This window comes from Barbatula barbatula (assembly GCF_947034865.1).
Source record: "Barbatula barbatula genome assembly, chromosome: 9".
Taxonomy (NCBI): Eukaryota; Metazoa; Chordata; class Actinopteri; order Cypriniformes; family Nemacheilidae; genus Barbatula; species Barbatula barbatula.
Genome location: NC_136772.1, coordinates 18,005,242 through 18,293,599, shown reverse-complemented (window position 1 = coordinate 18,293,599; position 288,358 = coordinate 18,005,242). Strand labels below are relative to the sequence as shown.

At 39.2% G+C, this 288,358-nt stretch overlaps 3 protein-coding genes across 6 annotated transcripts; 2 read left to right on the top strand and 1 right to left on the bottom strand.

Annotated features, from left to right (window-relative positions):
• The first annotated feature begins 4,952 nt into the window (after nucleotides 1-4,952).
• Nucleotides 4,953-13,003, top strand: LOC306898944 (uncharacterized protein). Its single transcript, XM_079464852.1, has 5 exons — nucleotides 4,953-5,010; nucleotides 6,022-6,475; nucleotides 6,590-6,614; nucleotides 6,946-7,099; nucleotides 12,621-13,003. The coding sequence occupies exons 2-5, from the start codon at nucleotides 6,068-6,070 to the stop codon at nucleotides 12,655-12,657; spliced, it is 624 nt and encodes a 207-aa protein (XP_079320978.1). The 5' UTR covers nucleotides 4,953-5,010; nucleotides 6,022-6,067; the 3' UTR covers nucleotides 12,658-13,003.
• Nucleotides 13,004-43,531: 30,528 nt separating this feature from the next.
• Nucleotides 43,532-73,655, bottom strand: cUnh3orf38 (chromosome Un C3orf38 homolog). The gene is made up of 3 exons (XM_079463630.1): nucleotides 73,402-73,655; nucleotides 51,674-51,849; nucleotides 43,532-47,179 (listed from the first exon to the last, which is right to left on the bottom strand). The coding sequence occupies exons 1-3, from the start codon at nucleotides 73,541-73,543 to the stop codon at nucleotides 46,634-46,636; spliced, it is 864 nt and encodes a 287-aa protein (XP_079319756.1). The 5' UTR covers nucleotides 73,544-73,655; the 3' UTR covers nucleotides 43,532-46,633.
• Nucleotides 73,656-75,563: 1,908 nt separating this feature from the next.
• myo1b (myosin IB) lies at nucleotides 75,564-251,079 on the top strand. Of its 4 annotated transcripts, none has more exons than XM_079463939.1 (30): nucleotides 75,564-75,840; nucleotides 114,721-114,862; nucleotides 119,835-119,950; nucleotides 127,884-127,978; nucleotides 131,515-131,619; nucleotides 134,285-134,331; nucleotides 135,828-135,891; nucleotides 150,897-150,995; nucleotides 153,228-153,331; nucleotides 157,003-157,150; nucleotides 160,752-160,870; nucleotides 168,414-168,500; nucleotides 171,320-171,385; nucleotides 175,083-175,187; nucleotides 188,358-188,420; nucleotides 188,532-188,732; nucleotides 206,295-206,521; nucleotides 221,156-221,356; nucleotides 222,288-222,381; nucleotides 229,187-229,336; nucleotides 229,488-229,556; nucleotides 229,673-229,759; nucleotides 238,826-238,912; nucleotides 239,644-239,718; nucleotides 240,301-240,435; nucleotides 240,559-240,665; nucleotides 248,767-248,899; nucleotides 248,997-249,149; nucleotides 249,371-249,501; nucleotides 249,581-251,079. In XM_079463939.1, the coding sequence occupies exons 2-30, from the start codon at nucleotides 114,728-114,730 to the stop codon at nucleotides 249,708-249,710; spliced, it is 3,333 nt and encodes a 1,110-aa protein (XP_079320065.1). In that variant the 5' UTR covers nucleotides 75,564-75,840; nucleotides 114,721-114,727; the 3' UTR covers nucleotides 249,711-251,079. The 4 variants fall into 4 exon arrangements, with proteins under 4 accessions (XP_079320065.1, XP_079320067.1, XP_079320064.1 ...); XM_079463938.1 differs by having other exon boundaries at nucleotides 75,573-75,848; XM_079463941.1 differs by lacking the exon at nucleotides 238,826-238,912.
• Nucleotides 251,080-288,358: the final 37,279 nt, after the last annotated feature.

Here is a 288,358-nt window from a genome sequence, read left to right as displayed (position 1 = left end):
GATGACGTGCCATGCATAAACGAGTTCTTGTGAGCTGTTTAAATAAACCGGTTGAATTGATTAACAAATCAGCTTTCTGTTTATTTATTCGGTAAGGAACTCGTTGATCAATTCGCATTAGGAACCGTATGCATTTACTTTTTATGTGATCTGGACCAGGCGTGATCGGGTTATCTGGCAACAAATGGGTAAATGCTTGATTGATCGGTGCAAAAAACTGCGCAAGTCATCCTAGCATTCCTCCCCTCCCCCACCAAAATCCTGAATGATGTGACAAGGCTTAATCTTTTAGGTTTTTTATTAGTCTCTTTAATAACAGTTGAATATGCACTGAGAAACTCTCAAAGGAAATTGTTCAATGTGGTCTAATTATTTATCTCTCAATTATGCACATTAGGCCTACTAACAATGGTAATTCCTGAGATGGTTTATATGCTGATCCACATTTACACTGTGAAAAGTTTACTTCCCGTTTACTCTAGTTGCTAGTTCAGGTTTGGATGAAGGCTACAGTTTGTCCGGTTAGAACAATGATATCTCACTCAGGTTGAGTTCCAAATCGTTATTTATTACAGGTGCATAGATATGTGTGGTTCTGTGAATACAAATACAGATATAAATATAGATATAAACTTGTATAAACACAAACAATGTCAATAAAGCATATTCGGGAATTACTGACGAATAAAGGCAGAGTATAGAACAATACAATCTCTATGAAAAACTGCGTGGATAAATGGTACTAAATGGGTGTGCGCTAACGCTATAAACGAGCTGTGCATGAGCTGTGCATTCTCGGTCATAAGGAACAAATACCACTAACAACAAATTATATAAATATCCATAGCATAGCAGTAATGTCATAGCACCAACATACACTTAAGTGAACATCGTTAAATGTAAACACGGATAGCGTTTGTTAAGAATGTTTAATAATTGCGTAACTACTTACGGTATAATGTACGCACACGCACCATGAATAAACCTCCTCTGCTTTGGGTCAATACACTATAATTAGCTCTACAAACTATATACAATATTGAGCCAATCTCCTTTTCCTTTTATCATCCGTCAACTCTCTTTTCTGTCACCTCGCGAACTCCGCTGGAAAGTTTTGGAATAGTCCATTAACCGCTGAATGACAGGGGTGACTGGGAGAGTCCAAGTGTTGAGGGGTAATACTTTCTACACACTGATTGCAACACTATATTTTTTGTTTATTTTATTTTTGTTTCTACGCATTTGGTCAGTCTATTAAAAACCGTTCTGTAAAAAGAATATTATATATATACTGTATGCATATCTGCTTTAATGTGTAGTTATTTGTTAACAGTGTGTGATTTATCTTCATTTTAGTGTAATGAAATTACTCATTCTGCCATAAAGACTTTACATTTTTACATTGTTGCTGTTAATTTTCAGAGAAAATGGAGAATGACTGCTCACAGAGGACAAAAAGGCGGAGAATACAAGCTAAAGTGGCAGAGCACATACAGCTAGTTGAGACATACATTTCCTCATGTGCTAATGTTGTTGAGTCTCCTACACCAGTAGGAAATCTAGACATTACAGGATACTATGATTGTTTTGAGACCCAGGATTGGCTGTTGGATCCTTCTAATAGAAGTCAAACTGATCTGGCTTCGCTTGAGGAAACTGACAATTCATTGATTTGCAGTGGTGATGATGGGGATTGCCCAATGACGCAGACATGTACTGTAGAACACTGTGTGGATTATTTTGATGATCCATGCCTGTTTGAGAGTGATGACAGTGATGACAACCAGATCAGTGACTCGGATGATTTAAAAGACCTTGCTGAATGGGCAACACAATTTAACATTTCTCATTCTGCATTGTCAGCTTTACAGAAAATACTGAGGAATAAGGGTCTAAATATCCCAATGGATCCAAGGACTTTGCTGTCCACTGATTATGAATGTCAAGTAAAACACATTGCTGGTGGTTGCTACTACCATTTTGGTGTTGCTAAGGCAATAATGAATGAGCTGAATATGGAATGTGACTTAAGTGAACAGATTGATACACTTTCATTACATATAAATATAGATGGGTTGCCACTTTACAGAAGCTCTGCTGTAAATCTGTGGCCAATTCTTGGTCGCATTAAGGAACTTGAAAATTCGAAAGTATTTTTGATTGGATTGTATTCAGGTTTAGCCAAACCATCCTCAGTTCATGATTATCTAAAGGAATTTGTTGATGATTTGAAAGTTGTCATGAAAGATGGATTACGTTTTAATGGGAAGCATTACAAAATTATTCCCCCAGAGGCTTTTATTTGCGATGCACCTGCGAGGGCCTTCTTAAAATGTAGTAAGGGTCACACAGGCTATAATGCCTGTGAGCGATGTGTACAGACCGGTGTATATGTCAGTGGCAGAATGACATATCCTGACCTGAATTCAGAGCTAAGAACTGACACACAATTTGAAGAAATGGTTGATGAAAATCACCACACAGGAATTTCTCCACTTAACCATTTAGGTATTGGCTTAGTGACAAGCTTTGTTTTAGACTACATGCATCTTGTGTGTTTAGGTGTCGTAAGAAAGCTTATTTACCTGTGGATTAAGGGTCCCCTTAGGTGTAGAGTTTCAGCTAGTGTACTTTCTGTAATTTCACAACAGATGGCTTCATTAAGGATTCATGTACCAAAGACTTTCTCCAGGAAACCCAGATCTCTGCTTGAAGTGGCTATGTGGAAAGCCACAGAATTCAGATTGTTTCTATTGTATACTGGACCTATTGTTTTGCGTAATAATTTACCACATAATTTATACCAACACTTCATGATGCTCTCTATAGCAATGAGAATTTTACTTAGCCCAGACTTGTGTTCAGAATTTTCTCAATATGCAGATCAGTTGCTAAATGTTTTTGTTAAAAATTTTGCTAATATATATGGTCCTGAATTTATTGTGTATAATGTACATAGCTTAATACATTTAGCACAGGATGCAATGAAATATGGAGCTCTTGATCAAATTTCATGTTTTCCATTTGAAAACTTTTTAGGTAAAATTAAAAAGATGATACGAAAGCCACAACATCCAGTGCAGCAAGTTGTAAAACGTTTACATGAAAAACAGAAAGTCAAGCCAAAAAGACAGGAGAATATACTTATTCAGCATAAAAGACTTCATCTCACTGGACCTTTACTTCATGGATTTGAAACATGCCAACAGTACAAACATTACCACGGGAAAAATATGTTTATTTCATGTGAAACAGGTGACAATTGCTTTGACTTGAATGGGCAAGTAGTCCTTGTCAAAAATATATTGTACAGTCCATCTGGGGACACACATTTGGTGTGTGATGTTTTTACAAATGTAGAAACATTTTCTGATTATCCTACCGACTCATCTGCTGTGGGAATCAGACTTGTACATGGATTACATGGACAACTGCAAGTTATATCTGTGACTGAATTCATGAAGAAAGTTATCCTTCTTCCTTATAATGGAGCTTTTGTAGCTTTGCCTCTGCTACATGAGTGTTGACATCATGCAATTAATGTGTCTAGTAAAATGCTGCCCTTTGCTGTTGTGGAATTTCTGGAATCGCGGACTGTCGCCATTATACCAACAAACTGGTTTACTGGGCCTGAGGAAGAGGAGTGTTGCTGGCCACCTTCCTCCACTGTCAACATTGAACGTATTGTTAAAGAGAGAAGAGTCCCTCTAAAAGACTGGTCAAAATTTCAAGTGCGGGTTTTGGGAAAAGCTGGTGAGTATTAATCATGATTTTTTTAAATTATGTTGATTCCTTGTTCTAAGTTAAATTGATTTATGCGGTGCAACATGACAAATGACAACAGTGCCCAACAGTTTTTGTTGCATCACATCCTTCACATCTGGTGGTGCAGACCTGATGTAATGTTAGTTATCTTTAATGATTAAAGCAAATATTTTTTTTCATGTGTATAGCCCCTTAGAATCTGTAAATGTGGAAAAAGTTTTTGAATGAATAGAATTTCTGAATGTATGGTACTGATCCCAATCATATTTCTTCAGCTGATTATTCTACTGCCAGAACAAAGTTAAGGAAAGCTGAAGTGACTTCAGATCTACAGACGGATCCAGAACCAGAGGGAGCCAAGCGTAAAAGAAAGTAAGATTAATAATGCTATTCTATCATAATGAAAGTGTCCATTAGAAGTGCTTACAGTCTTATGAATACTCATTTTGCGTGATATGTAGTTGGAAAGACATGTTTTAATGTGTAGCTTTTCCTAGCTTGGTTTGGTGTTGGATAGTAACTAAGGCTGGGCGATTATATCGAGTTTTAAGATATATCGATATCTTTTTTCAATGCGGTGCGGGATTAGACAATATCTCTAATATCGATATGGGGTGTGTTCGACTTGAAGCGACTCTGTGGTGTCTGACATGCACAGTGCCCATGCGCAGAGTGAGTAGAGCACACTCCCTCTCCGTGCGAAGTAAACAAACCCCACCCGCCCGCTCTACAAGTTTACATTTTACATGTTCAAGTGATAAGCAGCTGTATGTTTTCAAATAGCAGGGCTTCAGACTAAATGGTCACATTTTGCGACTAGTAATCGCGCATGCGCAACCTGGCAATTTTTTTGTAGATCGCAAGCCCACCAGTGTAGGCCTATGTGTGTGAGAAGAAGAGAGAGCTGGAGCTGTGCACCATGCACGGCTGGTTGACCCATCATTTAAAAGGAGCTGATTGCGGCCACTTTAGTCAATGCTTTTGTTTATAGCAGCAGCAAAGCGTCCCTCTGCGCAGCCTCGCTAAAGATACTCACCAAGTCTGCAGATACCTTATATTCTGTCCCTCTATGTTCAATAGTATGGTATTAATTCGCTGGTGCATTTCTTTATTTTCCCACTAGGGGTCAGTATCTCCGTTAGTGTTTGTTTTTTGGAGTGCTTCTTCTTCTATTATATATTGCGTGCCTGAGACGGCGCTCTGTGGTGATGTGTGGAGGCAGCAGGAAAAAGTTTGTTACACGCGGTGAGAAAATGTCCAAAGGAGTTGACATGCTACATTCCTCTCAGACCCCTTATGTCTTTGGGAAGCTTTGATATGCCATAATCTTTTTACTCTTCTGCCCTCGGTTGAGTGTGTGGCTACTCAGCCTATGCAGCGAGCTAAAAAATCAATAAAATGAGGTCTTCAGTAAAGGCATTAAGAAGAAAAACTGTGTCTTGTCATCCTGAGTCCCACCTCCTTTTACTGTATGTTTAGCTCGCTGCATAGGCTGAGTAGCCACACACTCAACCGAGGGCAGAAGACCTTATGACTCTGGTATTGAGTAATGTCATATCACTCTGAAATGAATATAAAACTGCACATCATTATTACTGTGAGTTAAGTCTATTTATTATCAAAGTATTTGTTAGTAATACAGCTATTACGGGACAAAAAACAAGCAGGCTGATTTAAGGTGTGCCCCTGAATTTTCTGCTTGCCCTCCTACAAATTTCAGTCAGGGGCTACAGTGCTCTTAGTAAAAAAAAGTTAGTCTGGAGCCCTGAATAGGGAAAAAAACTTATTACATTTATTTTCACAAACCACTTTAATAAAGGTGATTGTGAGATCTCAGGATTTGACTTGCAAGTAAACATTTATGCCACTTTGTAGAAAATATCATTATACATATTGGATATTGCCTTTCAAAAAATACTGAGATATGAATTATGTTCAATATCGCCCAGCCCTAATAGTAACCCTTTTAGTAACCCTTTTACCCTTCATAAAACAAATCGTTATAATTCCATTAGGCTAACATATGTTTTCTGAAGTTAAATTATGTGTTTTTGAGTAAAAACATACTGGTGCAGTTTAATATTACACAAAAATCATTTTAATAACATCTGGGACATTATATTTACAAATGATTAGACCAAATGTTAACTTAAAACCGAAAGTTAACGTGTTTTCCTTGCGGAAGGGCTGCATAAGTTGTGCTAATAAAGTACGTCAAATATTTTTTTATCATACTTGCTTTTCCTCCTGTTTCAGACGTAAAGTTATTGAGACGGACTCTGACTGTGAAGAATATCCTGAAATGGCCGTGCCACCACCCCCAAGAAAACTTCTATCAATGGGACTTGGGAACAAGCGAGTAGCTACACCATCTCTCACAAATGGACCACGACCTCATTCTTTACAGGAAACAGAAATCCCAGCCTGCAGCATCCCAGCACCAACAGGAGCTATAACTCCCCAAAGACCAGTTCAGCCCAGTGGGTTAGCAGCAAGGGATGGAATGTTTCTTCGTATTCTTACAATACTGGAAGAAATGAAAGATTGTCAAAAGGTGCAGGGTAGCATGATACGGTCCATTCTGCAGCAGAGAGAACCATACAGTGTTGTTCCTGTCTTGCCTGAGGGGATCACCTTTCCTTTAAAGAGCTTTTCGGAAGTAGAGGATGTGGAGTTGAAACTCTGCGAGTCTGACGTTCAGAAAAATGTGGTCAGTGTTCGTAAAAAATAGTACATAGTTGTAGAATTATTTACTGACTACACACACTCTAACCTATGCACATTAATATGCATGTTGTTTTCTTGTGTGTAAATATACATTAAGGTCTCAGTCCTTGGGGATATTGGAGGTAGGAGCCTCGATGAGTCTGTCCGAAGAACTATGGCGTTTGTAATGACAAATGACCTTGCCCGTCATTTCAACATCACTGGGCGGCATGGCAAACACTCATTTCGGAGCCTAAAAATTTTTAATATCTTGTATGGTATGAATACAAATCAGCTTCACTTACCTAGATCCTTAAATGGTAGTTTAGAATGTGGTTACAACCTTGACCTTGACCTTGAAGTTACATTATGCTCATGTAACTTGCTTGCTTCCAACATACTTAATAACAGTTATGTCCTGTTTGATTCAGTAGCATGCCATACTTTATAGTAATTTGTTTTTTGGCTTCACAGGTAGCCTGAAGCAAAACCCTTTACTTAAAGCTGTAAGCAAGAAAGAGGTGGAGACAGCCCTTGGTAAATGGTTCACAAATGCGAGAGATAGAGATGGCAACCGTGCCCTAAGAGCCCAGCGGAACCCTGAGAGGAGGGCAATACGGTCAGAGCAGTAAGTCATATAATCTATTGTATAACTGAGAACTGCACAATTAATTATATTTTATTTGCTATTTCTGTTATTTCCTCTCATGTAGAGGCATGTCGTCGCCTTGGAATTATAAGGTTCTTTATAAAGAATTAAGTAACTAGAAGGAATTATAAGGTTCTTTATAAAGAATTAAGTAGTTTTGAGTATTAAGCTTCAATGTTTTTGCATCCATATAGAAAAAATTATATGGGGGAAAAATCCCTTTTTATATTTTACATAAAAAAGACAGAGATATGTACAATATCAACATTTTCTGAAATTTGTAAATGTAGGTTTCTGGAACATGTCAAACGCAGATAGAACCTTGTGATTCTGAAAAAACACCTTTGGTTTAGAATTATAAGGTTCTATTTGGCAAAACATAAATTAAAGCAATACATTTTCAAGCAACACAAATAGTTTACTACTAATAATTGTTAAAACAAAATTAGATTTTTAATAATGTGTTGACATGTATAAAAAGTTAAATTTACTGCTTTTTATGACATTTCATATTTTAGGACACATACAGTATATGGATGGGCGATATGACTCTAAACAACAATTTTCTGGTATTTGTTGCGATACCGATTAGGGATGCTCCGATCCGATATTCGTATCGGGTATCGGCGTCGATACGTAATAAAATTCTAGATCGGGTATCGGTGCAATTTGTCACCGATACCCGATCTGACATAAAATTTGTGCTAGGCGATGTAAAAGTTCATGGAGACACCGGCGCTTAAACTCTCTCGTGGGCGGCTGCGCATTGCGCAACGTGCGACATCATACGCTAGCAACGTGTGACATCATACGCTAGCAACGTGCGACATCATACGCTAGCAATGTGCTCTGTACGTAGTGCACGTGAACAAGTGAACATATAGCAGCGAACAGCATGGAGCGAGCCAAAATATCTGTCATTTGGAGTTATTTTACAACAGCTACGCCAATAAGTTCCACCGCTTTCATTGTTATGGATGGGCAACCGCTGTCCGTCGTTGCGAATAATGGCTTCAGACTCCTTATAAACCACCTGGAGCCGCAGTACGACACGCCGAAGCGTAAATATTTAACTCTACCTTGAACTGTACCGAAAAGTCAAAAAGCAAACACATATCCGAAAAAATTAAAGATGTCAATGCGGTGAGTTTTACAACAGATATCTGGAGCTGCGACGTGTCCACCGTGTCGCTTTTAAGTTTAACCGCACACTGGTTGGATGAGAATTTTGATGCCACAAAATGCCACGTTAAATGCAACAAACATGTGCAGTTTTACTAAGCTAGGGAAGCAAGCGGTTTATTCATCTGTTTCTGTGTTGGATGTTACATTTTATTTTCACTAAACTTTAGTTTAGTTAAGTGGACTTTGCTTTAGTGACTAAAGCATTAAAAAGATCTGATTCATGTTACTTTGAATATCTAAAGCAGTAAAGCTATTACTTTTTTTGCTCAATTTCAGCAGCTTTTTTTTGCGAATTGATTTTTTAATTATTTTTGCACTTTCTTAAAAATTATTAAGAGATTTTGTTTCCATTTATTTATACCCGTTTATCAAGCTAGTGAAGCTGTTGTTATATTCAGCTGTTTAATTTGCACTTTAATTTTGAATGTCTTTTGTCCAAAGATAGTGAACACTTTTGTTTTATTTTTCATTTGTTTTGCACCGGTGCTGGTTTAATAAACTATTTACTAAATTTGTGAATCATTAGTTTGTTATTTTGTTTTACGGGGTCAGGAAATTTAGGTTAAGTCGAGCCTGATGTCTTGCACAGCAATGCACATAGTTTATTAAGTAATTGTGCACTTTAAAATTTTTACCTTAGTATCGGATCGGTACTCGGTATCGGCCGATACTGAATCTCAGGTATCGGAATCGGTATCGGAAGCAAAAAAGGTGGATCGGAGCATCCCTAATACCGATACAAATGACGATATAAATAACAACATCCAACGCTGTTTTTTGCTACAAGTGATAGTAGCTGCATGTAGTTTAAAGCCTCAGAAACAAAAACATTTATCAAAAAGTAAAACGTACCCCAAATCAAACAGGCTCCTCAAATATATCTACAGTATTTTTGTAAATATAAAATATAATTGTGACATTCAGCTTCAATATGTTGTAGTAAAGAAATAATTAAATTAACTAAAACTCCATATACACATCATGTCATACCTTAACTGTATACGCAGTCAACACGATGATGTCACAGGGATGTCACCATGAGCTTACAGAAAGCTCACGATGAAGTCAAAATGTTACCTCACAGCAAACTCACAGTGTGCTCAAACTGTGATCTTACTCTTGTACTGTGATCTTAGAGGTCAAGATGTGACTGGTTTGTCATTTAAAGTCACCATTATGTTGAATAGTGTTTAGCTGAGCTCTTGACTCTACAGAGTTTGACTTCTCTTCCTCTGGCTGCTTTAACTATTTGTTCACTTTAGAATGCACGTTTGTTATGTTGAGTAATGCCAAAGGAGTCTTTGATGATCGCATAATCATGAGAACAGTTTTGTGCTGCCAAATGTGTGATAGTAGAGAGTGAGATTCAACTGTTTTGCAACAAACATATTATAAAGATCTTCTAAATGAACACACATAAACATTGCAACAGTTTATAATTAAGACTCAAATACATCAAGACTCGGTGTGTGAACCTCAACAATGGTAAGAATAAACTTAAGAGCTTCATGCTGCAATGCATGCTGGGAGTCATTGATGAGTTTTGAACTATGGTGTTACCATGCATGCATTGCAGAGTGAAGTTTTCATTCTGCTGAATGTCACCATTGTTCAGTTTAATATGCTGATTCTTGATGTATTTGTGTGTAAACCATTTGTTGCAAAATATGTGTGCATAATGCATTTTAAAGACCTTTGAAATATCTGATCATCTCTAACCAGCAGAATCTCACTCTCTACTATCACATAAACTGACAGTTTTCTCATCAACATTTACCAATTATTATATTATCATCCAAGACTCCTTTTGGTATAACTCGATATAACAAATATGCTCTACCATAGTGAACACACAGTTAAAGCAGCCAGAGGAAGAGAAGTCAAACACTGATGCGTCAAGAGCTCAACTAAAGCAAACAGTCACTCATCAACATAATGGTGACTTCAAATGACAAACCAGTCACATCAAAACCTCTAATATCACATAGGGATGCTCCGATCCGATATTCGTATCGGGTATCGGCGTCGATACGTAATAAAATTCTAGATCGGGTATCGGTGCAATTTGTCACCGATACCCGATCTGACATAAAATTTGTGCTAGACGATGTAAAAGTTCATGGAGACACCGGCGCTTAAACTCTCTCGTGGGCGGCTGCGCATTGCGCAACGTGCGACATCATACGCTAGCAACGTGTGACATCATACGCTAGCAACGTGCGACATCATACGCTAGCAACGTGCTCTGTACGTAGTGCACGTGAACAAGTGAACATATAGCAGCGAACAGCATGGAGCGAGCCAAAATATCTGTCATTTGGAGTTATTTTACAACAGCTACGCCAATAAGTTCCACCGCTTTCATTGTTATGGATGGGCAACCGCTGTCCGTCGTTGCGAATAATGGCTTCAGACTCCTTATAAACCACCTGGAGCCGCAGTACGACACGCCGAAGCGTAAATATTTAACTCTACCTTGAACTGTACCGAAAAGTCAAAAAGCAAACACATATCCGAAAAAATTAAAGATGTCAATGCGGTGAGTTTTACAACAGATATCTGGAGCTGCGACGTGTCGCTTTTAAGTTTAACCGCACACTGGTTGGATGAGAATTTTGTGCCACAAAATGCCACGTTAAATGCAACAAACATGTGCAGTTTTACTAAGCTAGGGAAGCTAGCGTTTTATTCATCTGTTTCTGTGTTGGATGTTACATTTTATTTTCACTAAACTTTAGTTTAGTTAAGTGGACTTTGCTTTAGTGACTAAAGCATTAAAAAGATCTGATTCATGTTATTTTGAATATCTAAAGCAGTAAAGCTATTACTTTTTTGCTCAATTTCAGCAGCTTTTTTTTGCGAATTGATTTTTTTTATTATTTTTGCACTTTCTTAAAAATTATTAAGAGATTTTGTTTCCATTTATTTATACCCGTTTATCAAGCTAGTGAAGCTGTTGTTATATTCAGCTGCTTAATTTGCACTTTAATTTTGAATGTCTTTTGTCCAAAGATAGTGAACACTTTTGTTTTATTTTTCATTTGTTTTGCACCGGTGCTGGTTTAATAAACTATTTACTAAATTTGTGAATCATTAGTTTGTTATTTTTGTTTTACGGGGTCAGGAAATTTATGTTAAGTCGAGCCTGATGTCTTGCACAGCAATGCACATAGTTTATTAAGTAATTGTGCACTTTAAAATTTTTACCTTAGTATCGGATCGGTACTCGGTATCGGCCGATACTGAATCTCAGGTATCGGAATCGGTATCGGAAGCAAAAAAGGTGGATCGGAGCATCCCTAATATCACAGTACAAGAGTAAGATCACAGTTTGAGCACACTGTGAGTTTGCTGTGAGGTTACATTTTGACCTTATCTTGAGTATTCTGAAAGCTCATGGTGACATCACTGTGAGATCGCTGTGACATCATCGTGTTGACTGGGTATAGCCTATTATTGGGTGGAAGCGGTCGCATCACGCTGTAAATCATTCTCTCCTGAACTGTGTGAACCTCTTCTCACATAAAAATATACTGTATCCGTCTATTACTCGCACTACAGACCTAATACAAACACACAATTTTGTACTGGCTGTAAGCAGTCAGCAGTGCGCTGTGAAAGCACATGGGACGCTCCATTCATGCATGTATATAACAGGCAAGAAATCATATGAAACAATTTGTGCAATGCACACCCGCATAACATCTAAAGGAGGTTTAAATAAAGACTTAACCAAACTAAATGTTTTGGTGTTTTAATGTATTATGACTCAACAAATACTTAACAAACTAATTAAATAAAACTAAAGTGAAACTAAACATTAACTCTGATGCATCTACAGTGCCATCCTTCACGAGAGTTAAAGCTTCTCTTTAAGTGCAAACTCTTTCTCAGCTTCACGTCCGCCCTCCGCTATACACGTTTTTGAGAATTTCAACTGGTATATGGCAAACGATATAATATTGGCCATCCCTAGCATACAGTTGAGCTTAAAATTATATATACCCTAGGTAAATATGATCAAAGAAGTCTATAAAAATAAATCCACATCATAAAGCCTTTGGATATTTAAAAAAAAAAAATACAAAAATCTAACCTTTCATTACCCAGCCAGCAATGACATGAGGGGCCCACATTTGCCGCCCATGAAGCCCTCATCTGGGCCCCACATGTCATTGCTGGCTGGGTAGAGAATAAAACAATGAGTTTAAGTTGTAGTGTTGTCACTTGGGTAGACTGCATGCTTTTTAAGAAATGTTCTTGTGAATATTTTGTTAGTTTTTTAAATATACAAATTTGTTTACTGTTTTTTTAGGTTTGAAGCTGAGGAGTCTGCAGAGGCCCAGCAATAAGATATTTTCATATTTTTACTGTTCTTAATGTTTAAACGTGGTTGAGTCTGCAGTGGTCCAGAAATAAGACTATGTTCATGTTCAGAAGATACGTTCATCTTATTTTAAAAAAATCTTACATAATTTGCTAATTTTAATAGTTTTTATCCTGTTTTAAATCCGTTTTCCTAATTTAAAACATGATTTAGAAATGTAATTTTATTCAGTTTTTGTACTTATCCTAATCTTATTTTAATTACAAACATGAATTACAGATTTAATCAATATTATATAATTAATTTATATCCTGTTTTATGTCCTTTATTGTCCTTTTCTCATGTTTTCTCTTATTAAAAACTTGATTTAGACATTCTGAGTTGAAGTCATTGATATTTCATTGTGCTATTACATGATAAATATAACTACGTTAAACATTCTGTTTTTAAGGATAGGATCAATAGGAAAATTAATAAATGGGCCCGCCCAGTTCACACCCATGTGGGACCCATAAGGGTACTGTTTATACCCTAACTTGGCCCCACTTTTTGCAACCCTTACGGGACCCAAATGGGCCCATATAATGAGCACTCAAAAGGGGCCCACTTGGCACCCACTATGGGCCCATGATGGGCCCTATGGGCTAACACACATGGGGCCTATGTGGAGCCGATGGACAAATTTTTCTGGGCCCCATTTGGGTTGCCCATGCAGGACCCAAGTGGCAGCCCATCAAAAAGCCAAATGGGGCCCGCATAAAAATGTTGGCTGGGTTGAAATGTAAAGTTGTGTTCTACTGTGTCAAAGCATTTATAGAAGTCCAAAAACAAGATAAAGCTATCATCAGGACATAAAAATGAATAATCTAAGACAAGCCGAATATTGTTCGAGATGTGTCTATTTCTCATGAATCCTGACTGCACTTCATCAATAATAGGGTCTAAAACATTCTTTAATCGTTTTGCAATAATTGAGGCAAAAATTTGGTAGTCAGTGTTAAGTAATGAAAAATGTCGCCTATTATCTATAAACAGAAGATCCTTTTTAGGTTTGGGGATTAACGTAATTAAGCCTTGTGTCAGCGAAGGAGGTAGAGAACCATTACCAACACTTTCTAATATTACTTCAAGTAGAAAGGAAGCTAAATCTTGTGTAAAAGCCTGATAAAACTCTGCAGAGAGGCCATCAACTCCAGGAGATTTGTTAGTTTTACAATGACCAATTGCAAATGTAATTTCCTGCAAGGTTATAGGGTCATCGCAGAGTTTCCTATCATCTTGAGAAATTGGAGTGACGAAAAGAGAGTCTAAGAAAGCAGAAGTTGATTGATGGCAATATTTGGATTTGTATAGATTTCTATAGAAGTCCGCAAAGAAAACAGCTATACTCTTCGGATTATCAGTTATAGTATTATTAATATTAAATTGCTGGATTAAATTAGATTTCCCTTGATATCTTTCTAATCCGAAAAAATAGGCAGAGTTCTGCTCCCCTTCTTCAATCCATCTTTTTCTTGACCTTATAAAGGCACCTTTTGCTTTGTTGGAGTAAATCTCATTAATTTAAGTTGTTCCGAAATTAAAGTTAGTCGTTCCTCTTCTGCTAAATCTGCAGGGTCCTTCTGGTACAAGGAAATAATTTTAGAAACCACTCTTTCTTCCTCCAATTTACGATTTTTGGATAAGATACTACCATAATTCCTCAAATATTGTCCAGCTTTAAATTTCAGAAGTTCCCAATTGCTACCAAAAGCACCCTCTGACTTTGCCTTATTCCAAAATTTAAATATTAGATTTTTAATGACTGAATTTACCTCAACGTGTTTTAGAAGTGAACTGTTTAGCTTCCAGTAAGCATTCCTGCATCTTGTGGAGGGGGCAGAGTGCAAAGGGATAAAGATGGAGACTGCATTATGATCTGTTAATGGGGTTGTGATGATATTGACTGATATTTAACAGTATTCAAATGATCAGAAACTAACCAATAGTCCAATCGTGAACGTCTGGTGGCATTTTTATTACTCCAAGTAAAAGCACTTATGTTAGGATTGTTTAATCTCCATACATCAATCAAGTTAAATTTTTGCATAAATAATGTGAAGTTAATATTTACTGCAGTGGTAGCACGTGGAGGCCAACAGTCAATATTGTGATCCAGAATCATGTTAAAATCCCCCCATTACTATACCTGAATTTGGAAAATTATTAAGGGCATTTAGTATATGCTTCTCTAAAGTTTCAAGCATTATGTCGTTCTCATGGTTAGAACTATAGCCATATATGTTAATAACTATCAAAGTAAAATTTTCAATGGTTAAGACTTGAAAAATAAAATGACCTGATGTATCACTGACAGAAAGAAGAATACATTCATTCATTCATTCATTCATTTTCTACCACTTATCCGGGGCCGGGTCGCGGGGGCAGCAGTCTAAGCAGAGATGCCCAGACATCCCTCACCCTAGACACTTAAAAACGTAAAACTAAGAAGATACCTAGGTTCTCAGTCGACAACTTAACACATACCAGTTATTAGCAATAAATATACATAAAATGCTAGCCTATAGACATTGCACAAAATTGAACAGGATGTAACATTAGTTGTCTTGTAAACATATTCAGTTGTGTCATTAAAGTGCTCAACCACCCTTGAAAAAAAAGAGTTTTATTTTTTTGTGTGAACAAATCTAGTGTTTCTCATAACAGATAGAGAAACATATAGTGAAATGGAGAACATTAAGGCTATTATAACTTAACTCGGCTTAAGGCACATGTTGACATGTGTGACGTTTACCATTTTCAGTCTGGAAACAGTTCAGTCCCGTTGGCAAAGGCTCGACCTCCCACGAAGTAAGCAACCTTCCTTTGCTCTCGTGCTTTAGCCACCAGTGGCCACAGCTGCACCCTTCGCTCTCTGACAGCTGGGGTCAGGTCTTCGGCAAACCGTAACTTGTTGTTTTGCAGGAAGGTGGACTTCTTTGCAGCCTTCCAGACAGCGTCGCGGTAAATATGAGCACCAAACTGTAGAATTATCCCTCGTGGTTTGATGGCACCCTTCTTTAGTTGGCCAAGCCGGTGCACTGAGTCAATAACATCAGGGAGTTTGGCCTTGAGCTCCGGCAGGATAGACTGACAGATGTGAATAACCTTTTGGCGGACGTTCTGGTCTTTGTTTTCAGCCATGCCGTAGAGTCGCAGGTTCCACCGTCGCGAGTAGATTTCCAGCTCAGTAATTCGTTGTTCCAGTAGGCTCGTCTTTCTCTCCGCCACGTTGACTCGGTCATCAATGTGTGTCACTTTACCTTTCACTTCACGGATCTCGGCGCAGGCAAAATCAACAGTCGTCTTTAGCCCCTCAATCTTCAGTGTATTGTTGGAAATCATTTTCTCCACACTCTTTTCCAGAGAGTCGATTCTCGTGTTGAAGATGACTGAAATTTTCTTTACAATACCATCGCTGTCTAAATCACCGGAGCGCGGCGGCTTCATTCTTTTTGGTGCAGGAGGATTAGAGGGCGTTATGGGGAGAGGGGGAAAATCTGGGTCCCCGAGGGAAATCACAGGAGCATCCGCCACGCTGTAGTCGTGTAGGTTGTTCACAAGCGGATTATCCGTCGGTACCTCTACCTGCATGATGCCGTAGTTGTGGTATGATAGCGATGTTTTTAGCCGAGGTTTTCCCCACGTGTATCGTTAATATGCGAGAATTCTCCACAATACAATCTTAACAATAAGTTAACACCGTGCACTCAACACTGCATTAAAGTATCTTCAAGAATATACTTAAAGTAACTAATCACTAATATGCAAGTTTGAAGGTGAACAGCACCGAAGCGAGCGTGCACTCACACCGCTATTAATGGGGTCCCCCCTCCTCTCTCCAGCTCCTCCTCTAGCCAATCAGTCGACGGGGGTGTTGACGTCACTCCAAACGCGACTCGCGGCATACCTCTGAAGGTGGATTATATCCGTCAGCTGCAAATCGCGGACAACCACACGTAATTATATCGTTACTGAGTGTCAGATACACTTTTTATATCTGTTATGAGTTCGCTCTGCAAGATTTGTTGTGTCCAGTTAGCTGGGTTTAGTCAGCGGTACCATGATTTACAGTTACTCTATTAAATTATTTAAGATTGTTGGCTGTGTATTTAGAAATAATGACTGTATTGGTGTAAATGTGTGATGTTGCTAGCTCATGAGAATGATAATACCATGTATATCTTAATTTAGACGAGCACATCATGCAGCTTCTTTGTATTAGCACCTATTTTATAATTGCTCCTGTATGACATATCGCTAATTGCTCCCTGAAACTCTTTGTAAGTCGTTTTGGATAAAAGCATGTTCTAAATGTAAATGTCTTTTCTCACAGTAGTGCATTAATTCAGTAATAAGTGCTAATTTAACGTATTGTTACCGGGGAACAGATTTGTTTCGTGAATTTTTCTCGGATGCAAGGAATTACATCAAACAGCATGATATTACACTCGTGTGTACATAGGAAACAGTTACAGCATTTAAAACGATCTGTCTTAATAGACAAAAGGTGTATAAAAGGTGAACGATGCTAATTTAAACTTGCATATCTTTTATCCTATGACCTTTAGGAGCAAGACAGCGCTTGAGGACTCATTGGGGAGCAAAACACTGGAGTAACAGTCCATCATGTGGATGAGTGTATGCCGTCATCTCAGTTCAGAACTAATAAGCAAATCTCAGATATTTATTTAGTGTTCAATTTTGTGATACAGCCTGTTGATACTTGAATCTTAAAGAAACTTACAGTAGTGGTTAACAAAGAGTGACCAAAAATAATGGAAAATAAAATTTTTGGAAATTTCCACACGACAGCAATGATATCTATATTAAATCAAAAGTAACTCAAATGCTAAATAAAATGGAAAAAATTATATAATGCAAATATAACCGTCTGTAAGAGAGTGAGGTGAGACAACCAAGTCTACTACTTCTGCTGTATCTTTTCAGAGTAAAAAAAAGCAAACATTGTATAATTTAGCAAACATTTAGTATATAATACAATATAGAAACATAAATAAAAGAAAGATAAGTATTCAATCGGCAAGATAATTGTCTTTTGGTGGTTCAAAATTTCACATTTGTCCAATAAATGCTTGTAAAAAAGTTTCAACTTTATCTGTTAGCTTTCTGAAACTCTTGGTCATGACACAACAACATTGATCGGAGTTCAAGTTTAGTTAGCAGCTTGTTTTTACTGAAATTTATAGATTCGCTTTAGATGAAATTCACAGATCCACTGCACTCAATAAATGCTACAATAGCCTTAAATATAGTATACAATGCAAAGCCCAGCTCTACGTTTCTTTATGGAAATATAATTAAAAGTAGCTCATGATCTTCCTCTTTACCAAAGCTGTGGAACTCTCTCTTGCACTGATTTCAGGAGAAATGTGGCTGAGGATGTTGTCAACATCTTTCTGGAAAAAATACAAGTCGACAGAATTATAAACTGCTTTTTTTTTAAACTGTTAAAAAAACATTGCTGGTAAAGAAATGTAATTTCTTGGAATTTTCTTATTCCTTAATCATGGTGAGTTTGATACAATTTAGACAAATGCAACACACAGAGAGGATGAGTTACCTTGTGTGAGAATCCATTATTTTCTGTGTCTGAACTGTTGCAACATTGCAAGTACAGATATATGTTTTGTCTAACCGATCTCCATCTATTACGGCGTGCTCAGTACACGTTGACCTAACCAATGTGTTATCTTGTTATTGTGTGAGATGTTCAGACATAAGTGATATGTTCGTCACTTCCTTACTTATGCATATATATACTGAACCCATCTTTAGTAAACTTTGACTTTGGGTGAACTACACTTCTGTGTCTGTGTCATTCTTGGTCCCCGGATCCGGTTCCTCTGATTGCTCCGTCGACTAGACCCTTCAACTCATGAAAGCTGTATACCTAGGCAAAGTAATAATCTTACACCTTGCAAGGTATTTTATATTTTATTGACGTTCAGTCTGCATCAAAAGAATTATGCAGAGAGAAGGTCCCCTCTTTCTCACTTACAGGGCTTTTATTTTATTTCCACGTGACACCCCCTCCCCTCCCTTGAGCAAGAACGCATCTTTGGATACAAAAAATATGTCGCCATCTCTTATCTTCAACAGAACCTCTTGGTCTTTGCTCAAGGGCAAAGGAGCTGAGTGGTCTGCCACGTAGCAAAACATTTCTAAGGAATTTAACAACAACAGGATAGATAGTCTTGAATCAATTTTTACAGAGATTAGAGTGAAGAAATCCACTTCATGAAAATTTCAACCACATTCCCATCTTTTATCATATATGATAACCTAAATCTTTATGCTTCAACCTGTAAGATGAGCACTGCCCTTTCTCCTAAAGATTTCATAGGCCGTTGTCATCGTACTCAATAAATTCCCCTTCCGTGAGATCGATGGCCTGCACCATGAACCTTTGTTCAATTGCAGCCATAATCCCTAATAGTATTTTATTTAAACAGTTTTGAAAACAGTAAATTAAACATGGTAACATAATTATAATCAACAACAATCCCACTAGAATGGGTAATGCCACCTGCATCAGCCACGCCCCCAACCTTGGCTATTCCACCAGTCATATCATCCGGTTCCCTTATTGCATGCTTCATGTGTTTTATAATGTCGATTACATTATCAGCATAATCTGGAATGTAGAAACAACAACTGTTCCCGAGCATTTTGCACACACCGCCTTTCTCTGCCGTAAGCATGTCTAAAACGAATCTACTCTGTAATACTACTTCCCTCATCTGTGCCATTTCCTCGCTCAATAGACCCAAAGCTTTTTCAGTCGAGTTTGCCAATGCCAAAACCTGCCAAGCCAATCCGTAAATTTTTGTCATGCTTATACTGTACTTACCGCCTGGTTGTCTGCACTCTGTCTTTTCTTCGGCCTTGTTGGTGCTGTTTGCAACCGTCAACAGGGTTGTGACTTTGCAGGGTGACCCTTCAGCCTATTCCGGTCCTCTAATCTCAGAGGACTGACTTTCCATGCCTGCTCGAGTCGCATACACCACCAACAACTGTCATTCACTCCAACCTCTTTCTTTTCTATCAGTGCCAATGCACATGCCTTATTGCCTTTGCAATGGTATATTGTCTTTCACATGTCTACGTTTGTCTCTCCTCTTTTTCTGCCCGCTCTGCCTGAAAATTCCTTGGCTGCTCTGATATCCAAACCTTCTGACCTGTGTCTTTCCCCTTTGTTGACCACATACACCAGTACTGCCTTGCATCTTCCATCGTCAGATTCCATATTCTTACTCTCATTTGGGAATTTGCTCCCGTTCCCTCATAATTAAAAAATTTCTGAGTTAGTGCTAGTCTAAAACTTTCTCTTTTTTCCTTTTTTTTATTTGGCCGTCCCACGGGACATAATGGCCCACATTTCCAACTTCTGTTGCCTTATCCACAAAATCACCTGAGGTACACGTACCTCTACACCAGGCCCATGGTGGGTAATCGGGAAACTCGGGAGAATTCCCGGTGGGCCGCTTCACTTTTGGGCCAGTCGAGATTTTTTCTCGACTTCTTTCCTCTCTTCACAATAATGAAATATCATTTGTGACAAATAGTTAGTTACATTAGGCTACACACTTTCAATAGCTGGGCCGGCCCTATCGTAACGGTTACGCGTCAGGGAGGATGGATGGGAGGAAGAGGCCAGGAGGGGCTGAAAAAAACAGGTTAAAAAAAACGAAAAGCATTGGAGGAGGATGCTGCAAATGTGCTAAACTCACGGATTTGTTTTCAAGAGGACAACAAACACAAGTGGCAACAGCAGGTAAAGAGAGACAGGCCTATTCATGATTAGCATTAACGTTAGCAACACTGCAACGTAATTATTCGGCTAATACAGTTGTATCGTTGTCAACCTATTCACAAAATATAAAAATTAATAAAAACTTTTTTTTGTATCACCCAATACATGGCGACAATGTCTGCTTAGGTTTGATGACAGAGCTACTGTTAGCACATCACAGACTGAGCTTTCTAGCCTGGCATACCAGTGGGACAGACTGAAACAGTCCTCTCTTGAAGGTTATACTGTCAGGACATGCAGTGAGGTGACACATGAAGGTCAGGAGGATAGTGGCGGACTGCCATATATGGAAGAACCAGAGATGGAACTTGAAAGCAGGACCTGTTCCTCCTGCAAAAACTGTGCGGCTACTGATGCTGTAGATGCTGTTGGTGCTATTCGCAATGTAACCATAAACAGTACTGTGACTTGAACTGTAAACATTAGTTCAATATGCCTCTTTGTGGAAGAGTGGGATACATTTCAAATGCTTTATTTATTTATTTCTGCTTTTGTTAATTTATCAACCTATTCTTGTGGAATATTTTTTGTTAACTAGAACTGTAAACATTAGTTCAATATGCCTCTTTGTGGAAGAGTGGGATTGGGATACATTTCAAATGCTTTATTTATTTATTTATTTCTGCTTTTGTTAATTTATCAACCTATCCTTGTGGAATATTTTTTGTTAACTTCTTGTGTGAATTATTATTTAACCTTTATATTATTTGTTAACCCATCGCATTAATAAAAAACTACAAATAATAGGAAGAGCTGAACTGTTGCTTCATTTATCCAAATTGGAAAAAATGCTATTTTTGGAATTCCACCATGGAAAAAGTGGGCCAGTTTTGGGCCTGAAACTCCCGGGCTGAAAAGTGGCCCCACTCCGGCCCTGCTCTACACAAATACATATTTGTTCCCTACTACCTAGCAGAATTAGGGTAACACTGTCCCTCCCCATACCATTTTATTAAACTTGGAATATAGTGTTGCACAGAAACAAAATTCTATAATCTCTAATTTCTCGGGGTTCGATGCGTCCCCGACTTGAACAGTTGATTCCCCTTTGCGAGCTCCAACAGGCCCCCTCCTGTCGCTTGTGTCAGCACGACCATTGCGAAGAGCCATGTGGATTCCATGGTGATGGGCCTACGGTTGGGGTTGCCACTCCTTAGACACCTTTTTGCAGTGGGAGGCGTGTCTTTCCCACGACTTCCTCCTGAAATCTTTGACTACCACGAAGTCTCGTGGCTGGAAGCTGTGTAATGATTTGTCAGCTCCGTTTGCTACTGCTCCTTTGACCTGCACAAATATTTTGAGAGCAAAAACACAAAAACACATTGTCTGTAACATCCCTCTTTTGACGTGTGGTCTTGGACATGTGTCAAAATCGCAAAAGCAGGAAAAAAATGTTTTGGCAAACAGGTGAGGTCTGTGTATTTACATGAGCACTCCTCCCAGAGTGCACGCTCAGCAGGTTCTGCAAAATGTTTGCATCTCTGCAAGAAAAAGAGTTTTGTTAGTGATTTCTGGAGAAAATCTGTCTGTCTCTGATGTTGCTTGCTGCAAGGTCAGCTCGTCGGCTTCCTGTAGAAATTGTTTCTGATAAAAAAAGTGTGTGTGTCACAGTCACACACAACAATGGCTGTTGGGAGAAGAATGGCAGATAGCATATCAGCAACCTGTGTGTGATTAAGAATGTTTCTACCATCAGCTTTTACAAAGTTTCTGTGTTTCCACAGTGTGCCAAAATCATGAGTTACACCAAATGCATATCTACTATCTGTGTGAATGTCAAGTCAAGTCAAGTCAGCTTTATTTATATGGCGCTTTTTACAATTTTCATTGTTACAAAGCAGCTGTACAAGAAAAAATGACTAAGTAAAACATAAAAGGTTATGGAATTCAAAACACAGGTCAAATATCAGACACACAATAAATTCCTATATGCAGTGTTAATTAAATAAGACTACCAAATTCTAGCAGCCCCCCCGGCTAGGCAAAACAGTGCAAAACAGTATGCAAACGGTGGCGAGGAACCCAAAACTCCATTGGCATTCCTTCGTCCAGCATTTGTCAGGTCTAGGAATGGATTGCGCCCTGCCCGCTCCGCTCTTGTAACCTTGGAACAATGAGACAAGACTGGCTGAGAGTAGAGTACTGTTCTGCACTCTTTGATGCAACAAATGCATCAGTTGTTATTGGAAGTGTCCCTGGTTCCGGTTGATCTAACTAGTGCAGCCTAGATCTTTGAAATACATATATTATGATAATGTAGTGTATGCAAGATTAAAAAGATGCGTCTTTAGTCTAGATTTAAACTGACAGAGTGTGTCCGCCTCCCGGACATTGCAGGGAAGACTGTTCCAAAGTTTAGGCGCTAGATAAGAAAAGGATCTGCCGCCTGCACTTGATTTTGAAATTCTAGGTATTACCAACTGACCTGACGCCTGAGAGCGTAGTGCACGTGATGGACTATAATACGTAAGAAGTTCTCTCAAGTAGTGAGGAGCTAAACCATGCAAGGCTTTATAGGTAATAAGCAAGATTTTAAAATTTATGCGATGCTTTATAGGTAACCAGTGCAAGGTTGACAGAACCGGGCTAATATGCTCATACTTTTTTGTACGTGTAAGAACTCGAGCTGCCGCATTTTGGACCAGTTGGAGTTTTTGCAATAGGCCTGCAGGGCAACCACCTAATAGTGCAGTACAGTAATCTAGTCTTGATGTCATAAAGGCATGTACAAGCTTCTCCGCATCTGATGATGACAGCATATGACGTAATTTAGATATATTTTTAAGATGGAAAAACGCAATCTTACAGGTGTTGGCGACCTGGTTCTCAAATGACAGAGTACTATCGAATATAAAGCCAAGATTCTTAGCTGAAGATGAGGGTTTTATGGAACATCCATCAATAGTTAAGCAGTATTCTTGGTTGTTACGTAGGGCGGTTTTCGGTCCGATAAGTAGCACTTCAGTTTTGTCCGAGTTCAGTAATAAAAAATTGCTACTCATCCACTTTTTTATATCGACTATGCATTCCACTATTCGATGGAATTGCTGTGTTTCGTGAGGCTTCGAGGAAATATAAAGTTGCGTATCATCAGCATAGCAGTGAAAGCTTATTCCGTGTCGCTTTATTATATCTCCTAGAGGTAACATGTATAATGCGAAGAGCATAGGCCCTAGTACTGAGCCCTGTGGTACACCGTACTGGACTTGCGATTTGCGTGATACCTCATTGTTTATTTTTACATATTGGAAACGGTCGCATAAATAAGATCTAAGCCATTTCAAAGCTATTTCCTTAATACCGACATCATTTTCAAGTCTATGTAGGAGCATGCTGTGGTCAATGGTGTCGAATGCAGCACTAAGATCTAGCAGCACCAATAAGGAGATACAACCTCGGTCAGACGCCATAAGCAGATCATTTGTAACTCTAATCAGAGCAGTCTCTGTACAGTGATGTGCTCTAAATCCAGACTGGAAATCTTCATTAATCTCATTCCTTTGGAGGAAGGAACATATTTGAGTTGAGACTACTTTTTCCAGAACTTTAGATAAGAAAGGTAGATTTGAAATAGGTCTATAGTTAACTAGTTCTCCAGGGTCCAGATGGGGTTTTTTGACAAGGGGCCTTATAACAGCCACCTTATATGCTTTAGGCATATGTCCTAATGTCAGAGATGAGTTAATAATGCTAAGTAGAGGATCTATAATTTCTGGGAGCATCTCTTTCAGAAGATTTGTAGGTATAGGGTCTAGCATGCATGTAGTCGATTTAGATGATCTAATGATTTTCGATAGTTCATCGTGATCTATAGTAGAAAATAAACATAATTTCTCCTTAGGGGTGCTGTAGTTAGTCATATGTTCAGCGGGTTTCGCATCTGGTTGCATAGTTATAATTTTCTCTCGAATATCTTGGATTTTATTTGTGAAATAGTTCATAAAATCATCACTGCTATGCTGGTATACAGCATCAGAAGTCGCTGACGATTTATTTTTGGTTAATTTAGCCACTGTATCAAATAAAAACCTAGGGTTATTTTGGTTTTCTTCTATTAATGATGAAATGTAGGCGGATCGAGACGTTTTTAGGGCTTTCCTGTATTTTTTAATACTATCCTTCCAGGCAGTACGAAATACCTCTAATTTAGTCTTCTTAAAGTTGCGCTCCATTTTCCGTGCCGCTTTCTTTAGAGCCTGAGTGTGTTCATTTTTCCACGGTGTCGGTCTGTCATTTTTAATCTTCTTTAAGCGCAAGGGAGCAACTATGTCTAGCGTTTCCGAGAAGGTGGCATTAATATTTTCAATGGTAAAGTCAAGATCTTCAACGTTATTACTCATGCTAGAGATTTGAGACAATTCAGGCAAATTATCAAGAAACTCACCTTTTGTAGTCGAAGTTATTGTTCTACAATATTTGTAACTTGGAGTTTGATTTGCCACCATTGGGTATTGAAGCAAGCATGATACCAGATAATGATCTGAGATGTCTTCGCTCTGCTGAAGGATTTTAACATCGACCACGTTTATACCGTAAGACAAAATTAAATCTAAAGTATGATTACGAAGGTGAGTAGGTCCTGACACATGTTGACTAACGCCCATGGAGTTAAGAGTGTCTTTAAAAGCCATTCCTAAAGCATCTGTATCATTATCTACATGAATGTTAAAGTCCCCAGCAACAAGGACTCTGTCTGCAGACAGTACTAGTTCTGATAAGAACCCACCAAATTCTTTAATAAAATCTGTGTGGTGCCCTGGAGGCCTATATACAATAGCCAGAGTAAATTTTAAAGATGTTTTGTCCTTAGTATTAGGTATTGATGCATCAAGTACCATGACTTCAAAAGAATTGTATTTAGGATTAGACTTCTGGGAAATGCTAAAAGAGTTACGGTAAAGTGCAGCAACACCTCCCCCTCTGCCTTTTAGGCGAGGCTCGTGTGTATAATAGTAATCTTGGGGGACAGACTCATTTAACGCAATATAATCATCTGGCTTTAGCCATGTTTCTGTCAGACAGAGCATGTCTATTTTATGATCTGTTATCATATCATTAACAAAAAGTGCTTTATTAGAGAGAGATCTAATATTTAGCAATCCGAGTCGTAACAGTTGATTATCTGTATTATGTTCATGTTTAGTTAGTTTGACGTTAACTAAATTACCTTTGAGAGGTTTAAGCTTTATTTTATGTTTACTAATCCGGGGGACAGACACAGTCTCTATTTTATGATGTTTGGGAGAAAGTATTATCGCATGTTGTGTATTATGTGTGTTCTGCAACGTGAGACGGCAAGCAGACCGTTGGTTAAGCCATTCAGTCTGCTCCCTGACCTGGGCCCCAGTGAGTCAAGTTTTAGCATTAAGACTATGTGCCATATTTCTAGAGAGTAGAGAAGCTCCAGCCCAGGAGGGGTGGAGACCATCTCTTTTCAACAGGTCAGGTCTGCCCTCAAAACTCTTCCAGTTATTTATAAAAACAATATCATTCTGCAGGCACCACTCAGACAACCAGCCATTTAGTGATGATACTCTGCTATGTATCTCATCACCACGATAAGTGGGGAGGGGGCCAGAGAATATTACAGTTTCTGACATCGTGCTTGCGAGCTCACACACCTCTTTAATATTATCTTTTGTGATCTCCGATTGACGGAGTCGAACATCATTTGTGCCGACGTGAATAACAATCTTACTGAATTTACGATTAGCCTTAGCCAGCACATTTAAATTTGACTTGATGTCAGGCGCTCTGGCTCCCGGTAAACATTTGACTATGGTGGCTGGTGCCTCTATGTTAACGTTCCGAACAATAGAATCACCGATAACTAGGGCACTTTCAGCAGGTTTCTCAGTCGGTGCGTCACTGAGTGGGGCAAACCTGTTCGAGACTGTAGTCGGAACGTTTGAGTGATGTTTTGACCTGCGACTACACCGTCTCACAGTCACAAAGCTTCCCAGCTGCGGGGGTTGTTCAACCGGAACCGAACTGTGCGCGCTAATATTGCTCGCATCCAAAGTGTTTTCTAAGCTCCTTACATTCTTACTATCCTCAGATAAAGATTGGATGCGAGACTCTAATTCTGAGATCTTCTCTGTCAGCCTAGCTATTTCCCTGCATTTATCGCATGTAAAGCCCTCGCCGCTGACAGAGAAGGCTAAGCTAAACAAATGACATGGGGTGCAAGTGACAATAATAAGAGAAGAATCCATAACTCACCGGGTTTGAAGAGTAATTCCAACTTACCAAGGTTGCTCGATGAATCTTAGTATATACGCTTTAGAGAGAAACCGTTAGCACACAAGACAGCTAGAAGGCGAGATGATATTTAGCAGTGTAAACAGAAAGCCCGCTAGCACGCTTGTGCTATGCTAACGGCGCTGACTGTTTTGGTTTAAGATTTTCAAGTAAATAACCAGGAGAGGTTATTTGAGATATCAGGATAAGTTAGCAACGACAGTGATAATTAACAATGTATGCTATGAATAAAATACACTAATATGAAAGAAGTGCAAGTTAAGTGATACAACAACCTGATTCCGTGTTGTATTAGAGGGGAGAGGTGAAGCACGTTTACCCGCACGTTTACTCGAATGTCTACATTTTTATTCTTTGCTAATTCGCATGCGCGTGTGAGTGCAATAAGCTCTGCTGTCTGAGCAGAGAAATGGTCAGGCAGGCGGCCTAACTGTACTGTTTCAAAATCAGACACAACAGCAAACCCCACGTGATTCTTTCCTGTCTCATCTTTTCGTGCACTGCCATCTACATAGAAGGTCAAGTCTGCATTTAGCAGAGGTTCGTCTCTGAGATCAACACGTGGCGAGCAGACTTGCTCTAAAGTGGCAACACAGTTGTGTGGGTCACCATTGTCAGGAAGTGGCAGCAAGTGGCTGGGTTGAGGGTGTTACATCTCTTTACCGTGATGTTTGGCAATTCTAACAACGTCAGATTATATCTCAGCCACCTTGCTGTAGATAAATGTGACACACGTTGTTCTAACAGAATCATGGCCACTGCATGTGGTACAAACACAGTAAGGGTAGAATAACCAACAAACTCCCTAGAGGCCAGTACTGCTTTCTCTGCCGCTGCTACTGCGCGCAGGCACGGTGGGAGACCTTGTGCCACGCTATCTAATCTGGATGAAAGGTAAGCAACGGGGCGCAGCTGGTCTCCGTGTTTTTGGAGCAGAACAGAGAGCATTGTGCCATCTTTTTCGTCTACCATTTGTGTGAATGGTTTGTCTGGGTTTGACGGACTTTTCGCTTCAGTCCTGCATGTTCAAAAATTTTAAGAAAAGTCAAAGAGACAGTAAAAATTTATTAACAGATGTAAAAGCTTCTTTCCAGCTGGGGTTGCCTCTCAACATATATATGAGCGAACAACTGAAAAACACACTTCCGGGTTACAGATATTTATAATATATGTGACGTTGATTCTCTCTTCAGGCTCCTCCCCTTCCTTGGGCGGGCGTTCAATCCTCTGGAACTAATCACCTCGTGACACAATAATCTGACTCCATTCTCCCCAAACTGTTGGTTCTCTGTAACACATAATATGAAAACAGCCTGGCCCCTTCAGCGGAAAAATGAGATTTACAACAGGAACATCCTTTCGCACACACACACACTCGTCATCCGAAACTCAGCTCCTGCATTCCTCACAGCTCTTGTTTCACACTCCTGCCAACTAGTTTTCAAGATTAGAAAACCAGCACAGCATAAACATACTCATATTAATATATTTTACAGTAAAACAACAGTAAATATAAACTTATAATGCATAGAACATCGTAAACCCATCAATCCCTCTCTTGACCTCGAAAGAGGTCAAAATTCTTGGTCCTCCGTGTCGTTATTATAGCTAGATAACAATGGCATATTAAATGGTTTGGGGCTTTCCGATCTCTCAATAGCTGAAATTATTAAGCGATTACACAGTGATCTAAGGCAAGGAATGCAACTACAACCACACGTAATCAAAATTGCTACAAATACCCCTATGGACATCACAATAGACATTACTATTGCTTTCCATTTTCCCAATGTTTTGTCTAGCCAATCTCCAATAGGATTATTTACTCCTGAATGTTCCTTCATTTCGATAGACAAAGTTTTCAATCCTTCCAATGCCCTCGTCACTGATCCATCTGGGGCAGTATTATTGGGAATGTACGTGCAACAAAGATCACCAAACATTACACATACTCCTCCCTTCTCTGCCAACAGCATGTCCAGAGCCATACGGTTCTGGAAAGCCATCAGTGAAGTTGGTGCTAGCTGCCCCGCTAAACCATCTACTGCATCCCTTGTCATATTTGCTAATCTCATCACATTATAATGCACATAATTAATCCTATCTACATTCTTGTTTAGGGTGACTGGAAAAAGAGCAGCTATTATTGGTATATTCTCAAAACCTGCTGCCACTTGGCTTATATCGCTAGCTTATATTCGTCTGGTACACCTCTGGGAATCCCTATAGCATCGATATACGTAGGACTATTTAATGATAAATCTACACTTGAACCTATTGCTCTCTGTTTAATGATGTGTCTCCTACGTCTTCTAGTCAATGTTGCTGAATTTATGTTTTCCGTTCTGACTGCTCTGTCACCTATCAGAGTTATTGGGGCTCCCAGTCTTACCAAAGCACATACTCCCTTTGCCTTCTCAGGTAAACCAGTAAACAATCTAATACAAACCTGCCCTAGCGCACGTACCTATTCTAGTCCCATTATCTACTATTATCTGATAACACCACTCCTTGTTTATCTCCCCAGGTTGCTGGTTGGTGATTGACGTTTCAATTCAATTCAATTTTATTTATATAGCGCTTTTCACAATTTGCATTGTTCCAAAGCAGCTGTACAGGGGAAAAACGAAAAACCCAAGAAAGGGTAAAACACACCACATGGTGTGTTATATAATAAATCCAATTATTCTAGTAAATAATATCTAATGTCAGCATCTCCTGGTGGTTTATTAAGCATATTTGCTTTAAGTGAAAGGTTGGCTGAAAAGATGTGTCTTTAATCTAGATTTAAATTGGACGAGTGTGTCTGATCCTCGAATAGTGTCAGGAAGGCTATTCCAGAGTTTAGGTGCTACGTATGAGAAAGCTCGGCCCCCTTTGGTGGATTTAGATATTCTAGGTATTATCAAAAGTCCTGCATTTTGAGATCTTAGAGAGCGTGATGGGTTGTAGTGTGATAGAAGCTCTGTTAGGTAGGTAGGGGCTAAACCCTTTAAGGCTTTATAAGTGATTAAAATAACTTTAAAGTCAATACGATACTTAATGGGTAGCCAGTGAAGGGTTGATAAAATTGGGGTTATGTGATCGTATTTTCTGGACCTGGTTAGAACTCTGGCAGCTGCGTTCTGAACTAACTGTAGTTTGTTTATTGATGATGCAGGACAACCACTAAGTAGAGCATTACAGTAGTCAAGTCTTGAGGTCATAAATGCATGAATAAGCTTCTCCGCGTCAGCAACACACGGAATATTTCGTAACTTGGCAACATTTCTTAGGTGGAAAAAGGCTGTTTTTGTGACATTTGAGATGTGATTTCGAAATGACAGGTTGCTGTCTAATATAACGCCTAGATCTTTTACTGTATTTGTTGGAGTAACGGTACATCCTTCAACTTGCAGTTTATAATCAGAAATATTCGGTTTGCGTGTCTTTGGTCCGATAAGTAATATTTCTGTTTTATTAGAATTTAAAAGAAGGAAATTACAGGTCATCCAATGTTGTATATCTTTAATGCACTCTGCCAATTTGGATAGCTGGGATGAATCATCTGGTTTTGATGAGATATATAGCTGAGTATCATCTGCATAGCAGTGGAAGCTGATTCCATGTTTTTTAATAATGTTTCCGAGGGGAAGCATGTATATGGAGAACAGCACGGGTCCCAGAACCGATCCCTGAGGTAATCCATCCATTGGATGATTCCCCATTTAAATGGACAAATTGATGTCTTTCTGACAAGTAAGATCTAAACCACTGTAGTGCCTGTCCCTCAATACCGGTATAATTGTGTAAGCGATCTAGAAGTATGTTATGGTCTACGATATCGAACGCAGCACTAAGGTCAAGCAGGACCATGAGTGAGATGTTACCTTTATCTGATGCTATAAGCAGGTCGTTTGTAATTTTAACGAGCGCAGTTTCTGTGCTATGATGCGATCTAAAGCCTGACTGAAATTTTTCGTGCATGTTGTTATTTTGTAAGAAAGAGCACAACTGAGTGCACACTACTTTTTCTAGTATTTTAGACAGGTATGGGAGATTTGAAATCGGTCTATAGTTTCCAAGTTCATTTGGATCTAAGTTTGGTTTCTTGATTAGAGGCTTAATGACGGCCATTTTAAAGGGTCCTGGGACATGGCCTAGATTAATTGACGAGTTGATAATGTTATAAATGGGCTAAATTGCAACAGGTAGTAGCTCTTTTAATAGTTTAGTTGGTATGGGGTCTAATAAGCAAGTTGTAGGTTTAGAAGTTGCGATAAGTTTAATTAAATCTTCCTGTTTTATAGGTGTAAAACGCTGGAGCCTTTGTTTTGGAGCGATGGTTGGACGTTTAATATCATAACAGGTATAATTTGCTTTCTTTGGTGTAAATGGACCTGCCCGTGAAAGGTTGGTTATTGGTGGGAATATTGCTGCCAATTTGGTACAATTTTTGGGACTGGCCATCCGTGTCAGCGCCAACATACACTGATAACCCCACGTATCGTTTTGGTACAACGGGGCTGGTTCAATATATAAATGGGTTCTTGCATTAGCACATCCTACACAATCATCTAACCTCTGTTCTCTGGCTGTGGTAATTATCCATTCCAGCCACAAATTATTTTTCCCATATCCTGTGGCTCTCTCTATCATATCTTCTGGTTTTAACATGGTGTAATCTATTTCTACCACTCCATTCTTTTGTTCTACCGATAATGGCTCAGCTATTGTCTCATTTCTTTCCTCCTCAGGTGAACTGTCCACAACAAATTTTATTACTGCTTTTCTATCTGTTCCTTGCATGTGCACCCCCATTATAAGGAAAATTTCCCCTGCATAATTGTCTGATCCCGTTCTGGTGGATATTGAAAGGGTGAGTGGATTTTGACTTGCACTGTAATCTCTTTGCATTTTGAAATCAAATTTTGCCGAGGTACGGGTCCAAAGGCTAGGTTCTTCCGGGGTCCAACCACCGGTATATGCTATTACCTTATTCCATGACGGACACCATTCACCCCTATGGGTTTGCCTAGACTGGTACGCCTTACAAACACTGTCCATATTCCCGTCCATACATACATATACCTCGTACCCCCTCCATGAGCTATTTTTTCCCCCACAATTTATGATAGCGCATAGGTCGAAAGTAAATGATGTGGTCTTACCCCAAACATAGTTAATTACGAGTTGTTAACACGGTAAAATCGTATCGGCTATGGCTCTTTTGTATTTCGGTTTTGATATGGTGTTGTTGCTTTCCTGACCCTCAGTTAGGCTAAAAATGATTCCTACTATAACTCCTGAAATTATTGATAGGATCCCCGACAGTTTACAGTTTTCCCACAGCTTCATCTTGTTGCCCTCTCTTGGACTTTAAAGGAACAATAAACACACTTAAAATGGTTAAACACCCAGTATACTTAATGGAAATATGCAATTAAGGAAAAATATATGGTTAAAATCCTGTTGTGGAATTTTCTTATTCCTTAATCAAGGTGAGTCAATTTTGACAAACGCAACACACAGAGACATCAGGTACTTTGCAAAGTATTTTATTGTCGTTTCATCTGCATCATAAGCAATGAGCTGGTGCAGAGAAAAGGCGCTCTTTCCTCCTGCACCCAGAGTATATATATGATTAAAAACGTGACACCCCCTCCCTTTGCCCCCTAACAAGAATCCCGAGCTGGTTTACGAGAAGTTCCGTTATTCCAAACAGAACAGCTTGGCCTCTGCTCGAGGGCAAGGCAGAGTGGTATGACGTGTATAGAGAAAAACATGATAACAATGAAAAGAAAACATAGATAAACACTTCGTAAACATATAGACAGACACATCAAGAAGCTAGACTAGAAAATTTCCATTACATTCCCCCCTTTTATTATATATGATAACCAAAATCTTTATACTTTGACCCATAAGATGAGCAACGCCCTTTCTCTTACAGGTTTCATTCTTCTATCTAAACAGTTCTTAAAATCCCACTAGAATTGGTAACACCACCCGCTTCAGCCCCACTCCCCAACTTTAGCAATTCCACCACTTCAACAGGCTGTTCAGTCATATCATCCAGTTTCCTGAATGTAGAAACAACAACTGACCCTGAGCTTTTTACACACACACTGCTTTTCTCTGCGGTGAACACATCTAAAACTAACCTACCCTGCAATCCTAATTCCCTACTTCCAAACTGTTCAATTCTGTACTTTACTTACCACCTGGTTCTCTGCACTCTGTCTTTTCTTCGGCCTTGTTGGTGCTGTTTGCAACTGTCAACAGGGTTGTGACTTTGCAGGGTGACCCTTCAGCCTTTTCCGGTCCTCTAATCTCAGAGGACTGACTTTCCATGCCTGCTCGAGTCGCATACACCACCAACAACTGTCATTCACTCCAAACTCTTTCTTTTCTATCAGTGCCAATGCACATGCCTTATTGCCTTTGCATTGGTATATTGCCATTCTCATGTCTACCTTCTAGCTCTGCTTCTCCTGCCTCTTTTTCTGCCTGCTCTGCGGCCTGAAAATTCCTTGGCTGAAATTATATCCGAAGCTTCTGACCTGTGTCTTTCCCCTTCGTCCACCACATCCACCAATACTGACCTGCTTAAACCTTCATCACCTTCATAAACCTTCGTCACTTTCCATATTCTTAATCTCATTTGGGAAGTTGCTCCCGTTCCCTCATAATTCAAATTTTCTGAGTTAGAGCTAGTCTCTTTCCTTTTTATTTGGCCGTCCCAGGGGACCTAATGGCCCACATTTTCAAATTTTGTTGCCTTATCCACAACATCACCTGAGGTACACGTACCTCTACACAAATACATATTTGTTCCTCAGTAACACTGTCCCTCCCCATACCATTTTATTAAACTTGGAATATAGTGTTGCACAGAAACAAAATTCTATAATCTCTAATTTCTCAGGGTTCGATGTGTCCCCGACTCGAACAGTTGATTCCCCTTTGCGAGCACCAATAGTGCCCCTCCTGTCGCTTCAGTCAGCACGACCATTGCGAAGAGCCATTGTGGATGCCATTTTGATGGCCTACGGTTGGAGTTGCCACTCCTTGGACACCTTTTTGCAGTGGGAGGCATGTCTTTCCTACGACTTCCTGGAAAGTGTGTAATGATTTGTCAGCTCCATTTGCTACTGCTCTTTTGACCTGCACAAACATTTTTAAAGCAAAAACACAAAAATCCCCCCTTTTTGACGCGTGGTCTAGGCCACGTGTCAAAATCGCAAAAGCAGAGAAATTTTTTTTTGGCAAACAGGTGAGGCCATTTGGGCCCCCCCAAACATTCTCTGTGTATTTACATGAGCACTCCTTGCAGAGTGCACGCTTATCCGGTTCTGCAAAATGTTTGCATCTCTGCAAGAGAAAGAGTTTTGTTAGTGATTTCTGGAGACAATCTGTCTGTCTCTGATGTTGCTTGCTTTGCTGCAAGGTCAGCTTGTCGGCTTCCTGTAGAAATTGTTTCTGATAAAAAGTGTGTGTGTCACAGTCACACACAACAATGGCAATTGGGAGAAGAATGGCAGATAGCATATCAGCAACCTGTGTGTGATTAAGAATGTTTTTACCATCAGCTTTTAAAAAGTTTCTGTGTTTCCACAGTGTGCCAAAATCATGAGTTACACCAAATGCATATCTACTATCTGTGTGAATGTCTACATTTTTATTCTTTGCTAATTCGCATGCACGTGTGAGTGCAATGGGCTCTGCTGTCTGAGCAGAGAAATGGTCCCTAAAAATTATATCAATTGCTTCTTTGCTTTTGGACTTGCGATGTCTGTAATTGCAGACACGCTTTGCGGACAGCTGTCTGCCGTGGTCATTAATTTCGTGACCCAAAAAATTGAACAAATTGTTTTGCCAGCTGGACTTTGGAGACATTTACTTTGTGTTCTTTTCTCTTATCTTTTTAACTGGAAACAAAGGCCTGCGCACCGGTAAATTTGGGCATGGCACAACTATGCCTTTATTTTTTAATCGTTTTAAACTCATTAAATATTGGCCTTATGCCATTGAGGGCTTCTGGTTTGAGGCTTCTGTTTTGAGGGGGAATTGCTGTTTGCGTGGATGAAAATTACCCTTGGGCGTTATCACAACAGGCTCACAGTTCCTAATCAACCCAACATAATATTTTCCTGTTACCCAAAGTTGAAAGGGCACCTTTCCCAAAATTTCTTCATTAATCTTTTTGTGTGTAAAAACACTTCAAGTCCCCTTGTTGCTGACAGACAGGCATGATTCTCACGATGGGCGTGCAACAAATTTGAATATTGCACGTCACCCATTCTATGGCGTGCGCACATTTGTCAGCAAAACACCCACATCTCCCCACACCATTGTAATCAACGTCATGAGGCTCTGTGAGGCAAAACTTTCTACATCGTACTTACGTAATTCAAAATTACATCATACAGCTGTACGAGCGCTGCACACGGGTCGTGTTGGTATCATGCTCAATCTGTCATCATACACATTATGACTCTGCCCGGCAAATGAATCGGGCAGCAGTCAGACATGAGAAACCTGTGTTGAAATTTGTCACTCCCCAACTCACATTGCACCCTTTTGACATAAATTATTTTACATTAGAGCCACTAGCATTTAGGGAAAACACAGCTAGTTTAGACTCTGGCAAATTTAAACACTTCACAGTAGGCTATTTGTTGCCCCTGAATCTATCAAAAATTCAAGCGGTTTGTTGCACACAAGCATTGTGCATTTTAGCAAAGTTCAGAAAGCGGTTTCATTCATCATGGAATGTGAGCTAAGCAGATCTTCATTGCATACAGTAGGAAAAAGCATTTCTTCATTGCATATGCTAGGGGAAATCATACTCACCACCCTCGGAATGATGCCTCACCTCCTCACTTCAATCTACCTTTTCTTTGACCTCCGTGCTCCTGTAGGCTCAGGACAGGCACTGCGCCAATGTCCCGTTTTTCCACAATTGAAACACTTCTCTGGATCATAATTACTAGAGGGTTTAAAACCTCCTCTCCCTCACCATCTTCCTTTTCCCCCGTGCTCTCCTCCGATATTCATTAGAGCCATGTGGAGTTCTTTATCTTATGTGTGTTTCTTCTGAAGCTCTTTCTTTTCTGTTTGTCTTTCTGCGTGCACCGCATGACGGACGATCTTACTCATTCTTGCGCGATCTGGCTCGATGCACGATTTTTACACTTCTCATCCCAGCTCTGCTCTGAGGTTCTGCAGAAAAGTGGATCTAAGATGTCCTTCGAACGGACCAATGTCTGGTCCGTCTGCATCGGGTTGAAGTCCAGAATTTTCTTTAAATACTTCCTCCAGCCTAGCCAAGAAATCCTCCACTCTTTCATCCGTTTTTTGCACACAAGCAGCGATCTTGTCCAGGTTCAGAGTTTGGGAAACGAAGTTTTCAGTCCTTCTAAGAACTCTTCCAGAATCCTCCTGTACTCAGCATTGTCTGCATGCGACCAGTTGACATGTTCCCTTCTATAATCCTCCACAGGCCATTTACCCTGTAACTTTCTTAGGTCAGATGGTTTCAGTTTGACTTTCAACAGTCTCTCTAATTCTTTCATTGAGGGTGAGAATTCTTTGCAAAATGTCAAAAGTTCTTTGTACATCAGTGCTGGATGCACTCTTTCTTGCTTTTGACGCACCACGGGCTGTGGCATGTGCGGCACTGGTGCAGACACTGGTGGGGGCACTGGAGCTGCCTCGATCGGGTTCAGATGTCGGTGAGGAGGGACACAATCATCCTCCGGTTGGTGTTTGTAACAAGTCATAGATGGGGTAAAGGAGACAGAGGGGTTAAATCATTAAACTCAGGCAAAACAGGGTACAATGGAGCATGCGGCGGTGGGGGTGTATGACAGCCTTCTCTTTAAAAGCATGATCACGTCTATTTGCTTCCCTCTCCCATAATTCTAAACATTTACATGCTTCATCATATTTTTCTCTTTCTTTTTTAGACATTTTAAATATGTCTTTTTTCCCATGTGTTCTCTTATTTTCTCAAATTTTTTGGTGTACCGTTTTCTGGTAAGTTAGCTTTTTCTTTTAAATAGGGTACACCTTGTAAACTTCCCGTTCCCCACCTTTTCCTCATTTCTCTGTATGTTGGTTTATCCGTATTCATATGGGATCTTCCTTGTCCCATTTTTAATTTCTGGTTTTTGAGTAGTCACTTCTCTTTTCAGACTCTTTAAAATCTATCTCGATTTTGAGTAGTCACTTCTCTTTTCAGACTCTTTAAAATCTATCTATTTGACTCACCGATTTTCACTTTTGTGCCTTGCACTGAGTTCTTTTGGGATCACGTCAGCTTGAGGTCCGGAGTAGAGTTCTCTCGTGCCTGTATGGGGTTAGAGCTGGATTTGCTATGTCCAGGATGATCAGTCAACTCTAGTCCGTTCTCCGTCAGCCTTGTGATCCCATCCTCGTCGCCAAATTGTCATGGAATTTTCTTATTCCTTAATCATGGTGAGTTTGATACACTTTAGACAAATGCAACACACAGAGAGGATGAGTTACCTTGCATGACGTTCAGTCTGCATCAAAAGAATTATGCAGAGAGAAGGTCCCCTCCTTCTCGCTTACAGGGCTTTTATATTATTTCCACGTGACATCCCTTTCCCTCCCCTCCCTTGAGCAAGAACGCATCTTTGGATACAAAAAATATGTCGCCATCTCTTATCTTCAACAGAACCTCTTGGTCTTCCATTTCTAAGGAATTTAACAACAACAGGATAGATAGTCTTGAATCAATTTTTACAGAGATTAGAGTGAAGAAACCCACTTCATGAAAATTTCCACCACAGCGCGTTCATGCGCTGGCTTAAAAGGGGATATGTATCGCTAGTAGAAATACTGAAACACAGGGAACACCTCAAAGTGTGCAAAAGCCAGGAAAGAGGGCTGGCAAAAAGTAGCAGACAAAATAAATGCGTAAATACTCCATGTTATGATTATATCACTTATAACAGTATATATTGTTGTAGTTTTTACAAATTAATGTCAGAGCCACATCAGGACCCACAAGAACATGGGAACAAGTTAAAGTCAAGTACAAGAACATTCTCCGAAATGGTAATCTTTTCTACCAGTAACTGTTTAAGTGTGTTTTACCCAAAAATTTTTCAATGATGTGTTTGTATGTTTATAACAGCAACCAAGAAAAAGGGCGGAGCAGAAAAAAAACCAGGTGGTGGTCCTGCACCCCAACATTATACCCCGGCAAAAGAGTTGGCCATTGGGTTTAATGTGAACCGACCCATTGTGGAGGGCATCCCTGGGGGCTCCTCTTCCTTAGACCAAAATCCAGGGACCAGTAACAGCAACACCTTCATTACTGGTAAAAGAGTTTTAAATGTATCTTGCTACACTGTAAATACTTTGTTGCTGCATTAAATTAAGTGTGCCTATAATCCAAATGGCTGGTACTGTCATTTCAACTGATTACATATTGAGTAGTGATGAAATGCTTTGACTTGTGAAGTTGAAAACTGCATAACCTAATTCCAAAATGTTTTACTATGTTCCTGATAAAAAATTTCCTAGTGTAGTACATGCCATTATGTTCTCCTCTTTTGTGCAGTTTTACATAATACACCAACACTTTTACCTGTTCCCAACAAAGTGGTGGCTGAAATATGTGCAGTAAGTGGACTTTTTCTAACTTTCCATCAAAAGTAAACAAAGTGCAACACTTTGGAATACCCATTTGTTTCTTTTGCACAGACAGTGAAGAAACCCTCTCAGATGACTGTTCTTTGGAGGAAGTACTTGTAAGTGCATAAAGAACTTAATTTATAGTCGTGTACATATTATTTCTGACTTACAGGAGTAAAGGCCAGACAGGCCTACTGCACAAAGTGATAAAAAGGTGGGCAGTGTAGTACTTTTCCTTTTTATTTCTGTTGCATGAGGCTTGTGTTGACTTTTTTATGTTTGTTTGTTTTTTGATAATTATTTTTATCCAAAAATGGCACAGGGTGATATCCGTAATCTATTTAAACGGTATCTAAAACAGAAAATACTGTATTTCGACCTGAAATGCCAAAAATTAAGGGGAGAAATAGAACTTGACACTTTAAAGAAGAGAAAACTGGAACTAGAAATTGAGTTGCTTTGAAAGGAACTTCAGAGCAAATGCTAATACACTATTTCACACAGAGGACCATTGCTGACCATGGATAACAATGTATCTTATTGCAGGCAAAAGATGACCATCAATAGCTTCTATTGACATAATCATTGAAATAAAACTCAAGGAATTAAGCATGTTGTCTTGTCTTTTATTAATTTAATGAAGGCATTTGTGTGTAAATAAAAATAAAACAAAAAATGGTGTTCCACAATTCTGTCCCGTGCAGCTCTGCCACTGGGGTGGTCCAAGTGCACTGGCTGGAGATCATCATCAGGCTGCACCTCCACCACTGGGGTCCTCTCCTTTCTGATGGTGGCAATATTGTGGAGTACTGCAGATGCAACAATAATGTCACAGGCCCTGTCAGACCCTATTTTGTGAGGGTCTGAACCCTTTAGACACAAATCTTTCCTTTAGTTGCCCAAAGGTAATTTCAATGCGTGCCCTTGTCCTGGCTAGAGCTGCATTGAAAACAGGTTTGTGCTCCGGGGTTTGGGTCAGGGAATGGCGTAGTAAAATACTGCCTGCAGGCATAGCACCTGTCACCAAGCAGGATCCCTTCGTAAGCACCTGGAAAAATGCACTTTTGTTAGACTCTGAATGAATTTATGTAATACAGTGAGCTTGATATCAAATTGTCCACAAATCACGTTAGGGAATCCTGATGAAGAAACACTACAAGTCTTAATTTTTGGCATGATCATGGTTGCATGATCTTCATTAACAATTATAATGTACCTGCAAAAAAGTCTGCTTCACAACCTGGTGTCTTAAGTGGCTTGGAAATACCACAAAACCCCCTAAAACTGCTTGAGTGCCAGATAAACTTTGCGAAGGGCACGACAGACAGCACTTTTCACCAAGTTTTCCACATCACCAATAGTGTAAAGCAAAGTGCCACTCGCAAAGAAGCTCAAGGAAATACAAACAGTTTGTGCCGTTGTTAAAGCCCGACGAGTCGAACATTTCACGTGTGGTTCCAACAAATTAATGATGTATATGACACCCTCACGAGAAAAACAAAATCTCTCAATAAGTTGGCTACATTGTCGTGATGCGCTAAAGGATCCTGTCTATCTTGCAAAACGTGATTAGGTCTAATTCGAAAAGCTCTTTGAATTACTCTGGCACAATCAGAAACAGGTTCCTCTCATGCCAAATCGACAACAATCAAATCCAGCTAACTGAGTTAGCGACGTACAGAGAATATGCCCCTGATTATTTTGTTATCTGAAACACACTTAATTTACATTTATTTTTTCCTACACTTGATTTGCAATACAAATAATTAATTGAAAAATATTGCCTGTTCAGGCCGGCCTGAATTAAGCACATGTAAAATCCTCATCGCTGACGGAAGAAGCTATGAAACTATGTGGCATGAGGTGCAGAACAGGAAAGGAATAACAGGAAAGGAAGCCATGACTTAGTGCAGTTATTATGTACACTGTGTGCACAATTATTAGGCAAGTTGTATTTTTGAGGATTACTTTTGTTATTGGATAACTATTGTCAATCCAAAATTTTTACAAACCCTCAAACCTGAACATTTAAGTAGTAAAAGTGAAGTTTTGGCTTTCTTAAGATAATATCTATATGTACACCGTTATTAGGCAACTATTAGTGTGCAGAATTATTATGCAACTAAATAAAGTCTCACTTGTCTATTTTCACCTGTTGAAGTGAGAATAATAAACAAACTCAATTTACAAATACACATTTCTGAAATTTCAAAAAAAGAAAACTCAATTATCAATATAGCCACCCTTCTTTTTCGATAACAGTCACAAGCCTCACATTCACAGAGTCAGTCAGTTTCTCGATCTGGTCAGAATCAACTTTTTGTGCAGCCGCAACCAAAGCCTCCCAGACACCGTTCAGAGAAGTGTAATGTTTACCTTCACTATAAATTTCCTGCTTAAGAAGGGCCCAAAAGTTCTCAATAGGGTTTAAGTCAGGTGAAGAAGGGGGCCATGTCATTAGCCTTTACTGGCCAGCCACGCAGTGGAGTACTTTAATGCATGTGATGGAGCGTTGTCTTGCATAAAAATCAGAGTCTTCTTGAAAGATGCAGACTTTTTCCTGTACCACTGCTTGAAGAAAGTATCTTCTAAAAATTGGCAGTAGGTCTGAGAGTTTATTTTGAGTGCATTTTCAACCCGAAAAGGTCCAACTAGCTCATCTTTAATAATACCTGCCCATACCAGTACCCCAACTCCACCTTGCTGCTGTCTGAGTCGAAGTGGAGCTCTTTGTCCGTTATTGATCCAACCACGGGCCCATCCATCTGGTCCGTCAAGAGTCCCTCTCATCTCATCAGTCCACAAACCTTTGAAAAATCTGTCTTCAGATATTTGTTGGCCCATTTTTGACGTTTCAACTTTTGTGTCTTGTTCAGAGGTGCTCGGGTTTCACCCTTTCTTGCCTTGGCCATGTCTCTGAGAACTGAACAACTCGATGATATTGTCAAAATAATCGCTTGCCTAATAATGGTCCACACAGTTTAGTGTTTTGATGGGCGAGGCGGTACGCAGAGGCACAGTCTTAGATTGTAAGAAAAAGTATTAAACGTTAACAATTGCAGGAAAAAACTGAAGTGCAGTGAGTAAAAGAGTCTATTAATATCTATAATATATATATATATATATTTTGCAGAGAATTGAATGCAAGGTGAGTTACAAACAAACGGCATAATGCCGCTGGACCAGGAACAGGAAACCATAGAAAGTCACTCCGTGTAAGCTATGTATTAGCTTACATAGAAGAGCAGCTTCATCTGCTACACAATTAAAACAATTTATCCACTTTCGACCACTTCGATCCTGATTTCTTCGAGGGAAGAGTTTATGGTCAGGTAAATGTATGGGCTTTTTCAGATCTTTTGATCGAATGGATAATTTACATATGAACGCAAACAGGGCAGATTAACATACAGAGAGCAGCGCTGAACACTGTAAAACCCCATTCACACAGACCGCTGATCCCTGAAAATTGCCAAAAAAATTGCCTTCTGTGTGAATGCATCCAAAAAGTGATTACGGAAAGGGGACCTAGTAACAGAAAGTGTCCTGTGTGAACAAAAGGTAGAAACAATGCCGTAAAAGCCGTGTAGTGATGACACATATCTATAATAATAGACCCTACTCACTAAGCATGCGGCACAACTCCTTGTCCATCACAACTCCCTGGTAATCTCAAAGTTGGACTACTATAATGCTCTGCTTGCTGGTCTTTCTGCAAAGGCTATCTAGCTGGTTCAAAACGCAGCAGCACCCAAAAGGGGCTCATGTGACACCCCTTTTTATCTTTCTCCACTGGCTACCGGCTGAAGGTTCAAGTCACTGATGCTTGCCTTCAGGACTATTACTGGATCTGCACCGGCATACTTTCACACCCTACACTCCATCAAGAACCCTGCTTCCTGGTGGAACATTCTTCCTAACTCTGTCCACTCAACCACACAGGGGCGTTGCCCCTTTTCCCGGTAAGAGGGTTCAACACACGCACTTTCCGCAGTTTTGCAAAAACGCCTTACAGCAGTCGCTCCTCCGTTTAACTGGCCGCTCTGTGTCTGCACTCGCTGCAGCTGCCTCCTCTCCCCTCCCTCTCAAACATGACACCGGCTTTGAGTGTGCTGATGATTGGCTGTTCTGCCTTTTTTGGTGTTTTCGACTTATCGGTAAGGTCGTGCTGAGGAGGCGGGAACTTGTGGTTATTTAAATCTCCCTTTTCCAGGTAGTTTGAATGAGTGTTTATGCTTTTGAGGTTTTTAAATAAGGTTGATGTGTTTGGGAAGATGTTCTGTTTATGTTTTGTTGACATGTCGAGTGTTTTTGTTATTGTTCATTCATTCATCCATTCATTCATTTTCTACCGCTTTATCCGGGGCCGGGTCGCGGGGGCAGCAGTCTAAGCAGAGATGCCCAGACATCCCTCACCCTAGACACTTCCTCCAGCTCTTCCGGGGGGACACCGAGGCGTTCCCAGGCCAGCCGGGAGACATAGTCCCACCAGCGTGTCCTAGGTCTTCCCCGGGGTCTCCTCCCGGTCGGACAAAATACAATAATTTTGTTATTGTATTTTGTTTTTTAGACTAATGCTAATTGGGATATTGTTCAGCATCTAGCAAAATTTGGTTATGTATGTGGCATGCAATGTATAAAGTAACTGTGATTGAAGAAGGTAGGGAATTGATGAGGAGGAGGGACAAATTGTGATTGTTAAGCAGTGTAATTATGGGTTTATTGCCAGTCCAATTGATTTTGATATTTTGAGTATTGTTTGTTGATTACCTGAATTCATTTTTGTTGATACTTACCTGTACTTACCATTATCAAGCTTACTACAGTCTTTTTGTCACGCAGTATCATTAAGATGCAGAGAAGAAAGAGGCAGGAGAAGATTCCCACCTTTTTCAAGAGAAATCCTGTAAGTGAAGTTGAAAGCTGAAATTTTTTTTTACATTAAACAACAGTAGCCTATTACCATTAGATATTGTTTGCATTTATTTCATGATATTACTTTTCAATATTCACTGAGGCATGGACCGCGGAACGCATCTGAACAAGGGGGGGCCATAATTTCAAGTCACGCGGAGGGGGTGGGGGCGCAAATGCATTGAAACAGACAATATTACTGATATATTAAATAACGTTCCGGAGCACTTTATTTTATTCCGACACCACACAGTCACATCTACAGTACACACATGCTTCCTCAGATTAACCCCTATGATCCCACTCTAACATTCACACACAACAGGCTAAGCTTATTTACACATAAACGCACAGATGAAACTATAGCAAACACATAAAGTACATCTGTACTGTAAGTACATTACAGTCATTATCATCACAAGTCAGCACTCATATCAGATTGATGTGCAGAGCCGCACAAACACACACACACACAACAAGTAAAGTTTTCCGCTCGTTTCACACAATGTCAGTCGGTTAAAATCTTTGAACCACTGATATTGAACTGATCTTGCTCGTTGTGAAGACCCAGTCCCCTGTACCTTTTTGGTGTTCATAACAGCAGGGTTTTGTGAGATCCCCCCGCAGCACTCACTTGTACAGTGGCTGTGGGTAGCTTGGCTTGAAGCCGGAGGAGAGCAGCTAGCCAGGGCTCGTCGGAGTCCGTGGTGGAGATGGACGCTCCGGGTCTGTTGTTGAGGCCACAGTGGAAGCTGGAGTAGTTTGCTCATTTTGTTTCCACAGTTTATTTGTAAAAAATCTGATATTGACTTCGGTCCCTTATTGTCGCAGCCTGGTAATGTCGCCAGCGGTTAAACAGGTGCCCGCCGTTAGCTTGCGACGACGCTCTCACATGACAGACCTAGTAACTACGTTGACGTAACGTCGTAGTTGATAAACAATGCACACTAGTTTCAAATCAAAATGCAGCAGTCAGTGTGAGTTTTTTTATGGGCAGCAGTTGGTGAGAGTGAGTGAAGCTGTGTAGTGACTAGTATTGTTTGGCTCGTAAAAACACAGATACAACTTTTATTCATATAAGATAGTTTGTCAGAGTACAAAAGTTGCCCGGGCTGTGGACCCCCTGGCGCCCCCAGTTCCGCGGTCTATGCACTGAGGTTTGCTAGTGCCACAGCTGTAACTGTTTGACCCTATTCCTTTACCACTGCACCCTTGTTGAGGAGAGTTAACAAACAAACCACATCCATCCCCTGCACTTTTGAAAAGCTTGCTATGCCCCTGCAACCACATCTCTCGCAACCTTCAAAAAACTACTTAAAACCCATCTCTGTGGCCTAATGGTTAGAGCGTTGGGCTTGTGATCAGAAGGTTGCCGGTTCTAATCTCAGTGCCAGCAGGTCATGACTGAAGGGCCCTTGAGCAAGGCACCTTACCCCTGATTGCTCTGCAGTAATGTGCCACTGTACAAAATTACTTGTAAGTCGCTTTAGAAAGAAGCGTCTGCCAAATGAATAAATGTAAATAAGTCGCTTTGGATAAAAGCGTCTGCTAAATGACTAAATGTAAATGTACACTCATAAATCTCATTAAATGTTAAAATAAATCTTTGGCGGTCCAAAAAGATTCGCCCTGAAATGCTCTTTTTTTCTGTCAGCACCTCAGTTTTAAATCCCCCTATAAACTCTCCAATAACTGTCTTGGGCACTCTGTGATGATTTTGCTAGAAACTTTGGCAACAAAGCTTCAAATTTGAGAGCCCAATTTCAGGTCTCATATCAGGAAATTCCCAAAGAGATAAGTTCGCCTACCCTCTGGACCTCTTTCAATTCTGTCTCTCTAGATTCCATAAACAAAGTTATATTTCAAACTTAAACCTTTCTTTTGTTCGTATTACACTTTACATCATCCTTATCCTTGCTTGAAGGAGCTATACCCTCGAGTTTGAAAATTGCCTCAATTAAACTGGTGCTAAAGAAACCTCCCCTTAATGGCTCCATCTTATCAAACTTTCTTCCGATATCCATTTTGCTGTTTATTTCTGAGATCTTGGAAAAAATAGTTTTTACAGCTCCAGAACTTCCTACATTGACATTTATGCATTTGGCAGACGCTCTTATCCAAAGCAACTTGCAAAGCATTATCCTATACATTTGTTGCAAAGTATGTGCAATCCCATGAGATCGAACCCACAAGCTTGGCGATGCTAGCGCCACGCTCTTACCATTGAGCCACTGAATTAAAATGAACCTTAATTAATTCCTCTTATTTTGCCAAATTTCCGCATTTTCCAGATTCTGCAAAGGGGGGTGTAAACTAATGTCTTCATCTGTAACTGTCAATTTTATGAGATGAAGGGGGACAAAAGAAAACAATCCCCAAAAACTTCAATCATATATCGGCCATTGGCTTGCCCGATTACAAAAAAACACACAAAACCCCATATCGGTCGACCTCTAGTCACAATGCTGAACTCTTGTAATGAGAAAAATTTTATGTTACAACCCTATAGTACATTACATTTCTGAAAACAATGATTTTCGAAGGAGTCCCTGTAAATAAGTTTCAAGATCCATAAATATGTGATGTCAGTGTGCTTGAGACAGATGTTTTAAAAAGATTTTACATTGTTAAAGAAAATATTCATCAGTAGTAACATGAAAATATACAGTTTTCTGGTCTTTTTAGTAAAATACTGGATAAACATGTATGAAGTTGAAGAGGAAGTCAGAATTATTTTATATTAAAAAAAGAGGTGAATGTTGGACTTTGGACTACAAATCCAATATTTAGACCTTAAAGACAATGACTCAGAAATCACAAAACTCAACAAATATGTAAAAATAACTGATACAGAGTTAAAGAACATTTTAACATAATTGAACAATACCAGGGCACAGAATGCAAGTAAAATAAATAATACTAAATTAAAGGTTACCAATTTGTGGTAATTTTGGAGATTTCAAATATAAACTTAATGAGATCAATGATGAGAGCTTAAAAACAAATTGGAACATTTAAATTGTTAGGCTAAAATGAGATAAAGATTAAAAAGAAATTACGTAATTTAACTTTCAATTTCAATCCCAAAAACATCAATTGAGATGTAAGCCTTGAAAAAAGAAAGGCTTTAAAACATGATCCCTTCTAAAGGTTTCATTCACTTAGGTTAATATGAAAAAGCAGTCCATAATATTGTTATTTGCATAATACAGAACATCAGCTATGACTGTTTTAATGAATGGTGCATCTTCTTGCTAGAGATGAAAAAAAACTGACCACACAGATCACTTGCTTGTCACTTTCAATCACAAAGTCTCAGCAACTCACTCGAGTCGTATGTAATTATTGGTAACTGTCTTTCAGAGAAGTCACTTTGGGATTTTACATTCACATTTACCATCTTTATCTTCCAGTGATTATTGTCCTGTGGTGATCGAATAAGCCCAAACACTTGGTCAAAAATTCCAAGACAGGCATTGTCACGGTGGATGGTTCCTGCTACTGCCACTACCACCAATCCGTGAGGTGAAGAAATACATTTTAATCCAAATCCCTCCAGGTTTGGACAGAAGGAAAGACACTCTTGTCCAACAAGAGCGTAAAGCCGCTGACTAACCAGCTCTGCACCCTTAAATTCATCTACACGTTGCTCTTCGGTGCATAACAGAAGCTTTAATCTTACGTCAGGCCAGAAATGCTGAGGACCCCACTCCTGTACCACCTCCCGATATGTGGCGTTCTGAGAGTTGAGAAGGCTGAAGAACCACTGACAAAACTGCTTACCCAAAGCTGCAAGGTCTGACAATCCATCTCCAATCTCACGTGAAGAAACAGCGTTCTCAACCATCTGTTAACAACAGACCAGATAAAAGCCTAGTATTAATCCATTTCACTTTTTTGAATTGTAACATTCATTTCATAACATTCCCCCTACCACACACACAAATTGTGTTCTGTTTATGCAGACATCAGCTGGTGTCACTACAGTGACATGGGTACCCAGTAGCAAACAATGGAACGCACTCTGCTAGACAAACTAAGAAGTTACCCCATTTACAAGCATTTTATCTGCTCTTTTTAATTCATATTGGTGGCATATGTCGATGCCGATCTGCCACATGGTCATATTGGCTGATAAAATCGTCAAACCTATAAATCGGTCGAGCTCTATCTGAAATAGATTATATCTCCCAGGTAACCAGATCACGTGATTGTTACGTAACTGAAACGTAATCTGACGACGAAACTTTCAACCACCAAAACTTTTAAATAATATATTCATATATAAATGACAAATGCATACTCAAAATTCTGTTTATTTGTTGTAAAACAGTACACAATTTTTTTATTATTTTGCTTCAACAACTGTCAAAATAATTAAAAAATAAAAGCTTCAAGAAACATGGAACAGGTTTATATAAATTAACAGTACATAATAAAGACAGGGTACATAACATATGATTTAAGCATGCTACAAAATAATTTACGGATAAATATTAACAAAAACACTTTGTAATGAGTGTCACTTAATGTGATGTTGTTGGTCTTTTGTCATTATTTTGCTGTTTTCAGTCTCTGCTCTTAACAGCCACCAGTGCAAAATAATCTAAAAGTAAAACCAAATAATTAAATAAAAGACCACTTAGGCTATATGTGTTACCTGAATTAAATTTTTGTTAGAGTAAATATTCCTATCTTGGAGCTAATCCCGCCGCCGTATAAATACAGGGTTCTCAAGTGTTATCAAAAGCTTGGAGTGAGATCACATGCAGTTCGGGGATGAGCCCTAATGGAGAAATACGTGTGAGCTTGTTGAATTGTGTGTGTCTCACGGCCAATGCGTGAGACTTGAGAACCCTGTAAATAAAAAAACTTAAACTTAACATTACTCTCATTTTTTCATAAACGCCATTTGTTGAAAAGCAACTGGAGTCTCACCTGATAAAACAAAATTTCCTGTCAGAGGAACTTTGTTCCAGTCAGTAAAGAGGCACCTCAAAAAAGCGTTGTTACACCCGTCAGCCTATATTTAATTAAAAATGTGAACAACTCTTGGATGAACAAGGAAGTGCGCCTCCTGTTAAAAGCATGCAACACTGCCTTCCGATCGGATGATGCAGAGCCCTATAGTATTTCTAGGGCAAATCTGAAGAGGGGCATCAAAAAGGCCAAGCACTGCTACAAGCTGAAGCTAGAGGAGCATTATTCCAATTCTGACCCTCGACGCATGTGGCAGGGCATCCAGGCCATCAGTGATTACAAACCCAACCACTCCACCCCCATAGCCACAGATGCCGTCTTCCTGAACGAGCTTAATGACTTTTATGCTCACTTTGAGAGAGACAATAAGGAAACAGCTAATAAGCTCACACCCTCTGCTGACCACCCAATCATCACACTTAACTCCACTGATGTTCACACTGCACTAAGCCGGATCAACGCGCGCAAGGCTGCTGGCCCAGATGGCATCCCTGGTCGTGTACTCAGGGCATGTGCAGAGCAGCTCGCTTGGGGTCTTCACGGACATCTTCAACCTGTCCCTCGCCCAAGCAGTGGTTCCAGCATGTTTTAAATCCACCTCTATTGTGCCCGTTCCTAAACATTCTAACCCGACGTGCCTGAACGACTACCGCCCTGTAGCACTCACACCCATTGTTATGAAGTGCTTTGAGCGGCTGGTCCTGGCACACCTAAAGGTCTCTCTACCACCCACACTGGACCCATTCCAATTTGCCCATCGCAACAATAGTAGCACAGATGATGCAGTGTCCATGGCGCTGCACTCCGTGCTCACACATCTGGACAATAAGGACACTTATGCACGCATGCTGTTTGTAGACTTCAGCTCTGCTTTCAATACCGTCATCCCTTCCAAGCTAATCGTCAAACTTGGAAACCTAGGCATTAACAACCCTACCTGCAACTGGATTATGGACTTCCTGACGAACAGGCCTCAGCTTGTTAGGTTAGGCCCCATCTGCTCCTCCACCACCACCCTCAACACTGGTGTACCACAGGGCTGCGTACTTAGCCCCTTTCTCTACTCCCTTTTCACACTCGACTGCAGGCCTGTGAACGGATCTAACTCCAAGTTTGCAGACGATACGACGGTGATTGGGCTCATCAGCAACAACGATGAGACTGCATACAGGGAGGAGGTCTGGCAGCTGGCCACATGGTGCTCAGACAACAACCTGCTCCTTAACACCTCCAAGACAAAGGAGATCATCGTGGACTTCAGGAAGGCGAAAGGAGGCACACATGACCCCATCCACATTAATGGGATGGCTGTTGAACGGGTTTCAAGTTTTAAGTTATTGGGGACTCATATTTCGGAGGACTTGTCCTGGACCACCAACACCTCATGTCTGGTCAAAAAGGCTCACCCAGCGTCTCTTCTTTCTGAGGACACTGAAGAAGAACCAACTGTCTTCAACTATCCTGGTGAACTTCTATCGCTGCGCGATAGAGAGCATCCTGACCAACTGTTTCACAGTCTGGTACGGGATCTGTTCTGTTGCTGAGCGCAAGGCACTGCAGCGGGTGGTGAAAACAGCCCAGCACATCACAGGGACTACACTTTCTCCCATTGAGGACATCCAAAAGAAACGCTGTCTGCGTCGAGCTCGCAGCATTCTCAAGGACTCCTCTCACCTTGCTCATAGACTGTTTACTCTCCTGCCTTCCGGTAGGCGCTTCCGGTGCCTCCGGACTTGAACCAGCAGTCTAAGAAACAACTTTTTTCCCAGAGCTGTTTCATTATTGAACTCTGCCCCCCACTGATTCCACTACCTCTCTTACCTTTAACTTCAATGCTGCTATAGCACCGTTTACATTGCACTACAGGGCTGCCATGCATGACTGAACTGTACACACCAGTACTTCATGTTATCTGCTCTACTGGACTGTTTCACGGACAGCATCATTTGCACTCTATACTGCTCACTTGCACACCAGAAATATTTAACTGAATGCTCATTTGCACTAATGGACCACTTTCATAACTGCACCAACTTATCTACTGCACTGTAACTCTATTAACTGCATCTACTCATCTATTGCACTGTAACTTCAATAACTGCATTAACTAATCTACTACACTGTTACCTTATTAACTGCATTAACTCATCTTCTGGACTGCAACCTAATAACTGCATTAACTCGTATACTGCACCGTAACTTTAATAACCGCATTAACTCATCCACTGCACTGTCACTTCAACAACTGCATTAACTCACCTATTGCATTGCAACTTTAATAGCTAATGTCAATATTTATGCACACTTAAGTCACTTGCACTATTGTTTAGTCTAAATTATTATCTGTTCATATCCACCTGTACATTAATGTTCATAGTATATAGTCATCTGTATATATTGTTCATAGTACATACCTACTGTCATATTTTCATAGAACATACCTACTGTAAAATATTTTCAAAATCTAATCTAATCTAATCTAATCTAATCTTTAATCCACTGTTGTGAAATTAGAACTTCGAAGAAAGGAGCGGTCCTGTCAGGTGCAGTTCAGCTGTTTCCTTTGACGTGCTGTTAATATTCCTATATAACACAGAGCAGCCTGCATAGCGTGGTAAATCAGAATGTTCAGACTAAAAACGTTTTAAACATGCACAATAATTGTCATGCTGGTCGTCAAATTTAGCATGGGTTTAATATAAATGGCAATGAAATGACGTGCTTGCGACCTGGCAGCTACTTACCAGCAGGTCATATTGATATAAAAGCGCGTGGTTTGAGCGGGAGCTCATTCAAATCTAATACATCGTCTATTTTTGTTATATCTTGAAGAATTGTGTCTTAAATTGTTATTAAGCGAGGGTGAAACCTATCCTTAAGTATATCATAAACAAAAATTAAAAATGTTAATGCAACATATGCTAAATAAACCACCAGGAGATGCTGACATTAGATATTATTTACTAGAATAATTTAATTTACTATATAAAACACCATGTAGCGTGTTTTACCCTTTTTTGGGGTTTTTATTTTTTCTCCTGTAAAGCTGCTTTGGAACAATGCAAATTGTGAAAAGCGCTATATAAATAAAGTTGAATTGAATTAAGTTTAACATTCAAAATGAGATAAAAAAATTCTAAAATGATGTTTTTTATTGTGTTAACATGTTTTTGTTATTGTGTTAGTTAGCAGTATTAATTTGTTATCATTTCAATCAAAACAAACAAACTGCAGTTTGATTTATATTAATTGGAATGCTGAATAAAAAAAAAGTTCTTCAATTTTGGAACCAAACTCTTCATATATAAAATTGGCAAACTGAAAAATAGATTCATGCAATAAGTAGATTGGTGACACCCACCTCACCAGATGACCAAAACTCAAGGGTCCTTTTAATTAACTGATGTTTTTCAGGGTTAGCAAGAATGACGACCCCCTCACTGGCAAGATACTTAAAAATGACATCACGGTGGACCTTCTTTCTCTTCAGGAGTTCTTCTGCATCTTGAGAGTAAATTATTATGGCGTCAATGGCCTCTGGAAGAGAAAACACAATGTGACGGTAGCCTACCTTATGTACCAGAGGGCTATTTCAGTCTCTATAAAAAGTGGAGATTAAAGTAAAAAGTCTTGAATTACTTGAATTAACTAATCAGTTACGCTTAAATTAGTTTCATAAAGGTTAGCTTTAGTTCAATACATCCTACTAATAAGAACAACACTCAATTAGTCAAGATAATAACATGTGCAGCCATACAAGTCGAACCACTAAGGAAAATAGTGACGACTGGTGCTCTTCTTTGTTTTACGGGGTTGGCATCCAGAGTAATTAGGCATTACGGCCAACTTCTGCAAATGCCAAAGGTACTAAACACTCCTGCAAATAACTGAGTCAGAGGGAATGACTGGTAAGAAATCCATAAATTAATAAGTATAATGTGTAATGAGTTAAATTAAGTTCAAATGTATTCATAGTCAAGTCAAGATTATTTATAAATAAGCAAAATTTTATAGTTAATCCGATGCTTTATAATTAACCAGTGCACGGTTGACAGAAACAGGCTAATGTACAACGATGTGCTCTAAATCCAGACTGGAAATCTTCATTGATGTAATTCCTTTGGAGGAAGGAACATAATTGAGATGAGACTACGTGTTCCAGAACTTTAGATATGAAAGGTAGATTCGATATGGTACATTTACATTTATGCGTTTGGCAGACGGTTTTATCCAAAGCGACTTACATTGCATTGTCCTATACATTTGATTCTAAGTATGTGCAATTCCCTGGGATCGAACCCACAACCTTGGCATTGCTAGTGCCATGCTCTAACCGCTGAGCCACCTTATATGCTTCAGGCACATGTCTCAGTGTCAGAGATGAGTTGTTAATGCTAAGAAGAGGATCTAGAATTTCTGGGAGCATCTCGTTCAGGAGATTTGTAGGTATAGCATGCATGTTGTTGATTTAGATGATCTAATGATTTTAGATTATAATAGCAGTTTCTTCAGCAGTAGTTAGTTGTTTGTTCAGAGGGTTTCACTTCTGGTTGCATAGTTATAATTTTTCCTCTAATATCTTGGATTTTATTTGTGAAGTAGCTCATAAATTCATCACTGCTATGCTGGTATACAGAATCAGAAGTCGCTGACAATTCTTTTTTTGTTAATTTAGCCACTTTGTTAAATAAATTGTATTAAGAGTAAAACTTCTGGGAAATGCTAAAAGAGTTATTGTAAAGTGCAGCAACACCTCTCCCTCTTCCTTTTAGAAGAGGCTTATGTTTATAATAATAATCTTGGGGGACAGACTCATTTAAAGTAATATAATCATCTGGCTTTAGCCATGTTTCTGTCAGACAGAGCATGTCTACTTTATGATCTATTATCATATCATTAACAAAAAGTGCTTTTTTAGAGAGAGATCTAATATTTAGCAAACCTTGTCGTAACAGTTGTTTATCTGTATTTTGTTCATGTTTAAGTTGTTTATCTGTATTTTGTTCATGTTTAATTTGTTTAACGTTAATTAAATTACCTTTAAGAGATTTACGCATACTTTTATGTCTGCTAATCCAGGGGACAGACACAGTCTCTATTTTATGATGTTTGGGAGAAGGCACCACTCAAACAACCAGCCATTTAGTGATGATAATCTGCTATATATCTCATCACCACAATAAGCATATAGCCTATTTAAAAGAGCTCGTATGCTATTTTGCTTTTTCAACTCTTTGTTGTGACGTGCAGTAGTGCTCCTCTGGAATCAAATGCAAGCGGAGTAACATACAATCTGACAATCATACAGTGCACCCGGAAAGTATTTACAGCCTTTCACTTTTTTCACATTTTGTCATGTTACAGCCTTATTCCAAAATTGATTCAATTCATTATTTTCCTCAATTCTACAAACAATACCCCATAATGACAACCAGAAAGAAGTTTGTTTGAAATCTTTGCAATTGTATTAAAAATAAAAAAAGGAAAAAAAGCACATGTACATAACTATTAACAGCCTTTGCCATTACACTCAAAATTGAGCTCAGGTGCATCCTGTTTCCACTGATCTTCCTTGAGATGTTGCTACAACTTGATTGGAGTCGAGGGGTGCTTTGGAGTACCGCATGCAGTAGACGAGTAGACTGCTTAAATATTGGTGGATGCTCCATAAAACCCTCATCTTCAGCAAAGAATCTTGGCGTTTTATTCGATTATACTCTGTCATTTGAGAAAAAAGTCGCCAAAACCTGTAAAATTGCATTTTTTCATCTTAAAAATATATCTAAACTACATCATATGGTGTCACCATCAGATGCAGAGAAGCTAATTCATGCCTTTGTGACATCAAGACTAGATTACTGTAATGCACTATTAGGTGGTTGCCCTGCAGGCCTATTACAAAAACTCCAACTGGTCCAAAATGCAGCAGCTCAAGTTCTTACACATACAAAAATATATTAGCCCGGTTCTGTCAACCTTGCACTGGTTACCTATAAAGCATTGCATTAACTTTAAAATCTTGCCTATTGCCTTTAAAGCCCTGCATGGTTTAGCTCCTCACTGCATGAGTGAACTTCTCTCGTATTACAGTCCTTCACATGCACTGCCCTCTCAGGCGTCCGGTCAGCTGGAAATACCTAGAATTTCAAAATCGAGTGCAGGCGGCATATCCTTTTCCTATCTAGCACCTAAACTTTGGAACAGTCTTCCCTGCACTGTCCGGGAGGCAGACACACTCTGTCAGTTTAAATCTATACTAAAGACACATCTTTTTAATCTTGCATACACTACACTATCATAATATATATATATTCCGAAGGTTTAGGCTGCACTAGTTAGGCTGCACTTGTATTAGCACCTGGTGTACTATTGCTCTTTGTATGACACTTCCAATAAACAACTGATGCATTTGTTGCATCAAAGAGTGCAGAACAGTACTCTACTCTCAGCCAGTCTTGTCTCATTGTTCCAAGGTTACTAGAGCAGGCAGGATACAGTCCAAGGTTACCAGAGCGGGCAGGACGCAGTCCATGCCCAGACCTGACAAATGCTGTGACGATAGAGCTGGACGTTGGGCCTTTTACAAATTATTAATGATAATCTTAAATCGAATTATTTTTTTATTTTGCCTTGTTGTCCAAGCACTATCAAGCTTCTGAAGAGGTTGCAGCTTTTGCCAGAGGGGAACTGGAATCCCCTGGTTAGGCCTGGTTTACCTCTTAGCTTTTTTTTTCTCCTCCAATGGAGTTTTGGGTTCCTCCCCACCGTTTGCATACTGTTTTTTGCCTGGCCGGGGGGGCTAAAATTTCTAGTTTTATTTAATTACCACTGCATATAGGAATTTTTAGTCTGTCTGATATTTGACCTGTGTTTTGACTTGCATAACCTTATATGTTTTGCTTATTGTCAATGTTTTCTTGTACAGCTGCTTTGTAACAATTAAAATTGTAAAAAGCGCTATATAAATAAAGTTGACTTGACGTGTCTGGCTGAGCTCCACTCCATAATTTAAGTTATTCGGTCATTGTTATAATTTGTCAGGGTTTTTTTTCACTGATATTTCTATATAATTATCTTTGTTGAAGATAATTATATAAATCTTCTGCATTACCTGCATCTGTTAAGGTGGGTCATTTTATTGTTTCAAACTGCTTGAAAATATGGCATCAAATTAAGAAGGGATGCAAATTACCTGACACTGCTATTTTTGCCCCAGTATATCGCAATCACGCATTTCCCCCCTCTTTCTCAGATGCAACATTCAACATCTGGAGGCTGAATGGTATTGTTACTTTGGAGGACTTGTATATTAACAAACATTTAGCTCCTTTTCACATTTAAAAGATACATTTTATCTTCCCACAACACACTTTTTTGACATTTACAGATTCGAAATGATGTGCGTCATGCAGTACCTAATATTGAGTCACTGCCGCAGGGAAGAAGGATTTATTGGCTATTGTTGGGCTAAAGGCTTAGCAGGATTCGGTCTTGTTCTGTTAATTCTAGGCATCCGTTAATTCAATTTAAAGTGATGCATAGAGTGCACTATTCAAATCTAAATTACACAGAATTTTTCCCACCATTTCGTCTACATGTGACCGATGTAAATCTGCAGAGGGCTCTCTTACCCATCTCTTTTGGACATGACTTAAACTTTATGATTTTTGGTGTGACATATTTAAGTGGTTTTCTAACATGTACGGTTTTGTGCTTAAGCCCGATCCAGAGATTGCATTATTTGGATATTCTCTCTCTCTGTCAGATAATAATGTCTCTGTACAAAGTACCATTATTTATGGAATGATTATTGCTAAGAGCATCATTCTAAGACTCTGGAAATCCGTCGATGTCCCTCAGTTCAAGACCTGGTTGACCAATATTACTGGAATATTGCACATGGAAAGAGTCTGTTATGGAATTATGAGTAATCTTGTCAAATTTTACAATATATGACACCCTTGCCTGGATCATCTTAACCAGTTTAACACCGATTCTGATCAGTAATGGAGGGCAAAGTATGCCGTCTGTTCTACCCCTAGAGAGTGCTTGTTAGTTTGTGATTTATCATTGAAACTGCATATACGCCCTTGTTGTTCTTGGTTCCTTTTTTTTCTCCTGTGTATCCTTTTTTACGACAATTATCCTTGATTTGTGTCTTATATACTGTCCTCATAAAAATACTATAAAAAAACTTGATTAGAGTCCACCTGTGGTAAATTCAGTTGATTGGGCATGATTTGGAAATGCACACACCGGTCTATATAAGGTCCCACAGTTAACGGTGCATATCAGAGCACAAACGAAGCCATGAAGTCCAAGGAACTTGTCTGTAGACCTCCGAGACAGGATTGTATCGAGGCACAGATCTGGGGAAAGGTGCAGAAACATTTCTGCAGCATTGAAGGTCCCAATAAGCACAGTGGCCTCCATCATCCGTAAAATGGAAGTTTGGAACCATCAGGACTCTTCCTAGAGCTGGCCGCCCAGCCAAACTGAGCAATCGGGGGAGACGGGCCTTAGTCAGGGAGGTGACCAAGAACCTGATGGTCACTCTGACAGAGCTCGAGCATGTTTCTGTGAAGAACCTTCCAGAAGAACAACTATCTCTGGAGCACTCCACCAATCAGGCCTGTGTGGCAGAGTGGCCAGATGGAAGCCACTCCTCAGTGAAACGCACATTTACAACTGCAGTGGTGAGAGAGCTCCAGCAACTAACTGCAGTCTGACAGAGCTCCAGCATGTCTCTGTGGAGAACCTTCTAGAAGAACAACTATCTCTGCAGCACTCCACCAATCAGGCCTGTGTGGCCAGATGGAAGCCACTCCTCAGTGAAACGCACATTTACAACTATCATATTTTTTGTACACATGTACATAAGTATTCACAGCCTTTGCTCAATACTTTGTTGAAGCACCTTAAAACGCTTTTTTGTTTTTATTTATAATAAATTTGCGTGTGAATACTTTTCCGGATGCACTGTACATCAAACAGCGTAAAAAAATGTAACACGATTTCTTAGCACTACAGTGTCTATGTAATTTGTTTTGCAGTGACAGCTACCTGAAGTGTTAGACTTGCGCAATACTTTTACCTGAATAAGTCAAGAGTCTCTTTTTTTAAAACTCGCACTGTTACAGGAATTTAATACAACTTACATGAGCATTTACTGTGTTTCTGCTCTATTCATTTTGCCAAAAATCCTCCCCACCATGACTACAGTGATGCACTGTTTCCCATTATTCGTAATTTGTCCAGCCATTGTTACCAAGTTTGCAACTCTTTCATGATTTTTTCTGACCCCTTTAGCAACTGCTGCGGGACTAATTAGCAGAGATATTCATTGCTGAGGCATTCCGTGCCTTTAGTCCAAATTTTTTTACATGACGAGCATCCACTTGGATGAAAACTGATGACTAAATGGAAAAGGAGGACTAAAATGGAAAACATTTTAGACCATAAAACAAAAAAGAATACGGTCAACAAAGTGAGCGCTCCACACTTGCTTACCCCCTCTTCACATGCACATGAAACCGGAATAATTATGTCAGCTAAATACTAGGGCTGGGAATCAATTCCTCGATTCCAAGGCGTTAAGAATTGTGAGTCGATCCCAAAGGTTGGAATAGATTCCATTTAAGGAATCGACTCCTCTTTAAGAGCCTTTAAAGGATAAGCCCCGCCCCTTAGCTGATGTCATTGATCAACTAAAACACATTAGGTTATTGTCTTAAACGGTACAGACTTCAGAAAAAAAACTGATGGATGAAGTTAGGGCTGTTCAAAATTATCGATACAGCTAACTATTGCGATAATTTTTTTCACGATAAGTGTATCGATAGGCCAACCTATAGTATCGATACCATAAATAAGTCATGTTTTGAACGGATTTAAAATGACGTTTCATCACATAACCATTTTTTCCGTTCCTGTTGATGTCGCGGTGATTCGCTGTCATACGGCCAATGTTTCAAAAGTAAGCGGGTGCGAGAAAGAAAATGGCGTAAAGTAGATTCATTCATATAATATCATCAACAAGCTTCCGTATATCTTAGCTCGTGCAAAGAAAATAACAGAGTCGGTGGTATATTTTATTTGTAAGGATTTGCGACAGTGAAAACCCCGGCTTCGGGCATATGGTGAACACAATGGAGCCGTGTTATGTGATTCCGACTCGCAGGCACATAACGGACGTAGTACCCAGAATTTACGAAGAGGTAAAAACAAGGGTAAAAAAATCCCTTAGCTCGGCAGAGCGAGTTGCCCTGACTTGCAACCCGTGGACCTCTCGAGTTACTGAGTCGTATGTTAGGATTACATCACAGACACGCGCAATGCATGAGACGAGCCATACTGGCATAAACATTGTGGAGTTACTGAAAACTGCACTGGTGGAGTGGGACATAAAAGAGAGGCATACTGACAATTTCAGTTTTATGAATTAAATTTAATGTACTTTGTTTTTTATTAACAACATACTGAGAAAAATACGTTTTTTGTGGCATTTGCATTTAAATGTTTACTGACTAAATATGCACTTTAAACATTTTCGTATATGTTCGCTGTTCAGTAACACTGTGTAAGCAAGTTGACAAATACCTCTTATAAATAACTTTGTTAATAAAATTGAATGGAATCTTTTGTGTCTGCAGAGTTATCACTATAATGTAATGAACATACCAGAATACCATAGATTGTACACACCAACATGTATTTTTAGCTCACTCTTAATTTCTTTTTATTTAAAAAAAATTATTGCAATATATCGAACGTTTGTATCGTATCGAATGTATTGTGATATATTGTATCGGGACCCATCTATCGTGATATGTATCGTATCGTGATGCCCTTGCCAATACACAGCCCTAGATGAAGTCTAGAGCTGTGAAATTACATAAAATATTCTGCATCCATAAAAAGAAAGCTTTGTTTGCACACACAATGCAGATATAAATACATGTACTCACACATTTAAAAAAATAATAATTACGAGAATTATATAATATAAAGCACAGTCTCACAACATATTTACTTCAATGTCTGTTTAAAGCTGGACAGAACTTTTTCAACACCTGTCTTCACTAGTTGCATTTAACAGTAATATTTATATGCACACAGTATTCTTACATATTGTTAATACAATTTAGTCATTTGACCTGTGCTTTATTTTTGAAAAAGGTAGCAAATTAGATTATTAATGATACATTGGAATTGCAGGACAAGATCAACATATTTCGTTAAGGTTTTTGTTATAGAAACTATAAACAATTGATAAATGTAAAAAGTGACAGCTTAGAAAATTGTATTGCATTAACAAACAGCAGCTAGGAATCGATTCTTGGAATCAATTCTTTCGATTCCCAAACCAGAAATTGGAAACGGAATCGACTCAAAATTCAGAATCCAACAGACCTAATTAATACACACCTGAACCCCAGTGAATGACCACAACCCGGAAATGCATTTCCAAAATACAAATTAAAAGTCAAATATACATGCACTTACATTAGTCATTACCTGTTTTATACAGTCTATGGTCATTGCAGGAATCATACTGTCAACCACATCAGGTTTACAGAAACTACTAAATGTAATACGAGTAGCCTATTTATTTTTAAATAAATTCAAGTATAACTGAACAGTTACAGCATTTGAAGAGATTAAAAAGTCCTCAGGTCACGGTACCGCATGCCTGACACGGAATGCCTTCATGAGCGAGTGCAAAAGTAAATTTATTTCTGAAAGCTTTCCCGAGTAAAACACAGTTTGCTACTGTTCCGGCCTTACTCGGCATTCGCATTCATGACGAGCAGACTTCAAACCGATGAACGTTCCAGCATGGGAGACGGCCGCTCTAATGAGGCAAAATGAGGCTCCTTCTGTTTGAGTTCAGACCATGACACATTGAGCTGTACTGGTCCACGTGAGCTCCAGCCCACAGAGAGCTCCAAATGGCTATCTGGCCTGTTTCTGTGCGCCACAATTTCAACAACAGTCGTGCCATTTATCATGCATTTATCACTTTCAGTGGAGAAGCCCTTCCCCCACATATATACTGCATACAGTTGCATATCAATTAATTAAGATTATTGTGAAAAAGGTCAATATTTTTTGTCACTCATTTCAGAAAGTAAAACCAATATATTATATAGAATCATTATCATTACACATAGAGTGAAATATTTCAAGGCTTTATCAGGTCTGTAGCCAGCTAGTTGAAAGGGGAGGTTCTTTTTTTCAAAAAGTGGACCATTTTGCAGTTTTTCTCCTCCTTTTGTATTTAATTATGAGTTTCAAATACTTCATTTTGGTGACCTTTTATGCACTAATTTCTGCTGGATTAGCTTGTCTGCTGGTATCTTAACCAGCATGCTTTTTGATGCACCTAAAACATTTATTGCATTGTTGTCAAATTGCTTCCTCATGTAACACTTTTGTCAGTCCATACATAGTTCATAAGTTTAAAGACCACACTAACAACAGAATAGATTTAATGAACTTTACTGAAATATTAATAATAATTCTTCTCATCATCATTTCTTGACTCTCTGTCAATGCCTCTTTGCTATGTTTTATTATTATAATTACGCTACGTTTATATGGCTATTATATTGTAGACCAGGGGTCCCCAAACTTTTTTCTGCAAGGGCCACATAATTCTCCCTGTCTTTAATGGGGGGCCGGGTCGGTTTGTAACAGACAATTACATGGGCCGGAGGTACTACTTGAATTATTGTGGAGATTTAATTATGATTTGAAATGTATTTATGATGCCTCCAAATGGTATAATAGTTTATAAATAGTTAATAGTTTAGTGCTACTCAAATTCAAAACATTTTCTTATGCATATTAATTAACCTCTCTCTCTCCCAACCGCTTGGCCATTTTGTAGTCTCTTTGAAATTTTCCGATGGTTCGCACGTCAGTTCTATCGCAATGGTAAAGTTATGAATTTAACAAATTATTAGGCTATGTGAGTAATTTAGAGAAATTTGGGTCTGAAAGCCAATATTCTGACGCTTGCTCACGGCCCTACAAGAGCAAGCTCCTGATTAGTAAACGCTGCGCGAATTTTCTCCAAAGTTCAGATTTTTAAACTCGTCATTAGCACGAATCGCGCCGCAAGTAGGTCTGCGCATTTTTGCATTGACTTAACATGTAAATCATCGCTTGACGCTTCATTAGCGTTTGGTGTGAACACACTATAAGGCATTGTTCAGAGGGCCGGTCCAAATCTGTGGGCGGGCCACATTCATATATATATATCCCCTCCCCCCGCATTATTCGGAGGCGATGCTTCTTTACGTTGCTTTGAAAAGTGTATTGCGAGAACTCTCTCTGTATACGCACGCACACACATGCACCTTGCAATAATAATCATATTAATTTGAAACAGCAACCCAGAAATTTGTCACAAGCATTGATTAAAACAATGATGACAATAATCACATGAAAAAAAACGACTTAAATTCTGGACCTTGTGTGGGGGCAGTGAGGGGGGTTCGTTCGAACCACCCGAAACCCCCCTGCCTACGGGCTTGTTTATCTCTTGACATTTTTATGATTATGGTTACAGATAATCAAAACCAAAATCCTGAGCAAGGGCCACAGACTGATGCCTCCATGTCTTACCGCATTGATGCAGTAATTCATGCAAAAGGAGGCCCAACCGAGTATTGAGTGCATAGAAATTAACAGAAGCCTGACATTTCTGTTTAAAATATGAATTTTTTATTGATCTTATGTAATAAAAAATTTTCTGAGAGACTGAATTTGGGATTTTCATTATCTGCAAGTCAAAATCATAAAAATGTCAAGAAATAAAGGCTTGAAATATTTCACCCTATGTGTAATGAATCTATATAATTTATTGGTTTTGACAACAAATATTGACCTTTTCCACGATATTCTAATTAATTGAGATGAACCTAGTGTATTTCACATAAAAATATACTTTAACATACAACTTTCAGAATATGTATTTTTGCATAATAATTGGAAGAAATGTCTTCTCATTGGTCAAGAAAACACAGTCTCATGAATAATTATTAGACACTGACGCATCATGAATGTACTATAGTTCAATGCCACATAATATAATTTGACATTGTCCAGATGAGGATTTTAAACCTAGAAGGCAAAAATAGCGCAAAAAGCTCAAAATTAACTAGAGTTCTCTACTGTAATAACTTACAGTTGCTAAAATTGTTTTCTATGACCAAATAGCACTTTAGTTTTGTGTGAACTTTTTAGTCTTGCCTTGATTACAGCCAGCAATCAACTGCAACAAAAGAGGGAGAACAGACGCAGCACTTTAATAAATTGTTTCTGTAATAACTCTTTGGGAATATTTATTGGGGCTGAACAATACATCGAATTTTCATCGTCATCACGATATGAACTTGCACGATGAACACATCGCAACAGACAACACTGGATCATTTAAAATCTGTTCAAAGCGAGAACAAACGATATGCAAATGCTCTTGTTAAATTTAATTTGAAGTTATATTTACATTGTGTTGTGAACATGCGGAAAAATGTATATAAGCAATAAAATGTTTACTCTTTTATATAGTATATGTAATATATTCATATGGTCTTGACATGCACAATTTTTCTTTTGGTTCAAATTAATTTAGTACTAGGGATGCACCGAAATGAAAATTCTTGGCCGTAACCCGATAAAGAGGAAACCAAGTCCGAAAACCGAAACACCGAAATAAATTATGCCAATTTTAAGTACCATGGCATTTATGGCTATGATCTTGTAGTAACTTTACTAAAATCAAGGCAGTGCAACTGCATAAATTAATATTAAAGTTTCAAAGAATAAATCAATTACAAATTATGCAAATATTTATTTAGCACATTGCAACAATGCACAGTATAAAATAAAATTCAAACTTAAATGTTTAACTTGACCCTACTCATTATGAACAGCACTTCTGGGGATGGGGCCTTCAGACAGATAACAATCTAGCTGTTGAGCGATTGAGAATGCCCTTTTGGGCCATTTTCGGCCGAAAATGTTCAGTGGCCGAATATTCGGTGCATCCCTATTTAGTACAAATTTGGTCTGGTGTTTTCAGAGTTTAAACAGTCGTTTTAGCAACAATCAATCAACAGCTTCTCTGTCTCTTTTTAAAAAAGCAGAACCAAATATGCTATCAACTGCATTAGAGTATTCAGTATACACAGGCAGCATTTTAAGACTATTTGAACACATTTACACACAATTATATTTGTGGACAAATGTAAACACATTTGATACTATTCCACAGGATTTTCCCAAATTTTAGTGCAGAATTAACATGAAAAGTCTGCAGATTCCGTATGTACTCGCTTATGAGGAAAAACAACAAACTTTATGTGAGCAGAACCTATGAGGGGGAAGATGTACATACAACAGGATAACTAAAAGTAGTTTCAAGTTCATGTTATGTGGCTCTTAAAAAACTATTTGCCGCCTGTTTTTTTCTCCATAGTAGCCTATGGCTCTTTAATAGATTTTTTTTGTCTGTCTGGAGCCCTGGTGCATCCCTAAGTAATATTTTTGTCTACATAAAAATACTGTAGTATACTATATACTTTATTCAGTGGGAATAGGCTATTCAATGTTTAGGTTCGCAAAGAACCTATTAAAGCACCAAGATATGGGAACAGTATAGCTAACATTCACATTTGAATATTTATCACATCGTCATGGCAATATTAAACTATGTTATCGCAGCTTTTCCTCATATCGTGCAGCCCTAATATTTATCATATATAGTGGGCAGTCTGTCCATTTTCTACTCCGCTTTTCCACTCCAGCTATCACAGTATGCGTTTCCCAAACTGTAATTTGGGGAAGGTCACTTGGCTGTTGCGGTGCATTACACTTAATAACAGTTTATTCCTATGACTAAAATTGTCACGTGTTCATGGATTTACAAATGTTTGTGCTTGGACACTGGATAAACAAGGAACCGCCATCACAATGCTGTTGTGAATGAGACAACTATTGGTGTGATTATTTGGAAATAGAAGAAACACAAAATAACTATCAATTGCCCTTGGTCTGGAGATCCCTGCAAGATTTCCCCAAAGGGGTAAAGATGATCATGAGACAGGTTAAAGATCAGCCCAGAACTACACAGGAGAAACTTGTTAGAAGGCCTGTCTGAAGATTGAGAATAAACATCAAAATGATTCAGAAAAGGCTTTGAAGAAAGTGCTATGGTCAGATGGGTCCAAAACTGACTCTGTTTTAGGAGGGAGAGAAATGCTGACTATAACTCCAAGAACACAATCTCCTCAGTCAAGCACAGTGTTGGAAACATTATGCTTTGGGGCCATGTACTTAAAATCTTGGATGAGAACCTCCTCCCCTCAACCAGATCACTGAAAATGGGTCGTGTATGAGTCTTCAACATACCAAGATAACATAAGACTGGCTCAAGGAGATGCAAATTAAGTGTCCTGTGTGCAGGATGGCCGAATGAGATGAATGCTTGGAACTTTTTTCCTTGTCGAAAAATACTAAGTAAAAAAAACCCTGGCAGCGTTTGGTTACAAACAGAAGCCAAACACCATGACTTCGGAGGCAGCGCCTACGCACAAACACAGCCCAGAGAAGCAGATAGGCAGCATAATGGAAGTCTATTTGAATTAGAAACAGAGAGTGTCTTTGCAATGACCAATAAAAAAAAATTACAATACAAATTTCTCGCTAGAAATGCAATCAAAAGTTGTTGAAAGTAAAAATTAAAACTGCTGAAATGGGCATTTGGCCGATATTTTTTTTTTCAAGTTTGGGCCTTCTCGACCAATCACATCCCTTGCATATTGTTAAGGAAACAAAAGGTCTTTGTAATTGGTTAGCTGTGAAAAAGGAGCTTGAGGTCGTGGTTTCTTTTTTCAGAAAAGACACTCAGAACGGTAAAAAATTGGTTTACTCCATAGGATTATAACGTAAAACAGACGCTAGCAGCTTCAAACAAGAAGTCAAGTCAGAACACAGCCTTTAAATTAACATTTGCAACTATCTAAGAGAGTTAGCACTATTGAAATACACACTATTTGCGGTCTACCGAGGGAAATAACATGGCTAATTAACTAGCCCAACATGAACTACTTTGAACTAGGTGAACATGCTTACATTCCTTGCATCATAACTTGGACCGAAAAATAAAAGTGTAGAAAGTGAGCATGTCTCCAATAACATTGCTCAGCTGCAGGTTTAATGACTGCTTTTTTTATAGAAATTGTTTTAAAATGTGGTTCTACAGGTTGGCACTCACTTAAGTGACAGCTTTCTTTTCTTGCAGAAAAATATTTACAGTGGGGAAAATAAGTATTTGACACATTTTTATCAGTAAGGGGATTTCTAAGTGGGCTATTGACACAACATTTCCACCAGATGTAGCCATCAAGCCAAATATTGAATTCATACAAAGAAATCAGAACATTTAAGTATACAAGTTGAGTCATAATAAATAAAGTGAAATGTCACAGGGAATAAGTATTGAACACATGAAGATAACAAGGTGCAAAATGGCATAGAAAGCCAGGAGATCACCTGAAATCTGTCAGTATTGAGAGAGAAACCCTGCCCCCTATCTGTACTAATTGATATCAGCTGCTTTAGTCCTAATTGATGACCTATAAAGGCTTCTTATTACCTAGGAGGCACACAGGAAAGACTTCGTGATGGGTAAAAGCAAAGAACTCTCTGTAGATCTTCGTAATCTTATCGTTGAAAAGCATTTTGATGGGAATGGTTATAGGCGCATTTCCAGAATGCTGAATGTTCCTGTGAGCACTGTGGGGGCCATTATCTGGAAATGGAAAAACATCAGTTCACCATAAACCGGCTACGATCAGGTGCTCCACGTAAGATCCCTCCGAGGAGTGCAAGTAATAATCAGGAGAGTTCTCCAAGAGCCAAGAACCACTCGGGCAGAACTTCAGGAAGACCTTGCATCAGCAGGTACTGTTGTTTAAAAAATAAATATAAGCAATGCACTGAACCGCCATGGCATCCATGCACGCTCACCACGCAAGACTCCATTGCTGAACAAAAAGCATGTTGAGGCTCGGTCAAAGTTTGCGAAAGAGCATTTGGAGAAGCTTGTGGATTATTGGGAGACTATAGTATGGTCAGATGAAAGCAAAATTGAACTTTTTTCATTCTACACACCATGTTCGGAGAAGAAATGGCACTGCTCACCACCCCAAGAACACCTTACCAACAGTTAAGTTTGGGGGTGGAAGCATCATGGTTTGGGGCTGCTTTTCAGCAATGGGTACTGGCAGACTTCATATTATTGAAGGCAGGATGAATGGAGAAATGTACCGGGACATTCTGGATAATAATCTGCTGCCATTTACCAGAAAGCTGAAAATGAAAAGAGGGTGGACATTTCAGCAAGACAATGATCCCAAACACAAGGCCAAGGACACAATGAAGTGGTTTCAAAGAAAGAAGAATCAAGCTGCTTGAATGGAACTGAAGATCGAAGTTCATAAAAGAGGGGAACATTCAAGATTTAAAGACCATTTGTGTGGAAGAATGGGCCAGAATCACTCCTGAGCAATGCAGACTGCTCTCTCTTACATTTATTTATTTCGCAGACGCTTTTATCCAAAGCGACTTACAAGTAGTTTTTTTACAGTGGCACGTTACTGCAGAGCAATCAGGGGTAAGGCGCCTTGCTCAAGGGCATTTCAGTCATGACCTGCTGGCACTGAGATTCGAACCGGCAACCTTCTGATCACAAGCCCAACGCTCTAACCACTAGGCCACAGCTTAGAAACTCCCCTTCACAATGATGTTTGATTAAGTTCTCCAGGACCAACAAGAATCTGAACGAGGAATAGCTACCACTAATGCGCTTATTCAAATACAAACATATCTGACAGAGCCAATTACACCCCGATCAGATAGCACATTCTGTTACTGGGCAGAGAATGTTCGTTTCCCTGCCCTTGCTGCTACTGCATCAGTATTTCTCTCTCCCCCCTATACCAGTGTTGAGAGCGAAAGACTGTTTAGCACTGCATCCAACATTGTAGATGAAAGACGGAACCGACTTCGAGTCGAAAGAGCAGAAATGCTAATATTCCTACAAAAAAACCTGCCATTGCTGTTTAAGTAAATCTTACTAACTTACTAAGTTAAGTGTTTGGAGTGCTATAGCACCTGGCACGACTCTGCCATGCACCTTGGACCCGCACCTCAAGTCAAAGCCCCTTCAACTCCACCACACAACGGCGGGGAGGAGGAATAAAGCAACATCATTAAAGCGTTTGTTAACTCAAGCTGCACTGAGGTCTGCGGCACAGGAAACATCGGCTGGTCATGTTCCAAGATTTGCCTTGCGAAACTATATCCTAAAGGTCAACCAGACAAAGCTATCAAGGCCTACGTCATCCTGGACGACCAACGCAACCGGTCGCTGGCAAGGTCCAGCCTTTTCGAGCTGTTTAACATCGAACGCAAACCGTACTCTTACTATCTAAAGACATGCTCTGGAATAGTGGAAACATATGGGTCTAACAACCGAGAACAAGCAGTCAGGCGCTTCGTATCACTACAACATAGCTTGAATAAGAAGCCAGAGACGCATCAACAATATGTGGCTTTCATGGGGAAAATGTTGGAGAACGTCCATGCAGAGGCAGCTCCACTACTAGGAGAGAATGAAGAATGCTGGTGTACCATCCTCGAAAACCTGACCAAATAAGGGTGGTATTTGACTCAAGTGCCAAACTTAGGTGTGTCTCTCACGATGTACTCATTACAGGTCCTGACCTCAACAATTCGCTCCTCTGAGTTTTGATGCTGTTCCGGAAGGAGAAAGTGGCTATCGTGGCAGACATACAGCAGATATTTCACTGCTTTTTGATGCGAGAGGACCACAGAAACTCTGAGATTCCTGTGGTACAAGGACAATGATCCAACAAAAGAAATCATAGACTACAGGATGAAAGTTCATGTTTTTGGCAACAGCCCATCCCCTGCTGTGGCCATCTACGGGCTCAGAGCAATCAGAGAAGGCGCAAAAGAACACGGGATTGACACATTTGACTTTGTGGAGCGCCACTTCTATGTGGACGATGGCCTTCGATCTGTGTCGACCGATGCTGAAGCTATTAACCTGTTAAGTAGAACACAGACACTGGCCGAATCAAACCCCAGGCTCCACAAGTTCCCCTCAAACAGACAAGCAGTCCTGGAAGCTTTTCCATCCGAAGACTGTGCTACAACTGCGAAAGATGTGGACTGAGGTGGAGAGGCTGCACCTGCTCAACGCAGTCTAGGTCTCCTGTGGGAGATAGGAAGCACACATTCACCTTCTCTGTGGCAAACGGCATCAAGGCATTTACTCGCCATGGTGGCCTCTCCATGGTGAATAGTGTTGTCGACCCCTTGGGTTTGCTGGCCCCTGTCACTATCCAAGGCAGACTCCTCCTCCGGGAACTCACCGCTGAGCTGTCTGAGTGGGACGTACCACTACCGGAAGATACATTTAGCAAATGGAAAGCTTGGAAGGACTCGCTTCAGGAGCTGAGACACCTTCACAAACCACGAACATACACAGCAGCTTCACTAGCAAAGGCAGTGCATACAGAGCTCTGTGTTTTCAGATGCTTCGATCAAAGCCATCGGCGCCGTGGCGTACTTGAAGGCCGTACAAGAAGATTTGTCATGGCCAAATCAAAACTTGCACCTCAGTCTGAACCAACAATCCCAAGACTCAAACTTTGCGTGACATTCTTAGCAGTGGAAATGGCAGACCTGATTCACGACAAACTAATTTTGAAGCTGGATTGCACAAAGTTTTACACCGACAGCTATATATATATATATATAATGAATCCAGACGATTCTACGTTTACGTCCATAATAAGAGTTCAGAGCATTCGCCAAACACCAAAACCTGAACAATGGCACTAAGATAATCCTGTTGACCATGCATCAAGGTCTATCCCTGCCTCATTCCTGGCACAGACAATGTGGTTAAAAGGACCTAACTTCCTGCTCAAAACCAGATCCCATTTGGTCATTCGACTTGGTCAAACCAGAACTGGACACAGATATCCGTGCACAATTGAGTCGCTATGCCACAAAGCGGCAAGAGAAAAGCCTTAGCACAGAAGGCTTTCTAAGATTCTCCAGCTTCGACAGTCTTGTTCGAGCTATAGCACTCCTCAAGTCCATTAAGCTCTCTAAATGCATGGACAATTGTAAGGGGTGGCATAAGTGTGATCCGTCTCGTACCCCAGATGAACTATCGCTAGTGAAGGAAGTCATCATTGCAGCTGTTCAGAGGAGAGCATTCTCAAAGGAATTTGAAACTTTGAACGCAAAGAAGCCAGTCGCTCCAAACAGCAACCTTCATCGCCTCAGTCCAACCTTGCAGAACAATCTCATCTGCGTTGGAGGCCGACTGAAGAAGAGCAATTAGCCGACCGAAGAACATTTCACTGTTGCTATCAGATACCTTCACGCCGTGGTCAAGCATCAAGGCCGTCACCTGACAGAAGGAGCTGTCAGAGCGGCAGGACTATGGCTCCTGGGAGGAAAAAGGCTCACCAATTCAATCTTAGACAAAAGTATAACCTGCCGCAAACAAAGAGGCAAAATGCAAGAGCAACGCATGGCAAATTTGCCTCCAGGACGCCTCCAAATCTGCCCTCCCTTCACATATGTGGGATTGGATGTCTTTGGACCCTGGTGCATTACCACCAGACAAACAAGAGGAGGACAAGCCGAGAGCACCTGCACTTGATTTTGAAATTCTAGGTATTGCCAACTGACTGGAGTCCTGAGAACGTAGTAAACGTGAAGAAAGAAGAGAAGCTCACTCAGGTCCTGAGGAGCTAAATCGTGTATGGCCTAATAGGTAATCAGTAAGATTTTAAAGTTAATGCGTTGCTTAAAGCCATAATATGTCAATTTTGAACGCCAGATCAAAACAACAACAAAAGGCGAAGCTAAATTTCGTTTTGTAGGAGAGTGGAATTATGGGACATGACGTTATCACCATCCAGAGGCGGATGGAGATCGCCCATCATGTTCATGAGGTAATGAATGAATGTTATTTTGTCATCGTATTTAATTAACTTGCAGGAAACGTGGCATGTAATGCTACGTTAGCCAGCGAATGATATCGGACTTTGTCAATTGATTTGGTAACGTAATGCTACCCAGTTTCACGTGTTTAGAACAGTCATACAGTTGTCGTTTAAAAAAGTAAACTACGTTTATGCTTCTTTGGGTTTCCTTTACTCGCCAAAGAGTAATCATGATCCATAATAACAGAACAACAGATGCTGAATCCCAGATGCTGTATAACCACTTCCACATTGATTTGCACATTCTTGGGAACATTTGGGATAATGAAAGTACACAAGTGCATTAAATATATCACACTGTGCAAGTGTTTTTTGGAGATTTCATAACAAAATTCATCCATACTGTGGCTTTAATAGGTAACCAGTGCAATGTTGATAGAACAAGGCTAATATGATCATACGTTTTAGTTCGTGTAAGAACTCGAGCTGCTGCCTTTTGAACTAGCTGGAGTTTTTGCAATAGGCCTCACAGGGCAGCCACCTCAGTGCATTACAGGGGTCTTCAACCTCAGCCCCTAGGAGGTCCTCGGTGGAACTGCAAGGGGTTTTCTCACAGGCAACTTTTTTGTTAAAAATGTAAAGTTATGTATGTATTTATGTATTTTGTTGCCTATGTTGATATAATTGCTTCCAATGTTTCCTCATCTGTAAGTCGTTTTGGATAAAAGGGTCTGCTAAATGACTAAATGTAAATGTAAAGCATGGGTACAGAAGTATTAAAACCAACATTCTCTTTATGCTACGCATGTGCTCCTGTGCATTGCATTTTTAACCTGTGTGCAGGCAAAAACATCCATTCTGGTAGCAGAAACGATAGAAGAAATGTTTCATCGTCACCCTTCTGATAATTTCATTGTAAACATGAAAGGAGTTGCGTGCAAATAAGTGCATTTTCATATATTTCATTTTCAAAGCTTTTTTTGTTAAAATTTGTTAAAAGCTATTTTACTGGTAAAATATCAAGAATGGAATTCCAACAAGAAACAATTGCTCTTTTTGATATCAACTAGTGCTGGCCGGAATCACAGAGTATTCAGTTACCGCGGAATAAAATGCTAAATCATAATAAAAAAGCGTTTAAAATATAAATTAAGTGCTTAAACGGACACATAAATGAGCCGCAGTAACACCGGAAAAAGTTATAATTATCATGTGTTGGAAAGACAGCAAGGAGACTGCTTATTTATTAACAAAAATACAAACTATAACATCAGTTACATGCCAAATGAACTTGCCAACTAACTAATCATAAACATAACATCCTCTCGATTAAAATTTACGGAAAATTTTGTTCTTTCTTAAAGGGAAAAGATAAATAAAACAAATAAATAAACACACTGCAAATGGCAACTCTTTAAAATGTTAGTAAAAAATAAAATATTAAGTAGAAAAAGAGTAAAAAGTTTAAATAAATTAAATAATAAAATAAAAAATAGACCTTTGGACAATTCCTAACAACTTTGTGCAAACAAAATAAATAAATAGCAAAAACACTTGAAGAGGGAAATAAACGAACAAACGACGAATCACAGCAAATACACATTTGTAAACGACTTTACTTGGACCCATTGTGCAAGCTTGTCTTTGTAATACTGCCTAGGTTATATACATGTTGCTGCTGATTGGGCTGCCATTCTTGACACACCCACCAAAAAAAGAGAAAACGTATCTCAAACCCTGTTGCGCACAGTTTCCAGGAAACTTGTTGCCAGAAACCGTAGCAAAATGTTGCGCAACGGTTTGAGCTTGAACATGCCCCAGGTATTAAGTAGCTCTTTTTCTCTTTACAGACTAATACTAACACAGGTTTTTTATATTGCCCTTTATAATCTTCTCACTTAACGTTAAATGCAAGTAGTGCAGAAAGGTGTTGAAAAAGCTCTGTCCAGCATTAAACAGACATAGATATGTTGTGAGACTGTGCTTTATATACATGTTATTCTCTTCACGCACATACTGAGCTCATCGGTAGAGAGTACAGTTCGTCTGAAAAGAAAACCTACTTATATGATTTGTCAAATGCGGGAATAAATGCAATTATATCTGCATTGTCTGTGCAAACAAATCTTTTGCTTTTATTCATGCAGAATATTTTGTGTCATTCCACAGCTCTAGACTTCACCATTAGTTTTTCGGAAGTCTGTTTTAGACAAGAAACTAATGTGATTTATTTAACCGATGACATCGGCTAAGAGGCTTGTGCTTATGAAGGCTATTAAAGAGGAATCGATTCCTTCAATGGAATCGCTTCCAACCATTGGAATCGACCCTCGCTTCTCAAGGCCTGGGAATCGATTATTTTTGGAATTGTTTCAGAACCCTAGCTTTCACCAATAGACCGTTTGTTTTTCAGTAGCTGCAATGCTGTGGGTCGATCAAATCTGCACTCTTAAAGTGATGACAACAAACTATTGTACCAGTTCGTGTTTAAATCCTTACGTGTAATAAAGTAAATACATGATTAAATCTCTGTGAAGCTTCATAAAACGGGAAACAGCCATGCCTGAAGGTATGTATTTAAACGCTGCAGGTCTTGATTAAACTAAAGTTTTGTATTATAGGACCCGTAACTTGTTTAGTATACAGAATTATAAGAACATGATGTTTTTCTGCCCTCTTAGATTTTTCGGAAATACGAAAGCAGCACTCCCTGCATCTAGTCTATTCTGCATTACAACGGCTCGGTCCGAATCCACTGAGAACATGTTCGACTAACCAAAAATGCCTGACTTATTTCGTAATCTTGTTTTGTGAAACGGCCCATCAGGTTAATTTCCCAGCAGAAATTGTTATATTAACTGAGTTTGGACTATTTGGAGTAAGTTTGCTTTATGAAACCGAATACATCGACAATTAGTCTTACAAACCAAAATTACACTTGCTTATTTATAATCTTGTTTTGTGAAACAGACCCCTGGACAGTCTTTTTGAGCTTCAGGAATTGCCAGTGTTGCCAATGCCTTACCTTCTGCACTCTCGACAGCAATCGCTCGATTCGTTACTGTATCTTTAAGAGCCAATAAGTCCTCTTCAGATAACAATTTCAACAGTTTTTTACAGCCACTCTGTTCTTTCACGGACAACTTTGACATACTTATGCTGGGCATGTCAACTAAACATGCTCTATATACCCACTTCTTCGCCGTGTTTCACTCACTATGCAGCACAACCAGAGATACTTGGCACAACAGCTCCCCGCAGTTGTTCTTCTTCTTTTAGAGTTTATGGCAGTTGGCAAACGAGCTTTTGCATCATTCTCGCCACCTACTGGGCTGGAGTGTGGAAAGTTGATGGATAGTTAAACGGAGAGTTTAAGAGAAACAAAAATAATAATACGGAAATAAGGAAAAATAATAAAGAAAAAAAATAATATATATATATATAGTATTTTCTTAGTCCATGCTTACTGTATAGTGTTTTTCTAAAATTGTATTCTGTATTTATGCACACTATATATCCTGCACTTGCTAATTGCACTTCTGGTTAGACCTAAACTACATTTTGTTACACTATACTTGTATATGTGTACTGACAATAAAATTTAATCTAATCTAATCTAATCTAATCTAATCTAATCTAATCTAATCTAATAGATAGATCCCGGCACCTTCTAAATTTTGTTAAACAAATTTACCTTTCTTAAAAGTCTCTTTAGAGAGCAGTATATTTTATAAGTAAAATCTCTTTAGAGAGCAGTATATTTAATAAGCACTTGATCAGTTATTTAAACGTTTTTTAAGTGTAATGCTTTCTATTCCCTCTTAACTCTTTTAACTGAGATGACATCATATCATTTTCAGAAGCAGAACAACGTAATAGTACATGTTCTACTGTTTCAAATAGGGAATGATTGAGAGCTGTGTGTCCAAAACGAAGTATAGTGATAATTGTATCTTCTCTTCTACAACAAAATTTCCCTCTTTCACCTTCTACTTGATACCGATGTGTCTTCCTGTACTTTCTGCATTCTAAAGATCTTGTCATTTCCCTTTAATTGCTAATCAGATTTTGGCCCTATTGCGTCATCTTTACTTAGCGGGATCTTCATCTCCATATGAGATGATTTCAGAGCATGCTTTGCAAACTGATATGCTTCCTCATTTTCTTCCACCCCAGCATGTACTGGTACCCACAAGAAACATATCTTACATCCATCTTATTTACTCTTAACATATATAATATGATTTCATATGAGATGTCTTGTCTCGATGATCTCCCACTAAAAAGACTTGATAATGCAGAGAAAGAGTCTGAGCACATAACCACATTCTTTGGTCGAGCATCCTCCATCCACCTGATGGCTAGTAAAATGGTTACCATTTCTGTAGAATACACTCCTACATGATCAGATACTATTTTTTAACAATTTAAATTTTAAAGTTTGGAATATATATATAGCAGTTGAACCTCGACTAGTTTCAGGATCTTTGGATCCATCAGTGAAAACTTTGATCATATTTTTGTAATTTTGTTCAAGTTACTGTTTAACCACTTCACACTCTACTATTAATCTATTTCTATTTCTATCGTTAAACATTTTTGCAAGCCAATATCTACTTCTGGCAACGTGAGCAGCCAAGGTGGGATGGGTGACAGAGGGGCAGATTTCTATGTTTTCTATGAATTTCACATGATTGAGCAGCTGTGTATGTAAACTTTTGAAAAAAAACAGTACAGTGAGAGAGAGAGTGAAAGAGAGACCTGAGACAAAATCAACATATTTAGATACACTTTCTGTACCCATCCATTCTTCAAACCAGCTTGTCTTTTTCAGAGTTGCTGGAATGGGGGCGCCTAATATTTTTTATTTCAGACAAAAAAATTGTATTACACTAATTATACTTGAGGTGGCAGGTCTGCATACCCTTCTTATCCTCACAATGTGGGTTAAACAGCTAGCGGATGATGCATGCGGAAATATGTAAACTTTATTTGTTATTCTACTTCTTTAGGGTGCATTCATAACCGCGTGCGTGTGTGTGCGCTTGTTAAACTAGCCACATGGGTGCAATTTCATCAAGACGGCGCATGATGGCAGTGGTACATAATTTTATGTGTGCGTGAGCGTGTGTTAACCTAGCACAAGTAGCAAGCTAACATAGATGTAATTTTATCAAGACGGCGCAAGATGGCAGTGGTATATATTTTTTGATTTATGTTCACAAAGAGTTGTGGTTTTGTTTAGAGGTTGGAGAAGATGGGCGTTCTTTTGGGATAAGGTGATTATAGTGAAACGGCGGTCACCACTCCCTGTGCTCATAGAGGAATTATAGTCCAGTTTCACTGAATGAGAGACGTCCAGAGACTCAGAGGATAAGACAAAAAGACAGAAGAAGGGGACACAGGACTCGCGTAATCGTATTTTGGTCTCCAAGAGTGGATTGAAACACGTTTTACTTCAAAGGTGCTGAGGCAAGTTCCGTCTGCATGTACTTAAAGTAGAATTTTCTTTTAAGATGAAATAAATGTTGTTTTGTCGATGCTAATTACCATGTGTGCCCCGTATAACGTTACCGTTCAGTTTACCGTCCATCCATTTATTTACATTAGTGGAATAAGAAATGGAAAGTGACCTTTCAATTTGAATGGAAAACACAATTTTTTTATAGTTTGGACCACATTTTAAATAAACAAACTTTAAACCGCATGGCGCTGCATTTTCAGATTTGTATTCTGATATACAACGTGAGTTTGAAGTTGATGGGGAAAGTATACCGGGCAAGAATAAAAAGGTTAAATAGTTTTCTGTTTTGGTTTATTGCCAAGTAACGTGGGCATTAAGACCAACGACTAGAAGGATAAAGAGCACAACAATATATGTAATAAATAGGATCCTAATGGACTGAGCTGCCATTATAGTTGAAACAAGGGAACTAAATCCTGCTAAGTTTAAACTGGTTGCCTTTACGCGACTTTTTAACTTTTTTTATGACAAGTATCACTATTGACTAATCTATGTCTCAATCATCACCCGAAGTCGTGAATCAGTCGTCGTTTCTCAATATGCGTGATTGTCTGTTTTTTTCTTTTTGCGTTCTTGTCTATACTTAGGCTTGTTCGACTTGAAGCGGCACATCAAGAACCGACAGGCGGATGACATCAAAGTACCGCGAGAGTATTTCGAGACCAAACTTTTTATACTTACGAATCGCTCTCGCGGTACTTTGATGTCACCCGCCTGTCGAATCTTGCGGCGCGGCATCAAGTCGAACAAGCCTCTTGTGTTCTTGTGGACCTGTGAAACGTCATCAGTCGCAGCCCAAGTGTTGTTCCAATCCAGTACCTCAGAGATGAGGTATTATTGTAGGCTAACCCAAAAGTAAGCGCGACGGTGGTTACCTCGACCGAAAGCCTATGCATTTTTTACCATAGACCCTTGAAAGATCGCAAAAAATATACTCCGTGATTAACAAAGGTTATGTTTACGCGTTTTGTCTATCAAGATAATCTTTACAAATGAACTGAACATTTGTTACTTTTGAAACATGATGCTATAAACAGACATGACACAGTATTTACTTTTTAAGAGATCTGTGCCCATGTTGTATTTGCGTTATATGCGCGATGACGTCTAAAGTCCCTGCTAAAGGAAGTAGTTTCCCAGTTTTTTTTATTGAATAAAGAATTATACATACAACCAAGGCAATTGTATTCATTCAAAAACGAAATAAAGGCTCAACACAGTTAAATCAAAAAGTTACTTAAAAGGACAAAGAAAATAAATAAATACACATTTGAAATCATAACTAACATGAACTTAGAGTAATAAAAAAAGAGGTGAAATTAAACTAAAGGACAATATCACATCAAGTCATATGAAATCAAAAGATCAAGCAGCTTTATCGCACTTCCACTTCTCATTCTCTTAAGGGCTCTAGAAAAACATTTTAAATCAATCTTGAACACAACAAGTAGTGGGAGGGATTTAAAAAATCTACATTTGTGAATGAAATATTTTGCGATTATTATAAAGTTATTGATCAAATAACAATTAACACAACAGTCTTTGGGAATTCCAAATAAAATATGTTGTAAAGTGAAAACAAAACCATCAACAATCACCTCCTTTTCTATCAACCAGTCCTGAACTGATAACCAGAAGATTTTGGAAAAATTGCACATAAAGAAGATATGGTCAGTATATTCAAAATGGCTATCACAGAAAGAACAAGGGACAATATCTATATTAAATTTTTGATTTAAGAGTTTGTTAGAAGGATAAATTTCATTTAAGATTTTGAAGTGCGTGTCTTTTGCTTTAGGAGGAATAGGAAAACTTAAATAAGCTGTCCTAAGATATTTTACAGTAATCTTATCTAACACATGGTCTAATTTATTTCTTTTAATTTGACAGGGATAACAAGTTGATAAGACAAGATGTCTTATATACTTGTTAGTACAATTAGCACTTTTAAAATTCATATCTCCAATGAATAAGGCGGGAAGAACTGGTTTAATTTTAGCATAAGAAAGGGAGCATCTCATCAGCATTTTTATGCCAGAAGGAATTGCATTAATGACAGTGAAGATGTCTTTCGGGTGACAGCTAAATCCATGCTTTAATGTAAAAGCATTGTTCTAGAATGTTACCCTTATCATCCATTAGATCCCTCACCGACCATATACTTCTGCTCAACCAATTCTTAAAGCATAAGGATTTGTTCCTGTGCAATATATATTTGTTGTTCCAAATGGAAACCTTATGAGGTGTAAAATTGTGTGTATGTGCCAATTTCCAAAATAAGAGAACTTGTTGATGGAATGTTGACAGTTTCACCGGGAGTTTGGATAAATCAAAATCACATTTGAGAAAAAATTTAATTCCACCAAATTCTTGAAACAAAGCTGAAGGAACTGTAAACCAAAAACTATCTTCATTACATACAAACAATTTTAACCATTTGAGTTTTAACAAAATGTTCATGTTTTCAAATTCAATCACATTCAAACCACCTTGTTCGTAGGATTTAAGGATGTCAGCTTTTTTAATATAATGAGCTTTGTGCCTCCAAATAAAATTATACATTTTCCGGGAGCATGTTTTAATAAAATTTGCAGGAGGAGCTAAAGACAGAGCGGGATAAATCAATCTGGAGTATTCGATTTTGGTTAATAAAATTCGACCAAAAATAGAAAGGTCTCTTTGTAACCAGCAATTTAAGATTCTGTTTGCTTTATGTAGATTATTTTCAAAATTCTCTTTCGCACAAATTTTCTGGTGTTTTGTAATTGTAATGCCTAAATATTTCACCTTATTTTTAACCGGAAAATTATGCAGACAAGTGATATCACTCTGGTGTAGGGCAAAATGTTCACATTTGTTTAAATTTAGCTGGAGTCCTGATGCCTTAGAAAAGGTATTAACTAAAGAAATAGCCAGAGGAATTTGATCCTTGTTTTTCAAGAATAACGTAGTATCGTCTGCCAATTGACTGATTGCTATACTTTTATCAAATACATTTAATTTCTGTACCATTCGATCATGAATAACTAAAGTAGACAACATGTCTGCAGCCAAAATGAATAAAAGAGGGGATAAAGGGCAGCCCTGTCTTATTCCACGACTAATAGGAAATCTTTGTGAGGTACCGTAAGGAAGAGAAATGGAGCTGTTCATATCTTTATAAATCATTTTTATAATACTGACAAAGTGCTCACCAGAACCAAAGTGCTCTAAAGCTTTAAATATAAACCTATGTTCTAACGTGTCGAATGCTTTCTTTAAGTCTAAGAAAAGAATATATCCATCATCTTTTATCAAATGATTGTATTCAACCAAATCCATTACTAGTCTTACATTGTTGTGAATAGATCTTCCTTTAAGGAATCCCGATTGATCCTCATTAATTACCCCATTAAGGCCCTCTTTCAATCGACTGACAAGAACGTGTGTAAAGATTTTATAATCATTTTTAAGCAAAGTGATTGGGCGGAGATTATCTAAATGTCTATGATCTTTATCTGGTTTGGGGATTAATATAATCAATCCTTGACTCATTGTGGGGCCTTACGATCCATCTTCAATAGATTCAATAAGAGCATTAAACAATAACATTTTCAAATCATTCCAAAAAAATTTATAAAAATTTCCTGTAAGGCCGTCGGGACCAGGGGATTTATTTGATTTAAGTTTCTGAACTGCTAAATCGAGTTCTTCCATACCTAAACGTGCATCACAAAGATCTCTTAATTCATTGTCAATCCTAGGAATAAAATTAATAATTTTCCTAAAGAAGTTATCACAATCTTTTGGAGAAAAATGAGATAGATATAAGTCACTATAGAAATTATGAATTTCTTTGCCTATTATTGTAGGATCTGTATTTTCAATATTATTCACCATTAGGGAAATAATACTGTTTTTAGCCTGCCGTCTTTTTTCTAATCTACAAAAATAGGACGTGCTTTTCTCTCCCTCCTCTCCATTAAGAGATCAGTTTCACTTACTGTCAAGTCAGTTGATGCGTGTGCTTTTCCAATAATTGTCCAATAAGGGACTAAAAAAAATGATTTTTCATGATCGAAAAAAACTTTCCGAAACCTGTACAAACACTGGGGGAGTATATCGAGCACAGAAATACTACATAATACGTCTAACACATTTTTTGACAAGCTGACCATGTTAAGCATGAGAAGACGACACGTTTAACATTGTAAAGAAGTCAGAATGCAAAAAACACCGTTGTACAACCCCTATAAACAGAGACAAGTACATGTGCTATAAGAACCCACACAATTTCTATCCAAAATTATCTAACAGTAAATTACTATAACTTTATGTAGGAAGGGTATCTAATTTAAAAGAAACATGAATAAATCACCTTTTTAAAACACCAAGACACAGTTGTCAGACTTCTCACTCCAAACACAAGCTCACAGCTCTAAAATATCAATAAATAAACCTAAATTCATGCTGTACTACACTCACACTTAAGACAATGTGCATGAAAATATTTTAGAAAAATGGTTTATAGGAGTTTCTGAACCAAGTCAAGTCAGCTTTATTTATATAGCACTTTTGACAATTTTAATTGTTACAAAGAATAAGTTCCTATATGCAGTGTTAATTAAATAAAACTATAAAATTCTAGCAGCCCCCCCAGCCAGGCAAACAGTGCAAAACAGTATGCAAACGGTGGCGAGGAACCCAAAACTCCATTGTAGGATAAAAAAACCTCAGAGGGAAACCAGGCCTAAACAGGGGATTCCAGTTCCCCTCTGGCAAAAGCTGCAGCCTCTGCACAAGCTCGACAGTGCTTGTACAGGGCAAAATAAGGCAAAATAAAAAATTATTAGATTTAAGATTATCTTCAATAATTTTGTAAAGTTGCCACGTCCTTTGTCCAGCTCTATCATCACAGCATTTGTCAGGTCTGGGCATGGACTGCGTCCTGCCCGCTCTGGTATCCTTGGACTGCGTCCTGCCTGCTCTAGTAATCTTGGAACAATGAGACAAGACTGGCTGTGAGTAGAGTATTGTTCTGCACTCTTTGATGCAACAAATCTGTCAGTTCTTATTGGAAGTGGAAATCCAGACTGGAAATCTTCCACTGTGTTAAATAAAAACCTAGGGTTGTGCTGGTTTTCTTCTATTAGTGATGAAAGGTAGGCGGATCTAGACGTTTTTAGGGCTTTGCTGTTTTTTCGAATACTGTCCTTCCATGCTGTACGAAATACCTCTAATTTAGTTTTCTTAAAGTTGCGCTCCATTTTCCGTGCTGCTTTCTTTAGAGCCTGAGTTTGTTCACTATACCATGGTATCAGGCTGTCATTTTAAATCTTTAAGATCAGAGGAGCAACTGTGTCTAGCGTTTCCGAGAAGGTGGCGTTAAAATTTTCAATGGTAAAGTCAAGATCTTCGACGTTATTACTTATGCTAGAGATTTGAGACAATTCAGGCAAATTATCAAGAAACGCACCTTTTGTAGTCGAAGTTATTGTTCTACCATATTTGTAACTAGGAGCTTAGTTGATGAAGGATTTTTACGTCGTCCACATTTTTCCCGTAAGACAGTATTAAATCTAAAGTATGATTACGAAGGTGAGTGGGTCCTGACACATGTTGTCTAACGCCCACCAACAACAAGGACTCTGTCTGCAGCCAGTACTAATTCTGATAAGAACCCACCAAATTCTTTAATAAAATCTGTATGAAGCCCTGGAGGCCTATATACAGTAGCCAGAATACATTTTAAGGATGTTTTATCCTTAGTATTAGGTGTTTATACATGAAGTACCATGACTTCAAAAGAATTGTATTTAGGATTAGACTGGGAAATGCTAAAAGAGTTACAGTAAAGTGCAGCAACACCTCCCCCTCGAGGGTCATGTTTATAATAATAATCTTGGGGGACAGACTCCTTTAAAGTAATATATTGATCTGGCTTTAGCCATGTTTCTGTCAGACAGAGCATGTCTATTTTATGATCTGTTATCATATCGTTAACAAAAAGTGCTTTTTTAGAGAGAGATCTAATATTTAGCAATCCGAGTCGTAACAGTTGATTATCTGTATTTTGTTCATGTTTAATTAGTTTAACGTTAATTCAATTACCTTTGAGAGGTTTACGCATTATTTTATGTTTGCTAGTCCGGGGGACAGACACAGTCTCTATTTTATGATGTTTGGGATAAAGGATTATCGCATGTTGTGCATTTTGTGTGTTCTGCGACGTGAGACCGCAAGCAGACCATTGGTTATGCCATTCTGTCTGCTTCCTGACCTGGGCCCCAGTGAGTCAAGTTTTAGCATTAAGACTATCACTTTTCAGCAGGTCAGGTCTGCCCTCAAAACTCTTCCAGTTATTTATAAAAACAATATCATTCTGCAGGCACCACTCAGTAGAGATGCGCGGATGAGCTAAAATGTCACCCGCATCCGCTGCTTCAAATCAATTATCCACCCGCCATCCGCCCGCACGTATAATTTTCTATGATATAGATATCCGCACCCGACCCGCAACCGATCGTCACTTTAATACATCTAATTATATTCTTTAAGCATGATGTTATCAGATTCAGTGACGTTAGAACTAGTCTGTCAATATCCGATATTAAAATGAATCGTAAAATGCTTTTAAATGAACATTTATTTGTATAACAAAAAGTTTGGCTTCGGCCACACAAACACAGCTCAAATAATTTGAAATATTATACTGGAACATTCCTAAAACAGATATTCAAAGTAACAATAAAGAACATTTTTCTTTCCAGAAAACAGAACAAAGTCCAATAGCAAAACGGTGCCAATTCAGCATTAGCTACTTGGCCTTTTCTTTTGCACTGTGCAAACACGGAATAGCATCTACTGTGCCTGGATTCAGACGGTTCCGCCTCGCCTCTAAAACCTGCACTAAATGAGCGTTCGCTTGCACAGCTTGTTGCAGGAATGCACAATATTCTCCTAGCAAGGCGCCGCAGTCGTGGAAATAAGCGATCTTGTTTGTCCCAGAATAACACTTTTTCCTCTGAGGACTCATCTAACAGAAAGTTTCTCCCGGATCTGTTTCGCCTCCATTTCTGCATTAAGAAAAGGACCCCCCTCCACTGTCGACACCCGCGTATTTCTTTTACATGAGTGCAAAATTGCCGGTTGCCTGGTTGAAACTGCTATTAAAACACATTCGTATTTTAAAGAAATGTTGTTATAAATAATTGTATTATTAACGAATGATCTCATCAACCCGCGACCCACCCGCAATTAATCAGAATATATTTTTTATTACCCGACCCACCCGACCCGCGGATCATCCGCAGCGCCCGCGGATTTAACCGCCATCCGCGCATCACTACCACTCAGACAACCAGCCATTTAGTTATGAAAATCTGCTATGTATCTCATCACCACGGTAAGCAGGGAGGGGGCCAGAGAATATTACAGTGTCTGACATCATGCTTGCAAGCTCACACACCTCTTTAATATTATCTTTTGTGATCTCCGATTGACGGAGTCGAACATAATTTGTTTCGACGTGAATCTTACCGAATTTACAATTAGCCTTAGCCAGCACATTTAAATTTGACTTAATGTCAGGCGCTCTGGCTCCCGGTAAACATTTGACTATGGTGGCTAGTGCCTCTATGTTAACGTTCCGAAAAATAGAATCACCGATAACTAGGGCACTTTCAGCAGGAGTGGGACAAACCTGTTATAGACTGTAATCGGAACGGTTGAGTGGTGTTTTGATCTGCAACTTTGCCGTCTCAGTCACAAAGTTTCTCAGCTGCGGGGGATCTTCAACCGGAAACTAAGTTGTGCGCACTAAAGTTGCTCGCATCCAAAGTGTTTTCTAAGGTCCTTACACTCTTACTATCCTCAGATAAAGATTGGATGCGAGACTCTAATTCTTAGATCTTCTCTGTCAGCCTAGCTATTTCCCTGCATTTATCGCATGTAAAAGCCGAGCTGCGTGCAGAAAAAGCTTTTGATAGTGTCCATTGGAAATTCCTGTTTTACACATTAGAGAGGGTTGGCTTTGGAGATTCATTCATGAACTGGATACCTTCAACACTTTCAGCCACTGTCATCACCACCGGACTAGATGTTAGTCCGGTGGTGATTGCACCGCTTCACATTGCACCGGGGGACTAAACAAGGATGCTCCCTCTCCCCCTCAACATTTTCATTGAACCATTAGTAGCAACCATATCAAAGGTATTCAAACATCAAATATACATCACATTAACTTGCTCTGAATAGTTTATTTATAAGATTCTATATTCCTTTGAGTTAAAGGAAAATTTGGATAAAGAGATGTTGTTAATTATGGCCAGAGCCCCGACGGTGTGAGGAATTGCAAGAGAATCAGAGGATCAAGTGTTCCAAAATGACTCTATAGCGACACCTACAAAAATTCAATAAAGCAGCCCTCATTTCATGTAGATGTATGAAATTTGGTAGGCTCATGTATATTTCCAACAGCTACAAAAAAGTATCTTATGATGGTATCCTAAACCCAACATGAAGTCTGCTATTTTCTTTGGGTAGTTTTTACCTTTTCCAGGCATTGTACAACTCCTAGAGATTTGATGATATGAACATCATATTTGTTCGGTCTAATCCACAGGTCTTCGCCATGTCTAATTGCCTTTGGGTTTTTGTTCAATGCCATGTCCAAAGTGGCCCTGAAAAAGTTTACATTTACATTGTCATTTAGCAGACGCGACTTACAGAGAGTTCAGGGAGCAATAAGTGATATGTCATACAGGAGCAATAATACAATAGGTGTTAATACAAAGTAACTAGATTCATCAAAAGCCAGATCAATACCCATGGAGAGAAAGAGTTAGTGTGTTTTTTTCTTTTCATTTGTCTAGTATTCACACAAGAGATGGGTTTTTGTTGTGAGAGATGTGGTTGACTGGACTGAGTTATGAAGAATGTTCGACCAGAAAGGAGAAGGAGAATGAGCGGGAAAGTGATTTACTGCCTTTTTGAGAAGGAACTACAAGATGCCGCTGGTTCTATGAATGCAGGGTTCTTGATGGGGTGTAGGAGAGTGTGAAAGTATACTAGCGCAGACACAGTGATAGTCCTGTAGGCAAGCATTAGTAACTTGAATCTGATACAGGCTTCAACCAGTAGCCAGAGGAGAGAGATGAAAAGCGGTGTCACGTGAGCCCTTTTGGGCTGTTGAAGACAAGGCGTGCTGCTGCATTCTGAACCATCTGGAGTGGTTTGATAGCCTTTGCAGGAAGACCAGCAAGGAGAGCATTGCAGTAGTCCAACCTTGAGATCACCAGGGCCTGTTGTTGTGCCGCATGTTCAGTGAGGTAGGGTCTTACCTTTCTAATGTTGAATAATGCATATCGGCATGACCACGTTGTCTTTGCAATGTGATCATTGAAGGACAGTTGTTCATCAAATATGAATCTGAGGTTCCTGGCTGTTTGGGAAGGAGTGATTACCACAATCGCCAGCACATTTAAATTAGGCGCTCTGGCTCCCGGTAAACATTTGACTATGGTGGCTGGTGCCTTTGTTAACGTTCCGAACAATAGAATCACCGATAACTAGGGTACTTTCAGCAAGAGTGGGGCAAACCTGTTCGAGACTGTAATCGAAATGGTTTTCCCTACCATTACCTTAGGGGTGCCCCGCCCCCCCCAACGGCACTTCCCGCCCCCCTTGAAGGTCAAGTTAATTACATTTTTTATGTAACGTCAGATCACAAGAGAAGTCATTTTAGGTTATATTTCCTATATAGCACGTCTATACCTTGTTTTCGTATTAAACCAACTAAATAGCATTATGTTATTTATCTTATTTACATGTCATTTCTATGTGGTTGCACCCTTATAATTCTCCTCTGCTCTCTGTATCGAGTGCCGACCCGACACACAGACACACACAGACACATGCCTGCACATACACAGGTAAGCACGCTTTCACCAGCGGACGGAGAGTGCGTGTGGGAAAATATGTTGCGTAAACCACCTGAAAAGCAGATAAAAAAATTATTACCCAGCTATCCTTTGTTTTATCCGGACTGCAATATATAATGAACCATTAAAAAAATCTGATTATTTCTGGGGTTTAAATTGAGCAGCTTTATTTAGCGCCAAACACGTTTCATTTGAACACATTCCACTCCGTTAGTGATGCTTCTCCCAGCCAAAGACACGTTGCATATAAATACCTGCAGACACCAAGAGCAGGTAATTAAATGGACACTTTTTCTGTAACGATTAAGTAGACAAAAATGCAGCAGTAATAAAGTATTATTACTGTAAGTCAGTTTACTGTTTTTATATAGGATGTTTTCATGTTTTAATTGGAAAGAATATTTAGAATCGGTTCTTATGGAAAGGCTGTTAGTAACTTTGTAAGTACTCCTTCTCATGATATATTCAGTTGTTAGATTTTGTTGTTTTTAAATACAAAAATAGACCACTAGGACTTAGCTTCAGCACCAGTTGGGTGGGGTGGCTGGACTGAAGTCTTGCGCCATTTAGTTTTTCAGCCCTGAGTGTACTCAGTTATTCACGGAGGATGTCAGATGGAGGGGATGGCGCGAGCTGGTCTGGAGGACAGAGGCCAGAGGTTATCTAGACAGGATATACGTGTTGAGCATGAGGTGTTGGTGGCAGTATCAACATCTAGAGGTGCAAAGCTGGAGGGAAGAGAGGATGTCACTTTGGCAGAGAGGGTGCTAGGGGAGAGAGAGCGAAGGTTATGTCTGAAATAAACTGGTGGTGGCGTAGGTGTAGCGCATGTAGGAAGGAGCATGTTGAAAGTGATGATGAAGTGGTCAGAAATGTGAAGAGGTGTGACTTTAATGTTATCTGTGGTGCAGTTATGGGTGTAGATGAGATCAAGCTGGTTTCCTGATCTGTGAGTACTGACTGTGGCGAGGCGCGTGAGGTCCAACATGGCAATGAGAGTGTGGAAGTCAGACACGTAGGGTTTCTCCAGGTGGAGTGTGCTGCTTGAAGCATTAATTTAAATTGCTTCTGAAGCTACAATTAGGCAAAAAAATGCTGTATCATAGCTAGTTTAATGCCTGTTAGGGCAGTGTGGTAGGTAAAGTGTTTTTGATTATCCAAAATTGGCTTGTTTAATGATTAGAACTTTCCCTGTTTTAAATAGCTAGACATACTCTAGATCAAACAGTTTCCACTGCTGTGGGTTATATTCATTAAGATCACCTCAATCTTGAAATAATTTGGAAAGAAAGTGTTGAAAGTATTATTTAAGTGGCCAGGATACGCTAATGAGTGCTGCATACCAGTCAATCTCATTATTTTTCATATTCGTGTGCTGTCAACCACACAGCACGAGGACTGTGTTGTTTTGATAGAAGGAAAATAGTTACACTTCTTGTTTCTACATTATTAGTTCTTCAGACATTCCTCTTTAAAAGAAAAGAAAAGTTCCAGATTTTGATGTTTTGATGACTGAAAATGTGTACATTTGAATAGTTTTCTCATGAAGCCAAATTGATATCCCTTTATCTCGAGGACTATACATTATAGGGCTGAAATTTGTCATTTTTACATTACTACAAATTAATTGATGAATTAAAGGCAGAATTTGCAGATTTGGTAAAATGCTAACTTTAGCCTGCTGGCGTTGAAATCATGATCCCACCCTTCATGCAAATCGCCGTCCAAAGGCACGCCTCCTCCAAAACACATGAAGGTGCACAAACCAGAAGCTCTTATATCAATTCCATTAAGTCATGTGTCATTGACCAGTGAGACCACCTTTTTATTACAAAGTAAATAACGTGACTGCAATAGAGAAAACCGCTAATGTAAACAACAGCTTTAAAATGGGATTAGATGCCGCATAGTTCCTGTTAGACGCTGGGTTATGATGTAATACATAAAACTCCACAAACTACATAAGCAACATAATCAAAACCCATCAAAATCGAATCATTACATGTATCTACCTGTCCAGTTATTACCATGGCATCATCTTTGAAACCCTTGACTCCCGTAGTTGCTGCCAGTGTGGAAAACATCATAACGTTAACATGCCAAAACGTCCGACATCATCTAATCCGGAATGGACAAAAGACCACTAAGTCATATAAAAAAGCAGTAGAGATGCTTTCCATGGATTTTGCACACTATGTCGCTGTGAAGTGGACGTTAGTATTAAAGGGAAAGCCGATTTTGACCGACATGCCAGCACTGAAAAACATAAAGGTAACCGACAAGCTGCTGGTACGTCTTCCCTTGGGTCTTATTTTCGAGAGGCAACATCACCTCAGGATGACAAAATCTCCGCTGCATAGCTTTGTGAAGTCTATCATGCAGTCAAGCATCACCAGTCATACAGGAGTGTCTTGAATAAATTGAAATACTATGAACAAACACTTTTTTGCCTCTGTTACACATAGGTCTACATCAAGATATGTTGTTGATCAAATTATCTGGCAAGTAATAGAGTAGGCTATTTCAGAATCACTGTATCATGATCCCATATGATAGACAAAATTTTATTATATTTGCGAGTACACCAGATGCAGTTATTCTTGCCTCACTAAATGCTGCAAAGTGTCCTCCTTTTTGGTGTTATGGAAATGGCCACCCTAGCCGGAAACTCCTGCGAACCGACCGGTAGCGACCGAAATGCATTCGCAAATGGAATTCTGCTATCAACTCTGCCACAATTAAAATTGTGAACTAAAACTTTAGTTTTGTTTGTCCTTTGCAAGTGCCAGACTTGCACACATTTAACATGGAGTAAGGAAGGTTCCAGCGGTTTAACTGCCATTCTCCCGCTGTGTCTGCACAGCCTATGTGACCGCACTGATGACATATTGTGTCTGCGTGAACAGGGTGCTCAGTGGAATGTAAAATACGTTGACTGAAAATGAACACACAGCCTATTATTGGCCTCGCACCGAAGGCAATGATTGGGCAAATGATTGGGCAAATGATTGGGCAAATGATTGGGCAAAGTTTTTTGGTTCTATACGTTTGCTGAAAAAATAGCAACGTATCACTTTTCTTATTGATTGCTATCAGGATGTAAAGAGACTTCTCACCATGAATAAAAAAAAGTTTCTGGACAGGATTGCCTACTCCTGACATATACAAATGTGGACGGACATATACACTCACCTAAAGGATTATTAGGAACACCCTTTCACCTTCAGAACTGCCTTAATTCTAGGTGCCATTGATTCAATAAGGTGCTGAAAGCATTCTTTAGAAATGTTGGCCCATATTGATAGGATAGCATCTTGCAGTTGATGGAGATTTGTGGGATGCACATCCAGGGCATGAAGCTCCTGTTCCACCACATCCCAAAGATGCTCTATTAGGTTGAGATCTGGTGACTGTGGGGGCCATTTTAGTACAGTGAACTCATTGTCATGTTCAAGAAACCAATTTGAAATGATTCGAGCTTTGTGACATGGTGCATTATCCTGCTGGAAGTAGCCATCAGAGGATGGGTACATGGTGGTCATAAAGGCATGGAAACAATGCTCAGGTAGGCCGTGGCATTTAAACGATGCCCAATTGGCACTAAGGGGCCTAAAGTGTGCCAAGAAAACATCCCCCATACCATAACACCACCACCACCAGCCTGCACAGTGGTAACAAGGCAGTGGGTCCATGTTCTCATTCTGTTTACGCCAAATTCTGACTCTACCATCTGAATGTCTCAACAGAAAGCGAGATGAGAATGGTGAGCTTGTGCAAATTGTAGCCTCCTTTTCCTATTTGTAGTGGAGATGAGTGGTACCCGGTGGGGTCTTCTGCTGTTGTAGCCCATCCGCCTCAGGGTTGTGCCTGTTGTGGCTTCACAAATGCTTTGCTGCATACCTCGGTTGTAACAAGTGGATATTCCGGTCTAAGTTATCTTCTATCAGCTTGAATCAGTAGGCCCATTCTCCTCTGACCTCTTGCATCAACAAGGCATTTTCGCTCACAGGACTGCCACATACTGGATGTTTTTCCCTTTTCACACCATTCTTTGTAAACCCTAGAAATTGTTGTGCGTGAAAATCCCAGTAACTGAGCAGATTGTAAAATACTCAGACCGGCCCGTCTGGCACCAACAACCATGCCACGCCAAAAATAGCTTAAATCACCTTTCTTTCCCATTCTGACATTCAGTTTGGAGTTCAGGAGATTGTCTTGACCAGGACCACACCCCTAAATTCATTGAAGCAACTGCCATGTGATCAGTTGATTAGATAATTGCATTAATGAGAAATTGAACAGGTGTTCCTAATAATCCTTTAGGTCAGTATACAAATGGATTCATTCTAACCCATCAGAAGACATAAGGCTAGATATGGAATAAACAATCTGTAGGGATATAATTTCAAATGTACCATTTTGCAGTCAGACAGTTCAAAACACCCGTTTCACAACACCCGTTTCAAAACACCAACAAAAGCAGGGCTCCAGGCAAAAAATTATAATTAAGGAGTCATTGGCTCCTATATGGGAAAAAACTGTTGCCAAATTTGTTTAAAGAGCCACACAATATAAATTTTTTTTTTTAAATCGCATACTTTTAGTTAACCAGGGTTTTTTCCTGGTTTCAAATTAGGTGGAGGGGGTGCCATTCTGATTTGTACACACGCACATGTAGGCCTACTGTACCTTTAAGTGGCTTTTACACTTTACAAACAACATAAAAAATCTGAAAGTTAAATAAAAGCGACAATTATTAAGTTATATAAACTATAATATTCATTCAAACAAACAGAAAAGTTGTTGAAAATAATTAAAAACTTAGGCTCTATTTGATTTTAAAGTAGCATAAAATAGCTAAGGAACTCTTAGCAAATGAGCCAAACTCATTTACATCTTGCGTTCTCATGTGGTTCACTGAGTTTTAAATGATTCACTGATCTCTTACAGTATATTCTGTTTAAATGAATCAATCGGTTCAAAATAATAATTTGCTTGCGAGTCATTCTGATCATGATGTTCGTTCATGCTGGCGAACTCACTGTGGACCGTAAAGCTGATTCAACGAGCCAGCTGCACAGCTTAAAACATTATAGTGATGTACGCCATGTTAATTTAGGAATTTGACTTGCTTGTGACGCATACAAAGGATATTTTATATTTATTATAAAGTCATTACAGATGAAGTGAAGAAGTGTTAAAGACGAGACAATTCTAATAAGGTGTTCTGTAGCAATAACTCAACCCTGTGATGACAGTTTTTTATTCTTATGAAAAATAAGAATATTCAAATTGCACTTAAGATTTTAATATGATAATTATTGCAGGTCGAATATTTCAACATTTGTGCACATGCCTGGTGTAACAATGTACTTATTTACAAATGAACTGTGTTCATGCTTATATATCTAAACACTCAAGACTTGAAGGCCGAAAGGCTTGAACACAGCACTTCTCTATCTAAATATTTTGCGTACCTACACCTTTTCTTGTGTGCCAGAACTTCTCGCATGTTGCCGGTACTTTGTCACTCCGATTCAAAGCATCAATGTATGGGTGACTCGCTAGAGGTGTTAGCATTAGCTGTTATACACTGTAGTTTCAAGTTTTACATCGGTTCTTGTGCACTCTACACTTAAAATACATAAATTTGCACATTAAACTGTAGAGCATACCAATTGCATGAACTCTAGGGGGAAGCCAGGACTGAACAATTCACTGTGTACACTGCACAGACTAGGCTTTCTCAAACAAGCATAACGTTTGTTCACAAACCTTTGGTTTACATTTTACACTTTGTCATGCAATGCACAATGCTGGCAAATGAGTGCCAGATTCTTGTATATGTTATTAACAAACCACATTGTGTCGGTTTTGTTGCAACACATTTATTTTTTACGTCTAGAACTGGTGATGATAGAAGCTGGGAGAGAACATGTGGGATGTTGTTGAGTAGGTGAATGCTGAGCGCTACAGTTTGCCATTGTCCATTTGTTTGCACAGTGGTAGGCTTAGAAAATCTTAGTGTGTATTGTGAGGCTTAGTGTTTATTGTGTTTAACTGTGAAATCATGAAATCAATGTTTTACTCACCCTCAATGCATCCTTTACTGAATTTGACTTTCTTCTTGAAGTATAATGCAGTTGGAGTTAAAATACAAAGCATGGCGTTAACAACGCCAAGGTCGTGGGTTCGATCCCAAGGGATTGCACATACTTAGAAACAAATGTACAGGATAATGCAATGTAAGTCGTTTTGGATAAGTGTCTGCCAAATGCCTAAATTTAAATGTGAATGAGCTTTGCTCATTTTTATTAAAACTGGTGAATTCCGTTGGCTATTGTGGGCTGAAAAGTTAGTTGAAATGATTAAAAGCTTATATTTGATTTTAAGCAACTTTTATGATGGTTTGATAAATTAATTATTGTCATTACAAACAAAATGTAAAAGTTCAAATAATTTGATGAAAAAGTGTTTGGTAAATCTACTTAAAGAGACTGCAGGCCTACACATGCGTATATGTACAAGATCAGGATGAGACCACCTCAGCCTCATTTTGAGCCAGAAAAACCCTGTGTTAACCATTAGAATTTTTGTAAAAAAAATTCCTTCATTGAATGTAGTGTAGCTGTAGGGTGTTGTGGCATGCTAGAACATCAATCACATGCACATCAAAGTTTCTTTATTACACTATCAATAACATTCGGTTTTTCTAGCAGGAATGAGCTGGATGTCCAAATAATCCCTTGAGGGTTTAGAGTAGGGATGTTCATATTAATTGTTTAACCGTTAACCGATAGTAAAACCCTATGACCGATTAATATTATCAGTTAGGGCTGGGCAGAATATTCTGTTTTGAGATTTTTCTATTCCATGTCTTCCGCAGAATGTAAATAAGTAGGCGTGGTTAACTCGGCGCTCTGCAAATTGGGCGCTATTCTGAAAAAACTAATTCATGAATCCACCCGTAACAAATGAACCTATCAAACATTATTTTGACCTTCTTTCAGTCTGTAGTTTAGTGATCCGCTCCAGTCCGCCGATTCTTCTCTCACCCGCAGTGCTCGTGCAGGGATCTGCTCCAGCATAGAAAAAAGCTCATTCTCAACACAGAAAAAAGCTCATTCTCAACACGTATTGCAGGAGTCAGATTGTTTTGTAAAGCTGTTAATAGCTTTAATAAAATGTAACCTCAGGCAAGCTAAGGTGAAACTTGCATTGAAATGCGCGATGATGCTCGCCGCCGTGAGCATTTTGATGTGACGCGCTAACATCCAGTTTTGGGAGACGCGTGAGGATAAACATAGAGAATAAACAAACCTAAAGACAGAGAGCAACACACAAATATTACTCATCTAATAGAGAGTGAAAACGATAAACTGCAGGGTAAGTGCAAACTCAGTGTAAGTTAACCCCAGAAAATGGGATACTCTGGGTTTTCAGTTTCAGAATGCAAGGTATATCAAACCCGCGACTGCGGGGTAAGTCAAGCCCGTTTCAGAAATCGAGGTATCTTATACTCCGAGTGTGTAACCATAGTAACTACTCTGTGAACCTAACCTGGTCGGGAGCAGGTTTTATTCCACTAACCCGTGGTTTGTTACAATCTCCGCCCCTTTTAGAAGCGCGAGCAGTGTTGAACTTGCCTTCGCCGTTTGTTTTTTCATTCGTTTTCCTTAATCGCGCACAAGTTTGTAACACAGACATTAAAATGGCATGTCCGTTTATTCAGGAACCCGTAGATGAGGAAGCTGCATTCATTCAGAGAGAGTTAAATTTATGTCGGGAGAGAATATATGGTGAAGCCCTGTTAGGATGTTTTATCATATCCAGAGGATGTTTTATTTGAGCGATACCGTTTTTCTTTACAGTCCATTAAATATATCCACAATCTGCTTCATCCTTACATCACAAACCTCACTTGTGAACGCACTCTTATATCTTAGCAGATTCTTTGTATGGCCTTACGTTTCTTTGCTAACGGAAGCTTTCTTTATATCACCGGGGATGCAGAACACGTTAGCAAGGCAACTGTATGTAGAGCAGTAATAAAAGTGTGAACTTTACATACATTTTTGTTAAGTTTCCTGTGAGAGCCATCAAAGAGGAGTTTCATAGGATTACAGGTGAATGGTGAACGTAATTCTGAATTAGGCTGATCAAATAAATGTGGTCTTGCTAACACCTCTGGAAGTAGATAATAATTGCCAGTTTTCTGTCTTCTAAAGCCACAGTGCTCGGTTTTCATATCCTCATAACTTTCAAGGCCAGTTTATTAAATATATCAAACATTTCCCAATCAGGGATCCAACTAGCAAGAGCATTTAAACTCTCCGGACAGAATGATGTTCTTATATTTCATTTTCAGCTGTTGCTATGTTCTTTTTATTGCAGAAGGATTGCACCTACATGACACAAATCGTATATATATATATATATATATATATATATATATATATTAAGCAATTAAACTTACGCATTGACACGTAAATAAATTTTCTCCCACGCCGATTCTCTCTCTTTTGCTGATCTTCTTTCTCTAAATGTGCTCATATTCGCTGTGTTTGTAACAGTGCCTTCAATTCAACTGGTGAGAAAACAAACGGAGCGATTTTTTCACGTGCCGTTGCCATGGTGAATCGTGTTATCTTCGCTCAGTTGATGATGGCTTTTTAAAGCCGCGGTGAACGCGCGTAACCTAGAGTAAACTTACTCTGAGTTTTCTGTTTCAGAACAGCTGGTTTCTATCAGTTCAATCCACTTGGAGTAGCGATTATCTGAGTAAATCAACTCAGAGTTCATATTTTAACTCTGTGTTGCTTGAACCTCCTTATTGAAACGGGTCCCAGCTCTTTTATTTTAACAAACAAAGTTTAGTTTATAAAGAATTCACGTTGTTTCCGTTGTCATCTTAATTTGTTAACTATTTAATTTATGTGATTTTTTTTCAGTTTAGGTTTATTTAGAGTTTATTTATTTTCGAAATCTATAGAAATTTTGAAATTATATTCTTCATTTATATTGTGAATAATATCATGTTTGTTGTTATCAAGGTTCTTTGGTAATCGTTGTTGATCCATTTTGTACGCTACTGTTTGCACTTTCATAATAAACCCATAAAAATTTTTTTACTGGGTCACAGACAATCGACAACTGTAATTTTTTTTTTACATCAGATTTATATAAAAATCTCAGTTAACAGTTAATGTTCGGTTAACGAGCGTCGGTTGTCGGTTAAGAAAATTATCCAAAATGAACATCCCTAGTTAAGAGGCTTTTAATTTACCTACATTAATGAAATATTAAAATGTTATGCGTCATACCTATATAATGTACACTGCCACTCCATAAAGCCCCTATTTTACAAACATGAATGCAGCCAGCAGTGTGATGCAATGATTGGTTTCCACATTTGTAAAACATTTAAAATGCATGAAAATAAAAAAAGAATCAATTTGTTTATAACTCTGGAATAACCTGTACACTAACATTTAAAACAATCTTTTGACAGAAGAAAAAATTACTGACCCTTGAAACACAGCCATGAGGGTCTGCTCAGAAAAACGGACATAATAATACATTTTTACCCGTCACTATGGTGCAAGGTAAATTCACGTGCTAATTGGCATGTGTGTGATATCGATATGTACATGCGTTTACTCTCTGAATTTACTGGGCCACATTTATGAAACGAGTGTACGACTGAAAACTGTGTGTATGGTCATTTCCATGCAAAACTTGTAAATTATCAATATACGACGTGAGAGATTGCTACAATCAAATCTCAAGACAGGTCTCGGTTCCTGTATTCATTTCTATTTTATTTATATAGCACATTTAAAAAAAAAACAATGGTTGACCAAAGTGCTTAACAATGTCCATGAAAAACTTGAATACAAGCAAGACAAATACAGTAAAAACATCACAATGTCTCAGCTCAGCTTATACGATACAGAGCACTGCATTTCTCATTCATAGTGAAAAGAAGGGTGCGCACATATACAAATAAACAAACATGATAGCGAAAAGTTTTTCTTCCATTGAAGCTCGTCAACAACGCCATCGAGAAAGTTGTCCCACCATCTACTCTTCCTCCCGGGTCTGATCCAAAAGCGCTGTTTGAAAACCCTTCGTCGCCTTGAATGAGTGTTAAAATTTTGGTCATAGTGGTCATAGCACTGGTGTAGTAAATCTACACTTTGCTGGAGAAGTGTTAACAAACTGTTGCGCAGCACAAAACAATGCATGTTATCCGCCATTGTTGTATTTTTTTCTTCTTCTTAGTTGTGTTTGGGTGTACATTCGCATGCCACACCCCGACAGCTAATATGCATGTGCACAGTGTCGTTTTCTCCTTGCATACTTCAGGGTTTACACGGAAATGAGAACGCCATGGTTTTCAAAAACTTGCACTTTGAAACCCGTTTCAAAAGTTTGCATTATCAGTCCCCTAAAACGCTGTTTCCGTGTAAACGGACAGCCAAATAGCATAAATTGTTTTGCGCTTTCACTTGAAAACGGTCTTGTGTAAACGGCCCCTAAGACTCGGGTAATGTGGTCATACTTTTTTAGTCCCAGTTATGAGCCGAGCTTCTGCATTTTGGACTAACTGAAAGCGTTGAAGCGATGACTGATCCAAACCAACATGTAAAATTACTGTAGTCTAGTCTAGATGTTATAAAAGCATGAATTACACTTTCAAACTCCTTACTGGGCAGGTAGGCACTTAAGCCAACAATCTCGGTTGAAAGAAACTGGCTTTTACAATATAACTTATCGGTTTTTCAAATTTAAAACTGTCAAATATCACACAGAAATTCTAGGTAAAGGGATGAACATACAAACCCAAATTTCCAAGTGCATCTACACAAGCACTTAAATCCCCAGGACTACCAAACACAACAATCTCAGTTTTATTTTCATTAAGACAAAGATAGTCTTCATCTTTCTAAATCTCTCAGGCAATCAAGTAATGATAGTAAAGAAGCTTTATCATTTGTTTTGCATCATCATGCATCATCTGCATAATAGAGGAAGGAGACATTGTGCCTTTTTAAAAATATACCCCAAGGGCAGCATATACAAAGAAAACATAGGGCAAACTATTGACCCATGGAGGCAGCAGACGACAGAAATTCACCAAGGTGAACAGAAAAACTTTTGTCTGTCAAATATGATTGAACCATTTAAGGGCTATGCCCTTAATGACGACACACTGTTTAAGTCTAGATAAAATAATTGAGTGGTTAACAGTATCAAGGCCGTAGTCAAATCTAAAAGGTCTAAAATAGCAGAGTAACCAGAGTCCACAGTTAAAAGAAGATCATTAGAAACACTTAAACGAGCAGTTTCTGTAATGTGAAGGGGCTTAAAACCAGACTGACATTTTTCATCAATCATTTCTAGATTAATTTAGTATTAAAGTTGATTAAAAGGGGAGTTTAGATATAGGTCTAAAATTTTACACAATAGAAAGAGGGTTTGTAACTGTATACCGGTTTGACTGTCTACTGCGGTTTGAACGTGCATGATTTATAAATCCATGAACAATCACATATCTGTGCTTTTACATAAACGATGAAAACAGAAACCACCTGCAAAACTTTTTTCCTCTTTGCGGGTCACACTCTGAACTTGCGTAAACTCAGTGCACACATGTGCAGTGAAGAAAATGACAGACAGAGCCTGTTACATCTGATCTCCATCCCATTCTCAAACGAATAAACACAGATTATTTAGTGGACACCACTCTCCTGACAAAGCTGAAGTTTACGGCCGTAGTGGAGGAGCTTGCCAAGACACAAGTTTGGCGATTTGCCCCCCCGTCGGAGTTTATTGATGAGGTACAGAAGCGTTTCAAAAGTGGTAGTACGACTGAAATTGCTTATAAGTGACATGTGCAATAAAACAAGAGAGAAACTGTGTGCACCGTCAACGCCTACACAAGAACCGAAGAAGCGACTTACTGTTTCCAAATGCAGCAGTCCTGCATGAACCTCGCATACTTAAAAAAAAGCAGTATTTAGTCGGTCTTGATGAACGGTCATTGTCATTGATGTAAACACAGAAGCTTTCTAATTCAATCAGAACGCTTTGTTTTGTTCCCCGGCAGACCGTTAAAGAATTTGACGCACACATCTCCCGGAAATCCTGTGGAATTTAACCAATCAGACAACAACTTCGTATTCGCTGAAGTTTTTCCAGAAAAGTGCTTAATTTGCATATGTACAGCCAACGGATCGTGATGTCTGAGGCTGAGACTAGTACACACTCTGAGCTGAGAGATGTATTAACCAACGATACAATGCTTGGCCCAACAGTGTCAAAGACATCTTTTGCCAAGCGTGCAGGAATACTGTCAAGGGAGCAGTTTGCAGGACGTAGCATGTCAGAGAGATAAGACAGGCTCAAACTGCTGAAAGACAGCTGAGAAAAATGAGAAATCAGGGACATCACTGATAACCCTGATGGGTGGAGAGCTAAATATTTCAGAACGTTTTCACATATTATTAAAGATGGCACATTACAATCTGAATCATGTGGGTTAACAAGATAGTTAAAAACATTGAAAAGAACCTGAGGCTGTTACTGGCTACAAGGTCAGTTTTGGCAGATTTAAAAAGACTGTGAATTCTTTTACACTTAGTTGACAGTCATCAAGATTGTACAGTCTTTAAAAGCACTAGAAAACTGTGAAGCAGTTAAAGAGTTAACACGGGTTCAAATCTTGAATTGGGAACAGCCACAGTAAATAAAACAGGCAGGTGATCTGAAATACCGGTCACATATTTTACTGATAGTAATTCATAAACCATACGATAACCCAAGGTCCAAAGTATGTCCATTTTTATGGGTCAGACAAGTGACTGACTGTGTGAGATTAAACAAATCTATTAGACTGAGAAAATCTTTAACCAGAGGTTTAGATTCACAGCACACATGTATGTAATAGTCACCAATAATTAAAGTAATCTTTAATTAATTAATAATTAAGTGTATGCAAGTTTTAAGATGGGGTGAAGGTTTGTGTACAAGGTTAATGGGAGCTTTTAGGCTCTTTCTAAGATAATTTTCCACAATTAAAATGTACAATTAAAAGTTCAACATTTAAAAGCCTAAAGCAGTCCGCAGCAGTCATCTCTTTCCAAACTGTTTGTTTTACTTCCTATGATTCCGCTTTTCAACTTTATCTTTAATTTCTTAATAATTTAAAATGTCTCAATTAAAGTGGACTAACTGGCTGAATCTGAAATGCCATACTCAATGAGTAGGTACTTAATTTCAGTTAGTACGTACTTAACGAGGGCTAAATGCGTACATACTGTTTTGCCTGAATGGGTGTTGTCCACCATATTGACGTGATCATTTGACGTCATTTTTCTTCTTTTGCTTTTTTAACAGAGGGTGGCAAAATACGTTTGAGGTGCATATCCGCCACCTACTGTACTGGAGTGTAGGCCAGAGACTATTCATGTGATGCAACAACTGAAGTTATGAGTGATGGGTTGCATTAATAGTAGGGGTGTGACGGGATCTCGTGTCAATTATCCTCACGCAATTGACATGATGGGGTGTTTGGCTCGAAATTGTGAGCATTTTTAAAAAAAGTCTAAATGTCTCGTCTCATTCTCTTAACCCCGGCCACATGTCTCGTCTCGCGGGGTAAATGTCTTGTCACGACCCTAATTAATAGCCTTACATACTTTGGGTTTTGTACAACTAAACAACACATGAAACAATGCTTTACATTTTCTTAAAGTACAGCACGTTCAGAGCTTTTTATTTTCATGCATTTTCATTTTTATCTTGTTGGGCTATACACTATTGATTAAAATGTTCAATTAAAAGGAATACAGCTTTGATTTTTTGATGTGTTTTTTCAGTTAAATTTCAGCAATAACAGGCCCATTCACACTTCCCATTGTCAAGAATGATTTTGCCAATGAAACGTTCTTTTTGTACCATAAAAATCCTTATTTACTGTAATTAATTGGTTTAGGACTTATTTGTGTTTTGTAATTATTCAAATTTTAAATAAGAAATTCGAATTGAGCCACAGTGTGTTAAAATAATCTTGTGAATAATTATCATGTATTTTGTTATATCTGCGAGTTTAAAAAACATTTAAGCAATATATAATATTGTAAAAAGGGGCAAATATACATATAAAAAAGAAACGTAAATAAACTGCTGAAAATAAGATCAATATTAATGCTTCATTTTTAAATTCTAGGAATTCAATGAACACTAACCCTAAAGCACGGTCAATTTAAGAACAAAGCAAGGTCAATGTTAATGTTAAATTAGCTTTACAATATCTAACAACATGTTTAAGTGGTACATGACGTCTTGGACTGTTTTGCAGGCTATGCGTGGTATTCTGTCTTGTGGGCTCATGGGATATAGAAGCGGAGTGCTTCAGAATCTGGGTGTAACCAGTACGCCACCCGGGAATTTCTCACCTACTCTTTTATTAATACTGAGGATTCAGAAATACTCTAGTGTTTTCTCTTACTACATAGTAGTTAAGTAGGTGTATTCGGACGCAACATTAGTATATGTATATCCAAATCTCGCAAGAAATTGTGCACCAGCTGGGTATTTCTCGCCTACTGTTTTATGAAGACCGACGTTTCGGACATACTATTCATTCGCCTACTGCTTTTTGCCTCCTATATAGAATGAAAGTACGCTATTTCGGATTCAGCCACTGTTATATTACTAAACCAATGTAGGGAATAATGAATGAGGGTATGGGGATCTGCGCTCGTTTCTACATTAGATTGTAGGCCCACTGTGTTTTAACACAACTGAATACCCAATATAGTAGAGGTCGTTTACAATTTTTATGTTTCTGTTGTAAGACATGAAATAATAATATTTGCAGACAAATGTTTATAATCATATATCCAGTCAGGAACAATGACAAGTGCTTGTAAACGCTGTTTTGAAATCTTTCATTCATTCACTTACAAATAACTTTAAGCTGCTGTTTGGGTTATGAATGTTCTGCTTCTTCCGCTCATTGAATGGAAAAGACGCAGATACATGTTTCCACTTACTTGAAGTTAAGGCTAATCCAAAATGACTCTAGTTGCACCACTGTGCACGCCTGTGTGTATAAAAGATTTTCAGTTCTGTCACAGATAGCCTGTGACTTATGGCTAAAAGGACTTTTCTCAAGGCTTAATGTTTGTTGTGTTATATGATTTAACATTTACAGAAACCACACCAAACTCTTTTACAAATGTTACGTTTATTTTCCCTGTAACAAACCAACATACATATACACATATAAGACTATTGTACTCATATTGTGGGTTACCTCTCTACTGGCAAACCCATGTGCAGCGACAGCTGCCATTTTGAAAGCTTCTAATTGCCCAGTAGGAAGGGCACTTTCATTGTCAGTGACATCACTGGGGTAAATCAGTGAAACTATCATTTTTCAGACATTTCTATTTGCAATGTTTAGACATCCTGTGGTAATTAATACCACCTCAACTCCACTTTGTCTACCTCCCTCAACACCCTGGCCCCCCTCAAAACAAAAACTGTCACATTTAACTCCTCTTCACCCTGGTACACATCTGCGCTACGGAAAATGAAGCAAACTGGCCGCCAACTGGAACGTCTGACAAAGAACTCATCCCTCACAGTCCATCATGAAGCCTACAAACTCCATCTCACTGCCTACAAAGATGCCCTCACTGCTGCCAAATCCGCCTACCTTTCCACCATTCTCACCGACCCTTGCCAAAACCCCAGAACCCTTTTCTCCACATTGAACAATCTCATTAAGCCTCGGACCGACACCCTCTCTACCTCTACTCCTGATCTCTGTAACTCATTCCTTCACTTTTTTGCTGATAAAATTCACAACATTTACCAATCCCTATCCCCTGAATCTTACCTCCCAGGATCGACCCCACCACCCACCACAACCCCTCTTCTTCCCATCCCTGCCGACTTCCCAACCCCCCCTCCTCACTGCCGTCTCTCCCAGTTTGACCCGGTAACTCCCCCAGAAATCTCAAAACTTATCTGCTCTTCCAAACCCACAACCTGCTCCCTTGACCCCCTACCTACTCTACTCCTGAAGGACTGCCTCCCCGTGCTGTTCCCCTACCTCACTAAACTCTTCAACTCCTCACTGTCCCATGGAATTGTACCCTCTGCCTTCAAAACTGCTGCTGTCACCCCAATCCTTAAAAAACCTGGTCTCGATCCCTCCTCCCTTAACAATTACCGCCCAATATCCAATCTCCCCTTTCTGTCTAAAACCCTGGAACGTATAGTCGCTGCACAACTACAAACCCATCTTCATGCCAACAACCAACTGGAACCCCTCCAATCGGGCTTTCGCACCTACCACAGCACAGAAACCGCCCTCCTCAAAGTCCTCAACGACCTCCTCACCTCGGCTGACACCGGTTCCCTCAACATCCTCATCCTACTCGACCTGAGTGCAGCCTTCGAAACCGTGAGCCATAAAATCCTGCTCACCAGACTCAAAGACCTCGGCATCGAAGGTTCTGCGCTCAGCTGGTTCCATTCCTACCTATCCAACAGATCCCACTTCATCTCTCTCCATAACCACACCTCTACCACAGTCACAGTCACCCAAGGCGTTCCCCAAGGCTCTGTACTAGGCCCCCTCCTCTTCCTCATCTACATCCTCCCTCTTGGTCAGATACTCCGCCACTTCAGCCTGGACTTCCACTGCTATGCTGATGACATCCAAATCCACACTCAGCAAAACCAATAACCCCACTCTCACCATCGACGGCACCATTGTCTTCCCATCTCCACAGGCCTGCAACCTTGGCGTGATTTTTGACTCCACCCTCTCCCTTCAGCCTCACATCCGCCAAGTCTTTAAAACCTCCTTCTTTCACCTCCGCAACATCGCCAAAATCAGACCCTCTCTCACACTCCCAGCTGCCGAAAGACTCATTCATGCCTTTATCTCCTCCCGACTGGACTACTGCAACTCACTTCTCCTCGGCATCAGCTCCACCCACATCAACCGACTCCAACTGGTCCAGAATTCAGCCGCCCGACTCATCACCCGCTCCAAATCTTGGCATCACATCACTCCAGTCCTTAAACAACTGCACTGGCTTCCCATCTCCCACCGGATCACCTACAAAATCCTGGTCCTCACCTACAAAGCCCTCCACCATCTGGCCCCCACATATCTCACTGACCTCCTCTCCTTGTACCAACCCTCACGGTCCCTCAGATCCACCTCAGCTGGTCTCCTCTCCATTCAAAAGTCTAAACTCTGCAGTTTTGGGGACAGAGCATTCTCTAGGGCAGCTCCCAGGCTCTGGAACTCCCTCCCCCCTGACATACGCACTTCTGAGACACTTGCCATCTTCCAGTCCCGCCTTAAGACCCATCTCTTTACCTCTGCCTACCCATAGCCCCATGTCCCTATTATTATTATTATTATTTTTTTTGTAAAGCGACTGAGTTCTTGAAAAGCGCTATATAAATTCAATTTATTATTATTATTATTAAAAGTGTGATGCATAGGTTGCATATTAATAACATTTGATTAAAGTATTTGGGTAATGTGATCCTACTTTAAAATGATCAATTACTGCTACATGGTATGTTCCAGAAATGGGAGGAGCCTACTCCTGTAAAAAAGCTCCTTGATTTTCCTTGTATTTTTGGGCCTGAATATTGGCATAGCCAGAATACACAAGTGAACCTCTTATAGACTGGTAATATATTTATTTTGCTTTAATTTTTGTCTTTTTGCTAGGGAATCACTTTTGTACCAAAATAAACACCCTGGATTGTGAATTATTCTCCATCGTCATTGATTTTACACCTTCACGGACGGTACACCCTAACAAGTTCATTTTGAAACTATGGTGAAACAAATTAGACAGGGATTTGCCGCCGTAGTCTAATGCCGTGTTTATACACGCGCCTGGCTCTGCACCGCGAGTGTCCACTGATCCCGCGTGTGTTTTCCTGAAACGCCGTTTATGAGTAGGCCTAATGAACGGGAGCATGCGTCACATATGATCACGTTCTGAAGAAAGGAAATTATTGGATCCTACCAATTTGATGTAAAGGAGAATTACAAATTGCCCTCACGCCGGGCCACACTCCGTGTGCAGTGTGTATGGGGTGCGTAGAGCAACACGTATGCAGTACAGATCCGTTATGCGCCAGTGTGCTTCCACACATACTACATTTGTAGTGCGCAAATGGTCCGCGTCTTCTATGTGATTCAGTCAAAAATGGGTATGGGTATTTCCGATATATGATTGATAGAAACATAAGATTATGAAACACGCTATTTTCATTGTGATTCTCTGTTTTATGTTTGGTGCGAGTGTTTGGATGTGTGTGTGTGTGTGTGTGTATATATGTTTATAACAGCATCCACCGTAAACTTCCATGGTGTATCGAGATTAAAAAAACATGATTTTGAATGAACTGTAGGTCAACACAAAAATACAACTATAAACCTTTTCAGGACTAACCACAATAGCTGAAAAGAACGTACTAAATTATATTTTATCTGTAGTTTTGATATTAGGATGGTACTTCAAATACTTAATGCTAACGAGAAGTTATAGTAGCCTAGCCTATTAAAAGAGTTTCAAAATAACTTACCGTCCACCAGTGGCCGATGAAACTGCCTCCCATGCCTTTTCTTTAGCATTCATTTCTTTAGAAAAAGATAAGCACTCTATTATTTACTATTATATTGATGTAAATGGATTAAAATAAACATTTAAAAAAACAAACACAAAGTCAAAGCTGTTTAGATATTATTAAACATATTTATTAAAATAATAAGCAAATTACTGCATTACTGGTAACAAAAATTTTACTTTTTCAAGTACAGAAAATCTTTTCAATATCAGTCACAAAATGACTACAAATAACTTGTTAGACTTAAAAGCAAGATTCTGGGTTCAATAAAAGTTAAAGGGACAGTTCATCCAAAAATGAAAATTCCGTCATCATTCTGTTTACTAACCCTCAATTTGTTCCAAACCTCTATGAGTTTCTTTCTTCTGTTGAACACAAAAGATTATATTTTAAAGAATTTTGGTAACCAGACAATTGAAAGTACATGGCTACCATCAACTATTTGATTACCAACATTTTTCAAAATATCTTCTTTTGTGTTCAACAGAAGAAAGAAACTCATTCAGGTTTGGAACAAATTGAGGGTTAGTAAACAGAATGATGACAGAATTTCCATTTTGGGGTGAACTAACCAGGGTTCTAAATTAACTTTTTTGATCACCAGCCAATGTGGCTGGTAACTTTCTAAAGTTACCAGCCAATCAGAATTTCCACTAGCCAATTTTTTTCGGGTGAAAATATGAGTAACACTGAATGCATTTGATCATTTTATTAACAATTTTAGTTAATACGGCCTGTCTTGGCAGTTTTAATCCTTAGGCTCTCCTGATGACTTCGGGCACTCTCATGGTCCTTTACTGCCTCGACTTTAAAATTAGTAGTTCCTACCACGAAATTGTTCGTTTTGTTTTTTTCTTTCGCGTACATGCGGCAATCCTGACAAAACATGACGACATTTTCGTGATCAAACACAAGCCATTCACGACCCGTCAGCCATTTGGCATTAAATTTTCTTTTCTTCGTTTCTCTGTTGATATCCTCATCCCCTGCCTCGTTCCTCTTCTCGCCCCCAGAAGTCTGTCCCAACCACCGCCTCATTTAGTTTAGCTAATCTTAACTTTATACTTTACTTTGCTAGCTAGCTAGCTAGCTATCTAGCTAAACTCCGTCTTATTTCAGTCTGCTCCCTGCTCTGGCTCCGTTCGTTTCCATGGTTTCTCGCGCTGGTTTCACTACAAACTGCGCGCAGCCAATGGGCGTATGAAACGTCACCACGTAGCATTACGAAAATGTTTTCTTGGGAAATGTAGGAAGTACTGTCAGGTGGATAAATGCATAGGATAAATGACCGAGAACAGAGCCTTATGTATCATGCATGTAATGCCTCATGCATCACCGGCCAAACTGGCTAGTAAGTTTTTATTAACACCCGCCAAAATGAATTTTTACCCGCATTTGGCGGGTTGGCGGGTGTTAATTTAGAACCCTGGAACTAACCCTTTAAGATCAATCAACAGAGTGGCATTATGGTTAGTCACATCTCCTGTTAAAACAAACATTTCTGCTTTTTTATTCTTTTTTTATACAAATGTTTGTGATAAACAACACAAATGATTACAGTCGGATTGACAACATTCCCTATAAAAACATTTAATGTAATGTACTTTTTACATTTGGTGCAAGTTCAACACTTTTTGGCAGGAGAACAAGATCTTACTGAACAAGATTATATAAAGAATTAAGTGTCATTTCATAGACATCTCCTCATGTAGTTTTATTTTTCATATATATACACATTTGACAACTCGCATGTTTAACCACTCAAAGTCCATTAGCCATCTGAGAAGAGGAAACACATGATGATTGACTGTGTTTGTCCTTTTCTCTGAGCTCTTTCAACTTTTTTTGACTGTCTTGGTACCAGTGGATGGGTTGATTCCAACAAAACATCTGCACAAAAATCAGTCAGAAAAACACCAGGAGAAGCTTTAGGATCATGTGCAGACTAATGAAAACATACCACTTTACAATAAGCATGTATTATAAACGGTAAGTTCACCCCAAAATTCCATTTCCATAATGAATTACTCATTAATCTGTCATTAATTAACTACTAGTGAGAATTCCACCAAAAAATAACAAATATAAGAAACACTTTATATTTATACAACAGGCAAAATGACAATTTGTCCTTAAGATTTAAGTAGACGGTTGCCTGGGCCAGATCATGAATTCCTTGGACTTACTCAATGATGGTCTGAATTACAGAGGAAGGTAAAAGAAGCTTTGCTTGCAGTTTCAAATAAAACAAAGTAAAATTCTTCAGAAAATAATCTTCATCTACACTTTCAATGACCTCACATGGCTCAGGCCCCTCACACTCATCTTGAGATGTACAGGGCTGACACACATGTTGTGGCGGGTTTGCAAAAACTGCTCCATTTAGAAGCTCATGTGGACTGTTTTTGTGTTTCTTGAGATATGAGATGCAAAAATATCCAATCTTGCAAATCAGTGTTGTGTCTATTTGGTCAAATCTGGCACCTTTATGAGACTTCTGATAATATGTATGGTCTCTATACTATAGATGTGACTTAAAAGCTGCAAATTTGGTAAATGCACGAGAACAGTCAGGTACACCACAGGTAAAACAGCAGTTTGGAACATTACTGTGACCTTTCATATGCATAGTAAAACCTACAATGGTATTGCTCTCACGTTGACACAATTTACAGTGATACATTTCTCATTTAGATTTAGGTTCAAGTTATATTAAGAAAACGATAACTATGGGAACTTTGAACAGAAAATAAAATGATTTTGAATTTAGTTGATGCAGGGATTTGTTAAACACTGGTTTTACATGCTCTCAATAAGAAATCCAAACTAGTGTGTAAATGAGAAAATAGCAGCATCCAACGATGTTAAAATCATATATTCTAATGTTTTACATCAACAAAGCTAACTGCACGTGCGTATTTAATGTCGTTTTGTCTCAACAGCACTTCAGTAATTATGTCTTGTCTTCCAAACTGAAAATGCTAATAAGAAAAAAACTTGTGAAATAAATGAGAAAATATAGCAGTATCTAACGATGCTAATATCATATATAGCCTTTTCTAATGTTTTTCGTCAAGAAAGCTAAGTGTGTCTAGTTTAGTCTCACCAACACTTCAGCAAATGCTCTAAAAAATAACCTCTTGAGAGCAAATGCGAATAAAACTGTAATAATCTGCAGAATTTGTCCATATTTACTAGGGCTGTGTAAAAAATATCGATTCTTCGATTTTAATCGATTTTCAATTTAACGAAACAATATCAATTCGGGAAATCCCGAATATTGCGTGTGCTTTAGTTCAAGGATCTATCTGTAATTCGCATATCTTCCTGAAGATGTTGCAATCACTCGTGCTGATACAAATAAAAAACAATATAATTCAAATAAGAAGTGGGAGAGGGAGAAAGGCTCATGGCGGAAGCTGACGGTTGCCAATGGACCCCAGCGCCGGCTAAATTAAAGTCTGATGTGTGGAAGCACTTTGTTTAAAGGCAATGACGGCAAAGGTGAGGTTGACAAAACAACTGTTGTTTGCAAGTTGTGCCCGCAAGAGCTACGATTTTGCAACAATACAACAAACCTACGAAACCACCTGTCGAGACGTCACCATGACGCGATATCTGGTTCATGCGATTCTGGACAGCAACGGCTAGACGTTGCTTTTGCCTGCAAATTACAGTCAGATTCACCTCGCGCTAAGAAAATTACTGATGCTATAGTAATGATGATTTGCGAGGATTTACGCCCATACGCGATAGTTGAGAACGAGTGATTTCATAATTTAATCAATGTTTTGGAGCCGAGATACGCAATGGTTACACGCAAGTACCTCAGTGAAAAGGCAATACCAAGTGTGCTGAGGTTAAGATCAATGTCGCAGCAAAGAGTATCCTGCTGGTGATATTATCACAGCACAAAGAAGCTGCCTTAGGTCAGACCATGTTGATCAGCTACTTTTTTTGCAGAAAAATCTGGCAATCAAAAAATGAGTTAGTGCTTGTAAATAACTGTTTGTTTTTTGGACAGTTACTATGTTTAATATGCACAATGTCCAGAAAAGGTTTTATGGGCCTGTTTTGAATGTTACAATGAATCAGTTTTATTTTGTTATGAATTTAACTTTTTAAAATAAAAAGTTAAAATCTGATTGTTGGTTACTTGTTTGGTTACCCAAAGTAAAAATAAAATGTTGGTTACTTGTTTGGTTACCCAAAGTAAAAATAAAAAGTAATTCCTAACATAATTGTATGGGCTCTACTGTCAATGTGTATGTGTATTTAACTAATGTAAGTGAGTAAGAGTTTCAGTTACCAGCATATATACTTAAATGTGGATTCCATGCTTGCAGAACTAGCATTTTCATCTACGTAATGATAACTAATTGAAATTGAATCGAATCGAATTGAAACCATAAAAACAAGAATCGAATCGAATCGAATCGCCAATTTGGTCGCAAAACCCAGCCCTAATATTAACGATGGTTTTACCTTATAACAGTTCAGCTTCGTCGTCTCACCGCTGTTACACCGCACCCCCTCGTGATTCTATGCCTCGCCTGAAACAAGAAATTTAAAGTTAAACACACATTTCTTTACTAAATAAACGTTTTGGGGGAAAAATTTTGGAATCAACACTTTTACATCTCACTAAATGTCCTGATAACACGCGTCCTTGTTAACAAGTCGATAAAATTAATTGCATAACTGACATGCCGTTATGAATTCTGTTCAAAATATGAATCGCTTTAACAGTATTAAATAATACATTCGATTGTAATATTTATGGTTGTTCATTTAAGTAAACTAACCAAAAATTGAGTAAATATAGTGCCTTTTATCTTCAAGTCTTTGAAAAAAATTAGAAAATATAGCAGCATCCAACGAAGCTAATATCATATATATAGCCTATTCTAATCTTTTTCGTCAAGAAAGCTAACTGCACGCGAGTCTATTTTTGTCTCACCAACACTTCAGCGGATTTATCTGGTCTGCCAAACTACAAATGCTCTAAAAATACCCTCTTGAGAGCAAATGCGAATAAAACTGTAACAATCTGCAGCATTCGTCCATATTTTCGATGATTTTACCTTATAACAGTTCAGTTTCGTTGTCTCACCGCTGTTACGGTGCGCCGCGCACCCCCTCAATTCTATGCCTCGCCTGAAGCAAGAAATTTAAAGTTAAAGACACATCCCTTTACTAAATAAACGTAACGTTTTGGGGGGAAAATATTGGATATCAATCACTTTTCTCACAAAATTCTCACAAAATTTCCTAATAACACGCAGTTGCTGACAAGTCCTGCCGTTATGAATTCTGTTCAAAATATGAATCGCTAAAACAGCATTAAGTATTACATTAGATTGTAATATTTATGGACGTAAATTTAAGTTAACTTACCAAAAATTTAGAAAATAGTGCATTTTATCTTCAACTGTTCTTGCCCTGCTCCAGTCACCAGTTTTCAAACTCTTAGCCCGCGCAATCCCATAATGCCACATCACAGTAAATTGTTGTAAAACCATAAGAACTACACTGAAAACACCTCTTAGCTGTAAATCAGTTTACAGTTGACAGGGAAATATACCCGGGCTCATAGGCGGAGTTTGACATTCGAGCCAGGGGGGGGCAAAAAAAAAATCATTGTAGCAGCTGGGACCTGGGCTATCAATTGGGGAACACAGCACTAACACATATGGACACAACAAACATGCTAAATAAACACATATATTTATTTTTAACCCAAAGAAGAAGAAAAAACAGTACAAGAACACAATCATTCTATTAGTAAACAGGTAAGCCACTTGACTTTGCATCGCATCTTCGGACACAATTAGGATCAACGCAATAAAATGCGGACCACTTTTGTTAAAATATTATCTTCAACCAAAACGAAAAGATTTTTTAAAGTTTTTCTTTCCTTTTTTCAAAACACATTGTGGCAATGAGAGCGATTAAAAACAAGTTATATTTCGCATTTTGTTGTACTTCATGAAACATTTAAAACATTTTGAGACAAGGGGAAAAAATAAAAAAGACGCCATGTGAGAGGCTACAGTATGCATAGATACAAAATTGCCTTTCTCTTATAAGTGTGACAAGACGGAACATTTTCAACTGACAGTCACACAATACTCCCCACTTTTAATTTTTATATCAGTGGGACCCCCGTCCCCATCCCTCAAAAGACAGCATTTTGAAAGCAGTGTGTTGAGTTTAAAGCAGTTATTTGGCAGAGAAATCAAATTTACAGACATAGACATTGTCCAGACTAGTGCAACAGTAATTTTCGTTTTTTGCGTCCAGCATATGCGTCGATAATGGTCTCAGGTGAGAGCTTGGCCGTAATGTCGCTTTCGATGTGAAGGATCGCAAGAGAGGAAAACCTGGCTGCTCCCATCGTCAACCGCAGCCAGTTCCTTATCCTTATTTAAGATATTTACAATATATAATTTTTTTAAAGAATGCAATTATTTTTTTTGTTGAAACAATGCAATTACCCGTTTCAGCCGCCAGGGGGGGCACTGCTCCCCCTGCCCCCCCGCAAACTCCGCGCATGCCCGGGCTCAGCCCGAAGGAGCGACGTGGGGCCGCCTTCCCGTGAGCTCACCATGTGCAGGAGGGACCATAGGGGGTCGGTGCATAGTGGATCGGGCGGCAGTCGGAGGAGAGTGCCTCGATCACCTCTACGCATGGCTTGGGCTCTGGAACCACACTCCTCGAGAGAGGATGGACACTTCACCACTCTGGAGTTGCCCATGGTGAGAGGCGGCGGGCTGGTGTGGGTTTGCTTATAGCCCCCCAGCTCTCCCGCCATGTGTTGGAGTTTACCCCGGTGAACGAGAGGGTCGTTTCCCTGCGCCTACGGGTCGGGGTTAGGTCTCTCACTGTTGTTTGTGCCTACGGGACGAACGGCAGTGCAGAGTACCCGACCTTCTTGGAGTCCCTGGGAAGGGTGCTGGAAAGTGCTCCGACTGGGGACTCCGTCGTCCTACTTGGGGACTTCAACGCCCATGTGGGCAACGACAGTGACACCTGGAGGGGCGTGATTGGGAGGAACGCCCCCCCTGATCTGAACCCGAGCGGTGTTCAGTTATTGGACTTCTGTGCTAGTCACAGTTTGTCTATAACGAACACCATGTTCAAGCATAAGGGTGTCCATCAGTGCACGTGGCACCAGGACACCCTAGGCCGCAGGTCGATGATCGACTTTGTGGTCGTTTCATCTGACCTGCGACCATATGTTTTGGACACTCGGGTTAAGAGAGGGGCGGAGCTATCAACTGATCACCACCTGGTGGTAAGTTGGATCCGATGGCGAGAGAGGAAGCTGGACAGACTCGGCAGACCCAAACGTACTGTAAGGGTCTGCTGGGAACGCCTGGCCGAGTCTCCTGTCAGAGAGATCTTTAACTCCCACCTCCGGCAGAGCTTCAACCGGATCCCGAGGGAGGCTGGAGACATTGAGTCAGAGTGGACCATGTTCTCCACCTCCATTGTCGAAGCGGCCGCTCGGAGCTGTGGCCGTAAGGTCTCCGGTGCCTGTCGAGGCGGGAATCCCCAAACCCGGTGGTGGACACCGGAAGTAAGGGAAACCGTCAAGCTGAAGAAGGAGTCCTTTCGGGCCTGGTTGGCTTGTGGGACTCCTGAGGCAGCTGACGGGGACCTGCAGGCCAAGCGGACTGCTGCCCGGGTGGTTGTGGAGGCAAAAACTCGGGCCTGGGAGAAGTTTGGTGAGGCCATGGAGAAGGACTATTGACTGGCCTCGAAGAGATTCTGGCAAACCGTCCGGCGCCTCAGGAGAGGGAAACAGTGCCCTACCAACGCTGTTTACAGTGGAGGTGGGAAGCTGTTGACCTCAACTGGGGATGTCATCGCACGGTGGAAGGAGTACTTCGAGGATCTCCTCAATCCCACCGTCACGTCTTCCATTGAGGAAGCAGAGGCTGAGGGCTCAGAGGTGGACTCGTCCATCACCCAAGCCGAAGTCACTGAGGTAGTCAAGAAACTCCTCGGTGGCAAGGCTCAGGGGGTGGATGAGATTCGCCCTGAGTACCTCAAGTCTCTGGATGTTGTGGGGCTGTCTTGGCTGACACGCCTCTGCAGCATCGCGTGGCGGTCGGGGACAGTGCCTCCGGGATGGCAGACCGGGTGGTGGTCCCTCTTTTTAAGAAGGGGGACCGGAGGGTGTGTTCCAACTATAGGGTGATCACACTTCTCAGCCTTCCCGGGAAAGTCTATGCCAGGGTACTGGAAAGGAGAATACGGCCGATAGTAGAACCTCGGATTCAGGAGGAACAGTGTGGTTTTCGTCCGGGCCGTGGAACTCTGGACCAGCTCTATACCCTCTACAGAGTGCAGGAGGGTTCATGGGAGTTTGTCCAACCAATCCACATGTGTTTTGTGGATTTGGAGAAGGCATTCGACTGTGTCCCTCGCAGCATCCTGTGGAGGGTGCTTCGGGAGTATGGGGTCTGTGGTCCTTTGCTAAGGGCTGTCAGGTCCCTGTACGACCGAAGCAGGAGCTTGGTTCGCATTGCCGGCAGTAAGTCGGGCTTGTTCCCAGTGCATGTCGGACTCCGGCAGGGCTGCCCTTTGTCACCGGTTCTGTTCGTAATTTTCTAGGCGCGGCCAGGGGCCGGAGGGTGTCAGGTTTGGGGACCACACGATCTCGTCTCTGCTATTTGCGGATGATGTTGTCGTGTTGGCCCCTTCAAACCAGGACCTTCAGCATGCACTGGGACGGTTTACAGCCGAGTGTGAAGCGGCTGGAATTAAAATCAGTACCTCCAAATCCGAGGCCATGGTCCTCAGTCGGAAAAGGGTGGCTTGCCCACTTCAGGTTGGTGGAGAGTTCCTGCCTCAAGTGGAGGAGTTTAAGTATCTTGGGGTCTTGTTCACGAGTGAGGGAAGGATGGAACGGGAGATTGACAGACGGTTCGGTGCAGCTTCTGCAGTAATGCGGTCGATGTACCGGTCTGTCATGGTGAAGAAAGAGATAAGCCGCAAGGCGAAGCTCTCAATTTACCGGTTAATCTACTTTCCTACTCTCACCTATGGCCATGAGCTTTGGGTCATGACCGAAAGGACAAGATCCCGGATACATGCGGCCGAAATGAGCTTCCTCCGCAGGGTGGCTGGGCGATCACTTAGAGATAGGGTGAGAAGCTCGGTCACCCGGGAGGAGCTCGGAGTAGAGCCGCTGCTCCTCCACATCGAAAGGGGTCAGTTGAGGTGGCTTGTGCATCTGTTCCGGATGCCTACCGGACGCCTTCCCCGGAAGGTATTCCAGGCCCGTCCGACCGGGAGGAGACCCCGGGGAAGACCTAGGACACGCTGGTGGGACTATGTCTCCTGGCTGGCCTGGGAACGCCTCGGTGTCCCCCCGGAAGAGCTAGAGGAAGTGTCTAGGGTGAGGGATGTCTGGGCATCTCCGCTTAGACTGCTGCCCCCGCGACCCGGTCCCGGATAAGCGGAAGAAAATGGATGGATGGATGGATGGATGGAGGGAAATATACTGTTAACAACTGTAATACTCTTTTTGCATAGAAGCACCTTCCAAGCACACAATATAAACACCGTAGAACAGCTTTTATTGCTTTAATTAAACAAATAACGTAAATAAAAAATTGTAGTAAACTTAATTTATATCCATTTATGGTGAAATTACTGCCTTTCTGTGTCAATTCCTGTTCAATTTGAGCATGATGCCGGAGCTATCACTTTAAAATAGTCCGTGCTGTACAGCAAAAATACACTCGATGCGTAAATGATCGCTCCACTGACGAACTGCACCGCATACGCTTGTTGTGTGAATGATCTCATCCGTTAACATGGGCACGTGAAAAAATACGGACCGCACACAGGCGTTCGCAGACGGCCTTCCGATTTTTCCGTTTCTGTTAATAAAAATCTGTCAATGACAATTTCCGGTGTGACCTCTGCTTTTAGTAGCCTATAATTTTCTGTTTTTTGGTTTTCTCGTATATCTCATATTTAAAAAATAAAATTGCCTACATGGATTGTTAAACAAGGGGAGAAGATAACACATTGACACTTATTTTTAGTGTCTTTTTTTATTCAAACCATAATTTACAAAGTCATTTGTGAATTACTTTTCAAAGTTTTCATTTAGTGTTTTGTCACTGACCAAAATGTTAATCCAACTGGAGATATACATAAATGGTGAACTGCTGTGATTTGTCTGTTTTCTCTGTAGGGGAATTATGTCCAAAATGGAGGTGAAGACATCACTTCTAGACAACATGATAGGGGTGGGGGACATGGTCCTCCTTGAGCCCCTGTCAGAAGACTCATTTATTGACAATCTAAAAAAACGATTTGATCGCAACGAGATCTACGTAAGTACATATTTAATTATTTATTAGAGCTTCCAGCTACAGCTGGAGTAAAACTTTTCCTGTATCTATATTCCTTCTCATTTCCAAGCTTTTGCATTCAGTCACATTTATTTTATTTATTTATTTATTTGGATCCCCATTAGTGGCTTCTTTTCCTGGGGTCGCAACAATTATAAAATACAAATCTACATCAAACAAAAACAATAAACATCAAGTCAATAAAAAAATGTAACTAACCATTTGTAATACATTGCGTCATTCATAATACTTTAAATATTTAGAAAAAAATCTGTAATATCAGATGGTAAATCATTCCGGGGTTTCATTTCTCTATATTAAAGTTCGATGCCTTGCATTGTTTTTTGAAACAGGAAGTAAAAACATCCTTTTGACGCATGCCTGGTCTTAAAATGATGACTTGCACTACTATATATAAGTTAACAATACAGGACATTAGGAATTCTAGACACAGAAATATTTCTTACAAAACAAAGCAGGAACATAATCATCCTACCCTTCACCAATAACCAACCTAAAGTCCTAAGCATTCCATTTAAATTGGCTCTTTGATTAGAGTCGTGCAGCTCTGTTCTGGACTAATTGTAGCTTATTCATCTTTACTTGCTGCACTTGACCACACTACTGGACAATAATTTAAATAAGTAAGAATCATTGTTTGTAAATGTTGTGCATCTCCTTATAACTGACAGGCCTCTTCCCATAACTCTTACCATATTTTCTATCTGTTTTGACCACTTCAACCTGCTGTCTAATGTCGCTCCGAGAAGTCCAATTTCCTCTACCTGTTCAATATTCACATTATTCACAGACCATTTGAACTGTGGTTTGAGTTTACATTTTGAGTTTGAACCAAACACAATACTTTTAGTTTTTGTCACATTTAAAACTAATTTATTATTCCACAACCAATTTGCAACCAATTGTAATTCCTTATTCAAAATATAGATAATTGCTCAATTTATGTTGCTGATAAATATAATGTTGTATCATTGACATACATAACTTTCTTTGCACACTTTAAAACAAAAGGGAGATCATTGGTAAGAATTTAAAATAATAATGGTCCCAAATAACTTCCTTGAGGCACACCACATTGCAATTCTTTCACATCTGAATAACTTCCTACCTATTAGACAGGTAACTTTTAAACCACTGTACGGTATGAGAAGTAAATTTAAAACATTTCAGTTTGTCCAGTAATAATTTACAGTATGATCTAGTACATCAAATGCTCAGTTAAAATCGAACAATACTGCTCCTACTAAATTATTATTATCATTCTGTGCCAAACAATCATCTGTCATATGTGTTAATGCTGTTCCTGTTAAGTTCCCCTCTCAATATGCATGCTGAAAACCAGAGTGTAAACTATTGTCATTAAAAAAAGGATAACATTTTCTCACTAACTATTGCTTCCATTATTTTGCTCATAACTGGTAATAGACTTATTGGTTGACTATTTGGACCATTAAAGTCCTGTTTTGCATTTTTCTGTAAAGGAATAACCTTTGTTATGCGCGCTGTTTGCAGTCCAGTTTTGTCGCAGAAGCGTGGGGATCACTTTACACAGTTGGTGTAAAGTGCCAGTTCTGGGAGTGGACTTTCACCAGAGTCAGTTGTGGTTCCGCCGGGCAGAATTACAGCTTCGCCATGTTTTCTCGTCCCGAGACGCATGATAGTCATTCATGTGCCCTTATCACGTGTGTCATAGTGCTGGTTGTGCACCATTCGCTTGATTTAGAGCTCTCTTACTTGTGCTGTCAATTGCCCCATTAGTGAGATGTGCCGAACAGGCGCAAGTGCAGCTTCTTGCTGCGGGGAGCATAAAGCGTTTTGTTCACAACTGTGTTAACATATGGTCACACTCACTCTTGACTCAGTCTCTGTACATGCTCATCTGTGAGGGTTCATGTGGGTTAACATTAATTCTCAGAATTCCCTATTCATTTCTGTTCTTATCTAATCGATGCTCTGACACAATAGGTAATTGGTAATCCATCCAGTATCAGCGATTGTGTGCAATAAGACTTAGAATTATGCTTCAAAGGTCCTTCTATTTATCTTTAAACTTTGGTCAGTTTTATTGGCTGCACCAATTAATACCATTTATGGGAACAGACAATTGTACTTAACTTTCATGGGGAAAATCATGTATGACACCGTATTTATGGGATAGTTCACCCAAAAATAACAAAATGTAATTTACTGATGATCAAATATGTCATTTACATTTATTTGTTCTGATGAACATCAGTTGAACTGATGAATGCTTATAACCAAACAGTTCTTGGACCTTCAAACAGCACTTTTGAGTACTATTGTAATTTTTCCTACTATGATAGTCAATGGGGTCCACTAACTGTTTGGTCACCAGCATTCTTCTTGGTGTGAAACCAAACAAAGACATTGATACAGGTTTGGAACAACTAGAGTGAGTAATTCACGACAGAATCTTCATTTTTGGGCGAACTATCCCTTTAAATGCATCTACTAAAATGTTATTATTTACATTTTACATTTAGTCATTTAGCAGACGCTTTTATCCAAAGTGACTTACAAAGAGTTCAGGGAGCAATAAGCGATATGTCATAAAAGAGTAATAGTGCGACAGGTGCCAATACAAAGTTAATAGTTTCAACAAAAGCTAGACCACTACCTGTGACCACTTGAGAGGGTTTTTTTTTCATTTGTCTGTCAAGTATTCACAGAAGAGATGGGTTTTAAGTAGTTTTTTGAAGGTTGTGAGAGATGTGGTTGACCGGACCGCGTTAGGAAGAATGTTCCACCAGGAAGGAATTGTGAAGGAGAATGAGCGGGAAAGCGATTGAATGCCCTTATTACAAGGCGCCGCTCGTTTGCTGAACACAGGGTTCTTGATGGGGTGTAGGAGTGTAGTAGGGTGTGAAAGTATGCCGTTGCAGATCCAGTGATAGTCCTGTAGGCAAAAATCAGTTAATTGAATCTTATACAGGCTTCAACCAGTAGCCAGTGGAGAGAGATGAAAAAGGGTGTCACATGATTGAGTTGAGACTACTTTTTCCAGATCTTTAGATATGAAAGGTAGATTCGATATAGGTCTGTAGTTAACTAGTTACCTAGGTTTTTTTTTTTTTTACAATGGGCCTTATAACAGCCACCTTATATGCTTTAAGCACATGTCCTAGTGTCAGATAAGTGTTTATAATGCTAAGAAGAGGATCTATAATTTCTTGGATCATCTCTTTTAGTAGATTTGTAGGTATAGGGTCTAGAATGCATGTTGTTGATTTACATGATCTTATGATTTTATACAGTTCATCATGATCTACGGTAGAAAATAAGTGCAATTTCTCCTTAGGGGCACTGTAGTTATTTGTTAAACTAAATAAAAATCTAAGGAATATACTTTCATAGGATATCTTTATCTTTTCAGCAGGGCAACCAACAAAATGTAATGGAAATCTGCCCAAAACACAAAAGATGCAAATGGGAATTAATAGAACACAATATTTTTATTTTGTCCATAATGGTATTTTAATCAAAAACCACTAGAATTTATTGAATACATATTTTTAGCAGGGTGGGTTCATGTAGACTTTATAGCTGGGGATTTACATGGATCACAAATGTACATTAAGTATTGCCAGCTGATCAAAACTGTGTTTTAGGGATTGTATACATTACCTTCCAAGGCTAAATGAAACTCTTAACAGGCTAAGTGAAACTGGCAAGTTTTCAATCTCCTAGTGTACTCATTCCTGTCCTCCCTGGTTTTTTAGGTTGTAGGGTCAGGTTTGAAAAAAGCAAATAAGAACAATCTTTATTCTAATGTGTTTTATTCCAACGATTCACACATACAGCAAATGGTTCATATCAGTCTACAAAATGTGTTTACATGTGTACACACATCGAGTTGTCAATGACAGATGGTTCATCTGTCATGATTCTGCCTAATCTTGTCTTGGTTTTCTGGTCTAGGGGCAGAATCATGACAGACCCACGTGTTTTATGTGGAGAGAAACATATTATGGTCAATCAGGACATAATATGTGTTCTCTCCAGTCTCGTCATTGGCCCCGCCCCTCTCGTTCCTAGTATTGCTTTCCTCCTGTGTCTCATTACCCACACCTGCCCATTGTTATCTCCTTTGTTAGTTTTCCTATAAGATGCCCTCATGTCTATTGTCTTGTGCTGGTTCGTTGTACTTGTTACCCTGTCCTAAGCCTTGTCGTGTCAAATACTGTAAAGTCTAGTCTTTCAGTGTCAAGTTAGTCTTAGTGTGTTATAGTTGAGCTCTTGAGTCTTTAGTTTTCAATTTATCGTGTTTTGCTATTATGTACTCCTTTGTTACCCCCTCGTGGGTTTTTGTTTTTCTGTTTACATATATATATATTAAAGCCCCTTCTGTTAACCCCTTCATCCTCGCTGCCTGCACTTGGGTTCTTCCACCACGTTCACGACATCATCTGAATTAGTTGTTTCACCTCATATAATGTATGTTGTTATGCACTTGTAATAAATTCATGCAGCCGTTTATACTTCATTTGTTGTTTGGTCATCTGGATTTAATTTTATATATGTATGTACGCATGTACATTTAGTTAAATCAGGGTTGGGTACGTGATGGTTATACAAATGCGTGGTAAATGTAGAAAATAATACAAATTTATTTGAATTCACAGCTTAATGGCTCAATAACAAAAAGAATCAAAGTGCATCAGTCTGCACTTCTTTGCAGTAGCCACAATTTCTGTCATTTTTTTAAGCTGGCTTAACTCTTACAAAGGTCTAACCAGCAAAGTACCCAGGGGCTGAATTAATCAGTTGCCACTACAACCTGGAAAGACTTGCTTATTTTTTGCTTTTTTCATCTCGGATCAGTAGCTATATTTCATGCAGTGTTGACACTTCTTGTTTGATGATTGGTGCAGTTTGATGAGCTGTTTTTGTTGCTTTTTGTCCATCTTTGCAGACATACATTGGAAGTGTGGTGATCTCCATGAACCCCTACAAGTCCCTGCCCATCTATACAGCAGAGAAGGTGGAGGATTATCGCAATAGGAATTTCTATGAGCTCAGTCCACACATGTGAGTAAAAAAGCTTTCTCATTTCTCATCTCAACCACTAAATGTCAGGAATCGCATTTAAAACACGAAGGCACTGTTGCATGATAATAGTATCATCGTGGGATGACGTACCTCCATCAAGTGGCAGGTCTTAGCTCTTGTCTTGTATTTTTTTTATACTTATAATTACACTTATGACCAGGGCCAGACGGAATCTGCAGACTTTTTTTGTTATTTCTGTTATTTTTTTTTTCCTTAATCTGCGGAATTCTGCGGAATAGTTTTTATATTGTTTGAAATGTGTTATAAATTGAGAAAAGGTTTTTAAATAAATGTTTTAAAAGATATGAGAGAATGGGACTTTAAACTTTACAAAATAAAAGCATTTACAAATCAGCTGTCAAAATTGCAATTAAACCTAAATAAAAACATTATGAACATGTTTTATAAACACCATTATTGAATATAGACCTACTTGTTTATTTATAATATACATTTAACATGCAGAATGACATATTTTTATAATGATGATCATACATGTAAACGCTGTTCACAGCTTTAAACAATATCTCAGTCGTGTTTTTGACTACTTTAATGGATCTTTCAGTGATACTGTTTCAGCACATGAGATGAAGAAGAAAGGAATTAATGTTGGAAAAAAACATAAGCACTTTAACAAACTTATGTCTTCTTCCACAAATGTCCCACTTGGTCACTGTCTCTGTTGCCACCATGTGAAAATACTCACGGCCTATTGCTGACTGGCAACAAGAGTGTTATTATTTTAATATGGATTGGTGCCATATTTTGGTAGCGAATAGTGCTGGCAATTTTTCACTTATAAAAAGTTCAGGGGTTGATTCTGACAGTGTTGATGAGATGAAGTTCTTCAGCAAGGATCGTGTGACAGCTTATGCGGTAAAACTCTTTTTGTGTTCAAGTCTGTTTTAAGAAGTCTTTTTTTTACGTTATGACAACTAAGATTCCACAGCTACTGGGATCATGTGCATAGAGTGTGACAGCCAGCAACATTTGCAAAGGACTTTTTACTCCGCTTCATGTCGTGCCACAATGCCCTTAGCTGTTATAAAATGCACTGTAACCCCTTGCTTCTTGGGGCTTATTGCTTTCTTATATCTTGTCATTGCATAACTTGTAATGATAAGGCTGCCCGCAGCGCAGTTCTGTGTGAGGTGGAAAATCAAATGTAGAAGGCGGGAGTTACTGTTAACAGAGCGGTATCAAATCACAGAAGAGTTTTGTGGACAATAAATAGGAATATCTCAATATGAGAAAATCTGCAAATCTATGCAGTGATTACAATATATAATATTTAGCAGTTTTGTATGTCCATCTATATTTGCCATCATCTGAAGTCTTTGTGAGTGTTTGTGTCATCGGAAGTCTTCACAATTGATCCTGGATCCAAACTCTACTTACTTTAGGATTAGGGTGGCCATTTCCATAACACCAAAAAGGAGGACACTTTGCAGCATTTAGTGAGGCAAGAAAAATTGCATAGGACTCTGGTGTATTCGCAACTACAATACAATTTTGTGCATCATATCGATGGTATCATGATACAGTGATTCTGAAACAGCCTACTCTATTCATTGCCAGGCAATTTGACCTAAGCCTAAGGGAAGATGTACCTGCAGCTCGTCGGTTACTTTTGTTTTTCTGTGCTGGCATGTCGCATGTCCCTTGACTACAAACGTCGACTTCACAGCGACATCCATGAAAAGTGTCTCTACTGCTTTTTTATATAAAGTTGTGCTCTTTTGTCCATTCCGGATTAAATGAGGTCTGACGTTTCAGCAAGTTACCGTTATGATGTGACGAAGCCACCACGTGGACTCCACTTCCACGTCATGGAGGCTTGTTTACGTTTTTAACCAATGATATATCAGGTATTTATTTGACACCATCATATGTTTGACCAGAGATCTTACGGCTTCAGACGCTATGCTGCTACGTCCCAATAAATGTTCTAAAGCGGGTTTTGTTTAGGCCGATTCAGCACAACTCCAAAAATGAGGACAAATGAGTGTCCGGTTTGAGGCTGCCCCGGACGCCGGACAGGGGGCTTAAAATCCGGACTGTCCAGCCGAAATCCGGAAGTATGGCCACCCTATTTAGGATGTGAATCCTCAAGAGAGAGAAACAGAAAAGCAAAAGGAGAAGGATTAGCATTGCTGCTGTTTATATTATTTTAAGTAAACGACTATCATGTGCATTTTTTACTATTTCGTTACTGGAGAACAACGTTACTAAAAAGATGTGTTTTAATCTAGATTTAAACTGGGAGAGTTTAGGAGTGTAACTGATTGGTATCTCTTAAATCCTAAGGGGAGACATCATGACACGGAGACAGCTCAGTTAAGCTCCCTTTACTTTTCTTCTCCCTTCTTACTCTACATTCCTTAATGAACTCGAGTCGCCCTCTAGTGTTAAGGCAGATCTCACTACAAGGAGTAAAATGCTTTTATCCTGTGTGATATCCTGGGTACTATCAAAAGTCCAGAGTTTTGTGACCTTACTTAGTTTACTATCACAAGTCCTTCTAATACCAGACCTGCAAACTCAGAAGAAGTGAATATTTTTGTAGACAATCTGACAAAGCTAGGCAATGAACAATTTGTAATGTTGAATGGTATTTTATATATATGCTGTAACGAATACGCTCTTCGTATGCTCTTCACCTCCCATACTCCAAATCGCTGAATGTTCATCATTTTCAGCAAACGAAAAAGTCACAAAAAAGGTACAAATCTGTAACAAATTCATCTTAATAATTAATCTTATAATTTATCCTAACGAAAAATAATAAAGTCTGGAGGTAAGGCGATGGATATTGGATAAAAGAGAGGAAATGACATCCGAGAAAGGAGAGACGGACGTCAGAGCGCGGTGGAAATAGCGGAAACTTGAGTAGCGTGTGTTTGTTGAAATGTTGGATTGGAATTCGGTTTTACTCAAGTGAACCTTGTGGATATTACATCCCGCTTCCGTGGATGTGTATTCAACACAAGCAGAGTTTAAAGACGAACCGACGGCCCTCCTCTGCAAACGGTGGCACGCCATAAACGGTTTGAAGATTATTTTTTTCCTTTTTTGGAATCGACCAATGCGCACATTAAAGGTCCAAAGATAAGAAGTTGGAAGGAAATTACACAGCTGCATGCTCTAGGACTTACCGGAAAGTATCCATTGGGAAATAAGTACATTGACATGCAAAAGACTCGAAAGACATAGCGGATTATAAATTATATTAATCAGCAACTAACTTTCTTTTACGTTTTCAATGTGAGATTCTTTATTTGGGGTTTGGTGAGAAGTTGTTTAATTTAATCTTAGGTTTTGTTACATGCTCCTATGGATATCATGCGCATGTACGTTTCCAAATGTTTGATTTGAACTGATTTAATAATAATCTTATTTACATTTTTTTTGACTTTGAAATGTGTTATTCAATTGCTGAACGGGTCAAAGAGAGTTTGCGACAGTTAATGTAAACTGTCTGGCGCCCAACATAAACTCAAAAAACAAACTCTTCCAAGGCCACTACGTTACAATGCAAAGCGATGATGTGGCACGTTTAGTTGTACCCTTATGTTGTCGTCCTCTTGTTGTGAACCTCCTCTTGCACACACTGTTCCATGGGCTGGCCACCTGAGCCTAAAGAGAGCTACCTCAAGCATTGACAGGCATCCTTTGAACTCCTGTATGGATGACCTGTTAAAGGAAGGCTGGGAGAAACCTGATGCGAAGAAGGAGAAGCAGATAGTACAGTACGTTCTAGAGATCGGCTGGAGCAGTACCGAGAACAGGCCAAAGAGAATTTGAAGGAAAAGCAACAAACACAGAAAAGGTGATGCGACCAACATGCCAGGCTCCAAAAATTTCAGCCTGGGCAGAAAGTGTTGCTACTTTTACCAATGTAAACACACAAGCTTTTAACCAAGTGGCAAGGACCCTATACTGTTTTTACACAGAAGAATTGATAAATCAAAACAGATACATATCAAATAGGTACATAATATTTGTCAGAAGCCTTTTTCTTAATTTACATATCCAGCTCATCTAGCTCCTGCACTTGTCTTCTTAGTGTGTTTGACTTTGTTCTGACATCTGCCAAAAGCTTCTTTGAAACTACTTAGATTTTGGATGACAATCACACAAAAATACAGAAGTATAGTATTAATTATATGAAACTGTATAGTACATTTCCTGTGTAGCGGTTTTAGCTGCATGTTACAATAATGATAAGCTTAGCTCACCAAATACAATTCTCCACCAGATCTATCAAGATCAAATTACAGTTATTTAAAACATCAGTTCCAGTCAAGGAATTGGTTTAGCTCAAAGTAAAATACGTATAATAACCGTGATTAAATATTTTACAGTCTCTGATTGGTAATGTACAGTATAACAATATTGGCGTTCATTCGTCCAGCGAATGCATCAATGATTAATACACTTTACGTTATCTCATTGCCATAAGTAACGTGACTTTACCAAAAATAATTTACAAAAAAGGTAGCGTAAATCTTAACATGGTTTAAGGGACTTTGCAATGTGAGCATTGAGCACATAAAACTCATCACAAGTGAATATATGGTTGTTTATTAAACTACTCTACATGGTTAACACAACGATTGCAAAAGTACAAACAATACAATACAAAGATATTACATGTAAATCATTTGAAATAAAGTTTCAGTGTACAGTGGCTTTGTGCTTTTTACACTGCTTTAATTCCCATTGAATTGAATGTTTTTGGTCCATCTTGCAAGTAGCCTCAATACTTATTGCTTGCATAGGGAAACCATCACTATATTGCATATCTTGGAGCCAAATCACATTAAACTTCAACTTATCCATCTTTTCTCTTCTGTTTGCGTGCACGGGAGGAGACGGTACACAAAACACTGTCATAAATGCCGCGACCCACAGATTGTCACGTTAGCGAGCGAATCCACAAAGAATAAAATAAAACATCACCAAATTAAAACAATATATTTAACATTATATGAAGTATTAAAATATGTAAACTAAAGGTGTCATAAAATGTGTCATTTAAGACTTTTTAAAGTTGCAATAAACAGTCCTGATATTGTTTGTATGACACACTGAGGTGGGATACTCTCATTTTATAGTGGAATGAGTCTGTGCAATCAGATAGTTTTCTTAGAATTATTATCTGAAGTTATACAAATAATAATACATATAGGCCATTTTGATGTCCTTTACATTAAAAATCCACAATGAACAGTACTGATATTGTTTGTGTGACACACTAAGGTGGGATACTCTCATTATAAAGTGGAATGATTCTGTGCAATCAGATAGTTTTCTTTTAATTAATATTAAAATAATAAGATTGTCGTTATAAATATAAAAACTGCCTAGCAGTTTAAAAACAGCTTAAAAAAGCCTAGAAACCACCTAGCTACATAACTGTCAATCTTTTAGACATGCTCTGTCTGACAGAAACATGGCTAAAGCTAGATGATTATACTACTTTAAATGAGTCTGTTCCCCAAGATTATTATTATAAACATGAGCCTCGCCTAAAAGGGAAGAGGGGGAGGTGTTGCTGCACTTTACAATAACTCTTTTCGCATTTCCCAGAAGACTAATCCTAAATACATTTCTTTTGAAGTCATGGTACTTCATGTATCAACACTTAATACTAAGGAAGAAACATCTTAAAAATGTATTCTGGCTATTGTACAGTATAAAGGTCACTGTATAAATGTGGACGAAGTTAATATCCAAGATATTAGAAAAAAAATTATAACTATCCAACCAGAAGTGAAACCCACTGAACAAACAACTACCTACAGCAACCCTAAGGAGAAATTGCGATTATTTTCTACCGTAGATCACGATGAACTATCTAAAATCATTAGATCATCTTAATCAACAACATGCATGCTAGACCCTAAACCTACAAATCTACTGGAAGAGATGCTCCTTCCTAGGACATATGCCTAAAGCATATAATTCAATTTAATTCAATTTTATTTAAAAGCTTATTAGCGCTTATACAAAGCAGCTTTACAGGGGATAAATAAGAAAAACACAAAAAAGGTAAAACACAGTACATGAATAGTTTAACTTGTTATATAAACACCTAGTAAATAAGATCTAATGTCAGCAGTCTCCCCGTGGTTTATTTAGCATATTTTGCAATAAGTGAATGCTTGGCTGAAAAGATGTGTCTTTAATCTAGATTTAAATTCGGCGAGTGCGTCTAATCCTCGAATAGTATCGGGAAGCCTTTTCCAGAGTGTAGGTGCTACGTATGAGAAAGCTCGACCCCCTTTGGTGGATTTAGTTATTCTAGGTATTATCAAAAGTCCTGAGTTTTGAGATCTTAGAGAGTGTGATGGGTTGTAGTGTGAAAGAAGCTCTGTTAGGTAGGTAGGGTCTAAACCCTTTAAGGCTTTATAAGTGATTAAAAGAACTTTTAAGGCAATACGATACTTAATGGGTAGCCAGTGAAGGTTTGATAAGATTGGGGTTATGTGATTGTATTTTCTGGACCTGGTAAGAACTCTGGCAGCTGCATTCTGAACTAACTATAGTTTGTTTATTGATGATGCAGAACAGCCACTAAGTAGCACATTACAGTAGTGAAGTCTTGATGTCATAAATGCATGAATAAGCTTCTATGCGTCAGCAACACATATATTTTTTCTTAAATTATAAGGTTGCTGGTTATAAGGCCCCTTATTAAAAAAAACCTAGAGAATTAGTTAACTACAGACCTATATCGAATCTACCCTTTATATCTAAAGATCTGGAAAAAGTAGTCTCAACTCAACTATGTTCCTTCCTCCAAAGGAATGACATCAAACAAGATTTCCAGTCTGGATTTAGAGCACATCACAGTACAGAGACTGCTTTGATCAGAGTTACAAATTATTTGCTTTTGGCATCTGAGTAGTATCTCCTTATTGGTGCTGCTAGACCTTACTTAGTGCTGCATTCGACACCATTGACCACAATCAAGTGCAGGTGGCAGATCCTTTTACTATCTAGCACCTAAACTTTGGAACAGTCTTCCCTGCACTGTCCGGGAGGCAGAAACACTCTGTCAGTTTAAATCTATACTAAAGACACATCTTTTTAATCTTGCATACACTACACTATCATAATATAAATATTCCTAATGTTTAGGCTGCTCTAGTAAGATCAAAATGAAACCGGGAACACTTCCAATAACAACTGATGCATTTGTTGCATCAAAGAGTGCAGAACAATACTCTACTCTCAGCCTGTCTTGTTACAAGAGCGGGCAGGATGCAGTCCAAGGTTACCAGAGCGGGCAGGATGCAGTGCATGCTCGGACCTGACAAAAGCTGAGATGATAGAGCTGGATAAAGATGGACGTGGCGACTTGACACGTCTTCACTACAAAATTTCAGCTGCTATTGAAAATTTTAAAAAGCACTACATAAAAAAACTTGACTTGACTTTATCACTTGAACACCACGTGAGCATACTGGAGCGCACCCCCAGTGAGTGGCAAAATGATTGCTAACAATATCAGGAAACGGAATCACAGTCGAGTCCAGCTGCTTGTAATTTCAGCAAATAATTGCGCGCTTTAGTCCCAATTTCTTTGTGTCTACTATTCTCCTCCCAGGGGAGCATGTCCCAGGGTGTATCCTGAGATGTTCACGTGGGAAATAGATGTTAATACAATACTGTACCTTCTATTGACTGCAAAATTGCAGGCTGTGTGTAATCAGAGCCAAGTCTTGTTTATGGTTTTGCCAGTAAAAAGTATGTTTATATATAGCTTTTGAAACAACTAATTTATTTCAATGGTTAAAATAAAAAAAATTGTAAACTGTAAGTGGACCACAGAAACAAAAAAAAAACTGGATAGTACTTGACACTCTTTTAAGCCTGAACATTCTTTGTTTTGTTTTCTCTTTAGTTATGCTCTGGCAGATGAGGCCTACAGGTCACTACGTGATCAAGATAAAGACCAGTGCATTCTCGTCACTGGAGAGAGTGGGGCAGGAAAGACAGGTGAGATTACAGCAAATGCTTGTGCCCACTGGTCTCAAGAATACAGTTGAATAAAAAAAATGAAGCTATTTACTTCAAGGGGAATACATGTCATCACAATAATACATACAGTATGTAAAATTTTGAGTGAAATGTCTGTTTTACATTGATCAGTGGTTTTTTTCTCTATTCTTTTATGGATAAACTTTAATTGAATTTAACCGTTCCTGTCAAATGTTTATATATATATATATATATATATATATATATATATATATGTGTATATGTATATACGTATACTATAGGGGTTTAACGGTATGCGCATTTGTACCCAAGCTGTCACAGGGAAAATTCATATCATCACTCCTATGGCCTACTCCCTTCGAAGGGCAGAGCCCTTGGAGTTTAGACTTTGGAGTGAACAGGGCACTTGCCATTATGTTGACGTTTGGAATGCACTTTGCAAAGGGAGCAAAGTCATTTCATCATCTTCAGCTGGCATGTCCCTGTGACTATGCAGTCTGGTGTTCTTAACCTTACTGTTTGCAAATAAACAATACATTATATATATTTTTTTAAGTTTGATATATTATTGTTTTTGTTTTGTAACATATTTAAAAACTTTTTAAAATGTATGTTTATTTGCAAACAGTAAGGTTTATGCCATTAAAAAAGCGACATCTGCTGACAGACACAATGCTTCGTTGTCACAGGAACATGCCAGCTGAAGATAATGAGGAAATTACATTGCTCCCTTTGCCAAGTGCATTGCAAACTTCTACATAATGGCATGTTCACTCCAAAGTCTAAACTCTAAGAGGTCCACCTTTCAAAAGATGACTATATTTGGAATGTTACCCATGATGGTTCCTTACGAATATATCGTTACACCCCTAATATACTACAACCCCCCCCCCCTTGAGACGACACATAAAATCTTCAATTATGTTTTTTATATTTCAATTTTTTTTATAATTCGAATTTATATTTGATTGAAACTGTCTGTAATTAAGGTTTGTACATGCGTCATCAAGTATTTACCATTCATTTTTAAGTAAATGAAGCAAATGTTTTACAACCTACTGCATATCCATAAAGTCAGGGAACATATGATTCATTTTCTGCCAAGTCTCTGTACAATTTATATTGAATAGTTTATTTAAAAGGTCCGGTTGAAAACAATCTCAAATTAATCTTGAGTATCTTTAGAGTAGTATTGCATACTTCATATCTACGAAGGGTGTTTGATCACATTTATAAAAGATAGATACAGCTGTACGATTCTTTTTTTAAAAAGAAACAACCTCCTGGGGGTGTGTGGGGGGAGGAACTAAATCACGAGCACACAATACATCATCGCATTATACATAACTGTTCGTGTTGTTTAGCCTACATTATGCACGTACGCACCGATTGTGGTTAATGTCTGGCATCTTTTAGCGCTGGGGCCGTTCCATCTTGGTTTCAAACGATCTGCAAATCCACCGTTATATACACTGTTTACATATCATCCATCACTGAAATGCTGTGAACAAACAGACACACCTCAACTTCTCTCACTATCGCAAGAGTACAGAGCTGCTGCTGCAGGCCCAGAGCACAGCCAATCCTGATGCAGCGCAGCCAATCTTGATGGTAGATGGGTATTGACGTGGGCGTGCTTTTCCGGGAGAATTGCCAAATAAGGGACTAAGAAAAGTTATTAAAAGGAATAATGATATTGCTCTCTTCCACTGCCAGTTCACATGAAAAGAACAACTGCCAAATGCGATTAATCTTTCTGCGTTTGTTTACAACTAGCACATTCTGATGACATTTACTAACTTGTGCAATAGCCTACGATTCAGGAGGCGTCATCACCGTACAGTCTACATCAGGGACTTCAACTACTTGTATTTGAGGGCCAGATTTCAAAAGTATTAATAGGATGCGGGCCAGTTTTTTACAATGTTTTAATTTCTTCCATTATTTATTGCTTTTTGTCCCTTCTATACTGTTTTTATTGCTGTTACTTATAGGTCATATTAAAACATGTAGTCAGATATTGCATATTAAGTTAAAAGGGATATTGTCTTTTAAATTTAATTTAATATTCCTTGATTAGTTGTTAATTCACCCCCACCAAGATGTGTGTGGCATTGTTATTTAGATATTTATGAATCTATTTGTTTGAAGTAATAAACGTCAAATCAATGAATGTCAAAAACGCTAATACATTCAGCACAAAAGTAGGATAATCCCTGCCCTTTGTGACATTAAACTGGTGTTTTATAAAGCGAATCAATTGATCTGTGCAAAAATCGCATCTTCAGGTGAATCCAATTGCGTTCATGTGCCCCGAGCACTTACAAGGGTAAATACTTTGTAGTGCAAGATCTGGAGTGAGATAAACAGCTGTTTTTTGTCAATTTAGCCATTTAAATCATAGATACGAATGCAGTAATACAAACAACACAGTTTTTCCCTTATCTGAGAAAACCGTTTTCGTGGTGTACCCTTCCTGAAGTTACCTTCAAGGGCACACGACGCGTTTGGAAATACACACCTGACACGTGCGTAATCCGACTACCTGTGTCTGAGGATTGCGGATTCTAACGTAAACCATGTAGATTACACTCCGATCTACCTAGCCCTCACATCCAATGACTACAGGCCTGTTGACTCTTTTTGGCAGTGCATTGATGAAATTAACAGCTGGATGTGTCAAAACTTCCTTCAGCTAAATAAAGGCAAAACTGAAGTCATTGTATTTGATAACAAGGATGAAACTAACTAATGTAAACACATACCTTGATTTAAGAGGTCTAAAGACACAAATTAAGTTAATGAATCTTGTTGTAATTTTTGAGTCTGACCTAGTTTCAGCAGTCATGTCAAAGCAATAATAAATCAGTGTACTACCATCTCAGAAATATAGTTTCTATATGTTATACAAATGTTTTGTCTCAAACCAAGATTTAGAGAAACTAGTTCATGCTTTCATCACCGGCAGGGTGGATCACTGTAATGGACTACTATATAAGCTTATACAGTGACATTATTTACGACACTGGTTAGATACAATTGTGCTTATCAACCACATGGGGGAGCCGTGAGCAAAAGCTCTATAGTGCTGATTTAAACCAAAACCATCTTTTGGTTAGAGACTTTTTTTGCAATTTTACATGTCCACAGTAATATATGCATGAATAACTTGTAACACACCAAAGAATACAGGATGACATGAAATCGTGACATATGACCCCTTTAAATAAAAAGCTAAAAACAAATAGCTAATCAGAAAAATTATATGAACTGTACTATCTTAATATAGTCCATATTGGATTGGATTGGATTCAATTTATTGTCATTACACACATACAAGTACAGTGCAACGAAATCCATTATATTCATAACCACAATGCAACAGCAATAAAGAATTGGCTATTGCCACCCCTATAGTGCTCTTTTTTTAATAGGGTTTGTAGGGTGGAATAGGAAAAAAACGGTTGCAACCTGAAAGATGGGAGTTTATCCAAAGAGGATTTTTGAGTGACCTTGTGCATTCTGTGTTTCAGAGGCCAGCAAGTTTGTGATGTCATACGTAGCTGCAGTGTGTGGTAAAGGAAAGGAGGTGAACAAAGTGAAGGAGCAGCTGCTTCAGTCTAATCCTGTACTTGAGGGTGAGTAATAGCCCACAACTTCTGTTTTCAAGAAACACTTTATAGTTTGGTGTCCCTTTAATGTCTAAAATTTGCAGATATTTTTCAATGTTGCTGGAAGTCCCAGTTACAGAAAACTGGGTGTTCTTTCAGATTCTTGAAGTTTAATACCCCCATCATAGTTGTTTTCCCAAATTACCAACATAATCTCAGCTAATGGACCAAAAGCTTCCTGGTCCCTGACATTTTTCTTTAATGTTTGGGCCATGACCAGGAAATGCTTATATGCAATGAGGTGGAGAAAGAATGCCAAGTATTTGGCAGTGGACCCCTGAGCAAATTGAAGTCGCACATCTGTGAAAGTTTAGCTGAGGAAAGTCAAAACCCACACACCAGGGGTTCTACACATTTCCTGCTGTATAGTTTTTGTACCATGTTCTTACTCTTGTTCGTGCCCAGAATGATAGAATCATAATGCTTGGGTGACTTCGATATACATGTTGACACTGACTGGACATTTGCAAAGGATTTCTTGTCTGTTTTGGATTGTTTTTATGTTCTTCAACATGTTTACTTTCCCACGCACTCACGCTCTCATACCCTTGACTTACTTTGCAGTGTTGTTATCGACAATGTTGGTGCTAAGGGTCATGAATAATGCATTCCTGACCATAAAACTAGAAATGTCCTGTCTGCACACTCCTCTCCTTGGTTTACCTTGGAACTCAGAGTAATAAAAAACAAAATGTATGCGTTTTGAACGGCTTCATAAAAATCCCTTGAAGTCCATGCCATTGTACTCTCAGAGTCAGCACTGTTATACTGTATTAAGAAGCACTTAATTCTGCACGCTCTTCCTACCTCTCCACTGTCATTAACAAAGCTAGGTGTAAACCAAAAGCCCTGTTCTCTGAGATCTTGTTAAACCATGTTCCAAAGATATTAATGGCTCTGTAAAGTAAAATGTATAACATCTACCAAGTTTTCTCTACATCTGTCTGTCCTCACCACTTTTCGCCTCTAGTAGATCCTATTTCAACATACCTACTCAAAACCGTTTTTGCCATCGCTCGTACAACCCATTACGCACATTATGAATAGATCCTTCACCACTGGTAATGCCCCACAGCATCTAAAAGTTGCTAGCATTATTTCGATCCTTAAGAAATAAGTCTTATTTGTAGAAAAATGATCTTTGTGAGTTTTCAATCTAGTTTCCCCCTCTTATTGCACTGAGGCAGCGCAAAGTGGTTAATGATCTACTCCTGGTTTCTGACCCAGGTGCCTACAGTATTCTTGTTCTACTTGCACGTTTGAATAAAATGCTGAACTGTGCGTTCCTCTTGTTATTTCACTGATTGAAATTCAAATCAATTTATAACCTTTATATAAATTGTTTTCCCAGATTTCTTTGGTTTCTAACAGTTAAAATACCTACCATACACATTTTAGACCCTTCACTTCTTTGTAAGCAGGCAAACTTAAAAAATCAGCAGGGGATGAAATAATTATTTCCCCCATTGTACATAACTATATGTTCAGAGGTGTATAAAAACCTTACATAATGAAGCATTATTTTTTTATCTTTATTTAAAATGAGCTATCTACATACTGCACGGGTCCCCTTACATGGGATGTTGACATGTCGCCATGTTGTTTCTACAGTAGCACTAAACAAGAGCTTCTCTACAGAAAGCATTCCATAAATACGTTATCTCTTTCTGGAAAGAAACGAAAAAAGGGACGATATCTTAATCCTCTCTTGGCATCGTTAGTGCTTCAAAAGGGAGGGGTGGAGTTAGCAATCGGTTGAAATTTACAACCTCACTGCTATATGTTATTCAAGAATCTTATAAGTTCCTGGAAACAAGAACCACTAAGACTATAGATGGTTCCACGAATAACCCTATTATGAGGAAAATATTTTTGAAGAGCTTAAAATACAGTTTAGTATATAATAAAATACAGTTTTATTGTACTCTTTGAGTACAATACAGGATATTTGTGGGCGAGGCACCTTTTATTTTGACAGTGTAGCCTCTAATGGTGCAGCAACTTTGCACAATTGACTGTAGGTCAGAATATGGAACATTATTGGTCAATTTATGTGTCATTCTCCGCGAATCCTGGATATAGGTCTACTATAGATGTCCAGCTGAAGGTTTAACTTTCTTCTTGTTTTTAAAGTATGTTGAAACAATAGTTTGGCGAGCAGGGTGGGATGAGAGCCATGAGGGAAAGGCATGAGGCCGGTCACGTGAGTGATAACGAGTGTTAGGTGTGCGTGCACCGGTCTCGCATCTCTCACAGAGGAGCACCAGAAGCATATTAGATGAGCGACAACAGTGAAGTGCGAGAGAGGACCAGGCCTGGACTTTATGTTGTGTTTTAGTGTTTTATTGTTTGTTTATTTAATTAAATGTCTGTTTTACATTCGTCGGTTCCCACCTCTTTCCTTCCTTCCCTTTATTGAACCTTGTTTGAAAAAGTTATAGGATTTTATATTTTTATGTTTTTCATTCTAAAAGATGTCACGGTTAAAATGCAACTGTGAAAACTATAAAAAAAAATGTATTGCCTGTTGAACATGAAAGTAATTGAAACTATTTTACCCAAAACTATTTAATCAGATGATGTTAATATACATGAACATTTTCTTTCTGTCCAATGTGTTTTCCCACCACAGCTTTTGGAAACGCCAAAACCATAAGAAATGACAACTCATCTCGTTTTGTGAGTATATCTTTTTGCCATAAACTGTTTTGATTACGCTTCTCCCTCTTGGTGTGTTTGCTTTAGATTAGATCAACATGGACTGAACACAGGCAAATTATTTTATTGCTTTCTCTCAGTCCACCTTAAAGGTGATACAAGGCTTTTGGGGGGGAATTTTGCATGTGTTCTATATAATAGTGTTTCCTTGTATCCAGTCTCCCGTTGCTATACCAATCTATTCTGCTTCTTATGGACCAGCCTTTGAGCACAAATCTGGCCCTATTCTGACTATTCTGTAAAACCTTTATGGTGCATACATATGTAGAGCTACAATCAAATGTCAAGTCATTGAATGACAGGCAGCATGTGCTATGAACAGGCCTGTAGTTGGAGAACTATTCATGCCCTGATTTATGTTTTCAACCACTCGTCTCATTTGCTCCGCAGGGTTCCAGACTGCTACTAAAACGGTTGCAAATTAGCTTGCGAGTGATATTTCTGCAGAGATTGCCGCAGGCGACCATGCACATTTACTAGTTTTTAAATTGTTTCCAGCGAAAGCGCCGCACTTTAAAAAAACCTGGTGTACCAAATACCAACAATCCACTTGTTTCGTTCGCTCTGGTTAAACGTTGTTAATTTTAGAAAGGTGGCCTCTGCGAAGTCTCTGCAAAAGTCGTGTTTATTGCACGCACGTTTACGTTTCGGTCTTTGTGCGCTTATCAATGATTATAGGTGAATAAAAGCCCAATTAACACCTGTTCTTTATATAACTAACATTAACCCACAATGAGCAATACAGTTGTTCAAATTTTGATTTATCTTTTTAAATGTTACTTAAAAATACAACTATTTATGTAAACTCTGGTCCAATTATAATAATAAATGTAATAAATTTTTAATTTTTAAATAGTAAATGTATTTGTAAAATCCACATAAAAGCTAGCAGCTTCATAAAAGAAGTTAACACAGACAGCTTTTTCTATTTATATTAGTTCTCTCTCAAACTGATGCTGATATAGCTGGTAGCGAACCAGCCGGTTAGATTATCTGCTCATGCTCATCTCGAAATTTGTTAATTAAACATCATTCACTGAAGCACGTCGCAATCACACGCAGTGATCACCCATTCGTGTCTGGGTTACGATTTACTTGTATTTTGGCGTGAGATTTGTTAAGTTGGACAGAGTTAGAACCTGAAAGCGCGTGCGAAAAGCTTACCACACTAAGCTCGCGATTGAGCAGACACCTTATGCTAGGCGCTCTGGTGATAGGGAAGGGGCCATGCATGCTTGGTACTACATACTTCTGAGTCGTTGTAATGTGTTTCAGCAATACATTTCTAACATCTATAATGTGTTTAGAAACAATTCTCAGAATTCTCTCTACCCGGAAAATTTAATTGGTCAACTTGAACATAGATAAATTATGCTGAATGAACATAACTTTAAGACTGATGTACATGTTAATCCAATATCCAGATTTTTTTCAGTGTAGTTTTTATCTTTTTGTAGGGGAAGTATATGGATATCGAATTTGACTTCAAAGGAGACCCTCTTGGTGGAGTCATCAGTAATTGTAAGTAATTTTTCAGGCACAAGAAAGTTCCCATAAAAAAATATGTTTAAATAAAGGATTCTACCTCATGTTCCACATCTATAAGCCTTTTTCTGGCTGGAATTTGTGAAACACAAAGTCAAAAGTCAGTCTTTTGAAGTCAAGTGAGTTCTGTCTTTTCTTACTAGAAGACTTTGAATACAGCCCATACAGTATGTAGGTCAAGACTGAAATTCTGGTTTAAATTAATTTTGCAAAGAATATATGGGGAATATGTTTAGAAACAAAATGATAGCTAACGTCCGTAAGTCATTAGAATTGTGATGCATCTCTGAAGCTGTGTTTAAAAAATTGATTGGGTTCCTACATAGTGTTCACTACTCCCTGAGCACAGGGAATCTGTTGAAGTGAACTTTGCTTACAATAATCGCTAATTTGGAATGCCCTGCAACATCAGCAAAGTATGGCAACGGCAGGGTTACCCAGGTGGTCAAACAAATATAATATACCTAAAAAGGATTCTGTGTCTAATTAATATAATCATAACTTGTTTTTTACTTTTTTAAAGAAATCCTCAATAATAAAATATATAAGGAAAAGCAGTGTTTTATAGTCTTAAAACACAATATAAATAATACACAATAATATGCAGGCATTTTTAAATCAACTTGTACTTCATAAAACAAACTAATGTTTTAATGAATTATATCAATAAACAATATGTAAACACTGTTTTGTCACAAACTCAACTGCCAGGCAAGTAATGGCACAACAATTATGGTTTGTGTTTTCTTAACTGGCGCAGCTTTTTGTAAAGAGCTTGTTTTCTCTATATGCTTTTGCACAGTTCTCGTGTTAGCAGAGCTGTACAGTATTAGTTTCTTACAAGGTTACCAATATGATGGCGGATGTGTTTTACAAAGGCTTGATTCATAAAATCATGTTTTAGCTAACGGTGTTTAATTTTGTATAAAACCAAAAAATTTATAAATTACAGTTTGTCAACATTTAATAAAACTGCCATGGTCATGGGAATGCTTCAGCTGTTTACTTCCAAACATTTCTGTTGGATCGTAGCTTAATCCTAGCTGAGTTTTACAAGACATCAGTGTTGGGCACAAACAAACATTAGACAATGCACCGACACAGAACAGAGGGAAACTGAGACTATATAAAGGGAGACACTAACGAGGAGTGATTACATGGGGAGAGTGATGACAGGTGATTGGAATGAAACCATAACGAGAGTGATTAACAGACCAGGTGATGGGAATAAAACACTAACGAAGGTGAAACACAAAGCAGTTGATGGGAATGAAACCCTAATGAAATTACAGGAGATAGAAGGGTGGGGCTGAGAGACATGAAGACACGTGGCGCCAAGTGGCGCCAAGTTACAACAAACAGCCACATGTCTCCACACATAACACAACAGAAACCTGAAAGACGTGGCAATGTCATGACTCTGCCCAGGGAGCTAGAAAGCTCGAGACAGGAAGGACAGAGTCCTAACACTTTCTATTTTGTATAAATGTTCAGCTTTGCCCACATTTATTAAAAATAATGCACGGTGATAAGTCTTGATTGATCTTTGTTCTACAAACACACGCATCAATAGTTGTTAATGTTAGCTTTGTATAGGCCGTGTTGAAAATCTGTGATAATGGGACTACTTAAATAAATGAATAATTAATGTTATGTTTCAGGGAAAAGAGTGATGAACCTTTGTTGCACTCTTACATGCCAATTTAATTTGTCAAGGGGCCATCAACAACAACACATCACAGCAATGCTCTGATTTAAATTGTATAACAAAACTACTGTTAAGCTTGTCAAATAAACGTCCTGTAAGATTTGGTGAAATTTGGAAATATAATTTTTTCGTGTTAACACGTATATAGTTGTGAAACATTTAGTAATTAAACAGTAAATTTCTGATATTTTATCACATAATATTCTACTCTAATAAACAAATGTTTAATTCAGGCTTTTTGTGTTTCCCTGCGTTGACATTAGACGATTTTACTTCCAAGTTTTTACATAAGTTTGGCCTTGTGTGCTCAAACATAAATAGGCAGTGGGGAAAGAGCATTAACGCATTTTGCAGATTTATTTCGTATTATACGTAAATGTTAACACATATATAATTGTGAAACATTTAGAAATTAAACAGTAAATTTCTGATATTTTATCACATAATATGCTACTCTAATAAACAAATGTTTAATTCAGGCTTTTTGTGTTTCCCTGAGTTGAAATTAGACGATTTTACTTCCAAGTTTTTACACAAGTTTGGCCTTGTGTGCTCAAACATAAATAGGCAGTGGGGAAAGAGCATTAACGCATTTTGCAGATTTATTTCGTATTACACGTAAATGTTAACACATATATAATTGTGAAACATTTAGAAATTAAACAGTAAATTTATGATATTTTATCACATAATATGCTACTCTAATAAACAAATGTTTAATTCAGGCTTTTTGTGTTTTGCGTTGAAAAAACCTGATTCCGCGCAACATTTCATTAGACTATATTCATAGGTAAGTTGTAACTGTGTGTTCACATAGAGCGCGAATGAGGCGTCAAGCGCGAGTGATTTACATGTTAAGTCAATGCAAAGACGCGCTTGCGGCGCGAATAGCGCGAATGTGGCAGCGTGAATGAGGCGGCGCGAATGAAGCGAATTGCGTGAGTTGAAAAATCTGAACTTTTGCGAAAATTCGCGCCGCGTTAACCAATCAGGAGCCTGCTCTAGTAGTGACGTAGACGACGTAGCGATCAGAGACAGAAATACGAAATGGAGGACAAGCTCATAATCTCTGTTTGTGGACACCCGGAGCTTTACGATACTTGTTCCTACTTTTATAAAAACAGGAATAAAAAGGATCTTGCTTGGAAGAAAGTGAGTGAGGAGGTCAGAGAATCTGGTAAATTGTAAAAACACTCTTAACTCAATTTGAGTTATATATACATATTGAAACTACAAGGTAGCAAAAGGCGGTAGATTGAGCTTATTTGCCTTATTTTACAACTACGTTTGCCTTATTTTACAACTACGTTAATATGACCCCAATAAAATTTTGTTAGTTAAAAAAAGGGTTCCCTTCATCTCAGTGGAATAAGATGTTGTGACTTTTCTAAATTTCCTATCATTATTCACATGAAAAAACTGGACTTGATACGGTTGTATTCTGAAGGTATGTAAAAATATGATATTTGAAAAATACCTTTCATTTGTAAATAATTTTTTTATGAATCCTGAATAAATCGGATAATTTCCATAAAGAAATGAAGGCCTGGTACTAGAGCACATATGCAATGTAGAAAAGACATGTTCACATGTGGCGTACGAGGACTCTCCATAGACGTAATGATTTTTATACTGTGAGAGATGTGAACGGATGTTTAAACCCATCCATCTAGTGCGTGTTAGAAAACAGTGTAAAAGTAATAAAAAGAAAATAGCAAAAGAAAATTGCGATTTTAAAATATACTAGGTAAAATTATCATTTTTGTTTTATACAATAATTGTATTTCATATTATTTCATATTTATATTCATTTTGTGGCACAAGCATTCCAAAATATCTGATTAGTTTACATGAATACTGTAATTTCTCATAAATTTAAATGCTTTCAAATCATAAAAGTTTCAATAAAAATTATCATGCACTTTTATCAAATCTGTAAAACGTCATATAAAAACGTCATTCATAAATGATTAAGAAATGGTATATAATGCTTAACAGATAATTACGTAATATTTACATATGTCATTAAACTTTCAATTCGTATGATCTTTGTTTGTTGTGTAGACTTCTACTATTTTGACAATTGACAGAAAATCATTTAGTAATTATTTGTTCATGTTTTTGCAGTAGTCGATCTAAAGTGCAACTATTCATCGATTGTACATTTTTATAAACATTTACTAATCATTTGTAACTTTATGAGTAGTCATCTTTATTGTAAAGATGTGTCCCAAATTACCAGAATTTACCCTATTTACACATATTTAAAAATAATGTATTATAATTTGTTCATGTTTTTGCAGTTCTCAATCTAAATTTGACTATTCTTAATTTTTGTGAATGTTTATAAATGTTTAGTTATCATTTAGTACCTTTATGGGCCTTAGACATTTATAACCCAAGTGTAAAGGGTGGTTAGTTAAATTTAATGCTTGCTTAAGACATTTACATTAGCATACAATTGTGTAAAGTTAAATATAATATTCCTTGAATCATACAGAAACCCCAGGAAACGAATAAACATTTAAAGAGAACAGTATAAAACAGTAATCAAATCATAGTCATCAAATTGACCCGGTACGCTGTTGACCCCTAAACCAACCCTTAAACCTACACATACCACTAAACCTGTCCCTAGCCTTAGCCATATCATACTCAATAGCAGCAAAAGTGTTGTACAAGAACAAAAGCTTTTAATCATTGAAGAAGTTTTATTTATATAGCACCTTTCCGTAGCTCAAGTTCACTTCATTCACATAGTGCTATACAATAAATTTGCACATCCACATACCCAATACAGACCAGGGCCGGAGTGGGGCCACTTTTCAGCCCGGGAGTTTCAGGCCCAAAACTGGCCCACTTTTTCCATGATGGAATTCCAAATTAGCATTTTTTCCAATTTGGATAAATGAAGCAACAGTTCAGCTCTTCCTATTATTTGTAGTTTTTTATTAATATGATGGGTTAACAAATAATATAAATGTTAAATAATAATTCACAGAAGAAGTTAACAAAAATATTCCACGAAGATAGGTTGATAAATTAACAAAAGCATAAATAAATAAAGCATTTGAAATGTATCCCACTCTTCCACAAAGAGGCATATTGAACTAATGTTTACAGTTCAAGTCACAGTACTGTTTATGGTTACATTGCGAATAGCACCAACAGCATCTACAACAGCAGCAGTAGCCGCCTAAGCAGTGCACTGGTTTCAGCCACTTTATCGATAACGGTGTCGTTGCTTATAGACATGTGGATTTCCTTCTCTGTGCACATTAACATGAAAGCCTCAAAGTTGTCCTGACTCAATGAGCTTCGTAGCCTATTCTTCACAAATTTTAAAGTTGAGAAGCGTCTCTCACATGCAACCTGTGTGATGGACAAAGTCAACAGAAACTTATATGCTAACCCAATCACATGATAAAGCATCTGTGAGGAGATTATACTGTGAGAGTATTAAATGGACACAAATGGCACAGTTTTTGCAGGAGGAACAGGTCCTGCTTTCAAGTTCCATCTCTGGTTCTTCCATATATGGCAGTCCGCCACTATCCTACTGACCTTCATGTGTCACCTCACTACATGTCCTGACAGTATAACCTTCAAGAGAGGACTGTTTCAGTCTGTCCCACTGGTATGCCAGGCTAGAAAGCTCAGTCTGTAATGTGCTAACAGTAGCTCTGTCATCAAACCTAAGCAGACATTGTCGCCGTGTATTGGGTGATAGAAATTTTTTTTTTTATTAAATTTTATATTTTGTGAATAGGTTGACAACGATACAACTGTATTAGCCGAATAATTACGTTGCAGCGTTGCTAACGTTAATGCTAATCATGCATAGGCCTGTCTCTCTTTACCTGCTGTTGCCACTTGTGTTTGTTGTCCTCTTGAAAACAAATCCGTGAGTTTAGCACATTTGGCAGCATCCTCCTCCAATGCTTTTCGTTTTTTTAACCTGGCTTTTTCAGCCCCTCCTGGCCTCTTCCTCCCATTCGCGTACCGTTACGATAGGGCCGGCCCAGCTATCGTACCTGAGAAAACGTTTTGGAAAAGACGCGCTGTGGACTCAACCAACTCTATGGGAGGGGGGAGGGGAGAACTCCCTCACATGGTACAACCCATGCAGAGGCTGCGCGCTGCGGTGTCAGAATGTTGAACGTGTGTAGCCTAAGGTAACTAACTATTTGTCATAAATGATATTTCATTATTGTGAAGAGAGGAAAGAAAAAAAAGGAAAAAAGAAATTCTCGACCGGCCCAAAAGTGAAGCGGCCCACCGGGAATTCTCCCGAGTCTCCCGATTACCCACCCCGGGCCTGATACAGACACATAAGGCCACGTATAGCCACATTATCTAAAATACATATTGAAAAGATACATTTTTAGCTGAGTCTTGAAGGTAGGCAAAGATTATATACTGTATTAGAAAGTGTTAAAGGTAGTGAATTTCATAATTTAGGAGCATTAACACTAAATGACCTACCACCTACAGTGGACAGCTGAACATGAGGAAAGGACAAAAGATCAAGTTCAGTTGATCTGTGGGACTGGGCAGTAGAGTAGGAGTAGAGTAGGTCGGACAGATATGGAGACGCAAGATCATTTAATTCCTTTAAGATATTACTTCTAACATTTAAGTTAATAAGGGATGGCACAGGTAGCCAGTGAAGATCATGCTGTAAGAGATGTAATGTGAGCAAAACGCCTGGTGGAGGTGAGAACTAGTATTGGGCGGTATGACTATTAATTAATGTAGCAGTATTTTCCAGATTTATACCGGTTTCCACTACATGTCGGTATTTTTTTACCACATTTTCTACTGGTTAAGAGAGGAAATACTGCAGTTTATTGACTTAAAATGTCCTTTTATACTGTCATGGTGAGTGAATATTGTAGAAAAAAATACACACTGGTATTACACACTCACCTCAAGGATTATAAGGAACACCATACCAATACTGTGTTTGTCCCCCTTTCGCCTTCTGAACTGCCTTAATTCTACATGGCATTGATTCAACAAGGTGCTGAAAGCAGTCTTTAGAAATGTTGGCCCATATTGATAGGATAGCATCTTGCAGTTGATGGAAATTTGTGGGGTGCACATCCAGGGCACAAAGCTCCTGTTCCACCACATCCCAAAGATGCTCTATTGGGTTGAGATCTGGTGACTGTGGGGGCCATTTTAGTACAGTGAACTCATTGTCATGTTCAAGAAACCAATTTGAAATGATTCAAGCTTTATGACATAGTGCATTATCCTGCTGGAAGTAGCCATCAAAGGATGGGTACATGGTGGTCATAAATGGATGGACATGGTCAGAATCAATGCTCAGGTAGGCTCAGGTACCACACCCCTAAATGCATTGAAGCAACTGCCATGTGATTGGTTGATTAGATAATTGCAATGAGAAATTGAACAGGTGTTCCTAATAATCCTTTAGGTGAGTGTATAAATGGAACATAGACAGCATTACACGGAGCATTGCAAATCTGACCTGGAACTGAAATTAGAACAACAGTGATTCAGAGTTGACTCCTTCTTTCCTGCAACTTTGTTACTCGTTCACTTTCGGCTTTACAATTTGGCAGACTTCTTACATACACACACAGCAACATTATACACTGCGTGATATGCAATTTTAAGGACATTGTAATAGTTACGCTTTAAGAATATGAACACGCCCAGTTTGTTAGCCAGACGGACGCGCAGGGTGCTCTGCACGGGACTAATACACTAATATTTTGAAAATACCTGCTCTTTTAATGTATGTGTATGATGATTGGGTTATACGTTGTGGCAAGGCGTGGAAGTGACTTTTGTTTAACATACAGCACTCATGAGTCATGTTTAATTACTATTATGTACAAAACCTGATTCCAAAAAAGTTTGTAACACTGTACAAATTGTGAATAAAAACAGAATGCAATGATGTGGAAGTTTCAAATTTCCATATTTTATTCAGAATACAACATAGATGAGATATCAAATGTTTGAACTGAGAAAATGTATAATTTTAAGGAAAAAATAAGTTGATTTGAAATTTTATGGCATCAACACATCTCAAAAACATTGTGCCATTTGTACCACTGTGTGGCATCCCATCTTCTTTTTTAATAACAGTCTGCAAACGTCTGGGGACTGAGGAGACAAGTTGCTCAAGTTTAGGAATAGGAATGTTGTCCCATTCTTGTCTAATACAGGCTTCTAGTTGCTCAAATGTCTTAGGTCTTCTTTGTTGCATCTTCCTCTTTATGATGTGCCAAATGTTTTCTATTGGTGAAAGATCTGGACTGCAGGCTGGCCATTTCAGTACCCGGATCCTTCTTCTACGCAGCCATTGATGCAGTATGTGGTTTGGCATTGTCATGTTGGAAAACGCAAGGTCTTCCCTGAAAGAGACGACATCTGGATGGGAGCATATGTTGTTCTAGAACTTGGATATACCTTTCAGCATTGATGGTGCCTTTCCAGATGTGTAAGCTTCCCATGCCACACGCACTCATGCAACCCCATACCATCAGAGATGCAGGCTTCTGAACTAAGTGCTGATAACAACTTGGGTTGTCCTTGGCCTCTTTAGTCCGGATGACATGGCGTCCCAGTTTTCCAAAAAGAACTTCAAATTTTGATTCGTCTGACCACAGAACAGTTTTCCACTCTGCCACAGTCCATTTTAAATGAGCCTTGGCCCAGAAAAAATGTCTGCGCTTCTGGATCATGTTTAGATATGGCATCTTTTTTGACCTGTAGAGTTTTAGCCGGCAACAGCGAATGTCACGGTGGATTATGTTCACCGACTAAGTTTTCTGGAAGTATTCCATAGCCCATGTTGTGATTTCCATTATCCTGTATGTGATGCAGTGCCGTCTAAGGCCCCGAAGATCACAGGCATCCAGCATGGTTTTCCGGCCTTGACCCGTACGCACAGCTATTGTTCCAGATTCTCTGAATCTTTGGATGTTATTATGCACTGTAGATGATGAAAACTTCAAACTCTGCAATTTTTCTCTGAGAAACTCCTTTCTGATATTGCTCCACTATTTTTCGCCACAGCATTGGGGGAATCGGTGATCCTCTGCCCATCTTGACTTCTGAGGGACACTGCCACTCTGAGAGGCTCTTTTTATACCCAATCATGTTGCCAATTGACCTAATACGTTGAAAATTGGTCCTGCAGCTGTTCCTTATATGTAAATTTAACTTTTCCGGCCTCTTATTGCTATCTGTACCAGCTTTTTTGGAATGTGTAGCTCTCATGAAATCCAAAATAAGCCAAAATTTGGCATGACATTTCAAAATGTCTCACTGTCAACATTTGATATGTTATCTATATTCTATTGTGAATAACATATAAATTTATGAGATTTGTAAATTATTCCATTCCTTTTTTATTCACAATTTGTACAGTGTCCCAACTTTTTTGGAATCGGGTTTGTACTACTTGTCTGACAAGCAGAATACGTCAATGAGAATGGCTTTAATGGGCACTCAGTTGTATTAAAATACAATAACTGACAGTTCTAAGAGTAGTAACCAAAGTACCAACACTAGTCCAAAAAAAACATTGGCTAAGCATTGTTGCTTTGGATAAAAGCGTTGGCTAAATGACTAAATGAAAATTGAGTTGACACTGAGCGCAAACGTGATGACATCCTTAATATGCTAATTAGTACACCAAGAATGGATTTGAAATCGAATTGTGGCACTAAGAATCGATTCTGAATCAAATTGTGAGCGACCAAACGATTCCTACCCCTACTTCAAATGCAATGCACTGCTGCGGTTGTATCAACAGTAGAATACTGTACATTCTCAAAAATACAGTATGTCACTTTAACTTTGACCGCTGCTTTTTTCCATCTACATGACATCCTTAGGACCCATCATATGGGCACATAGCTTCTCATATGACTGTTATGCTGATGACACCCAGATCTACATCTCGTTTCAACCCGACAATACCACTGTAGTAGATTGCATAACAGCCTGCCTTTCCAGCACACCCCACGGTGCAACACGATCTCACCATCTAACTTGGCAATTACACAATCACTCCCTCCGAATCAGCCTGGAACATCTGAGTCATATTTGATGAACAGCTGTCCGTCAATGATCAGATTGCAAAGACAACACGATCATGTCGATATGCCTTATTCAACATTCAAAAGGTTAGACACTATCTCACGGAGCATGCGTCAACACTCCTTGTCCAGGCCCTGGTAATCTCAAGGTTGGACTGCTTCAGTGCTCTCCTTGCTGGTGTTCCTGCAAGGTTATCAAACCACTTCAGCTGGTTCAAAACGTTGCAGCACGCCTTGTCTTCCAACAGCCCAAAAGGGTTCATGTGACACAGCTTTTAATTTCTCTCCACTGGCTACCGGTTGAAGCCCGTATCAGATTCAAGTCACTGATGCTTGCCCACAGGACTATCACTCGATCGGCGCCGGCATGATTTCACACCCTACTACACTCCTACACCCCATCAAGAGCCCTGCTTTCAGCAAACGAGAGACGCCTTCTCATAAGGGCATTCAATCGCTTTCCCGCTCATTCTCCTTCACAACTCCTTCCTGGTGGAATATTCTTCCTACCCCATCTCTTCTGTGAAAACTTGACAGACAAATGAAAAAAATAAATCCTCTCAAGTGGTCACAGGTAGTGGTTTACATTTTGTTGAAACTATTAACTTTTTATAAGCACCTATCGTACTAATGCTCTGTTATGACATATCGCTTATTGCTCCCTGAACTCTTTGTAAGTCGCTTTGGATAAAAGCGTCTGCTAAATAACTAAATGTTAACGTAATGTAAATGTAACTTACAATTTTACATCATAAAATTAACCCATAAACCTGGGCGTATATTTTGTCAAGTTTCTCAAAGTGCCATTTTAGTCCTAAGTACTGAGAGTTCATGAAATTTACTCCTACTTCCGAACTTAAGTATTAAAGCAAGTTATCAAATTGCTTAAAGATAAGAATCACTCTTACTCTCCCAATTATTTAAGACAGCTCGAGAGATTCAGATCCAGATCATCAAACAAATTGTAATATTACACAAAGAATACAAAATGCAGTTTTTAAAAATAATGGTTTTATAAATTAAAGGGGTTATTTGACAAGACTAAAACAAATGTTAATGTTTGTTTTATATGTAATGCAATGTGTTTACACGATTTAAGGTTTAAACACTGTATTTTCCACAAACTGTGCGTGTTTGTATTCAATTCAATTTTATTTATATAGCGCTTTTCACAATGTGCATTGTTCCAAAGCAGCTTTACAGGGGAAAATAAGAAAAAAAACACAACTTGTTATATTAACACCATGCAATGTGTTTTACCTCTTTTAAAATATTCTAGTAAATAATATCTAATAAATGCAGTCTGCCAGTTGTTTATTTAGCATATTTGCATTAATTGAATGCTTGGCTGAAAAGATGTGTCTTTAATCTAGATTTAAATTGTATATACACCATAGCCAATGTACTTTTGTTTGGAACAATTATGTTCAGTGCAGACACTTCAAATGATTTAAATGTATGCTCTCTTCTCTGAGTTACAGTAAAAAAGTCTCTAAAGATTCTTGCGACACCACCACCTCGACCAACCGGGCGTGGCTCATGCATATAACAGTAGCTTGGTGGGGTATACTCATTTAGACCGAAATAATAATTTGGTTTAAGACGGGTTTCGGTAAGACAAAGTATATCGAAGCTGTTGTCCGTAATTATTTAATTTACAATAACTGCCTTTGAATTTAGTAATCTAATATTAAGTAGGCCGAACTTTATGAATTGGTTTTGGTTGTTTATTGCATTGTCTTCAGGTTTAATCACGATCAGATTTCTTCTGACTTTTGCCAAAATTATTATTTTGTAGTATTTTTCGGGGGACAGATACAGTCTCTGTATATTTGGAAGCAGAAACTTTAATAACAATTGAGTGGGAGGAACACAGACTATGGTTAAAGTTTTGATTTACCAGTGGGAGACAGTCAAACGGTGCGTAGCGCCTTCGAGATGTTGTCAGACAGGAGATCCGCTACGATGCTGCTGGGGTGCAGGCCGTCGGGGCGGAAGAGCCTAGGTCGACTCCCAGAACAGATCAAAACTATTAACAAAGAGCAGCTTCTGTTCAATAGACCATGACATCAACCATTGAATAAGCGAAAATAGTCTCCTGAACTTTTCATTCCCTCGAAGGTAGGAAGCGGTCCTGATACGATGATCCTCTCCGTGGGCGATGCGTTGCCTACCGTCTCGATCAGACTCCCTGAATCCCTCTTCAGGATCTCCGACTGCCGCATCCTTACGGGGTTCACCCCTGCGTGCAGCATAACAGCTCTGACATTAGCGTCGTCCTTCAGGATCGCAGGTATCTGCGCAGAGACATCAAGAACACGAGCGCCAGGAACACAATGAGTGCGCACCTTACCTTTTGTGGAGAAAGTGCGTACGTTCCGGACGATTGAATCTCCGATGACCACAGCGTTGCATTCTGTCTTGCAGAGGGCGCCAAAGTGGTTCCTGGTCGGGATCTCGAAGACTGGTGGCGGCAGTTAAGTCATCGCACCAGTCCTGGCTTGCGCCTTTCGTCGTGGGTGTGCTGGTGCAGGAGTGAAGTTCATTTGGGTTGAACGTGTTCTCGAAGCCTGGGCTCTGTGCAGAGAAACACGCAGAGTAGAAGTGGAAGAAGTACAATAATCGCTATTTAAACTTACAGCTGATTTTAGAGCGCCGTTCCAGCGCCGTTTTACGCTCTTACAGCCGTGTCTGCTTAAGTAAATCCTGGATCTGCTTCTCCACAGCCTCCAATTCCGACTGAAGTGTGAGCGTTTCTTCATCTGTACTCATAGGTACAAACGTATCTGACGCATTAGCCATTAGTGATGTAATGATGAGAACTGTGAGTTAAGCAGTAAGCAGGCTGGTAATGCTAACAGCCTGGGGGCTGATACAGAGTGATCCGATAAAAATTATTTATCAGTGCGCTTAACAACGATTTTTGTGTGATATACTTAAGTATAAGTTTAGAGTACCAGTTTAAAACACAGGTCTTTAAGATATAACAAGAATAGATGATCTATTAGATTTGATAGAGCTCCAGCTCAAACCACGCGCTCTCAGCAAAACAATGAGGCTGTAAAGGGCAACTGCTCTTTGCTCCGCCTCTCTGAAACGTGCTGATATTTTACAAAGCTATGTGCTATGATTGGCCAGTTCACTAGTGTGTAGTGATTGGTCGAATACTGCACGGAAATGTAACGCTGCTTACCTTATTTGGAACATCAGGTTCAAAAACTATTGACAGGTGATAAAATGACATAGGTCCTTCCTTATCAATTCGACCTCATTGACTGTAGTTAGGTAGGCGGGACGAGAGCCAGGAGTCAAGGCGTGTTCGTGAGTGATAACGTGTGTGAGCTGTATGCATACCGGTCTCGTATCACGGAGGAGATCGGGAGCATAAGAGTTCTAGTGGTCCGGCCATCAGTGAGAGAGGACCTGGCCTGGCTTTTAGTTATGGTTAGTGTGTGTCGCTGGCAGTCGCCCGTTAAGGGGCTGCCGGCTGTATATCTACGATTACATTTATTTTCTTAACAACAGATGTTTAGATGTTTGCTGGTTCCTGTCTCCTTCCTCTTATTGAATCTTGTTACATTGACTATAAACAAAGAACCATATACATCCTACAGAGTTTGTGTGAGATAAAAACAAGCTTGCGTTGCAGCAGGGAATGGTTACATAATAAATACAGCGAGTGCTTCGGCCCTTCTTGATCAACCAGTGTTACGCCATGTCTCGTCGCAACTCAACAAAGACAATAAATCCCATTATAAACACGACATTTGTTGCCTCTAGTTGAAACATAATGACTTATGTTGTCTTTTTTCCACATTACGAGCGTGTCTGCATTTGCAGATCACACAAAGAAACAACAACATGAAACTCAACTTGCATTAGTCCGTAACAAAGTCTTACAATGAAAATATACTAACAGGCTGCGAATCTGAAGCAACAGACAGTCCTTGCAGAGTTTTAACTGTTGGAATTGGCCCACTTTTTATCAAAAGCTTCCGAAAAGCTATCCTTCTTTTCACAATGAAACTCATCGTCTTCACGACATGGCTGTGCCGGCGACGGTACAATGAGATTTACAAGACCGCCCACCTTACCTGCGTTTAGATTTGGGTGGTCTTAGTCAAATCGTGTTACGGACTGACGTAGATTCGCCGGGGTGTGGTTACACGAGGCGTTTCAGGCAGGTCTGGGTGAGCATTCGCTTCTAGATAAAATCCATATTTTGTTCCGCCTTTTTTTACATATACATGGCTAAAATGTGCCTGCCTAATAAATTTTCTATAGCCTTAAATTAGATTTAAAAAAAAATCTCATTAGGCTATTTTTGGTGCCCCCTCAGCACTTGGTGCCCTACGCACAGCGCGTGATTTGCGTGGTGGGAGCGGCGGTGCTGTTTTGGATCATTGTCCTGCTGCATAACCCAAGTGCGTTTAAGCTGGAGGTCACAAACCAATGGCCTGACATTCCAAAACAGTACTGTTGCGTGTTCTCGTTATGTTGTGTTTTGTTCTCAATGGTATGTATGATACCGAAAATAATATTGTATTTAAAGCGAAACTTTGACTGAAGCAAATAAAAACAAATTTCAGCACCGGTTTACAATGGATAATTAAGAAATGGTGGAAACGTGTTTATCTTTCATTTTCAATGTCTATATTATAATTTATTCACTTGAAAAGTCTTTATTGTCGTATGTGTGTTGAATATAAACTCAGCGTGAATGTATCAAGAATATTCTTAAATAAAGAAGTCTATTCAGTGATTGGTCCATGGAAATGTCGTCATCCGAAATCCCTTTTGCGGCACAGCAAAGTATCGTAAATCATCTCTAAACCTGACACTTCAGATTTAGTCCAACACTTAACTTACGACTGATCTACTTTATAACTTACTTTTACAGCTTTGAGACAATAATTTTTTAGCATATGACAGTTTAGAAGCTTAATAAATATGGGCCCAGATCTCCATGTGGAGCACCAGCTTTTGTCAGAAATCTCACTGGATTATTACAAATAATGGCAAAAAGAATGTTTAGAAAGGTAAAGTGACATTTGCAAATAAATCTTTAAACTTTAGACTTTAAACCATTTTTAAGTAAAAAAAAGAACATTCCTAACTTAAACATTACTGTATTTATTTGTCAAGCTTAGAGCTAAAAGCATCTTTTCATTTATATTTTTCTTTCACAGATCTTTTGGAAAAATCTCGTGTAGTAAAGCAGCCCAGAGGAGAGAGGAATTTCCACATCTTTTACCAACTGCTTTCTGGGGCATCAGAGGACACACTCAGTAAGGGACCAAATACAGATATTAATTTCTTCAGGGTTTGATTTCAGGTATCAAAGGGTGGAGCTAAAAAAAGATAACCAAGTCAAGTTTGCATTTTATCAAAACAGCTGCACGGAAAAACAAGTTAAACAAACATAGAATCAATAAAGCTTTAGCCCTAACAAAGGTCAATAAAATACAAACATACAAACAAATATGTATATACATACTAATACTGTTTGCACACAAACTGTGTATATATATATATATATATATATATATATATATATGCATTATATACTACATTATACATTATAGCAAACTAAATTCATGGTATTATTGCAAGTCTGTCAGCAGCTTCCAAGTGAGCAAGCTCAGAGTGACAGTTGCAAGGATCCAAATCTGAAATAGGGCCAAGCCCTGAAGTTGCAGCAAGCACAGAGCAGGGCCATAGCAGCACGAAGCAACAAGAACAAAAATGGCAGAAACAGAAGAAACAGGCTGATAAGAATAGGTCTGAATGAAATAACATGTAAAACCTACAGGTACCTGTCTTTACTAGATGTGAACAGCGTGCAACCCATTATTGTGGGAGACGCCCCACATGGGATTCGAACCCACAACCTTAAAGTCAAAGGCAGCTGTTTTATCAGGTTAGGTCACTCACTTGACCTAGTGCACCCAAGAGCTTCAAAGCTGCAAAGGGGTAAACTAGGCCAATCACTGAAGGTGCAACAAAAAAACATAAGAAAAATACAATGCACATGAAAAACAGATAGCATAATTGATACGTTTTATATATCGTATATTAAATGCAGGGTAACCGATTTCTGAAATATGGTTGTTGTTATTACAACTAAACACACTACTACGCAAAAAGAACATGCCCCTTCCTGCTTTGCTCTGCCCTCAAATGTGCTGTGTAATGCAGGCTGATTGGCTACATGTTTTGGTACTCGGCCCAATTTTTCTAAAGCCTTTTCAGACATTGGTGACCGATGTACCGATTAATCACCTTTAATGTACTACGTTATATACACCCAGACTAGTTTATTACAAATTAAAGATAATGGCACAGTCAACTTCAAGTATTTCTCAGAAATGGCAGCAAATACAAAAATATTTTCAGTCATTTCTGTGCTGCTCAAACCAAATATTATATAAGCCAAGATTGACAAAGAATTTATTAAAGTTAAAGTAAAAATGATTAAAGTTATAAGAGTTTTTGTGGCGCTTGTCTTTAAACGTCACAGCAAATATATCACACTGTATAGGAGACATATTTCAAAATGTTGGACAGGCAGTTCATCCAATCCTGGAAGAATTACTTTCATATGATGTGCCTGATTTTCTGAAAAAAGTTATTAGGAACAATAACCATTTTCCAAATCTTGTGACCCATAAGTGGCACTCTTCAGTGAGTCTGGCCATCGTCTCCGCCCTTTCAAAATGTCTTTAATTGTGTAACCATTTGATCTTTTGCTCAAAATATTAAGAAAAAAAACTCTGCTCTTATTGAAAACAAACAATTGCAAAAGAAACACAATTTATCAAAAAAATATCTGTTTTAAATATATCAAATCATTAGCCAGTTTGTGGGTTATGTTTTGAATGCTGGGAAGATTGATTGCATATACTCAACTCATGAATCAATATTAGGTGTAGTCGAATTGGTACAAGATAGACACATATCTTACAGGCTGATTCATAACACTTCAAGTTGACTTGATTTTTTAATAGCCACTTCCTATTTTGTGAAGCTCAACAATCTTTGCTGCACATCACAGTTCTTTGGTCTCCCCCATTGCAATTAATGACAAAGGGGGTTTGGCCTACTGTATGTATTACCTCATTTTTTTAACCCTATAAAAAAGGAAGTCATAGGTGAACAATCTCCTGGTTCAAGTCACCCAGGTGTACTAAAAAATGGAATTATTAAAATAAAAATATTTTGCGATTCATAGGGGTGCCAAAAATTGTGACACATGTATATTTAAAGTATTTTGTTTTTTTATAAAACTGTGTTGTATTTGCAAATGTTTGTTTTCAATGAGAGCTGATGTTTTTTCTTAATATCTTGAGCAAGATATCAAAGGCTTATACAATAAAGACATTTTTCACAGCCTTTTGCTCAAGGGTGCCGATATTAGTGGAGCGCACTTTATATTGTAGTCTTTTGTAACCTATTCATGTAGACAGGAAACTATATTTTTATGTTTGTAATATGCATAGATTCAAGTCTTCTTCTTTCAGGCAAATTGAAGCTGGACAGAGACTTCAGAAAATACAACTATCTTAGCCTGGATTCTGCAACGGTCAATGGACTGGATGATGCTACAAGTTTCAGAACTGTCAAGGTAAGTTTGCCTCATAGCTGTGTCACCGAGCTGGGTCCTGAGGCAGCATGTGAAGCATTGACACAGATCAGTTATGGCAGTTTTACATAGGATGCCTGAAAAGAGCGTTTACATTGAAAGAGCAGAGTGAAGGGAGAGCCTAATAAATGTGCAAATTGGCATTTATTTAAAATGCATTAATAAACACCTCTTAAAAATCTCAAAAGAAGCTTATTTTACTAACATTTGTTTTATCTGCATTGTTTTCATGTTCTTTGAGATCCATGTAAAGTTAAACCTACATTTATTCAGACAACTTCAACATTTCTCACATTATCACAGTTTATTCATATAGTTTAGACAATGATAATAAACATGGCAAGAACTCAAGACACAGTTAAACTGTGTCAGAACACATTTATATTGATATTGTCAGATATTGTAGCTTTGATAGAAAGGTTTAGGTTGAATAACTGTCAGCTGTTAAATTTAAGTAAACAACTAGATAATCCCAAATCAGGACAATCAATTACCAAGCAATGCTTAATTTTATTTCTGTGGTGTAAAAAGGTTGCATTAGTAATTAACGAAAACACTTTCAGGTCAGGTCAAAATGTCTAAATAATTTGGTCCAAAATCTTTGTCACTGTTTGAAGAATTTTTGGGTATAATATGTCACAGTTCACTTTTTTTGGTATCCTCACTTACATAAATGAACTACAGTGTGCTTACCCACTAGTAAAATTTAAAAATATGTGTTATACATAACATTCCATTTTGCGTAGATTTAATAACTGCTGTATTGTTTTATTTAATTTAATACAATAATTTGTTTTTATATATTATATTTACATTTAGTCATTTAGCAGACGCTTTAATCTGAAGCGACTTAAAAACTAGGGGAAAACAATAGAAGCAATTTGTGCAACAAAAGAACAACAATGCATAGGTGCAGTAAAACTGGATTAATTTAGCCTACCACAGTATACGAAGCAAGGATTTTTCTTTGAGGGGAGGATCAGAAAGTAGAAAAGAAGTAGAAGACTGTACTAATGGGTCAGATGTTGATGGAAGAGATGTGTTTTAGCCGATTCTTAAAGACAACTACAGAACAGCTATAATATACATTTGACAACACTGTTATTGTTTTCTCCTTAAGCATACAATACGCTATGTATTTGAGTTTCAATTAGAAAACTTTATCTTAGGCCACGTTTACACGATGAAAAACTGAAAAGTTTCACGTACAGACGACACCGTTATTAAAACAATCCGCGTTTACACAGATATAAACAGCCAAAATAACAAAAAAACACAATAAAAACATAACAATAAAAATATGATTTATGTCTCAGCTCATTATCTTTAAAGTAATTAAACCTGTGCACACACTATTCATGTGGCAATAATCCGGGCAAGCCATGCAAACATAGTCAACACCTTCAAACAATGGCACAACATAGAAATTGAGATTCATCGTCAAATTTATTGTCTGCATAGTTGGACAATAATGTGCTGCACACATGCCGTAGACACTCCTAGATGGTGAAACAAGTTTAGTTTGTTTGCTGTCAATAGACTAGAAAATACAACAATCATTCATTTATAGATTTGTCATGCCTTTTCAACATGAAAGTGGTTTTGCAATAGATACCCTGCCATTGCTTGACAGTGACAATATAATTTTTCATACTATGTCACATATTATCTAGCACAAGTTGCTCTGTTATCTCTGCCCTTTGGACCAGATATTTGAATGATATTGCGAATGATCTGCTCACATGTACATTATCAATGCTATGACATTTAAAGTGACAGGTTATTTATGGTTTTACCGTGCAAATACTGACACGTGTCCTGTTTAGCACAAGCGTTCCATAATTATATGAGACACATTAAATCTCACTCCAAAATAAAAAATAGCATAGTGCATTCAATTTATTTACATTTAGGCATTTGGCAGACGCTTTCATCCAAAGCGACTTACATAGTATTATCCTATACATTTTACATAGGTATCTGCAATCCCCTGGCATCGAACCCAAAAACTTGCGTTGTTAACGCAATGCTCTTACCACTGAGCTACAGGAAAGCCCCCGCATAAAAATAGTATATTATTAAATGATATAGTATATATTATGGCATAAAGTATTTATCATATGATTGGTTAAATATATGGAATAAAACTAGAATTTATTGAATGAAAGTCTGTATATATCTGATTGGTTGAATTTATGTAATGATATATGGAATGAAAATATAATATATTGAATGAAAATATGAACATATAGATTGAAACATCGATATATGGAATGAAACTGATGCCATCAAAGCGCCATCTTGTGTTTTTATTTGTGATTGTTCAGATATGGAACAATGAGTGAGTCTGCGTGTAATCTAGAAGCAGCAATTTTAACTAATAACAAATTAATAAAGACGCTGACGAATGCGTGTATAGGCCAAAATTATGGCACCTGGACTCAATACGTTTCTAACGATAAAGAAATACGTTTGCTATTTCTTCGCGGTAGCCATTTTAAAGTCATCAAATGGAGAAGGTTGTTGTTCTGATAACAAGGAAATAAATCGTTGTTATGAATTTGTGTTATCAATTTCATTTTATTCAATATATTATGACTTCCATTACATATATTTAACACTCTAAGTACTCTATTTAAAACACAAAGTACAACAAAAAAGGAAAAGAAAACTTAAACAAATTTTCTTGCAAATTAGGTGTTGGCTACCAGCCCAACTAAGGCCAAGTTTCTTCCCCTCTTTCACCCAACAGTGGGGCTTTTATAAGTGAGGCTCCTCCCCTTGAAATTAAACTGTCCAATGATGACAATACTTCAGTTATCATCACATTTGCCAAAACTTGACTTGAACATTTACATAATCTTCAACATCGTTATACATGCCTGCATCGGCATATGCATCTTCTTCAACATTTCATTTTAAATGGATGAAAATCTTTTCATCATGAAAACCAATGAACATTCAAAAGAAATGCATCCTTATATCGCTTATTGCTCCCCGAACTCTTTTGTAAGTCGCTTTGGATAAAAGCGTCTGATAAATGACCAAATGTAAATCCCCAATAACACTAAGATAACATTATCCACACTGTCATCGATTAAGGTCCTCCCCTCGTATATTTGTGATAAATATGGCTTGCTGTTTGCGGCCGGCCCCTTTCACTAAGAAGGGTCAAAGAAAGGTAAGACAAAAATAATCATTAGCAAACAACATTATTTGTCTCATTACCATTTACCTCTCCTTTTACAAAGATCCAAAACACCATACTAACTACCTTTATTCACAACGGAATGTGCACCCTCCATGTGACTGGAAAAATGAAAAGAAACAATCAATAAAGTTCTCTTATACAAGACATTGTGGTGTGACTCTTTAACTGACATGTTACATACACTCACTATGTCACTATGTATATGATAAGTCAAAGGTAAAGTGTTAAAACCCTAATTACAGTTACTGATAATCAAATAACTTTTTTCTATAATTTTCAAGGAATGCCTGTCATGATGTTGCTTGAGCTTGTTTCTCAACACATTCAGTCTGTCGGTCCACAGTGTCCAGTCAATTTCCTGACAGATTTGACCATAAAGTATGTTTTATGTCCATCACCAGACCCCTGTCAACTAATGTCATTTTCACCTCTAATCTTCCAGAATGCCATGCAAATTGTGGGCTTCATGGAGGATGAGGTTCAGTCAGTGCTGGAGCTAGTTGCTGCTGTCCTCAAGCTGGGAAACATCGAGTTTAAACCAGAGTCTCGTGTCAACGGCTTCGATGAGAGTCAGGTGAAGGATAAAAATGGTGAGTGCTCGGTCCTGTATTCAAATGGGTTTTTAGTAGACCTGTTCTTCTTGAAATTTCTAAACTCTTAAGAGAAGAGGAAGTCCACTTTCCAACATGTTCACAATTTAAATAATCATAGTTAGTATTTAAAATAAGGGCAAAACAAAATCAGCCATGGTATGTCTACAACAGCAAGAGGATATGAACAGTTTGGTTCCAAAATTTGATTACTCAAAAGCATGTTTTAATTATGTTGTCATGTTTTTATTGTTTTAGCGATTGATCACCCAAACATGTCCTACCATGTGACATGCTATAATATACTAAAACTTCTTACATACCTTTATTAGTTTTTAGACATGCATTTTCTTATCACCTCATATTACCACAATATAACATTAATGGAATGCATTACATTTTTGTTCCTTGGAACTTTTATTTTAAAGGCTACAATCTTGATGAAAAAGTCTAGCTGTAGGACATATAAATGCTTTGTCTGTTAATGATAATGTATTAATTGTAAAGTTACTGTAATGACACTTCACTGTGTGACCAGTGTGTTAACAAGCAAAAATATTACTCCCCTTGGTAAATATGAGCAAAGAATGCTGTGAATATAAGCCCAGGATTGTGACTGGAACTTTTTGAAAATATCCAGATTGGCCGACCTCTACAATGGATGGGCAAACTGTCAGGATTACCTCCAGTTAAATTAAGTGGTCTGACATCCCTACATAGGCCTATCACACAGTAAAATAAACCAAGTGTGTTTAGTAAAGAGAAACTGAGAGCGAATACATCTGTAGATGCCTATATGTACTAACAATGGCAAATGCAACTTGAACACACAGCTGACTAGTGGTGCTATGGATCGCAAAACTCACGGTTCGTATCATTTTATGGATTTTGGGTCTCGGATTGGATCATTTCAATAAATAATCTAGAAGGTGTGCATTTATAGCTGACACACACATGAACACTGTACAGTTAGATTGGTGGCTATACGTACGTCATTCCCTTTAAATGCTATTGAAGTTGGAAACATGTATTTTAATGTTTATCGAACGTCCAATGTCAAACCAACACTATGCCAGTGAAACGCAGCAATGAGCGCTAGCTTTATCCATGCTGTAAACGCTCCACATGCGTGTGTAAAAACATTAAAGCCTTGTGAAACTCTAAACAACATTTGTTGATAGTTGGTTGTGTTGCACATCATTAACAATGTTACAGTAAGTATCAACTTACTTTGTAAGTTACTTTGGATAAAAGAGTCTGCTAAACGACTGTATGCATGTATTTTGGCAACTCCGGGTAAGTGTTCTGCTTTTTTTCATTTATCCATCAACTTATTATCATGTCCCATAAACGCCTCTCTCTGAAGGGTCCGATACTGTAGAAACACACCAGGCATTGTCATGAATAATTCGTAGAAATGTCTTCATTGGAAAAGAAAACAAAGTCCATGAATAATTATTAGACACCGACGCATCATCACTGTACTATCGTACATCGCCACGTTACATCCTTTGACATTGGCCAAATGAGGATCTCAAACCCATTGTATGATAAAAGCGTCCGCTAAATGTAAATGTAAACCCAGAAGGGAAAGATAAACATTTACTAGTTTTCTCTACAGTAATAACTAACAGTTGCACAAATTGTTTTCATGATGTGGAACACAACCAACTCTGTTAATATCTAAATAAATGTTATTTAGTGTTTTGTGACGCTTTAAGAAAATAGTTAAAAGAATAAAAAGTAAATTTCAAAATCAGGGCAATCAAAAAGTTTTAATCAACTGGTAATGTCCAAAATCTGCCTTAAAGAAAATTAATGTTTGTCTATATTGTCTTAATGCACAGTGAGGGGAATAATTTGAGTGGCCAAACACTTTTTATGGATCACAGATGAGAAAAAATTACAGAATTCAGAAAGCATTTACAAAAATGGAAGAAAAAACTGCAACCCAATCACCACAAGTTGTTTGGGACACTGTTAAAGAAACAAATCTTCTGCTATCATGCAAAAACAAACTCCTCCATACTATTTTGCCTTAATGGAACTTCAACCAGGACTGAATTCTATGGCCATATAAAATGAAAAATAGTTTTTTTTTGCAGCAAGAACAAAAAAGGTGTCTCTTTGGTGCACAAAGAGATAAAAAGTGTCCTATGTCTACAGTTAAATAAACTGTGGCATATTTTTGTGGACTTGCATTTATACCAGAGGTTTTGCACATCTTGTTCTGATACATGGCATCATGGATTATATCAAATACCAAGAGATAAAAAAACTAATACCTTGTTCTGCTATAAATCTTATTAATGGGTCACGGTGAGATCTTCCATAAGCACATTGGTTTAAAACAAACATCAAAATCAACAAAAAAACGATATAGCCATTCCCTGGCCTGAACCCTATAGAAAATTAGTGGGATGAACTGAATAAGAGGGAGCACCAACATTTGAATGACCTGGAGAAATTCTGTATGGAGGAACGGTCTAAGACAGATCATTTGTCACGTAATCTTCTTCATCAGACATTTTAAGAGACGACTCTTAGCTGTTTTCTTGCAAAGGTGGTATTAAAAATAACGTAAGGTATGGGGTCTAAAAATTGTGGCTTGTGAATAATATTGGATCCTTGTGATTGCTTTTTTCTTTAAATAAAGATAAAAAAACATGCAGGTTTATTTTCATAGAATTCTTTGCTCATATTTACAAAGGGGGCTAATATTTGTGTCCGTACATGTACACAAACCTTCTTAGCACCAGTCAAAAGTAAAAGCATGGCTAAAGTTAGTTCTGGAATGTCTCTTTCTGGTGCCACTTGCTTTGATATTTTGTCAAGTGTGGCTTAAACACTGTGTGTGAGCAATGTGTTTACATTTTTACTTTTTAACTCATGAACATGTTAATCCAGCCACCCAAGTATCTGCAGTGCCCAAGAGGGTACGGTATAATGTCATTTGAGAGGAAGCCCTATCTAGTCTAAGGCCCAATCCAATTCCTACCCCTCACCCCTACACTTTATCTAAAATACTGTATTGTATTTTCCGTTTCTCTGTGCAATGCAACCTTGTAAAAAGCACTATATAAATACAATTTTAATGAATATAATTGTACTTTCCCCTACCCCTCTGTTTAGCACGTTCGTGTGAAGATCACACCGTACGTATGATGACATAGTAGTGGGATGTCCCCTTTCAACCCTTCCCCTTACCACTCTGTTTCAAGGGGCAAGGTAAAGGGGCATAAAATAAAATTGGGATTGGGCCTAAACCTCATAGTCTGTGTCAACTCCCTTTATATAATACTGCATCTGTTTTTTGGCTGTACGAAAACCTTATTAGCACTAATGTGCTTTCCTTTTTCCTTTCACCTGATTAATATGCACTCAAAATCCAAATAAGTTATTTAGCTTTGCCTCTTAAAAGATACTTTTATTCTATCTCTTATTAGACTATTATTATTTTTCTTATCTTGTTGGATAATTAGTTTGTTTAACACTTGACAAATGACATAACAAACTGAGCTATGTTTTCTATCAGTTTTTTTCTGTATTAGTCTTCCTTTCAAATGATCTGCTGGGTTTTCTTGTTTGTTTAATTTCTCAGACTTGAAGGAGATGTGTGAGCTGCTGGGCATTGAACAGTACGTCCTGGAGAGAGCGTTCAGTTTTCGTACAGTCGAGGCCAAGATGGAAAAAGTGTCCACCACACTCAATGTGGCTCAAGTCAGCACTTGCACTTATCTATTTAAATCTTCTCCCTATCAAAACGTTCCATAATCTTTTAAATTAAGGGTTGTTAATGAACTGTAACTATAACTTTCAGAACGTAGACACACTGTAAAAATAGTCATAAATGTAAAAAAGAAATGGGAAAAACCTTTCAAAAAGGTTGTACTTGTAAATGTATTACATTTAAATTTAGTCATTTAGCAGATGCTTTTATCCAAAGTGCCTTACAGAGACTTTAGGACGCAAAAAAGTGATATGTCATTCAGGGTAAAAATAATGCAATAAGTGCTAACACCAAGTTACTAGTTTCCACAAAAGCCAGAACGATAACTGATGAGAGAAAGAGAGAGAGACTTCCCCTTTTTAGTAGTAGTATGTAGTTGAAAGTATGTAGGTGCAGAGCCAGTGACAGTTCTGTTGGCAAGCATTAGTGATTTGACTCGCTTAAGGGAAAGTAAAGGGGTAAAGTGATAAAGCGATAGTTCACCTAAAAATGAAAATTCTGTCATCATTTACTCGCCCTCTTGTCATTTCAAATCTGTTTGACTTTTTCATTCGCAAACCACAAATGAAGGTATTCAAAATATCGTTTGTGTTCTGCAGTAGAAAGAAAGTCATAACCGAAAAATAAGATTTTCCTTTTTGTGTGAACTATCCCTTTAACTTACATGAACAGGTAGTGCACATTCCTGATGACATTATAATGCCCCTGTGCAATGTTTAAAAATAAATGATTCACAACAACAAGAGATTCAATCTAGTGTGGAAGAGCTTGACTGGCCTACTAAATGCCCAGACCTGAACTCAGCTAAACACCAAACACTCATTACAGTAATTTCAGCACAGATTACGGCCCTTGCAAATCTGTTGCAGCAAAGATGGAAACAAAATGAGATAATATGGTATGGTATGGTATGGCATCCTTTCTGTTTTCTAAAAACAATTTACCTCAAATGTGCTGTGCATCGGCCCCCACACTGATATAAACTTTATTCAAATTTGTGTCTGTGCATGCTCATGAACACAACATTACAACATCCAAAACCTGAATTGAATAAACCAAACAAATCATTCACGCTTAAATGGTTTTCATAAAGGTAAGCTTTAGTTTACACAATCCTACTAATAATAACCTGCCCTATAAAAAATTTTTTTTTTCATATCAGGTCAGTTCGGTGCAAGGCAAGAAACTACTGACTTTTAGCTGGGTTCTTCTTTCTGTGCGGATATTTTTCGCGTCATAAGCTAAAGTTAACAAAAAGGTTTTATGCAAACTGTCATATCAAAGAGGCATAATAGCCTAATAATTTCACTGGAGCCATGCGAAACCTTGGTTCCCAATTGCCGCGATGCCGAAAACGCAGACAGAAGCACGGAATGCAGACATAAAACGGAAAAGTAGATTATGCCCTATATACAGTTATGTTAACTTAATTATGAATATCAATATTTTAACATTTAAAATTCAATGCATCAAAGATGGATTGACATTATTTGATGGCAGCATGAGTTGTGAATGCATCTGGAACACACAGAATAAAACGGAGATTAGAATGTCTTTGCTTATAGATTCACAGAACTTTAAAGTTTCTTTGATCAATGTTTAACACCGACGGAGTTATTAACAAACTTTGAGCCGACTTTCGTCCGAGCATAATGCTTGCATTTCCTCAACAAGAACATGTAGAATAATTTTAATATCATACTCACTTGAGTGTTTAGCCTATGTATGTTCTATAAATTTGCTAATATGGGCAATCTGCTTTATTAGCAGCCTTTTTATTCGCTCTGTGCAAAATCAAATGCGTTCTTCTGTATGGCTGCATAATCATTTGTATTTAAAACACAGGATATAATGGCCATGTACACACTGTAATTTAGTATTTTTATTCGTTTTACGTTTTACAACAGAAACAAAGAACAAAACAAATTTAAAATAAAGGCTCTGATACAGATTTAAATGCGTCATTAACATTTAGTCACAAAAAATATTGCCCACATATTCACATGGAAAAAGATACAGATTTGACTGGGTCTCAAGTTTGTGTCAATCAGAATCAGAAAGAGCTTTATTGCCAAGTATGCTTGCACATACAAGGAATTTGTTTTCGTGACATTACCTTCCAGTACACAGAGACAACAACGCACAGACAAAAAATAGGTAAATAAATAAGTGTATAAACAATTGTGCTAGAAATTATAATGGGATAGGATTAAGTAGATGCAGGGATGTACTAGGAAGGAGAGGTAACAAATAAATATAAGGATATTGCACATTTTATTGCATAAGTGGGGAACATTTAACTGTTCATGAGGTAGATTGCCTGGGGGAAGAAACTGTTCTTGTGCCTGACTGTCCTGGTATTTGCGGCTCTGAAGCGCCGGCCAGATGGGAAAAGTTCAAAGATGGGGTAACTTGGATGTGAGGGATCCAGAGTGATTTTCCTAGCCCTTTTCCTCACTCTGGATGTATACAGTTCTTGAAGGTTGGGCAGGGGAGTACCAATAATCCTTTCAGCAGTCCGAACCGTTCTCTGTAGTCTTCTGATGTCTGATTTTGTAGCTGAACCAAACCAGACAGTTATTGAAGTGCACAGTACAGACTCAATGACGGCTGAGTAGAACTGTTTCAGCAGCTCCTGTGGCAGGTTAAACTTCCTCAGCTGGTGAAGGAAGTACAACCTTTGTTGGGCCTTTTTCACAATTGAATCAATGTGATTGTCCCACTTTAGGTCCTGAGAGATGGTGGTTCCCAGGAATCTAAATGAGTCCACTGCAGCCACAGTGCTGTTCATGATGGTGAGTGGGAGGAGTGCAGGGGGGTTTCTTCTGAAGTCCAGGATCATCTCCACTGTTTTGAGCGTGTTCAGCTCCAGGTTGTTAAGACTGCACCAGACAGCCAGCTGCTCAACCTCTTGCCTGTAAGCAGACTCGTCACCGTCCTGGATGAGGCCGATGACTGTAGTGTCGTCTGCAAACTTCAGGAGCTTGACAGAAGGGTCTTTAGAGGTGCAGTCGTTGGTGTACAGTGTGAAGAACAGTGGGGAGAGAACACATCCCAGAGGGGCACCCGTGATGGTGGAGCAGCTGTTTGACATGAATTTCCCCAGTCTCACTAACTGTTGCCGATCTGTCAGAAAGCTGGTGATCCACTGACAGATAGAGCTAGGAACAGAGAGCTGGGTCAGTTTGGTCTGGAGGGCTGTTGGGATGATGGTGTTGAAAGCCGAACTAAAGTCCACAAACAAGATCCTCACAAAAGTCCCTGTTTTATCCAGATGTTGCAGGATGAAGTGCAATCCCATGTTGATTGCGTCATCCACGGCCCTGTTTGCTCGGTAAGCAAACTGCAGTGGGGTCCAGTAAGGGTCCAGTGATGTCCTTCAGATTAGCCAGAACCAGTTTTTCAAACAACTTCATGACGACAGACGTAAGAGCCATAGTAAGAGGCACAGGTCTGTAGTCGTTAAGTCCTGTTATCGACTACAATGGTCATGAAGTGATTCACAACTGGGAAGATCCCAGGCCAAACACCCAACTGGTCAGTCAGTGTGGAATTGTGAAGTGGTTAGAACAAATAATGCGAGGACACCTAAAGATTGAGAGTGTTGCACCAACAAAGATCGGTCATAAAGTAAACCTCCATATAATGTAGATTTAAATGTTGCACCTTTTAAAATATTCAGGGTTAGATTTAGCCTAACATATTTCATTTCATTAGGGTACTTGATAATAATAATGCGTAGCCAAAGCAAAGGTTAATGAATAATGTTTTGAAACGCTCATTAAAAGAAAGGGAAAGAAATAATAGTTAAAACAACTAACCAATTTTTAAGTTAATCCAACCAATTTTAAAACAATTATACTCTTCCAGATTTATGTTCAAGAAATCCACGCAAAATTATAAAAAAATATAATTGTATCTCATGCATAAAAAAAGAATGCTTTGCGTTTTTCTTTAAGAAACTAAACAAGGAAACCCTTTATTCGGGAGGGGCAGAAACCGCTAGCCAAGACCTTATCCCCAGATCCAGGCCTGCTGAGTAGAGCCAGGGATAGGGAAATGCGAGTTGATTTAAACCACAGACTTACTTTCCCCTTGGAAATCGCAGCGACCAAACTGTGGCCAGACATGGTTCTGTGGTCCAGCTCCAGTAGGACAGTCCTCATAGATAAGTTGACTGTACCTTGGGAAGAGGCCACTGACGAAGCATTTGAAAGAAAGAATCTCTGGTATGGCATTGGCTGTGGCTAAGGCAGATGGACACAGCATGGGCTGCCAGATGATCTTACAACAATGTGACACACACCCAGGTCTGATCAACCTGCGGTGGGCCTCTTGTGTCTTGTGATAAAAGGCCGAAACACCCAATGAGTAGCACAACTGACGATGTGTCGCGTTGATGGGAACCATACAAAGGGCATTATCAGCAGCATCTCACCAAAAAGGCAGCTTTTACTCAGGATAATGTGATGAAACTCATAAGATGTTTCTCTGATAATGGCAAGGAAAGAGGATGCCTACCTGACGAACCAGTGAAACCTCAGACCAGCTTCCTCTATTCATATTCTTGACTGCTTCCCCCTGCAACATGTCCTATTGGGCAATTCAACAGTGTTGAAACAGTGGGATTATAACACCTAGTCCTATTAAGCGAATCTAAGTGAACACAACATTTACAATGACTGGGTAGGTTCTGTAAACTTTGATGGCTCAAAGGGGAAAAATGCTATGAAATCCTATTCTACCAAGTGGGTCTCGAACCAGCATCTGTCCGGGATTGGAGACGAGTATTCTAACGAGAAGGCTAAGCGTCTGTCATTAGAGCAGAAAGTTTAGTTGCACAGCTCTCTTTCGCCACAGGAGCTGCTGTAAAAGTGTGGTTGTTTTTGCACTCAAATTCTTGTGCTTCCGACGTCCATTATCCTAATTATTGGTAGTTGTTACTTAAAAGGACACATTTTCATTACAAAGATTCACAAAAAAGAGACTTAAAATATGGACCTTTGATAGTCAAGTCAAGTAAGCTTTATTTATATAGCATTTTTACAATTTTCATTGTTACAAAGCAGCTGTACAAGAAAACATGGACTATAATCAAAACATAAAAGGTTATTCAAGTCAAAACACCGATCAAATATCAGACACACTATAAATTCCTATATGCAGTGTTAATTAAATAAGACTATAAAATTCAAGCAGCCCCCCCGGCCAGGTAAACAAAACAGTGCAAAACAGTATGCAAACGGTGGCGAGGAACCCACAACTCCTTTGGAGGAGAAAGAAAAAACTCATTGGGAAACCAGGCCTGACCAGGGGATTCCAGTTCCCCTCTGGCAAAAGCTGCAGCCTCTGCACAAGCTCAACGGTGCTTGCACAACAAGGCAAAATAAAAAAAAGTTAGATTTAAGATTATCATTAATAATCTAATAGCGGCTGAAGTTTTGTAGAGTCGCCACGTCCTTCCTCCAGCTCTTTCATCACAGTATTTGTCAGGTCTGGGTATGGATTGCGCCCTCCCAGCTCCGGTAACCTTGGACTGCGTCCTGCCCGCTCTGGTAACCTTGAACTGCGTCCTGCCCGCTCTAGTAACCTTGGAACAATGAGACAAGACTGGCTGAGTGTAGAGTACTGTTCTGAACTCTTTGATGCAACAAATGCATCAGTTGTTATTGGAAGTGTTCCTGGTTCCGGTTGATCTAACTAGTGCAGCCTAAATCTTTAGAATATATATATATATTATGATAGTGTAGTGTATGCAAGACTAAAAAGATGAGTCTTTAGTCTAGATTTAAACTGACAGAGTGTGTCTGCCTCCCAGACAGTGCAGGGAAGACTGTTCCAAAGTTTAGGCGCTAGATAGGAAAAGGATCTGCCCCTGCACTTGATTTTGAAATTCTAGGTATTACCAACTGTCTACGCCTGAGAGCGTAGTGCACGTGAAGGACTGTAATACTTGAGAACTTTGTGTCTGATATTTGACCTGTGTTTTGACTTCCATAACTTTTTATGTTTTACTTATAGTCAATGTTTTCTTGTACAGCTGCTTTGTAACAATGGAAATTTTAAAATGTGCTATATAAATAAAGCTGACTTGACTTGACTATTATAATAAAAAAAAAACATGCAGTTTTTTTTTCTGTACTTATACGAGCAAACTGTTGAACCGTTTAAGTGTTTTTAAAAAGTTCCATAACCACAGTTCAATAAGTCCCTAGTCGTATCAATAAATCATATCACTATTTTTTAAATACAAATGCTCGGACCAGAGAAACTCAACTGCACTAGGCGAAAATGTCTTTATTTGAGCTACAAAACAAATAAACCGTTTCTGATATTTTGGCTGATGATGCACAAAATATTAGATTTTATATTATGATCAGTTCTAACTTTCTAATATGTAACCCGCGGTTCTGGTTAGGGCTGTGTATCGCCAACAACTTCACAATACGATACGCACCCCGATACAAGGCCACGATACATATCCCAATACGGGTAATTTTCTTTATTACAGATTTAGTGCAAAATATACTTGCAGAAAATTGCCATTCATTACTACTTATCAGTTAATCTGACAAAATCAATGCAACAAAGTAGTTTTGAGAAAGAATATAAAGTTGCAAAAGATCAAGTCCTTAAACAGAGCCCCTTGTTTCTAAAACAGGGTTTACAAATATACAATATGTATAACGAATAAATATGAATATATGCATAAACATGCTGCCAGAGTAAATCATTAACCCTCCTATTATCCTTGGGGTCAATTCGACCCCATTCAATGTTTAACGTCTGTAAACACATAGTTGACATATTTTTTTTGCTTCAGAATGAATGACTTTTCCTCATTTAATGAGGACAATTCAGTAAACCCAAAATTAACATGATGTGACATGATGTGAAAATGTCCCATACACATTTTGTATCATCATTGTTCCATGGGGTCAATTTGACCCCAGGTTCTTATAGCTGTATAAAACAAACTAAATTTAAAATGTTCACACACAGTACGCTTTTGGTTATATTGTGGTCACTGTAACATGCTATAATTTCATAATATTCCCTATAATTTTTAGTATTGCGAGGACCACTGATTGTTCACATGACATGGGGGTAGGGGGAATCAGAATTTTCGCGAGAACTTTGATATTTCCCGTGCCATGGGTGAGTGAAGAACTAAATTATTGCGAGAACTTTTACATTTCCTGTGGCGTGAGGGAGGGGAAAACATATAAGAGCTTGCACAGAAGACTTCTAAACCATTTGTTTTCGTACTTTGTGGACGCTCTATTTATGCTCTCAATTCAAATATGGCCTCTAAGCAAAGGTATTCTGTCAATGAGGTTTTGTCACAGGTTTTTGACAATTAAAGTGACATAGAGGAGAATGCGTCTGAGGTAGATGATAATGTTGAGGAGGACCCTGATTATGAGGCATCCTCCTTAGAGGCCATATGAGACTCCTAGTGTCACGTGCTGTATCTGAAAAGTGCTGAATAAAAAAATACTTACTTAATAGGTGTTTTTTTTTCCATTTCAGGCCTATTATGCCCGTGATGCACTCGCCAAAAACCTCTACACCAGATTGTTCAGTTGGCTAGTAAACCGCATCAATGAAAGCATCAAGGTAAGCTTAATTGAACATCATTTAAGGTTACATTATGTCCAGCGCAGAGCCTCAGCAGTGCAGAGCAACAAGAGCAAATATGGCAGAAACAGAACATCTGTGAAAAACGGACAGGTTTAGAAGAACATGTGAGAACAAACTTAAAAGGCACAATTTGCGTACAAGTAACGTAACATTTAACCCATGACTGGATTTGAACCACCAACCCCAAAGACTCCACGCTTGTGATATAGCAAGTCTTGCCACTGAGCTGACATCCTACAACCAGGCTGCTAAGCAAAGCTGATAGAGCTGTAAGTAGCGATATCTACCAATAACCAAAATTTCAGCAATGACTACGTGAAAAACAGAAATGTTCTAAAAACAGCCGAGTAGCATTGATTATGTGCCTGCTCCCGAATGTGCTGAAACCAGAGTGTAGAACAAAAGTAACAGGAATACAATGGAAACAGATATTTGAAGTGACAATGAATGCAAAAGTATAATTTTGTGTAATAATGCACAACCCATTACATACGTGACCCCGGAGAACAAAACCAGTCTTACGGTTCAAAATTGAGATTTTTACATAATTTGAAAGCTGAATAATTAATCTTTCTATTGATGTATGTGTTGTTAGCAGAGGTGGGTAGAGTATCCAAAATCTTTACTCAACTATAATTAAACTATATTTAAAAAATTACTCAAGTAAAAGTAAAAAAAGTATGCAATGAAAAAACTACTCAAGTAGCTAGTTACTTAGTTACTTTGTATCTGATTAGTATATAGGCGAACAATGTAATATTGTATTTGTATTATTATTATTAATATAAGCAGATATCTTTGCAATGTAATTATGGAGACTAAAGAATTTACAAACACAGAAGGGACAAGCATTTCTGTAAATCTTATCTATATATCAACGTAGATTACACAGCTACCCTTTATTTATAATAATAGACCATGTCAAACTAAAGTGAACCTGTAGAGTTTTGCGTTTTCAATGCATTTAACTAAACTAAACATTTCCTAAGGTGATCTTGAACATCTGCAGTGCCCTCTTATATGAATTTCAAACTGATTTTAGACCATACTCATGTTTTCACATGTTGTGTCACACTTGTGTATTGTGAAAAGTTCATACTTGTAAACATAAAGTACACAGTGAACCACACGCCAATCAAAACGTTTTATTTTTTCTGTTCTTCAAATTAATATTTATGCAAGCCCAGGTGCATATGGCAGGCATTTATCATTGCTGGCAAACAATATGACACATTTGCAGTTTTGATTGGATATAGATTGCTATCCACTTCATATCCGCTCTTTGTGTTCTGCGTGTTCTTAAGTTCTCAGACCAGACTAATTTACCACTGATCATTTTACAGGGTTTTATTATGTGTGCAGTGTTTGCTAACATTAAACAAATCGTTGCTTGCTTTCTGAAGAAACGACGACTTCTTTTTGGATTTAAGGTTACACAACGTGGTCAGCAATTGTATATAGGCCAACCAATCCCACTGTATGTATCCTGCTTATTACATATAGCGTATTGCTTACGTGGAAAGCAAAAAAGCAATTGGTTGAAATATTGTATAAGCTCATTTCTAACACCAGAAATCATTCAAAGGTTCTTAGGTGGCCAAGCCTGGAACTGTGGATGTCAGCCTGGTGGTTAGCGTGACAGATTTATCCTCGCTGATTAATTAATCTGACGGTTCGAGACCCTCTTGGACCACTGGTCACTTTTTACGTTTTTGGTCTTGTTCTGCTTATATTTATATAAGGAATCACTTAGATTCGGATATAAGGAGACGCAATAATGTTGCACAATGATTGTAATGTAACAAGCATGATCTTATTAGCTAAAATATAGCACAGCCCTAGGCAATGCAAAAATCTTTGCCAATTACCTTCTCGAATAGACTGACGCTATCGTGTGTGGAACTGCAATGAAGCTTACAATAAACAACCAAACAACCAGTGTGTGCTTTTCGAGCGCCTTAAAACGCCACTATATACGACATTATGGCTTTGTGTGCGTTGTTTATACCATTTGGATTTTGCGGCGCTAATACTATTTTAGACGCCGTCAAAAATGCCATTCGGATATAAACTTGTTTAATCTATGCTGTAATTGTGACACCATCGGCTTGCCATATTGAACTGATTCGTGAACCTATTCAAATGGTTTTGACCATTGTTCAATTAATGCTTTTAAAAGAATCTACTCTCAATTTACTTTTAATTATACTTTAAAAGTACACATTTTTCACTGTAACAAAGTAAATGTAGCGGGTAACTACCCACCTCTGGTTGTTAGGATAGGAAGATATCTGGCGAAGATGCAACTGTTTAAAACTCTGGAATCTGAGGGTGCCAAAAAAATCTAATTATTGAGAAAATTGTTTTTGCCATCCACTCAAGTTTTATATATTTACTGTTTGAAATTTACAAAATATCTTTGTGAAACATGATCTTTACTTATCATCCTAATGATTTCTGGCATAAAATAAAATCATGTTAAACATAAATCTTGTTTTCTTTTGGTCCGTAACATACTCAAAACATGTTTTATTTTACTAGTTAATAATGTCATGGCTGCGCAATAGTATGAGAGCGTAACATTTTTAAAAGACTCCCTTAAGATGTTTTTTAGTGAACCATCATATGCAGGTAACTCAAAGACTTGTTTACTGAGGTTTGTTACTGCTACATAAATGCAAGTACGCTTGTAAATAAGTTCTAGATTTGAAACCACATACCAATCATGTTTTTGACCCCAAAATGTTGATCATAAATAACTCATGTTCTGTTCTGTTCTGTTCTGTACTTATCAGGCTCAAACCAAAGCCCGGAAGAAGGTTATGGGAGTTCTTGATATTTATGGTTTTGAAATATTTGAGGTGAGAGATTTGGAATTGTGAAAATTGTGTTTTAACTCATGCACTAATCTCCAAATGTATTTTTTAACAAATGTGTCTTTCCATCACACACCTGAATTAGAATAATGACACAATACATTTTGAGCTGTCACATGTCTGTATGTCACTGGTTCTAAATGTCTTGGCATATTAGGTATTTTTCTATTTTGGAGAGACTATAGAATAATATTCTGTACTATAGACACTGTATTGTATATAAAATAATTAAAATACACAGGCATAATTCTATTCAATACTAGTCATAAATAAATATTACATTTAACAATTAAATGTGTTCCATTCATTCTATTAATACTTTATTTGGTTTAAATAATTTTCAATTTATAAATAAAGTGTAGGAACAGTTTTATTTCAGATATTGCTGGGTTGCATACAGAGCTTAATGTTTTATTTGCTTTGTGTTTAGTGCAAATTGAGAAATACAGTGTTTATTTTTTGGCACAGGCATTTGGCAGCAGCAAAAAGTGCAAGTTCAAGCCCCTTTCATGAATTGGGCATTGTCTGTCAAAACAGTTATCAAAACATTTAAACAATGAAATGATTAACTCACTTTACCAAATGAAAGCATGTTGTAAAATATATGCCATGGCTTTAAACAGGACATTATGAGATCGGTGTTAGTAAAAACTTTCAGCACTCAGTAAAATTTCAAGTGCAAATTAATTTTTTAAAATAATGGCGTGCACTGATAAATAATTTATAATTATCAACACTGTGTAAAACACGTAGAATTCTCCTGTTTGATTGCATGGTAATTTAAACAGCTGTTAATGAGCACTATTTACTCACATTGCATATTTAAGCGGATTTATTAACTCACAGTATACACCACATTCGACATCATCAATATTTGAATGAATTATGAAGAATGAATCACTGACAAAATGTGGGATTTTGTTACGAAGATTCAATTCAATTTTATATATTTATCGCTATTCACAATGTGCAATGTTCCAAAGCTGCTTTACAGGGGAAAATAAGAAAAAAACTAAAAACACAAGAGGTAAAACACATTGCATGGTGTTAATATAATAAGTTCAATTATTTATTATATCTAATAAATGCAGTCTTCCGGTCGTTTATTTAGCATATTTGCGATATTTGTGAATGCTTGGCTGAAAAGATGTCTTAATCTAGATTTAAATAGGGCGAGTGTGTTTGATCCTCGAATAGTGTCGGGAAGGCAATTCCAGAGTTTAGGTGCTACGTATGAGAAAACTCGACCCCCTTTGGAGGATTTAGTTATTCTAGGGGTCTTGAGGTCACAAATGCATGAATAGTGGCCTAGTGGTTAGAGCGTTTGGCTTGTGATAAAACTGTTGCCGGTTCGAATCTCAGTGCCAGTAGGTCATGACTGAAGTGCCCTTGAGCAAGGCACCTTACCCCTGATTGCTCTGCAGTAATGTGCCTCTGTAAAAAAACTACTTGTAAGTTGCTTTGGATAAAACGGTCTGCCAAATGAATAAATGTAAATGATTTAGCTTCTCTGCGTCAGCAACACATAGAATATTTTGTAATTTGGCAACCTTTCTAAGGTGGAAAAAGGCTGTTTTTGTGACATTTGAAATGTGATTTCGAAAATGACAGGTTACTGTCTAATACAACGCCTAGATCTCTGAAACTGTATTTGTTGGGGTAACAGTACATCCTTCAATTTGCAGGTTATAATCCAAAATATTCCGATTATGTGTCTTTGGTCCGATAAGTAATGTTTCTGTTTTATTAGAATTTAAAAGAAGGAAATTACAAGTAATCACATGTTTTATATCTTCGATGCACTCTGCTAATTTGGATAGCTGGGAGGAATCATCTGGTCTTAATGAGATGTATAGCTGGGTATGATTTGCATAACAGTGGAAGCTAATACCATGTTTTCTAATAATGTTTCCAAGGGGCAGCATGTATATGGAGAATAGGAGTGAGATGTTACCTTTATCTGATGCTATAAGCAGGTCGTTTGTCATTTTTACTAGCGCAGTTTAAGTACCTTCGATGTGGTCTAAAGCCTGACTGAATTTTTTCATGTATGTCCTTATTTTGTAAGAAAGATCATAACTGAGTGGACGCTACTTTTTCTAGTATTTTTGACAGGTAAGGGATATTTGAAATCGGTCTATAGTTTCCTAGTTTGTTTGGGTCCAAGGTATAAGAGGCTCAATGACGGCCATCTTAAAGTGTCCTGGGACATGGCCTAGATTAATTGGCGAGTTGATAATGTTATAAATGGGCTCAATTGCAAAGGGTAGCAACTCTTTTAATAATTTAGTGGTATGGGGTCTAATAAGTAAGTTGTAGGTTTAGATGTTGCTATAAGTTTAATTAATTCTGGAGAGCGTTTGAAACTGATAGATGGCGTGGTCCCAGTGCTTAAACATGACCTGCACGCGGTAAGTCAAACTAAGTCGAATGTTTGTGTTTTGTTGGCAATTTTGTTGAAACTTTATAGGCTCTGTCTGGGATCTGTCCTTATGGCCTATACCAAGTTATGTTATGATACGCTAATGTGTTCATAAAATACAGCATTTTAGTGCTTTATTAAATATGGCTGACGCCCAAAATGGCTGACATGGGATTACTGGATATCGTCTCAAATCTGCATGCCACCCTGGATCAATTTTATAATGTGCGGCCAAGCCGTTTAGTTATAAGCAAAAATAGCCATTTTCCTCCGGACCACAAGGTGGCGCTGCTCTGAAACACAGCATGTTACCTTAGTTCAGGCTTCTGATGATCCATAAGTTTTGTGTCCATAAATAAAAGATTGGTGAACTATTTTTTTCCAGCAGTTACAGTTCAGAAGTTAAGAGCAAAAAATATACTGTATGTGAAACTTTGGACTGTTGTTGGTTGAGTTTGAGTTAGAGACTGTGGGTAATGCTGGGACTGTATTCTAACTGTGTGCAAAAATTCCTAAAAAAAAGGACAATGCGTTCTATGAGCTGCCATAGACGCAATGGGGGACAGATAAGGATAAGAACACTAACATATATAATAGGTAAGAGCATTGTATTAACAACGCAAGGTTGTGGGTTCGATCCCAGGGGATTGCAGAAACCTATGTAAAATTTTTAGGATAATGCAATGTAAGGCGCTTTGGATAAAAGTGTCTGCCAAATGCCTAAATGTAAATGTCTGCCCCTAAAAATACTCAAAGTACAAATATACAAAACAACTACTTAATTACAGTACTGTGAGTAGATGTAGTTTGTTACTTCCACACCTGGTTAAATCTAACAAACCTCTCACTTTATTGAATTAAGTATGATTAACCAGCTTCATTGTTGCTTTATTTTTCTATCAAAAGTTTGTTTGGGAATGTATAGCTGTCATTTTCACAATTGTTCCAGCTAATTATTAATTTTGTTAAAAAATGTAATGGAATATAAATATAAAAAATCTGAATTACATTTCCCAACCTTTTGTACAGTTATGTTGTTTATAACATTCCCCACCCCATGAGAACATTGCCAACTGTAGATACCTATTAAGTTGCTTAATAAAAATGTTGTGGATACTGCATATTGTGCTACTGTGTAACGAGTGACATACTACATTAGTAAACTGGTTTGCAATGTGTGCTATAGCTTGCAGTGTACATTTTAATAATCAAAATTGTTATTTGCTATGGGGGTTCTCATTAACACCTTTGTTTCTACAGGACAACAGCTTTGAACAGTTCATTATTAACTATTGTAATGAGAAGCTCCAGCAGATCTTCATCGAGCTTACTCTTCGTGAAGAGCAAGAGGAGTATATCCGTGAGGTATGGCACAGCCTGTGTTTGAGGAACAATTAAATATTAACCAACCATAATGGTATTATATCATATCATGTCAGCCATCAATGATTAGCAGATAGTGTTTTGTATAAACATATTTATTTATAAATATATGTATATATTTCTTTGGTAGTATTACACCAGATTCCAAACAAAACTGGGTAGTAACGGATTTTATCTGGATTATGTAATAATTCCAATAATCACGTACTTTTAAAACTACATTTTAAAATATTTGTAATCAGACTACTTTTTTGTAGATCACATAATTACAATTTTTTCACAGAATGGCAGTAAAATTTTGTTTTTCTCCTATTGTTTTTATTTATTTTTATAAAATTATTTTATTTTCTTGTAATGAAACTTGTATATGCTAGTGCAGGACTATTCAATTAGTCATGGGGGCCAGTTCATGAAAAGCATCCCAATACTAGGGATGACACAACAATTATAAGAAATCCGTAAATCTTTTTCCCAAAATTCATTTTTTATGTTAAAAATTTTCTGGATGCCGTGTTTTCCATCCTTCTGCATACAATAGTAATATATATTCCCATATGAAAAAAGACTTCAGTATACTACAGTATTGTACGTTATGTAGCAAAATCACATATGTTGTATTTTTAAATGTTTGCCCCATAAGACACACAACGTTTTGTCTACAGTTTAACATGCTGATGTAGTATTTAAAACTGCACAACAACATTGTTGCATTGTAAAACACAAAAGCAAGCATTTCTACATTCAAACATGTTCATCTGTTTTATTTTGAAACTGCATAACAAATACAGACTGGTGCTTCTGTACTTTTGAATTGGTGGTCCTGTTCGTACTAGCAAAATGTCAGAAATGAAACTAATAAAAGTTCTCATCCGTTATTCTCCTGTTCACCGCGTCTCAGAGGAGACTGCTTGTGAGTCGCGTCATTCGCCTAACGTCATGTGACTCGTCATGTTACTGTGCTGTACTGCTTACTTAAGTAACACCGGAACATTTTAGTGAAAGCCAAAAATATCAGCTATTAGTCCAAAATCATGTCCATGTCCAAAGCAGATGGTTTGCTACAGTGCCTTCAATATTCTCAATATTTTTTTTTTTTGCACCCTCAGATTCCAGAGTTTTAAACCGTTGTATCTCTGCCAGATATATATTAAGTTTCCATTTTTTGCTTAATATTTGTGTCTCCGTGTTTTTCTTCTCTAGCCTAGTTTAAAAATATACGGTGCTAACAGGACCCTGAGTGAGTCGGAGTTGATAGCAATGACGTAGAAGTAAACTGTAGAGTTCCATGGTTGATAGGCTATCAGCGACACCAACAACATTTTCTGCCTTTTTACCTCAGTTTATATTAGCCACTTGCTTCTATTTTCTACCAAATTTACAGTGTGAAAAGGGGAAATGTAAGTTTTCGCGAACTTGGGTTGACGACCCGTCATTTAAAGACTGGCTTAAGCCCGTCAGGGGGAATGACCGGGAAACATTTTGCACTGTCTTCAAAAAAACTATAAATCTTACCTGGAACGGCATTACCGCTATGAAGTCACACAGTGTATCGAACATTCAGCAGCAGCGGCTTCGCGTGAGGGGGGAGCAGCTCCCTATTTCGTTGTTTTGCGATGCAAGCAGCACTACACATGTCGCGGCAAATCATGCCAACCTGAGGTCAGCTGTCGTCGCACCACCTTAGCAGCAAACCAGTGCCACCAGCACCACCACGACAGCGATAGCCAGACAGCAGACCTTACCTCAGGGCTGAGGTTCTCTGGTGCCTGAACCATCATTCATATAATTCGAATCAGGGCATTGGGGAATTGTTCCAAAACATGTTCACTGACTCCAATATAGCCAAAAGTTTTGCGTGTGGCAAGGATAAAACAGCGTACATACTTTGATTCGGCAGTGCTCCACATTTTAAGGGGGCATACTTGAACATTTTGAGTTTATCAATCATTCGCGCGTGAAATTCGCTTCATTACAGACGCAAATTCGCGTCATGGGAGGGGCTTCTGCCGCTCGCTCACGGCCCTACTAGAGCAAGCTCCTGATTGGTGAACGCTGAACTAAAAAGTTCCGATATTTCAACTCACGCGAATGCTAAATTTTCGCCGCCTTATTCGCGCGAATCGCATCGCAAGTAGGTCATCGCATCTTTGCATTGACTTAACATGTAAATCACTTGCGCTGAACGCTTCATTCGCGCTTTGTGTGAATTAGTGGTCTCCAACGTGGTGCCCATGGGCACCTGGTAGCCCGCATTAACTCTGTAAGGCGCCTGCTAAACACAGTGCTCACCAATAATGCTCAAGACAGTTGACAAATCTGTGACTATACCGATAAGCCAAGTGCTACATCGTCATGAAAGTTTATTATTAGCAAGTGTTATAAGCTTTAATATATTCAAGTGCAAAATTATCTGAAAGAAAACTGAATTTGGTTCTGTGAGCGTAAAAATATGGCATCACATGTTTAAAGTTTGAAAGTATGTTATCAACAAGTAGCCCTCTAGAGCAGGCCTATTCAAATAGCGGCCTGGGGGCAAATTTGGCCCGATTGAAACGTATTCTGGCCCGCGACAGATTCAAAAAAATAAAAAATGTCTAAAAATAAAAATGTTAAAAAAAATCTACGAATCTGCTGCGGTGCACAGCTTATATATATATATATAATATATATAATTGTCTATTACTTATACACAGCTTTTACCCTTAAAACAGTAAACATATGTCTCAGTATTTGCAGTTTTGCACTTTGTTGTAGGCCTATTGTTTGAAATAATAAAGGAAACCAAAAGAATAATGTACCTAATTTTATTTCATATATTATGTACCTTACTATATAGTATATTTAATATACATTTAGCTGATATCAATTTGTCCGTCCGGCCCTCACAAATTTAGGAATTTCCTATTTTGGCCCCCCTGCAAAAATGTATTTAAATAGCTCTGCTCTAGAGCATTTTGGATATTTTGGTAGCCCTCGCTTACAAAAAGGGTGGAGACCCCTGGTGTGAACACACCCTTATAGTAAGTAGTAAGTGGTGCTTTGCACACCCCCCCCCCCAAAAAAAGGGCTGCTGCTTGATGTCAAGTTGGTAGTAAAGAGGTGGTAAAAAAAGGTAGTAAAAGGTAGCAAATTAATCTCTATGATTCCTGCATATACCCTGTCAATAGAAAGCTTAATTATTCAGCTTTCAGATGATGTTAAAATTAATCCATCAGACTGGATTTGTTGTCCAGGGTAACAAATGATAAATAACCAGGGGTCAGGGCAGGCAGCAAGGGTATGTTAATCCAGTAAACAATCCCAGACACAACAGTAAATCCAAAACAGTAATCACAAAAATGCTCAGAATTGTTAGCCAGGGCAAAACAATACTTTGTACTGAATTCCAGCAAACACTGCAGTTATATAGTCCGTGTCATGAGTTTTAGGTGTCTGTGTAATCAGCGGTTGCTGGGTAATGTAGTTCGAAGTCTTGAATTCCAGCGATAATGCTCTTGGCTGGCGAACGGGAGTCTCTGAGGCAGCCATATTCATAACAAAATATTAGGTACATTCTGAAAAGCTTTAATTAATGTCAGTTTATGTCCATTTTTTATTTTAATATAATTTAAGTGTCTGCAGGGCTTCTTCAATACTCATTTCACCAACAAACTCCATCATGCTGATTTCACCAACAAACTCCATCTTGCTGCTATTACAAGAAGATATTTTGGGCCGGTTGCATAAACTGCTTAGACTAGTCATGGAAGTTAGTCATTATTTTTTTTTTGAAGACTTTACTTTAAATCAGTTACATGAAAAGGAAATATGAGAAGTAAGATGGATTAGTCCTATCTAATTCTTAGTCAGTGAGACTAGTTGTTAAGACGCAGTCTTAACTCAATGGCTAAGTTTATCCAACTGGGCGCTTTTCATGTTTTAATCTTGCAAGATCCTGTGGCACGAGATCTTTGTGATAAAGAATGGAATATATTTTGTATTTTTGTATCTGTACAAGTTATGCAAAATTAATGTACTTTAAGTCAAGTCAACTTTATTTATATAGCGCATTTTTAAATTTTTACAAAGCAGCTGTACAAGAAAACATATTTGACAATAAGCAAAGCATATAAGGTTAGAAAAGGTGAAAACACAGAAGACAGGCAGAGACACACAGATTCATACACACCGCCGACAGGGGAACCAAGCGTGGCACTCTGTGCTGCGGGAATCGCCGGCAGGGTGAGAAGTCAGGGGTCAATAGTCAGGGGACTTGTCAGCGTTTGACGGCTCTGAGCTGGAAGGATAAACACTAGAGCTTATGGGGAGAGCTGGGTGTACTCTCTTTGACTTTCTGTTCTCTCTTTGACTGGTAAATTGGAATTACTCTTCAAACCCGGTGAGTTATGGTTCTCCTCTTATTATTGTTACTTGCACCTCATGTCAAATGTTTAACTTAGCCTTCTCTGTCAGTGGCAAGGGCTTTACATGCGATAAATGCAGGGAAATAGCTAGGCTGACAGAGAAGATTTCAGAATTAGAGTCCTGCATCCAATCTTTATCTGAGGATAGTTTAGTGATTAGAAAACTCTTCGGATGCAACGTTAGCGTGCACAGCTCGGTTCCCGTTGAAGATCCCCGCAGCTGGGAAACTTTGTGACTGTGAGATGGCGTAGTCGCAGGTCAAAACACCACTCAACCGCTCGATTACAGTCTCGAACAGGTTTGCCCCACTCAGTGACTCACCGACTGAGAAACCTGCTGAAAGCGCCTTAGTTATCTGTGATTCTATTGTTCGGAACGTTAACATAGAGGCACCAGCCACCATAGTCAAATGTTTATCGGGAGCCAGAGTGCCTGACATCAAGTCAAATTTAAATGTGCTGGCTAAGGCTAATCGTAAATTCGTTAAGATTGTAATTCACGTCGGCACAAATGATGTTCGACTCGTCAATCACGGATCACAAAAGATAATATTAAAGAGGTGTGTGAGTTCGCAAGCACGATGTCAGACACTGTAATATTCTCTGGCCCCCTCCCTGCTTACAATGGTGATGAGATACATAGCAGATTATCATATCTAAATGGCTGGTTGTCTGAGTTGTGCCTGCAGAATGATATTGTTTTTATAAATAACTGGAAGAGTTTTGAGGGCAGACCTGACCTGTTGAAAAGTGATGGTCTCCACCCCTCCTGGGCTGGAGCTTTTCTTCTGTCTAGAAATATGGCACATAGTCTTAATGCTAAAACCTGACTCACTGGGGCCCAGGTCAGGAAGCAGACACAATGGCATAACCTACTGTCTGCTTGCCGTCTCATATCGCAGAACACACAAAATGCAATTTCCTTTCTCCCAAACATCATAAAATAGACAGTGTCTCTCCCCCGGATTAGCAAACATAAAATAATGCATAAATCTCTGAAAGGTAATTTAATTAACGTAAACTAATAAAAAATGACCAAAATACAGATAATCAACTGTTCCGACTCGGATTACTAAATATTACATCTCTCTCTAATAAAGCACTTTTTGTAAACGATATGATAACAGATCATAAAATAGACATGCTCTGTCTGACAGAAACATGGCTACAGCCAGATGATTATATTACTTTAAATGAGTCTGTCCCTGTCAGTTGGTAATAGTGTACCTAGAATTTCAAAATCAAGTGCAGGCGGCAGATCTTTTTCCAATCTAGCGCCTAAACTTTGGAACAGTCTTCCCTGCACTGTCCGGGAGGCAGACACACTCTGTCAGTATAAATCTAGACTAAAGACCCATCTTTTTAATCTTGCATACATTACACTATCATAATATATATATTCCGAAGGTTTAGACTGCACTATTTAGATCAACCGGAACCAGGTACACTTCCAATAACAACCGATGCATTTGTTGCATCAAAGAGTGCTGAACAGTACACTTCTCTCAGCCAGTCTTGTCTCATTGTTCCAAGGTTACTAGAGCGGGCAGGACACAGTCCATGTCCAGACCTGACAAATGCTGTGATGATAGAGCTGGACAAAGGTCGTGGCGACTCTACAAAATTATTAATGATAATCTTAAATCTATTTTTTTTTATTTTGCCTTGTTGTGCAAGCACTGTCGAAGTTGTGCAGAGTCTGCAGCTTTTGCCAGAGAGGAACTGGAATCCCCTGGTGTGGCCTGGTTTCTCCCTCTGAGGTTTTTTTTCTCCTCCAATGGAGTTTTGAGTTCCTCGCCACTGTTTGCCTGGCCAGGGAGGCTGCTAGAATTTTATAGTTTCATTTTATTAACACTGCATATAGGAATTCTTGGTCTGTCTGTTTTTTGACCTGGGTTTTGACTTGCATAACCTTTTATGTTTTGCTTATAGTCAATGTTTTCTTGTACAGCTGCTTTGTAACAATGAAAATTGTAAAATGTGCAATATAACTTGACTTGACTTGAGAAGAGTGGCCACTTATAGTGACTGTCACCTAGTGTACAGTACTGTGAGTACTGTGCTAGGCTTTAATGGACTAGTTTGATGCACTTATGTATTTTGTTGCCTATGTTGTTATAATTGCTTCCAATGTTTCCTCATCTGTAAGTCGCTTTGGATAAAAGCGTCTGCTAAATGACTAAATGTAAATGTAACCTAGTAGTTGGTGCTCTTGCCCAAGTGACCATGCTCACGACTGCGGGAGACAGGTCACTTCGGATCTCCTAGTCCCATCCAGGGGCAAAACATGGAGGTTCCAGAGTTCTATTCTCGGGTGCCAGGTCGCTCAAGGGAATATACCTGTGGCCGTCAGAGCGTTTGCTCCGAGAACCAAGTCTGTTTGGGCAAATCGGGCGCAACTAGCAGGCTTAGATGCTCCTTTTCCCTGGCTCCACACAGTACCTGCAGGGAGGCTCACTGGGGGAAAGACTTACTTCCGCTTGTCCCATGGCCAGCTGTGCGCAAAGGCATCCGTACCGAGGAGGCCTCGGTCAGGGAGTGCCCAAGTGAGCAATGGGCGGTGTGCAGGGGGGCGAACAGGACCACCTGTGTCTGCTTGCACTGCTCCCAATGAGCTGGGCCGCGGGGATGTAGTCGCCAACTTCTGCGGAGTGACCTCTTCGAGAGTGCCTGCAGCATGTGCTTGCGCCGAATGAGAGTTAGGGGCCTCTGCATCGCAAGTTAAGCTGTCAGCAACTCCAAGCAATTGGATTGCCACTGCAGGGGGCCCCGTCCAGCGCCCCGACACTACCTGCCAGTTGCACCCCAGCCGAGCAGGGAGGCATCTGCCGTACAACGGGAACATGCCTTGTGCCGGTGTGCCACGCTCTTCAGGGAACCCGACTCTGGAGCCAATGCTGAAGCGGTCTTATATGCATCAAACCGAGCTCTGTGCTGCTACTTCGTTGAAAACTCGAAAGTCTTCGGCAGTGTCACCAAGCAGCCCAAGCTGTGCCATGGGTGCATCAAGAAAGCTGACTCTCTCGACACTACGCATCTGCACAGTATTGAGCCAAAGGTGTCTCTCTTGGACCACAAGAATGGACATCATCGGACGCCATATGCCCCAGGAGCAAAAGTCTTTACCTGCCAAATGGTGTTGTGGCTGTGTCCAAAGCGAACACGGTCAGCCGTGACCGTAATACCGTTACCACGAACGCTACTTCAGCATGCTGGAGACCCAGACATGTGATGCAGGTATCGTGCCTGTCTGGCTCGAAGATGGGGCAGTTGCATCCAAGACTACAGCGTTGAGACATGCCTGGCGACATGTGCACGCTGTAGCAGAATTTGCTTTTTTAGAAATGCGCTCTTTGAAGACACCTTTGACTAGCTACTGCAATGCCCAGGGGAAGTCGCAAACGCCAGGACGAGTTCCGCTGTTCTGCATCCTAGATCCAGTAGGAAGAATCGAAGATCGCTCAGCATGAGCCTCGCAGGGTCTGAAGAACAAAAAAGGTGAATGAATGGGCATGCCATCTTCCCTTTTATACCCACTATTTTATATTGCAACAAATACATCAGCTGTTAATGGAAGTGTTCCTGGTTCTGGTTGATCTAACTAGTTTTGTTAATTTAGCCACTGTGTAAATAAAAACCTAGGATTGTGCTGGTTTTCTTCTATTAGTGTTAAAAAGTAGGCGGATCTAGTCCATTTTCGGGCTTTCTGTATTTTCTAATACTATCCTTCCATGCTGTACGAAAAATACATCTAATTTAGATTTCTTAGTCGCGCTCCATTTTTCGTGCCGCTTTCTTTAGAACCTGAGTGTGTTCATTTTACCAAGGTGTCGGGCTGGCATTTTTAATCTTCTTTAACAGAGAAGAGCAACTGTGTCTAGCGTTTCTGAGAAGGTGGAGTAAAATTTTAAATGGTAAAGTTAAGATCTTCAACGTTATTACTCATGCTAGAGATTTTAAAACAATTCAGACAGATAATCAAGAAACACACCTTTGGTAGTCGAAGTTATTGTTCCACCGTATTTGTAACAAGCAGTTTGATTTGCAGCCATAGGCCAGTGAAGCAAACATAAGTCCAGATAATGATCTGAAATGTCTTCGCTCTGCTAAAGAATTTTAACGTCATCCACATTTAAACTGTAAAACAGTATTAAATCTAAAGTATGATTACAAAGGTGAGTGGGTCCTGACACATGCTGTCTAACGCCCATGGAGTTAAGAGTGTCTTTAAAAGCCATTCCTCAAGCATCTGTATCGTTATCTACATGGATGTTAAAGTCACAAACAACAAGTACTCTGTCTGCGGCCAGTGATAGTTCTGATAAGAACCCACCAAATTCTTTAATAAAATCTGTGTGATCCCCTGGAGACCTATATACAATATCCAGAATAAATTGTAAAAAGGTTTTATCCTTAGTATTAGGTGTTTATACATGAAGTACCATGACTTCAAAAGAATTGTATTTAGGGATAGACTTCTGGGAAATGCTATAAGAGTTATTGTAAAGTGCAGCAACCGCGTTAAGTTAACTATCAATTTAGGTTTAAGATCTTCAATTAAATAACCAAGACATGGTTATCGAGATATCAGGATAAGTAAGCAACGACACTAATAAAATAATACTAATTTTAAAATGAAGTGTAAAGTGCAGTGAAACAAACAAACCGCTGCCAACGATACAGACAGGAAACGGAACCGGATGTGACATAAAATAAGAAATGGTCAGAGAGTCCTAAAATGAAGATTAAGCTGCCAAAAAAGTATAATCTAAAAGATTATATTACTGTCCATGAAAACATTACATTTTTATTGGTTTAGTCTGAAAGTAGTATCCTAGCTAGTAAACAAAACAAATCAGAGTTGAAGTGGCACTGGTAGCTGAAGTTTGTGATGATGTTAAAGCAGGTGAATAATGTTGTCTTTACACAGGTGAGTTAAGGCTGCTCTGTGGCAGATAACATTTCTATGAAAACGCGTTGCAGCATATAAGCAGATCCAAAATATGTTGGCTGTATTTACATTGCTAAAATATGCATTGTTATTATTAGTGTCAGTAATTATTTCAAGTTTATATTGTTTAATTTAAAACATTATTTTATTAGCATATTGTTAAAACTGTGCTTTTGTGGTTATGTTCAGCATTATTTAGCATAATTTTAATAACTGTGTTAATGCATTTGTGCCACTTCAGAGCCGCATTAACTGTCAGTGTAAATACACATTTTTGTTGTTTTATGCCGCTTTAGATTCAGATGCGCCTCCTTGTAAAGATGCCTTGAGTGACTGAACATTTTGTGGAGAAAAGCTATATTACCACACATCAAGCCGTTCTTTAACAAATATAAAGCACCAATTTCCACCATGCAGAATGCAGACAGATTTGTGGAATCCAGTGGTAAAAACTTAATTTAATGTATAATGTGAAATGTCTAAATGCATGATGCTCGTAGAGTGTCTCACTATATCAAGACTTAAAAACATGAACATATCGAGAGCAGCTCTGAGAGTTTACTCAATTCACTAGTTGTGTCTGAACTCGCTTACTCGTTCATTCATTCACTATTACATATTATTATGTAGTGAATGCTAAATATGAGAATGAGGCATTTAAAGGCATTTTTCCCATAGACTTTTGTAAGCTCGCAAAAAATAAGCTTGTTGATTAACAAAGAGTTATTATACTTACACGTTTTGTCTATCAAGATAATCTTTACAAACTAACACAGTAGTAAATGGCCTTTAAAAACACTGTTGTGTTTTATGTCATAAAATAAAACTTTATTTTAGGCTTTTAAACCAAAAACCTATTAAAAAAACATTAACTTTAGGGCAATGGAGCCAGAAGTGGTAAAATGCTTATTCCCTTCTGGGTTTGCATACAAAAATCTTTGCAGTACTCTTTATGGGGAAGAAGTTGAAAATGAAAATGAGTCTGAACGATTTCAGACACTAATGTATTTTATAGCCTGTGTCAGACAGTACAGTCGCGGACAGTTATCATAATGCTTATGTTATAGCCAACTTTAGGGCAATGGAGCCAGAACTGCTAAAATGCTATCTCGCTTCTGAGTTTTGCATACAAAATGTTTACGATACTGTATGTGGGAAAGAAGTTGAAAATGAGTGAATGATTTTGGACACAGACGTATAGCCTTCATTGGACAGTTCTGTCACGGACAATCGTCATAACGCTTATATTATAGCTGCGTGACCTTATGGATTATTTAGTAAAATAGTTCTTAAAAAATTAATTTTGTTTAAATTAGAAATTTTGCCTCCTTTCCTATTGCTGTGATTGTAGGACGGAAAGAGTTTCTCATTCCAGTCAGGGTAAACAAAATTTGTCCCTAAAGAGTTTAAGGTTCTGTTTGCTTTCAAAGCTCTAAGTATGTGCCCTGACATAGCTGTAATTTTCCACTCTCTGACATCACTCCAGTCAAGTGCGTGGGAAAAGTGGGACCCGGGGGTCTAGGGACCAGTCTACCCAATCCACATTCCCCATTCTTGAACCCTCCTCCCACTTGATTCTACCTCCTACGTCTACAAGTGTTCTCACAGTCCAATTAGCCCACAGCTATTTTCCAGCTGGTTTCATCCAATGTGGCCCTGATTGTGTCTGATATGTTGTTTAAACCTAATGGGTTCCATCTTTTCTTCTAAAGGGCCAAATGTGACCGCAATTAAGAGCCTAAATAACAATAAAAAGGCCAAATAATTTCTGACATTATTATTTTCTGAAAGGGCCATATGTGACTGCATTTGACCTTTCGCAAAACGCTGCCCCCCTTCGTTCCTGTTGCTATGTTCGACAAGCTTTTTTGTGACATGACAAAATGATATGCTGATTTCAGACGGAAGGTCTGCAATATGCATTCGAGGGATTTGTTCAGGATTTGAGATGCATATAACAACAATTAAAGCTGCATGCAGCGGGTTAAGATATAGATCTTGCTAAACGGGTGCTAGGGTATGCTGTGTGATTGCTAGGATGTGGCCCGACAGTTGTAAATTGATGATAGATCAAAGGCTTCGTGCCAGTATGAATGTTAAGCCAACCCTCATGCCTCAATGACGTTCGGATTTAAAGACATCGCTTTTTGGGTTTGGTTTGCTATTGTGATCAGCAATGGTTGCTAGTTTCATGAAGATTTCGGGAGAGCGATTGGTTGTCGGAGTAAAAATAATCCCACCCCCTTGTGTCTGTGACTCTGTATTGTGAAGATATCCATGTGAGCCAACTGTCAGAGCACCATCATATTTTAATCTTGTCTGTTCATTAATAAAATAATACATGTTATTATTACAATATGAAACAAGTTAAATAAGAGGTACATATGAATGATCAGAAGAGCAAATTGATAGCAGAATGAGACTGCGTCCCCTGTAGATCAGCCTTTTATTTCTCAACACAATTCTACTTTTGTCATTATTTTTGGTTTCTGTTATTTCACACTGTTTGTGTTAAATGGGCAGTCACAGATGTTTGAGAAGACAAAACTAAGTCTGGAGTTTTAAAGGGAATTTTAGAGTAAGTGCAACATCACTATTTATAACATTCTTTGTTATCAATAAAGAATTAAAATAAAATGCATGTGGGCCTAAGCATGTTTCTGTTTTTTTGTTGTTTAAGAATAATAATGAAATGGTATACCAAAACTTATATCTTATGAAGGTTAGTGAAGTGGTTTATGTGTTGTTGCTGGAGATCACCATCAGGCTGCACCTTCAGCACAGGGATCTTCTCTTTTCTGATGATATGTGTAGTGTAGCACATCGGTCCCCAACAGGGGTGTCCCGGCACACAAGGGGGCCTCAGCGAGCTCTGTGGGGGTTGTGTCATATTTTGAAAAGTGTTGAGCAGTTATCATTAAGGAGAACGATTATATTACATTATCAAATGTTATCCATGATCCCTGACTGACCAAAAATTGTTGACAAATTTGTAATTCGTCCTCCTCAAAAACTTGTCCCACTGCTTCGCCTACAGCAGCTGATAGTAATGACCCAGGCATACTGGACCCAGATAAGGAAGCTTCTACCAATTCGTGTTGCAGTTTTAGAAGTGCTAGCAATACTGGAGAAACTAAATGCCGGAAATACCAAGATAGTTACCTGAACTATTTTATTTCATTTTCATGTTTGCAAAGAGTCCCTGCCACAGTGCATTATAAATGAGACATTTACAGACAACTCATCTTCAATACCCTGCCACAGTGCATTATAAATGAGACATTTACAGACAACTCATCCTCAATACCGCGACAAGCCCAGGGCAAGGAAAAATAATTAACACTCACAAAATGAGATGAGGGAAGTCACAGCTACTGACAAGAAACTTTAAAAAACATTGCATACAGTTGAAAGACAAAAATAAATTGCAGAAACTTTGATTTTGACATGCGCAACAGAGATTGTCAAGAAATTATTTGGAGAGGATAAATCAAAACAATTGGCTAAGATACCATTATCAAATAATACGGTCAAACGTCGAATCGCAACAATGTCCGAAGATGTGAGGGGTCAGCTTTCAGCTCAACTTCGTTGTCATAACTTCGCACTTCAAATCTACGAGTCTACCGATGTGTCAAAAATGGCAAAACTTTTATGAATAGGAAAACAAGATAAAATATGTTTTTTTAAAGAGCTCCATACCACGACGACGGCAAACAATATGCATATAGAAATAAAGAAAAACTGATGGAGAAAAGGGAAAACACATCAGTGATCTGCATTTATTTTCATCTACAGGGTATTGCGTGGACCAACATTGAGTATTTCAACAATGCTATCATATGTGACCTCATCGAAAATGTAAGTCTGTCTCGGACAATATAATTTTTTTTGATATTTTACTGATATTTATAATTTACTATCATATACTGTAGTTGGCTGTAGAGAACCAAAAATTCCCTTTTTTTACAGAACCAGAATGGGATTTTGGCTATGTTGGATGAGGAGTGTTTGAGGCCCGGCACAGTAACGGATGAGACTTTCCTGGACAAGCTCAACACTGTATGTGCTGAGCACCAGCACTTTGAGAGCAGACAGAGCAAAAACTCAAAGTTCCTCACAGACCACAGCCTTCCACACAACTGTTTTCGCATTCAACACTATGCTGGCAAGGTGAGACCTTTAATGTTTACAAACTTGTTCTGTTGATGGGTGGCACATTAAGGAATTAAAGACACATGCTATTTGACCCATTTTGGATTGTGGGAATAAAGTCTGTGGACAGTACAACCATAAATCGTTGAATGCCAAATCATCATAGATAAGATTCAACTGTATTGACATGACACATGTAAAAGTCAACGAAATGTAGTTTTGTCTAACCAGTAGTACAATAGCAGCAAGTGCATGATATACAGTAGTTGCAAAAGTGCAGGGAAAAAATCTGAATTATGAAGTAGTTTACAATGTTACATAATATACGGATGGCTATTACAATAAATAGAAATATACAGATGGTATATATAATGATAAATTAGGTAATGGTGAGTAGAAGTGCAATGGATATAGAGTAGTGCATATAAATTATATACCGAAGCTATCCAAGTAACAGTGCAGTGGAAGAAGTTATTGGATATTTAGTTTACATTTACATTTAGTCATTTAGCAGACGCTTTTATCCAAAGCGACTTACAGATGAGGAAACATTTGAAGCAATTATAACAACATAGGCAACAAAATACATAAGTGCATCAAAAATTAGTCCATTAAAGCCTAGAACAGTATTCAAAGCTAAGAATACTGAGGTTAGTAATTATATAATTTTTTTATTTTTATAAATTGTTTTGAATAAGAAGAAAGAAAGGGAAACGAATTAGGATAAATCAATCAGCGACGTGTTGACGGAAGAGATGTGTTTTTAGGCGTTTTTTAAAGATGGCAACCGAGTCTGCTGATCTTGTAGCAGCAGGTAGATCATTCCACCAATGTGGAACAGATCCAGAGAAGGTACGGGACAGTGACTTTTTTTCCTTTTTGGGATGGTACCACTAATCGTTGTTCCTTTGCAGACCGCAGTGATCTGGCAGGGACATAGGTCTGCATTAGCGAGTGAAGTACCAAGTGCAAAGATGCGTGTTTAAACAGTCGGCAGTGCAAATGAACAGTCTGGTAGTGCAGAAGAACAAATATGTTATGTGTAGACAGTCCAGTAGGGCACTGAATAGTCCAGTAGTGCAAATAACAAAACTTTAGCCAGGTGTGCAGTCATGAGAGAGAGAGGAGAAGGTAGCGATATATCGGGGCAGTGGAATCAGCGAGAGGCAGAGTTCAATAAAGAGACGGCTCTGGGGAAAAAAAGCTGTTCTGAATTAGGCCACAACTAAACCCAGCCATAGGTTAAAAAATCAACTATCATTGTTCCAAAGATGCAATGTGTATGCCATGAGAGGGCCCTAGGGGCATGGACACTTCAGTCGCAGTCCCCCCTCACTTTTTCAAATTAAAATGGACAAAATATTTTTTTACATTTTGGAAAATGAATTTGATAAATACTAGTTAAAGAAGTAAGAGCAGAAGTAAAAAACAACAATATAGGGACCTATTATGACTAAATTTCATGCCTTTAAACATTTTAACCATTGTTCAACTTGTTCAACAAGATTTTGGGGAGTCCCTTAACCACCCCTCAAGAAACCAAATTGACAGAGCTTTCAGTGCAAGCATCAATCACATGATTGTTTGGATAACAGTTACATCAATTTGTAATTTGAAATGACATGCAATAAATGTCATTAAATGTTACACAATCCTTTAAAAGAGCTCCATATATACAAATGCAACATAAACGAAAAATTGTGAGCAAGAGGAGCAAGAGCAGGAGGGTACACATCAAAGTCAGTAGTGGCTGTTTGTACGTAGCCTGCCAGTCACCGTATGAGCGTTTTAAATGAAAATAATCTCCTGATAATGTTAATCAATTATATGAAAATAATCCAAACGAACCAATGCAGAATAAGAAAAACTATTTAATTTCTTTGGGCCAAAAGCAGAAGGGTAGCCTTCTCGTCAAAGTCAGAGCTCATGTTTGCAAATATGCATTTCAAATATTGTTTAAATGATTAAAATAATTTCACTCCCTTTGATGAATTTATGATTTTTTTAAATAAAATGTAATATTTCAATTTGCATTTTATTTGGGAGGTCCCTTTATGCTTATAGGAGGTGCGGGACCTTTCGATCATATCTGCATTTAAGAAAAAGCTTATTATGTTAACAAAAGCATACATTCTGTGTTTTTGAAAACATTATACAATGTGTTTAAACAAGTAATACAGTACAAGCACATTTTACACTATATCATAGTAAGCGATAGAGAAAACAGTTTTTACAACAGGTGTATATTAATTTATATAGAACATGCATGACGCTTGAATCAGCATATAGATTTAGAGTTTATATTGTTTAACATTTTCTTAGTTAAGAAAACCAAGCTGCCTGGTCGGATGATACCCAGCTAACAATTTTTGGTTCCCAGATTGTTCGTTTTTGAAAAACCAATGTTCTTATTCATTATTAAAAACAACTTCTGTATAAAAGGCACGTTATATATTATTTGTATGTCACTGTGGCAGGCAGAGACGAGACAGACACAGAACTTTACAGTTTTAGCCCCGGAGGGTGGTTTATTATATTGGCAGGGTGTTGTAGGTGACTCCCGGAGAGAAGGCCGTGGGGAAGATGGCTCGTCCTCAGTCCGGCAAAGTCTGACGGGTGCTCGTGCTTCAGTGTGGTAAGTGGTGCAGGCGTTGTGTAGCAACGGACGTTGCATAGACTCTGACGTTGGGTCGAGTCAGATAAACTGTAGGTTCATCACCCGCTGGTCTCTGTAAGAGAAGGAAGAAATACCACACGTTAGTAAGGCATCTCTGTGGAGAACAAGCTCACCCTTTCCTCTTCTTCCTCTGTTTAAAAAGGGTGAGCTTAATGGGGACCAGGTGGTGACGATCTGCAGGTGAGTTGGCTTGATTGCGCTGTTGCCTTGGCGACGCTGATTTGCCACAGGCATGCTCGTCAGAGTCACTTAAAAAGATTTGGAGCTTGCAAATCTTTATTTGTGTTCCAAAGATAAACAGAGGTCCTAGAGTTGTGGAACAACTCAAGAGTGAGTAATTCACAACAGGTTTTATTTGGCACAGGGTCACTTTAATATTATTTAGGTATTACAATATAAAAACATTTAAGGTCCATTGTACAAAATTTTGTGCTATTTAGCAGTGAGGTTGTGAATTGCAACCAACGGCTCACTCCACCCCTCCCTTTCGGGGGACTACACTGGCTGACACAGGATAAAGATCACGTCACGTTTTCGCTTCTTTGCCACTACTTTAAAACTTACTGCTTTCAAATTTCGTAGCTTCTTTGCTCATTCGTAGGTAAGAAAAACATAACGCTTCATTATGAAATGTTTTTATATACCTAAAGACATTGCAATGTGTATTATTTTGCATTTCTGTCAATAGATCCTGCAAGGGTACCTGGTTATTTCTTATAGATGCTGAAAAAGCATTTCATAGGTTTGAATGGTAGTTTTAGTTTTATACTTAATTTAAATCTACAGAGGCACCCTGCTGTTACCCCTATTTTTTGCAGTGGTTGTTGAACCCATGGCCAAAGGCAGTAAGATGTAGTCCATGTATTTTTGGTAGATTAGTAAATGGAAAACACTGTAAAATTGCTTTTTATGCAGATGATATCCTTCTGGGTTATACAATTATTTTTCTTAATCTGAGGCTGCGCCTTTAGGAAGGCAAAGTTCTCTTTACACCAGCATCTTTTCTTTTAAAAAGCCCCAGTAAAATCAAAATGAAAGTTTGAGATGTCTCGTGCTCTCTGCATTTTTCAGTTGAAATTACGTCAACACGTGAAATAATGATGCGCGTTCCAAGGCATTGGAGTGGACCTTTAATTCTTTCCCCGCCAGCATTTTTTGTTTACGTTTTTGAACATTTTCACAAAAATTATATGGCTCACAGATTCACTTAATAGGACATGGTGTTATTACCCCACTATTTCAGTACATATATATAGGTTCTAGATCCATAGATTCTGTATTTTTCCAAAGATGTGTAACAGCGGTACAAACACTGATTGCCAGCTAGCCTCCCACTTTTGCTACATTTTTAAATTACAGTACTGTACAGTACGATTCGGTACGGGTAACCCTGATCAGGCTTGCATTTCCATTTCCAACAGTACCCTTAATTGGTAGGTTTGGTGTATGCCAGAACTTTGCAATCGACGTCGCTTGGGCTGTTGCAGTACAAGCCAACCGCATATAATAACTGCAACAACCGCAATTTTCACGTTTAGCCTATTCATTTTTTTACGTGCGTATGTCTTTTTAAGGGGTGACCCCAATAATCTGATATTCAATGCTTTGTTAGAAGGAGCCTGATTCAACTACCAATCTCACAGTCAAATCTTCGAGGTGGGGTTCTGCAATGAGGATCATGCCATTTTGGTTATAGGGGCAGTGCCAGAGCAGACGGGCACTGCACTGCACTGCCAAAAATATTATTTAGCCTATGATGTAAAGAAATGGAATTTTTTTGGAAAGGGTACAGAATCCCCCGGCGCATATATGCGCAAGCATCTCTCCACGTCTTCTGCTGTGCTGTGATTCCGGTAAAGAGAAGCAGCACATTCTGCACCCACCCGTAGATGACTCGCAAAATAATAATTTTCCAAACATTTGTCACTTACTGAATGTTTGGGCATATCAATTCGGCACGACTGAAAAATCGAATTACTCTAATTGCTAGTTCAGGTTTGGATGAAGGCTACAGTTTGTCCGGTCAGAACAATGATGTCTTACTCAGGTTGAATTCTAAATCGTTGTTTATAAAAGGTGCATAGATGTGTGGTTCTGTGAATACAAATATAGATAAAAATATTGATTTAAACTTGTATAAAACACAAACAATATTAATAAAGCTTATTTGGTAAATTACTGAGGAATAGAGATCAAATATAAAACACTACAATCTCTATTATTAACGACTTGGATAAGTGGGACTAAATGCGTGTACGCTAACGCTGTGCACGAGCTGTACATTCGTGGTTATAAGGAATAAATATAACTAATACTGACAACAAATTATATAAATATGCATAGCATAGCAGTAATGTCATAGCACCAGAATATACTTAAGTTAACAACATTAAATGTAATCTCGGATCGCGTTTATTGAAAATGTTCAATAATTACGTGACTACTTACGGTGTAATGCACGCACACGCACAATGAATAAAACTCCTCCGATTTGGGTCAATACACTATACTTCACTCTATAAACTATATACAATATTCAGCCGATCTCCTTTTCCCGTTATCATCCTTGAACTCTCTTTTCTCTCACCTCGCAAACTCTGGTGGAAAGTTTGGAACAGTCCATTAATCGCTGAATGACAGGGGTGACTGGGAGAGTCCAAGTGTTGAAGGGGAATACTTTCTACAGCCACCCCCAAATTCTCCATGTGAATTTGCTAACTTTAAGGGTCTTTGCTATGTTCAATTCAAAGCTAATCGAGAAGAGAGGGCAGACAAATAATCTTCGTGCGCAAGTTTCCGCGGATTTGACTCTCTTGTCCAACCCAGGAAGGAGGTTGGGTAGGTAGTTTCAAATGAAGTGCCTCCAAAAGTGATCAGCCAAGAGCTGGCTATGTCTCCATCTCTTACGGCTCAGTAGTTCAGAGTCTTTGTGTTCCACTAATGAGGCATCTCGCCGCCCCATCAACAAGTTGTTAGGAGTTACTGGATCTGGATCCATGATGTCCGAAGAAGTATAGCCAATGGGTTTGGAGTTGACTCTACAAAGACAGTCCTCAGCACTTCTTCTGTAACTGTCTGGCTGCCAGTGGTGACGTGAAGTGCATCCTTTAAAGATCAAATTTCTCTCTCCAAACATCCACCGAAATGAGGTGAACTGGGTGGATTAAAGTTTAATCTTATTTGTTGGCTGGCAAGTTGGGCTTGAAGCTCAGGATGAAGAGCGATGAATGACTCTTTCAGTTCCCTTTCTCCTCCTTTAAAGTTGGTGCCTTTGTCTGACATAAGCTCAAAGGGCTTACCACGTCTGAAGAGGAATCGTTGTAAAGCCATCAAGAAGGAATCTGTGTCTATGCTAGTGAGAATGTCAATGTAGACTGCATGACAAGTCATACATTTGAAGATGATTCCCCATCTTTTTTTCATTCTTACATCCCACCTTTATAGTGTAGGGTCCAAAGGAATCCACCCCTGTTGAGTAGAAAATAGGTTGATGGATCCTCAATCTGGCAGGGACAAGAAAAGAGAGTGGGATGATCCTCGTTTGCTGAGAACCTGCTGAACTCGTGGAAAGCATGGGAGAGCGAGCTGGATGGTTTACAGCACATTGTTCTGCCGAGGTCTTACTGCAGTAAAGAACTTAATCAGCCTACCAGTACGAGGCAGATTCACATTTTTTGCGATGCTTCAGAGCGGGCCTACCGGTGGCCTATTTACGCACTGAAAACCCTTAAGGTAGAGTGGAAGTAGCCTTTGTAACCGGTAGATCTCGGGTAGCCCTGAAAAAGCAGGGAGGTCCACCTTTCTCTGTGGATGTGGTTGTCCCCGCCATCTCTGACAGATCTCTGCACATTGTCGTTGGTGGTTTCTGACTGCAGCCCGTCCCCCGTATTACCCAGAATTTCCTACGAAGTTCAGCAAACACCCTATCTGGTCCTGGGTGATGCAGCCAATCATCATGCTCCTTTACCAGTTTGGTAGTCGGGTGAGACGAGTCGAGGACAATAGGATGTATCGTATCTTCCTCTAGCTGGCTGATTTCACTGGGACGACCGCCAACGCATATGACTTTGGTGTCAAATTCTGATCAAATTCCATGGCTAAGCACAGTAAGCAACAATTTTTTGGCAAGGATTTACCTGCTCTGAGGACAGACAGTTCGTCTGGAAATGAGTCAGTTTGGTAATGAATAAGAAGTTCTGCAAGTTCTGCCTATTTGTAGTCATCTGCTGTTGGGTTATCAGTAGCTGCCCCATTGACATGCTCGATTGTAAGCCTTCACTAGCCCTGAAAGTGTATGGTATTTCTGTGGATCGGGAGTAGGTGGAGTGGAGATTAATAGGCCAAGGAAGATTTGTTTTCTCAGTTCACTGTCCTGATCAATGGTTGTCAATGGTGGCATCTCTGGCCAGTGGTCATTTGTCTGTTTGAGGAACTTTGGTTCCTTATTCCTTCTGCTTTCCTTGCCTATGTCACAGAGCAATTTTCAATTTGTGATGTCATCAGCGGTATTCTCCTTTGATGGCACATATCTCCAATTATAAGACTCTGTGAGATCCTGGATTTCTGCCACTCTGGTGCATACGAACACTTTAAAACCACATGATGGTGAGAGCCGCCAGGTAAGGACAATTGTGGAGTCAGACCACAGAGTAACGCTTTGAATAGGCAACGTTAGCTCTGTCTTCAGAACGTTTGTGAGTTGTGCACCTGTGAGTGCTGCACATGACTCCAACCGTGGAATAGTTTGCTGCTTTTTCAGGGCTACCCGAGATCTACCGGTTACAAAGGCTACTTCCACTCTACCTTAAGGGTTTTCAGTGCGTAAATAGGCCACCGGTAGGCCCGCTCTGAAGCATCGCAGAAAATGTGAATCTGCTTCGTACTGGTAGGCTGATTAAGTTCTTTACTGCAGTAAGACCTCGGCATAACAATGTGCTGTAAACCATCCAGCTCGCTCTCCCATGCTTTCCACGAGTTCAGCAGGTTCTCGGCAAACGAGGATCATCCCACTCTCTTTTCTTGTCCCATAACTTCTGTACAATCACCTTGGCCTGTGTTGTGAATGGTACGATATATCCTATGAGGTCATACTGGCTAGCGAGGCTATGGTATATGCTCTGCATAGTGGGAACTGGGTGGTCTGTCTGCCGCTGTTTATAGGAGAGAGTGTCTGATGAGAAATTCCAGTGTAGTCCAAGAGTCGACTCTTGTGCATCTTGATGACATTTGCTGAGCCACTGGATTGCTCCTTTGAGATCGAGCATCAGCTGGCAGATTGCTAATGACGGATGGATCATTGCTCGCCCACTGTCTCAGGTCGAAGCCTCCGGAACTTAAGAGGCTGCCGGTCTGTCTACAAGACATTTCGCTGTCTCACTTGAGGTGAAGCTCTAGAGGCAGTGGTCAACATAGAATGATTTCTCTACTGAGAGCTGTGTGTCTTCAGACTCACTGTGATCCAGGACGTGCTTCTGTGAGGGCAGTCAGAACCAATGAGAACTACTGGTTTCACTTTATGAAGGTGCTGGAATGGCAGGCCTGCAAGGTGCTTGTACTTCTTCTGAAGTACCTTGACAGGATGCATGTGCTCTGCTAAACCCAGGCTGTTAGCTGTGAATGCACTACGTATCCTGAAAGTCTTACGAGTCACTGAAGACACAGTGAAGGTCACAGCAGCCCTGTGAAGGGTCTGTGTATCTTGCCTGACTGTACGGAGAACAAAGTTCTCTGGCTGTCCCTTCAGATTCAACTTTTGCACGGCTTCATGTAGGATGATGGTCCGCTCTGACCCATCATCGAGAATTGCATATGCCTCCATGGATTTGTTGCCTTCAGCAGAATTTTATTGTCACAGGTTGCAAGTGCTTTCGGTTACAAGATGGACAGAGGGCTTTCAGTGTGCAATTGGCAGCATGATGACCACATCCACAGCGCCAGCATCTATTTTGGCCTTTAATCCAATTCACTTTCTGCTCTTTGTTGAGTAGCTTAAAGTTCTTACAGCCGTTTAGGAAATGTCTGTTGTTGTCACAGTATGGACAGTAAACAGTCATCCATTCTCTCTTAGCAGAAGTTGGTTTGGGTGGATAAACTGTTGATGCTGAGATGGCCTTCTATTTCTCTGTACTAAGGAGAATGGTAGTGGGTTTGCAGGGCTACCTAGAGTCTCTCCTCAGCTCCATCCTCGTCAATGTCGAACCTCTTGACTGACTGGTATAGTCAGTGTGGTCTTCCTGAATTTGTAGCTCATACTGAAGCCAGTCCAATAATGTGGCAATAGTGACATGAAGCGGATGTGTATACCTCTTGAAACCGGACCTGAGATCGTGTGGTAGTTTGCTTATCAGTCTGGACACACGTGATCCACACTTCAACTCAACATTGCCTTTCTGACCTAGCTGTTCCAACATACTGACCAGGGAATGCACTTGGAGTCCAAACATGCGAAAAGTTTTCACATCTCCACTGCGAATGTTTGGTCCATCCATAAGTTCTGCAATGCGGTTGGCCATACATTTTATTGAGGGCTCTCGTGGTGTTTGTGAAAGGAAAGCTTGAGTTACTGTATGAGTCTGCCACAAGTAGGGCTTCTTCCAACTTAAGATGGTCAGTGAGGATCTGATACTTGAATCGCTCTGTTGCATCCTTAGGCAAAATGTTCTCCAACTCTCTAGGATCAGGGGACGTTAGGACGGGAATGGTTGGAGCAGGACCTCTCTACATTTTCTCCAGCGTTGATTAAGGTTGATTATACACTTGTCTTGAAGCCTGGATGTGGAGGGGGCATACGCTCGTATGCTGGAGTTTCGAACTCTGACTGATGAGCTGAAATGTGTTGGGAGGAATGAGAATACCTGTGTTGAGGTGGGTCACTGTAACTCACTTGTGGTGGTACTCTATCAGGTTTTGAGGGGGAAATGTCCATGTTGCTGAAATCATCAGCTAATCCAGGACACTCATCCATTGTAGCTGGGTGCAGTTCTCTCATAGCCGTAGGCGGAGTTGGCTGGTTTGACCGTGGGGCCTGAGTAGGACGGAACCGTTGTGGAGTTTCAGAGCTCCCCACTGGAGAAAAGGGACCTGGAGATAGCACTGGCCATGCAAGGGGCTCCCCTTTCCACCTTAAGACTTTAAAGTTCCTGATGTATCCTGGCATTCTGTTGTCGCATCTCATGTAATGCTGAAATAATCTCTGGAAGCTGGCTAGTTTGTAGTTTGAGTTTTTACAATTTTGTCTCGTGTGTTTTCGATTTTTTTTCTGTAAATAATTTCATAAATTCATTGCTACCAAGGTGCGGCGGAATAACCAGGTCAGGTGATGTCTGTTTATTTGTCAATTTAGCAACTGTACTTAATAAAATCCTTGGATCTATGAGGTTACAGAGGTGCTCAGCCTTTGCTGCTTTTAGTGCCTTTTTATAAACGTTTGTGCTCTCTTTCCACGCAATTTTAAAGAACTCTAATTGGGTGTGTTTCCATTTGTGCTCCAGTTTACATGTTTTTCTTTTAAGAGAGGTGCAACAACTTCTAATGTATTCGAGAAAATAATGCCCAATTTGCTGGTCATGTCATTGATCGATTCTGTTTTTATTGGTATTATTATTAAAGGAGTCAGATCTGGCAAGCTCTTTGCAAAACTATCTTTAGTAGCCAAGTTAATTGTTCTACCCTGTCGATAACAAGTTAAACGGCTGATTCCTGCAGTGTACATGTTATAAGATAGTGATCGATGACTTCGTCATTTTGAGGTACAATATCTATATTGGTTAGATCGGCTCTGTGAGATATAATCAAGTCTAGTGTATGATTCATTTGATGAGTGGGTCCGTTGATGTGTTGTGTTTCCAAAATATTTATTAGTTCTGTAAACACAACTGCTAATGCGTCTTTAGTGCTATCTATGAGGGAAATAATAAAATCTCAGACAATTAGTACTTTCTCAATGTTTACCAATAGATCCGATGAGAAGTCCGCAAACTCTTTCAGGAAATCAGTGTAGGGACAAGAGGGTTTATTGTAACGTGGAGTTAGAGACGTTCGGATCCAAATGCAGTTTATTGAGAGAATGGTCAAACAGGCAGAGATCCACAACAGCGTAACCAAAATCATCAACAGTCACAAGCAGAGGTCGGGGCAGGCAGCAGAGAATCGCAGTCAATATAAAAAAGTCCAAGGTAATACACGGAAGGAATAAATACAGGGAAACGCTCGGAAATGTCAGACTGGCTAAACAAGACTTCGCCATGATTTAGAGTCCAAACACAGTTTATATAGAGGAGTGGTAATGGGGAACACCTGGTGGAGGTTAGCATGGGATTATGGGAAATGGAGTTGTAAGTGGGAATGGAAACAAAATGCCAGAGTCCTGAGTGGAGTGCCCTCTACTGGAGTTCATGGGCACTCCAGCTGATGATCATGACATTTATACACAGTAGCCAATGTAAAAGAAAGCTTTTGTTCGGAACAATTATGTTCAACGCAAGCAGTTCAAGTGATTTCAATGTATGCTTTGTTCTCTGAGTTACAGTTAGAAAGTGTCTAGAGATTGTTGCGACACCACCACCTCGACAATTTAGACCGAAATAATAATTTGGTTTTAACCAGGTTTCGGTAAGACTAACTATTTATAATAACTGCCTTTGAATTTAGTGATCTAATGTTAAGTAATAATAATAATAATCAATTTTATTTCATGGCGCCTTTCAAAACACCCAAGGTCGCCTCACAAGCAATATACAGATCACATAAAACAATGTACAGTGCAGATAAGTCTCAGTAAAACATGTTATAAAAAGCCTGTTTAAAAAGATATGTCTTTAGACGCGTTTTAAAAGTAAGCTAGCACTCACTATTGCGAACATCAAGAGGAAGAGAGTTCCAGAGGCAGGGGGCAGCATAACTAAAAGATCTAGCACCCATTGTGGTAAGTCGGATCCGAGGTACCACAAGAGAAATAGTAGAAGTTCTGAGTGCACGTGAAGGAGTGTAAACATGAAGAAGGTGAGTAAGGTATTTTGGTGCAAGATTATGAAGTGCCTTATAAGTGAGTAGCAAGATTTTAAATTCAACTCTATACTTTACTGGAAGCCAGTGCAACTGCTGGAGAACTGGAGAGATGTGGTCAGTATAGGGTGTTCTAGAGAGAACACGAGCTGCAGAATTCTGAACCAACTGAAGCTTATACAGCAATTTAGAGTAGGCCGAACTTTATAAATTGGTTTTGGTCGCTTATTACATTGTCTTCAAGTTAAATCACGATCAGACTTTTGCCAAAATTATTATTTTATAGTATTATTCGGGGGACAGATAATACTGTCTACCAAATACTGCATTTGGAATCAGGAACATTTATAACAGTTGAGGTGGAGGAACACAGACTATGCTTACAGTTTTGACTTACTAAGGGAAACAAATATCAGCCCAAATTGTGATTAATTTAATAGTTTATAATCAATTATATTTATCTGCATCAAATTCATGATTTGGGGAAATCACTAAGCATTACGAGCAGGTAGCAAAAATCAGCATGATTAGGGACTCCGGATTATGAGCATGAACTAAAAACAAAGTGACGCATATTCTGTTCTATACGAATTCTGTAAATTAATGTTTTTTGGTGCATCAATGTTGTGCTGCACTTTGTGCTATACCCTTGTGACATAAAATATTACTTTATTATCTAGACTGGACTTACACTAAACTAACATGCACACACATACCGTTTAGCATTAGAAGAAGGTTGAAGATGAAGCAGCGAGAAGAACGGAGCATGGATTTATGGCAGTATTTGATACTCAGAAGATCAATAGCCTGAACAAAACATCAGTTTCTTATTTATAAAGCACCTTTGTTAAATTGATTAATGATGCTCTTTGCATCCATTAATAAGACTAAGTATGATACTTGCATGTCTTGCCCATCAAAAAATTTGGGTACATGAGGCGATATCGGATACTGCACTGGTGTCGTCCCCACGCACGTGCGAACTATTCGACTTATCAGTCGACTACAGGCACCTTACAATTCTGATTCGACTATGTAAATCCTTTGTCGAGGACACCCCCAGTCTTTTTATTTTGAACTACATGCATGTATATTAAATGGGCTATGACAAGACTTACAGGAGTATTTTATATTCATAAATTATTCGAAAAAGTAAACAATACTATTCGTGATTTAGCTAAATCAAACAGAAATGCATGATGTGTCTTGAGCACCCAAACTCAAATTGAGTTGAGAAAATAGCATTTTCTGCTTAAAAATGCAGTTTTAAAGTTTGAAATTACTTTAATCAAAATGATAAATGCAAAATACAAAGCACTTAATAAAATTATTAACTCTTAAAACCCATCTTTGTCTGTCTGTTTCATGATCCTGCCTCTCCTTGTCTTGATCATGTCAGTCCCATTGTTTTGGTTTGTCACGCCATGCTCTCTCTCCGGTGTAGCGTCCTTTAGCCCTGCTCCTTGTTTCCCTGTTAGCGGCCCATTAGTGTTGGTCTTGTCACCAGCCCTGGTCCATCTTTCCCTTAGTGTTTCATTCCCCTCACCTGCCTCGTGCAATCCTCCTGTTAACTTTCCTTTAGTGTTTCATTCATGTCACCTCCCGCCACTCTCCCTGTGTGATCAGTTCTCGTTAGTGTTTCCCTTTATCTAGTCCCAGTTGCCCTCTGTCTCTTGTCGGTTCATTGTCATTATTTTCCCTGTTCGTATTCACTTGCCCTGTCGGATTATTCCTGTCTATGGATTATCGTGTTTGTTCCTGTTCAAAGTTTGTGGATTATTGATTTATTATTCAAAGGACTTCGTTTGTTTTGTCCCCCTTGTGGGAAGTTTTAGTTTACAGGCTTGTTTTTGTTCATGTTTTCCCCAATCGTGGGTCTTTTGTTTAAATAAAGTTTTGTTATTTATATCAAGTCTGCCTGCGCTTGGGTTCTGTCCATAACCGTGACAGTCTGTGTGTATGTGCAGCCACCACCTTTACAGAGACGCAGCTTTACCCAAACATTTAAATGTGCTTGTTTTTCAGGTCAAGAGCATGTTAAACAATATAAACAATGATGATCATATGTATTGACTCGAATGTTTTGTTATTTATATTATTAGGCTGTTTATCTGCATTATTTAGACATTTTGTTCGTTCTACGTAAAATTTTATTCTGTACTTTTTTACAAAGTCACATTGCATATTTTCGAATGTAAGCATGTTTTGGATATAACCTAATTACAAGGTTGTTCTGAAATGATGACACTTGAATAATAATATAGAATAATACAGTCGTGCCCAAACATATTGGCAGTGGCAAGGTTTCTGCTTGAGCTGTCGTGGTGTTCATTCACATTGTTTATAGATTAATTATGCAGAGTGATCAGAGGCATTTGAAATAACATATAACTGCCTGCCTGAGGGCAGCAGAGAGAACAGTCCATGGCTTGGGTGGCTGGAGTCACTGATGATTCTCCAAGCTTTCCTTTTTATTTGCTGTTTCCATACCAGGCAGTGATGCAGCCCGACAGAGTGCTTTCCACAGTTCAGGTGTAGAATAAGTAGACACAGCCCTGAGGAGCGACAGTGTTGAGGACCAGCGGAGATTAGGTAATGTTACCCATTCTGACCACCTGACGTCTGCCTGACAGGAAGTCCAGGATGCAGCTGCACAAAGATTTGTTCCAGAGTTTGGAGTTTCATAACAAGCCTAGCTGGCACTATGGTGTTGAATGCTGAGCAGTATTCCACATAGCATTCTCATATACTGTATGTGTTCTTACTGTCCATATGGGAGAGAGCAGTGTATAGTGTGAAAGCAGTGGTATCATTAGTCGAGCGGTTGCTCCTGTATGCAAACTGCAAAGGGTCTAGTGAGGCAGGCAGAACAGACCAGATATGGTTTTTGATCAGCTTCTCAAAACACTTGCTGAAGATGGATGTCAAAGCAACAGGATGCTAGTCATTCAAACATGTGATTTTACGTGTCTTTGGTATTGGCACGATGGTTGGAGTTTTAAAGCATGAGGGAACCACACACAGAGAGAGGGAGCAATCAAAGATGTCCGTGGAAACTCCTCCTAGTTGCTGTGCGCATGCTTTAAGTACAAGGCCTGGAATGCCATCTGGACGAGCAGCCTTTCGGATGTTTATCCCCCCGGCTGAAAGATTGTGTTACATCCGATACAGAGACTAAGAGTGTAATAACCGCCTCTGCGTCGGCAGCATGAGCTCTCTCTGTGTGAGATGTTGTTATGAGCTTTAAAACGGCCGTAGAACTCATTGAGCTTGTTCGAAAGAGAGGCAGCAATGTTCACAGCGGCGGTTTTGTTTTGTTAAATGTCTGTATTATTAATGCCCTGCCAGATGCTTCTTGCATTGTAAAATGTTCCTTATATTTGATTTTTGTATTGTCGTTTGGCGGCTTTAATGGTTTTCCAGAGGTCCAAGTTGGCTTGTATTTGTTCTACCATGTTTTCCGAATTTAAAAGCAGAGGTTCACGCTGATAACGCTCCTCGATTATCGTGATTTAATTAATGGTTTTTGGTTGGGGAAGATGCAAACTGTTTTTCTCGGCACCACGTCTTTAAGTCAGGGAGCGGAGGCCGAATGGCATGGCGTCTCAGTCTGATGAGGAAACCAGTTCCCTTACCTCTTTTTCGCCTGCGTTTCTGTCGTCATGGCCTAGACAAAGTGCTCTGCTGCAGGGTTTGTAAACAAAGCGCCGGCATGGAGGAACTCCGGTTTCCTGATGTGCAACAGAGAAGCCGATTTGTAAAATAATGTGTATGTCATAGGCAATAAGAGTATAGACATCCAGAACGAATAACAGCAAAATAATCAGTAAAATACACATGAAAAACTGCAAAGTTTGGTAGGATTTCGTACCACAGCAGCCATACACAGCACCATCTTGAACTCAGGGATATAGGTATTGCGAAACAGTTGCTAGGCTAATGTTTTTGGTTACTATGGGCGTGGTTTGGCTCTAAGCTATGAGTGAAAGAACCAACCCCCGTGTCTCTACGATGTTCTAATGCAGAGATGTAGGTATTGGTTAAATAGTTGTGAAGTTCATATGTTTTGTTGCTATGTGCCATTGCTCTATAGCTTAATGAAGTTCCTAGGATGTTGATTGGTTGTCTGAGTAAAATGAGACCACCCCCTTTTCTCTATAATCTGCATAGAACCATAGAGAGAAAGAGAGAGGGTTATTTTCACAATAGATACAGTATGGGCTTTAAGTATTATTTTGAAAGTTGTGAGAGATGTGTTGGCCAGACGGAGTTAGAAAGAATGTTCCACCAGGAAGGAGTTGTGAAGGAGAAAGCAATAAAAATGCCGCTCGTTTGCTGAACGCAGGGTTCTTGATAGGTTGTAGGAGTGTAGGAGGGTGTGAAAGTATGCCGGTGAAGATCCAGTGATAGTCCTGTAGGCAAGCATTAGTGACTTAATTCTGATATGGGCTTCAACCGGTACCCAGTGGAGAGAGATGAAAAGGGGTGTCACATGAGCCCTTTTGGGCTCCTGGAAGACAAGGTGTGCTGCTGCATACTGGACTGGTTTGATAGCCTTTGCAGGAAGACCTGCAAGGAGAGCATTGCAGACGTCCAACCTTGAGATTACAAGGGCTTGGAAAAGGAGCTGTGCCGCATGCTCAGTGAGATATGGTCTAACCTTTCTAATGTTAAATAAGGCATATAGCCATGTCTTTGCAATGTGATCATTGACGGACATGCTCTATGTTCATCAAATATGACATTGAGGTTTCTGGCTGTTTTGGAAGGAGTGATTGTGATATTGCCAAGTTGGATGGTGGGATCGTGTTGCACCGTGGGGTGTGCCGGAGCTAAGGGAAAGTTCTTTGTCTTCCAACATGGTATTTTGCACATCGAAGCTGATTGGATGTTCACTAAGAAAACTATGAGTTGAATAAACTGATATTAAAAGAGTTACCAAAACACAACAAACATTCATATTAAGGAAATCACAAATGCAGCTCATAGACACCAATCATGGACTACACATCATCTTGGTAAAATGAGTTACTACTAATCTAATAACTTTAGAAGTTATACCAACATTAATTAAAACTACTTTGGGTTAATGTTTAAGACAGACATAACAACTAGAACATCAATACATGGAAAGGTTATAAATTAATATACATGTATGTACATTTCTATATAAATGTATTTTATGTCTGTCCCCAAAATGAGTAAAGAGTTCCATTGGGTCGTAAAATAGTCTTATCTTAATGGTTTGGTGTTGGTTACTATGGTCAACAGAGATCTGGTCCTGCGCCTAGGTGTTAGTTGCAGATTGGGGGTAGACCCCCTGGTGACTAGCTTGCTGGCTGGGTTAGGGGTGTTGTTTTTATATTTAAGACATTTAACTAGTTATTACATGTCTGGTCTGTCTCAGGCACTACATATCAGTGATGCTTTGCTTCTTGTAGTAATATTGATGCTTTGCTACTAATAACTAGAGAAAATGTGAGTGGTGCCTGCCGTTGCGAAACTGACATTAATATGAAGTTAACATTAGTATTAGCATGATGTTAACATAAACCGCATGTTACCAACATGATGGTGACATAAATATAAATAACTACATGCCTCCTTAAAGTACTCTAAGCATGTAGATGCGTCCGTCATCTTGAAACGGTTCACTGACATCACTCAGAGTTTGCTAGAATGCCATAACTGCACAGCCATGCTTTCTAATTCCCGAAAAATGTAATACCCTTTCATTGTTATCATGTGTTTGTGTAGCAAATATAATGTTTGAGTTTACACAACAACAAATATGTCCAAACCCCCTTAAATCTGCCATTTGTGGGCATCATTTAGCCAAAGTCTGTATTGTTTTGTTTTACATTGTAAATTTAATTTAAATTTACCTTGTGTGTACACAGGTGCTATATCGGGTGGAGGGATTTGTGGATAAGAACAATGACCTACTCTACAGAGATTTATCCCAGGCCATGTACAAAGCTAATCACAGTCTCATAAAGCTTCTATTTCCTGAGGGCAACCCAGCAAAGGTCAACCTCAAGCGCCCTCCCACAGCTGGATTGCAGTTCAGAGCATCAGTGGGGACACTTATGAAGAACTTGCAGACCAAGAACCCAAACTACATTAGGTGACAAATTCAAACCTTCACCTAGCTGTTTTTGATAAACCATTGCATAAAGGGAATCTACAGTAGATTTTATATTTATTTTAACCCTCAATATCTCCTGTGGCAAGGTAAGAGTCCCTACGGACACAAGACGGCAGATGTAAACAACCCTGGAGGGGAATTTTATTAGGACAAGTGTAGAAAAACCGCAGTCCAATGGTGACAACCCGGGGTGCTCGTGATTAGGAAGCTGCCAGTCCGTGCTCAGTTTTTCCGTGCTCGCGTTACTCACTGGACTGAGGAAAGAGAAGAGAGTGTTAGTTCTTTGGAGAACAAGCTCCTCGAGTAGTGTGTGTGTACGGTTTATATGCCCGTTAGTTAATCTGCATCAGGTGTGGTTGATCAGCATTAGCTGCCGGGCCGTTTCCCAGGTGATGCTGATCCTGGATCTGTACAAGGGCACTGCAAGTGTGTTTACATTGTTATACACATATATGTTGTCATCACACACATTTGTGTCCTCGTAAACGATGTGTACAAGCGCACACACACATACACACATGCAAACAGACCTCCACGGGCCAGAGGGATCTTCAGCAGCACGAGTTACAAAGCTGATATTTGCCAATCGACGGGCTTCGGGTACACGGTAGGGCCGTTGCCGTACGACGACTTCAGGCTCTGTCCGGAATGTCGTTGGGCGACTTGCTGCCGTACCGGTGCGTGTTCGTCATAGCTCTATCCGTGAAACTGTTGAGCTGCACAGGGAGGCGATAACCCCCCTCGGGCTAGGATCTCGCTTTTCAGCACCTGGTAATCGTCAGCCTGGGCAGTCGATAAGGCATAGTATGCTCGCTGCGCTTCTCCCGTCAAGAACGGTGCTAGGATGCGTGCCCATTGATCATTCCTCCATCCCTCCCTGGTGGCGATCATTTCGAATGTATGCAGATACGCCTCAACGTCATCTTGGGCCGACATCTTCGTCAATAGTAGAGTAGCCTGGTGACGGGGTTCAGCTAGCGGCACTCGTGATGCTGCTGCTTGGAGCTGTTCACGCTCTCGGTCGGCTTGCTCTTGTCTGGCCACCAGCTGGTCAAAGCACGGCTGCTGGCGGACTGAGACCTCCATGAGTCGACGTCGGATTTCCTCCATTTTAGTCGCGGAGAGAGAGAGGTGTGTCCGTAGTTCCTGAGACGGAAATAAATCACAGATGTTATGAAAAAAAAGAGCACATATGCAATGTAGACAAGACATGTTCACGTGCGCACACACACACACACACACTTGTATATGTGGTTTACAAGGACTCTTCATAGACCTAATGATTTTTATACTGTACAAATTGTATATTCTAATCCCTAAACCTTACTATCACAGACAACTTTTGGCATTTTTTTCTTAAAAAATTTAATCAGTTAGTATGTATTTTTTTTGTTATTTAGTTTACAAGGGCACTGCAAGTGTGTTTACATTGTTATACACATATATGTTGTCATCACACACATTTGTGTCCTCGTAAACGATGTGTACAAGCGCACACACACATACACACATGCAAACAGACCTCCACGGGCCAGAGGGATCTTCAGCAGCACGAGTTACAAAGCTGATATTTCAAAATGCATCAAAAACTACAAAAATACAACTTTTGAAAGAGTATTTTTTTACATTTATACCTATATACATAAATTCACAAAAGTGGTAAAAGAGCAGTTGGCCACATCAAGTAAAATGAATGGTTCTCTATGGCCCTCCGCTGGTCAAAACTATTTATTTTATTACTGTAATCCTTTTAGGTTTATCTCTTATCAGCAGATTACAGAATTGTACACCTTAGACCAAGATCAATATCCAGAAAGAACTTAAATTAAATTTGGATAATCATTTAAGGATTTTTTCATAAGAAAAAAAAACACATTCACGCTAATTCTGTTGGCATTGAACTGTGAGCTTTAGAATTTTGCAGATATTATTTATGCTGTAAGAGCAACACTAACTAAAGTTTGAAAATTGGCCTCACAGGGAATAGCACCTTTAATCTCTTGAAGGCAGTTAAGAGTTAACTCTTCCACTCTTCAAGAGAGCAGACCCTTCAAACTTCGAAAATGGCAGATTAACCTGCATATCATAAGCATACCAAGAAATGCAACGCCATGTTTCCTAAATATATTTCACACAGTTAGCAAATACAGTGAAAATAACAAAAAACTAGGATTAGATCTTAAAGAACTCCACACTTTAGTGGGGCCGGCATTGACAAATGTTCATGCAAAGATTCTATCCATGAGATAAGACTGAAACCAATCAAGGGCCACCCTGTGAATTCCAACATTTAAATTAGAATATGATGATCTAAAGTTCAAATAAAGCATTCAGGTCCAACAACACTAAATTCGATGATGCTCCAAAATCTGGACCCTTAGAAGTGCTTATTCTGTTCTGTTCTGTGCTGTGTTTTGTCCTAACCCAGATTGAAAAAAAAATCCTAAAATGACTATATAGCATAATAACCTATGTAACCACTAACAGTTCTTGATTCTGATTGTTTCAGCCGGGTTCTAAGCCATCATAAGATACCCAGATTTATACCTGCTGACCGCATTACATAGCCTAAATATCACTTTATTTACTTTATTTTATGGAACCTTGCTATGCATATGGAATAACCGGTATATTAAAGCAACAAGCCCTGCGAAGTGCATTTTATAACGGCTAATGTTGTTTTTTAGAACTCTGCTTCACATTGTGCCACAATGCCCTTAGCTGTTATAAAATGCACTGTAACCCACTGCTTCTTGTGGCTTATTCTTTTCATATAAACAACCTTCTCCAAGACCTAATCCAGAAAATACACTTTTAAATGTTGTTTGAACATAACTGTGTGTCAGGAGTGTTTTTACAGAACCACCCTATGATGATAAAAAAACACCCATTCATTTGTTTAAATCCCCAATATACCGCAACAGTACACTTGAACAAGCTGTTTGCATTCTCTCAGCAAATTTACTCTCACATCTGGTGTCTCCGCCCTCATCGAGTTGTACACTGTCTACTATTGTTTTCTTGCTGGACTACTTACAGTGAGCTACAAGAATGTTTCGTAAAAAAACAATGGAACAATGGAACATGACTTTACAACTGGCTGCTACACAAAAAAAGTCAGTAAAATGCTAGATTCTTTTAAACACATGATATGCAGTGTGCACATTGTAAAGATTTAATGCGTTTGTGCATTCACCCATAGAGAGCAGGTTTTCAGTTTTTATAGATATGACTCGTTTGTCCTGTGTACTTCTACTTGTGGAATTCCAATGTGCTGGATTTAAAGACGTAACGTGTTTTTCCATTCACACAGAAAACAGTGTGTTCAGTTTTAAACAAACGTTTTTAAAGATGAGATGTGTTTCTCATTCGCTTTGTGACCATTCTCTTCAGTTTTGTTGTTACTGGAAGCATAGGCTCACACAGCCCTGCGCTTTTTGCTGGAAAGGGGGCGGTGACCATCAGCTCATTTGTATGTGAAGAGACACAATAAGACAACATGTTTTTCCTCACTGGCAAATATTTACATTTAGGCACTGTATAATAAAAGATCTGTGTATTTTGAGCTGAAACTTCACAGACACATTCTGTGGATTCCCACATTACATTTTGTAAACAGTATCTAACAGAAGTGAGTACACCCCTTACATTTTTGTAAATATTTTATTGTATCTTTTCATGTGACAACACTGCAGAAATGTCACTTTGCTACAATGGAAAGTAATAAGTGTTAAGCTTGTATAACAGTGTAAATTTGCTGTCCCCTCAAAATAACTCAACACACAGCCCATCCATCCATTTTCTTCCGCTTATCCGGGGCTGGGTCGCGGGGGCAGCAGTCTCAGCAGAGATGCCCAGACATCCCTCACCCTAGACACTTCCTCTAGCTCTTCCGGGGGACACCGAGGCGTTCCCAGGCCAGCCGGGAGACATAGTCCCACCAGCGTGTCCTAGGTCTTCCCTGGGGTCTCCTCCCGGTCGGACGGGCCTGGAATACCTTCCGGGGAAGGCGTCCGGAACAGATGCCCAAGCCACCTCAACTGACCCCTCTCGATGTGGAGGAGCAGCGGCTCTACTCCGAGCTCCTCCCGGGTGACCGAGCTTCTCACCCTATCTCTAAGGGATCGCCCAGCCACCCTGCGGAGGAAGCTCATTTCGGCCGCCTGTATCCGGGATCTTGTCCAGCAGACTGAATGGCTTAACCAACGGTCTGCTTGCCGTCTCACGTTGCAGAACACACATAATACACAACATGCGATAATACTTCCTCCCAAACATAATAAAATAGAGACTGTGTCTGTCCCCCGGATTAGTAAACATAAAATAAAGCGTAAACCTCTCAAAGGTAATTTAGTTAACGTTAAACTAACTAAACATGAACATAATACAGATAATCAACTGTTACGACTCGGATTGCTAAATATTAGATCTCTCTCTAATAAAGCACTTTTTGTTAACGATATGATAAGTGATCATAAAATAGACATGCTCTGTCTAACAGAAACATGGCTAAAGCCAGATGATTATATTGCGTTAAATGAGTCTGTCCCCCAAGATTATTATTATAAACACGAGCCTCGCCTAAAAGGCAGAGGGGGAGGTGTTGCTGCACTTTACCGTAACTCTTTTAGCATTTCCCAGAAGTCTAATCCTAAATACAATTCTTTTGAAGTCATGGTACTTGATGCATCAATACCTAATACTAAGGACAAAACATATTTAAAATTTATTCTGGCTATTGTATATAGGCCTCCAGGGCACCACACAGATTTTATTAAAGAATTTGGTGGGTTCTTATCAGAACTAGTACTGTCTGCAGACAGAGTCCTTGTTGCTGGGGACTTTAACATTCATGTAGATAATGTTACAGATGCTTTAGAAATGGCTTTTAAAGACACTCTTAACTCCATGGGCGTTAGTCAACATGTGTCAGGACCTACTCACCTTCGTAATCATACTTTAGATTTAATTTTGTCTTACGGTATAAACGTGGTCGATGTTAAAATCCTTCAGCAGAGCGAAGACATCTCAGATCATTATCTGGTATCATGCTTGCTTCAATACCCAATGGTGGCAAATCAAACTCCAAGTTACAAATATTGTAGAACAATAACTTCGACTACAAAAGGTGCGTTTCTTGATAATTTGTCTGAATTGTCTCAAATCTCTAGCATGAGTAATAACGTTGAAGATCTTGACTTTACTATTGAAAATATTAATGCCACCTTCTCGGAAACGCTAGACATAGTTGCTCCCTTGCGCTTAAAGAAGATTAAAAATGACAGACCGACACCGTGGAAAAATGAACACACTCAGGCTCTAAAGAAAGCAGCACGAAAAATGGAGCGCAACTTTAAGAAGACTAAATTAGAGGTATTTCGTACTGCCTGGAAGGATAGTATTAAAAAATACAGGAAAGCCCTAAAAACGTCTCGATCCGCCTACATTTCATCATTAATAGAAGAAAACCAAAATAACCCTAGGTTTTTATTTGATACAGTGGCTAAATTAACCAAAAATAAATCGTCAGCGACTTCTGATGCTGTATACCAGCATAGCAGTGATGATTTTATGAACTATTTCACAAATAAAATCCAAGATATTCGAGAGAAAATTATAACTATGCAACCAGATGCGAAACCCGCTGAACAAACGACTTACTACAGCACCCCTAAGGAGAAATTATGTTTATTTTCTACTATAGATCACGATGAACTATCGAAAATCATTAGATAATCTAAATCGACTACATGCATGCTAGACCCTATACCTACAAATCTTCTGAAAGAGATGCTCCCAGAAATTATAGATCCTCTACTAAGCATTATTAACTCATCTCTGACATTAGGACATGTGCCTAAAGCATATAAGGTGGCTGTTATAAGGCCCCTTGTCAAAAAACCCCATCTGGACCCTGGAGAATTAGTTAACTATAGACCTATTTCGAATCTACCTTTCTTATCTAAAGTTCTGGAAAAAGTAGTCTCAACTCAAATATGTTCCTTCCTCCAAAGGAATGAGATTAATGAAGATTTCCAGTCTGGATTTAGAGCACATTACAGTACAGAGACTGCTCTGATTAGAGTTACAAATGATCTGCTTATGGCGTCCGACCGAGGTTGTATCTCCTTATTGGTGCTGCTAGATCTTAGTGCTGCATTCGACACCATTGACCACAGCATGCTCCTACATAGACTTGAAAATGATGTCTGTATTAAGGAAATAGCTTTGAAATGGCTTATTTATGCGACCGTTTCCAATATGTAAAAATAAACAATGAGGTATCACGCAAATCGCAAGTCCAGTACGGTGTACCACAGGGCTCAGTACTAGGGCCTATGCTCTTCGCATTATACATGTTACCCCTAGGAGATATAATAAAGCGACACGGAATAAGCTTTCACTGCTATGCTGATGATACGCAACTTTATATTTCCTCGAAGCCTCACGAAACACAGCAATTCCATCGAATAGTGGAATGTATTGTCGATATAAAAAAGTGGATGAGTAGCAATTTTTTATTACTGAACTCGGACAAAACTGAAGTGTTACTTATCGGACCGAAAACCGCCCTACGTAACAACCAAGAATACTGCTTAACTATTGATGGATGTTCCATAAAACCCTCATCTTCAGCTAAGAATCTTGGCTTTATATTCGATAGTACTCTGTCATTTGAGAACCAGGTCGCCAACACCTGTAAGATTGCGTTTTTCCATCTTAAAAATATATCTAAATTACGTCATATGCTGTCATCATCAGATGCGGAGAAGCTTATACATGCCTTTATGACATCAAGACTAGATTACTGTAATGCACTATTAGGTGGTTGCCCTGCAGGCCTATTACAAAAACTCCAACTGGTCCAAAATGCGGCAGCTCGAGTTCTTACACGTACAAAAAAGTATGAGCATATTAGCCCCGTTCTGTCAACCTTGCACTGGTTACCTATAAAGCATCGCATAAATTTTAAAATCTTGCTTATTACCTATAAAGCCTTGCATGGTTTAGCTCCTCACTACTTGAGAGAACTTCTTACGTATTATAGTCCATCACGTGCACTACGCTCTCAGGCGTCAGGTCAGTTGGTAATACCTAGAATTTCAAAATCAAGTGCAGGCGGCAGATCCTTTTCCTATCTAGCGCCTAAACTTTGGAACAGTCTTCCCTGCAATGTCCGGGAGGCGGACACACTCTGTCAGTTTAAATCTAGACTAAAGACGCATCTTTTTAATCTTGCATACACTAGATTATCATAATATATGTATTTCAAAGATCTAGGCTGCACTAGTTAGATCAACCGGAACGAGGGACACTTCCAATAACAACGGATGCATTTGTTGCATCAAAGAGTGCAGAACAGTACTCTACTCTCAGCCAGTCTTGTCTCATTGTTCCAAGGTTACAAGAGCGGAGCGGGCAGGGCGCAATCCATTCCTAGACCTGACAAATGCTGGACGAAGGAAGTGACGTCCCTACAAAACTTCAGCCACTATTAGATTATTAATGATAATTTTAAATCTAATTTTTTTTTTTTCGCCTTGTTGTGCAAGCACTGTTGAGCTTGTGCAGAGGCTGCAGTTTTTGCCAGAGGGGAACTGGAATCCCCTGGTTAGGCCTGGTTTCCCTCCAAGGTTTTTTTTCTCCTCCAATGGAGTTTTGGGTTCCTCGCCACCGTTTGCATACTGTTTTGCACTGTTTTGCCTGGCCGGGGGGGCTGCTAGAATTTGGTAGTCTTATTTAATTAACACTGCATATAGGAATTTATTGTGTGTCTGATATTTGACCTGTGTTTTGAATTCCATAACCTTTTATGTTTTACTTATAGTCATTTTTTCTTGTACAGCTGCTTTGTAACAATGAAAATTGTAAAAAGCGCTATATAAATAAAGCTGACTTGACTTGACTTGTCCTTTCGGTCATGACCCAAAGCTCATGGCCATAGGTGAGAGTAGGAACGTAGATTGACCGGTAAATTGAGAGCTTAGCCTTGCGGCTTAGCTCTTTCTTCACCACGACAGACCGGTACATCGACCGCATTACTGCAGAAGATCCGTCTGTCAATCTCCCGTTCCATCCTTCCCTCACTCGTGGACAAGACCCCAAGATACTTAAACTCCTCCACTTGAGTCAGGAACTCTCCACCAACCTGAAGTGGGCAAGCCACCCTTTTCCGACTGAGGACCATGGCCTCGGATTTGGAGGTACTGGTTTTCATTCCAGCCGCTTCACACTCGGCTGTAAACCGTCCCAGTGCATGCTGAAGGTCCTGGTTTGAAGGGGCCAACACGACAACATCATCCGCAAATAGCAGAGACGAGATCGTGCGGTCCCCAAACCTGACACCCTCCGGCCCCTGGCCGCGCCTAGAAATTCTGTCCATAAAAATTATGAATAGAACCGGTGACAAAGGGCAGCCCTGCCGGAGTCCGACATGCACTGGGAACAAGCCCGGCTTACTGCCGGCAATGCGAACCAAGCTCCTGCTTCGGTCGTACAGGGACCTGACAGCCCTTAGCAAAGGACCACAGACCCCATACTCCCGAAGCACCCTCCACAGGATGCTGAGAGGGACACAGTCGAATGCCTTCTCCAAATCCACAAAACACATGTGGATTGGTTGGGCAAACTCCCATAAACCCTCCAGCACTCTGTAGAGGGTATAGAGCTGGTCTAGCGTTCCACGGCCCGGACGAAAACCACACTGTTCCTCCTGAATCCGAGGTTCTACTATCGGCCGTATTATCCTTTCCAGTACCCTGGCATAGACTTTCCCGGGAAGGCTGAGAAGTGTGATTCCCCCTTTAGTTGGAACACACCCTCCGGTCCCCCTTCTTAAAAAGAGGGACCACCACCCCGGTCTGCCATCCCAGAGGCACTGTCCCCGACCGCCACGCGATGCTGCAGAGGCGTGTCAGCCAAGACAGCCCCACAACATCCAGAGACTTGAGGTACTCAGGGCGAATCTCATCCACCCCCGGAGCCTTGCCACCGAGGAGTTTCTTGACTACCTCAGTGACTTCGGCTTGGGTGATGAACGAGTCCACCTCTGAGCCCTCAGCCTCTGCTTCCTCAATGGAAGACGTGACGGTGGGATTGAGGAGATCCTCAAAGTACTCCTTCCACCGTCTGACGACATCCCCAGTTGAGGTCAACAGCTTCCCACCTCCACTGTAAACAGCATTGGTAGGGCACTGTTTCCCTCTCCTGAGGCGCCGGACCGTTTTCCAGAATCTCTTCGAGGCCAGTTGATAGTCCTTCTCCATGGCCTCACCAAACTCCTCCCAGGCCCAAGTTTTTGCCTCCGCAACCACCCGGGCAGCAGTCCGCTTGGCCTGCCGGTACCCGTCAGCTGCCTCAGGAGTCCCACAAGCCAACCAGGCCCGATAGGACTCCTTCTTCAGCTTGACGGTTTCCCTTACTTCCGGTGTCCACCACCGGGTTTGGGGATTCCCGCCTCGACAGGCACCGGATTCAGATCAGGGGGGCCGTTCCTCCCAATCACGCCCCTCCATGTGTCACTGTCGTTGCCCACATGGGCGTTGAAGTCCCCCAGTAGGACGACGGAGTCCCCAGTCGGAGCACTTTCCAGCACCCCTCCCAGGGACTTCAAGGAGGTCGGGTACTCTGCACTGCCGTTTGACCCGTAGGCGCAGGGAAACGACCTTCTTGTTCACCGGGGTAAACTCCAACACATGGCGGGAGAGCTGGGGGGCTATAAGCAAACCCACACCAGCCCGCCGCCTCTCACCATGGGCAACTCCCGCTATGGTGCCTCCCGCACGTGGTGAGCCCACGGGAGGTCAACACACAGCCATAATGTCTTAACCGCTGGCAACAAAAGTTAGTACACCCCTAAGTGAAAATGTCCAAATTGGGCCCAAAGTGTCAATATTTTGTATGCCCACCATTGTTTTCCAGCACTGCCTTAACCCTCTTGGGCATAGAGTTCACCGGAGCTTCATAGGTTACCACTGGATTCCTTTTCCACTCCTCCGTGATGCCATCACGGAGCTGGTGGATGTTAGAGACCTTGCACTCCTCCACCTTCTGTTTGAGGGTTTTATAGGGTTTAGGTCCATCACCTTTACCCTCAGCTTCTTTAGCAAGGCATCGGTCATCTTGGAGGTGTGTTTGCGGTCACTATCATGTTGGATACTGCCCTGCGGCCCAATATCAGAAGGGAGGGGATCATGCTCTGCTTAAGTATGTCACAGTACATGTTGGCATTCATGGTTCCCTCAATCAACTGTAGCTCCCCAGTGCCGGCAGCACTCATGCAGCCCCAGACCATGACACTCCCACCACCAATCAAGTATTCACAAAAGATTTGGTTTTTAAGTAGTTATTTTAATATTGTGAGAGATGTGGTTGACCGGACTGAGTTAGGAAGAATGTTCCACCAAGGAGGAGTTGTGAAGGAGAATAAGCGGGAAAGCAATTAACTGCCATTTTGAGAAGGCAATACAAGACGCCGTTCGTTTGCTGAACGCAGGGTTCTTAGTGAGGTGTTGGCATGTAGGAGGGTGTGAAAGTATGCCTGTGCAGATCCAGTGATAGTCCTGTAGGCAAGCATTAGTGAAATTAATCTGATACGGGCTTCAACCGGTAGCCAGTGAAGAGAGATGAAAAGGGGTGTCACAGGAGCATTCTGAACCAGCTGGAGTGGTTTGATAGTATTTACAGGAAGACCAGCAAGGAGAGCATTGCAACCTAGTCCAACTTTAAGATTACCAGGGCCTGGACATGGATGTGTGCCGCATGCTCATTGAAATATGATCACCTAACCTTTCTAATGTTGAATAAGGCATATCGGCATGACCACATTGTATTTGCAATGTGATCATTAAAGGACAGCTGTTCATGACTTTAGTCACGTACAAAAAAGTATGAGCATATTAGCCCGGTTCTGTCAACCTTGCACTGGTTACCTATAAAGCATCTCATTAACTTTAAAATCTTGCTTATTGCCTATAAAGCCCTGCATGGTTTAGCTCCTAAAGTGAATTTGAGTGAACTTCTCTGGTATTACAGTCCTTCACGTGCACTACTCTCTCAGGCGTCCGGTCAGTTGATAATGCATAGAATTTCAAAATCAAGTGCAGGCGGCAGATCCTTTTCCTATCTAGCGCCTAAACTTTGGAACAGTCTTCCCTGAACTGTCCGGGAGGCAGACACACTGTCAGTTTAAATCTAGATTAAAGATGCATCTTTTTGATCTAGCATACACTACAATATCATAATATATTGTGGTGAGGAAGGCGGGACGAGAGCCGTGACGCGGGGCCGGTGGCGTGAGTGATCAGTGCAAGCAGCTGTGCGCGCACCGGTCCCGCATCTTATCACGCAGGAGATTGGGAGCTTAAAAGGAGTCGACCGTGAGGTGGCTGCCGGTTACTTCCGTGTTCAGTGTTTATTGTTTATTTAATTAAAGTTTGTGTTTGAATGTTCGACGGTTCCCGCCTCCTTCCTTCCCTTCTATGGATCTTTATTACATTGGTGCCTAAACCCGGGAGGAAGGAGGGACATGCTGTCAAAGAGCCCTCGCTGCCGAGGGTGATCGCGGTGCTGAGGTCGAGGTGGGGTGGCTGCCGTCCAGGAGGGAGCCAAGGCCCGTTCGCCGTGGGCCGAGCCTGCTGCCAGCCGCCATGATGGGGAGGAGCAGGGAACGGAGGACCAGCTGCCCTCAGCTGGAGGGCCATCGCCGGCCGCCAGGGGGCGGAGGAGGATCGAGCTGTCCACCGAGCGTCCAGTACCATCGCATGGCACTGCGAGGAAGAGTTTCTCGGCTGGCTGAGGACCGAGCGACAGCGTGTCAGGGAACGGGACAATTTTTTTTCTTTTCCTCTCTCCCCTCTCTCGTCCCTGTCGCTCCCGGGGCTCCCGTCTCCGTTCTTTCGTTTCGCCGGTGCATACCCCCAGGCGCCGCCGACTCTGAGACTGGCTCCCCGGGGGGGGGAGTAGGTACAGTCTCGGTGGTGCCCCCCGGCCTGTAAGGGGTGATGGGGGGTGTGTGGTGAGGAAGGCGGGACGAGAGCCGTGACGCGGGGCCGGTGGATTGAATAATCAGTGCAAGCAGTTGTGCGCGCACCGGTCCCGCATCTTATCACGGAGGAGATTGGGAGCTTAAAAGGATGTTCGGCAGGACTGTTGACGAGAGAGGACCGGGCCCAGACATATGTTTAGTTTATGTATGTTTTATGGCCGGCAGTCTACCGTGAGGTGGCTGCCGGTTACTTCCGTTTTCAGTGTTTATTGTTTATTTAATTAAAGTTTGTGTTTGAATGTTCGCCGGTTCCCGCCTCCTTCCTTCCCTTCTATGGATATTTATTACATATATATATATATATATATATATATATATATTCCAAAGGTTTAGGCTGCACTAGTTAGATCAACCGCAACCAGGAACACTTCCAAAAACAACTGATGCATTTGTTGCATCAAAGAGTGCAGAACAGTACTCTACTCTCAGCCAGTCTTGTCTCATTGTTCCAAGGTTACTAGAGCGGGCAGGACGCAGTCCAAGGTTACCAGAGCGGGCAGGACGCAGTCCATGCCCAGACCTGACAAATACTGTGATGATAGAGCTGGACAAAGGACACGGCGACTCTACAAAATTATTAAAGATAATCTTAAATCTAATTATTTTTTATTTTGCCTTGTTGTGCAAGAAGTGTCGAGCTTGTGCAGAGGCTGCAGCTTTTGCCAGAGGGGAACTGGAATCCCCTGGTTAGGCCTGGTTCCCCTCTGAGATTTTTTTCTCCTCCAATGGAGTTTAGGGTTCCACGCCACCGTTTGCATACTGTTTTACACTGTTTGCCTGGCCGGGGGGGCTGCTAGAATTTTATAGTTTTATTTAATTAACACTGCATATAGGAATTTATAGTGTGTCTGATATTTTACCTATGTTTTGACTTGCATAACCTTATATGTTCTTGTACCGCTGCTTTGTAACAATTAAAATTGTCAAAAGCACTATATAAATAAAGCTTACTTGACTTGAAATATGACTTCAAGGTTCCTGGCTGTTTTGGCAAGAGTGATTATGGTATTGCCAAGTTGGATGGTGAGATCGTGTTGCACCGTGGGATGTGCTGGAAATATGAGTAGTTCTGTCTTGGCAGGGTTCAGCTGGAGGGTGATTCTCATTCATCCAAGCTGAGATGTCTTCTAGACAGGCTGTAATGCGAGCTGCTACAGTGGTATCTGGGTGAAATGAGATGTAAATCCGGGTGTCATTAGCATAACAGTGATAGGAGAAGCTGTGTGCTTGGAGTGTACTCCGTTGTTCACAGAGAATGTCAGACAGCCAAGGATAGGAGGGAGTGTAAAGGCTGTGCATTATCTTTAGAAGAGGCTTCCTTCTGGGATGACAGCAATGCAGACCAATTTGATGCAGTGTGCGGTGTATGGTCTCAGCCTCTGCAGCAATGCTGGCAGCACTCATACGTCTATATCCTAAAGACAACCTCTGGATTTGACGCTGAGCACGTGCACTCAACTTCTTTGGTCGACCATGTCGAGGCCTGTTCTGAGCGGAATCTGTCCTGTTCAACTGCTGTATGGTCTTGGCCAAACTGCAGCTCAGTTTCAGGGTCTTGTCAATCTTCTTATAGCTTAGGCCATCTTCATGTTGAGCAACAACTCTTTTTTTTCAGATCCTCAGAGAGTTTTTTGCCATGAGGTACCATGTTGAACTTCCAGTTACCAGTATGAGAGATTGAGAGCGATAACCAAATTTAACACACCTGCTCCCCATTCACACCTGACACCTTGTAACACTAATGAATTGCATGACACCAGGGAGGGAAAATGGCTAATTGGGTCCAATTTGGAGATTTTCACTTAGGTGGCAGTGTAAAGAGGTGAGTGTACACCTTTTATAACAAAGCGTTATTTCTTCAGTGTTGTCACATGAAAAGATATAATAAAATATTTACAAAAACGTATTGGGAATACACAATTCTCTGCGATATTGTAAGTACATAATGTACACATAATATGCAGTAAATAATCTTGCATTACAGAAATGAAAATTTGGGGATGGAAGTCCTTAATCATCATAAATTCAGAGTGGGAAAACTTCTTAATGGTCCTAAAATTCTTCTCTTTTTCCCTTTTTTTGTTAATTTTTAATATAACTTTTCTTTATGTCTCTTGGTGGTTACAAACAAGATGCCAATAAATAACAAAGACATCCAAGTAAAAACAATACAGCAACTGTGATGCACTAACACAATCTGTAGATTAACCATTCAAATTAGTAAATGACATGCTCACAAAACGTTGAAATGTTTTATCCTTTCTTTGATAAAACTGATCCTTTCCAAATGCAAAATTAGCCAAATCCATGATCCACATATGATACTTCTCATTTTATTTAAGTGAAGTAGTTTAAAAGTAGTATCTTAGAAAACTTATTTAATTATTTTTATTTTGAGGTCACATGTTTTTCTTGTACAGCTGCTTTGTAACAATGAAAATTGTCAAAAGCGCTATATAAAATAAAGCTGACATATATTATCAAAAGCTTGCACTTGTAAGATTCAGGCAATATTATAAACTTACACCTATTATTTAGTATGTAATATTTAAGTTCTTGTTCTTTAGGTGTATCAAACCCAATGACAAGAAAGCAGCCCACATTTTCACAGACTCACTAGTATGTCATCAGGTGCGCTACTTGGGTTTGATGGAAAATGTACGCGTGAGAAGGGCTGGTTATGCTTTTCGCCAAGCATATGAGCCCTGCCTGGAACGCTACAAGATGCTCTGCAAGAAGACATGGCCCCACTGGAACGGACGAGCCAGGTTAGACCACCCAGCTCTTTTAACTGTGTTTATGAAATGCATTCACTTTTTGCATTCTTTTATTTGAAAGATCTGGGCCCGTATGTATAAAACTTATCATTAATGCTCTTAAAAGTAGTCTTAAACTTTGACTTAAATGTAAAATATGTCTTGGTAAGAAGTAGGACTTTTTTAAGAGTAGGATACTTTTATAAAGAAGCTCAAAGCAACTCTTAGTAAAGTTTAAGACTGATTCTTAAGTTCTGACTAAACTGTTGTAAGTTAAGGACTACAATGATTTAAACACAAAATGACAGATGTTTACAAATTCACTTCTGTCATCTTTTGTTAGCATTATCATGTGTTCTCTTTCCATGTGGAAAGTGACAATGTTTTTGATTTGCATTTCTCATACACTGTTTATTATCTCCTGCAGTAATATACTGTAAAGTCAGAGTGTATTGTTTGATTTACCAGAAAATATACCCACCATCACGTAAAACCTACCGTGTACATCCAGAATGTACTGTATCTTACCTGTAAATATAAAGAGGGTGTAAAAGTTACTTTTATGTAACGTTTCTTTATTATTATTGCCTTTTATTATTTAGTCTTTGCCATTCATTAAATGTAAGCAAATTTGTGACATTAACCACATTTTATTGCTGCAATTAAGTTTGCAGGATGCTCTTTGAAACCATGCATTTTATGCTGTGTCACAGGCGTTATTAGGTTCTACACAAACTTTTGTTCTTTTAGCTCAGCATTGCGACCACTCTCATTACCCACAACTTGAGTTAGGCACCTTAACCCCTAACCTTAACTCATAACCCCAATCCAATTAAAAGTTCTGTATTACACAATATTATTTGTCAAACTGCTGTACCTCACTGTATGTGCTATATCTGAATGACATGGTCAATTGACAGCTTGATGCCATGTGTTCTATCAGAGAGGGTGTTGAGGTTCTCCTGACAGACCTACAGGTGCCTGTAGAGGAGTTTGCTTATGGACGTTCTAAGATCTTCATCAGGAACCCCAGAACGGTGAGTTGAGTAATACCTTACTGACTGCTCACAGCCTTTGCTGAAAGCTTTTTTTAGGAGGAGTTTGGCCATTGTGATTGAGAACTCAAATGTGCAAAACTTGAAAGGAAATGAAAGAATTTTCATTACATTGGGGCGTTCATGTAGTGAATCTGTAGTGTCAAGAGACTCATGTACTCATGCAACACTCTCTGATACAATTGTTCAGAGGAGAACTGGTTCTCCCGGTTGAGTCTGGTCTCTCCCAAGGTTTTTTCCCACTCTTATACACATACTTACATCCATGGTGGAGTTATGGTCCCTTGCCACTGGCACACCCACTTGCTGACTTTGCTCAATTCATACATATAAACAAATTAACTTACATGAAGATGAACATACCTTAACTAACAAATATTCTTCCTCCACATTTGGGTATTGCAAATTGTTTTGGTATATTGTAATTTTAGGTGTCCAGTCCTTAAAATAACAACATAAAAATTATATACCTAAATTAAATTATATAATTCAGTTGAATAATTGACAGATTCTGACAACCCAACAAAGTATTTATTTTTACCAGTGTATATTGCATGGAGAAATACAAAAATAGAATGCATCGTATTACCCTATACTGTCTTAAACTTTCCCTCAAGTATTACTTTTGTTATAAGGGGTCAAGCCACAAAGTTGGGTTAGAGTCTCTAACCCAAACGCCATACCGCCGCTAAACAGTCCTAACTTCCACATACATTTTTACCTATAACTTTAAAATTGTACACCTAAGATATACATTTATATTCCTCTCAATCAATGGCTCATGCCGATTCGAATGCACCATATAACAAAATGTTCCTAGTTTTACAAACTCCAGTGATCACCAACCTTTTTGAGACCATGATCCCCTACCTCAGAATTGATGAAATGCAAGATCTACCACTCAAATATTTGAGAATAAAAACAGCCCACATTGAGCCTCCAGTTTGAGGCCTTTTATTTAGCTATAATTGTGGGCCCGTTTGAATTACCTGAAATTATTTGTTTCACTTTTCAGATGTAACTAAGCAAACTCTGTAACGTGTAGTGTTGCCACTTTCAGTCTACCAAAATGAGGTGAAAAACTTTAATTCAAGTTAAAGGACTTTAATTCACACTGTAGCAAAGTTCAATAAAGGAAGGAAGGAGGTGGGAACCGGCGAAAATTAAAACAGACTTTTAATTATATATACAAACCACAAAACAAACTTAAAATGCCGATAGCTCCCTCACGGTCGACTGGTGGCTGTGACAAACATCAAATATGATCCAGGCCTGGTCCTCTCTCGCCCTTCCCTGTTGTCACTCCTCTCTTATGCTTCCGGAGCTCCTCCGTGAGAGATGCGAGGTCGGTGACGTGAGTGATAACGTGTGTCAGCTGTGCGTGCACCGGTCTCGCATCTCTCACGGAGGAGCTCCGGAAGCATAAGAGAGGAGTCTCTCGTCCCGCCTTTACTTTTATTAAGTAAATGCAGTATATCGATGGAAATGTTCAAAATAGGCCCTAATAATTACAACAATGCCAATCATTTATTTAAGTCATGTATCTGTTTATTTTTACCCTAATAATGTCTTGATATTAATTATCTGTTTCTCAAAATAGCCAAAGGTATTGTATGCCGTATGGAATAGTCTAGGGTATTATGGCTAATCGTAAACTTAAGTCAAGTCAACTTTATTTATATACACATTTTACAATTTGCATTGTTACAAAGCAGCTGTACATGAAACATATTGACATAGCAAAACATATAAAGTAAAACCAAAAAAGGTGAAAGCACAGAAGACACACACACACACACACACACACAGATTCAAACATACCCACATAGAAATTACTCCACACACACAATATGCACATGTACTAACACACAGACACACACAAATGCGCACACAGACGAATGCGCAGATACAGCCGCAAGCACACACACGCATAGTGGTTATCACTGAGAATCACACATTTAAAATAAAGGAGATAAAAACACATGTCAAATATTAAACAGACTAAAAATTCCTACATGCAATATAAAGTAATTAAGTAAAACGTGGAATCTAAGTCTCATAAATAGGATGTCAGCAGGGAGTACTTTATTATTTCCATGAGAGGTGGAAGGCATGTGTCTGTAAGATTGATATGAAAATGCAGAAGTATTAGGTGTAATCTTTTAAGATTATATACACAATTCTTAAACGCTTTCAAGTAGGAGGTTTCTCACATTAAAAAAATCGACTTCCCTTGTGAAAGAAAGAAATGCAAACCACACATGGTTTCACTTATTCCCTGACCCCATCCCCCTTTCAGTGTTACTCCGTTAACATGGGAAAAGAGACTCCAGCTGAGAAATACTAGCGCAACCCACCCACCATTGTGCTGTATTAGCATCAGTTACTGCTCTAACAATGCATTTGTTTACCAATCCTCTAGCATTACATTTGCATTTGGCAGACACTTTTATCCAAAGCGACTTACATAGCATTATTGTCCTATTCTTTTTCTTACATAGACATACATAGCATGATCTCCCTTTTTATCCTAAAGATCATGTTCAAACCTCTCCCTGTTTCCAGTCCCATCTCGGCTCTAGTCACCAAGTAATGTTCCAGCTTGAACTGTCGAAATAGTATTTTCCCATATTGTTGTATGTCGGAAAAAAGTTTTGTATACAAAAACAAGTTCCTACTCTAAAATTCGTATCTGTTGCTAATAACAAATGTATTATAGGATGGTCTTTTGCACCGGAAATATCTAGTAACAGAGTGGACGACAAAGGAGAATAATCCAAGAGAGTTACTTTAACAAATCAATAGAGAATCCACAAGCACAACCACAAACCAAATCTAACGAATAGCGGAACAGGAACTGAGGAACACACAGGGCGTAATAGTGGGTATGCACATGACATCACCGCAGTCAAGCGAGTCACGGCCACTGAGTGGCAAAAGGACTTAATACAGTAGTGTTTACTGTAATCTGAAATCTATTTAGAATGGAATAAAGTTGTTGTGCAATTGACAGAATCTGGGATTTCTGAAGGAAAAAACGAATGCACCGCTGCAATTTTCTGAAACAAATGTAATACTGAAACGTGGATGTTTGCTACCCATTTCACATCAGACTCAGCTCAGGTAAATTGTTTTTGTTGAATCATACCATAATAGTGTTACCTAACTACTTTTTAACGCCTTTATATGTTGTGTAAATGTAAATGTATTTCTTTTATCATGCTAAGCAGATGTATTTCATACAAACTTAAAGTAACCTTTAACATATTGTCAACACCGTAAACGAATAGCAATGTAAATCTTGTAAAATTCCGTTTGTTAAACCACTAAACGTGTTTTGCTCAAGAAGAAAATGTTTACTCAGGACTTTGCTTTGTGTACTCCCCCGGCGTTGAAATCAGAAAATTCAAATAAATATCAGGAAACACGATTCTGTCCGTTATTTCAGTGTACAAGGTTTCTATATAAGTCACAAGTATTAATGTTGGGTCCAACTGCTTTTAATTTCACCAAATAATTGACAGCAAAGATACAGCCATATGACCCTTTGGCATGCTCACCGTCAGATTCATTGACGAAGTATACAAGAACTGTTCGATCAATCCAAAAGCTTTTAAAGGGCTATTTCACCGTCAAATCAACATATCCCCAAGTTTACTCACCCTCAAGGCATCCTAACTGAATATGGTATTCTTCTTAAGGAATGCAGTCGAAGTTATAATACCATGTATCCTTTTACTTCCAACCAGTAGAATTGGAGTTAATGTGTGTCAACTTATTGATGCTCCAAAAAGTGCATCCATTCATCAAAGAACTGAAAAAATAGCTATTTGTTATATCTTATGACCAGTGGGTGGCGCTAAGCCGAAACGTGATGTCACCTCAGGTCCAGACATTGATGATATATACCAAGTTCTGTTTCGATACATTAACGTTTCTCGAAGGTTTAAACATACTAAATTTGAAACAATAAATCTTGTTTGTGATGTTAACATGCTTTAATGTGGGTTTTTATGACAGCTCTTAAATTAGCAGAAGTTCACCTCCTTATATATTTTATAAACGTATACTCAACTCCCCAACTGTGTTAGGCTCATTCATAGATTATAAATCATACATTTTAACAACAATAAAATGACACCATGATTGTTATTTTTCAGTAAAATATCCAAAAACCACTAGGCTAGTGCTATACATTTTGTTCCGATGGGTAGGCCTGCTTAAAATATCTCAAATGTTTCCAACTACTTGTAAATCGTGAGACCGGGCTGTGCAGCGGCTGTCAATGGCGTCATATCCGCGTGACCCTTTGTTACCGCCTTTACTGACTTAGAAACCGCATGACAACAGTGTCATGGACAAAGGCGAAAGTAGTGGCTAGCGTCTAGCAAGCGTCACTTATTTATAGACCACAATTATACACAACATTGATACAATTTTACTACTCGTCCGCTAACATAATTTCTCGTTCCCGTCTGATTTATGGCCAGCGGTGGAGTTGAAGACAACAGGTCCCATCATTCCACGGTCCTTCACAGCGTCACCAAGCTACGCCATTGTTGTTGTTGTTTTGATCGTGCTCCATCTCGCAGCGGTTTCTACAAACTGTAGTTTTAAATGTTCCATGTGGATTTTAAATTATTTAGAAGTTCATTCACATTGGAAAGTATTTAAAATATGAGTATTTTAAAATGGCAATGTTCAGATAGAGCAGATTTAATACCAAATAAATACATTAACTGCGCAAAATGTATGTGGCATTTATCCTAAAATGATATAACTAACCATAAATGCAAATGAGCTAGTGAGCCAGACAAAGAAACATGTTTTTGCACCCAAAATCAGCTCACTACAGTCGATCGCCCACCCTAGAGGGGTGTGACGCCCTCAGGGTTAAAACATCTGGGCACAGAAGGAAAGTTGCTCGTTCGTTGTTCCTTCATCTCTCAAGACCTGTCTCTCCCCTGGAGACAGCCTTTTCCAGCAGTTTGCTTAGGCTAAGTTCATCTACCTTCGTCAGCCAATCCGGTTCTCAGGTAGAAACAGAATGGTGTCGATAAGGGGTAGGCACGTCATCCACGGGAGTGAAGCACGGAGAGAGCACATCGTGTTTACCAATCTAAGAGCCTGGTTGGTTCGACAAGACAAATTCGAAGTGCCCAAAAAAATTATTGGTTGCCAACATCGTAGTTTCGCTCTGTGGGAGACAAATGGTGAGAGTAGTAAGTGCAACCCGGTCTCAGATGAACGAAGTAGCTCCGGCTGGCACATGAGCTCGACCACTTGGGCGGTTAACACCTCCACCATCTGCTGGGCAGCGGCCAAGCCTTCCTCATGACGACCCAGCTTACTGACTAGCCTACCTTGCATTCAAGTGCAGCACACAACGAGGAACCAGCCACTGGGTCCATGCTGGCCGTTGCATTAAGTCACGCACAGAAGAGTTGGACCCAAGAGCAGATGTGTTTCACAAGATTTTGAGTCAATGAAGAATTTAATTAAAGGGCGCAAACACAAAAGAAAACCAAGCCGGGCTCGGACAGTCCTCTGGATGAGGAGAAGGCGAGGTCAGGCAGACAAGGGTCAACCGATGTCTCACAGTCGAATCTTCACAGAGGTGTTATGCAAAGGAGATCTTGCCATTTTGGTGATATAGGCAGTGGCGTAGCAGACGCAATGCACCGGCAAAAATACTATTTATGATGTAAAGAAATTAGACATTTTTAGGGTTGGTTAGCATTTGAGCGTGAGGTCTGGCTATGATGCAGCGCATGATCACGTCTCTCGGTATAACAAGAAGCACGTCGTTTCACAGCACAGAAGACGCGGAGACCATGTTCTGCACGTTCCGCATGCACCCTCTCATGACTCGCAATTACCAAACATTTGTCACACACTTGGTGTTTGGGCATTTAAATATGAATTAACACTGTCTCTTTAAATGCATGAAGACCGTTACTTAGACTTAACTTTGCACTGCATGATACTATATAAACAAAATGACCCAAAAAAGGTCAAAGGGACTTTTTGACTGTTTAATTTTGACTGTAGTTCATTGGTAATGAACGTGCTTGTATTCCCGTCTGTAAAAAAATATTAATTATTATCGAGTAGTTTTATAATAGTTTTAAGGCAAGATCTGGTCTAGTATTGTAAGGCACAGCATTCTTTCACAATGTTTAAGGAAAATATCCATTAATTTGACTATTTGTTTCTTGTGTTTTGAAAATTATGTTGTCCTGCATTTCAGACATTTTGCCTAATCAAATTTATTTTGCACATTGTGACTTGATTCTGGCTTATTTCATTAAGGTATATTCTGTTCTAAACAAATCCTGAAAATTAATATGTGATTTTGTGGTGCATCAATGTTGCGCTACACTTTGTGCTGTACCATTAACCACCTTGTGTCGTCCCCACAGCGCGTGCGCGCACACACACGTCTGATTTGACTATCAGTTGACTATAGGCAAGACGTGACAAATCTGATTAGACTATGAACATCCTAAATTGCAAAACAATAACTAGGCAGAACAAAACAAGCCCAATTGGGCATTGTATACAGTAATGCCCAATAAAGCACAATATAAAGAGAGCTACTGTTAACTTCCACAACTTAATTTCCTTATATTTTTACAGTGTTTATATGGTCAGTGTTAATATGGTATAATATGATTATGATCATATGAATCAGGTTTCATGTGTTTGTTTTGGCTGTATAAAGTACAGAAAAACAAGTGGATTTTTGCTACCTATCTGAACAGTCTATGATTTTCATTTTATTCAGCTCTTTTCCTTGGAAGAAAAGAGAAGGGAGTGCCTAGAGGACCTGGCCACTCTAATCCAGAAAATCTATCGCGGATGGAAGTGCCGCACTCAGTTTCTGCTTCTGAAAAAGAGCCAGGTAGTGGTGGCCGCCTGGTATCGAAGATATGCGGTGAGCTTAATTTAATACACATACCAACTCAACCAAGTTTTAATATTGTTTTGTAGCATTGTCCTTAAACTTAAATAATTTAGATGGCTTAATTTCAATTTGTGTTATTTTCATTATGCTTCATTGCTTGCGGGTTACTTTTTGATTGTAGCAACAAAAGAAGTACCAAAAAATCAGATGCTCTGCTTTGGTGTTTCAGTCTTTCATTAGAGGATGGAAGGTGGGTTTTGATTTCACATGTTGTTAACACATTAGTTAAGTGGTTAAGCTAATTTACTAAATATTTGCATCACTACTACTATCCTTGTTTGATTGTAACTGTGGACATTTTATTAGGCCCGGAAGATTCTGCGAGAGCTGAAATACAAGAAACACTGTGAAGAGGCTGTTACGACTATTGCAGCTTACTGGCATGGAACTCAGGTGCTCGACCCAGTTTCTCCTTCACTCATTACTATCTACCAGTAGACATTCAAAGAACGGTCAAATTTTAATTTCGGGGTTAGATTTCCAATGAACAAAAGTGCAGCTTCAGCACTGCTTTAGCTTTTTATTCGCTTCCTAGTGTCTGCTAGGATTCATGTCTGCTTCTTATCTAACTTTCACCTTCCAGTCACATCTTTCTCACTTAAACTTTTGCTATCCTTTTTCTGCCTTCACCTCGGAAATCTTTGTTAACTTGCGTAGCCTCGCTGGGAACTGAAGCATCTAAAGGAGGAGGTGCTGAATAAACATGCTGTGTCTGTCATTTGGGCAGCCTGGCTGGGAATAAGGTATTTAACAAGCCTGCTAAAACAATGTTACTTCCCATGCCCTCGCCTCATCCAAGCTTAGAATGAGATCTTGCTTGTGTGTTGTAAGTTGTTTTATAGTGTTGTATAAAAGTGTTTTAGTGTTAACAACTTTTTCTTGCTGACACATTTGGTGTCATTGTTTTTTCCTAACACAAGCTTAATTTTCAACATCTACTTCACAACTATGCATGTTGTGCGCATGCTAGATGCACACTTTTGATTATGTCATTTAATGTATTAATTTTTTGCTTGAAAACTCTTCTGAATATCCTTTTTTTCAGCTCCTCTGTTTTCTTAGCCTTAGTATTTTAAATCAGTCCTTGCTGAACATGTGGCCGATTTATTTGTCACTGTTTCAGCATTTAAGGTCATTCTTGTGCCTTTGACCTCTTTTCTTAACACTTTTCCACTCTCATATTTTTTTAACTATCCCTAAAAATGATCACTATGCTATACAGGCCCGGGGAGAACTACAGTGCTTAAAGCATAAAACTCGCAGTAAACAGGCTGTGTTTGTCATATGGGCCTGCTGGCAAGGAACCAAGGTACAGGTATTTGCTATGTGTGTTAATGATATCTTATCATTAACACTTAACCAGCCTCACAACTGAATATGTAACAAATGTAGACTATAATCCCATTGATCTATATTCCTAGAGCGTATCTCATCTGTCATGTATGCACTATTCACATTCTATTGAATTTAAGTAAATAAGGAGGCAGAGAATCGGTGGGGTGTGGGGCAGAGAGAGAGCAGAGCAGGACAGTGTCACATGGCAGGCAGAATTTAATCCAATCCCTTAAGCATACTTTCTTTGACCACTGATGAAGCAAGCACATACTGCTGTCTCAGCTGGCACAGCCCGGTTGAAGCATAAAGGATTGAACTCATGCACTGATGTTGTACTGTCTTCCTTTGTTTTTATTGCCCTTAACTGCACAACACCGTAAGAGCTAGAATGACATATAAACATACATTGTATTAAACAGCAACAAAATTTGTTAATTAATACTAACATTAAACAAAGGGAACAAAAAGTTACTGGTAATCAGAAACAAAACATCATAACTTCATAGTGACACAATGAATTGTGTGTATATATTTTAAACTACCTTGTTCTCCTTTCCAACCAGGTGTTAAACAAAAGGTAAAAATCAAACAAAATACTGCAAATAAAATAACAAACAGCGACTTAATGTGCTTTAAAGTGTCCTTAATCCTTCAAATGAATTCCGTGAACCGTCTCCATGCGCTCTCTCGTGTCCCTTTTTGATTCCCGTGCGAGCACAGATACCGTGCACTTCCGCCAATCCGCCTTTCAAAATTAAAGTCTCCATCGGATAGATAATAGATAAGAGTGTAAAGGAACAATCCAAATTATAATAAAAACAGTAATATTAATATGAATTAAATTATAACAGAAAATTACATCAATCCAGGTTATTTACACTCCCACCAATCATATGTTACTATAGATTTTAAACCTTAGTCACAAATGATTCCCAAGGTAAACTGTCAATGTTTAAGGCTAGATGTAAAACTAAAACGAATACAAATTCTACTACGAACTGCTTAAATCAAAGGATACATCAAGAAAGTCAGGCTGCCTCCAGTAGCAGGACTAGTTTCTGCACTGTGCGCTCAACTACTGAGGGTTTGTTCAGACGTTTACCATCCTTCCCCAGTTTTTTGTCTCCAAAGCGTATCTTCACTCTTCTCACCAAGCCATCTTTGTCAACCACAGTCTCAATAACTTCTGCCAAACGCCACTCATTCCTGGGCAGATCGGTTGCCTTCTCCAAGACTATATCTCCCACCTGCATGTTCCTTCTTGGTTTAAGCCAGCGATGTCTTGTTGCAATATTAGACACATACTCCTTGCGGCACCGTCCCCAAAACTGCTCAGCTAAATATTGGACATGGCGCCATCTCTTGCGAGCATACATGTCTTCTCTTACAAACTTGCCAGGGGGTGGTTGAGCTTGGGTTGATTTCAGGGTGAGTAGATGATTGGGGGTTAGGGGCTCAGGACTGCAGGGATCACTTAAATTGTCTACAGTGAGCGGACGGCTGTTTACGATGGCCATGGCCTCATAGAAGAAGGTTCGCAGAGAAGAATCATCGAGTCTTCCAGGTGACATGGACAGAGTGGAACAAAGGACACTTCTCACTGTTCTAATCTGTCTCTCCCAAACTCCACCGGTGTGAAATCACATTGTTTTGCTGCTAAGAACGCTACCAGACGGTTTATGTCAATCTCGTCTATGGCCTTGGTGAGCTCATTCTTGGCTCCAATGAAATTACTACCTTGGTCACACTTTATTTGATGGACTGCTCCTCTAATAGCGATGAAACAACGCAGCCCATTAATAAAGGCATCTGTGGACATGTCATCCAGCATCTCAATATGGATTGCTCTGCAACAGAAACAGGTAAAGAGAAGTCCATAGCGCTTGTATGATTTACGTCCTTGTCTGGTGATGAATGGACCAAAAACATCCATCCCACAGTACGTGAATGGAGGGGATGGGTCTATACGCTCGGAGGGCAAGTTTGCCATTTTTTGCTCTTCCGTGGGTCTGCGAAATTTGCGACATCTCACACACTGTCGTATAAAGGAGGCTACAGTCCTGTTTACTCCTGTAATCCAAAATCCTCTTGATCTGATCTCATTTATAGTCAAGCCCTTTCCTTGATGTGCCGTTTTGTCATGACAATCAGCGATAAGAAGTTCTGTGAGATGGTGTTCCTTTGGAATTATTGCTGGATATTTAACAGAGTTAGGAACAGAAGCGTTGCAGAGCCTTCCTTCCACCTTAAGCACTCCGCCATGGTCGACAAAGGCATCTAGATTGTATAGCCTGTTGCTGCGTGGAAGCTGTTTGCCCTTACGAAGTAAAGCGATCTCTTCTGTATAGGTCTGACTCTGTAAGTCCTTGACGATGATGCATTTAGCATCCTCACGTTCTGCCACTGTACTGTGGTCGCTTGACTTGTCTTTTCTGACACGCCGAAGTAAACGTGCAACTGCTTGGATGACTTTGGACCACGAGGACAGCCTTATTAGACTATTGGATATGCAAGAATACTGAACGGTTTGCGTGTTTAGAGACTGAGCCTTCCTGACCTCTGGGTCACCAAGTGGAAGTTGTTTGTTAGCGTCTACAGGGGGAGGTATTTGCCTTTCCCACAAGATCTTTGGTCCTCTGAACCAGCGGGAAGTGATAAGGTCGTTAACATTCAGACCTCGTGATGCATAGTCGGCTGGATTCTCATCTGAGGGAATGTATCGCCACTGTCGAGGAGCTGTAGTGCGATGAATTCGCTGTACTCGATTTGCGACAAACGTGTGGAAGCGACGTGCTTCGTTGTTTATGTAGCCTAACACTACTTGAGAGTCAGTCCAGAAATAAACATCTGCATCTGCCAGGTTCATCTCTTCCTTTAGCATATCATTCACAGCCACTGACACGACCGCAGCAGTTAACTCTAAACGAGGGATTGTTGTGACCTTAAGGGGGGCTACTCTTGATTTTGCTATAAGCAAAGAACAATGAATGTCATTTTTCTCATTCTCGAGCCTAAGGTATGAGCACTGGCCATATCCTCTCATGCTGGCATCTGAAAAGTGATGGATCTCTCTTTTCGTGATCCTCCCAAACCCAGCAGGCACGATACAACGAGGGACCGCAATCTTCTCCAGATTTACAAGATCATTCTTCCAGTGCTCCCATCCTGGTTGCAAACCTTCGGGTAAGGGATCGTCCCAGCCCATGCCATTTCGGCACATTTCTTGAAGAATAGTCTTTCCCTTGAGCAAGAATGGAGCAAGAAATCCTAAAGGGTCGAACAATGAGGCCACAGTAGACAGTATACCTCTACGGGTTGCTTGCTGGTCCTTAACAATGACACGAAATTTGAAATAATCATGTTCCAAATGCCAGTAGATGCCCAAGGCTCTTTCTAAAGGCTCGTCAGTGAGTGAGAGATCGACAACGGTGACATATACAGCACGCTCAGAGGGTGGAATTGTCTCCATAACTGCCTTTTCATTGGATACGGATTTATGCAGCCTTAAACCTCCTAGCCCACAAAGCTGGCAAGCTTCTTGAGCTAACTTGATAGCCTTCTCTGCAGTTTCAATGCTGGAGACTCCATCATCCATGTAGAAATCTTGCAGGATGAATTGAGAAGCCAGGGGATATAGATGCTCACCTTTTCTTGCAAGATGCTTCAGTCCATAGTTAGCACATCCGGGCGACGATGATGCACCAAACAGATGAACTCTCATGCGGAATGTTTGGGGCTGTGAGTTAAAGTCTCCGTTTCTCCACCACAGAAATCACAAGTAATCACGATCTGCTTTGTCAACGTGGAACTGGTGGAACATCCGCTCAATATCACACATGAATGCCACAGGGTACTGTCTGAACCGCAAGAGAATGCCAATCAGGCCGTTCAATAGGTCAGGGCCTGTAAGAAGATGATCGTTCAAGCTGGTTCCCTTGTATTTGGCAGAGCAGTCGAAAACCACTCGTAATTTTCCTGGCTTCTTCGGGTGATACACTCCGTGATGGGGGATATACCATTTTTCTCCCTCTCGTCCTTCATCAATGAGTCCTTCTGCATCACCATTCTCTATTACCTCTTCCATGAATTTAACATAATGCTCCCTGTACTGCTGGTCCTTCATTAATCTACGTTTTAGATGCTGAAGTCTCATGACAGCAAGAGGCTCATTATCTGGAAGATGTGGTCTTTTCTTGAATGGGAGAGGCATTTCCAGGTGACTTTCATGATTCATTCTGATGTTTTCTTCCAGTTTATTCAAGAACATAATGTCCTCTTGAGACACCACTTTTGTGTTTTCTTCTGTGTCTTTGAAATCGGACTCCAGCACTCTGATCACATCAATTGGCATTACAGCAGGAATCTCCTTGATAGATACTCTGTGACATAGGGTAACACCGCTTTGAGACTCATGAGGTGTCAAGGAAGGGCCCACAATGCTCCAACCGAGGTCTGTACGAACTGCATAGGGCTCATTGTCTTTTCCAAGAATCACTTCTCTGGGGGCTAAAGCTCTGGAACAATTATAGCCTATTAACAGACCAACCTCACAATTTTGAAGTGGGGGAATTCTGTCTATCAGAGAAGCAAGATGGTTCCAACACCTGGCGGTCTCTCTGGTAGGAATGTGGGATCGATCTACAGGAATACAGTCCTTAGTGTAAGCAGTAGGAAGGTCTAGAAACTCTGTAGAGTTAAAGCCTCTAACTCTAAGACCGGAAACTCTTTCACTTGATATCAATGAATCCTTTCCAACCATAGCAGTGAGTTTAAGTGTCACTGGACATGAATCAACCTTTAGAATTTGACTTATGGCATGTTCAATAAAAACTGTGTCGCTTTGTGTGTCTAACAGAGCATAAACAAGTTTCTCAGAAAATGGGTTGTTTTGTGAAGACAGCCACACTGGCACAATCATTGAGGTGTTAGGAGGTGTACATCCAGATTCTACACTCGGCGACATTGTGGCAACTCCTTCGTGTGTGTTGTCTGAGCCTTGAACGGAGAAGGACTTTACCTTTCTAATGAAGCTGTCATCGTGCAAGCAAGTAGGATGTCTTCCCTTGCACGTGTTACAGCTATGCCTGGAGCGGCATTCTCTTGCACTGTGACTGAGCTTCATACATCCGTAGCACAGCTTCATATCCTTTACAAACTGTCTTCGCTCTTCAAGAGATCTTGCAGAGAATTTTGAACAATCATGAATTTGATGCTCACTGCTTTGACAGAACAGACATGGTTTAACGATTTTACCCATGGGCTTTGGATTCTCATGTTGTGTGACTATCTTTGTATAGAAGACATTGGCCCTGTTCTTACTAACGTTAAGGTTATGTTTCTCCTTATAAGTTTCAAAAGCATGAAGAGCATTAAAGGAAGTGACTGGGTTGCAGGCTACTTCAGCCTCAATGGAGATGAAATGGGCAAAATGATGAAAGGTTGGAAATTCTTGCGTCTCACTCAGCATTTGCGTGGCTTGACGATTCCAGCGGGCAGCCGCCCAATCAGGAACTTTGCTCACAAGTTTCCTATTCTCCTCGCAGTCATTGAGTATTTCCAATCCCTTCACATGCGGCATAGCATCCCTACATGAATTCAGGAAGTCTGAGAAATTTCTGAGTCCTTCAGAGTCCTTGGGCTAGATTCTGGGCCAGCTTGCCAGTTTCTCTCTAAATGCTCGTTGTATGATGAATGGTTGCCCGTAACGATCGTGAAGTCTTTTCCACGCATCCTTGTAAGCTTCCTCATCGTCTCTGTAAAACATGCCTTCTAGAGTTTTCAGAGCAGACCCAGCAACATACTTCTTCAAGTAGTATAACTTATCTGCTGAGGAGATATGTTTCTTGTCAATGAGTGATCGGAATGAAGCCTTCCACTCTATAAAGTGAATGGGGTCGCCCTTGAACACTGTAGGCTCTGGCACGGGCAGTCTGTTTAACGTTATACTGTCTTGGACAGCCTGCGCAAGATATGACACATCAGCATTTGGAGTTGGCGACGATAACCTATCATGGAGTGTTGGCTTTACTGAGAACGATACAGGTTTGTGTAGCTCATCGTTCTGGTTAGCAGAGTACCCGGCTTCTTCCTGATCATACACTTCTAGTCTTGCTCTCGCTGATCTTACCTCTCTTGTAGCTTGTAATTTTTCAAACTCACTCCTTTGAGCATCAAGTTCTTTCCTTTGTTTCTCTTCTAGAAGTCGTATATTTTCCCTTTGTTCCTTTTCTTCCATTACTGTTGCATATTGTGCTTCTTTTGCTGCAAGCTCTGCTGCTGCTTCTATTCGTTTTGCCATTAGGACGGAGTTCCGTGAAGGTTGACTTATGGGTGTGCTTGACTCGGAGCTGATACGTGAGACTGTAGAACCGTAGATAGAACGAGCATACTCTCTATCAAGCAATTCACGAAGATGCCCTCTCACTCTCTCGCTGTCAAAGTCTCCATCCACACCTGATATCCTCTCATAAGCAATCTTTACAATATCCTTTGTCACGGCATCGCAAGCATCAATTCTTCTTCTTGTATCAGCGGGCGGAGTAGTATGACTTCGAGCTCTTATGTACGCATTCATCACATCATCCCTTTCCTTTTCCAATGTGTCTATTAGTGATGCTAGCTGACTTTCAGGAATGTCTGTTTTCAGCTGCTCTCTCGCCTTTCGGGCCTCAGCTTTCCATTTTTCATATGTTTGCCAAAGCTTTCTTTCTGCCTTTTCTGACTCCTCTCTATGATATGCAAGCATCCTTTCTGTTGGGATTCGTTCACGAACAGAGCGACGTACTTCATCTCTCTTTACAACTTCAGATTGATCTTCCATAACTTCATTTGTATTTTTGTTTTGTACAAACTTTAATACTTCAATATCTTTCACAGGAGTGCACAAATTTAATTCTTGTTCAGTCATCGTTTATATTAGCAAATGAACAATGGGATCAAGCTCTTACTGTAACAGCCCGGTTGAAGCATAAAGGATTGAACTCATGCACTGATGTTCTACTGTCTTCCTTTGTTTTTATTGCCCTTAACTGCACAACACCTTAAGAGCTAGAATGACATATAAACATACATTGTATTAAACAGCAACAAAATTTGTTAATTAATACTAACATTAAACTAAGGGAACAAAAAGTTACTGGTAATCAGAAACAAAACATAAAAACTTCATAGTGACACCATGAATTGTGTGTATATATTTTAAACTACCTTGTTCTCCTTTCCAACCAGGTGTTAAACAAAAGGTAAAAATCAAACAAAATACTGCAAATAAAATAACAAACAGCGACTTAATGTGCTTTAAAGTGTCCTTAATCCTTCAAATGAACTCCGTGAACTGTCTCAATGCGCTCTCTCGTGTCCCTTTTTGATTTCCGTGCGAGCGCAGATACCGTGCACTTCCGCCAAGCCGCCTTTCAAAATTAAAGTCTCCATCGGATAGATAATAGATAAGAGTGTAAAGGAACAATCCAAATTATAATAAAAACAGTAATACAAACAAGTGATCGATTTAACAAAGCTTCTCATTCACTGAATCAGAGTGATTACAGAGTATATACTAAATCCATAAAATTTAAAATATGAAAAAAAAATAATAAATAATGTGTTCCTCATAATTGAATACAAAATTTAATGGACTAATAAAATACCCAAATCATGGATTCAGGACACAATTAAAATGTCTTCAATGGGAAGTGTTCAATTTATGTCACATTAAAACATTGATCTCATTTCATCTGCAAACAAATGTGAACATCTCTTTGCTTGTTCCCATCGTGCCTCATTTGAGTGTTTCTGGTTTTCTTTTGGACGATGTGGCTTGTTTTCTAGTGTGTTTGTGTGGTGTTCACTAGTAACATTTCAGTTGTACTCTCCTGTTCTTGATAGTTTTTCCTTGTTCTCATCTATTTTTCTCTGACATAATGAGAAGATACATTCTTCACAGGAAAAACCTTGACAATGTCATTCGCTCACAAGCTGTGTCAAAATTCACCTACTGTGATGTGGACCACTCCATGGAACTGGCATTATTCTGCTTCACACTGCGCCGTATCAAATTATTTCCTCTCCTCTACATTAATTTAAGGTCAAGTTTTCTCCTCCTCTTTCTTCCCTCCCTTTTTACAGGCACGTAGAGAGCGGAAACGTTTAAAGGAGGAATCCAGGCGTAAACACGCCATCGCTGTCATTTGGGCCTTCTGGTTGGGATTAAAGGTATCTTCCAACCACTGCAACCACTGCAAGTGTTAGACTCATTTGGGGATGAGTATAAAGAATGCAAATAGGCAGCCTCTGAGTGTCACCTAACCACCTGCTATGCTCTGAGCAATTCCACAGGCTACATCCACGTATTAGTGTTATAGTTTTAAATATGAGTTTAAGTCAATACAACAGAAACAAATCTGCTCTCATAATCCAGCTCTGTTAAAAGCATTGACTGAGTCATTAAGAGACGAATGCCTTACCTTCTAAATTCTGGACTGAAACTGAAAAAACTGCTGACACCACAAACACTTCACACTGCACAGGCTACCTAATGATTCAATTTTCTTACTGTCAGGGGCAGATCCAGGTTCAGTGAATATGCAGAGCTTAGCCCAGGCATCTGAACAATCTGAAACAACATTTATTGTCTGTACACCTACAGTTGTTGTTTAAGACATTTGTTGTTTATAGAACCTTCATGTTGTGATTGTTCCACTCTTTTATGACTTCAGCATGAAAATGTTTTAAGGACATCAAACTGTTCATGTTCAAAGATAACTCTATAACTTTGTGTTTCATTCATGTTTCTATTACCAGCCTCAGTTCTCCCTGTCCTTGCTTGCTTAGCGTGTATATTAGGTCCCATTTCGTCACAAACCAACTGTCCTGACCATGTCCTGTGCACTTCCTGTTGTTAACAAAGAAGAAGTGATTTATTGTGCCATCTGTTTTTTTTTCAGGTTCGTCGGGAATACAGGAAGTTCTTCAAAGCTAATGCTGGCAAGAAGATCTATGATTTCACCATCCAGAGAATTGTAAGAAACCTGTTGGCAATTTTTTTTAATGAAGTTGAATGTAAACTCTGCAGATGTAGAAAAATTTGTCAGATTTCAGATATTGTATATATATATATATATATACATTTTTACTAGTTGGATAGTTTTGGTTAGTTTTTTACATCTCTTAAATGACTCTCCACATGCATTGCATTGACATATTGTTTGTTACTGAAAATATTTAGCGTTTCTATATCTGGATGAGTAGTTTTAGGATGGTCCACAAGAATTTTGGCTTGGGTTTGAACAATTAAAACTTCGATAACTTGATGTCTACAGCGCCATCACAGTTTGTTTATAACTTTCATTAACATTCATGTTTATAACGTTTATAAACGTTTAACTGTACATGTTTTACAGTAGCTTCTATTCAAAGGTCAATGGACCTTAGAAAGTAACACTTTTCTTTCTGTTGTTGCCCTGTACAGTATGCACAGCTGAAGTAGCGTATCCATTGACTAGTGGCAGAATTAGCTGGTGCAATGCCCCTAGAAATAATTTTCATATGTTTTGTTCTCCCATACTAGGGGGAAAAGAGAGTTAAAAATTTTTTGTTTGTAGTTGCAGAAGTACTTCTTGGGCTTGAAGAAGATGATGCCCTCTATGTCACCCGTCGATATGAGCTGGCCAGCTAACCCATATGGTTTCTTAGATAAGACGCATCAAGAGATCAGGGGAATGTTTCATTTGTGGAGGGTCAGTTCTGTCATCTGCATTATGTTCCACTAAATACACTTCTAAGCTAAATATTTTCCTGTAATATTTGACAATAATTGTAATTGAAACGTGATATTCTTTCTTGTTTTGTCCTTTAACTAGTGCAATAAATATCGCTGCCTGTTCACAGAGGAAAAGAAGGCTACCTATGAGGAGAAGCTTGAAGCAAGTGAGCTCTTCAAAGACAAAAAAGCTTTGTATCCGAACAGGTATGAAAAGTTCCGCAAAATGCCCAGTATGATTTTCCTTTTTTCTTTTGAAGCAGAAAATATGTTAGGCAGGCTGTTCCTACAAAATCGTTTGATAGTGATTTTTACTGGCAATCCCTAAAAAGAACACATACTGTGTAAGGATATGAGGATCAGAGTTTCTCTATAGCATTGTTTTAATGATTTTAATTATAAAATCATTTCATTCGAATTATATAATTCTACATTTCTCTCATGATTGTTGTTTAATTTTATTGTGTTTCTATTGTCTTCCAAGTACAGATAAGGGAACGTCTCAATCTCAAGGTTTTCACAGGACAATGTTATTTAATGTAATTAGTAATTTCACAGTGGAAAACACAACTGAGAAATCAATAACTGAGCTGATTTATTTTTCAATCATCACTTAATCTCCTGCCTGCTGTTCTTTTCTTCCTACTCAGGTCTGCCTTGTGGTTGAGTAGACTTATTGATCCCTGTGGTTGAGTAGACTTATTGATCCCTGTGTAAAGGATAAGGTGACAGGTGAAAAATCATAAAAACACAATTATAAAGTTAAAAGAAATAAAATATATACAGTTAAATGTAAGAACAGCCAAAGACCTATACACATAGACAAAGACCTATACACATAGACAAAGACATAAATACACACAAACATTTCAAATATAGACCTTCTGAGGTAGTGCAGTGACAGTGAAGGTAAAGTAAAAGTTCAATTCAATTAAATAACATTTTATTTATACTGCACTTTTCACAATGTGCATTGTTCCAAAGCAGCTTTACAGGGAAAAATAAGATAAAACTAAAAACACAAAAAAGCTAAAACACAGTAGCCTACATGGTGTTTATTTAACAAGTTCAATTATTCTAGTAAAAATATCTAAAAACTCCTGGTGGTTTATTTAGCATATTTTGCATTAAGTGAATGCTTGGCTGAATCGATGTGTCTTTAATCTAGATTTAAATTCGGCGAGTGTGTCTGATCCTCGAACAGTGTCGGGAAGGCTATTCCAGAGTTTAGGTGCTACGTATGAGAACGCTTGACCCCCTTTGGTGGATTTAGTTTTTCTAGGTGTTATCAAAAGTCCATGAGTTTTGAGATCTTAGAGAGTGTGATGGGTTGTAGTGTGATAGAAGCTCTGTTAGGTAAGTAGGGGCTAAACCGTTTGAGGCTTTATAAGTGATTAATATAACTTTAAAATCAATACTATACTTAATGGGTAACCAGTGAGGGGTTGATGACATTGGGGTTATGTGATCGTATTTTCTGGACCTGGTTACAACTCTGGCAGCTGCATTCTGAACTAACTGTAGTTTGTTTATTGATGATGCAGGACAACCACTAAGTAGGGCATTAGAGTAGTCAAGTCTTGAGGTCACAAATGCATGAATAAGCTTCTCTGCGTCAGCAACACATAGAATTTTTCGTAATTTGCCAACATGGTGGAGATGTTGCCAAACAAGGTGGAAAAAGTCTGTTTTTGTGACATATATGTGATTTTCGAAATGACAGGTTGCTGTCTAATATAGCGCCTAGATCTTTTACTGTATTTGTTGGAGTAACAGTACATCCTTCAACTTGCAGTTTATAATCCGAAATATTTGGTCCACGTGTCTTTGGTCCGATAAGTAATATTTCTGTTTTATTAGAATTTAAAAGAAGGAAACTACAAGTTATCCAATGTTTTATATCTTCGATGCACTCTGCCACTTTGGATAGCTGGGAGTAATCATCTGGTCTTAATGAGATATATAGCTGAGTTTCATCTGCATAGCAGTGGAAGCTGATTCCATGTTTTTTAATAATGTTTCCAAGGGGCAGCATGTATATGGAGAATAGCAAGGGTCTTAGAACCGATCCCCGTAGGTAATTTACTTGCATTAGTTTTGATGATTCCCCATTTAAATGTACAAATTGATGTCTGTCTGATAAGTAAGATCTGAACCATTGTAGTGCCTGTCCCTCAATATGTATAATTGTGTAAGCGATCTAGAAGTATGTTATGGTCTACAGTATCGAACGCAGCACTAAGGTCAAACAGGACTAGGAGTGAGATGTTAACTGTTAACTTATCTGATTCTATAAGCAGGTCATTTGTAATTTTAACGAGCGCAGTTTCAGTACTATGGTGCGATCTAAAGCCTGACTGAAATTTTTCATGTATGTCATTATTCTGTAAGAAAGAGCACAACTGAGTGGACACTACTTCTAGTATTTTTGACAGGTAAGGGAGATTTGAAATCTGTCTATAGTTTCCTAGTTCATTGGGGTCCAAGTTTGGTTTCTTGATAAGAGGCTTAATGACGGCAATCTTAAAGAGTCCTGGGACATGGCCTAGATTAATTGACGAGTTGATAATGTTATAAATGGGCTCAATTGCAACGGGTATTAACTCTTTTAATAATTTAGTTGGTATGGGGTCTAATAAGCAAGTTGTAGGTTTATATGTAGCAATAAGTTTAATTAAATCTTCCTGTTTTATAGGTGAAAAACACTTTTCCACAGCCTTTCTTTTGGGGCGAAGGTTGGTACCAATTCATAGGACAGAGTTGGAGGTTGAGTTTTTACTATTTCGTCTCCTATGTTTTCGATTTTCTCAGTAAAAAAAATTTATGAATTCATTGCTACCAAGGTGCGGCGTAATAACCAGGTCAGGTGATGTCTGTTTATTTGTTAATTTAGCAACTGTGCTAAATAAAATCCTTGGATTGTTTTTGTTAGTTTCTATGAGCTAACAGAGGTGCTCAGCCTTTGCTGCTTTTAGTGCCTTTTTATAACAGTTTGCACTCTCTTTCCACTCGCTCCAGTTTATGTGTTTCTCTTTTAAGGGTGCGTTTAGTGCTTTTGTACCATCGTGCTATATTTTTCTTATTAATCTTTTTTACTTTATCGGTGCGACAGCTTCTAATGTATTAGAGAAAATAATGCCCAATTTGCTGGTTATGTCATCGTGCGATTCTGTATTTATTGGTATGGTTATTAAAGGAGTCAGATCTGGCAAGCTCTTTGCGAAACTATCTTTAGTAGTTGAGGTAATTTTTCTACCATGTCGATAACAAATAAAACTGCTGATTCCTGCAGTGCGCAGTGTACATGTTATAAGCTTTGAGGTATAATATCCATATTGGTTAGATCGGCTCCGAGAGATATAATCAAGTATAGTGTATGTTTAAATCGATGAGTGGGTCCTTTGATGTGTTGTATAACTCCAAAAGAGTGTAGTAGTTCTGTAAACGCCACTGCTAATGCATCGTTATCCACGCTATCTAGGTGGATATTAAAATCTCAGACAATTTGTACTTTATCAACGTTAACCAATTGGTCCGATAAGAAGTCTGCGAACTCTTTCAGAAAATCAGTGTAGGGACCAGGGGGTCTATACACAGTAGCCAATGTAAAAGAAAGCAATGTTTTTTTTACTTTTGTTTTGAACAATTATGTTAAACGCAAGCACTTTTCAAATTATTTACATTTATGCTCTAGTTACAGTATGAAAGTCTCTTAAGATTGTTGCAACACGGGACGTGGCTCATTCATATAACAGTAGCTTGGTGGGGTACACTCATTTAGACCCAAGTAATAATTTGGTTTAAGCCAGGTTTTGGTAAAACAAAGTATATCAAAACTGTTGTCCGTGATAATGTCATTTACAATAACTGTCTTAGAATCTAGTGATCTAATATTAAGTAGGCTGAACTTTATGAATTTGTTTTGGTTGTTTATTACATTGTCTTCAGGTTTAATCACGATCGTTTTTTTTATCTGACTTTTGCCAAAATTATTATTTTGTAGTATTATTCGGGGGACAGATACGGTCTCTATAAAGTTGGAAACACAGGAACACAGACTATGGTTAAAGTTTTGACTTAACAGAGATGTAGTCAACCGGTGCGTAGCGCATTTGAGATGTTGTCAGACAGGAGATCCACTCCGATGCTGCTTGGGTGCAGGCAATCGGGACAGAAGAGCCTAGGTCGTTCCCAGAACAGATCAAAATTATTAACAAATAGCAGGTACTGTTCAATACACCATGTCATCATCCATTGATTAAGCGAAAATAGTCTACTTAACTTTTCATTCCCAGTTCGGTGAGACCCTGATACGATGATCCTCGCCGTGGGCGTTGCGTACTGTCTCGATCAGTCTCCTGAAGTCCCTCTTCACGATCTCCGACTGCCGCATCCTGACGTCTTTCACCCCAGCGTGCAGCACGACAGATGAATCCTTCTCCACAGCCTCCAATTCTGACTGAAGTGCGAACGTTTCCTCATCTGCACTCAAATGTGCAAACACGTCTGAAGCATTAGACATTAGTAATGTTATAATGAGAACAGTGAGTTAAACAGTAAGCAGGCTGGTAATGATCCGCTAAAAATAATTTATCAGTGCGTTTGACAACGATTTTTGTATGTGATATACTTAAGGATAAGCGAATAACAATGAAAACACAAATCTTTAAAATATAACAAGAATAAAACGAAGTATTAAATGTGAAAGTGCTCCGGCTTAAGCAACGTGCTCTCAGCAGACAGAAAGTGATGCTTCCTGCAGAGTGAGCGGAGTAATATAGTAGGGGAGGGTTTTTGCACAGTTTAGTTTAACTGCCTGGGGGAAGAAACTGTTTTTCAGCGATTATACTTTGGAAGGCCAATGAACTTGGCGATTGGGATGGCACACCAGACTCCGCCCCGTACATAAAAGGGAAGATGGCCTGCCCATTCATTCACCGTTTTGGGCTGAGAAACTTGAGAGGCACCCTCGTTAGCTGCAACGGGCCGGCACAGCGCCTGTGGCATGATGGACACAACGTTTCGTTCCCTCCATCAGGGAACCGAGGTTACATTCGTAACTGAGACGTTCCCTTTCTGTCAGTCTCTTGACGTTCTGTCGAGACTGACTGGATGGGGTTCTTCTCGAAAACGCCACAGTGCTGTGCTGCATCATGATTTCCAGTGGAACGACACTGGTGTAGTAAGGCATCAATTCGTGTGACCACGATGAGAGGTTTTTACTACAGGCCATACAGGCGATGGCCTTGCTACTCTAGAGTCAAGTAGACTGCCCGACACTGTAAGGAGCACTGGGAAGCGCTACCCCCTCACCTGAGGGGGGGGAGGGACGCTCTGGGACCACATCTGGCAATGGTAGATAATACATGCAATACCTACATGGTCTCACCAGGGGTGAGAACTCATGGGAGTAGAAGTGCGGGGGCCCCAACCAAGGGTGCACAGAAGCCGTGGAGTCCACTGAGGGTAGGTCACAGGTTTGCCGATAGGGGAACCAAGAGTGAGAACACGTCAGACTGGACTACCCAAGGAGGGGAGTCACTACGTGTGGAGCACTAGCCCAGATGGGAACACAGCTTGTGCCACACTCTCCAGGGAACAAGACTCTGAAGCCAATGCTGAAGAGGTCTCGTATGTATCGAGTGGCATGGCTGCCGACGAGGACCCCATATGCCCCAGGAGCCTCTGAGTGTTTCAGGGGTACCGCTGACTGTTGCCCGACGAGGGTCAGTGAGGCATGCTGCATGGTAACAGAGTCTAGTTCCATACCGGTATAGGAGGTGCTCCGACAGAGGAGAGCATGCTCTTGTCCTGGTTGACTCATGGCCCCAATCGGTCGAGGTACCTGTGTGTAGGCAACCAATCCTGCGAGTGAGCCAAGATAGATCAGTCATCAAAATAGTTGAAGAGACTTCGTAAAGGCAGGGCCAGACCTGGAGGAGGCTGTACTAGTATGCTTGACCCTTGAGGGCAAACTCCCCGGGGGAGAATCGAGAAATTTAAGAATGCGTTCTTCGGGTCGATAACCACTAACCAATCACTTCGGGTCGATAACAACTAACCAATCCTGGTGTTGGACAAACTCCAGGATGCGCTTCTGCATCAACTTCGCAGGATGGGGCGCACCCCCCACCTTACTAGGGTACGATAAAATCGGGGTTGTCACCCCAAGACATCTTGGCCAGAGGGACGTGTTCGATTGCCCACTTCTCCAGAAGGGTGGCATCCTCGGGCCGAAGCACGGGAGCGATCTCTCCTCTGCTGGGGTTAGAGAATGTCCCGAGACTTAGGCAGGTGCCTGGCAAACCGGATCGCATGGCTGAGACGGATCGTCCTTAGTAGACACCGAGAAATCCTGGAGGGCTCGGACCAGGCCCCCAGACATTGTGACAGAGAAACTTGCGGGGAGATCCACTTCATGGGGGGCGAGCGGGTCTGCTGACTTACCTGCCTTGAGGCTTCGCTGCCAGACGCACCGTTGCGTGGAGAGTGCGTGGCAACGTCGAGTTGTGGCTTTTGCATGCTGTGGGCACCCAGGGAAAAGGAAGCTCTCCTGGAGACCAAGTGGGCACCAGGCCCTGAGAAGGAGACCATAGCAGACAGGTTCGGTGAGCCGGACGGGGCTTTGACGGATTTTCGCTAACCGGAACTCCCATATCGCCACCGCTGCTTGCTGCCGCAGCCGGCTTGTTAGCCACTGTCGAGCAGGAAGCAAACAATGTTGTGGCCGTGTCCAAAGGGCACACAGCCACCGTGACTGCAATAGCGTAACCATGAACTCTACTTCAGCATGCTGGAGACCTAGACATTTGACACAGGTATCGTGCCTGTCTGGCATGAGGATGGGGCAGTCATCTTTTGAAATGCAGTTGGCCGCCTTCTGAAGTCGGCCAGTGTGGATGTCGTGGAGTATGTGCAGTGACATACCAATCATACGCTCAGCTGCCCTCACTACCCTCCGCAGGTCCTTCCTATTCTCTTCTGTACAGCTGGAGTACCAAACCGTGCAGCAGTAAGTGAACAGGCTCTCTATAGCGGAGGGATAGAAGTTGGCCAGCAGGTTTTGAGGTAGGCGAGTGTTTTTCAAAAAGTCTTTGTTGTGCTTTCCCCACCTGCTGGTAGGAATGTGTGGACCAGGTGAGGTCAACCGAGATGTGCAGGCCGAGTAATTTAATGCTCTCTACCTCCTCTCCATGTATTCAGAGGGCAGAGTGCTCTGTGCATAGTTCATAGTAATTTCCTTGGTTTTGCTGATGTTTATGTCCAGATTATTGTATGAGCACCATTATGTGAAATGCTTCATCTCACATAATCATCTTCATCTCGCTGTTTCACTGTTCTCTGATATCAGCCCTTCTATGGTGGTATGCTAAGGAAAGTTGAAAATGGTGCTTGGGGGAGCAGTCACTGGTGAGTAGAGAACTGAGAACACACTCGGGATGAGAGTGGATGATGTGAGGTTTCCCATCCTGACGTTCTGGGGTCTTTTGCTCAGAAAGTCCAGTATTCATGTCCACAGAGAGCTGCCTAAGCCTAGGCTGTTTAGCTTTTGAGACAGTTTATGGGGAACAACTGTTTTGAAGGCTGAAATGAAATCCACGAATAAACATTCTTACATAGAGCAGGTGTATCCCCTGTCCAGGTAAGTGAGCGCTGAGTGGAGAGCTGTGATGACGGCATCCTCTGTTGATCTGTTTGCTTGATATGCAAATTGATGTTTCTCAAGGTCAGCAGGGATGGCAGATTAAATATGAGAGAGAATGAGCCTCTCAAAATTTTTAGTAATGAAGGGGGTTAAGGCGACAGTTCGATAGTCATTAAGGCAGTTCACTGTGCTTTTTTCGGAATTAGAATATTATAGCAGACTTCAGGCAGGTAGGGACGATGGATTGTAGAAGCGAGAGATTAAAATGGTGGTGAATTTCCCTGAAAGCTTGTCTGCGCAGGTCTTCATGATTCTTCCTTTGACTCCACCTGGACCAGCTGCTTTTCTCTGATTGATCGTGCGAAGGGTGGATCTTACTTGGTGTTGCTGCAGTTGTATGGGGTTGTCATCTCTTCATTCCGGGATTTAAAACAAGCAAAGAATGTGTTTAGAGTGTCTGGCAGTGTCCTCTCAGTGGTGTCTGTGGCTGTGTTGCTGTCCTTATAGCCAGTGCAAGTTTTTATCCCCTGCCACATATATCTGGAGTTGTTGCTGTTAAGGTATTCCAACGAGTGCTGCTCATTGTTCGAATGTTTGAGAACAAGCAGCATGAACATTTCCATTCTGTAAAATTACATTCATATATTTCTTTCTGCTTTGCAGCGTGGGGCAGCCTTTTAAAGGAGACTATGTGGAGTTATCTAAAAACCCCAAGTACCAGAAGCTAAAGAGCTTAGTAGAGGATAAAGTGCTTCTTGCAGATGTGGTCAGTAAAATCAATCGTTCCAATGGCAAGGTGAGAAGAAACAATATCTATGCAGGAAGAATTGTAGGTCTATGTCTGTTTTTATCTTTTTATTTTACAATTGCAAATTTACTGGTTCACATTTTAGGAAGCTCCAAGAATTTTCCTCTTGACCAAGAACAACTTTGTTCTGGCTGATCAGAAGACAGGCCATTTAAAGGCCAGTGTACCGCTGCCAGATCTCAGCAGTGTTTTTGTTAGCACTCAGAACGATGGCTTCTTCGCCCTTAGGCTCAAAGAGGTATGAGAGAGAATGGTGGAGGAAAAAAAGATTCCTGAAAAGTATCCATGTTTTGAAGAGATAAAATTAATTTGGCTTGTTAACAATAAATGCATTGCTTAAGGAATTGATCTTAACACTTAACATGTATATCAAATATTATTTGTATTACTTTGTCTTTAAATCATACTTTTGACACAAACAGTGGTGTTGGTACAAAGCTAATTGTAATCTATCTGTAGGGTACCACATCAGCAGCTAAAGGTGACTTCTTGTTGAGCAGCAACCGACTTGTTGAGATCATAACCAAACTTCATCGGACTGCTGCAGCTTCAACTGACAGGAATCAGATCAATATCAATATTACAGACGAGTCAGTGTACAACATTTTTGGTTCTCTTGGTTTTTGTCTAGCTTAAAAAATGTATGTAACTTCTCTTCTTTTCTTTTAGGTTTCTTGTACAATTTAAGCAGGACAAAGTATGTGTTAAATTCATACTGGGTGCCCCAAAAAATGGCAACAATGTCTTGTGCAAGCGTAAAAACAACCGCCTTCTGGAGGTATCTGTTCCATCACCATAACAACCAGCCATGGCAGGAGTGTCTACGCTTGGATTCTTCACCCCACAATTTCATTATGATTGTGAAATGATGGCATTCTTAGCATTTTCAGTTCTGCTTCTGTCGATATACTTAAAAAGCTATACACCTTATTTGGGAACCTATTCAAGTTTTTAACAGTGGTGTATGTCACTTACTTACTGAATCCTTACTTCATATTAGAATTACTCCTTGTGTACTCCAAAATTATGATTACAATATATGAAATGGATGCTCTGCTCTTACTGGGCAAATACCATATACATTGAGATGCTGAAATTGTTGTGTTAGGCTCTTACAATACTGAAAAGCTACAAAAATTAAAATTGCACTTTTCACTTGGTTGGTGGTCAGGAAACACAGGTTGGTTGATTTTTTTGTGTTTTATGTTGGTGTATTCTTTTGATTTTGTGCTTCAGTCATTATTTAAAAAACAATTTGTGATAAAAAATCGTGTGCTGTTCTATTTATAAGATAATTGTTTTTCTTTGCAGTATAATAAATATTTTACTTTTAAGTTCAATGGTAAATGCTTTTTTTGCATTTTGTGTATCAATGATTACCCTATATAGAACACAAATTCAATCAATATTTTTAATGGATTAATTAAATCGATTCAATGCATTCATGGTGTGTGTCAATAACCCAAAATTAAGAAATAATGGGTAAGGCTACATTAGTAGTCAGAATGGTTGGTAGGCTTGTTGCCAGAAGACCTTATAGCAACATAAAGAACCTAAACAGTTGTATCCTGGTTGGTACAATCCTTATTAACAAGATGGCCTATGTTAGCCTTTAACTTTCACTCATTAATCCAAAAATTACCTTTGAACTTGAACATGGAATAATAGTTGTTATTTGTTGTCCTATAGTTTAAATGTGTATGCTTTTTTGTAATGGGTGCATGATTTCATTTTTGCCTCCTTCCAAAAATAATGTTGAGCCTTGACTTATATATAATATTTTTAAGCAGACAAGCACAGACTCAATATGATATTTACTCACTTTATTTTAGTGGACCTTTTGTAATAACTTCTAAACACAAATCCTGCCAAAGTAAATATTCTGCAGTTCCACAATGCTCTAATTGAATTATAAGTAGAAACGTTGGGAAATCCGATAATCGTCCTCACCAGTAAAGGATGATTTGAAATTGCTTTGTCTTTCGATTCTCCATATTATTCATCTTTTTATGCTGGTAACTCATAGATTTTGTGTCAGGACTATAAAATGTATGAGCAAATTGTTGTTTCAATGTTTGTGTGCCTAAATGTAACAAATGTGGAAGTGTTTCATTATTTGCCAAATATAATAAACAAATTGTTTTTCATTAAAGCAATACATTAATTTGACTAATAGTATGATTTACACCTTACATACTGGTTATAGATTACGTGCATTGATGATGTGTATCAATACCCCAAATTATTTCCATGTATATGGAAATAACAACTATTTTTATTAGCAAATGTAATCACTAAACAGTATAATTTACACCGTACATACTGGTTATAGATTCGATTTTAAATAACTAACTTATTAGAGACAACTCTTTGTTTTAGTTTTCTTTCCAGCAATTAAACATTTTAAGAACAAGTTAGTGGAATTTTCAATAGACATATCTGTTAGCACAAACCAATGGCCTTTATAAATATTTGAGAGAGAGCTACTCTTGTCTGGGGTGCACCTCAGTCCAGCTGTTTTCCATCACATCTTGAGATTTGTCCCAGGTTAAATTAAATGGCTTGAGGAGACTGCTGATGGCTAGTCCCTATGGAGAAGCCTTAACAGATTGTAGATGATGCGTTTACAAATAGCAGTTCTTCTGGATTACAAGTGAACAATTATAAAAAACACAATTATAAAGTTATGACAACTAAAATATAAACAGAATGTAAGAACAGCCAAATAGCTATATACATGGACAAAGAAAAGGCATAAATACACATAACAATATAAATCCTCTGAGGACGTGCAGTGACAGTGCATATTGTGTGTGTTGATTGTTTTGTATATCGGTGTATTTGAATCAGTATGTACCTTCTCCCAGAAGGTAAGGGGGGGGGGAACTAATGATGTCCAAGGTCAGCGGGGTCTTTTAAACTGCAATTGTCCTTCTAAAGTAGGTGTGGATGTCAAGGAGTAACTAGTTACAGTGGAAGTTTCTATAGACAGATCTTTGTTGAAGATTTTATACCCAAAAATAATCCCTGAAATATATACATTTATTTTACCATTATGTATATGAATTATTATATGAAATGTATTTTTCTGAGGCTGCACAAATGGAGGATGGCAGAGGACAGCTTTACTCACATGAGAGCGAGAGAGAGTCTGCAGCTCTTTTCGCAACGGAACTCACAGTTTTTAGAGTGATTCTTAACAGCAAAAAAGAACCACAACATCTGTTAGCACAAAACAATGGCCTTTATAAATATTTGAGAGGGAGCTACTCCTGTCTGGGGGTGCAGCTCAGTCCAGCTGTTTTCCATCACATCACAAGATTTGTCCCAGGTTAAATTCCATGGCTTATGGAAACTGATGATGGCATGTCCCTATGGAGCAGGCCTTGACAGATTGTAGATGTGTTTAAAAATAGCACCTAGTTGCATAGCTGCCCTGCCAGAGTTCCCACCACCATGCAGTCTTGGAAGAGAAAAGGTCAAACCCATAACTTAGAGTCCCCACAGACATGCCCCAAAAGATGTGGTTAGCCCAGCCCCTAAAAAATAAATCTGTTCTTTTATATGAAGAATATAACAAACAAAAGAAGGACTATCCCCACACCTGGGGTAAAACATTGCCTTTGACCCTAACATGAAAGGGGCCATCAATATGGAGCCAGAATGATCTCAATAATAATACATTTACAAAACACAATTCATGTGCAGCACAATTTATATTTATAAAATCAGATTAATTAATTCAAAACACAATTCATGAACACACAAATATTTTCCCCAAATGTTCACACAAATGTGTCAGGGATGTGTCAGGGAACAGAGACAGAGGCCCCAAGTGCAGACATTTACAAGGGGTTTTTAATAATAAATACAAAACGTGAAACAAACCCCCACGAAGGGGTAAAATAACAGAACAGGAAGGGTACACTGGAACATAATTGGACTACATAAAGCTAAGCTAGACAAAACTAAAGACTGGACTGGACTGGACTGGATTGGACTTGTTTACTCTGATTGCACGTTTTTATCAATGGTATTTTGTATCTAATGTATTATGTTAACGTATTCTGTGGCTTGCCAGTTTACTAGTGTTTTTAAATCATTTTGATATGGTGATGTGGGTAGAGCATAATGCGATCCAAGCAGCCAAATTAAATGAAAGTTAACAAAGATTTAGGAACAAATTATATTTTTTTGCGTTTTATAAAGTAATTACAGATGAAGCTATGAAGTGTTGAATTAGAAAGAGCATTAGTGTCTTCTGTAGCGGCAACTGGACCCTGTGGTGAAGCATTTTGTTCTAGCGTTTTTCAATTTTCGAATAATTATTGCAGACAAAATATTTGAACAGTCATGCACACCCCCTTAACCCGGACCACATTAAACAGATGTAGATGCATGTATACAAAAACATTTATTCTCCAGATCTCCATCTTAAGCAGACTCTTACAGGGGTACCTTTGCTAGCTGGGTGACAGACGAATATCAAATAATATTGTATTTTGGGTGTGCCAATATTAATATCTTCATATATTTTTTCTGCAATTAATTGCATTAAAACATGCATATTTAACAATAAACTAATAGCTACTATTAGCTTACAATATTGGATCACTGTTGGGTGTCTCTCCCAAAACTCTCCAACAGCCTAGGCTAAAAGCTAAGGTGCCATCAAAGCTGAATAAAGCGTAATGCAGGAAAGAAACCAGCTGCATGATGAGCTTAAAAGTTTATTTAAGTTGTGATAAGAGCATGAAGTCCATCTATTGCAGCACGATTGGCCACAATGTTCAACACTACAAATTGTGCTCTTCAGACAGAGCTTGACGACAAATAAGCACAGGACAATGTAAAAGGAGCTCTTAGTTGAGTCTAAATAGTCTTGCTACTGAAGCTGTATTCCATACGCACCCTATTGATTGCCAACTGTCATGAAACTGCTCCGAGACTTAGAGGTGAGATCCACTTGCAGCTTTATTGGTGGGTAATCCAGAGGCGTAATCCAAATAACAGGCAGGGGTCATACACAGGTAGGCAGTTCAAACAAGGAAACCAACAACACAAAGAAACAAACAAAACAGGCAGGGACCAGAGGCAAAAGAGTGAACAGGGAACCAGGCAATAAATCCAAAAAAAACAAAAGACAAGGAACCAGGGAAACGCTCAGAAATGCAGAATTAACTTAACAAGACTTCGCAGTGAGTGAATAAGTGCACATGGTATATATAGAGTGAATGTGAATGATATGCAGGTGTGTGTGAAATCAGTGCTGATTAGTCCGGGTAGTGAGTTATGGGAAATGTAGTTTGTGAGTGAATGATAAGTTTGATGTGGAGGGCCCTCTGGTGGTTTTCAAGGGCACTCCAGCTGGTGACCGTTACATAGCCCCCCCTTTAAGGAGCGGATTCCAGACGCTCCTAACACTGTCCAGGAGGGAGGAGGAGCAGAGGCGGGATGGAGGGCCAGGATCGTGGAGCGGAAGAGAACCCAGAGACTGAGGCTGAGCAGGCGGCCAGGGCGGAGCAGGCCGTGCAGGAGGCCAGGGCTGAGACGTCCCTTCAAGGAGACCAGGTTGACTTGTCGGTTCAGGGGTAAAACGCGGGTCCGACGGTTCAGGAACCGGCACAGGGGTGGATTCGGCCGTCTTGTCCCAAGACACAGGCGTGGAGAAGGCCATCTTGGGATGAGGCTCAGATATGGCAGACGTGACGTGAACAGTCTCTGGCTCCGGCTGGGCAGATCGACTCGGACTGGAGTTGACCCTGGCAGATCGACTCGGACTGGAGTTGACCCTGGCAGATCGACTCGGACTGGAGTTGACCCTGGCAGATCGACTCGGACTGGAGTTGACCCTGGCAGATCGACTCGGACTGGAGTTGACCCTGGCAGATCGACTCGGACTGGAGTTGACCCTGGCAGATCGACTCGGACTGGAGTTGACCCTGGCAGATCGACTCGGACTGGAGTTGACCCTGGCAGATCGACTCGGACTGGAGTTGACCCTGGCAGATCGACTCGGACTGGAGTTGACCCTGGCAGATCGACTCGGACTGGAGTTGACCCTGGCAGATCGACTCGGACTGGAGTTGACCCTGGCAGATCGACTCGGACTGGAGTTGACCCTGGCAGATCGACTCGGACTGGAGTTGACCCTGGCAGATCGACTCGGACTGGAGTTGACCCTGGCAGATCGACTCGGACTGGAGACCATCTCGTGCAGTGTTGGCGTTGGTGACCATCTCGTGCAGTGTCTCTGGGCTGGCGGCCATCTCGTGCAGTGGCGCTGGGCTGGCGGCCATCTCCTGCAGTGGCTCTGGGCTGGCGGCCATCTCGTGCAGTGGCGCTGGGCTGGCGGCCATCTCGTGCAGTGGCGCTGGGCTGGCGGCCATCTCGTGCAGTGGTGCTGGGCTGGCGGCCATCTCGTGCAGTGGCTCTGCTGCCAACTGCGCTTGACACTGTTGCCCCCCCCAAAAACGTTATTTGGGGTTTCAACCCTGTCCTCTGCCTCTCCCACAGTAAAGGGCGAGCCGCTTATCAGGAGGGCAAGGTCCATATATTGACCTAAAGTCCATTGAGGAGTGTTGTCAGGCATAAGATACTCCAACATTTCCTCAAGCCCATAACGGAACATGTCCTTTAATACCTCGTCCTTCTCGTCCACCCCATGGCAAAACTCTGTAACATATTCCTCTATCGGGCGGTTACCTTGGCTGAGGCGGAAGAGATGGATGACAGGGTCCATGGTGTGTGTTGCTGCTGGATTTTGGTTGGCGAAGTCTTCTGTCATGAACTGCTCTGAGACTTGAGGGTGAGATCCAGATGCAGCTTTATTAGAAGGGTAATCCAAAAGCGTAATCCAGATAACGGGCAAGGGTCATACACATGCAGGCAGTCCAAACAAAGAAACAAAGAAAACAACAAACAAACAAAACAGGCAGGGACCAGAGGCAAAAGCGTAAACGGGAAGCAAGGCGAGAAATCCAAAAACCAAAAAACCATAAACCAGGGAAACGCTCAGAAATGCAGTATAAAACAAAACAAGACTTCGCCGTGAGTGAATAAGTGCACATGGTATATATAGAGTGAATGTGAATGATATGCAGGTGTGTGTGAAATCAGTGCTGATGAGTCCGGGTAGTGAGTTATGGGAAATGTAGTCTGTGAGTGAATGATAAGTTTGATGTGGAGTGCCCTCTGGTGGTTTTCAAGGGCACTCCAGCTGGTGACCGTTACACCAACCCACAACTATTCGACTCTATACATAAAATATTAATGGTTCACATGACTAGTACCCGTTGGCGTGCAGCACTCTGGCTTAGTCGCATATGTACACTAGAGGTCTTCACGGGTCCACTTAGATCCGAAAACCCGAGGTCCGGCCCGAGACCCGAGCGGGTTCGGGTCCTAAAGATTCACGGGAGCTTCGGACACGGGTCGGGTATATTATTAGTGTCTTCGGGTCTCGGGTAATATAAAGTAAAAAATTGTTTTGCTTAATTGACCCGAGGAAGACCCGAACTATCCTGTACAATAACAGCGCGTCGCTTGTGTGTGTGTGCGTGTAGTTACCAACTCTCCTCCAACCCTCAGCCGATCGGTTGAAAGCCACGCAAATCTTCCGAAAGTCGCGGTGATCTGAAATCACCTTAGAATTGAAATCCCGAAGTTTCCAACGCTGCAGGTGTTTGCACTCGATGTAGTTACCATCGTATTCAGAAAAAACATACTTCCACCAGGCGACCAGAAGTAGATATTAAAAGACGCGCACATTTCAGTACTACGCGGTTTGGAACACATCCCAGATAGCACAGGTACATCTCGGATACGTCTGTGAGAGGTAATCGTCTGGATTTCCATTCCATCTGGCAAACGTAATGGGGGGATCGTTTGCCCATATGAATTACGTCGTATAGACATCCCATATCGTACGTTTGAAAGGCATACACCTGATTTGTAGCAGACGTTAATTTTACAGTTTTAGATCTGTAAGACATCTGGTTTATGTTTTATAGATATTTAGAGAGTTTAGATCATCGCTAAAGCTGCCCTAATGATTAAAATATTTATTAATCGACAAGCCTTCATGATTATCAATAGGTCTACATAATAAATATCTTAAGCAATTATTAAACTTAATTATATAAATAATCCCACATCTTCTACTCAGAATGAATAAAACAGAGAGGTGTTAACTTTATTAATGACAAGAACATTTAATTCAAATTGAACTGCTATTTAAAACGTCATAGAACTGTTAATAAACACATATTGAACATATTTACATGAGACTTAAACCAAATTTTGCCTAATTAGCCTAATTCTAGCAGGGGCCAAACGGAGATAATCTTTTAAATATTTCTCCGCTTCTGCTTCGGTAGGCGACGAGATCACGGGATTTTTCATCGCTGCTTCTGTTAAAAGATGAAAAAAAGAATGTTAACAAATAAACCATATTTTCGATATACAGTTATATTATTGGTTTAACATTAAACAAGCAGAATCGAGTTATGTTAATCACGTCTTCATCATCTGTAACATGTGTGAATCAGCTCAAATTATCTGTAAGTTTACAATGTTATTTTACAGCTACACCAAATAACATGTTCCTCTCGTCGCTGTAAGTTTCAGTGATGCTGAAATTAGACTCGAATTACACTATAACGTGAATAAAGGCGTGTGGTTTGTCACACTATATTTTTTTAAATAGTGTAACACTGACTGAAGAACGTAAAGCTCCGATGTTACACATAACAGTAGGTGGCGATATATGACACGTTAATTTGCGACCTGCAACGCGATGAGACTGCTGCTGCGCATGCATGTGCATGGCCAACTGAACGTGGATTCAGCGCTGTGATGCGGAAGAAGGTAAGCTTAGTTATTTAAACATTTGTCGATGTAATTTGTAAGGACATAAGGGGTGGGTTGCACGATAAATTCATTTTAATCAAGTTGTTTCTCCACTTAATGTTAAACACATATCGAAAAATCTTGGATTATAGCTAGCTGTATTAAAACGTATATGTAATTAATTTTGTCCGCCACGTTGGACGGTGTGATCACCACTGGCAATCGTAAAGAAATGTAAATGCAAAAATGCAGATTGTGCGAGGGTCAGATTTGGTTTTGGTGTCCAAACACGTTCCTGGAGAGTTTAATCAAACTTAATCAAACACGCATGAACAAGCAAGTCAAGTCTAGCAGTCTAAAAACTTGCGGCCAGGTGTGGAGCTAACGCTATAGCTTCATTCTGCAAGACACAGCCTGCCAGGATCGAGCTTGGATACCCCAAGCCCCAAAGGGAGAGAATGTACAGTTTGTACAGTATAAAAACCTTACTTAACATAACCATGTTAAATATCATGAAAGGTTTTTATACGGTTATGTTAAATATCATGAAAGGTTTTTATACTGTACAAAGGTCAATATTAAATAAATCAAGGTTATTTTTTCAAATGTTTAAAACAAATTGACATATATTGTGATTCTATGTAGAAAATGTTAAATCATAAAAAGGCAGACTCACAAATGAATTTCTTCATTTAATGCAGGCCTACTTAGTTTTATAATTTCAATGTTCTTCAATGTGTGTGAGTTCCACTTGCAATAAAGGAATCTATACAAAATATTTCTTTATATTGTTATGCCTTAAACAAATATATGGCTTTAACATGATGGTTTAAATGTCATGCAGATTACTCTGTACTGTACTGAAAGTGTCATTCTTAAAATTGTTGCATAAGTTTAATAATGTTTTGTATGTACCTACAATTAGTTCTGAGACCTTGGTTTTTCCAATCCCATGTTTCTCTCCCCTTCCACACCAGTTTAACTGTGTGGCTAGTACTGAGCCAAAAACTTTGCCACATATTCTCCATATGGTTTTTTTCAGGGTTTGCCCTCCACTGACAGATAGTTTGTTCACCTTAAGAAGTTAAAGATAATATTGAAAACATCACTACAACAAACAACATACTAGTAGGTACTGTTTAACTTTACATTGCTTAATAGTTAAAACCAACTGTGATTCTCACCATTTTTTCCATCACCACTCTTTCAGACAATTGCCTTTCCAGCCTATGAAGTTCTTCCATGGATGTAAGAGGAAAGACGTCATCTCTTCATCTTGCCTGTTTCCTGCAATGGACTGGACTACTGAAGTTAGGTGATTCATCTTCATTTCCAGTTCACCTATAGCCTCCAGAATTGCCCTCTCAACAGCTGTAATGGTAATATTTTATATTTAAAAAAAATATATTTTTAATTCTTTTAAATACAAACTGTTAACTTACGTGTACATTAATCAGACACGGTACTCCACCGACATGCCTGTCTCACACTACATGCACCTGCAAACACAAATACTTAAATAAATTGGTTTTGCTTTTTTGATCTTAATGATACTGCCTTTCTTAACACCTCTGTGTGAGTTCAGCTCAAACTCTGAAAAAAACCTCACCAGCCTGTAGCCTAAAGGCCTGGCTATACCTCACTTTCCGCGTCCGCCTTGCGCACAGACGAGTTTCACGCATGCGCAGTACAAATGGTATGTATAATGTATAATAAGCCTGACCGTCAGAGGGCAGCAAAGAGTCAAGATATTAGACAAACTGCAAATAAATTATCGTGGAAGTATATCGCCATTGCAAAACAGCAAAAGACAACAAAGAACAACAAGAACCAAACAGCTATTACGTTGTCAAATTCACTCTCCATTGCTATGTCTGTTGCTTCAATGTTCATGTTGTTGTCATTATCCTTCTTCTTCGACAGCAGCATACTGCCCATTTTCTGCATGTGTACTGACCCCCAGCAGACTGGCTACGTTTTCTGCGCATTCGCTTTTGTACGCGTCTCGTCCGCCCGGTCTCAAAATTTGGGCTGCGCGCGGTTCAAGATCGCCACCTATGTCCTATATAGTGCACTATATTTGGTGTCAGCCAATTTGTAATTGTGTCCCATTTCTGAGTGAACAACTCGCTCTCTACATTTGTTCACTACTTGTTACCTATAATGCATTTGGATTTTGAGTGTATATGTATATGTTCACTCACTATTTCCCATGATACAATGCGACTCACGATATGTCAAATTAACAGTTTCTTATTTTAGCTAGAGGGATAATCACGAATGAACATATGTTTATACACTTGTGTTTGCATTTGTATTTCATTACATATTAAATAAATGTAATAGACAATGGCGTTTTATATTAAATATAATACATAAGCATTGGTAAATAAATGTTCCAGTTGTTTTTGTCAACTAATACAATTAATAATGCCACACACAGATATATTAAAGGTAAATGTTATTTTATCATGTGACCTTCTACAGTAGTCTGTAGTCCCAGAATGTGATGCCATAAAAACAAATGACTTACTATGTACTCTATGATGGTGGGTAGGTTCTTGGTGGGTGCGTGGTCTCAGGTCAGATGCTGTGTTCTCTAGTGGATTAAAAATGTAATGTTGTCTTTGATAGGTTGTTATTTATTTGTTTGTGTTTCCTGCATATGCTAATTAATGTTGTTTACCTTGAAAGATAGATGAGTGTTCACCCCATACATCATGTTCCTGGAAGAAGCTCACTGGGACAGCTGGAGCTGGAAAAGGTTAAGTTGGAAGAGTAAGTAGTAATTGCAACCACGACAAATTAGCACACAACGTAATAATGTATAAACAGAAAGCAAATATATGTGATGTGGTCTGGAAAAACCCTTCCTAAAACTATAGGTTGGCCTACTACTGATAGGTTGGCCAAATTTTGGGCATTTTAATCATAATCAAAATAATTTGTTTTAATTAGGGATACTTATTTCTGTAAATTTTTCTGACTGAAAACCGACGCTGATTTTCCAAACATTAACCGTTAACAGATAATATTGAATTGGATAATAAGGGGGTGTGTCCAACAAGGCATTTCTGTCTGCAGCTTACGTTTTTGCAAAAAGCGGCATTTGCTGACTGGTTTTCAATGCTTATTGCCGGTGCTTGGTGTTTTTATCCACGAGTTGATCAATGTATGCATATTAATGCTTTGGGGAACGCTAAGTTCATATGCACGGTATTCTGTAGCGCCTCGCTAGAGTAACCAGCCTCGGAAAGCGCCATACAGGGCTGTGAAGTTTTAATTAATATTTAACTTTCTGATATTATTTAAGTTTTCTTTATTTACTGATGTTCGTTTAAATATTTTATATTCTGTAGTGTGCCATTTTACGGAGGAATTTGCGCATTAAACACAGGCGGATGTTTCCATGGCCAACGCTACTATAGCCAAGTCAATGGGGATGATTTTAGTGTAAACTACTTAACCTTTTTTGAGCCTTTTTTTACTTACTCTGTGTCCTTTCTTGAAAAGTACTTCCTAGGTCTTGAAAGGGTCTTAGGACAGAGAATGTTTTCTCTAATAGATGGTACAGAAAAGCTTGTATTACCTTGGGTTGAACTACATTTGTGCCTTTTGTGAATTTTTATTTATTTAATGGTGAAGCAATAATGCTCTTTTACCTTGATTGTTATGTGGGTGTGCACTCCAAGTATGTCCTTGTTCTTCTTCTTCCTGAAGGAAGCCCGGGACCATACATGGAGCTATAGAAAGAGTACTATTGGTACAATGACAAACTATACATGAACATATTTGTTGGATCAGTGTATAACACTGGGTTTTGAGTAGTACTAAACAGTTCCTCTTCGCTGTTTTAAAAGTAATTTATACCGTGGTCTAGCTAAATACTTGATTCTGATAGGTTCAAAGGAGTGCATTTAAACTGTTTTATGCACAAATAGATCCAGTCAGCCTAATCACTATTCTAAAAATGTAATGTGCTGCCTGTAAACATTGGTAACTGTAGCAACAATTTTACACATGCAAAAAGTAAAGGGGGAAGCTTACATAATAGACAGTTGCTTTCTATTTGCAAAATGTTTGAGTCTTATCTGTATAATGTGCTGTTTTTTCATCTTTCCTTAACAAATAAATGTATCTTGCAACTGACTTGGGGTGAAGTTCGTTTGCTAATTAAAGACAATTGCAGACTAATAACAATTTAATTAAGATTATGTGAGTGGTGCTCTTGTAATGTTGCACTTTTTACCTTGATTGTGTGAGTGTTCACCCCAAGCATCCTCAGGCATCTCTGTCTCAGAGAAGGTTGTTGGTATTACTTGAGCTAAAGTTTTGGATTTGGTAGGTAAAGAATGTAATTATACATATGTTGTATGTAATGATTGATTGTCACAGTTGATTTATTTAATTAAAGCAGAATATTAGCATGTGACTGAACATTTCTATATATCATAAATGCCTACTGTGTATTCAGAGGTGTTACCTAGGCAGCTGGAGAGAGTGTCAAAAGATGCCTGCTGTGGCTCCTCCGTGGCTGGTTTGGGGTGATTGATTAATGCTGTTTTAAGAATTGTTGTACAAATGTATGATGTCTGCCTCCATCAAAGCAAATTATCTTGACCTCCACAAAGCCAAACTTTTTACTAAAACTTATTTTCCCCTCCTAAATCATCAAATTTGGTACAATGCATTTAGTTTTTAAACCTGAAGTTAGTTTCTATCCAACCTGTTCATAAAAACATGCAACAGAATCGGGCCTAACAAAACATTACAAAGCTACAAACAATGAGATCCTGTGCAACACATTTATTTAGTAAGGAATGTTTTGGGCCCAGCACAAAGTGCATTAAACCCCTGTTTTTCAACTCCGGTCCTAAAGGAACTAAACTCTTTATAAGTGATATATATAATACAGTATAATATAATAATACAAACACACCCAGCAATATAATCACACCCCCAACATTGATTGGCTAAATCATTGCAAGGTATTGGAAAATCAAGTGCATTTCATTAGTGTTTTGTCAGGCTTGATAGGCATGTCAGAGGATGTGTTATAGCAAATGGGAAATTTTGATTTAAATATGGCAGGGCATAAATCGCAGGGCAGATACAATTCAATTGTATTTTTACATTGTAATATTGTGTATGCAAACTGTTTTCATTTGGATTTAAATTGTCAGTTTTTACATCCAAAAGTAGTAAATGCTATTGCAAATACAATTCCTTTTTAAAATCACCCCATAGTAATCCAAATCAGAAAGAACATTACAGGAGGATTTCCTCCAGGACCGGAGTTGAGAAAAAACACTTAAAGCATTCACTTTTGTATTTGTTCAAACTTACAGTTGCTGAAAGAATTGACTGTTTTACTTGAAGTCAGTGGATGTTGCAAAACAGGACCTGAAAATAAAGATATATTATTTAGAACTCAGTAGTTATACATGTTTACATAACAACATTTATCTAGTCATTGTTATTGTTACCCTTGATGTGTTTTGATGTGGGTGGAGCTTTTGATGCCTTTGGAACTAGAAGAGCTTTTGGCGCCGGTGGAGCTTTTGCCGCCGATGGAGCTTTTGCCGCCGATGGAGGTTTTGGCATTGGTAAAGCTTTTGGAGCTGATTGAACTGTTGTGGGTGGGAGAACTTTCTTCTTTTTTTTGGGTGGGGACTCTACAGGCTCATCCTCTGATGAATAGGTTTTTTTCTGATAACAAAAGCAGTATATTTTACAAAGAAAAGTAGACCATAAAAATAACTTGCTTATCAAATTTTACTGAATTCTTGTTCTGGACTCAAAAGTTAATAGATTCCTTTGGGTTTTTTCTATTATTTTTTTTACGAAGGTTGTTTATTATATGTTAAAAACTGTCCTAAAGTGGTCTTCATCTCCAACCCTAATCAAACACGCGTGCATGTGTGCATGTAAATGGTCATAATTTATTTAACTATGTTTTTCAAACCCCAAAGATTTTTTTCTTCAAAGGAACCAAGTCTACATTTAATATAATGGATTTGAGTCCGCTGAAGACGCGGAATGCTAGACACTCCTCAACAATGAAGCTTTGACCGAATGCATGATGATGGTGTCATATAGTGTGTCTTCTGTCAAATTATGCAGATATTATCTACTGCAATCTAACACAATTACAAGCTGCTGCAAATTTTCTGGAGTTTGCATTAAATTCTGTGATCCGGTGTTCATTTCCACACAATAAAAAACTTTTGTAATGCAGCTTTCACATCTTTTTGTAGTAAACGACCTTCCTACTATCTTACCATACATTTTTACCATCAAGTTAAAAAGCTCAAAAACAGCAGTACATATCTTTTCATAGTATCTAAAGTAAATACAGCTTTTGACAACTTGGGAATTATTTTTCCGCTAGGTGTTTCTGGTTCAGAATTTATATCAGAGGTGTAGTACGCTTTTTTCCACTTGCTTGCTATATTTTCAAAAGAGGCTGAAAGTAATAAAGCATTTTCATGTATTAAAGCATTAAATGTATACATCAGTTCTAAAAAGATTTACCCACAATTACTTTTTCAAGAAATTCCATGCGTATCTGTCTCTTCTTTTTCTTATATGGAGTTATAATGCCACAAATGCTGGATTTTCCTAGCTTTGTGTAATTGAATAGTGGGTAAGATTCTGAAACTTAATTCAAACTAATTTTGGGCTGGTTAAAGGGAAATATCCATATTTTTGAGCATTTTGAGCACTGTTAAGTAGTAACGGCTTGATTCTGTGCATTAAGCATCGGTTGCTTCAGAAGGCCTTTATTAACCCCATGGAGCTGTGAGCAGTTTTTTGATCAATAGATTCACAATTTGAAGCTTCAAAATCGTACCCACTATTCACTCACATTATAAACTCTGAAAGATTCAGCTTTCGTGTTATTATAGCAAAGAAAGCGATATACCCATAAGGTGCCTTGAGGGTGCATAAAACATGGTAAAAGAAATTGGGACTGAAATATGGCTTTAAGTATTATGTTTTTAATAATCTTTTTATAATCCTTTACAGTGAAATGTACTGTACTTACCTGACTCATGGAGAATTCTAGCCTGATGTTTGGTCCAACCCTTCTCTGGTTGCTGTGCCTCCATCACTTTTACGCTCCTCAGCAGCCGGTCCCTATCCTTGTATGGAGGCCACCATGAGTGACCATTGGAGAACCACGATTGTGCTACAGGACCGGTGGTTCCCTCTCCCACAAACTCGACAATCAGGTACATTTTTGTTTAACTGCACCAACCTGGTTCACCCTTAATGTTTAACAATATTCTGATTAAGTAACAAAATAAATTAAAACAATTTTTTTTAAACTGTAACACTTTACTTTAAGGTTCCTTCATAAGGCATTTATGAATGTGTTCATTAATGAATAATTAGTAATTTACAAATGCATTATAAGGCAGTTAAAACTGCATAAATTAAAAGGGGGGTTTTAACTAAATACCTGCCAAATAGGAAGCTATTTTTAACGCATGATATAAATGTTTAATGTATTTTTTATTATTTGACTCGAAAGCAGATTTCTTATCATCTTGTTGTTATTTGCAAAAGAGGCATTTCACAGGTTACTAACATTCATAACTTATTAATTACTGGTATACAGGTATTCACAGGCATTTATTTAGCATTAATAACATTATTTAGGAATTAAAAATGTCTCACTATTTGGCAGGTATTTTGTTAGAATCCCCATTTTTTATAACTGCTGTAATTATGAACAAGTAATTTACAAATGCATTATAATGAACACATTTATAAATGCTTTATATAGAGAACCTTAATGTAGAGTGATAATGTAAAAACAAATGAATAACTACTGTGTATGTAAAAGTGGAACTGAAACAAAATAACGGTCATAAGGAACTAAGAAAGCTTTCCCCTCAATGTTCTCAAATTTGCAGAAATTTGTTGTTGTTGCGATGGTGTCAATAAGATGAATGCCAAGCACTGAGGAAGGCAGGGGATAATCGAAGAAAGGTTTGTGGCTTTTAAATGTACTGTATGCCACATAAATTTCATCCTCCAGGGAAATTATATTTTGCAGCCTTGCTACATTTCCACTGATGTAAACAAAACTGTTAGCGTTGTCCAGTTTGAGAGTGTAAGAACATGTTCTTAGTTCTTTGTACTGTGTGGCTCCATGAAAAGATTCAGGTACAGGGCCAGCTGCATGTTGTTTTCTGAGTGATTGTAGACTGTTTTTCAGTTTTTTGGTTTTGCATTTCAGAAAACCTCTTTATAATTTGACTTAGTGGACATGTTGGCTTCCGCAAAAGTCTCTTCAGTTTATGCAGGTAATCCTCATACTTAAAAGCGCTGAAGTTGTCAAGGACACCATGGTGTTTTGCATCTTCTGCAAGATGTACAAGACTGTGAACATTGTAGGTCAAAAATTTAAGGCCATATAGTTGTCCAAAGTGGGTAACAAATAGTTGCAGTAGGTCATTGGCATAGTCAATGTGATCCCCAATTAGGCTGTTGTTGCACAATATGAAAATGCCCACAAAAAGGAGCAAAAAGTTTTTGTACACCTCTGTGCTGAGTAGATCTTTAAGCATAACAGGGCCTGTGTACAATAAAAACTGCCTAAACTCAGTAGCTTTCCATCGATCAATTTCCTTCAGTGCCATTGGCTTGCGTGCAAATTTCATTGGCACACTTGTTTGGGCACCAAGCAACCTTTCTGTCAGTATATTGACTTGGAATCCTGACAAGTTAGAGGACCCAGCCGTAGCCACAAGTGGAGAAGCCGTCGCATCACTCCAAGGCATACAAGGTGCATGTAATCTAAGGGAAATCCAAAAACCATATCTAGGGAGGTTTCTACTAGAGGTGAGGTACCGAGGTGGATCTGAATCCGTTTTATTTCTGAAATTTTTGTTTGTTCTGAGGGGCATATCAAGTCTAGGGAATGTCATTCTGTTTTCCAGGTAAACTCCATCATGAATGCACTTTTCACACCCGTGGTAGCCTGTGTGACCTTCAACACTTTTCAGAAAAGCACGTGCAGGTGCGTCACAAACCATTGAAGTGAGTTGTAAAGTTAGCTTCAGTCCTTCGAATTCAAAACCACTGCTTAAATTCTTGATTTCAGATATGAAGTCTTCAAGATACTGCTCTAGTGAGTTTGGTTTATTGTCTCCACAGAATAAACCTACTGTCACAGGTTCATCTTGCACCAAATTTTGCACAGTGCACAGAATTGGCCAGAATTGTGTTGTTGAACTTTTGTAAAGAGGCAGACCGTCGATGTTCACTTGCAGCTCCAAATTTCGTCTGCTCCTCAAAATGTTACGTTTGTCATGGAGTATGCCTGACAACGATTGCAAAAGTCCAAAATGATAGTACTGGCCACCAGCTTTGTTCTGTATTTCTGTTGTGTTAGAACGCACAGTTCCTAACAGCGTCCTGGCATCTTTTGGCAGATTAAAGTTGTTCTGTCGGAGTATACAAAGAAAAGAATTTAATGCAACATGAGTTATTTTATGATCTGTTGCCCAAGCTGCCAGGTCATCATGTAAAGAATTCTGGTACATTTCACACTCCGTATCCGAGGATTTGCTGGACTCGCTGTCATTCAAAGCACTCTCCATAGTGGCCCACTCATACTCATCAATATGAGACCAACAATCCATGAATTCTTCATCGTCTTCCACTGTGTTTTTTGTTTCACTCTGCATGCCACCAAATTCATCCTCCCATGAAGATTCTTCTTCCATTGACTGCAGTTGTTTGTCCACTTTTGCTTTTCTTCGCAGTGTCCAATAAGATTGATTTTTGCAAGCCATGCTACTAAAAGATTAATAAAAAAAGTAAGTTGTGCTACTAAGTGTAATGTGGTGGTTATCAGCTCCAGTTCTCTTGCATTGCACAATTTGCATGTTTTCTTTAGTTTTCTTTACATTTGATTCAACCATAAATAAGTACGCCTTGAACCGAACAGGACAAGTTAAATGAAAAAGGCCTATAGAATGTGTTAAGCTGTGTGTTCACAAGACCAAGGACCTCATGAAATAAAACAGATGTAGATTCCAGACTAAAAATGTGTGTAGGCTACTACCCCAGCCCTAAACGCAAGATCACTCAAGAAGTTGAAATTAAGCTACGTGTGTACACAACATAAACAGTTCTTTTTCGCTAGTGTGAGTACACTTAACTGTATTTTCATCATGGACAGATTTAGAACCAGATTCAAACTGGCCAATGGAGAGTTCCAAGTTCAGCAACTTAATTTATAGAGGACCAAAATGCGCATTGAAAATTAAGTAAGCTCATTTCTATGACATATACATATGGCCCCTGACTTGAGAACAACAGGTCAAATGTTTCAAACTCAAGTTTATTTATATAGACCTTTTTCAATTTCCATTGTTACAAAGCATCTATTCAAGAGCCATAATGACTATAGTCAAAACATTCAAAACTTAAGAAAAGATTATGAAGAAATACACCCCAATTTTACATACCACCCAAAAAAAGATTGTGTGTACATACCTTATATTTTAGTGTGAACTGTGGTCACTTATGTAGAATGTAACTGTTGAAACAATATAAAATTTGTATTACTTGTATAGTGTATTAAAAACTTTAACATTCAGATGCAAAACTCTCTAAGTGAAGACTTCTTTTCTTTCAAATGAGCATTTTCTTTGACTTTTTTTCCTACGAATTTACATTTTATGCAGGGTAGAGCATGGTATTAATCTGTTTTAAAGCTTAATATTTGATTAACATTTTATTAAGTATGGAGAGCATTTACTCATCATCATCATCATCTCATTAATGACTCGGGTGGCTATTAGAGACTTTGGCATCAGAACTTTTCATTTATAGCTTTACTAGTATATAAAGATAATTACATTTTTATGGTAATCTCTTTAAGCTTGTTTATTTATTTCAATCTTCCCAATTACATTTATGAGATAAACGTTTATGTCTAAATAAAAAGTGCAAATCTGCTTAAATGCCTATGAATATTTAATTAAATATTTTATAACATTGGTTAAGCTTACAGTACTAATAACAATTAAAAGACATACTGATTGAATCAATGATGAAGCAATAGGCCTACTAAAAAATAAATAAAAGAATCAAAGGGAAACATATAATTGTATTATAACAAAAGAGGCTTTTCATATTAAATTGTAATTTTCAAAAAGTGAAATCTTGTTAAACAATGGCTTTAGTAATATTATGCGTTTAATTCACACACAAAACATGAATACAACATTAAACATAAAATACAAAAATTTTGCTATGTCTGCCAGTAGTGCGCACTCGTGCTGCGTAAGCAATGACGCACATCCGAGTCAACAAGACTAAGGGAAGTTTGCGAGGGAGGGGCATAAACATTTGGACCTGAACGCAGCCTCGGTCAATATCGAGTGAACAAGGGTGTGTCCATAGGCTTCCCTTGTTCACTTGGCGAATTGGAACGCACTTACAAATGTCAGCAGGGATTTCCCCTAGGGCAATTGCTTAGAGAAGTTTGTGAGGGTTTGTCTAAAAGTGAATTGGAACGCAGCCACGCCGTTTGCTTCCCCGTAGACGATATCAAACGAATTGTTTAAACACTAATGCCTGAAGTTTCCACTGCAACAAATGCTTGTTTATTTAATATTTAACTTTCTGATACTAAGTTTTCATTATTTACATTTGTTCATTTAAATGTTTTATATGCTTTAGTGTGCCGTTTCATTGATGTATTTGCGCATTTAACACAGGCGGATGATCCTCGTTTATTTCTAGTAAAAGTTAACGTCATCATATTTCAAAATCAATTTAAATAAAGGTCTCTATCTCTCCTTCATTGGTTGCGAAAGGGAAATAATTATTTAAATATTATCATCAAGGTTTGTGATTTAAGGTTTTGCATAAGTTACATTTGTTAAACTATATCGTTGCTTGGGCCGAGTGGACAACGCTACGCTATGACCGGAGTGCAAGTCTCTTGGCTCGATGTTACCTCACAATCCGAGCCACCCCCGTCCCGCGATCCTCCCTTTTCCACTTCACGTCTGTACTACTTTCAAATAATGGCATAAAGCCATAAAAATAATGAAACTACGGGTGTCATGTCTAACGTGCAATTCATGATAATTGTATTATTTTTAACTGACAACCGCGGTGAAATATGTGACCAACAAAAGCTTCTAAAAATATTTTTCTGAGGTGATATCTGCAGTTACTTACCAACAACTTTAGATGAGCAGACTGACTTTAAAATTAAAACGTAAACGTATAGACGTAGGTACAGTAATATCTTTGTGTACAACTATAATCAATGATAAAATATTTAAATATAAATTATGGAAAAAAACTGTGGTTTTAAGGTTACGGTCTTTTGCTGTTGTGGTCACCTGACTGCCCCGAGGTGAAGCTGGATCACGAGAAGCTTTCTTCTACTCAGCCAATCCATGCAGGTATCTGAAAGTGACGTAGGCGCCTGGCAGCGTGTCTATATCACTACATTGATAATTCTTTGCCATAGGCCTACCTGCCGAAATAATTAATAATAGCTTATTAATTGTTTTCTTTTCTTTAAAGCTGTTAATTTTTCTAATATTTGCATAGATTTTTTAAATAGTATATTTATGGAGGTTTCTTTTTTCAGTTCATTATTGGATTAATATACTTATACATTAATTTTAATAAAATTATGATATTATGTAAATATTGATTTGCAGTATATAATAAATAAATAAAAATATGAACAAATACAGTACAGAAATGTTATAGGCTACATGGCCCGCAATGCAGCCACACATTAGCGAGCGGTAATGTTGTGCACACACACACCTAACTTGGTATATGTTTACTAGTATTTGGATTTCCCCACTTAATGATTTCTGCATTCACATCATATTTATTCAGTAATAAGACTCACAGACTTTATTACTCTGTTACATATTTATTTCGATTGGCAGTACATCATTAGCTGGTTGGAGTGCACACAATCTAGTTTATGTTGTATGGTACACTGAGATTAATATTGATTCCCTTTCTGTCGGTCTCTCGACGTTGTGTCGAAACCGACAGATGGGGTTCGCCCCTGAGAACCTATCATCTTCTGACTATTTTGAAAAGGCCAATGAAATTGGCGAATGAAATTTGCATGCCGGGCTCTGCCCCCTGATATCCGGGTATAAAGGGGAGCCGGCGTGCTCATTCATTCACATTTTGTTCTTCGGAGCCTTCGCATCTGATGACATTCTTCGAATTGCCGAATTCTACGACGCGGTGCAGCAGAGATTCCCCTGGGCGTCCTGGCAGTTCCAGAGGTATTTTTCTAAAAGAGCAATTTCCTCAGCGTGGCATTGCCCGCTGATCTCTTGGGTGCAGTACACTCATCGAGGACGGGGACGGACACGGTGGTTGCCGCAGGTGTTCGGGGGTCCGACCACTGTGGCAGCCTCGTGGATTCGTCCTGCCCGCACTGCGGGCGGATGGCTATTCAGACGTTGCGTCACGGTGGCTGTGTTCTGTAAGATCCAGCCACCACCTCGTTTGCTTCCCGTTCTGTGACCGCAGCGGCTACGGCCCTGCCGTCAGCGGCGGCGAGCAGCGAGGGTGATGTGGTGATTATCGTGAGCGTTAATCCGTCAGCCGGCCGGCTCGCGGACCGCTCGCGCCCCGTCTCGCTTGTTTAGCAGTTCCTGGTCACTACGGCGTGCCGATCCTAGCCCGTGCCCATTTGAGTGACGGTACACTCCGCTCGGGGTGTGGCCTCCTCGTGGGCATCGGCTCAGTGCGCCTCTCTGGCAGACATCTGTAGAGTTGCGGGTTAGGCTATGCTATGTGCAACCTCGTAGGGCGTACGCCTGCGCATAGCGCCATTCCCCTTCTTAGGTGGATCAGTGCGCTATGGGCTGCCTCCTTTCTTTCCCCAAGGGCGAAGAATAGGCAGTCCGTCCATCCATCAATAAGCACTCGGGGCGGCGGGCTAGGCGGAGCAGCCCTGCCGCCTATGGCCGGGTATGAAGCTGAGTTATTACATATAGCTCTAACCGGACCTAGTGTCCCACACGTAGTAACCCCCCACTAGGGCGGTTCCGTCTGAGATGTCGTCATGAGATGGTTCCCCGCGTGGCAACCCATGACCTCCCCCAGGTTGACATCCACCTTGCGGCATACCGCACATACCTCCCATGAGTTCTCCCCTATTTGGTGAGACCATGTTGGTGTCTCCACTGTATTCCCCCCTATGGTGGGAAGTGGTCTCCGTAGCGCACGTCCACATTGAGGGAACAGCGCTTACCCAGTAGCTCTACGGTACCGGACGGCTTCCCGTTTAGAGAACAAGGCCTCCGTCTGTGGTGGCCGAGGGCAGGGGCTACTCATCTTTGCCAAAAGCTCTGGGAGCCCCTGCCTGCCCACTGGAAGGTTAGAAATTTCGCGATAGCGCTCACGTGTGGCTCGCCCAGGCCGGTCAACGTCGCTTCGCTAGAGATTGTGACGCGGCTTAGTGCTGTGGCGTTTTCAATAGGAACCCCATCTGTCGGTTCGACACAACGTCGAGAGACCGACAGAAAGGGAACGTCTCGGTTACGTATGTAACCTCTGTTCCCTGTCCCTCATGCCACAACATTAGCCGTCCGCTGCAGCGATCGTGAGATGCTCTCAGGCTCCTCAGCACAAAAGGTGAATGAATGAGCACGCCGGCTCCCCTTTATACCCGGATATCCGGGGGCAGAGCCCGGCATGCAAATTTCATTCGCCAATTTCATTGGCCTTTTCAAAATAGTCAGAAGATGATAGCTTCTCAGGGGCGAACCCCATCTGTCGGTTCGACACAACGTCTCGTTCCCTCCATCAGGGAACAGAGGTTACATACGTAACCGAGACGTTTCTTGAGTTTAGACACTGCGGATGGTCAGAGCTGTTGACTGCTGATTAGCCACTTCCAATTGCAGGGCCGGCAGGTTGCACGGACTGCCGTTTTTAGTTCCGCCTGTCGCTACCAATCAGCAGATTGACTGTGGGGGGAATATAATGTGTGGATTTCTTATGCAAATTTCTTGTTTGCTTGCTTTTTTTCTTTATTGACTTAAGCTATATATTTATTTGTATGCTCTAATCATTGAACTGATCTTGTTAGTATTGATTTTGATTGTATTTTGAAGTTTGTGTTTTGTCTTCCCCTTGTGTGTTAATGTGGACTAGTCCGTTTGTATAAATGTTCCTCCGTGTCACTAGTAAGGCAGTTCAGGTTGGTTTTCCCCATGTATTCAGTTATTTGAGGTTTGTTTGTTCTGTTGACCTCAGCTATAGGCCTAAATATTTGATTTGTTCATTTGGACTTAAGTTTCCTTTTTTGAATCATTTGTGTAGACGCCTGAATTTATATTAAATAAATCTTTTGGAACACTATTTTTCATTGCCTTCCTTACCTTGACTGTTCGGTCCCTCACACTATATATAGAAGTTATACAACCCTACTTGTAAAACAAACAAAAAAAAAAAAAATATATATATATATATATATAAATATATTGTGCCACATTTACCTTTTTAATTTGTTTTCAAAAGAAAGGGAATGTAAGCTTATCCTAAACAAAAAAGGTGATTTATTAGTTTTTTGGGGGTTTAAACAATTAATATAACATCTAGTCCTGTTACAATATTTTTCCAGGGATTCCAGAGATTTTTTTATATAAATAATATAAGTGATTGGTTGAGTTATTTGATTTTTGAATATTTGATGGTTCCCGACATCTAAGATAAACAAACAAGAAATAATGCTTAAATGTTCCTGGGTGGCCAGTGTTTTATAAAGCAGGCACATGTGTGCTTAAGCACCTGCCCCTTTACCTGTTGATGCCTTAAGGTGCCTTTTTGTAAAGATGTTACTTTTTGTAATTTAAGGTTCTTAAGGGAAAGTGTGCCCAATTTATCTAAGTAGAATAATAATATGGCTGTAAACAAAATGACCCACACAATGACCTTTTCATCTCACAACCTCATCTGTGATAATCCCTAACACTGGGACACTTATTTTGTGTGCCACCATGACAACTTTCTTATCCTCTGAAATGTACTGAACCAATCCTATTTTTATTCTTAGCATTTCAAAGTTAAAACCTTTACCAGAACAAACAAGTTCTCACTTACTGGTAAGATTAAGGCTCTGTAGTGTTTAGTAGGTGCCAACTTAATAAACACAGACATGTTTTAGTTTAGTTAGATTTTTTTAATCACACAAAAAATTAAACAGAATCCATCTCAGTATCACAATGCATATGAAATCATCATCACAATTTCTCTTCCAAAGATTAGATTATTTCCAAATATCTTTTTGGAATCTGATATCTATATCAATCTGCAGCTGTTGGTGTGTTATTTATAGCCTCTGTGAGCATCTCCCGTCATTGCAGCTGCTGCAGCACTGGGAGATGTCAGTACGACATGTCAGTCACAATGAGACACTCAATGCAATCTTGACATCTTGTCATGTATATTTAACATTCATTTTATTGGCTGAAATTTCCTTTGTTTGTTTTAGTGCCTGTAGTCTCAAAAACAAAAACAACAAAGGCAGCCATCGTAGCAGCATCATCACCAGCAACATCATCAACATCAACTGTTTTCTGTAAGCTGAGTGTTGTCAGAGATCGATAATATTAAGAAGATGCTCCACTATTATTTAGATAGTCTTGCCTTAACTGAAATAGCTGCCTGGAGGCATTGCAAACATGACCGACCAAAAAGATTCCTTTCAAAAATATAATATTATTTTACATTATTCTGAGTAGCAGAGAGGTAAATGCTTTACTTTGGACACCTTGATACACTTAAGTTATAAAAAGGTGCAGAGAAAATATTATGTATCTTTTAAACTATAACAATACAAAACTTTTACATTAATATGTGTGTCGGCATGTTATGCGCCACAATACACGTCTGTTTTGCTATTTTACAAACAACCCTATTTTATCACAACATTTTTTATATCTGATAGTTTAGGCCATACATGTGTTTTGCGTGCACAGACATTCTGATGGTCATTGTGTCATTTTATGTTATATAAACACATAAACAATTCATTGCTGTAACATACTATAATAAATGCTTTTGTCAAATTTAGCTGTTTCGCATACATCCTCTCATATGCGCCGCTAATACAGTTAAATTGCATTACTTACACAGACATACATTTTAATATAGCACATAAAGTGTATTTATTTTTAACAGAATCTATGATATGCACTGGGGAGGTTGTGTGATTCGACAATGTTATCATTTCTTTTTCTTGTTTCTTTTTCTTTAAGAACATAAATAATTTTAATAGTTCCAGGTTGGTAGTCCAAAGTATAGCAGCTAATGTTAATTTTTGAGTTTCTTGCTTTTGATTTAAAATAGGAAATAATTTTATTGGCAAAGCTCAATGTATTTGTGTACTTCATTATAAATTGCTTTTACTTTCCCTTTTCTTTGCACTTCAGGACTAGCTTGGGATCGTCTGTCATGCTTTGACCCACAACTGGCCAACCATCATCCCTATATCCTATCACAAGATAGCATTTTCAGTCATCCTCGAAACAGTGTCTGTCATTAATGGCCTGCACAACTACTCTTCTATTGATAGGGGTTACACTCTTAAAATTAAAGGTCTTTAACAATACTGTCGTCAACATTTGAAGTGGATCAGAAAGGGACAAGTACAATGTCTGGTAGGTCCACTTTGTTTAAATTTTTAGATCCACTACAATTGTGGACAACTGTACAATACAACAAAATTAATCTAAAGGCTTGTCATTTGGTCCCCCTTTGCGTTCTCTGTTGCTACAAATTTTAAATTAAAATAGATTAAGAGCCTTTCTTTCACTAAAATGTTTAAGTATTGTCATTTCTTTTTCAGCTCTGTGCAGTGATAAAATGAGCATGTGATCAATGTTATAGATGTGCTGTTTAAGATATGCAATAATCACAATTGTAGAACAGGAACAGTCTGTTTTATGTATAAAATTCCTGAAAGACACATTTTCTATTGCACATCTTTTCTGATAATGAGAAAAGATGTATGGCTTCTGCTTCTAATGTTAGAAGCAGATCTGCAGGAGATGAACCGATGTTAAGCAGACGTATCCGAGACGTACGTGTGCTATCTGGGATTGTTGAGACAGAATGTTCGATCGAGTGGTTGCCATGTCGTCACTTATTTAGCTTTGATTCAGCTAAAACTGGCACAACCCATTTAGCCTCAGTTTGCGCAATTTGCCAGAGCAAAACAAGATGATCAACGTGTTCATTGCCATATCAATTTCATTAATACACGTCGGTTTACATTCAGGTCTAGTCGGGTTTAAAAAATATATACGATGGGTCGGACTCGGGTCTAACGTTATCGGGTCTGTCTCGGGTCGGGGCTTTAAAAAAAAAAGGTTATCGGGTCTGTCTCGGGTTCGGGTAAAATGTGATTCGGGTCATTTCAGGTCGAAAAGATCTTTGGACCCGAGAAGACCTCTAATGTACACACAGCATGTATCACAAAGAAGAACAGAGAAATTTTGAAGACCAATCTCTTCCACTAGAGGGGTGAAGGAATTTAAAGTATCAAACAGAAACAACCTTTCTGAGCAGAAAAATGCATTTTGTGACAAAGTGCATGAGAGGATGATGAGAAACTCAGTTTTGACAAAGAACACTGTTCATTACTGAAATGCTCTAATTGAGCTGTTAGAATGTCAGAAACAAGCTTTCTGAGCAGAAAAATGCATTTTGTGACAAAGTGCATCAGAGGATGATGAGAAACTCCGTTTTGACAAAGAACACTGTTCATTACTGAAATGCTCTAATTGAGCTGTTAGAATGTCAGAAACAAGCTTTCTGAGCTAAAAACTGCATTTTGTGACACAGTGCATCAGTGGAAGAGGAGAAACTCAGTTTTGACAAAGAACACTGTTCATTACTGAAATGCTCTAATTGAGCTGTTAGAATGCCAGAAACAAGCTTTCTGAGCTGAAAACTGGATTTTGTGACACAGTGCATCAGAGGATGATGAGAAACTCTGTTTTGACAAAGAACACTGTTCATTACTAAAATGCTCTAATTGAGCTTTTAGAATGTCAGAAACAAGCTTTCTGAGCAGAAAAATGCATTTTGTGACAAAGTGCATCAGAGGATGATGAGAAACTCAGTTTTGACAAAGAACACTGTTCATTACTAAAATGCTCTAATTGAGCTGTTAGAATGTCAGAAACAAGCTTTCTGAGCTGAAAACTGGATTTTGTGACACAGTGCATCAGAGGATGATGAGAAACTCTGTTTAGACAAAGAACACTGTTCATTACTAAAATGCTCTAATTGAGCTGTTAGAATGTCAGAAACAAGCTTTCTGAGCAGAAAAATGCATTTTGTGACAAAGTGCATCAGAGGATGATGAGAAACTCCGTTTTGACAAAGAACACTGTTCATTACTGAAATGCTCTAATTGAGCTGTTAGAATGTCAGAAACAAGCTTTCTGAGCAGAAAAATGCATTTTGTGACAAAGTGCATCAGAGGATGATGATAAACTCAGTTTTGACAAAGAACACTGTTCATTACTAAAATGCTCCAATTGAGCTGTTAGAATGTCAGAAACAAGCTTTCTGATCAGAAAAATGCATTTTGTGACAAATTGCATCAGAGGATGATGAGAAACGCCATTTTGACAAAGAACACTGTTCATTACTAAAATGCTCCAATTGAGCTGTTAGAATGTCAGAAACAAGCTTTCTGAGCTGAAAACTGCATTTTGTGACACAGTGCATCAGTGGATGAGGAGAAACTCAGTTTTGACAAAGAACACTGTTCATTACTGAAATGCTCTAATTGAGCTGTTAGAATGTCAGAAACAAGCTTTCTGAGCAGAAAAATACATTTTGTGACAAAGTGCATCAGAGGATGATGAGAAACTCAGTTTTGACAAAGAACACTGTTCATTACTAAAATGCTCTAATTGAGCTGTTAGAATGTCAGAAAAAAAGCTTGCCTAGCTGAGAACTGCATTTTGTGACAAAGTGAATCAGTGGATGATGAGAATGTCAGTTTTGACAAAGAACACTGATCATTACTAAAATGCTCCAATTGAGCTGTTAGAATGTCAGAAACAAGCTTTCTGAGCTGAAAACTGCATTTTGTGACAAAGTTCATCAGTGGATGATGAGAATGTCAGTTTTGACAAAGAACACTGTTCATTGCTGAAATGCTCCAATTGAGCTGTTAGAATGTCAGAAACTCAGTTTTGACAAAGAACACTGTTTATTACTAAAATGCTCTAATTGAGCTGTTAGAATGTCAGAAAAAAAGCTTGCCTAGCTGAGAACTGCATTTTGTGACAAAGTGAATCAGTGGATGATGAGAATGTCAGTTTTGACAAAGAACACTGATCATTACTAAAATGCTCCAATTGAGCTGTTAGAATGTCAGAAACAAGCTTTCTGAGCTGAAAACTGCATTTTGTGACAAAGTTCATCAGTGGATGATGAGAATGTCAGTTTTGACAAAGAACACTGTTCATTGCTGAAATGCTCCAATTGAGCTGTTAGAATGTCAGAAACAAGCTTTCTGAGCTGAGAACTGCATTTTGTGACAAAGTGCATCAGAGGATGATGAGAAACTCATTTTTGACAAAGGACACTGTTCATTACTAAAATGCTCCAATTGAGCTGTTAGAATGTCAGAAACAAGCTTTCTGAGCAGAAAAATGCATTTTGTGACAAAGTGCATCAGAGGATGATGAGAAACTCAGTTTTGACAAAGAACACTGTTCATTACTAAAATGCTCCAATTGAGCTGTTAGAATGTCAGAAACAAGCTTTCTGATCAGAAAAATGCATTTTGTGACAAATTGCATCAGAGGATGATGAGAAACGCCATTTTGACAAAGAACACTGTTCATTACTAAAATGCTCCAATTGAGCTGTTAGAATGTCAGAAACAAGCTTTCTGAGCTGAAAACTGCATTTTGTGACACAGTGCATCAGTGGATGAGGAGAAACTCAGTTTTGACAAAGAACACTGTTCATTACTGAAATGCTCTAATTGAGCTGTTAGAATGTCAGAAACAAGCTTTCTGAGCAGAAAAATACATTTTGTGACAAAGTGCATCAGAGGATGATGAGAAACTCAGTTTTGACAAAGAACACTGTTCATTACTAAAATGCTCTAATTGAGCTGTTAGAATGTCAGAAAAAAAGCTTGCCTAGCTGAGAACTGCATTTTGTGACAAAGTGAATCAGTGGATGATGAGAATGTCAGTTTTGACAAAGAACACTGATCATTACTAAAATGCTCCAATTGAGCTGTTAGAATGTCAGAAACAAGCTTTCTGAGCTGAAAACTGCATTTTGTGACAAAGTTCATCAGTGGATGATGAGAATGTCAGTTTTGACAAAGAACACTGTTCATTGCTGAAATGCTCCAATTGAGCTGTTAGAATGTCAGAAACTCAGTTTTGACAAAGAACACTGTTTATTACTAAAATGCTCTAATTGAGCTGTTAGAATGTCAGAAAAAAAGCTTGCCTAGCTGAGAACTGCATTTTGTGACAAAGTGAATCAGTGGATGATGAGAATGTCAGTTTTGACAAAGAACACTGATCATTACTAAAATGCTCCAATTGAGCTGTTAGAATGTCAGAAACAAGCTTTCTGAGCTGAAAACTGCATTTTGTGACAAAGTTCATCAGTGGATGATGAGAATGTCAGTTTTGACAAAGAACACTGTTCATTGCTGAAATGCTCCAATTGAGCTGTTAGAATGTCAGAAACAAGCTTTCTGAGCTGAGAACTGCATTTTGTGACAAAGTGCATCAGAGGATGATGAGAAACTCATTTTTGACAAAGGACACTGTTCATTACTAAAATGCTCCAATTGAGCTGTTAGAATGTCAGAAACAAGCTTTCTGAGCAGAAAAATGCATTTTGTGACAAAGTGCATCAGAGGATGATGAGAAACTCAGTTTTGACAAAGAACACTGTTCATTACTAAAATGCTCTAATTGAGCTGTTAGAATGTCAGAAACAAGCTTTCTGAGCAGAAAAATGCATTTTGTGACAAAGTGTATCAGAGGATGATGAGAAACTCAGTTTTGACAAAGAACACTGTTCATTACTAAAATGCTCTAATTGAGCTGTTAGAATGTCAGAAACAAGCTTTCTGAGCAGAAAAATGCATTTTGTGACAAAGTGCATCAGAGGATGATGAGAAACTCCGTTTTGACAAAGAACACTGTTCATTACTGAAATGCTCTAATTGAGCTGTTAGAATGTCAGAAACAAGCTTTCTGAGCTAAAAACTGCATTTTGTGACACAGTGCATCAGTGGAAGAGGAGAAACTCAGTTTTGACAAAGAACACTGTTCATTACTGAAATGCTCTAATTGAGCTGTTAGAATGCCAGAAACAAGCTTTCTGAGCTGAAAACTGGATTTTGTGACACAGTGCATCAGAGGATGATGAGAAACTCTGTTTTGACAAAGAACACTGTTCATTACTAAAATGCTCTAATTGAGCTTTTAGAATGTCAGAAACAAGCTTTCTGAGCAGAAAAATGCATTTTGTGACAAAGTGCATCAGAGGATGATGAGAAACTCAGTTTTGACAAAGAACACTGTTCATTACTAAAATGCTCTAATTGAGCTGTTAGAATGTCAGAAACAAGCTTTCTGAGCTGAAAACTGGATTTTGTGACACAGTGCATCAGAGGATGATGAGAAACTCTGTTTTGACAAAGAACACTGTTCATTACTAAAATGCTCTAATTGAGCTGTTAGAATTTCAGAAACAAGCTTTCTGAGCAGAAAAATGCATTTTGTGACAAAGTGCATCAGAGGATGATGAGAAACTCCGTTTTGACAAAGAACACTGTTCATTACTGAAATGCTCTAATTGAGCTGTTAGAATGTCAGAAACAAGCTTTCTGAGCAGAAAAATGCATTTTGTGACAAAGTGCATCAGAGGATGATGATAAACTCAGTTTTGACAAAGAACACTGTTCATTACTGAAATGCTCCAATTGAGCTGTTAGAATGTCAGAAACAAGCTTTCTGATCAGAAAAATGCATTTTGTGACAAATTGCATCAGAGGATGATGAGAAACGCCATTTTGACAAAGAACACTGTTCATTACTAAAATGCTCCAATTGAGCTGTTAGAATGTCAGAAACAAGCTTTCTGAGCTGAAAACTGCATTTTGTGACACAGTGCATCAGTGGATGAGGAGAAACTCAGTTTTGACAAAGAACACTGTTCATTACTGAAATGCTCTAATTGAGCTGTTAGAATGTCAGAAACAAGCTTTCTGAGCAAAAAAATGCATTTTGTGACAAAGTGCATCAGAGGATGATGAGAAACTCAGTTTTGACAAAGAACACTGTTCATTACTAAAATGCTCTAATTGAGCTGTTAGAATGTCAGAAACAAGCTTTCTGAGCTGAAAACTGCATTTTGTGACACAGTGCATCAGTGGATGAGGAGAAACTCAGTTTTGACAAAGAACACTGTTCATTACTAAAATGCTCCAATTGAGCTGTTAGAATGTCAGAAACAAGCTTTCTGAGCAGAAAAATGCATTTTGTGACAAAGTGCATCAGAGGATGATGAGAAACTCAGTTTTGACAAAGAACACTGTTCATTACTAAAATGCTCTAATTGAGCTGTTAGAATGTCAGAAACAAGCTTTCTGAGCAGAAAAATGCATTTTGTGACAAAGTGTATCAGAGGATGATGAGAAACTCAGTTTTGACAAAGAACACTGTTCATTACTAAAATGCTCTAATTGAGCTGTTAGAATGTCAGAAACAAGCTTTCTGAGCAGAAAAATGCATTTTGTGACAAAGTGCATCAGAGGATGATGAGAAACTCCGTTTTGACAAAGAACACTGTTCATTACTGAAATGCTCTAATTGAGCTGTTAGAATGTCAGAAACAAGCTTTCTGAGCTAAAAACTGCATTTTGTGACACAGTGCATCAGTGGAAGAGGAGAAACTCTGTTTTGACAAAGAACACTGTTCATTACTAAAATGCTCTAATTGAGCTTTTAGAATGTCAGAAACAAGCTTTCTGAGCAGAAAAATGCATTTTGTGACAAAGTGCATCAGAGGATGATGAGAAACTCAGTTTTGACAAAGAACACTGTTCATTACTAAAATGCTCTAATTGAGCTGTTAGAATGTCAGAAACAAGCTTTCTGAGCTGAAAACTGGATTTTGTGACACAGTGCATCAGAGGATGATGAGAAACTCTGTTTTGACAAAGAACACTGTTCATTACTAAAATGCTCTAATTGAGCTTTTAGAATGTCAGAAACAAGCTTTCTGATTAGAAAAATGCATTTTGTGACAAAGTGCATCAGAGGATGATGAGAAACTCAGTTTTGACAAAGAACACTGTTCATTACTAAAATGCTCTAATTGAGCTGTTAGAATGTCAGAAACAAGCTTTCTGAGCTGAAAACTGGATTTTGTGACACAGTGCATCAGAGGATGATGAGAAACTCTGTTTTGACAAAGAACACTGTTCATTACTAAAATGCTCTAATTGAGCTGTTAGAATGTCAGAAACAAGCTTTCTGAGCAGAAAAATGCATTTTGTGACAAAGTGCATCAGAGGATGATGAGAAACTCCGTTTTGACAAAGAACACTGTTCATTACTGAAATGCTCTAATTGAGCTGTTAGAATGTCAGAAACAAGCTTTCTGAGCAGAAAAATGCATTTTGTGACAAAGTGCATCAGAGGATGATGATAAACTCAGTTTTGACAAAGAACACTGTTCATTACTAAAATGCTCCAATTGAGCTGTTAGAATGTCAGAAACAAGCTTTCTGATCAGAAAAATGCATTTTGTGACAAATTGCATCAGAGGATGATGAGAAACGCCATTTTGACAAAGAACACTGTTCATTACTAAAATGCTCCAATTGAGCTGTTAGAATGTCAGAAACAAGCTTTCTGAGCTGAAAACTGCATTTTGTGACACAGTGCATCAGTGGATGAGGAGAAACTCAGTTTTGACAAAGAACACTGTTCATTACTGAAATGCTCTAATTGAGCTGTTAGAATGTCAGAAACAAGCTTTCTGAGCAAAAAAATGCATTTTGTGACAAAGTGCATCAGAGGATGATGAGAAACTCAGTTTTGACAAAGAACACTGTTCATTACTAAAATGCTCTAATTGAGCTGTTAGAATGTCAGAAACAAGCTTTCTGAGCTGAAAACTGCATTTTGTGACACAGTGCATCAGTGGATGAGGAGAAACTCAGTTTTGACAAAGAACACTGTTTATTACTAAAATGCTCTAATTGAGCTCTTAGAATGTCAGAAAAAAAGCTTGCCTAGCTGAGAACTGCATTTTGTGACAAAGTGAATCAGTGGATGATGAGAATGTCAGTTTTGACAAAGAACACTGATCATTACTAAAATGCTCCAATTGAGCTGTTAGAATGTCAGAAACAAGCTTTCTGAGCTGAAAACTGCATTTTGTGACAAAGTTCATCAGTGGATGATGAGAATGTCAGTTTTGACAAAGAACACTGTTCATTACTGAAATGCTCCAATTGAGCTGTTAGAATGTCAGAAACAAGCTTTCTGAGCTGAGAACTGCATTTTGTGACAAAGTGCATCAGAGGATGATGAGAAACTCATTTTTAAAAAAGGACACTGTTCATTACTAAAATGCTCCAATTGAGCTGTTAGAATGTCAGAAACAAGCTTTCTGAGCAGAAAAATGCATTTTGTGACAAAGTGTATCAGAGGATGATGAGAAACTCCGTTTTGACAAAGAACACTGTTCATTACTGAAATGCTCTAATTGAGCTGTTAGAATGTCAGAAACAAGCTTTCTGATCAGAAAAATGCATTTTGTGACAAATTGCATCAGAGGATGATGAGAAACGCCATTTTGACAAAGAACACTGTTCATTACTAAAATGCTCCAATTGAGCTGTTAGAATGTCAGAAACAAGCTTTCTGAGCTGAAAACTGCATTTTGTGACACAGTGCATCAGTGGATGAGGAGAAACTCAGTTTTGACAAAGAACACTGTTAATTACTGAAATGCTCTAATTGAGCTGTTAGAATGTCAGAAACTCAGTTTTGACAAAGAACACTGTTCATTACTGAAATGCTCTAATTGAGCTGTTAGAATGTCAGAAACAAGCTTTCTGAGCAGAAAAATGCATTTTGTGACAAAGTGCATCAGAGGATGATGAGAAACTCAGTTTTGACAAAGAACACTGTTCATTACCAAAATGCTCCAATTGAGCTGTTAGAATGTCAGAAACAAGCTTTCTGAGCAAAAAAATGCATTTTGTGACAAAGTGCATCAGAGGATGATGAGAAACTCAGTTTTGACAAAGAACACTGTTCATTACTAAAATGCTCTAATTGAGCTGTTAGAATGTCAGAAACAAGCTTTCTGAGCTGAAAACTGCATTTTGTGACACAGTGCATCAGTGGATGAGGAGAAACTCAGTTTTGACAAAGATAACTGTTTATTACTAAAATGCTCTAATTGAGCTGTTAGAATGTCAGAAAAAAAGCTTGCCTAGCTGAGAACTGCATTTTGTGACAAAGTGAATCAGTGGATGATGAGAATGTCAGTTTTGACAAAGAACACTGATCATTACTAAAATGCTCCAATTGAGCTGTTAGAATGTCAGAAACAAGCTTTCTGAGCTGAAAACTGCATTTTGTGACAAAGTTCATCAGTGGATGATGAGAATGTCAGTTTTGACAAAGAACACTGTTCATTACTGAAATGCTCCAATTGAGCTGTTAGAATGTCAGAAACAAGCTTTCTGAGCTGAGAACTGCATTTTGTGACAAAGTGCATCAGAGGATGATGAGAAACTCATTTTTGACAAAGGACACTGTTCATTTTCTAAAATGCTCCAATTGAGCTGTTAGAATGTCAGAAACAAGCTTTCTGAGCAGAAAAATGCATTTTGTGACAAAGTGTATCAGAGGATGATGAGAAACTCAGTTTTGACAAAGAACACTGTTCATTACTAAAATGCTCTAATTGAGCTGTTAGAATGTCAGAAACAAGCTTTCTGAGCAGAAAAATGCATTTTGTGACAAAGTGCATCAGAGGATGATGAGAAACTCAGTTTTGACAAAGAACACTGTTCATTACTAAAATGCTCTAATTGAGCTGTTAGAATGTCAGAAACAAGCTTTCTGAGCTGAAAACTGGATTTTGTGACACAGTGCATCAGAGGATGATGAGAAACTCTGTTTTGACAAAGAACACTGTTCATTACTAAAATGCTCTAATTGAGCTGTTAGAATGTCAGAAACAAGCTTTCTGAGCAGAAAAATGCATTTTGTGACAAAGTGCATCAGAGGATGATGAGAAACTCCGTTTTGACAAAGAACACTGTTCATTACTGAAATGCTCTAATTGAGCTGTTAGAATGTCAGAAACAAGCTTTCTGATCAGAAAAATGCATTTTGTGACAAATTGCATCAGAGGATGATGAGAAACGCCATTTTGACAAAGAACACTGTTCATTACTAAAATGCTCCAATTGAGCTGTTAGAATGTCAGAAACAAGCTTTCTGAGCTGAAAACTGCATTTTGTGACACAGTGCATCAGTGGATGAGGAGAAACTCAGTTTTGACAAAGAACACTGTTCATTACTGAAATGCTCTAATTGAGCTGTTAGAATGTCAGAAACAAGCTTTCTGAGCTGAAAACTGCATTTTGTGACACAGTGCATCAGAGGATGATGAGAAACTCTGTTTTGACAAAGAACACTGTTCATTACTAAAATGCTCTAATTGAGCTGTTAGACTGTCAGAAACAAGCTTTCTGAGCAGAAAAATGCATTTTGTGACAAAGTGCATCAGAGGATGATGAGAAACTCAGTTTTGACAAAGAACACTGTTCATTACTGAAATGCTCTAATTGAGCTGTTAGAATGTCAGAAACAAGCTTTCGGAGCAGAAAAATACATTTTGTGACAAAGTGCATCAGAGGATGATGAGAAACTCCGTTTTGACAAAGAACACTGTTCATTACTGAAATGCTCTAATTGAGCTGTTAGAATGTCAGAAACAAGCTTTCTGAGCAGAAAAATGCATTTTGTGACAAAGTGCATCAGAGGATGATGAGAAACTCAGTTTTGACAAAGAACACTGTTCATTACTAAAATGCTCCAATTGAGCTGTTAGAATGTCAGAAACAAGCTTTCTGAGCAAAAAAATGCATTTTGTGACAAAGTGCATCAGAGGATGATGAGAAACTCAGTTTTGACAAAGAACACTGTTCATTACTAAAATGCTCTAATTGAGCTGTTAGAATGTCAGAAACAAGCTTTCTGAGCTGAAAACTGCATTTTGTGACACAGTGCATCAGTGGATGAGGAGAAACTCAGTTTTGACAAAGATAACTGTTCATTACTAAAATGCTCTAATTGAGCTGTTAGAATGTCAGAAAAAAAGCTTGCCTAGCTGAGAACTGCATTTTGTGACAAAGTGAATCAGTGGATGATGAGAATGTCAGTTTTGACAAAGAACACTGATCATTACTAAAATGCTCCAATTGAGCTGTTAGAATGTCAGAAACAAGCTTTCTGAGCTGAAAACTGCATTTTGTGACAAAGTTCATCAGTGGATGATGAGAATGTCAGTTTTGACAAAGAACACTGTTCATTACTGAAATGCTCCAATTGAGCTGTTAGAATGTCAGAAACAAGCTTTCTGAGCTGAGAACTGCATTTTGTGACAAAGTGCATCAGAGGATGATGAGAAACTCATTTTTGACAAAGGACACTGTTCATTACTAAAATGCTCCAATTGAGCTGTTAGAATGTCAGAAACAAGCTTTCTGAGCAGAAAAATGCATTTTGTGACAAAGTGCATCAGAGGATGATGAGAAACTCAGTTTTGACAAAGGACACTGTTTATTACTAAAATGCTCTAATTGAGCTGTTAGAATGTCAGAAAAAAAGCTTGCCTAGCTGAGAACTGCATTTTGTGACAAAGGGAATCAGTGGATGATGAGAATGTCAGTTTTGACAAAGAACACTGATCATTACTAAAATGCTCCAATTGAGCTGTTAGAATGTCAGAAACAAGCTTTCTGAGCTGAAAACTGCATTTTGTGACAAAGTTCATCAGTGGATGATGAGAATGTCAGTTTTGACAAAGAACACTGTTCATTACTGAAATGCTCCAATTGAGCTGTTAGAATGTCAGAAACAAGCTTTCTGAGCTGAGAACTGCATTTTGTGACAAAGTGCATCAGAGGATGATGAGAAACTCATTTTTGACAAAGGACACTGTTCATTACTAAAATGCTCGAATTGAGCTGTTAGAATGTCAGAAACAAGCTTTCTGAGCAGAAAAATGCATTTTGTGACAAAGTGCATCAGAGGATGATGAGAAACTTAGTTTTGACAAAGAACACTGTTCATTACTAAAATGCTCTAATTGAGCTGTTAGAATGTCAGAAACAAGCTTTCTGAGCAGAAAAATGCATTTTGTGACAAAGTGCATCAGAGGATGATGAGAAACTCAGTTTTGACAAAGAACACTGTTCATTACTAAAATGCTCTAATTGAGCTGTTAGAATGTCAGAAACAAGCTTTCTGAGCAGAAAAATGCATTTTGTGACAAAGTAAATCAGAGGATGATGAGAAACTCAGTTTTGACAAAGAACACAGTTCATTACTAAAATGCTCTTATTGAGCTGTTAGAATGTCAGAAACAAGCGTTCTGAGCTGAAAACTGCATTTTGTGAAAAGTGCATCAAGAGGATGATGAGAAACTCAGTTTTGACAAAGAACACTGTTCATTACTAAAATGCTCCAATTGAGCTGTTAGAATGTCAGAAACAAGCTTTCTGAGCTGAAAACTGCATTTTGTGACACAGTGCATCAGTGGATGAGGAGAAACTCAGTTTTGACAAAGAACACTGTTCATTACTGAAATGCTCTAATTGAGCTGTTAGAATGTCAGAAACAAGCTTTCTGAGCTGAAAACCGCATTTTGTGACACAGTGCATCAGTGGATGAGGAGAAACTCAGTTTTGACAAAGAACACTGTTCATTACTGAAAAGCTCTAATTGAGCTGTTAGAATGTCAGAAACAAGCTTTCTGAGCTGAAAACCGCATTTTGTGACACAGTGCATCAGTGGATGAGGAGAAACTCAGTTTTGACAAAGAACACTGTTCATTACTGAAATGCTCTAATTGAGCTGTTAGAATGTCAGAAACAAGCTTTCTGTGCTGAAAACTGGATTTTAAGACACAGTGCTTCAGAGGATGATGAGAAACTCTGTTTTGACAAAGAACACTGTTCATTACTGAAATGCTCTAATTGAGCTGTTAGAATGCCAGAAACAAGCTTTCTGAGCTGAAAACTGGATTTTGTGACACAGTGCATCAGAGGATGATGAGAAACTCTGTTTTGACAAAGAACACTGTTCTTACTAAAATGCTCTAATTGAGCTTTTAGAATGTCAGAAACAAGCTTTCTGAGCAGAAAAATGCATTTTGTGACAAAGTGCATCAGAGGATGATGAGAAACTCAGTTTTGACAAAGAACACTGTTCATTACTGAAATGCTCTAATTGAGCTGTTAGAATG

Bases quoted from the DNA above. Each gene is read 5' to 3' on its own strand.
- myo1b (XM_079463939.1), top strand. From the start codon at position 114,728: ATGTCCAAAATGGAGGTGAAGACATCACTTCTAGACAACATGATAGGG. The intron at 171,386-175,082 runs GTGAGAGATTTG...TTGTTTCTACAG, and splicing joins ATGGTTTTGAAATATTTGAG to GACAACAGCTTTGAACAGTT. The intron at 238,913-239,643 runs GTATCTTCCAAC...TTTTTTTTTCAG, and splicing joins CCTTCTGGTTGGGATTAAAG to GTTCGTCGGGAATACAGGAA.
- cUnh3orf38 (XM_079463630.1), bottom strand. From the start codon at position 73,543: ATGCCCAGCATAAGTATGTCAAAGTTGTCCGTGAAAGAACAGAGTGGC. The intron at 51,850-73,401 runs GTAAGGCATTGG...TTTCTCTTCCAG, and splicing joins TGCTGTCGAGAGTGCAGAAG to AGGCCATTGACGCCATAATA. The intron at 47,180-51,673 runs GTGGGTGTCACC...TGTTGTTAACAG, and splicing joins AGTTTTGGTCATCTGGTGAG to ATGGTTGAGAACGCTGTTTC.
- LOC306898944 (XM_079464852.1), top strand. From the start codon at position 6,068: ATGGCCGTGCCACCACCCCCAAGAAAACTTCTATCAATGGGACTTGGG. The intron at 6,476-6,589 runs GTCAGTGTTCGT...ATATACATTAAG, and splicing joins CTGACGTTCAGAAAAATGTG to GTCTCAGTCCTTGGGGATAT. The intron at 6,615-6,945 runs GTAGGAGCCTCG...TTGGCTTCACAG, and splicing joins AGTCCTTGGGGATATTGGAG to GTAGCCTGAAGCAAAACCCT.